This window comes from Cebidichthys violaceus, unplaced genomic scaffold (genome assembly GCF_023349555.1).
Source record: "Cebidichthys violaceus isolate CVI_PGR_0920_01 unplaced genomic scaffold, fCebVio1.0.p SCAF_1, whole genome shotgun sequence".
Taxonomy (NCBI): domain Eukaryota; kingdom Metazoa; phylum Chordata; class Actinopteri; order Perciformes; family Stichaeidae; genus Cebidichthys; species Cebidichthys violaceus.
In genome coordinates, this window is record NW_027176262.1 from 13,769,731 (window position 1) to 13,994,730 (window position 225,000).

General features: G+C 40.6%; 16 protein-coding genes across 27 annotated transcripts in view; 10 read left to right on the forward strand and 6 right to left on the reverse strand.

Annotated features, from left to right (window-relative positions):
* Positions 1-6,343, forward strand: part of cux1b (cut-like homeobox 1b) — a 60,038-nt gene extending 53,695 nt beyond the window's left edge. For 2 of the 3 annotated variants that reach the window (XM_068711618.1, XM_068711625.1), the window contains one exon: positions 1-2,793. This exon is cut by the window's left edge and continues 3,348 nt beyond it. Coding sequence is in view for 1 of the 3 variants with exons in the window: in XM_068711631.1 (XP_068567732.1) it covers positions 3,115-3,318; positions 3,688-3,800; positions 4,092-4,208; positions 4,360-4,443; positions 4,922-4,978; positions 5,100-5,180; positions 5,282-5,346; positions 5,458-5,506 (770 nt within the window). In the remaining 2 variants the exon portion in view is untranslated. Of the gene's footprint in view, positions 2,794-3,114; positions 3,319-3,687; positions 3,801-4,091; positions 4,209-4,359; positions 4,444-4,921; positions 4,979-5,099; positions 5,181-5,281; positions 5,347-5,457 lie in introns of those variants that run through there. The other variant, XM_068711631.1, reaches the window with a different exon arrangement.
* A 9,094-nt stretch (positions 6,344-15,437) lies between these two features.
* Positions 15,438-37,003, forward strand: LOC137873415 (SH2B adapter protein 2). Its single transcript, XM_068711644.1, has 9 exons — positions 15,438-15,645; positions 24,874-25,858; positions 29,357-29,458; positions 29,669-29,760; positions 30,071-30,171; positions 30,271-30,432; positions 30,549-30,751; positions 32,904-33,078; positions 34,142-37,003. The coding sequence occupies exons 2-9, from the start codon at positions 24,905-24,907 to the stop codon at positions 34,474-34,476; spliced, it is 2,124 nt and encodes a 707-aa protein (XP_068567745.1). The 5' UTR covers positions 15,438-15,645; positions 24,874-24,904; the 3' UTR covers positions 34,477-37,003.
* Positions 37,004-38,573: 1,570 nt separating this feature from the next.
* Positions 38,574-39,762, reverse strand: dnajc30b (DnaJ (Hsp40) homolog, subfamily C, member 30b). The gene has a single exon (XM_068721980.1). It carries the CDS (start codon positions 39,754-39,756, stop codon positions 38,620-38,622), a length of 1,137 nt encoding a protein of 378 aa, XP_068578081.1. The 5' UTR covers positions 39,757-39,762; the 3' UTR covers positions 38,574-38,619.
* Positions 39,763-40,590: 828 nt separating this feature from the next.
* Positions 40,591-45,299, forward strand: bud23 (BUD23 rRNA methyltransferase and ribosome maturation factor). Its single transcript, XM_068711659.1, has 12 exons — positions 40,591-40,751; positions 41,033-41,070; positions 41,452-41,547; positions 42,059-42,141; positions 42,621-42,717; positions 42,813-42,909; positions 43,019-43,069; positions 43,156-43,241; positions 43,483-43,528; positions 43,625-43,686; positions 44,615-44,704; positions 44,897-45,299. Exons 1-12 carry the CDS (start codon positions 40,704-40,706, stop codon positions 44,949-44,951), a joined length of 849 nt encoding a protein of 282 aa, XP_068567760.1. The 5' UTR covers positions 40,591-40,703; the 3' UTR covers positions 44,952-45,299.
* Positions 45,300-46,011: 712 nt separating this feature from the next.
* On the forward strand, positions 46,012-109,090 carry stx1a (syntaxin 1A (brain)). 6 transcript variants are annotated; one of them, XM_068711697.1, is made up of 11 exons: positions 46,012-46,465; positions 61,055-61,132; positions 70,262-70,361; positions 81,616-81,690; positions 83,743-83,816; positions 84,195-84,303; positions 92,074-92,147; positions 92,234-92,368; positions 94,174-94,284; positions 94,507-94,617; positions 96,928-99,854. In XM_068711697.1, the coding sequence occupies exons 1-11, from the start codon at positions 46,436-46,438 to the stop codon at positions 97,003-97,005; spliced, it is 975 nt and encodes a 324-aa protein (XP_068567798.1). In that variant the 5' UTR covers positions 46,012-46,435; the 3' UTR covers positions 97,006-99,854. The 6 variants fall into 6 exon arrangements, with proteins under 6 accessions (XP_068567798.1, XP_068567829.1, XP_068567822.1 ...); XM_068711728.1 differs by lacking the exons at positions 94,507-94,617; positions 96,928-99,854 and adding an exon at positions 108,943-109,090; XM_068711721.1 differs by lacking the exon at positions 94,507-94,617.
* LOC137873466 (caspase a-like) lies at positions 101,351-104,919 on the reverse strand. Of its 2 annotated transcripts, none has more exons than XM_068711686.1 (8): positions 104,836-104,919; positions 103,434-103,718; positions 103,203-103,285; positions 102,853-103,029; positions 102,511-102,760; positions 102,250-102,393; positions 101,987-102,096; positions 101,351-101,861 (listed from the first exon to the last, which is right to left on the reverse strand). In XM_068711686.1, exons 1-8 carry the CDS (start codon positions 104,840-104,842, stop codon positions 101,757-101,759), a joined length of 1,161 nt encoding a protein of 386 aa, XP_068567787.1. In that variant the 5' UTR covers positions 104,843-104,919; the 3' UTR covers positions 101,351-101,756. The 2 variants fall into 2 exon arrangements, with proteins under 2 accessions (XP_068567787.1, XP_068567779.1); XM_068711678.1 differs by having other exon boundaries at positions 103,203-103,288.
* LOC137873442 (caspase a-like) lies at positions 107,280-117,859 on the reverse strand. Of its 2 annotated transcripts, none has more exons than XM_068711669.1 (9): positions 117,783-117,859; positions 111,458-111,630; positions 111,227-111,309; positions 110,877-111,053; positions 110,535-110,784; positions 110,274-110,417; positions 110,011-110,120; positions 107,779-107,895; positions 107,280-107,653 (listed from the first exon to the last, which is right to left on the reverse strand). In XM_068711669.1, exons 1-9 carry the CDS (start codon positions 117,857-117,859, stop codon positions 107,549-107,551), a joined length of 1,236 nt encoding a protein of 411 aa, XP_068567770.1. In that variant the 3' UTR covers positions 107,280-107,548. The 2 variants fall into 2 exon arrangements, with proteins under 2 accessions (XP_068567770.1, XP_068567769.1); XM_068711668.1 differs by having other exon boundaries at positions 107,281-107,653; positions 111,227-111,312.
* Positions 115,044-122,041, forward strand: rabgef1l (RAB guanine nucleotide exchange factor (GEF) 1, like). Its single transcript, XM_068711666.1, has 9 exons — positions 115,044-115,166; positions 115,842-116,035; positions 116,179-116,348; positions 116,767-116,939; positions 117,614-117,695; positions 117,811-117,943; positions 118,092-118,183; positions 118,304-118,560; positions 119,853-122,041. Exons 2-9 carry the CDS (start codon positions 115,863-115,865, stop codon positions 120,282-120,284), a joined length of 1,512 nt encoding a protein of 503 aa, XP_068567767.1. The 5' UTR covers positions 115,044-115,166; positions 115,842-115,862; the 3' UTR covers positions 120,285-122,041.
* Positions 122,042-123,159: 1,118 nt separating this feature from the next.
* Positions 123,160-126,232, forward strand: LOC137873521 (Fc receptor-like A). 2 transcript variants are annotated; one of them, XM_068711758.1, is made up of 6 exons: positions 123,160-123,222; positions 123,329-123,364; positions 123,631-123,921; positions 124,247-124,519; positions 125,118-125,393; positions 125,534-126,232. In XM_068711758.1, exons 1-6 carry the CDS (start codon positions 123,198-123,200, stop codon positions 125,917-125,919), a joined length of 1,287 nt encoding a protein of 428 aa, XP_068567859.1. In that variant the 5' UTR covers positions 123,160-123,197; the 3' UTR covers positions 125,920-126,232. The 2 variants fall into 2 exon arrangements, with proteins under 2 accessions (XP_068567859.1, XP_068567850.1); XM_068711749.1 differs by having other exon boundaries at positions 123,163-123,222; positions 123,311-123,364.
* Positions 126,233-127,264: 1,032 nt separating this feature from the next.
* Positions 127,265-129,211, reverse strand: otol1b (otolin 1b). The gene is made up of 4 exons (XM_068736640.1): positions 128,809-129,211; positions 128,604-128,693; positions 128,250-128,321; positions 127,265-128,163 (listed from the first exon to the last, which is right to left on the reverse strand). Exons 1-4 carry the CDS (start codon positions 129,209-129,211, stop codon positions 127,265-127,267), a joined length of 1,464 nt encoding a protein of 487 aa, XP_068592741.1.
* An 8,020-nt stretch (positions 129,212-137,231) lies between these two features.
* Positions 137,232-141,136, reverse strand: sptssb (serine palmitoyltransferase, small subunit B). Its single transcript, XM_068722106.1, has 2 exons — positions 141,040-141,136; positions 137,232-139,478 (listed from the first exon to the last, which is right to left on the reverse strand). Exon 2 carries the CDS (start codon positions 139,468-139,470, stop codon positions 139,228-139,230), a length of 243 nt encoding a protein of 80 aa, XP_068578207.1. The 5' UTR covers positions 139,471-139,478; positions 141,040-141,136; the 3' UTR covers positions 137,232-139,227.
* A 4,830-nt stretch (positions 141,137-145,966) lies between these two features.
* On the reverse strand, positions 145,967-155,478 carry nmd3 (NMD3 ribosome export adaptor). Its single transcript, XM_068711769.1, has 16 exons — positions 155,390-155,478; positions 154,902-154,983; positions 154,077-154,211; positions 153,812-153,908; positions 153,343-153,423; positions 152,774-152,902; positions 151,842-151,932; positions 151,024-151,102; positions 150,511-150,607; positions 149,946-150,063; positions 148,214-148,359; positions 147,759-147,871; positions 147,593-147,665; positions 147,287-147,393; positions 146,604-146,674; positions 145,967-146,414 (listed from the first exon to the last, which is right to left on the reverse strand). Exons 2-16 carry the CDS (start codon positions 154,943-154,945, stop codon positions 146,281-146,283), a joined length of 1,515 nt encoding a protein of 504 aa, XP_068567870.1. The 5' UTR covers positions 154,946-154,983; positions 155,390-155,478; the 3' UTR covers positions 145,967-146,280.
* Positions 155,479-161,923: 6,445 nt separating this feature from the next.
* On the forward strand, positions 161,924-202,925 carry ppm1lb (protein phosphatase, Mg2+/Mn2+ dependent, 1Lb). The gene is made up of 4 exons (XM_068711777.1): positions 161,924-162,817; positions 191,307-191,523; positions 199,209-199,370; positions 201,047-202,925. Exons 1-4 carry the CDS (start codon positions 162,419-162,421, stop codon positions 201,385-201,387), a joined length of 1,119 nt encoding a protein of 372 aa, XP_068567878.1. The 5' UTR covers positions 161,924-162,418; the 3' UTR covers positions 201,388-202,925.
* Positions 202,926-203,974: 1,049 nt separating this feature from the next.
* On the forward strand, positions 203,975-206,025 carry LOC137873552 (ADP-ribosylation factor-like protein 14). The gene is made up of 2 exons (XM_068711787.1): positions 203,975-204,428; positions 204,644-206,025. Exons 1-2 carry the CDS (start codon positions 204,114-204,116, stop codon positions 204,950-204,952), a joined length of 624 nt encoding a protein of 207 aa, XP_068567888.1. The 5' UTR covers positions 203,975-204,113; the 3' UTR covers positions 204,953-206,025.
* A 689-nt stretch (positions 206,026-206,714) lies between these two features.
* Positions 206,715-215,765, forward strand: kpna4 (karyopherin alpha 4 (importin alpha 3)). The gene is made up of 17 exons (XM_068711795.1): positions 206,715-206,942; positions 208,884-208,928; positions 209,107-209,196; positions 209,968-209,997; positions 210,109-210,161; positions 211,417-211,512; positions 211,821-211,906; positions 212,497-212,583; positions 212,687-212,856; positions 213,372-213,416; positions 213,615-213,746; positions 213,843-213,971; positions 214,675-214,779; positions 214,889-214,960; positions 215,106-215,268; positions 215,368-215,462; positions 215,577-215,765. Exons 1-17 carry the CDS (start codon positions 206,874-206,876, stop codon positions 215,670-215,672), a joined length of 1,563 nt encoding a protein of 520 aa, XP_068567896.1. The 5' UTR covers positions 206,715-206,873; the 3' UTR covers positions 215,673-215,765.
* The window catches only part of trim59 (tripartite motif containing 59), a 10,101-nt gene continuing 866 nt past the window's right edge, over positions 215,766-225,000 (forward strand). Inside the window, exons 1-5 of one of the 2 annotated variants that reach the window (XM_068711816.1) lie at positions 215,766-218,438; positions 219,955-220,259; positions 220,364-220,585; positions 220,686-220,895; positions 221,458-225,000. The exon at positions 221,458-225,000 is cut by the window's right edge and continues 866 nt beyond it. In XM_068711816.1, the coding sequence (XP_068567917.1) occupies positions 220,005-220,259; positions 220,364-220,585; positions 220,686-220,895; positions 221,458-222,075 (1,305 nt within the window). In that variant the 5' untranslated portion in view covers positions 215,766-218,438; positions 219,955-220,004 and the 3' untranslated portion in view covers positions 222,076-225,000. Of the gene's footprint in view, positions 220,260-220,363; positions 220,586-220,685; positions 220,896-221,457 lie in introns of both variants that reach the window. The other variant, XM_068711805.1, reaches the window with a different exon arrangement.

Below are 225,000 nucleotides of genomic sequence, written 5' to 3' on the forward strand. Positions count from 1 at the left end.
TAACGCTCGGCAGGGCATGCAGCTTTCTTTAGATAGAGGTAATCACATTAACGTCATTCACACTTTGTCAAATAGGTCAAATGAAATTACCTAAACTTGAAAACACAAGTTAACTTGAAAGAGGTCATATCTGCCAAATTGAGATTAGAGAAGTGTACCAGCTAGCAGGGGTGCTACGTCAGATTGAACAGATAGCCAGCCTATGATTATGCAGAATTTCTATTGCAGTCCGTAACGAAGCACTTATTGGGATCTTTTTTGAAGACTTACTTGGGACAGGGTCTGTAAACACTACAACAGAGTACGATCCCGGGATCCTGGGAAATGTATGCCTTTTTTTAAAAAGTGGTTGTGAACCAAGCACAGACTCTTCTCTGCATCCTAACACTAAAGTTAAAACATAAGATAGCTGTACCCATGTTTTCTACATTATGAACTGTATTCTTGTACAGTAGCCCCTCATTTCAAACCACAGAGACCTGTGTGACTGAAAGGGCCTTTGTCCTGTACAGTTGTAGATATTATGAGCAAACACCTGTTTTGGTTTCTATCCAAGAATCTCCTCAGTCCATCCTTAAGCCTTGCCTTTCCCTGTATTTCCAGATATAGTTGCAGCCTGTCAAAAGATGCCGATAACCGCAGTGCGCTGCATTAAGATGCATTACTTAAAAATTGGATTTTCTAGTGTATCTAATAATTGTAATATTCCTCGAACATTGACGCTTCCTGTGGACGACTGATGTGAAACATCCGTCTTCTGCAGATTACTGAAGGCTTATTGCTTTCTGTTGGACTGCTTGGACCGGACAACCACAGTGTGTTTAATGGTGACGAATAGCTACTGTAAAGAATATAAGCACTTAACCCATTTGCCATTTTATAGCCAGATCCATCAACTCACCTAAACCACGTGAGATCATCAGATTTGTGCCTTTAACTGCCAAGCAGGGCACCAAACTAGTGATGTCATTAGATGTAGACTATTTCACCGGATCTGTTCATAATATATCCCACATCTCAACCCAAATTTATTTCGCATACACTTCATATTGGTACTTTTTAAAGTCGACTTCTCTCAGCTCTCTGGAGAGGGTTGTATATAATTCCTGGAGTGCAGTGAAAGAGTAAGAGGAGAAAAATTAGCTTGTGTATTCTAGTGACTGACCTGCAAGACACGTTTTGGTCTGGGTCTTATTTCAGACCGTTGTTTTCCCACAATGCATTTCTTACGTTGTACATAACCTTAACTAGCAGCGAAAGGCCAGAGCATTGAATGAAGGAGGAAGCATGCAGAAACAGCGTACACTGTAATAACACTGAATTTATTCATAGGGCATTTTGTATTTTTCTGTTTGTGTCAGGTTTGCTGTGACATTAATAATGGCACTACAGGTATTGATAATGACGTGTGCCAATTCTAATGGTTATTTGGAAAAGAGACGTGTAAATACGGTCGATCAAGTAGCTATTGATTCACTATTGTCACAGTATGCTTTTGTTTGAAGGCAGGAGGAGAGAAGGGACGATTCAGGACTTTTCCATGATCCACAGATATTTTTCTACAAATTTAAATCAGATGATTCTATACACTGTTGAATAACATTGTAAAGGTGTAACAGATGCTGTATATCATATCATGTTTTCTGAAGTCGTAAAGCTTTACTGTATGATCTGTTGAAGTAGTGGTTATTCATTTGACATATTAGTTGTAATGGAAGCCTGAACAGCAGCACTGGTCACCATATTCAGGAAAAAAAGAAAGAAAGAAAAACCTCAGATGTTTTTTGTAATACTTTTAGAATATATCTTATGAAGTGGGTTTTTGTAAGGAAACACTTTTCCGAATCAGTGGTGCTGTATGCATAGCACACTCAGTAATACATACACACATAATACAGCACAACACACTCATCCTTTAAACCCCCCTCCACTGTACTCGCGTGCTTTTGTTTTTTCGTGTGTATTTTTACACTCACCGCTCACATTGGCTCCATCTAATTTTTAAGTCTTAAACCATTTCCTCTTATTTCTTTAGTGTTTCATGCTTAACTCTACAATTTCTAACACCCAGAGATCAACTCTGGAGCGAATAAACATTTCAGTGAATGCTCACAAGATTTTAAAAGAGGAAGCAAAAAGCCAAATAGTGAAGTAGTTATCCACCTCTGTTGAAAGGTTGCTGACAGTTTTCTGAATGTTGCTACCTTGTGTCATCGCTTCAGTTCACCCACAGCTTAAACCACAGTATAGTCTGACAACCAAATGACCTGGGGAGATCTTCACCCCCCCTCCTTTTGGAAAGCTTTAAGATGCTTGTTGAGGCTCTAGCGGGTTCAGAGTTGTTTTTAGATGATTTTTTTTCCCAACCTTGTCATCAACAATGTGGAAGTAATAATTCTCATAACTTGTCCCACTGCCTATTTTGTGAGTGTGTGTGCGCGTACATGTGTGTTGTAGTACAAAAGGCTGCATGACTGTAAAGGGATGGTTAAGATGTTCTTTTGAAAGTTGTTTCCCTAGCACTTCTGTCACTCCTGAGATGCTTTATTCTCCTTTTTGGGGTCCTTTCGTTTTTCCTCATGTATCATTGTTTCTTTATCTTTCTATTTACTAAACGTATCATGTTGTTTGTTCTCAGCACTGTAAAACAGTCCCTTCTACAACATTGAAAAGCAATATCACTGTATGAAACGTTCACAATGTATTTGTTATGATTGACATTTGATTCATCATCATTATTATTCACATGCACCCTAGGTGTGATAATTGAAGTAAATCTCTTTTATACAAATACTAAGAGTGTGCCGTGTTAGTTTTTATGTTTTGCTTTTTTTTTTTTCTTTGCCAAAAATGTTCATGGAAATGTTCCTTGTTTAACACATGGATGGTCAAATAAGTATTCTCAGAGAAAGAGGTCTGTTAGAAAGTTAAAAAAGGAAGGTGTGTATCAGTTGCCTAAAAGGGTTTCAGTCATGTTTGGGCTTTTGGACTCTGCTTCTGCCATTTACAGCCTCCTCAGGTGAGTTATTTCTACTATAAATACAATCCAAACACAAAGGAGACACGTGAATAAAGAATAATCTACCAATCATCTTTCCTCTCCACCCTCAACAGGCCGTTATGCAGAGCTGCAGGTGGAGTTTTCAGCTGCAGTGCAGACCAGTGCGGAGCAGAAGGAGCTCATACTGAAGCTGGAACAGGACCTGAGCACCATCCAGGCCATGTCCTCCCTGCAGCGCCCCGACGCTGACGGGTCGGAGGTCACCAACATGGAGAACATCCCGGAGCCCATCAAAGAGGCCTCTGCCATGTTTACTGGTATGTTCTTTAAGGGACTGTTGGAGCAGTGTTTTCTGTGGACCCCAAAATATCTTGAAGTGATATAGCGCGTCTGAATCGCTACAATTTAAGAGCACACCGAGTTTAAGGTGCTGTACTCCAGAAAGTGAAGGTAATTTCCCCCAAACAGCCACTGTACTGCATTTCTTAGGAAGATTCTTAAAGCCCAGGGATGAGCTCAGCTTGTCTGCAAATAAAGGAGATATTAGCATCCGATTTAAACCACAAACTATAGTTAAAATGACCCATTTTCAAAATATTGTTGATCATAAAACTTGACTAAATATGCATGTTAACAGAGGAAGTGGATTATGGCATTTAAGTCTATTTTTTGTGTGTAACCTCCAGGTTCAGGCGTGGGCCCCCATCCTGAGCTTCCTCAGGGCCAGATGGACTCTCTGCTCTCCATCATCTCCAGCCAGAGGGAGAGGTTTCGCTCCCGCAATCAGGAGCTGGAAGCTGTGAGTCACGATCTCTGCCACACACACACACACACACACACACACACACACACACACACACACACACACACACACACACACTCTCTCTCTCTCTCTCTCTCTCTCTCTCTCTCTCTCTCTCTCTCTCTCTCTCTCTCTCTCTCTCTCTCTCTCTCTCTCTCTCTCTCTCTCTCTCTCTCTCTCTCTCTCTCTCTCTCTCACACTCACACACTCACACACACATCCTGTATTCCTGTGTCTTTTTCTAGGAGAGCTAATTTCTCATCTGTTTGTTTTCTCTGTCCCCTGCAGGAGAATCGCTCCATGCAGCAGACCATGCAGGCGCTGCAGAATGAACTGGACAGCCTGAGAGCAGACAACATCAAACTCTACGAGAAAATCAAATTCCTGCAGAGCTACCCTGGCAGAGTGCGTGTGTGTGTGTGTGCGCATGAATGAATGAATGGATGAATGTGCTCTAGTTGTGTTCTTGTTTCTTATATCTTGATTATTTGGTGGAATCTGAACCCTTAAGTATTTCGTAGGAACATTTGTGCTCTGTGTTTTCTCTGCGCTGCAGGCTGGCGGGAGTGACGACACTGTGCTGCGCTACTCCTCCCAGTACGAGGAGAGACTGGATCCATTTGCTTCCTTCAGCAAGAAGGTACAAGACACACCTTCAGTTCACACAAATGAAACTCTTCTCTTAAACTCTCTGAAACCACCTGCCATCTCTTGGTCCGTTTTGTTATTTACTTTAATAGTTTCTTACTTTTCTTCTTTTACAACTGACCAGACATGGATGACAGGACGTCATGATTGCTACACGATTGTAATAGAGCTTCATTTGGTGTCATTCCTACAACAAGCCTGTCTAATCTTTGTGGGCTTTATTGAAGGTCATTCTGGGGAATGTAGGAGCTGAATTTGAGGTTGATAAGGCAGCAGTTTGAAACAAATTACATATTCTATGGAGGAAACTAACAACTCCTGAGTCAAAATATCTTCCTGAAGCAAATGCTCCAAACAGAGACTGTCAGTATGTATCAAACATCTGGAAGTGTGTTTTTACCTGTGTAATATTATGGATTCACACTTTCCAAATAGTTGTTTTGTTGAGGCCCACTACTCTGTGTTTGCAGGAGCGTCAGCGCCGATACCTGAGCCTCAGCCCCTGGGATAAAGCAACTCTGAGCCTCGTAAGCCTCAATCTCACACAGACACACACACACACACACACACACACACACACTCACAGACCGTGTATATGTTGTTGTACATTCTATATCTTGACTAATCCACTGTTTTTGTGTCTCTCAGGGTCGTGTGATTCTCTCCAACAAGGTGGCCAGGACTGTTGCTTTCTTCTACACCTTGTTCCTGCATTGTTTGGTCTTCCTGGTGGGTCTGCTTTCAACCCCTGATGCAGTCTTCTGATTAATGGCTCTGTCTCATTGGCTTCAGTGATTTTATCTGTTGACTGATTCCTATTTTTTCTTCAGGTGCTGTACAAGATCGCCTGGAGCGAGAGTATCGGCAGAGATTGCTCCGCTTTCTGCGCTAAAAAGTGAGTTTGTTTATCAGGCAGCTTGAACATTTATAATATCACATGTGTGATTTGCCATGTTGATCACATTAGCAAGTACCTACATTTTCTTTATTTCTATCTCACTTCCAGGTACTCTGACCACATCCATCGCTTCCATGAGAACGACCAAAACCTTTAAGCTGGTGCAGCATTCAGCAGCATGCATGCCCTGCATACAAGTTTACCTAATCATGCTCCTCATGGAGACGGAGCTTAACCTTTTGTTTCTGCAGTAACTAAAATCTCCATTAGGGGGCGGTGCAGGGCTGAAAACTGTAAATCGGGAGGTTGATAGATTCAACTACGGGTTCTTCTTGTTTTCATTTCCTGATTTTTGATCTTTAACAAGTTGCTATTAATATATACGTCTTTATATTTGGCAAAATTGTAATTTAAGGTTCCTCATACTTAGTAAACATAATACATTTTATTATTAATGCAAAAATGTAATGAAGGTAAGATTATGTTTATCATCTTGTACCAAAGGGACCACATTACCCGGGTCGTATGGTGGTTTTTTTGTGGGTTAAGTTGGAATTTAGAGTAATTTGAGAATTAAATCAATAAAGACAAGGCTAATGTATGATTTTAGGTAATATGGTTAACGTTTGTGTTTGATTGGAGAGTGTACTGTGTAAGGGGGTTTATAAAGGATGAGGTGGTCATTTTAAGAGTGAATGCTGGTGGAACAACATATACAATAGTTAAGTTCACTTGTCATTACTCTGAGATTTGCCCTACTTGAGTTTGACTAATATGATTGATTAAGCATAGCTATTAGTGACTTGTGTCTTTGGCACAGAAATCACCTTGTTCATGTTATTTGTCTTTAAGAGATTAGGAAATGAGGGTTCGCAGCAGTAATACACTAATGGTTACTGAGTATCATCCTAATATTCTGGTGCATGTTTACCTGCTTACTTCTTTCTTTTCTGACTGGCATTGCAGATATATTCCAAATAAAGGCTATGCAGTATTTGTTCTTGCATCATTTTAATTTAAGATGTTGTCATTCTGAGATGTGTACAATAGTGAAGATACACCACATCGAATGTCTCATGAGTCCTCACACAGAATGTGTTAATGAGAATAGTTTTGCAGCAAGGTTGTTTCAGGATAAGTCTCAAGATATTCCATATGTTTCTTATTGTCAATGTCTCTTATTAAAAGACAAAAACCAAGAATGAATTCATCGTGAACCGGAGGGTTGTCTATTCTTGCCTCTAATAGACAAGAAGGTGGGATACTCAGCTTTGTTTCTCTGGCGCATTTAAGCCCACTGTCATTCCTAATCATCCGGCCTTGTCCTGTTGATGGTGCCGGCAGGATGATGATGACGGTGCAGGCCGGAGGGAGATATCTTGTTTTTGTCAGATAACGTCTTTGCAGCCATCTAGGCTACCATGTCTTTATTTGTTGAAAATCACTCCTAATACTCCATTGTTGTCCAAAAACTATTAAAACATATCGACAAACCAGTGTTTCAGTGAATGACATGTTCTTTCAGCTGTAAATAGTCCCAATAATTGTACTATTTACTCCTGTTTGAGTAATGTTTGATAAAAACCTTCTGCGCCGTGCAGACATCTGTCTTTCTCATTCACGTGAACACGATACCTCAGGAACACCAGGAGGGAATCTCTTTAAATTTGGCACAAAATGTACAATCGGCTTAAATGATGAACTGATTAGAATTTGGTGGTCAAAGATCACTGTGACCTCACTAAACAACTCAATAATTCATATGCTAATCATGACGAATTCACACAAATGTCTCCGCGGATAAAATGAAGAGATGACATTTTGAACAGACGTAGACTTAAACTGCAACTTGACCGGTTGGCAGAGACATACAACCGTGAGGCGCTAATGCTAGTTTTAGGAAATTACTGAGCTTTTTAAAATAATTAAAGTATAAAGTCACAACCCATTTTTAAAAGTGTTAGTCTTCGGTAGGAATGAATGGGAGTTAGTTTTAGTCTTTGCATGAGATTTTGTGATAAGAAAAAAATTTCACTAGTAGCTTTTAGACAATAAGTAATATAACAGTAGTCTCTTCTACACAAGTCATGGTGGTAGAGAGACAATTGTGAGCTAGTAGTGAGCTCTCATTGAGGAAAGGTCTGTTTAACAGCTGAACCAAGAGGAAGAAAAACCTGATGTCTGCTCTGAAACACTGAATAAATGTGCTGATCGGTGATTCGAGCCTCAGCAGTCCCACTGAAGGCTGCCTGCATTTGAGTGTGACTGAAATAGATTGCATTTTTCATGAGAGGCCTCCTCTTAAAGATCACCTCAACTCACAGCCATTAAAGAGTAACGAGACAGGCAGTCTCTGTGCGTGTGCGCGCAACACGCACAGAGAGACACACACACCCTCCACTGTGCCCTCTATCTTAAACCCCCTTTTGCTTATCAATCAGAGCAGACTCTGAGCTATCTCAGCACAATTACAGCCTCATTCTTCCACCCGCAGCAGCAGAGTTCACCTTTAACCCCAAACCTTGGGACTCACACACGTTTTTTACTTTGCCTCTCCTCTCCATGGTCTCCATCTTTCTTTCCTTCCACATCCTTCGTCTCGGCTTCTCCAGCTGTCTATTGACAGATCCATAAATATTAACAACCTCCATCTGTGGAATAACAAAAGTCTTAAGTAAGCCTAATGGCCTGAGGTTATTTTTACTGCAGTGGACGGTTCACTTCACGTGGACTGATCTTTGGTCAGAGAGCCTTCTTTAACTACAGCATACTTGATAGGTCAGCATTTAAATTTTTTTTTTATTTTGAGACCATTTCAAGGAGCGTAAACTACCTGTTAGGAGCGTAAAAAGAAGATAATATTGGATTATTTCAATCTTTCTTTCATAGTCGATAGTTTTCATTTCCATGATGGGCTCAGCAGAGGGCAGTAAAGTAATGCTTTATTACGAATATGAATTATTTAGCTGACTCTTCCAGCTGTATTCCGTCTGTGTCTGCTCGCAGCTTCTTCCTGCATCGCCTTATCTGTTTTACCTTGTGTGTTTATTTTATGGCATTCAACATATAAAATTGTTAATGGAATATTTCTGTGAATGTATTTGCTGTTGTCTCTCTCAGTCATCAGCTTTAGATGGAAGCAAGGAGCTTTTCACAGGAGGGAGTACAATATTCTTGGAAGGCAATAGATTGTTTATCAAAAAGGAAGATGGCAAACACAACCGAAAAATACAAAACCACCATGGCAATTGTAATTTGTTCAGGTTCTCTATTATAAAAAGATATAAAAGCGATACAAGTTCTGTATTATCTGTCTGTACTCCTTGAGGTGCTGACACTGCTTTAAACATTAATACGATCATTTAGACTGTAATGTACGGAAATTGATTTTTACAGAAAGAACAGTTAAAATGGTTTTATAAACATTTTACATTTTCTTTAAATACTTTAAAAGTTGAACATGGCAGGTAAAACAATAATAATTATGGAGCGGGTTAATTTGGACCAAAAACGAACAGTCCAAACTGTTCAATTTATAATGAATGCCCAGAGAGAAGCAGTGCATTATCATCAAGAGCCCCAAACCAAAGAATATTTGGCATTTTTGCTTCATAAATTTCGATTATTAAAGTTTTTGGTTGATTTTTCAGTTTCAGCTGTTTTAAGTGGAGCTGCAGATAAGTCCTCGTGAGAGAGGAGTTATGTAACATTCATATGAATCCTGCTTTAGCTCGGCAAGTCATATTTTTTTTCTCCCAGACATCCCTCCCATTCAGCGACGTCCTCTTCATTCATTTCTCTGTGGCTGTGAAAATCTCATTCATTGCATTCAGAGAACCAACACACCATTCAGGATTCTTCTCCTTTGTGTCGCTAAGTAGCGCAGACCATAAACTACCGAGGACTGTTGCATGGATAGAGAGAGAGAGAGAGAGAGAGAGAGAGAGAGAGAGAGAGAGAGAGAGAGGGAGAGAGAGAGAGAGAGAGAGAGAGAGAGAGAGAGAGAGAGAGAGAGAGAGTGTGTGTGTGTGTGTGTGTGTGGGAGGTGTCATTCATTTTAATTTGGATAAATCATTCTGTTATAATTCCCTTTGGAAATGCCTCTGTTCCCTTTCTCTGTTTCGTCCTTTCCTCGGTCCACATGCAATCGCTTTACCCCCCTCTTCATCCTCAACCCCCCTCCCCCCATGGGCGTTGCTATGGAAACAGGCCTCCTCTGTTAGGTGGCTCCATGCTGAATGCTCCCCTGCGCTCTGATTTGTTCTGACATCGTCTGGCTGAATCACTCGGCCACGTGATCCCGGATCAGCTTCTCCGGATGCTGAATATGGAGCTGGTCCCTCTCTCTTATAACCCCCCCCCCCCCCACCACCACCACCACCATGCCTTCCTCTCACCTTATCTGGGGAAGGTGATAGGAAGTGACGGGTGGATTTAGATCTTGTTAGTTTTACAGACTGTACAGTCATTGCAAAGGAAACACACACATGATTAACATATTCAAATGATATAAATCACAGCCACAATTCTAAATGAATCAATGTTACTGTTCCGTTTGGGATCAAAACACGTTCATTTATCAGCTTGATACTTAATGACTTTAACTCATTTTATGAGAATTGCTTATAAACGACACATTACTTCTGTTTGGAGCCTCAGAGAAAATAACACATTTTCCTAAGCTCTACTTTATATTGGTTGACTCTACTTTTTATGCAACAATACCTCTCCTAGATCCCAAATAAGTACATTTTCTATTTCTGATGTTGGAGATTGTTCACAAGAGAACAAACAAACAACAGAAATATATATTTGTTCATGCATGGTCCATAGGACTTCTAGATAGTGCTATATTTCCTTATTTGGTGTTATAGAAATGCTTTATGGACATCTTGTCACTTTCATCAAATGTACAAGCTCAGAGTTAATACTCAATACATGTTGGGTTTTAATAACGTCAGAGGAAAAGAAACAGAAATATTCATACCCATAAGTAAAAGTAGCAAAACCACAATTTAGAAATACTTTAAGTTAAAATCCTGCATTATGCATTTACTTAAGTAAAAGTACAGAAGTATTAACATCAAATAATACTTCAGCTATTAAAAGTACTCTTTCTGCAGTAAAATGTCCCCTGATATCTAATATTGAAGTGTCGATGTGTAACATACATATCAATGTTGTCTCTTTTTGCTGTTTTAATTACTGTGCTTCATTCACGGTTGGGGGGTTAATCAATAACAGTATCATATTTTATAAAATAATCTAAGTATTTTGTTTGTAAAATCTTAATTAATCTGGTAAGTAACCAGTAACTGTAGCTGTAAGAGAACAGTAATTCCCTCTGAAATTTGTATACAGTCTAAAAGCTGTATTTAAGTATTTTACTTGAGTGGATGTATTTACTTTCCACCACTTTCTCTTGTGTTTCCTGATGCATAACAAAGTTTATATGAGTTTATTTCCAGCACGTGACTAACTGACGTGCTTTCCTTCCTGTTCATGGCACACATCATGCATCATCTCCTCCCAGCTCAGCGGGAGAAACACAAATTCAGGTACAGTGTGACGCAGAAAACACACACACACACACACACACACACACACACACACACACACACACACACACACCACCAACAACAACAACAACAACAATGTTTCACCATCAGGTCATCTTAGGATCAGTGCTGCTAATTTCTTGTCCTCTCGGTTGAAGCGTTTGCAAGTGGAAGTTTGTGTGACTCAGCTGGCAGACTGACACTTTTGACACTGTGTGAAGAGATCTAACTGGGGCTGAAACCAACACACACACACACACACACACACACACACACACACACACGCACAGGAAAAACATGACTTATGTTTGTTAATCAGTGATGCTCCAGCTTGAGTACTCACAGTTTGATGGATTATGGACAAAAGCAAGACTGGAGTGCTAGATCAAGTGATCAACTTGGTTGGGTTTAGTAAAAGATCACGGTTTGGCTTAACATAATTATATTTATTAAGTAACTTCAGTTACGTATGAAACATTAAACTTGAAATAAGTCAACGTTGGCTTTCCATTTAACACAGGACATGAACATAGTGTGTGTGAAAGTCTTGTGTTTGTTTGCCCCATCCACCCCAACCTCCTTCCTGCAGGGGCTTTCCTTGGACTTTGATGAGAAACGTATTTGTGATACGTCGAAAAAACAAACGTAATCCAGGAGAAAATATGTTTCCCTTGAAGCTTAATTGACAATGCACTTTCGTCATTTTTAGGAGACCAGGCTGTATATCGGGGCCCCGAAAGCAATGTTTTTGTTTTTTTAGCAAAGGCTAAGTCGACATAAAAGTTGAACCAGACTCAGTCTTTGCTGCAATGCGACGCCATTAACAAACATGCAAACACATGATCTTGGTAGATTACTTAATAAAGTATTTCTATTATGATCGTTGCGATGAAAGATTAAAAAAACTAAAAAACAGCTCTGGTCTGAATCCACGCTCAGCCCCATTTCCAAAAGATATATGTTTTATCAAAAAGGTGGTGAGGGAGTGGACATGTGCATCCCTTATGCATCATGGAAACAGTATCTCCTGTCAGGAACATGTTGTTTTGTTCCTCTTTTCACATGTCTCTGCTCCTTCTCTGGCAGATAATGCCGCATGTTTTCCATGAAGCTTCAGGTTACAGCATGTAAAAGCTTCCAACCATCAATTCATGCGTGCAGACTGAACATTCACACGTTTCTACAAATGCTGTATCATTGTCTCCTTTGTTGAATAGAATGGCATCTTCAGAGGCAAAGCTAAGTTTTCTGTGTCCCTCAATAGTGTGTTTTCCTGTTCAGGAGACAGTGAGGGGCAGTTTCTTATTAAAGCCTGCTGACACATTGATCCTCAAACAGCCTCCGGAGGCCAATCTCCATCTCAACCACTTTAGATGCTTTAACAGGAAATCGGCTCAAAAGCATCTCTTTTTTTCCCTCCTTTGTCTTTCAGGCTGTCTCACCTCTCTAAAGTCTAAATGAGGTATATATTTGAACTCCTGATCGATGACGCCCATCCGAGGAGGCCGTGCTCTTTGTGTGCAATGTTACGTTATAGGTTCCTGCTCTGCCATCGAACTGTGTGTCCGCACAGAGGAAAAATAGACTGAACACGGTGACCTTTTGGCGTGAGCTGGGAGGAATTAAGAGGGAACAATGTGATAAGCTGATGGCTGATCGACGGGGGTTTAGACGTGGAAATGAAGGGACTAAAAAGCAGAGGTGATGTGGGAGAGACAGTGACTGGTCTGTGGATGACCAGGAGGTTGTAGAGCCCCCCCCCTCCTCAAGGCTTGCGTTGATTCATCCTTCCGGCAGGAAGTGTGTGAGGATCAATAAGAAGCGAGGGTCTCTGGAGAGAGGCACAGAGAGAAAGAGAAAGAGAAAGAGAGAGAGAGAGAGAGAGAGAGAGAGAGAGAGAGAGAGAGAGAGAGAGAGAGAGAGAGAGAGAGAGAGCCCTCACCCAGCCCAGGTCTCTTTTTGTTCCATGGAGCAGCTCCTCACTCTCCTTTAAATTGAGACACACACTCAAAATAATAACCACAATGGTGGCTCCTCCTCACTTGACCATTCTGTCATAAAATTGATTTCCCTATCTTAGATATATGTTTGTATTTGACAGTGAAATATATGCACCATGAATTGTTGAAAATGTCAGAATGGGTCACCAGGAAAATGTTTGAGTATGCAACAATTATTTATCAATATTTTACTAAACTTTGTTATAATTTTCAAAACTCATCAGAGTACATTCATCAGACATTTATGGGACCTCTGGTTTCTTACATTTAAGGGTTTGGGAATCCCTGAGCTGCTTCCTGGTCATAAAACTGACAACATTTCAATCACATGCCTTTGTTTAATCATTTCTCTAACTGCTAATCATTGCATGGATCGGTCAGAGCTGCTTACCAACTGAGAAAAGAGTTGGCAAAACAGTATTACAGTCTGCCCACTGTGACTGAAGAGCAGATGCAGAGCTGCTGATTTAAGAGCTAACACTCAGATTAGATACTCGTCCTCTCCCACTACCACCTGTCTGTGGCCAGACCAGGTTATTGTTTCAGCCCTTAACCTCACCATGTTGTCAACCCTCTCAAAGTGGATTAGTAGTGAAGGTGTGCTAAGCTAAAGTCACTCAATGAGTGGTTAACGTCACTGAGCCACGGGAGAGAAGTCTCATTAGGCCAAACAACGTGTACTCTAACGTTTTCACTAAATCAGGATATTAGTGAGGAAAAACACAAGGCTTCATTCATTCAGTCAATATTGTGTGTGTGTGTGTGTGTGTGTGTGTGTGTGTGTGTGTGTGTGTGTGTGTGTGTGTGTATATGGCCCAGTGAAAACAGTTTAGTGTGTGTTGTTTTTTTAACTAGTTTTTTAATGCACTGTGTATTTGGCTGTGTCAATTATGTGTGCTGTGAGGAGGATGTCAAATGTTTTATTTCTTACATTCAGTCATTAAGTTACTAATATAAGGAATATCGCTCACACGCACACGCACACACACACGCACACACGCACGCACACACACAGGACTTCTTGTATTGTGTCGGATACGGCAACAATAAAAGGGCGTGGCTCCTTTCAAGGGCAGTCATCAGCGGCTGTTAAATAGCCTAGATCAGTGAAACGCACAGACACTGAAGGAAGCTGCGGTCAACGGACACACAGAAAATGACTAGTGTTTGAGTGTGCCTTCAAAATAAAAGCCTTTAGAAAAAATGACGTGTTTTTCTGGTTGCTTAATCCGGCTGTATGTCTCTCTGCTGGGTTCTCTTTAAAATGACAACTTTTCAGGAACCAAAAATCAAAGTGCTTTTATTTGTAATTGCAGTGCTCTATATCTATGTGAGCATGGGTCAGTTTCAAATGCCCAGGGGCTATTTAATTTCATGCATTTAATCCCTGAAATGAAATGAAATGAAAATCTACATTAGAGTTTCCCATGCAGCATGATACACAGAGCAAGGATTAATCAGGCAAAACATTGCTGTTGGGCCTCCATTGACCATCCAGCCACACTTCCTTCCTTCCTGTGCATTTTGTATTTTACTTTATTGTCATATTGCCAAGTAAGGACAGTGCACAATTAACTATATGGCAGCTTCAGACCCTCAGAACTTAACCTGTACTCTGATGCAGGAATAACAACAACTCAGCCTGTTTTCGGACATCTGAATCATCAACTACATTTCTAATTTGTTCAGTAATTCAAGTGAAACAAAACAGAAACTGAATGAAATGACAAATTACTCTAATGGGAACCAGGGTAACAGTACCTGAGGTTAATGTGTGTCAGTTTGTGGTATTTTCCTTAAACACAACTTAATTTAAGAATATATACCACGGTTTTAAAACTTAATTTTGATTCAGTTCCCCTCAAGAAAGGCCCACAAAATGAACTAATGATGCAGGTCCTGCTTTAGTTTATAGTGCACTTTAATGGTGCAAAATAACACATTTACAAGTAATGGATATATAATTATTTTAAATAATAAAGGTAAACACAAGAAGACACCCTTTTGGTAAAGTGACCTCCCTCAAATGTTATAACAATGGCAAAACGGAAAGGTAATGCTTTATGTTACAGGTCCCATAGTTCAGTAATTAAAGGAACCGATATGAAACAGTAACAAATCTCAGGAATGTTCCTGGATGTAATTTGGTACTAATCATGGGAAAATTGCAAGTGTTAGAGAGTCTTTAATGCATCTTTGGAGGAAAACATTTCCAATTATAAATGACTAGTGAACTGATATTTACTTTGGTTTAAATTGATCAGTTCTGGATTAAATCCATCTAGAAATCAACAAGCTGCATGTACAGGCTATGTCTGAATACTGTCTTTGTACCAAACCGTGTAGTTATCTTCAGAAAAAATTATCAGGAAATTAACTGTTGAGCAACAACTAGAGAAACCGAAAGAGAGAGAGAGAGTCTCAGTAACCGAACTGCGATCAAATAACCTATCGACTACTTTATTCTGAAAGCATAAACCGGAAGTGTAATTTCCTTCTGATTCTCTCTGACTTGTCTGTGGACAGCAGAGCAAAGGTAGGCTACAGCAGCACTGTGCGTCGAGCGGAGAGATGGAGGCAGAGCTGTCCAACCGTGAGCGCGTGTAAACCGGACAGGAGCAGATCAGATGCAGAGGGAATAAAAGCCATGTTTGGTCCTCAATAGAAAAACACCCTCACGGCAAAAAACCAGGATCCTCTCAGAGACACCAGCGTCATGAAACCCGTCCTGCATTGAGGTGAGAGCCGCTGCTGCGTGTTATTATTTCTTATTCTGCGCGTCTGGACCAGCTTGAATTGAGTGATTAGACATCTTGCAGAGTCCTTTTTCATGCGCAGGTGGTGTCAAGAGAAAGAACGAGTAACAACAACAAACCTCCAGGTGAGGAGGAGAGGAGGCTGCTGCTGTGTTGTGGTGTTAAACCCGGTTCTTCATCCCCATGCACAGGCAGCCCCCCCGCGATGAATCCTGCGTTGATAATCGGCTTTTTGATGGCAGAGAACAAGTGCAATAGGCTCGTTTTTTAGGTGTTGAACACAGAGACTCGTGTGCACGAGGCTTCCCGGACTTTACGAGGGTCGCGGTGTAAAAGGGGCTTTTCCGATAATCCTTTTAATAGCCTTGAGGGAGTAAAGTCTGGTCAGTGTCAGGACGGCTCAGGGGCCTGATGTGATGTGATGTGATCTGATGTATAGGCCCGCTTGAGATGATCCAAAATCGGTGTTCCGACTCGTGACTCCGCAGGCAGCCTCCCATTCATCTCCTGCTTTCTGGACCTGGAGCTGTCAGCCATTCAGCAGGAGGCAGCGGCCGATTCCCATTCATGAAGTCTATTACGCAGCCTGCACCGCGACCCACCGTTGGCTGTAAATAGGCTCTCTGGGCCCGCAGTAGGCCTGTTTCAGGCCTGCTATTGACTTCCTCTCGTGTGTCTCTTTATTGGCTACACGAGACTGTAAGTAAATATGAAGCCTAATAAGACTGATTATTGTAGGACACAGGCCTGCTGTTATATAGGCCTTTACGTCACTGTCACGTATGATAATACTCTCTCTCTGGTACTATGTTGTGATTTTATAGGCACCAAATCAAAGAAAATTGTTTGTTTTTCTTGTTTTATAACTAAATTATATATATTTCTTTTATCATAGATGTTGTTTTGTTGTGATATTTTAGCAGCATCCCTCTAAAATCTGATTTTTTTTTTGCAAAGATGGAGTAGTATCTTCACTGAAAGTTAGTTAAGCTTTTCAGAAAAATCAGCTTAGTTGCAACACTATACCCTCCAGTATAATGCAATGCAACTGTCACTGTGATATTCTGATGATGCTCCTCTGACACTGTTATGATTTTATAGTGACCTAAACAAAGCCACAGGTGTATTTATTTCTCTCGCCAAGACTATATGTTGCATGGGATGGACAGAATAAAAAGAACACCCAACAGTATAATGCAATCTTATATAACATACAAATGTGTTATGTAGGCCTTGACGTCATTGTGATGTCCTGATGTTAGTCTTTTAATGCCACATTATGCCTCTGACGCTATGTTATGAGTTTTAATGACCTAATGGAAGGCAGTGGTTTGCAATACACCCAAGAGGCCATGCTGAAACAATCAATTAATCAAATTAATCAATTTGGGGATGATGGTTGGACCTTAAAAAGCTATTTGATTTAAGATGTCACTTTGGGCTCTGAGAACTTGTGATGGGCATTTTTCACTGATTTCTGACAATCTTAAAAATGATTAACATATAGATGATTGAATTACTTTTCATTGCAGCCCTCAGTATTTCAATTACATTCAAAATAGCGACAAACATAAATACACACAAACAATTAATTCACACCTAAAAATGTCTTAAAAGTATAAATTATAAGAATGTAAGAAAATAATGAATCCATAGCTGGTTAAAATCCAACACATGCTAAAAAGTGCAAAAAGTCATGTTACATGGAGTCATACATCCACCCTCAGTTTTGATTATCAGGCCGTTTTTTTGATCAGCGTCACTCGGCGTCACTGCATTAAAAAACATTGAAACCCATCTGTTCCAGTAACTGACACACTTGATGCTCACACAGGTTGTGCAGTATTTCTCCTCTGCGAGAGGCCTGTGGTCATCTGTGAAATTAGTTAGACCCGGTGGGTGAGAGACAGGAAATGGTAGTCGGTGGCGAAATGCGTGTCTCCCACGCGCTCCGTCCTTTATCACTGGCTGCCATATGGATGCCTAAGCTCACTCAATATTTACGTTGTCGCTGCTCGCCAGAGGAACCAGGAGAGGGAGAGCGAGGAGAGCCTGCTGGTACAGAGGACACGCTTATTTATTTGTTTGTATCTGCATGACGAGGCCCTGCTACCTATATTGTGAAGTGGTGAAAAACCCACAAGCAAACTGGTGAACACTGGTCAGTTTGTTTGTGTCTCCATCTTCTCATCACATCTGGTTTATTATCACTGGTTGCATCTGTCTGCGTCTATACACACACACACACACACACACACACACACACACACACACACACACACACACACACACACACACACAGAGCTTTATGCAGCCGAGTGTATCAGTGTCTGGATCAGGAGTGTTTACCTTTCATAAGGCAGACACTCCTGTGTTTCGTCGGGACTGATTCAAACTCTCCAGACAACATTCAGTCGAATCCGAGAGGTTATCAGGGGTCAGGTCAAAGGTAAGTGACCGGCTGCTCTGAAGTGAGCAGATCTAAATGAAGGAAAAGAAAAGGGGTCTCTCACTGCTGACCTCTACTTCTGCTCTTCCTCCTACTGCCACATCTGATCCCCTTCACTCACCTCTCTATCTCCTCTCTCCTCTCCTGTCTACATCTCCTCTGCTTTTCCTTCCACTTCCACCATCCTTTCATTTTGTTCAGTGTTAAAGCTGGTTTACAGTTTCCTCCTCTCTCCTTTTTTTGCTGTCTTCACACACTCACATTCACACACACACACACACACACACACACACACACACACACACACACACACACACACACACACACACCTGGATATCTACTGTAATCTGCCTTTTCGAACTTGTGCGGCAGTTTTCCCTCCTGTGTCACTGTCTGCTTTTTTTTCTGTCCTCCTTCAGCATGTTTGTGCTGATTTCTGCATCTGTCACCTATGTTTGTGCTACAAATTTAGGTTCTATAGTTTGTCATTAATTGGATATTTCTTCCAGTCCTGGTTGTTTATGTCAACATAGCAGAGACCCAGTACTTAAAAAGAGCTAGAGTAGATTATAACATTTCATATCCATACCATACTTTCGTTTGGGTTGAAGACTCAACAGTAATACAATAATAACACTAACACTGGGTCAAAACAGCCCCTTGTGTTGGTAAATGGGTGCATTTATCAAAGGTTTTTCTTTACGGTTCTGCCATTCACACACACTTATACATCGATGACAGCGAACCTCCCTGGAAGGTGCTGGGTAAAAAATAACCCATTAATGAGTTGGTTCTATATCGGCCCAGTTGTTTTCATTAACAATTCATCTGCTGATAATTTTCTTTTCTAACCAAAGATATTTAGTTTACTATCATATGAGACACAGAAAAAGCAGCAAATCCTAAGGTGTTTCAAATAGGTCTGCAGCTAACGATCATTTTCAGTATCGATTAATCCAGAACCGACACAATTTCAATTTTTTTCTGATCAATATTTCAAAATGGGGAAACATTCTATTTAGAATCATATAAAACAGGAAATTCTTACCTCTGAGGTTCTAGAACCAGAATAATTTATTTTTATATTACTTCAACAATTAAATCATTACCAAAATGATCTTTCTGACAAACTAACAATTGATTAATGGACCATTCACGTCAATCCTTTACTTGTTATATATGCATATACAAAAGGGTTGTTTTGCTGTTGTTTTATGTCCCGCGTGTGTGACAAACATGACATATCTTATTTCCCCGAATGTCGTCAATCCACATCTAGCTGCTGCAATATCTACATCTTTTATAAGAACACATGATGAAGATGTATGTACATAGCTGTATGACACTGAGAGTGCTGCTAGCTGTGTGCTGTGCTGCGGAGCAGGCTAATCTTAGAAAACATGGCAGGGCCCAAACTCCCCGGGGGTGGGAGCACAACATCACCAATCATCCTCATCAGCCAATCACAGAGGGTGTGCTGCTGGCATGAAACTGCTCTCAGCAACAAGTGTGTTTGGATATAGGAGTCTGTTAAACTACATATACAGTGTTTATCTGTCCATGAGTGCACAGAGGTATGTGTACACACAGCTTTAAAAACACAAATCCTTGTACATCCGTTATGCTTGGCTGCAGTATCATTTCCTCAGTAGCTCTAGACCCACAACACCACAGTATTAATCAGGCATATGTCCTTCTTGGCTCTGCACAGTTCAGTCCTGTGAGGGCCCCACAAAGTACATGAAGTGGACATATCTTGTAAGATGTGTTTTGCAGGCTGCAGTTGATAGCTTCTCCCTGCACAGTAATGCTACTTTCCTCTCCTCCACAGTCAGTTTACTGTTGCAGACAGAACTCCCAACCATCTGACAGAGACATCAGCCGTGCTCCCCTGGGTACATAAGCAGCAAGAGGAGGAGGAGGAGGAGGGGGCACAGTAGCGGTTAGATTTTTACAACAGATAAGGAAGAGATACAGGGGGGTGGGGGGGTCTTGTAAAGCCTGAAGGATGGAGGTGAACATTTTTAGATTCCCCTCAGTCTTGTTTTTTTTTTTTCTACTACAGGTCTATCAATGGAGCTAAAAAAGGCCGAGGGGAGTCATGGGGATGTGAGAGTCCACATGGTGCCTCCGCTCCCCCTCGTCCTACAGTGTGTCTCCCCTTGTCTCCTCCACCTCCACACACTCACTGATTGTTTTAGCAGCTGGCCTATGGAGAAAAACATGCCCGCCTCCAGTGGGGGAAAAATAGTCAGATCCTTTACTTTAATAAAAGTACAAAAACGACAATGTAAAAGTAAAAGACTGTCAACCAAAATCCTACTTAGGTAAATGTAAAGAAGTATCAAGGATGACATGCATGCACTTAAAGAAGCTATAATCAATATTATTATATAATAACAATGTATCAATGTATGTATGTTGCTTGTACTGATGAAAGTAAAGAGAGTTATCACCTGGATCTGCTGCTCCTCTTGGCTTTACAGAGCTTCATTGTGAGTTTCAGCTCATTGTTTGGCTGCCCAACTGGTAACTTTAATGTTTTGGTGCACTCTTGTTTTCGGATTCAGCAGGCAGCTGTTTTTAGTATAAAAGCTTGAAACACAGACTGTACAGTATACTATGTGCTCAACACCACACAGCAGACAGACACAGTTGTAGAGGAGCAGTAGCAGCAAGAGCTAAATCTCCCACTGGCTAAAAACAGAGTGAAAAAGAGAGTGAATTTAGGACTTTGATCGATCAGGTGGACAGAAACACAACTTTCAATGAATGTTAATGTTGCTTTATAACTGCTGAGTGTGTAAATAAGCAGCTGTCTGTTAATAAGTTCAACGTGTAAACTTGAAGAATAACTCAACATCAGTATGAACAGCAGCTCCCTGCTGCCCCCTCTGGTTGAAAGTTTCCCAGCATCACTAGTAGACCTAGGTGTGGTCAGAAGTGTGTAACTACACCCAACAGTGGAAGTCAGAAAAGATTTTCAAGGGCTGTTGAAAAATTGTAGATGACATTATTTGATGGTAATAATGATGCATAAATGCATATGCAGCACTTTACTGCAGTAACTGCTTGACTCTGCTTTATAACCAGCTAGTGTCAGTCCAGTGGTTCTCAACCAGGCTCCTCCGACGAGTCCCTATATGAATCAGTTTGTTTTTTTTAATTTAATTTTTGCATTTTTGTTGTATATTGAGTAATTTTACTTGATTTGGGAATCTAAAAGTTATTAAATTAAACAATCTGAAGTTTAGAGAGGAGAATTCCCTTTGCTGAAACTACTAACAACTCATAGACCTCAATTAACTACCTTTAAGTACCTTAAAATTGTACTTAAGTACAAGACAGTGCTTGAGTAAATGTACTTTCCACCACTGCCCCCCTCTTTGGCCTTAACCAATCATTTGTTACTCCTGTGTGCTTTGCAGTATGTAGTCTGCTTCAGTCTGCTGAGCCTCAGAAAACCGTAATGCTGTCCACTTCCTCCAGCGTTTCATGGCTTAAGTTTCATGCTGACTCGGTGGGTGAACGTGTGTGTGTGTGTGTGTGTGTGAGTGGGCGCGGCATACAGTCAGTATCCTTGAGAGAGGCACATCCTCATCTTTGCGGAAGGACAGGAGTTTTGAAAATGCACCTCACTGTGTGTTGTTGTTTTTCTGCTGAATGAGTGGAAAGTTGGCCCAGTGCTGGTTTTTAAATAGCTGAATGGGTATTGACTTCCTCGCAGCAGTACACACACACTTCAACACAGACACACACAAACACACACACACACACACTCAAAAGGGGAGTGAGATCATTATTACAACAATACTCTATATGGTTAGCAGTTTAGTTTACAAATCTGGTATAACTTGAAGGAATGAATGGATGGATGAATGTTTGGATGAATGAAGTGATGGATTCATGAATGAAAGTGGAAAGTGATTTTAGCTTTATCAACTCTGTTCCACTTTCTAATAACTATGTAAAATGTTTCTAAGTTGTAACTAACGACTTTATTAGTGGTATTTAAAACATTTACTTGAGTGGTTATAAGCCATTGTAACAACACTTTTTGGGTTGCCATGTTGTGAAAAATTGCTTGAGCTGATGTTTCTTCTTTCTATCTTGTAATAAATCAGATATAAATGTTGGTAATCATCTTTCTAAGCCATGAAGCTTGCAGTTACCAGGCTCTGCAGCTCTTTTAAGGATTTTCAAAGGTAAATATTTAAATGCTATGAAGTCAGTGTTATTTCAAATTTCAAATTTGGTTAAACTTCGTTATCACTGCAAGTTTTCTGCTGCTTATAAGATTAAAATCTTGACTTTTCTTTGCTTCCATAGTGGCCACACTGTCCAACCACTTGGCAACCCAAACATTGCTATTAATGATGACTGAATTCTAACTGACCGTTTTAGTAAATAATTGCTATTAATACAGTTATTATTAATAACTTAATTAAGCTTTTGTGATGATCACATCTTTATTTCTTTTTGTCCCTCTGAGTTTGTCACCATCGCAAATTCAAACATCTTGTCTTCTTCTGTTTGCTTCACGAGTCTCTGAAACCTGTCAAGATGTATTTCTATCACCAGGCGACAGGTTATGAAAGCGCTCCCATCTCGGGACCTTTGGCTGGGATTCAGCCCTGGTGGCAGAACATGAGAGAAAACAACAACAACCTCACAGTACTGTTGTGCTTCCAATCAAAACAGCTTTAGACCCCCGACCACCCACTTCTGCACAGTAGATGAAATAAGATGAAGCTAAATAACCACAGTTTTGGCACTTCATATTCCTCTGGGACATCCACACATTTCTTTTGCTGTTCTTTTCATTATTGTTCTCTAATCCCACCCTTTCCTTTCCTTTCTAGTGTCTGTATCTGTCAGAGCATTCCTCTAAAATTCTGACACCAGTATACGAGATGGTCTTTCAAAGAGCTGAAGTACACAGGAGTCCCTGTGTACTTCCCCTTATCATTATCCTCTCTCTGATCTGGCATGTTGTTTCTTTCAGATCTGTGGGAGAACGAAATAGGGAATGAAAGAGATTGGCTTGTAGCTAAATGTGTGTGTTCAGACTTTTTTTTCCCACACAGATGCGTTTTGAAAATGACAATAAAGCAGCTTGCTGTAAAAAAATCCCAGGGAACTTTGCCGTGCAAATGTACGCATATGTGTGTGATTTGGTTATTGCAGAAAGCAAACATTTGAGTGCACATTGTGAACGAACTGCCAAGAGAAGCAGCTTTGAGAATAAGCTTTCACAGCTTGGGGAGTGTTTGCCATTCCCATGCGTATGCCACCCAGCCTGCCCACTCAGACGATATCCTTTTATCTGCGTGATTTACAGACAATAATAATCAAACCACCGTGTCTTTGATTGCACGACACCATTCACTGATATTGTATTAGTCACTGATGTGTTGAAGTGAAGAAAGAGAGGGAGGAGCGGGGTGAAAACTGGCTTTGGATGTTGCTACTGACACAATGGTGGTAAAAACCAGAGAGAAGAGTGTTATCAGTGATGTGATGTGTTTTGGCACCGATCAGGCCAGAGAGGGAGGCAGCGCTGAGGACTGAGTCATATGAACACACACACACACACACACACACACACACACACACATGCATGCTGGTGAGCAGAAGAATGTAAGGATGAGTGGATGAGAGATCTTAAAGAAACACTCATTATGTAGTAAAACAACAGTGAGTGAGATAGATGGGCCATAAAGAGGAGCTGCTAGTTGCTGCTGCGATAGAACTCCTTCTTCTACATTATTCAGATAATCTGAGTGCTTGTCCTCAGATTATCTGAGCAACCTTTAAATGGTAACTGATTGAGACCCAAGCTTTCTGGATGATTTCTCTTTGATCTTGTCACATTGAATCTGTTGATGAACTGTCCTTCAATGACATGTCGATCCTGTGTATAATCTTCAGCTACCACAAGTTCTGGACTCTTTGTACTTGTTGTCACCAGAGGCTGTAGTTACCACTGAGGACAATGAGGTCATGGATTCAGAGATTTTACGAGAATTTGCGGGTTTTAGAGACCAGGAGGGAGTTTATAGTCTCTATAGGCTGATTCCAGTAGGTTTTTTTGACTCAATATATTTAGTTTTGACAACTTTTAGGCCATTGTAACAATACAAGATTCATTATTTTCTAGTGTGCAGAGTTGATGTCCACATGTATCTTCACATATTGGTGATTTTAAACTTGTGTTTCTTTATGGTTTGAGAAAATTATCTGAATACTTCATTGTCACAAAAAAAAACTTAAAACAAGCTTGTTTTACTTAGCTCAGTAATTGGAGATACATTGCCACAGGACCGAGACTGAACAATGAACTAAATTAACTAAAATGTAGCAAGATAATCAAGAATATTATATTATTATTATATTTTTTCGGTCACATTTGTCTTGGGGTGGGGCACTTGGACTCATGATCCAAATCCTGACTGCTGTCCTGATTATCACTTCAAAGATTTTAATTTGCACAATATGATTGGATGTGGGAATATGGAAAATGTGAAACTAATTAATTTTGGGGAAAAAAACATTTGCATGTTTTTATTTATAAGCCAATGTCACAGAAAATCTGCAAAGAAGAACTTAGTTTTTGTATCAAGATGTAGATATTATAAAGACAGACACAAGCTGGTTCAGCAGTCTGCTTCATTCACACATCCTATAGCCAGGAGTTACACTCATACACACTGCAGTATTTTCCTCCACCCTAACACTGTGCTCCTCATCCTCCTCTCCAGCCTCTCCTCGGTGGGTTGTCATGGCCCAGTGATGAACGGAGCGGTGGTGCCCGGTAGCCCGGAGCTCTCCTCCTCGTGCCCACTGCCAGATTGGCGAGAGTTCTGTGAGCTCCATGCTCGAGCCTCCGCTGCAGACTTCGCGGACAAGTTCCAGCGCTTCCTGTCGGAGAATCCGTGCTACGACTCGCCCGGCGCCGATGCCAGTTTCTCCCAGCACTTTGCCAACCACTTCCTGGAGTGCTTCTCTGCAGCGCTGACCCAGGCCCGGGAGAGCAAGGCGTCCTCGCCGGGGGAGGACGGCTCCAACGCAGCACCCAAGTACAGCATTGTTCCTTTCCTGGGAATCCAGGGCTGCCCGCTGTCCTACGGACACGACCTATACCAGAGACGCAAGGACGCCGGGGCTTCAAGTGAATCCCTGGACAGCATGGACAGTGGAGGGGGAGGGATAGATGGGGGAGGCAATGGCACCACTGCCTCCCGAGGCCCCCAGCCAACCCACAAGGTGTCTGCTTTGGGACAGTCGCGCAGCTCAGAGGACGTGTCGGTCAGTCACCCAAAGGCTCGCTTCAAGAAGGGCTTCTCCCTGAGGAACATGAGCCTCTGTGTGGTGGACGGGGTGAAAGAGATGTGGCACAGACGGGCCTCCCCTGAACCCGATGGTCCCTCTGGAGCCAGGAGGGCTAATGGGGGAGGAGTGGGAGGAGGAGGAGTAGGTGGAGTAGGTGGAGGAGGAGGAGGAGGAGGAGGTGAGGCTGCAGGGGGAGAGAAATGGTCCCAAAAGCTGCGGCTCCCCAGGGGTTCTCAGGGCCACAAGGCTGAGATGCTGGAGATCCAGAGGGAGGGAGCGCTGAGATACATGGTGGCTGATGACACAAACTGTATGGGTGCTGCACAGTGGCAGAAGTGCCGCCTGCTGCTGAGGAAGACGAAGAGGGAGGAAGGGAGTGAGAGGTTCCTGCTGGAGTTCTACGTACCACCCAAGGTAAACAAACACATGCAGACAAAGAGGAGAATCAGGCAAAAAAGTGGATCTCATGCTGAAATAATTAGTTGGCTAATGGATGATTTGATCAACAAATAATTAATCTTTCCCACCCAACTCTGCTAGACAACAGCTAGATAAATACGACAATCCAACAGAAAACAAAGTAAAATGAAGGAAAATCTGTTTTTTCACAGTCCTTATTGGTGTTTAGTGTGATTTATACAGACCACTTAAAAATTGTCTCAAAATCTTGTTTTTCACCAGAACCACTACTACTATCATAGCAAAAACAAATACAGGTGCACAGAGGAACTCATTTGGTCAAGCCACTGTTAAAAAGTGGACAAGTACATTTTCAGCTTTTCAAGACAAGTCTAATCATGCATTAGACTTAAAGATTGATTGAAAAAATGTATCAATACGTTAATAATTCATGAACATAATTATATGTATATATATATAGTTATTTTCATGAATTATTAATATATATATATGCAGCCCTTCGTGCATCCCAGATATAAATGTAGCCTGAAAATCAAACCCCACTGACCCCAAGTGAAGTTGAACCACTCACATGAATGCACACTTCACATTTTTCTATATGGGATTTCCAGATCATTGCCCCTGACCTTAAGAAGGCCATGAGGTTGTGCAGCTGAGTGTGTGTAAATCTGCCACTGTCCTTTGATCATGGCTGGTGGGAATGTGGGGATAAGCCTGTGCAGAGGGGGAGAGGGGTGAGGACAGGTGGGAGGCAGGTCTGGGAGGGGGGCGAAGGAGAGAACCGGAGACTGTGAGAGAGAGAGACAGAGACAGAGACAGAGAGGAAGCTGTTACATTGATTTCTGTAAGAGGCAGCAGATTGCAAAGATTCCCTTTCATGTGCAAAAAGTAAATATTGATTTGCTCCTCATCTTTGGCAAACTCTCTGCAGTGACAAACTAAAAATAGGAACCCAAATAGTTTTTCTGAGTCAATCAAAAACTCTGCCAAACTCAGAGAGAGCCACAGGGGGAACATATAACTTAATATGCTTCAGCAGTTTAATCTGTTATGTTCTATTAACTTCTACACGTGGGAAAGTTATTATCAGCTGAGATTAAGGGAAACTTTAGAGCGGTTGCAGCTGAAGTGACACATTAATTAAACCCAGACATCTCGACAGGCCTGCCCTGCAGACGCTTTAGCTTGTTTTATCACTCACTCTTATTCGGGTCTTACAAATCATAACAGTGCGGAGTCAACAGTGTCGGAAAGATAAACTGACTCATAAAATCTCACTCCTGGCTGACTGGCCGTGGTTCAGTCCCTGTCAGAGCCATCAATCTGCCGGCTGCTCAGTGTGGCAGCACACTGCAGAGCACTAACTGTCTGCATTATGACACAGCAGAAGGCCTCGAGACGACCCACTCTAATGTTTCACCTTGCCTCTCAGGGCTTCTATGCAGTTAGTTTTAGTTTGTTTTTTTCAATCGTCCAGGTTTTGAGATATGACATTTCCACCTTGTTTGAATTGAACATTTTGATTTAAAGCTGTACTAATCAATATTTGTATATTAACAATAAATCAAATGATATGTGTAATGTTAGAGGGCTCGCTTGCAGGGACAACCTCATAGACAATTATTAACTTTATTATGTCTTTCAGCTCATAGTTTTGGTTTTATGCCCCCCAACTTTACTGTTTTTTATGAGCTTTTGAAAAAGCTCATAAAACTGTACACTACCTGTTCAGCACAGACAGAGTTAGAGACTAGCTGGTGAACATAATGTAGCATTTAACAGCTAAAGAGACACATAAGAGACCAAAAACAAACCTTAAAGGAGAGCGTGCGAATATTGGATTTACGTTCATCAGGTGACCTGAAACACGACATTAATGCTAATTAATAATTACTGTGTCTGCTCAATGTTTTTACTAACAAATTTGCCACAACTCCTCAAAACAAATAAAACTTGCATAAAACAACATAATCATAATCTGTTCTGAAAATATGTTATTTAATTTGTTATACATTCTGGTAGATTAACCCTCAAAAAACCCACAGCGCAGAAATAAAAGACTGACCACACTAACTGCACAATTATTTCCTGTTAGGCTGTTAGAGCTGTGTGGTGGAGCACATACAGTCATTTACACTGGTTAAGACTGGTTCGCACCATCTTAACATTTCAACAGACAGGTCCCACTGAGATTGGGCTTGTGCTGTCCGCAGTAGAGAGGTACAGGAAATGGTGAAATGGTTTAATACAGGAAGTGGTTTTTGACATCTGATCCAGAGAAAGGAATTGTGGGTGTGGATGGCAGCCAACTGCACAGGCAGATAGAGATGAGAACAGTGTTGCTCCAGACAGATCAGCTGATAAGCCTCTGCCAGACCATCAGTCAGCCTCCTTCTCGCTCTGCCCCTCCTGACACACACACACACACACACACACACACACACACACACACACACACACACACACACACACACACACACACACACACACACACACACACACACACACACACACACACCACCTCAAACACACTCACTGGATACGTTATAGTCTGGATCCAACTCTCTGCAGAGGGCAAATTGAGGCCAGGATGTTTTCTTGTAAACTGTTTTCATGTTTGTTACAGTCAGTCAGCAGGAATAATCGCTGAGAAGAAAGACGCAGTGAGAAATAAGAGACAGCATAAAAACTGAGACGCGGAGTAATTTGTGCACATTGTGCAATCTTTTGTAAACCCTTCCCTACTCTTTTAATGTTGTAATGCAATCTTTTTATTTTAAATAGTTATTTAAGGCAGGGGATGCAGTTAATTGCTGTTATATGTTGTAGCATAGATTCAGACTGCATGTTGCCTCTTAATTATTGTTTGAAGCTCTGGAGAAGTTGGGTGTGTTTCACACTAAAGACAGAGGGGGAAGTGGAACTATTTAAACCTGTACCACTAATTAAAAGCTCTAGTTAGCAGTTTATACATTTTCTACTTTTAGTAGTTTTTACAAGTGTTGCAGTTGCCTCCTACAGGATGTAATGCAAGATTTAATTTAACTTTGGACCATTCATAATTACATATTGTGCTTTGGGGGGATATTACACATTTGGAAAATTACAGTACCACACAGGGAGTGATGCACATTTTGTTTAGTTTTGTTGAGCAGGCCTTTAAACGATTTTGGGTTTGTTTACCATATTACATTTGTTTCTCAGTCCACTGTGATATGCAGGCAGAGGCAGCACATTATTGTCTAACATCATTTAAAGCAGTGGGTCCCAACATGTTTAGCTTGTGACCCCTTAAAACTACTATAAAGTGTAAGTCTGTCCTGATTAGATTTAAATTCTATGACTTAATAAGCGATCAAGGTTGTGGTTTCATCAGATTCAAAAATACAGATTCAAAATAAACATACAGTAGCAGCAGGAGTGCTGTAGTTTTTTACAGTTAAGCTTAAATGTGACCTTTTTATTCTGTATATGTTTGCATGTTCCCTTTAGTCCTCAAAACCCAAAGTGAGCATCCCTCTGTCAGCCATCGTGGAGGTGAGGACCACCATGCCGCTGGAGATGCCTGACAAGGACAACACTTTTGTTCTTAAGGTAGAAACTGTAACCATTTAACGAACACATTAACACAAGTGCACCTGCTTCACTTTCAGATATGTTTCTATACAAAAACAGATTGTTGGAAAATGAGCTTGCCCCTCATGCCCTTGCTGAGTTAAGATTGGATTTGTCCTGTTCTGTACCCTGATGTGGTCCTTTGAATGGAGCTCAGTGTGTGATCGCAGTGTTTGGCTGCTTCCTCAGGTGGAAAATGGGGGAGAGTACATCCTGGAAACCATCGACTCGCTACAGAAAAACTCCTGGGTTGCTGACATCCAGGACTGCATAGACCCTGGGTAAACCACCAGATAAATATTTGCTGTTGGCTGATTGAGAGAAGAGAGGAATGGAGTGAGAGAGAAAGGGGAAACACACAGTCATTAATCATGAAATTAGTGGAGTTTTTGACAGGTTGCTTTAGCACAAACATGGGCGAGCTTGCACCACTGACATTCCTCCTCAGCTTCCTGGGTCGGCACAGCTCAGGATGTAAACAAAAAGATTGTTTGTGTCCTTGTTTGTAGGATTTGGATGTGTGTTAGGACTCTGTGATGTTTGTTGTGTATACGCTCTTGCGGTTCTCCTGACCGGCCTGCTTGTGTGCAGTGACAGCGGTGATGACATCGAGCTGGCGTCGTGTCCTCATGGTCAGGCATCCAAAGACTGCTCCATGGTGGCCTCTTGCAGCTGTGAGATGCTGTCTGAGGGTGAGCAAAGACTCTTCTCAGTTTTTCTGCAGCACATGCTTTATACCATTTAAATCTTTTGAGCCACATGAATTTGTTAAAATACAAAAATGTGTTTAGGTGTGTATCGTGCTCCGGAGAGGTCGTGTCCTACCGCGGCAGAGCATTACAGCGCCCCCTCAGTCCGTTGCAGGGAACCCCCCTTCACCCAGCACCCATCCCACATGCCTTTGGAGCGTTTCCTGCAGTCCCCAGAGGCCCAGGGCTCCAACTCCTCTGCAGGTAACAACACAAACATGTACTTTTCTCTGCTGACAAGTAATATCAAAGCATATACCAACACTCAAAAACACTAAAGAAAAGAAGATTACAGAAAACATTGATTTGTTTTGACTCAGGCGGCAGTGAAGGAGCGAAAGAGTCAGATGGCGATGCTAGCCTGGCAGGTTACCCATGGTTCCATGGTACACTGTCCCGCGTGCGTGCGGCTCAGTTGGTGCTTGCAGGCGGGGCCAGAAGCCACGGGCTCTTTGTGATTCGTCAGAGCGAGACGCGGCCGGGCGAGTACGTCCTCACCTTCAACTTTCAGGGCAAAGCTAAGGTGAGACGATTAAAGAGAGGAGAAATCCTATTATTACGTGATTGAATCTTACAATCTGTTTATTAAAACCTTATACACCCGAGGGTCCCCCATTTGGACGCAGAGTACATCAAAACTTAGAGAGTTTTGTGTTAAAAGTAACTGGCAGAGAACCCACGAAGAACGAATATAATGATGTTATAGTTCTGCAGAAACCTCAGCGTCCTGGGAACAACATGAACTAGGTCACTTCTACATGAGACAAACACATCTCCCACCAGTCAAGCAAACAAATAACAAAATATCATAAATCATACTCGATATGACTGGGACAGACCGGAGAAAACAGCTGCTACACTCCGTTAGCAACGTGCTACCTACGAACATGCAGCATGAAAAAGCATGTCCGCCTGACGGAGATTACGGACATAGTTTCCATTTCTCTCCCCGGTAAACCATCGCAGAGATATTCAGCTTCGAACACAAAAAGTCACACAGCTTTCATCGAATATTGTACTTACTTTTGGTCGAATCTCAGCGAAAAAATGAAATATGTCCGTACTTCCACTGCATGTATGTCCAGCTGCTGGTGCTCCGTGTGAATCCGTTCGATTCGTGTCTCTCCGACACTCCTCGGATTCTTGGGAGGGTTGGAAGCTCAGCAAATTAGATTTCAGAGATGGGACGTTTTTGAGCTTTATTGGCTAATAGTGCTGTCAATCATCTAGCTTTCAATTCCAGGCAATTCTATTGGCTCCTACGGTTCGAAGGATGTCTCAATGGTGAAAATCGGAGAAGGGGGGGCTGAGATACAGCCCTGAACAGAGAGAAGGGCTGAATCTGAAGCAGTATTTGACCTTAAACTAAACAACTAAAAAGGGCTTAGAAAGAGCTTAAAACACTCAAAAAAGGTCCAATCTTCTGTCTTTTGATTCATTGAACATCAGGAGTGATACATAGAAGTGATATAGAGTGTTTTTGAATTTAAAAAATACTTTTTTATTCAAATATTGGAATATTTGATCAGTTTTCTAATTTTATATGCTCTATATTTTATAAATGTTTCACTGTATCTATGTATAGCTGTGTATATAGAGCCTATATCAGTTGTTCTAAGAGCTCAGCATATTTAAAGTCTTGGATTTCCATACTTTCCAAAAAACAATATCCTAAAAGTGCTGTTTTTCCAGGGCGAGCTTTTGAGTTTTCCAAGTTGTGCTGTGTTCCATCCTTATCTTATGTGAATCTGTAACATGTATTCTGATAGCTCCATCATTTTTCTCATCTCAAAAATATATTAAACAATTTTTTTTTTTATTTTTTTTTTTTTTTATTTAATTATACACTTAATTAGGTATTTCTTATCTTTATTCTAGCTGAGGCCTGCAAATAGGCCTCGTTTGTAAAAGGTTGTGTGTTGTATATGTGTAGATGTAGGGGTGCAACTATTAGTTTTGTTATTTATAAATGTTTTGACAGTTGTATTCGGTTTTTGTGTTCAATTTAGTTTATAAAATGTAAAAGGACAAAAAAGTAATTTTCACTTTGGTGATTTTGTCTGAACCACAGTAAAGAAACAAAACAAATGTATTGAGTTTAAAGTGTTATGAATTAAAATCAAGTAAATTCTCACATTTGAGAAGCTGAAACCGGACTTTTGTTTTTGTTTCACTTGATAAAAGAATTAAAACAACTGTCATTGATAAATGTAGTGTTCTTTAAATCATTAATTATCTTAACTTAGAATACGTTTATCTCTCCTCCCAACTGCAGTTCAATTCACTTACGCTTGTTCTAATGACATTTTGGGTTGCAGCCACTGCAGCTCACGGCATACCTAGTTATCCAGTCCCTGGAAAAGATGCAGTAATGTCAACATTTTGTGTTCTCTTATGTAACACGATCCCTGCCCATCACATCCTGCTAGCCATCAATGTTGAGGAAGTGTCAGCTGCCGCCTCTTCCTCTGGTGTCAGCCCTCTGCATTCTGACGCCTTTCAGATAATGTCCTGACCTCTGTCTTGGTCTGTCTGTTTCAGGCGTTCACTGTGTCTTTTTCTTTCCCTACCCTCTCTCTTACCACCTTTCGCTCCCTCTTAATTCCTTTGAATCACAAACTTTTCTCCCCCAATGTTAATGTCCTATCTCCCTCTCCTTCCCTTCCTTCTCTCAGCATTTGCGTTTGTCAGTGAACGAGAACGGGCAGTGCCATGTCCACCACTTGTGGTTCCACACCGTGTCGGACATGTTGCGACACTTCCACGCCCACCCCATCCCCCTGGAGTCTGGAGGCTCTGCTGACATCACATTACGCTCCTATGTACAAGTGCAGCGAAGCTCCACCACAGGTACACAACAACATGAAGGACAACTGCTCATACACCATCTTACACAAGCTTAAAACTAGTCACGACTACTGGAGAGTTGGATCAGTTGATGTCAAGACACTGTAAAGGTGTTCTTTTTAACATGCAAAGGCCTAATATTTGTACATAAAGGTGCATTACTCCACATTTTGTTATATCCTGATTAGATGCTTAATTAGTGCTTCATTAATATCAGGTGTGCTGGAAAGGTCAAACCATTCACCTTAAGTTAAGGTCCCTGGAAACACACAATATAGGTGTTTTATTTTATTTTAATGCATTTTGTCTGATTAGACCTCTGTTCAGGTTGTCGGATGGAGCTATGTGTGAAATTACCTGAGGAGTCTGCTGTCTGATTACTATAGATAATTAAATATGAATAGGATTATAGAAATTGAATTTTTTAGGTCAATATCAATTTTAAGATTTTAAAAGATATGATTTTATTTTACATAAACACAAACAAACAAATGTTTTTTTTTCAAAATAATTATATATGTTTCAAAGAAAAAGTCAACTTGACAATTATTCCTCAAAACCAAAGGGTAGTGGAGGGAAATAAGAAACTTCCAAAAACATTGGATGTACTAACACTGCTCCTGCCCTCTGCTCTCCTTGCATGGGATGAATGCCCTCCTGTACAGGAGAGTGAGGGGGCGATTATACCGCAGGAGTTTTGCATGCAGGCCAAGACTCCGGCCCCAACCCACCCTGGTGGTCACAAAGAGGCCCTCTGTTTCCTCCAACGCTGGACCTACACACACTCATACACTCACTCCCATACACATAGTTACATAGAGTGAGGGTTTGATTCAGGACGTGAAAAGCTTCACTGATACACTGGTCAGGCGAGTCTTTGGTACCAGTGTTGTCAGTGTTATTGCCCACCAAAAGAAAGCATATTAAAGGAGGCCCACGCTGTCTCTATTTACCTGCTGCTCCCTGAAGGAGCCTTTTGCCGTCAGGTGTAAACCTACAATTATTAGCAGCACAGATTAATCAATTCTGTCTTCTATTTCTTTCTTCTTCCCACAATCTGCTACAGATGTGACTGTGCCTCCAGTCCTCATCCAACCCAGGGATGCAGGATGCTGGACAGATTCAGCCCAGCCAGCTCTCCACCCTCCTGGGATCACAGTGCCTGCAGGTCCCCCTCCTGATGGCCTGCTCTCCTCCAGCACCTCCTCCTCACCCACCGCTCTTCCCTCCCTCTCCCGCAGTGACCCAGGTACTGGAGGAGGAGTAGGAGGAGGGTTACAGAGCCGGAGCAACAGCTCTGAGCGCCTGCTGGAGGCCTCTAGTGGCGCATCTGACGACTACCACGACGCTGACGGGACTCGCAGGGCTCGGGCAGTGGAGAACCAGTACTCTTTCTACTGAGCGGCCCGGGGCAGGGTTCAGTATTGGAGGTGACATGCGACGCTCTGCTGATTATTAAAAAAAACAACGGTCCAAATCACTGGATCGGCCATTATTTTGTTTGTTTGTTTTACTTTCAAGGCAGTTTCCTGTTTCTCTGATATGACAAGGGAGGTGATATCATGGCGAGCGGTGTGTCCATGCTGATAAATCCATCAGGCCCTGCAGCTTCGTTTCAAACTCAGTTGTTAAGAATGTGAGTGAGCAGAGAAACAGAAGGCCAGTAAGAAACGGACATGTAGAAAATGCAGCGGGGAAGATGAGTGGGCGGAGAACACAAGAGGAAGTTGTCCAGTGGAGTCATATGGCTTTGATTCATCTCTTCTGACCACTTCCTGTTCACCCTTACCCACAGTTCCCTGGGAGCAGGGCCTGTGTCACCACCCCGCTGAACGATTGAGAGTTTGAAATGACCCTGAAGAAACAGTCCCTCCCCTCAGAGATTCTCTGCGCTCTCGGGAGCATCCCATTAATGTTTGTAAAGCTGCTTTGAGTCTGTCCCGGATATCCTAACTGTCCCTGCAGGGTTTCCCTACAAAGTCCTGCTCTGGGTCTCTGCTTTAACATCGGCACAGCAATCATGGGTGTGTTAGTGTTAGCTCAGAGATGTTTTTTCTTTAACGGTGTACAGCCTAAAGGGTCTTAGTGCCTGACAATTACCTTGGACTAGAATGGACTGACAAGGAGGATGGTGTTAACATCTTGCATAATCACATAGGCCCAAAAAGTGAATGCAGGGGATTACTTTACCGTCATTTTCTGCTTAAAACACACTGAACATGCATATCTTTGCGTACTGAAATGGTTTTGTTCTCACAGTTTTATTGGTGACTGCAACACACACAGGTGGTCATATGTTGTGTTAGAAATCAGTTTAAAAGTGTTGAAATGGAAGACGAACAACACAAGTTCAGTCTGTATGAATATGGCAGAGTGGCTCCCATTTTGCTGTCATACCGGGCTATTTCTATGAGTGTGTGGTGGTGTAATAGAGTCCAAATATTTTTCAATGATCGGTGTGCTACAGTAGTGTTTCTAAAATGTGGTTTTCGAGGTCCCTCCTTCTGGTGCTGGTTCTGTATTCAAGCTTATCATATCAATAACCTGTAGATTAGATATGCTGTTGCTATAGTTCACTTTGAAGTAATGCCTTGAAGATATTAGTAAACCAAATCCAGCATTAAGGCTATCGGAGGGACTGGGGACTTGTTTTTTTGTAGAAAGGTGGCAGTATTGTGCACTGTTTGTGCGGCCTGGTGTGGACTGAAACGGTACAGGCAGTGAGCTAAAGGGAACTAGATGGCCATGCTTGAATGAGAAGATGTGACATTGCTGCTTTACTTTTTGTTGAGAGAGTACCGAGTTTAAGCTTTGTAATTAATTAATGATTCAAAACAAAAATACATTTCACACCACCTCTTAAAGTCATAGTTGGACATTTTGGGAGATACACCTATTCACTTCCTTGCCCAGAATTAATTTAGAAAAATCAATACCACTCACATGTCTGGTCACCCTCTTAGCCACGGGTGGCTAGACTCTACTAGTCTCATGTCAATGTGTCCTTGAGCAAGACACTTAACCCCAAAAATGATCCCGTAGCTGCGTCTACGGTGTGTAGATAGATACTGAATTGTAAGTCGCTTTGGATAAAAGCGTCTACTAAATGACTGTAATGTAATGTCTAATAAATATGAAGCTATACTGCTAGCAGATGGTTAGCTTATCTCAGCACAAACAGACACTGGAAACAGAAGGACTGTCTCATCCACTGCGTGGGAGATGGTTCAGGAAGGTCCCCGAGGCAGAATGCTTATTAGTGAGCTTTAGATATGCTAGTAGGTGGATTTTGTTACTGTTGGACAGAGATGTCTTTGTGCTAAACTAAATTAGCAGGCTGCTAGCTGTAGCTTCACATTTACTGTACAGTAAGTAGTTCTCATAAGTCTTCCCAAAATGTCAGACTTTTATTGTACAGCGTGGTAGACACACCTGAAAACATGAACAGAAAAGCAGACACCTTTCAGCGACTGTATTTTAAACATATGCAACACTTTTGTTAGGTTGGAATAAACATATCAAGAGTCAACGTCTGTCTTTTCAAGCGTGGCCATTTAGCTTTAAAGGTAAAATTTCAGTGTCAGTCGAGGAGCAGACGGAGCAGTTCATGTGCCAATTTGAATCCTATTTTTGAAACATATTTATTCCTAAACCATAAATAAACTGTAAATTACATTTTTCCTATCGAGTCTTATTTATGTACAATTGATTGATTCTTCTTGATGAAACAGCCTCAGTGGAACCCGTGTGTTGCAAGAGCCCATATCACAGATTGCTCATGCCTCCCTTTTATTTTCTTAACACTTCTTAAAGCTAAATTTTCTGTTGTCTGACTGAGTTTTGAAGAGTCTGTGCAATTTTGTACAAAGTGATGTACTTGACATACTACTTTATATTTCTGTGAATAAAATGTGAACAAACTATTGTACATTTTCTCCAGTTATCCATCAATCTGGGTGTTGAGCCTGAAATGTTGCTGATTAAAGGCTCAGAAAAGTCTAAGAGTTCAAAAATAATCTGATTAAGTAGGCTGTTTAATTTGTCTCACCTATATGTATTCATCTGTATTAAGAACAGAAGTGTCACGTCATGTGGTCTTTTTTGTTTCGGTTTATATTAGATAAACCAGCCTATGTTCTATAATTATGTCGCTATGTGAACACATTTCGAGTTGCTATATATTCAGTGTCAATTCATAAATGTGTGACAGCTCGTGAACCAGATCCAAAGATCATAGTTTCACTTGCTTTGACCACTTCAGTCAGTTTAAAGACTCATATACTTTTTGATGTTTCTACTGTGTAGCAGCTTCAGGGTAATAAACAGACAGACAGTCAACCACAGCAGCAGCAGCTCTTTGCAGGCTGAGACCTCCATAACATGCATGAATATCGTTGCACACAGTTTAAACTCACTGAGCCCCTCAGGCCTCCAGCTGTAACCCAGAGATCATTCTGATCTATCAGTACTCAGACGCCCTCTAGTGGTCACATCCTATAACATTGCAAAAGAAATAACAAAAACATGCTGGGTAATTGAGACAGCATATTTACTATGATTATTGATGAATAAAACTAGATTAAAACAACACATGGCTTTATGATATTTGCTTACAGTTTCCCTCACACAAAAGTCACCATAGTGTGGCATTGTGTATGTACAGTACATACACACAAACACCTGGAAGAAGGCATAGAAATGTGTATTACTTTCCTAATAATCTTGTAATTGCACACTTTAAAGTAACTTTCTACACAACAAATCCAGTGTATAGGGAAAGGCAGAGGATTTGTTTTTCAACATGACACACTTAACATAGTCCTTGTGCAGTATTTGGATGAACCGAATTGGGTTTGTTGTTTGGCTTCAGACCTCTCACTCTTAAAAGAGAGTGAATGAATAAATGTTTAACTTTACGACTGCAACAATTTTCTATCAACAATTGTTGATAGAAAGTAGAACTGAACCTAAAAATATGTTTACATCAGGTTTGTTCATGTTGCAACATCTGGGTAAGTATGCAGTTTCACCAGATTGTGATTATGTCACTCTGAAACGAATTTTTATAGTAAATGAAATGTTAATTATGGTATCACACGAAGGAGCTACATGATCAAACGGTTGCAGGAATAAATAATTCCACATCCTGCTATGACGTTTTCAGATTACCGTTTTGGATCAATCGCCCGTTTCTAGGCAAGTGTATGTATGTGTGTGTGTGTGTGTGTGTGATGTTTGTTGATGCTTTTTAGATCCTATTCATGAGGAAAACGAATATATTCAGTTGCTGTCTTGATACAATCAGCTTGTGAGTGAACACAGTTTATGAATAAGAAGCCTATCTATGGCCTTTAAGAGATGAAACATAGTTATCCGGTGTTTGTTGACTCCTGCAGCTCACTAAAAATAATTATTTTCAACTGTCAGAAGCTGTGCAACACTTGCAAAACAGTCTGAGGTAGCACCCCCCCCCCCCCCCCCCCCCCCCGAGAGTCCTCACATGCAACCCCATAGGTTGCTGCACACCAGGTTGCTGCTTCTATTTCAGGGCTTGCTGAGATTGACAAAAAGTAAGCCTGCCATGGCCAGCAGCATCGCCACAGTCATCTCCATCATTTTACCCTGCCTCCACTTGCTAAGAGCCTCCTTCTGTTGCTCCTGCATGCGCTGCTTCCTGGCTTTCATGTCCCGCTCCCTCTGCAGCTGCTCCCCGTAGTGAGCCTGGAAAAAGGCGTCAAAATCAAACATGGTCTTCTCCCCGGCTTTGGAGAACCGCCTGGCTCTGTAGTGGTGCTGCTGCTGCTGTGGGGAGCCTGTGGACCTGCTCATAGGCTCTTTGGAGGACGGTCTCCCTGCACTTTGAATGTCCGACCTGCTCAGAATACCTCGGTCATACTTCCTCCTCAGGCTGATGTTGCCCAGCACTGTATAGGCCTCGCTGATCTCAGAGAAGCACTGAGTGGCCTCCTCGTTACCCTGGTTCTTGTCAGGGTGGTAGATGAAGGACTGCTTGTAGTAGGCCGTCTTGATCTGGGACTGTGTGGCACCGGGGGTCACTTTGAGGGTGTCGTAATAGGACGTCCTGCTTCTGTGCAGCAGAGGAGCACTTTTTGAGCTGCTGTCACTCCTCCAGCTGTAGCCTCTACTACTATCAGGATGTAGTCTCAGACGCCTCAGTCTCTCTGACCCCTGCTCTGCCAGAATGAAGATGACAGTGCAGAAAGCTCGCAGCTGCTGAGGGGACCTGAAGGCGTCAGGGTGGATGGAAACAGCTCCTCTAGTCCAGGGTGTCATCCGGCCGGGCAGCAGCTTCTCCTGGAGGAGAGGCTGCAGTCTTGCTGAGGCGCACAGGGCTGTTGTGTGAGCTTGCAGGCTCTCTCTGATAAAACGGGATGAATCTAGCTCCAAAGAAGTGGCACAAAGTAAAGTCACATTTTCCCGTTGACTTTCACTTCTTCTCACTCTGGAAGGTTTCTCTGATTTGCATTGTTTTGCTTTGCTTCTTGGCTGAACTTCACGTTGATCCCGGGTCCATTCGTCTTTTAACCGACTGTCGCTGAACGTGCAGTGAACCAGCAGAGATCCGGGACTTTCTCCGCTGCACACCGGTCGACTCCGGCTGTTTCTGAGAGTGGACAGCCGGTAAGCACCGGTGCCCAGTTTCTGACCTACCTCAGCCATTTTGCCGACAACGGGTCGGCTGGACTGATGACGCAGCATCCGGCCAGTCACGTCACTCAACGAGGAACCAATAGGAGTCAATGTTTACAGGAAGTACATATCACACTCGACCAATTGGACCAATCATTTTACAGACAACTGTAAACCGTAAATAGTTATGTAGTTCTTGGATAACATACTGTTATGTAATCACACACTTTTAGATCCGCTTTTCCAGTAAAAAAAAGCTATATAAGTATAATTATAGGGTTAGGTTTGATTTGGAGTGTAAGGTCTATCTAGTAATAATGGCCATGATACTGGAGGACACTATTTTAAACTTTTAAATTCCAAGCCTTCTGGGAAGGATTATATGGATGGTTGGGCTTCAAACATGTAATTAGTGATTTTAAATACAGTAGACATAGCTTCTAAATCTTTTTTAAGGCCATGCAGAACAAAGAGTGTAAGTCAAACACCTTGATAGATGACATTAGCTTGAATATAGTTTAATGTATTTTATAGAATGTTTTTAAATACGTGTTTCAGGCATGTAATTCATTTTTCTTGAATTTTATCTTTTATTTATTTGTTTTTATTTAGCAATAACTACTGATTAGATTATATCCCGGGTCTTTTAATATTCCTGCATGTCGTTTTTTTTATAACTATAAGAACAGGTTTATTATAGATGAACGATATGCGTTTTTGCATTAAAAGAATGTGTTAATTATATGTTTGCTTCATTTAATGCATGTTTACTTGGGTGCACACACGGTGGCGATATAAGCGTCTGTTTTTAGCTGTGTTGCTTTTATTAAACTCGACGAAGAAGAACTTCTTACGTCGCATGCCTTTGACGTCATTGGTCTTCACGTGTGGGCTATCACAACATCTAGCTTGTTTATGAAGCGATATTACACATTTTTTGTTCATCTTCAGACAGCGACCCACACAACAGGACAACCATGACATCCAGCTGTCGACGGCCTGAACACTCAGCTCCTCCAGATGTGGTGAGTGACGCGGTTTATTGTAGTGTTTCGATGCTAAGCTAACGGTAGCAGCAGGAGCAGCTTGGCTCTTTAAAGATATAAAATATCAATATTTTAACAGGGAACTGAATAAGTGTTTACTGGACGGCAGGCTAACTATCGTTACTCAATTGTTGTTGTTGTTTTACAATAGTGTAATTAGCTCTAGTTAATTTGTTTCTCCTATATCGAAGTAATTTGTGATAGTAATAAATAAGAGGCTCGAAGTGTTGAATTAATCCGATGTGATCTCATCCCCGCAGTTCTACAATGAAGCCGAGGCAAAGAAATACTCTCAGAAGTGAGTCTGTGTGTTTATCGTGAATAACTTCCTGTCACTGTGGTCGTTATGTTTGTAGGATTAAAAACTACCCCCGTGTGTCAGCACGTTTCCCCCTAATAATGTAGAGCTGTTCGGGTGTATTTGGAGAATTGTAATGTTTTAAGAACGACACACACAGTAGTGTGTCGGCTACAAATAAATCCACCAGCAAAGCAGAATTCCCTGTTTGATTCCGCAGCTATAGAGCGTTGCTTTAGTTGTGTGCTGCAGAAATGTGCATCTTCTCCTGCATCAGATCTGGTGGCACTTCACCATATAAAAGGTTGAACTTGTTTCTTCAAGAATGTCTTTCCATTGCCAGAAGTCTCTGAACTCTCTGGGTGTTTTGTTGCTTCACAGCTCTCGAATGATTGAGATCCAGACCCAGATGTCCGAGAGAGCTGTAGAGCTTCTAAACCTGCCGGAGGGACAGCCATGTTTCCTGCTAGATGTGGGGTGAGGGACTGACACTGACTGCGTTTACATGTGCATTACACTTTTAACTTCATTAAAGCAATACTTTGAGTAAGAAATTATACAATATATCATTTTACTGCTAAACTTACCATGAATACGGTCATAGTAAGAATAAGCATGGTCTAAAAAGGATCATTGAAGACATGTTTATAAATGTTTACACAGCAACCTATTGTTGACTTTTGCTGCATTTTGCCACACAAATGGTAATCCCTCTTCTTGATGATCCCTCTTCTTGATGATATATACTTCAGCATTCTGAATGCACTTTAATTTGGAGATGAAAAAAGGAACTTCTTTAAGTTGAGCGGCTTTGCTCTACTTAACTTTAATAGAAAGTTGGAGTTTTAGATGCAGTGAGTTAGTGAGAGTTGTAAAAGTCTTGCGTTATTTTAACATAACGCATTGTAAGATCCAGAATAATAATACGGTAATCTTGTGTGTTTTTGACGTGAAGGACTCAGGTGACTGTCTGTCCTCTGTCTCTCAGGTGTGGCTCTGGTCTCAGTGGAGACTACCTGTCAGAGGAGGGACACTACTGGGTTGGGGTCGACATCAGCACCGCAATGCTGGGTTAGTTTGACACTGATACATTTAAACAGGAAGCAAGAGCTGGATGATGTACCAATATATTGATGTAGTGATATTATACTAAATATCATCTGAGATTTTGGGTTATGTAAACAATAGTTATGTTAATAATTTGATATAATTTAAATGTTTTCTTTTCGTGGTTCAATTAGTTGAGATAACTTTCTGGAATGATTAGACTGAGGAAACATCAGGCTTGACTTACACATTGCAAAACAAAATAGATATATATCTACTGAATTGTTATTTATTATTAAAATAATACATTTTACATCAGCAACTTGATAAAAAATTCAACAGCAATTACTATTCTGATATCAATATTGGTGCATTCCTTACAAAAAGTGTCTTGTCTTTTCCTATTAAACACAAACTGAATCAGTTTTCAGTTGGATCCCTCTGAATTATAAATATGGATATGTTTCTGAAACATTGGTCAAATCCCATCATCTCTGTGACAGATGTTGCACTGGACAGAGAAGTGGAGGGAGACCTTTTAGTGGGGGACATGGGCGAGGGGATGCCTTTCCGAGCTGGCACCTTCGACGGTTGCATCAGGTGAACAACAGAACAAACATGTTTTTTATTTTTTTTTAATGTTGAATCATTTCTGACTAAATTTTTCATTAACCTTTTGCATTATTCCCTGTCAGTATCTCTGCTCTGCAGTGGCTCTGTAATGCAGACAAGAGGTCACATAGTCCTCCTAAAAGACTCTACACCTTCTTTAGTACTCTCTACTCTTCTCTGGTAAGGTTCTGACACTCCTGTTGACTTTTTCAACTAAAATCTAAACATCAGGATTCCATATTTTAGGATGAAGACCTCTGCTTACTTCTCCTTACTCTTTGTCTTTCAGTCAAGAGGCGCACGTGCAGTTTTCCAGCTTTATCCAGAGAACTCCGAACAGGTGAAATAATGTTGTGCATTGTGGATTTAAAACCTGATGTTTTCTACTGATTACTTACGTTCAGTCTTCTTCTTCCCTCTCTAAAGCTTGAGCTGATCACGACGCAGGCCATGAGGGCAGGCTTCGGTGGAGGCATGGTGGTGGATTACCCCAACAGCACCAAGGCTAAAAAGTCAGTAGCTACGATAAAAGCTAGGATTTTATTTTGTTCAGCTGCAGCCTTCTGCAGTTAATTCCTTCTTAATGGTCTGTGAAATCAGCAGCAGTGTACTCGCAACAGAAGGCTAATTAGAACACAAGGACATTCATATTGACTCAACTGTTTGTCACATTAGCTTTGTGATGAATTATCACACATTAAAATGGTCAGGCTGATTTACTCAATCATTCACACACATCTTGTTTGTTTCCAGGTTCTTCCTGTGTCTGTTTGCTGGAGTAACAGGAGCCCTTCCCAAGGTAAGAATGAAAGGAGTTAGCTTTAGTGGATGTGGTGCTGTGTACATTTGATTTAGCTACATTCTGATCACTGTGATCTCCGTTTGTTCTTCTCAGGGATTGGGAGCAGAAACCTCCGACAGAGCTGTTTCAAACCAGGTCCAGTATTCAGGACAAAGGTAAGTTATTCAAAATTATTCACAGCAGGGAGACGCTGCTTATTGTGATGTTTTGATGAAGCAGTTTACATGTTTGGAAGTAGCAGAGTTTGTTTCAGTCACCAGACTTCCTTTGTATTTATTTGTTTGTTGATGTATTTTATTCAGAAATATGTAATATGGTGAGATGAGGCCATCTGAGCATCAGATAAAGATTGCGAAAATATTTTTACTATTTTTATTTTTCTTCATGCGCTTACTGCTAAAAACTGCATGTAAGGCGTTTTGTGGATACCCCAAACATATGGGATTTTAACACCCATATATTTAAATATTTAGTTTGTTAATAGTTTTTTTTCTAGTTAATTGTTTGATTCTCTTTTTTTTATGCCTAACATTTGTTGGTCTCAGATTCTGAAATGTGAGGATTGGCTGCTTTTCTGTATCTAATATGATAGCATACTGTATATTTTCTGGATTTTGGACTGTTAGCAAGTCATTTGAAAATTGAGCTCTTGGAAATTGTGATCACCCTATTGTTTTAACATGTTATAGACAAAACGATTTATCAAGGAAATCATTAGTTGCAGCCCTACTTCACTCTGATTTGGATAATCTTGAATACCTTTATTGGTTTGTATTAAAACAGCAATTTAAAAACAGGTCTTGGCCGTCATACGTGCAGGTTCAGTCATACCTGCTTTGATGAAGCCGAAAGACCGAGAGAAATCTGAAAAGGGTCGTTGTCCTGTCTAACTTAAAACCCTGTCGGGCAGCTTTTCCTCCCTTTTACATAGTGGTGTTCAAGTTGCTCCTCCTGGTTGCACAAAGAGGAGCAACTTGATGTGAAACATTCAGCATCAGAGGCGAGGAGTTTTGGATGTGGTTTGTCCCAAAGAACAATGTGCATTATAAATTTGCTAATCAGTCACACTCTGTCTTTGTGAAGATGCCGGTTCAAAAACATGAAGGGGAAATCGGCGAAGAAGGGACGAGATTGGGTGTTTGAGAAGAAGGAGAGGAAGAGAAGACAGGGACGGTATGTACTAATAACTACACTGTGCTTTAAACTCTTTCAGGACAAATATTTGAACTTATCTTGTGCTTAAATATTTATTCTCTAAGTAATGTAATATACTTAAGTTTAGATATAACTGAGTCTCCTCTGGTTATCTGTATACTGTAACACTGACGCCTCTTCTCTCTCTGCTGTGTGTTTGTTGGCCTGCAGGGAGGTTCGAGCAGACACAAAATACACTGCACGTCAGAGAAGACCTCATTTCTAAATGACTCATGCAGCTGTGCCTTCATTAGCTCTCGTCCGTTCCACCGCACACAGTCACCCCTCGAACTGCAGAGTGTTTGGACTCAAATTCCTTAATCCAAGTGAATGAGATGCAACAGTAAAATGCTATTATGGCCAATCATTTTTGGTTGAGTGGCTGTTTGTGGGAAGATTGCCCTCTCCATGAAGATACCAAGTACATGGACAGACATCTGTACTGCTTACAGTGGAGACAGAGTTGGCATTGACTGCGTCAACAATGTCAACAAATTTAAATAATGTTTTCTAAATTATCAAATGCCACATCTTCTATCTTTGATCAGCCTTTTATTAAAAATCTACAAATGTATTTACTGTTTATTTTTCCAGAATTTAGAAGGAATTGAACTAATGACGTCCATGCATTTGTGAAGGCTGCACAGTTTCAAACTCCTATGTTACAAAAGCATACATGTATAAAATGATCTATGCATATGCAAATGCGTTTGTTTGCCCTGAACATAGTGACAGTTCATTATGTTAATGAAGGTTTCCAAAATGGGAGAGTCCATATGTAGAAACTAGATGTTGCTTACAAGGGGAAAAGGGAACTAAATTAACTTTCAAATCAAATGACACATTGCTGCTGGAACTATCACAAAATAATTTTGGGAAAACTTATTTTTGTAGACTTGATGGTTTATGTAGATTGCTACTATCAGTAGAGCGCATAAAATACCTACTGGATAACAATTAAGAAATGTTGAGTATTGAAGGTGATTCACATTTGTGTTTATTAAGAAAACCATAAAACATACATTAATGGATACAATTTAAAGTCCCACATGGACATATGAAGGCATTTAAAAAAGCCGAACTAAAGGAACTCGACTATATATTTTGTATGCAGTTGTAAAAGCAAATATCTTCCACATGTCTAAGTGTATTCTATTAAAATCCTGAATTTATTCCGAGATCTCTTGCTACTTCCATAACAGTGTGCATCACGTGCAGCCGACAGAGGTCGCTGTGCGCTTTGGCACACTGGCAGCCTGCTGGGCGTTATCTCTGAATCTGCTCAATCGATAATCAAACCCAACAGTGTCGCCACTCAGTCAGCCTGCTCCAGCTGGGAGCTTCTTGTCAGTCTAGCCTAGGAAATTACAGACGGACTTTAACGGAACAAAAAGAAACCTACAGAGAAGAGGTTCGTTTGAAAAGGCAGACCAATTAGTGCGGATTGAGGAGGAAGTTGAAGGTGTGTAATGGGTTAACGGCGGAAGGCCTCGCCTCACCTTTAGTGCGCGTCACCCGGCTTCGTGAAGTGGTCCCACCATCCAAACCAAAGTGGTAAAATCACCTCCTCTCGCCGCCGCCAGACGCGCACCTTCGCCTCGGTCGCTCTCGCCTCATCCTGTCGGTCTCCGCCCCGCCGCTCCATCACCACAAACACGCGCACCCAGAAGACATCGGGAGCTGAAGGAATAAGAGTGATTTACCAGAACCATGAAGGACCGCATGCAAGAACTTAAACATGTAAGTTACAGTTTGATTCCTGTTAATGGTCAGCATTCACCTGCCCTGTGAATAGACGCTTTTTTGAAGACGTTTTTATATGACATTAAAGATGTCTTCAGACAGCACTCATCCACAGAGCTGGGCGCGCTGATTGAGCAACAGTTGGGACTCTCGGGGGAGTGTTTGAGGCTAAAATGTTGTTTTATTACAAGCAACCATCGCATATTGCTGTCGAGCATTACTTTGTGACTGAAGCAGGTTAAAGCACAGCTGAGTTGAATGATGATTCAGGTGTTAAATCAAAGTAAAAGTCATTATCTCTAGGCGAAAAATCACTTTGACTTGTCTGTTTATGGCTGTTACGTCTCAGGGACTCAAGAGAGAGGTTATAGGATCAGACATTCTGTACTTAATGATATTTAATCTCGATAGGGTCGTTAATTTAATATGCAATGTTCATATTTAGCATTTTTATGTCTATTCAGAATTTAAAGTTAACCAGAAAGGGTTAGATTGCAAATTGTGTAACCTGTGTGGCAATATATTACCGGCGAATTCATTAATGTGTGTGTGTGTGTGTGTGTGTGTGGGGGGGGGGGGGGGGGGGGGGGGGGGGGGGGGGGTTGATCGATCGATCGATCGATCCGGCCAATATGGGTGTGTAAATTGGTCCCAGCTCGCCCATTTCATCTGTTAGATGTTTGCTCTGCGCGTCACAGACGCTCTCATCCTAAAAGAACCATTAACCACCAACGAGTACAATGTTTTGTCTTTTCCTAACGTTTCTATTGCAGTTTATAGAGCTATGTGCAGAGAGCCGGGTGTTGTAATCTGATTTGAATTTACCATTTATTTTCAATCTCCGCAATTCAACCCTCAATTTCTTCATCCTCTAGCCTAATTACGAAAATACAGCCTTGATATCTTTTGGATTCAACGTTTTGACCTCGTGACATATAGTTCATTAAACTACACTATTTATGAGACGAAGATTATGCATGACTGATAAGGATTTTGGTTTGACAGATATAATAAACGTTGTCCTCCATAGCAATGCTGCTCGATATAGTGTGTTTGTGGTCAAGTGGCCATTGTTAGATCTGTGTAATTGACAGTTAAACTGGGGAGGGGGGCAGTTTTACGACTCCTCAGTTTTTCATTAAGATCTATCTATGAATTGGCCTCATGGGAGACAACCTAGGCCTGTCAAGTGTGTGTGTGTGTGTGTGTTTGAGAAAGTGTCTTCAGCCTGCCACACTAAATCTTCCTCATCAGCTTCAGAGAGAAACAAATATCCAACCAACCGTTTTGGAACGACAGAACTGTAATGTCAGCTGCTGATTGAGTTTTATTTTATTATTTTTTATCAAATCTTCTGAGAAATGGCAGCTGGAGCGTCCACAGCCAGACCAATTTCAGGCAATCCAGACCAAATAAAATAAAAGTAAATTGCACGTCACAGACTGTTATTTCCCATCAGCACTAGATTGATATTGTTTTCTATTTGCAGCCTGGAGTTAATGCAGCTTCTTGAGTCTCATGCAGATGCCTCAGTGGGTCTGGGCAGCGCATTACAACAGCACAGTGTTGGATACATGTGTGATTGTATAAAAGTTCTACACTAGGGTACAATGGTCTAGGCCTGCCACTAAATATTATTTTCAATATTGATTAATAGGTCATGTTTTTAGAAATGAATCGTAGCAGAAAATAGAGAAAAATGCTTATAGCAAGTTCTCAGGAGATCACATTTGTCTGCGTACAAATTCAAAGATTTTTAATTCACAGTGACACAAAACAAGAAAATGAGTAAATGCTCACATCCAGAAGCTGGAACCAGCTAGTTGAATGATTTACTAACTGGAAACAAAACTTTTTGATCAGCAGCTCATTATTCATTTTAGTGATATTGACAAAAAAACTGTTTATTGTGGATGTTGACATCTGTCCAATACCAGTGCCGATACAGTTACATTGTATTGTAGCATCCATCTATTTTTTTCATGTTTGCATTTGTTAAATTTTGATTTGCTACTGTTCTCTCAGTTCGGTTAAATGTTCATTGTCCTCTTGTGTGAAATTATTTGTTTTGTGCTTCTTTTTGCCAAATACTTAAATGGGTGAAATAATGTCACTTCATAACAACACATTACGTACAGATTTAACATATGTGTTCCTTTTTACATAGAACTCAGAGAACTGAGCTGTACGGATTCTGTTGCTTCTGTGTCTTTCTGTGTGCTTTTGCAGAGTCACACTGCTAGTTTACTCACCCATGTGCTTTTGTGTCATTTTGGTAGGATACTGAGTTTTGCTCATATTCGTGTGAGGGTGCAGGTTGTGCTCCAGCGTTGCCCATATGCACATGAAGCTACTTTATGAGCTCATTAGCTTGCTGCCTGATAACTGTCAGTCTCAATAGCCTAACTAAAATGCTCATGCAGCCCCTCGTCCCATCACTCCCAGTTGGCTAAGCAGTGAATTGGTGACAGATGGCGCTGATAAGATGCGTTTGTCAGTCGTCTTCAACCTCTGAAACCTAAGGGGGAAACATAATGATGAGGTTATTACAGATTTTACACGTCACAGGAACCGTTATCAATCAAATGTGACTTCTTTATCTCTTCATTTTTTTTCCTGACGTTTTATCAGCTCCGTCTTTTTTTCTCTTCAGTCTTGTCGTTTGATTGACCATATCTGCCTCGTTTCCCATCTCCATCTCTTTTAATAATAAGGCTCCCTTTTCTTTCTTCCTCTCGGGGAGTCGAGTTCCTCCGTTATTGCTCTTTGCTCTTTTCCTGTCAGTTATAGGTTTATTAGATGTCTTCCTGTCTTCCCCTTTCCTTTCCTTTCTCCCCTTTCTCTCCTCTGTGTGCAGCCTTGTTGGTCAGTGTTCGAGTTGGTTCAGGTAGAACGTTTTGACCTTGTGACATATAGTTCATTATACTACACTATTTATGAGACCTAGATGATGCATGATGATACGTTTTTTGGCTTGAAAGATACAATAAACGTTGTCCTCCATAGCAATGCTGCTTGTGTGTGTGTGTGTGTGTGTGTGTGTGTGTGTGTGTGTGTGTGTGTGGTGGAGGTAGTCACTGCCTGTTTGGTGTTGGAGTGACACATTAACTAATAGGATGGTTGTGAAGCACCGACTCAAAAGCTCTGTGTGACTTTGACTCTTGTTTCTTTTCATTATGCTTTCTCTTTTTTCTCTGCTCACATCCATCTCCCCTTTATTCCACATCCTCACCTGTTTTTCTTCTGTCCATGACCTGATTTTGACTGTTGACATTTTGTCAGTGACACAAACAGTAGTGCTGAAAAAACGTGTTGGTTGCTGTTGAATCGAACACTGATCCTAGTGGGTCAGAGGTTTTGTTTGTCCTCGTTCAAAGCTTCAACCCTCTGAAACCAAAAGCTTTCTGTCTGTGCTCCACAGTTGAGACTTTATCCTTAAGATCAGAGGTGGAGAGAATGAAGCAGCATTCATTATCTCTTTCATTACCCTATGTTGTCCCTAAAACGTAAGAAAGGCACAGGCATACACACATTATTCATCAAGAGGCTGCATAACTGTATTAACGAGCCATGAAATGAGTGTGACCAATCTGGCATCTCACCAGGGATTTGTCTGTCTTTGCAAATTAGGTGACAATTGCAGCGATATCCGATATCTGTTTGCTGCTAATAGTTATTGCTGTGCACTACGCTGTTGATATACAGTAAAGCATGAAATAAGGGTTCGTATTTTCTTTCTTCTACCTGTGAGATTTCCTTGAAATTAGTGTCTGCTGATGGGTTTTGTCCAGTTGCTTGTTTTTGTGTTTCTCATAAAGAACAGCAGCTCCTAAGGCATTAGCTAACCAAAATCCTGATAATAAATGAAGATGATTCCGTAATCAAACATTACCCATCTACTGTGGGAGAATTAGCTTTGTGTCATCTCTGTTACCGCTGCTAAAATTGAATTTGTAATGTGCAGACCTCCCCTTTTACATCATCTTATAATCGATAGCAGCAGAGTGGTTCTTGAGCAGTGCAGATAACGGCTTTTTTCACGGACACTTGTTGGAGATTAAGGATATGAACTGTAATTGACATCATCTGGCTCTAAGTAGCTCTGTCAGTCTTTGTTGGGTGATAATCTTTCATAATAATAATATGCTTAGTCTTGCCAATGTGAGGCTGAACAGGCTAACTAACACGTCTTTCAAAATAATCAACAAAATACATTATTTGCCATCAGTTGCGCCCCTGCCTGTTGTGGCTGAAAACATTGTTAAACACAGTGGTTCCCTAATTTTTTAATTTTAATGTTATGATCATATTATCTGCCCGAAGAATTGTTTGTTGGTGTGGTTTACATTCTGCCGGATGCAAATTTTAAAAATGCACTTTGGTAATGCACTTCAGTAATGTACTTTTTTGTTTTGGGGCAACAACACTGTAGTTTGACAATGAATGATCAGTGAGTCCTTAAAAGCATTCAATGTCAAACCGCGGTTCGACATTCTATTGACCCATCCTTTGACCCCAACATCATTCCTCCATTGTGGCTAACAACTAGTCGCACTATTTCCCCCTCACTTCCTGACGCACAAAAATCAGGGTTTCTGTAGCTTTTGCTGAAACTATTTTATTTTTCCTAGAGCAGTCATCTTCTCAATGTCAAATAGTAGAGCTAAAACGTTTCGTTGATTATTGACAGACTATTATCCAACAGCGACTTTGATGATTGATTATTTTTTAAAGCAGTCATCAAGCAAACAATTCCCCAGTTCCACCTTCTGAAATGAGAGGATTTTTTACCGTTGTTTGTCGTAGAAAGTTAATATATTGAGTTAATTTTAAAGACAAAATATTAATCAATTAATCAAGAAAACGACTCACCAATGAAAATAATGTTTAGGTTTCTTTAGTTGTGTATCTCTGTCTCTTTCCACCTTTTTATTTTCTGATATTTTTCTGATATTTTCTCTGTACTTTTTGTCCTACGGCTCTTTCATCTCTCCCTCTTGCTGCCAGGATTTTTTTTTCTACTCATCCTGCCATTCCTTCACATCTCTCTCACTCTCTATTACATTTCCCCCATATCTACAATACAATTGTGTTAATGCCACACTGGTGCTGTCATAATCCTTCATGGTCAGTGAGGCACTCTGAATATACCCTATATATATTAAAGGTATATTAAATAATATGAGAAGGGATAGGGGTGGGAAAAGCCTAAGTGTTGACAGTACATCTCTTTTCCCTGCCTGTGATCTGTCATTAATGTTCAACTGAAGCTTTGACATTTTCTCACCCACTCCTGCAAGGCTGAACACTGACCGACCACCTGCAGCGCCTACACACATGCCCGGGCTAGAATAGTTTGTGTATGAACATCCTCAACAGCATGTTATTTATGTATTAATATCCAAACCCATCGGCCAATTACCAGCTAACAAGCCAAAATAGAAGTAAGCACCCACCATTTAGTCTAAAAGGTCAGTCATATAATCTATAATCCCTGTAGCAGAAAGAGTTGAAAACTGTCAGCTGCAGGCATTTAAATTCTGGCCTGAAATTGATTATCATTGATTTGTTGAAAGACGCACTAATATCGCATTATAAGTCATTATTTAACCTTTGATAGCGTGGCAGTTCGTAAATTTGTTTTTAGGCGTGTTTGAATGGTATCACTTTGATGATTTCACTGGTAAAGGTCAAAAAGATGTGAGGGAGGCAGAGGTCAGACTGCGATGAAAGACCGAGGAAAGTGGGAGCAAGAGCAAAAAGAGGGAGAAAATGTGGATTAAGATGAACTGATGAAGAAAAGATTGAATGATGAAGTTTATTTGTCATTCCACCATATCCGCTAAAATTACGCAGCAGAATAAGATGTTTCTCTCAGGACCAGGTAATAAGACACGCAACATAAATACATCAGTTTGGTTGGATAAATGACTGTTGACGTGGTCTTGAGGAGGGATAATGAGACGTTTAAGAAGAAAAGTGAAGTGAAGGCGTGAGAAGGGAGAGCGAGACAAAGGTAACTGAGTCCATGTTGTGTGGGCCAGCTGCTGTAATAATTCTGAAGTGAAGCTGAAGTTTGGAGGACGGAGGGTGAGAGAGAAGGAGGCGAGAGAATGACGGACAGGGAGAATGAGAAAGGAAAAATGAAGATGATTAAAGGGGGAGGACGTTGAGGAGGATTGTTACAAAAAGGAAATTGTTGCACATGCACACTCTGACTGCGATGGCAGCACTTCATCTCTTCGCCCACCCACATCCTTCTTCTCCGTGTAACTGCTGAACTCCACTCGCTGCACCCTGTTAACCTCGGCCAGGGCTGCTGTTCACTGGAATGCAAAGCAGAAACTAGATGTATGTTTATTGTACAAAATCCCATATAAAAAGTCACAGGAAAATGATGTGCCAACAGCCAAAACAGCCAAGATGCCTGTCATGTGGCCTCTTAAAGAGTGACGATTAAAGCTCTATAACCATTGTGAATGGAGATTCACAATAAAAGGATACTTTGAGCGATTGAATCTGAAATCTGCAACTCTGATAACTAGACTATTGTCATTTTTGTATTACTTAATTTTGCAATCTGACATTGTGTTCTTGTTCGCCATTTTCTGTGTGGGACTATGTTCTGTTTGTTTTTGCCATAACTAATCAGTAAATCAGTAGTGAGTAAATTAGCTTTCCTGTTGTAATTTCAATTTGTCATGGAAACTAAAAGATACCACCATAAAACTTGATAAACCAGTTGATTACTTGTACAAAGACAACTTGTTCTGAACATTTGGATAACGCCAGAGCAAATTAGTTTTTCATTTAATTGACCCACTAGTTGGAGTCAAAGGTTTTTACAGAGGGAATTTTGGATATCTCTTTTTATCACTCATAAATACTGTCAACAGTCGTAACAAAAAAAAATGTTGGGTGTGAGAAAAAAAATAATTTTAGGCATTGTAATATTCCAAACATTTTGAAGACACTACAGGTGAATAGGGTAAAACAAATTAACTAATATACATCACCATGAAACTTCCGAAGTTAATTCTTTTTTTGTATTTTTCTGAAATTTCTAAAATGTATGCATGCAAATCAGGCATTATCTAATGGTAACTTTTAGTGAATTTAGGAGAAATCTACAATTGCAAATAAACAAAGTAGTAAAATAAACACCTAAATGTGTATTTATGATGTATCGTTCTATTAATCGGAAAGACAACGTTATGGATGCAAAATAGTCCAAACTCTCAAAATTGATCAGTGCATAAAAAACAATGTTTTTGCCTGGGGAGTCCTGCCTTGATGCCACCCACAAAAAACCGTCAATGAGCATGACACCAGATTTATTTTAATAGCTGGAAAATTCACCCAAAAATCAATTAAGGTAGGCGTAAATTGATGTCAGTACTCCGGGGGCGTAAATGTGTACAGACAACAATGGAGCTTGTTTGAAAAGTACTGCAACACGTACATATGTATTTTAGATTAAAACAAAAAGTATTGATCTGTATTTTTATTATCAAGTTATCCACAGGACTTTCCAGCTGACTACATCTGCAAACATTCACACTGGCCATCTGTGTAAGCCGTGAAACAAAGATGGGGACTTGTTCATTCCCTTCAAAGATTTCCCCCCGGTGCTGTTATCAGCGAGGGGTAAAGTGAAAGGAACTGACTGAGTTTTACATTTGGCTGGCTCAATCTATCACTTCCTCTTGTCATCCACGCTGCTCCCTGGTTGTGTAATTATCCTGTCTCAACAGCCCTCTCTGTGTCCTCCTCTTCTATCAGCTGGTCAGCCGACCAGCCAGGCAATCAGTCGGTTATAGACGTTGATTGGTGGTTTTGCTGTGTCAGCATCAGCTTTGTGCCACCAATGCTCCTTTTGATTTTTATGAACTGAATCCTACAGCTTGATTTTATTTCGATTTTGTTGAATGAATATACACATTTTCTCTAAAATTCACAGGATCATTGTTTGTTTTTTCTACTGACCTATGAATTAAATTCAACCCTTTCACTCATATTAAAGTCTCTTTGGATCGAGCATCAACTTCGTGCTTAAAGGTGCAATGTGTAAGATCTGGAGGAGGGCAGGCGGTGTCTCAGTTAGTGGTTAGCTGTAGCAGCTTGCATTCAGCCAGTGCAAACCCAGGCCCCAGGAGTCAAAGAGGGCTGGTGGAGCGCTGGGTTGAACCTGTGTAACGGCAGCAACAGAAAGTTGGGGCAGTCCCCTGGGATCAGACCCCGGGATCAGACCTCCAGTGAGTTTATGCTGGCTGATTGAGATTTGCTAAGGTAAACTATAGGCCGACGCCACACATGAAGATTATAAGAAAGCAGTGGTATTTGGAATTTTGCTGTTAGTTACATTACATTACATTGCAGTCATTTAGCAGACGCTTTTATCCAAAGTGACTTACAGTAAGTGCATTCAACATTGGTAATCAAAAGAACTACTAGTCACCAGAAGTCATAAGTACATTTCCTTTTCCAAACAAGCATCTAAGAGCATGAAGCAGAGCATAACTCAGAGCCAAAGTACAGTGCAGAAACAAAGAAAAACAGTTAGTGCAAAAAGTAATACAAATACAATAAGTGCAACAAGCTAGTATGAATACAATAAGTGCTAAGTGGAAGGCTCAGGGTAGCACTTCCTGAAGAGGTGGGTTTTCAGCCTGCGCCGAAAGATGGGCAGCGACTCCGCTGTCCTGACGTCAGTGGGAAGTTCATTCCACCACTGTGGGGCCAGGACAGAAAACAGCCGTGACCGGGTCGATCGGCTGCCAGGGACCTCTGAGCAACGGGGCAACCAATCGCCCCGAGGCAGCAGAGCGAAGTGGTCGGGCGGGGGTGTAGGGCTTGACCATGGCCTGGAGATAGGAAGGAGCTGTTCCTTTCACTGCCCTGTAGGCCAGCACCAGAGTCTTAAACTGGATGCGAGCTCTTACAGGTAGCCAGTGTAGAGAACGGAGAAAGGAAGTTGTGTGGGAGAACTTGGGGCGATTGAACACCAGGCGAGCTGCGGCTTTCTGGACAAACTCCAGAGGTCTGATGGCCGACGCCGGGGCTCCGACGAGTAGAGAGTTGCAGTAGTCCAGGCGGGAGATGACAAGAGCCTGGATGAGAACCTGCGCCGTCTAGTCAGTCAGGAAGGGACGAATCCTCCTGATGTTGTAGAGCAGGAATCTGCAGGAGCGTGTAACCGATGAAATGTTTGCTGAGAATGACAGTTGGTCATCCAGGGTCACAGTAGTTAATAATAGATAGTTGTTTAGTTTTTTTGATGACTGTAGAATTAGTTTGTTTGGACCCAGTAGTAGAGGTGTAATGCGGCCCCCAATTTGTTCGGAGCATGTAACCAGATCTTACACATTTCATTTTTCAGTGTGACATTACTGCCAGCTGGTCCTGCATGTATATAGCCTGTATGGACTCTATAGATTGGTCAGCCTGTTGGTGAATGTCCTGAGGGCTCGAGCATGGGAGCAGGTGAAGGGTGTGTGTGTGTGTGTGTGTGTGTGTGTGTGTGTGTGTGTGTTTGTGTGTGTGTGTGTGTGTGTGTGTGTGTGTGTGTGTGTGTGTGTGTGTGTGTGTGTGTGTGTGTTTTTGTTTGTTGAGGAAACTGATCAGTCTTTATTTCGTAAAAGAGCTGTTTGAGATTAAGACTTGGTTTTAGAAACAAGGGTTATCTATAATGCATTCTGTAGCTACTAACGTAAACCTGATTCTTGGTTCATCCAAATTACAAAATAATTTTCTATTTATTTACTTTTTAATAGTTTTTGTCTACCATTTTTGTGTGATATCTAAGTCATCACACTAGTGGAGGTTAGTTGAAATGTGGTTGTCCTGGTCAAGGCACAGGAGAATTACATTTTGAAAAAAAAAAATATTATTCTAATATATATATATATATATATATATATATATATATATATATATATATATATATATATATATATATATATATATATATATATATATATATATATATATATATATATATATATATATATATATATAAAGAGCTTTCAAAGAAATCTGAGTATTTCTGACTTTGGCGTTGACGTAAGCCCTCTTTACAAGTCAGAATCTGGTCATTTCTGTACTTGAAACATGAACAAGACAACATTTATTCTTATATGCAGTTTAAGAATAAATGTGTGTGTGCTTTGCAAATGAAGCACAAAAAAGTCTACCATTCAGTTTTCATTGTTCGTCTCTACTGTAGGAGACATGAATAAAAGATCAAATGTTCAAGTATGTGTGTGTATATGAGTGAACACGCATCCATAATGAATGCTACCTAGCGGTATTATGATAATCTGGTTATGCTCTCAGTATTCCTCTGTGCAGCTGACACAGATTTTTGTGAGTCATTTCTAATGGGACTGCAGGAAGCTGCTTGAATTGGCTGTAATACAAAGATGCAGGAAACCGGTCTGCTTTTTGCTCAAAAGGACAATAAAATACTGCCCACACAGGTTTACATCTCCACTTGAACTGTCTCTCACTGCTCTTCTCTCTCTTGCGCAGAGATAAAACTGCAAAAGGGTATGAATACTTATTTACACATCGACACACACTCTGTGTCTCTATGTCGTCTTACATTCAATTACTCTTTCCCAGCTTTCAATAATTGCTGTGGTGCCCTGTTTCTCCCCCTCTTTTCTCTGTGCTGACAGCTGTGATTTTGCAGCCTGCACACTAGATGTCTTTTTATCTCTCACTCCCTCACCAGTGAACTATATTTCCTGCTCCTCCTGTTTACACTGGATGTCCAGGCACTGCCTTTTGTCTGTATGGAGCGACTCCCTGCTGGCACGGTGCCTAGAACAACTCTCTAATCTAATAAACAGCATAATCAGGCCACTACTCCTGCCGGGGTGTTTCACACGAGTGTGAGCCCCAGAGGAAGGGTGAATTGAAGGATTATGGGCTAATGGGGACCGTCTTGTATAGGCCCTGATCTCTCTGTGTGATAACCGTCTGTTGTACTGTATATTATCAGTGTGTCAGCTGTTGTGTGCATTCATGTTTGCAAGTCTGGATCAGAGCATCTGCTGTGTGTGGATGGCCAAGTCAAAGTCTGTAGGCTGAGTCAAGAGTGGCAGCATTGAAGTCCTCTCCCAGCCTCTATGTGGCTCAGCAGGAGCTTCAGATCTGGGTGGGAGGTGGAGCTTTGGGGTACACCACTCAGTCCTCTCCCCTCCCGACCACTCAAAGAAAAGAAACAGACCAAAGCTCTTCCCTCACTGCAGGAGATACAGTATCTCTCTGTGGAGGTGGAGCACATTACTCGTGCTTTTGAATCTTATTCTGATTTCCTGCTTGTCGTCCTCCTCCTCTGCCTCCTTCGCCTCTTTTCTCTCTGCTTCTGATAGTCTGCAGCTCCCCAAATGCACCTCATTGCCATACCAACACCGAACCTTATTTTTATTAATACCACGTGAAGAGTTTTGCACCACACCAAGAATATGACACCCACCATACTGACTGTTGTCATGACAGTTGAGCACAATAGAGATAAACTCGCAGATTGGGAGTCCTGAGGCAGTTCTTTTTGGACAGAATTATTTTATCTTCAAAATGTTAAGTTAGGAGAAAAACCATGAGAGCATCAGTTTTTGTTGGATTATATATAGTTTGAGTGGGTTTAGATAATATTAGCGTGATCACAGTGGCGCTGCATTCCTCTCACTTGTAGTTTTGTGCCAATTGCCTCGCTATCTCACGCTGAAGTCCTCTCAGACATTTTTTCTCAAGAACAGGATTTTCTCCTACTGTTTTTCTCACTTCTTCCCTGCCTCCACCTCTATGTTGGCACATCACATGTTAACTATCCACAGAATGGATTTGTGTTTGAGATGACAAGAAAAGGTGCAAAGGCACCTATCTATAATTGCTAAGTAAACACCAGATATACTGTATGCAAATACAGTTTAAAGACATCTTACACAAACTTTATCTTTCTTTGTGATGCACAATTGAGGAAGGAACAATTTTATAGTTTATTTGGGATTGTTGTATGTTAGATTTGTTTTGGTGAGATATTTTGGTTTGCTCCAATTTATATAGAAAACTTTAGTTCCTCACAGAGACCTGGTTATTTCTGGATGTTCAAAAGAAAATAGATCCTTTCCCTCTCATAAACCGTTTTGATGAAACGACATACAATTTTGGCGACAAATCAATTAGTTAATTTAATCGCCAGAGGTGTACAAGTTTCTTCACAAAGAATCAAAGAAACAAAAGCACAACTTTAAATCTTGTGCTACCAGAGATGTGCTCAATAAGTAATTCAGCATGAAAAAGCATAAAAAATTACTAATCGACTGAAGAGATCTTAGTCGATAAGACCAAAACGACCTATTAGTAAACTAATAGACTACTTGTTTTAATAACTTGAAATGTCATCATAAACAAAGATGGTATCATTCTGGCCTTGCTCTTTTAGTTTTTTTGCTTCTCATTTATTTATTTACATTTTTTTGTAGTTCTGCTTTGTGATTATTTAGGTGTCAGTGGATTCTGTTTTTGTTGATTTGACAATACTCGAAACGTAAAAAAGTAGAAAATAAAAAGAATATTCAAACTCTCCACAGAGCCTCAACAGAACCACACAGACAGACTTACAGTGCCCTTTGTTATCAGCACAGCAGTAGATATCAGTAAGCTGTAGTTTAGCATGTCACTGATATATAGATTTCGCCATCATTGCCGTATTAAACAGTTAAAGAGGATTCAATTGTTAAATACATGGCAGCCCATTCCTGTGACTGAAAAGTGCTCTCCCAACTTATTTGATAAAACAGTTTCTCCAGCTTCTTGCACTCCGCTCTGCTCTGCTAATGCATGCACATTAGTGTCTTTGTCCGGACGAACCCGGTCAACTGCCTGCACTTGTGTATGACATAATATCTTGATACAACGCTGCGATTTTAAAATATTAGGTGGACTTAATGTTTTAACGATTGCTCTACAACATTTTTACAGCGGCACCTTTTATTAATAGACAATGCATGGCAAAAATTCCCACAACCTCATGCAACCTGCTACTTTTTCGATGGTGGTTTGTACTCCAAAATCTCCACACTGTACATTGCACTGTAAGGAATTCCTCTCATTTTAAACAAACAAGCCTTAAGAGATTTTTGCTTTTGGGTTAGTGAGAATCTTTTATGGAACATTTAGAATTGGGAGGGTTGAGGATCGCTGGAGATCGTAGGGTGCCTGTTGTTGAAAAGGAGAAATAAATAAATATCCTATCTTTGATATACAACTAGGAAAGCCTGTTATATGAATTGCATGAGATTCTGTAGTTGCATATTCATTCTTAGATGAGAATAAGACGAAAACTACATTCCTTCTTCACAGCGTTGATATGGATTAGGCCGCTAATGGGGAAGTGAATTAGTTTGACAGAGGCTAGATGAATGAGATGATGCCACATGAGATCCCTGCTAATGTTGCGTAATAGCTGATATGTGATTAGAAATGAGCACATATTTCAGAATGAATCATTGGCTAGACAGTTTGAGAAATTCTATCTTTTTCAGATGAACCAGTTGAAGTGTTGTGGTTTACATTTCCTAGGTTGGAAACTATCTTTTTCCTTTTAAGGCCTAATGACTCATTTTTGTGACTATGTAAATCCATTTTAATTTTGTTATAGTTTGAGTTAGAATTTGAAAAGCTACATATTTGTGTTTCTAACCTTTTACAAATTACAATAAGTGCCTTATTTGCTGAACAATTTCAGACCTTACTGATGTAAATACACCATTTTGACACAGCAGAAAACACTACAAACTAACTGTTACTCATTGTATTCAAAGACTTGTATCCATTTTAATAGTGAAAGCAGATTCCACTCTTTGATACTGCGATATCCTCTTGCTTGTATTTGTTTATATTGTGCATTGAATAGTTGGACATTTGGGGATATATGTACTTTCTTGCAGAAACTATGTCGCCTGGAACATAACTCTCAGTAAAACATGTTATACACTTTGGTTTTATTCAGAATATACAAATGAGATATAAAGTGTAAATGTAGTGAGCTTTACAGGTGCTGGTCGGTGGATTATGCTACCATTGGACATCGCCAGGCAATCTGTTTGCCCCCATTTCCTGTCTTTAAGCTAAGCTAAGATACCCATCTCTTAGCTGTAGCTTCATACAGAAATATAGAGTTATTGAAAAAAGCAAATAAGAGTATATCCCAAATATTTTTTTGGGATAGCTGAAACACTAGTATGTATCTGTACATGCTGGTGTAAGAGTGTGCAGGCTGGAGTGTGTAAAAGTAAAGGTTTTCTCTGCCCCCGGGTACTAATTCAATAATAACTTGCTAATCACTTGACATGTGGTTCTGATTACAAGTGTGATTAAGTGCTCCTTGTGAGACGAGTATTAATACTGTTTAATTATTATTTAACCTTGAATTATGCATTACATGGTCCAGTCCAGTGCAGTCGTGACCAGTGTTACAGTCGAACAAATACGTGTTACATTTTACATTGAGTTGTCATGTTCATTAATTGATCTTTGTTGTTTGAAATAATTCTTATTGTATGTGTGTTTGTCCAGGGGAAGGAGACGACAGAGGAGGAGGATGAAGTTGCTGTGGGGATTGACAAAGGCTTTATGGATGAATTCTTTGAACAGGTTTGATTCTCTCACAGTCCTGATCTTTTCTCTCTCTCTCTCTCTCTCTCTCTCTCTCTCTCTCTCTCTCTCTCTCTCTCTCTCTCTCTCTCTCTCTCTCTCTCTCTCTCTCTCTCTGACCATAGGATATGATTTGCTTTCACACATTTAACAAATTGATAGTTGGCTAATAACTTTCCCTCTTAAATTAAAGTCCAGGTCATTCTACAATCTGCCAAAGTATTTGTCTCCTGATACTAAATCTAATCGTGTGGGTTTATCAGAGCTCTGTAATATATTTCTTCTCAGGGGAGCATTTATATGAATCATTGCTTTTGATGTTGTTTCTGGTGTGGCACTGATCATCATGTATTTTATTTAATTTGAAACGGCCCTTATTGATTCAAAAACACAACTATGCTTTTCTTGTCCAGCTCTGAATAACAACATTGTTCAGTTCACTTATTTATTTCCAGTCCCTCTTCTTGTGCATGACAGATACTGTATGCACCTAGCCTGTATCTGTGCATGCATTTGGGAGTGTATTTCCCTGTACACGCTGTGGACATGTGCTGGGAGCAAACTGAACATTGTCATGGCTCTCAGAGGGGGGGATAATTCAGCTCAAATAAGAGCTGAGGGAGACTTCTTCTATAGATGTATATGTACAGTATATACATAGATATATATTTATTATTTACTATGATCATATGTCATGTTGTCTTTCTTCCTCTCTCACTGCTGTATTTCTTATATTGTATCAGGCTTCTAGTTTTTATACGTTTGTGTCTTTGTACACCATTGCAAATGCTGCTACAAAGGTAGGTCCAGTGAGGTTGAATGCCGCATTTGTGATTCATGAAAGAGGTCTGACAATCAGCACTTTGATATGAGTTTTCAAAGCAACGTGAGACAACAAATGCATCACCAAGATAATCATATGTGACTGAGCTGCAGGTGCATCAATCAAAAACCCTATGTAGATATTTAATATATCATGGACAACGGTCACACAGAACATGTGGGAAATACAGACAAACAGCATCAAGGAGAAGCAGCCATCACATACTGTAACCAACCAACAGGCATATATATGATTGACACACTCATCGCTGCTTCCATGCAGCTATAACTGCCGCCTGCTTCTCAGAGGTCCAACTTCCTCCACCTCCTCAGCCACCGCCTCCTTCTGTATTAGCATTTAGATTTCTCCATTCGGTTATGAGTTCTTGTAAATTGAAGTGTCTGTGCCTCACACTCTGCTCGGTGTTTGTGAGCTTATAGAGGCATGTCTGGATCACACTTATGCAGATTCATTTTGCACCATCACGGCAGCAGAAACACACCGCTAAACCAAAATGTGCCCTGTTATTGTGATAAATAGTTAACACTTAGAATGAGTATCCTATGACCCACCTTGATAGAAACATTTTCTATGGTGTCCTACCCATTACTTATCCTGCTCATCGTTGTGGGGGAAGCAAGACAAACAGAGCAGCCCGAATGTCCTTATCCAAATAAGTTGCACTCCAGTGTGGCTGGGAGATTGATCCCTTCAATGTGTGCTTGATCTTACTCGTCTCCTCCCAGTTGGTCATGCCATGAAAGCCTCCAAAAAGACATGACCAGAATTTGGTAGGTGCCCAAACTACCTGAACAGGCTCCTTTCAATGATAACAGAATCAATCAGACAGAGTGTGACATAAAATCCGATTGCTAAGCCCCGAGGTATGCATTTAAAGGTCCAGTGTGTAGTATTTAGGCAGATCTATTGGCATAAATTAAGTATAATATTAACGTTTTCTTTAGAGTATGATGACCTGAAAATAAGAGTGGTTGTTTTTGTTGCCTTAGAATGATCCGTTTAAATAAGGGCTCCTCCTCAAGAAGATCACTATGTTGCACCGCCATGTTTCTACAGTAGCCCAGAACGGATAAACCAAACACTGGCTTTAGATAGGGCCATTGACATTTTTGCCTTGGTCACTGTAGTTCTCCTACATGCTTGGCACACGTGAGAAGTTTTAGTTGGTTGCAATCCACCACCTCACCACTAGATGCCACTAAATCCTACACACTGCACCCGAGGGTCAATTTATCACATAGAGAGAGAAGCATGTTGTCAGACTTAAGTTTCAGTTATATAGATATACTAAAGGATGCGTACCCGGACAACTGGGGCACCACGGAAGCGTTGTTGTTTTTTTTCATACAGTCCCGTTGGAGTACATTGATCCACAAATGCGCAATAGATTGCACATGTGTGGTAGTAGATAGCGCAAACCTGTCCGGACTTGTCCGTGCGGTCACAACAAATTGAATGGTCTGCAGACGTCCGCACAGAGCCTAAGCGTACACCCTCTGATGACAAAGTGTACGTTACATGGACCCTCGCATACTAGCGGAAAGTATAACTTCATCTTGACAGCATCACGCTGAGCTGCAAACTACTTCATACTCGATCAGAGGTCAAAGTCTAATATAACAAAATGGACAACATCATCTACAAATAGAGGACATTCTCCAGGCCTTGGCCGCAACTTCATGTTTTGTCTATTAATATCAGAAAAGTAGAGATGACAAAGTACATCCTTGACAAGTTGTACGTGCCTGACTTCATGTTAAAATGCAAGCAATAAACTCTCTTTGAGTGTATCACTAACAAATCTCTGCCAGCTTCCCCTGCAACATATTTTAGTAACAGACTAGTCCAGATCTAAAAAACTACTACTTTTCATTTATTTTTTTAATGTATAACAAGAAGTACGTTTTTACGTCTGCACATGTGAGTTTCAGGTCTGACAATCATCACGTGGTTTAACTGCAAAATGTCTCCTAAAACACTAATTATGTGATGTTTTAGCTCTGAGGGAACACTACAGTCTGCAGTCATTTGCCTCCTCTCATCTCTGTTCTGCCGCTGTGTGTTGCCTCTGACAGACTGTCTGTATCCATCCTAGATACTGAAACGTACTTTTCTTTTCTGTCTGGAATTTCAAGTAAGAAAGTGAAGAAAGAGGAGTTTGAGTTAAATGTGGAGACAGCGGGATCCACAGAGAACAGTTTGAGGCTGAGCCAGAAGCCGGTGAGAGAGAGAGAGAGAGAGAGAGAGAGAGAGAGATTTTGAAATTACATTACATTACAGTCATTTAGCAGACGCTTTTATCCAAAGCAACTTACAATACAGATTCTATCACATTTCTACACTGTAGGCGCAGCTACAGGAGCAATTTTTGGGATTAAGTGTCTTGCTCAAGGACACATCGACATGCAACTAGCGGAATGAGGGGGATGTGGAGAAGTTAGACAGCAAAACAAGAGAGGAGGAACAGGTACATGTGCCAGGGGGAGATACAAATAGCAAAGGGAGCTGAGGGAGAGAAGGAGTAATCAGGCTCTCACCCTGACTGGGTGCATTCATTACAACATTAATTAAAGCTTTCAATAGTGCTGCTGCCTTATAACTGCTGCCTTCTGTCCTTTACTCACACCATAAACATGACCCTCAGACTGTGGATATTGATTTTATAATTTGTGCAAGCGTGCATGTTGGTGTGTATTTAAGTATGGGGGTGTGGGTGTGTGTGTGTTTAAGTGGATGTAATTGCCTATATTGCAATCATAGGATAATGCTGCATTTTATCATTTTCAAAAACTTTCATGAACAAAAAAATAATACAGTTACCTTTTTAACAAGATCAGGAGCTTTATAGCTTATGCCTTGGCGTCATAGAATTCCATCGTCATCCAAAACCTTCCTGATGCCAAGTGGAAAGTGAGTCTAGGATGATTGATCATTGTTTTATGACATTTTTTTTAATAAAATCCTGAAATATTCTGGTATACACAGATGAAAAAAAGAGAGTGGTTGTTTCATTTTGATTTATTTAAGTAAGTTAATATTGTTTTAAAATTCTTCGAAAGACGTCAGAAAAGGACGATTAATTTACTTTAATCTCACTTGTCACAAATACATATGCTTTATTAGTAATTTCAAAATATTGTTGGACACAAAATCTGATGATGTCGGTTGTGTGAATTGGTATTGTTTTGTTTTTTTCATAGTGCCATTTGAAACTATAGAATGTACTGCTTCCAGGATCTGGTATTTATTACATGTCTTGTGTATTGTGGGCATATTTGTATGGTTTACACAAGGATTAAAAAAAAAACCCCACTCTTATTGATCATCAGTATTAAAACTTGTGGAAGAGCTTTGCTGCTGCACATGGTTGATGTATTTCTTCATAATGAATGTGGCCAATGAAGTTCCCCTCAGCAGTCAAGCAGATACAAACACAACCATCTTCATGACTGAGTTTAAAAACTATAGTTTTCTGGAGTGGTTGTATCACCACAGATGGTAGCAATAATGAAGTCTCTACTTTTCTGCCATGTCGTTCAACAGCAGGTAGGACATCTGACATGGGCTGTTTACTGCCACACTTTGTGGCCTTTAGTCTGTAAGAACGAATCTGTACCATATGTTGTATGTTGACTTCACAGCTTTTACAGACGTCTGTGCATGCATGCGTCTGCAGTAGTGATGCTAAGTTGAGGCTCCAATCATTTTGCGGTCATAAATTAAGCTGCAATGAGGGCGGTGTTAAAGTATTTATTGCGTGTCAGCAACTAAATGTTAGATGTAAAATAAATCTTATGTTGTTAAAAACTACAATACAAGATTGAAACCTGGTATTACTCTGAAATTGACTGGGATATTTAGCTAAACTGTTTATTCGTTTACTTTTATTGTAAAAAATATTACAAATGTGTCCTTTACCCATTGATGATTGTAATAAATAAGGGTCATTTTTATAGATTCTTTTACAGCCGACGTCCACAACAATATGCATGCGCATGTGGCAACGGAAGTGCTGTTTAGCCCCAGCCATCCTGATGAGTTAGCAAGCTTTAAACATTGAATTAAAATTGTTAACAGCATCAAAATATCTGGTTGTTGCATGTTCGGTTGTCACAATCGATATTCCAACAGCGGAATCTAGTTCTACAGGAGTCAGACAAGATTACGACAGTTTCAGAGCAACATGGCCGTTGGTGTTTTCAACAGCTGCCCTCACTACGAGCAACCACATGTGTTGACTGCAGCTGGACTTGCGATGTAGCGTCTATTTTAAAACTCAATAAACTCAAAACTGAGTCTATGTAATGGTATTTGACGTTCTGTACATGACCACAGATAACGTAGTTGAAGCACCTAGTGACGAGTAATGCTCGTAATTTCTTGCTGGTGTAACGTTCTCCACCAAATTCCATATATATACATATATATGCGTATATATACGTATATATATGTATCTACCCGCTCACTAACAGCGCTCAGATCTGTAGTAGGTTGCACTTGTGATCTTTGGTGGTTAATATCATTGCATAGCTTGACAAGCAATTGCACTGCACTTCGGTTGCCAAAATGCGTGTGCACACTTAACGTACGTCACTATTGTTTACAAACTGCAAAAGGCTCTATAGAGATGTTACAGTTACAAAGTCCTTAAAAGAAAGGCAATATTCAAGCTGTGAGACAAAAATAAAATGCTTGTAAGAGTTAATGAAAGCCATTAAAATATTTTCAGCCTTATCTTTAAGTAACGTGTGTCAGTACTCTTTACATCATGTAACAAGGCTCAATTTATGCCTCCACAATCCTTCACCAGATGATGCAAGAATGAAGTGAGCAACAGCAAGACAGACTCGCCGTGGCCTTAAGCCCTCTAATCATTCTCCTTACCAGAATTGGACTTTTACTTTGGTAAAAAACAGTTAGATAGCAAAGTAGGAAAAGAGACTCTAAAAGATTTTTTCTGAGCATTTGTACGATTCCAACAAATGACTTGGTGGATACAAGAGTATCAAGTTCATAAAGAATAGTTATAAAATAGGCAAGTGTTTCTGTGGCTCTTTATTTGTTTCTGCATGTCTGAAATTGCTTTTTCTCCCACACCAATACAATTTGCCTGATGTCTTATAAGACCTGAGAGATTGACTGTGACTCTAACTCATGGTCTCTAAACCAAGACAGCTTAAAGTGGTTTCGTCTTCTGCTCACTTATCGTCTCTGTCACTTCCTTCTCCCTGTTCCTGTCTCAATCTTACTTTTTAATTCTCATCTTTCCCCACCTGTTTCTCTTACATGCATTTAACTCTGTACTCACCTCAATGTGCCTTCTGGTCTCTCCCCAGTGGTCTTCTGTAGCCAATTATGTTGTTATTTTTAAAAACGTATCCAATCAGCAGCTAATTAAAGAGATAATGGGGGATTAATGACCCAGGCTGAGAGCTCAAGAATATGGATGGAGAGACAGAGGGAGAGCAGAGCTGTGAGGAGTGACAGTCAAATAACTTCGGACATATCGTAGTGGAGAACGAAGGGAGAACAGGCTGGCCTGAAGTGTAGCAGGTGTAGAGGCAGAGAAAGTGATCGAGGCTAGATGACAGACTGAGATTAAAGTAGACTCTGATGAAGTCACTGACTGATGTGACCTGCTGCTCGTCCAGCTGTTACCTGCCAGTGGCAGCACAGCTGATGACGAGCCAGCAGGGAGGAATGTCAAACCTTTATCTCGATGGCAGATGATGGTGTGAAGTGCAGAGGATAAACAGTACATGCAATGCACTTTACTTTAATGCATTTATATAATGTGCTTAAAGGAATAGTTCAACATTTTGGAAAATACATTTATTCGCTGTCCTTATTTTCACCTAATTACTTAGTCGGTTCATGTGTCGTTTTTCTGCAGAATATGTGTCACAAAGGGAGCTCTTGATGAGGACTCGGACGCAGAGTAGAGGTTCAGCTGACGATCTTTTATTTCCAACAAAAATGCACAGGGAAATCCCTGGAAACAAAAACCTCTCTTAGCGAGGAAAGAAGAAAATAACAAAGTAGAACTAAAAATGCTCTGGCGAGGAAAGACGAAAATAACAAAGTAGAACTAAAAATGCTCTGATTTAACTCAAGGAGCTGCAAAGTGAAAACGGCAAAAGCCAAACCAAAAATCACTTCTCGAGGAAGGTATTAAACTACAAATAAAAAATGCTCTGATTTAACTCGAAGAGCCGAATGGTCGAAAAGGCAAAATGCAAAACAAAATCTCTCTTACCGAGGAAACAAGAAACAAGAAACAAGAACGGGACAGACAAAACTATGACTTGGACTGATAATAGCATAAGGCGGGTGTGCAAGACGAAAGGACATGACACACTGGCACAGGACAAGGGGAGACGCAGACTATAAGTACACATGAGGGAAGTGGGGGAACAGGTGGACACAATCAGGAATCAGGGAAGACAATCAGACTGGTGACACATGAGGAAGGGCAAGGAACCTGAAACGAGAGGAGAGTTAATTTCCAAAATAAAACAGGAAGTCACAAAACAAACGTGGAGACAGGACAAAAACCCAGCTTGACATACAGGTGTGACAATATGCCCTTGATTTGTTTATTGATAGGGACCAAGTCAAGTAACTGTTAAGAAAGAGTTTGATGGAGATCCAGATGTGTGTTTCCTGTTGTTAGATGTTTTCTAATGCATGCTGAGGATCCCAAATGTTTTTTTGTAAAATGATGACTTTTGCATACTTCTGGGCTAGGCTCCTTTGTTCCAATTAAGGTACCTCTTAATACTAAAGCACGCAACACATTTTGCATTGCATTGCATTAGAAAAGTTATACGGAATGGGAAAATTTGCCACCACCTGCGAAAATCGTGAGATCCCAAGATAATCTGTGTAACAACCACGGATGTATAAAGAGAACAACAAACACATAAAAGGTTACTTTACCTGTCCGACGTTGAATTGCTGTTGATTTGGTCATATTTCTCTGTTATTGAGACATTTTTAAGCTTAGGTCAAAGCTAAATATAAGAAGAAAAGAAGTGTAGAAGAAGAGCAACGACAGAACAAGCATAAACCTGACCCGTGGGCTCTCGCTCGCCCTCTTCTTTGAGGCAGAGGCACCGTTTGCCCCTCTGTGCTTTTTCACTGCGGTTTCTGTCAGATCAGCAACACTAAATATGTTCTACACATACGTGAAATACATTACCTATTCTATGAAAATAAAGGACATATAATACAAGTGTCTACAGATATTACAGTGGTGACAAACAATGAAAAAGCAAAAGGCACACGCTCAACCCAGTTAGTGAGGGATTCACAATCTGAGGTGAGGCACAGCTCGTCGTTGCCTCACCTCATGTGTCTCCTCTCTGTTTAAACAGGACGTGTGCTAATTCAGCGATTTTGATTATAAAAATGCTTGAAATGATTGGAATAAACAGTTTTCTCTCCCATTTACGAACCCTACTTCTTCTTCTGCTCTGTTTACTGGAGGATTACAGACATGAAGCATGAAGCGTAGCCTATACTGCCACCTAACTAAGCTAAGCAGCCGAGATTATTCGCTCCAAACCAGTTGATGGAAATTTTCTTAATTTGCATTTATTTTTTGCAACATTTCAATGATTGGAATCAAGGAATTGGAATTCATGGTTGCAATCGTACAGAAATTACATTTATAGCACAGATCAGTATTTTATCATTATTTGTTTTTTACTTTTCCTGTAAAAATGTCTCTGGCTACATCACAGGTTGTAAAGACTCAGGTGAGCGGCGTCTTTTGAGAACTGAGTCATTTTCACAGCACATAGTGATCCATCTCTTCTGCCAGGTGTTGTATACTAAAATGACTTCCAAAGCATTTGTTCATTTAAATGAAGTGGACGTGGCTTTATTTGTATTCATTATTAATAGCAGCTGTATTTTGATGATGATGTATGTGTATGGTAATTTGCTAGATTTTAGTTTGAATACAGCCCTGTTAAGTGTTAGTCCACACATCACACACATATACATAAAAGATTGCTCCAGTGTTTCAAAAAGTCACAGAGAAACGATGATTGAGCACAGATAAAAATGAAAAACATATATCTGTGTTTTCTTTCACTTGAACCTGCTTCCCTCTGCTTTCATTCTGCTTGTAATACGATAATGACATCTTTAGTTTGGTTTCTATCAACATCACTCAGCCTAATCACATATACTTCCTGTCTCAGCACTGAGGAGATCTAAAGTGCCTTTTGGTCTCTCTCTCGCTCTCTCTCTCTCTCTCTCTCTCTCTCTCTTGACAGGTGGAGGAGATCCGGGGTTTCATCGAGTCTCTGGCAGAGAAAGTTGAGGAGGTGAAAAGGAATCACAGCGCCATCCTCGCTTCACCTAACCCAGATGAGAGTAAGGCTTTTTGTCTTTTCTGGTTCCTCTTGTTGACTCATTATGACCTTCACATTGACCATAAATATTTTAGACTGGTCTGTAGTATTAGGTCAGTCTTGATTTTACTCTTAGATTATCCTCATGCAGGTTAGACAGTTTCACAATGACTGATTTATTTTAATCCCAAAAAGTTAGCCAGGCTAACTCTGACCAATGTTGTGGAGTGCGTAATGAGAAGGGAAAGATTTTTGTGAGGCTGCAGTAGCCTGTTAGAAATATACAGCGGTAAAATGTCCTTGTTGAAATCTCCCAGCAGGTGAACATTTTCTGCTGCAGTGACACGGCTGCTTGATCTGCCATGTTTTGTAGTTTGAAAAGAAAGTTTTAATTTACCCATTATTCATAGCAAATTAGTTCTACTGAGACAGCTTTATGCAACTGATTAATTTAGACATCTGACAGTGTTACACAGTCAAAGTCGGATCTCAACCTATTTGAAAACCCATGAGAGATTTTAGAGCAACATGTTGGACGGCGCACTCCACCACCATCATCAATACATCAAATGAGTTAATTTCATACAGAATTTATTCATTTATTGTATACCACTACTCAACCAAAGGTTGCATTGTCCAAGCGCACACTGACCCTTTTGCACACACTTACTGTATATTTTCCCGCTTTTTAATGATAACACTTTAATAAGGCAGTGATGTGTAAGAGAAGCTCTTAATGGAAAGCAGAAAGGTAATAATTACTGTTATCACCATTACAACTGCTGCTGTGGTAAATTCCACAGAACAAAAGAAAGAAAAATGACTCCATTGTCCATTTTTCTCCACTTTTCTGCTCCCTCTCCATTTCTCTTTAGTCCTGCCTTTACCTCTTAGCCTGCTGTTAACACCATCTTTCTCTTTCTGTCTCTTTCCGTTGCCTATTTCAACCACTCTCCTCTTTACATTTGTTCAGTCCGTGCCACAATCCGTCTTTGCTCCTCTCTCTCTGCTCCCGCATCTCTGGCCTCTCACACCTCCTCCTCTCTCATTTATGTCAGGACATTGATCTGGAGCCACGCTCTCACAAGGGGGATGTTACTTACACTAGTAACACCCCCTAATCCCTTTTCCTTTCCCTGATTCCCACCTTCCCACCTACCTGAAATAGCATCGATCTGCTTGCAGCAGCAGGCATCAGATGAGCCCTTGAACTAGCCACGTTGTGCCAATGACACACAGAGCAGAGCAACAACAAGGCGAGCTGCTGCATTCAAGATACAGATTCTTCCACAAGTTGCCTCCTTTGTGACAGAAATCAATGCTCAGTGTGTGTGTGTCTGATAAATGCACATCAGTAAGCAGCTGATGTAAATGTCAGGGTCATTCATTACAGAGTTAGGTCAGTGCGTTCTTCACTGTCTGCCTGTTGCATTGTGGCCACTGACGGGGACTAGAATGATCTGAATACCTTCATCAAGGACGCTCCTCTACCTCCTGAGCAGCGTTTCATATCGTGGATGTGAACTCTTCTTCCTATAAATCAAATTTCTATATAACTAATTTCCATCAACAACACATTTTGTTCGGAAACATAATGCTGCCCAGATTGCGTTTTTTTAACAAGGTCTTGGTACACTGGCAATTGGGCTTTCAAAATTGTGAGAAAGAAACATTTTAAAAACACTTAACATTGAAATGTTCATATTGAATGCAAGATTGCAATAAGTTCACTGTCAATGTTTCTTATTACTTTTCCTGACAACATCCGCTACTGAGCATGATAAGTTTTTAGGCAATTCAAACTAGAGGAAAAGTCAGGAGATCAGGATTCATCATCTGGGCACCCCGAAAATCTGTACCAAACTCCATGGCAGTCCATCCGGTAGTTGTCATAATGTTGCAAAGATCACTGCGTGTTATTTTCCTATCTGTGTCTGTGACTGCTGTGGTAACAATCACATTTCCGTACTTCAGCCTCGTCTGAAGTGTCATCAAAACTAATTTCACAATGACATTTTAATGTGAAATCTAATGTGGTTTAAGATCTACACTGACTCATTGTTGCATAGAAAATGTTGCTCATCCAAAAGGCTAGTGTGGTCCTTCATCATTTTCATGAATATTCTGTTTGTTTTATAGCTTTTTCAGTCTTTGCTGGTATTCTTTTTGTATTATCCCCTGTGGTGAGAAGAGCCTGTTTCTGTTCCTCCTATTAAATCAAACTCCATCTCCTTCCTGTTGGTATGAGTTTCTTCGTCTGTTCACAAGTATTTTTCTCACCGTAGTTTCTCATCTAAGTGCTCCTCTCCTCACTCTTCCTCTGAAAATAGGCGCTGAGACTTTGGGTGTGTGATACTGAGAGTGAGTCTTTCACAACTCAGCGTAACGTCGTGCGGTGATAAACCTTCTGTTTCTGTCACGGTTTATCAGTTTCATAATCGCATCACAGCTCCCCAGCCACCACCCACCTGGCCATCTATCTACACGACCCCAACCTCTCTTCCTCCCCCTCTGCTGGGGGAGCTCTGAGCTTTTGTATTCGCTGACTGAGACATTTCCTGTTGATCTCCAGGGGGTTAACTCCAGCCCACAGAGCCCGTATTAACACACATGCACAAATGCAGCCGCTTCTCTGTAATATTACCTTCGCCCCTGCATTACACACTAACCCATAACATGGTTTACTCACCCCCCTAAATGAAGCACAGCAAATTTCCACCAGGGAATTGCAATATATGTTTTGTGTGTGTGTATTTGCTTGTTTTTACTTGCTATTTGTGTGATTGTGGGGGCTGTGCTCAGCATCTGTGTACAGTAGTAGGTTCAATAATCATGATAGATTAGGTAATAGCCATCAGGTCATAATGGGTATTGAACCTGTGTTCCTTCATGAGCAAATTCCTCTAATGCAGGAAGGAAAGACACAAATGCATTTTAAATTTAGAAGCATTATTGAATTCACATTGCCCATTAAATAATTGAATTATTTGTTTTGTTTTCTAGTATTGTTTATTGGCGTTGTGCAGCGCTGCTTCACATTATTTTGATCGATGAGACTGTACTTGATAGATTTCTATCATCATTGTTTTAAATGCTTGTGTATTAAAGAAGGGAAAAGTGATTTTATATTGGTTTTATCTTCTTACAGAGTGTAATTTTACAAACTACAGGTTGTTATTCATTAGAGGAAGACAATTCACACTTATAATCACACCTACGGTCAGTTTTGGATTCTATAATTTGCATATGCAATAGTTGATGGACCGTTGGAGGAAACCAAACCCGAGCAGTGATCATTAGAGATTTATCCCAGTGCAATGAATGTCCCTCCCTGGCCTGTACATTAAAACCATTTGAGACAAGCAGCCTGGATTAATACCTTGCAGTGCTGTTTACACTACTTAGAGGAAGCAAAAATCAATGCAAGACCACCTGAAAACCAGCAGAGTGACTTAAGATTTGTGTTTTCCGTCAGCACTTCTGACTGCAGAGTGTTACAAGAAAATGAGTCCACAAATTAGTGTAAACCAAGCAACTTTATTTAGGCTTGTCACACACAAAGAAGAGAAATTAGATTTTAATTTGCTTTTGTTTGTCTATTACTCCATTTTCACTTTGCAGTTTTATTCTAGGAATACAAAACTTTTGTGAATTGGTTATCGCTCAAACCAAGTAAAAAAGTATAATAGGAGGACAAGTTATGATATATATATATTTGTATTATGGGTTTTGCTTTGTTGTTGAACTACCGCCATTCCAATGAGAAATGTACTTAAACTTGTAACGTGTAATAACGTGCAGAAAATTTTATCCTTGACACTGATACTGATAGGAGTTTATTTAACAACATTTCTCAGTCTGTTTTTCCAACCATTTAGTGTTTGAACCCTCTGACATCTCCAGCCTCCAGTTTCTAAAGAGCATCTTTCCTCTGACTCTTTAAAGTCCTCAACTTGCAGCTCTGGAGATGCTTGTTTTAATTGCAGCCTGTGAGTGTTTCTATTTCTAGTATCAGTTTTTGGCTAAGTGTGCTCCCACCCTCGGAGTGCTGTTTGCCAAAGCTCCTCCACCCTCAACCTAAATTCTTCCCTTTGTTTTTCTTCTACCATCTTATTCCTCTGTTTCTACCCTTTATCTCTCTCGATTTATTTTTCTCTTACATCTCCCTCATAACGTCCGATATTATAGCCTTTAAAGACACAGCTTTATCTTGTGGAATAATAATAGCTCTCTTAAAGTGAGGTTAATACAATGTGGATGGTCAAAGCCAAGGATAAAGACACACGTGCACATTTATGCACATAAAAGAGGTCAAAGCTAGTAAAATAAATCAGTTTAACGGCCCTCTGTCCTCTTGACCCCTGAGACGGCGAGAGGCGTGCGGTGTGAATCCTCTGATCTAGATTGAAATGTCATGTGTTGGGGGGGAGAGGGAGGTTTCAGAGTGACAGCAACACTCACAGTAACTCTGTTACTGTCTTGGAAGACAGGAGAATGAGGAGTTGTTAGCTGAGACTTAATCAGGTACAACATTCACATCTGCACTTTAGTGGTGCCCTTGCTGTAAAAAAGACAACTTTAGATATTAGTCTGACTGTACTGAAAACATTCCTGATGAATGTGAGATGTCATCTTTACATGGCAAAGTTTCAACATGCTGTCAAACATTATTTCATGTTTGACGGCAGATCAAGGTGTCAAACTTCAATACATATTGTTTGTCCTGGTTTTTGACAATAAGGGAAAGATATTATTTAAACTAAATGATGTGTTTATACCAAATACTGTTACATAAAAACCCCACTAAGAACATAAAAAAATTCAGAAATTAAACTAATCTCGCAAAGTTTGTTAGGATAATAAGGGCTACTTTGAAGTGTACTTGTTTGTCAGTGTATCAGTGTACTTGTTTGCTTATTTGTATGTATATATAAGGATTTTTAATAGCAACAGCAGTCATTAATCGTAGAAAAGCTGTGCAACAACTGGTCAGACTGGAAAGGTTGGGATGAGCAAGTAAGTTGTATCTTTTAATGGTTAAACTTTATCTATGCTGTCAGTTTGTCATTAGGCCTCTCTGAGTTCATCCTGTATTCCTGCAGTAAGGCAAAGATCAGTAATGTTTGAGAGATGAGCTCACATTCGGTCTCTCTGGAACAACAGATGACTGGACTCTAGACGATCAATAAGCGGCGCAAACACACAAAGGACAGGTAATATATTTACAGAGCGAGCAGAGGGAAGCAGAGAGATGGAGAAAAAGATAAATGGCTGCAAGTTAGCGGTTAAAGTGGCAGCAATTGACCCTGAGTTAGAGCGAAGGAAACAGAAGTGGCTTGGTGTCTTGTTAGTGTCATGGTACACTGACATCAGACTGACACACACACACACACACACACACACACACACACACACACACACACACACACACACACACACACACACACACACACACACACACATTTTGTAGATATAATACACTCTAAGAGTGGATAAATGCTGCTGCTGTAGAGCCAAAGGTGGTGCAGCTGGATTGAAGCTTATAGAATTGGATATAAGACTTCCAGGATGTTCATCTTTTACAAAATCTCGGTATTATGCTACTAAGTGATGTAGGTACCATCCTGATCAGTATACATGACGGCTGTATCAGTATATTGCGAGTGAAATTGGATGTGGTGCGTTCCCAAAAGCTGCCATTGATGTCAAACACATACCAGTATACTCACTACAAGTTCTGTTTGGTTATTGGCATCCACCACACTAGATGTGATATTGAGCTTCAGGTGCAATGTTAGGTGTAGGATAAAGGAAAAGTTTGACATTTTGGGAATTATGCTTATTTGTTTTCTTATCAAATGATGGATGAGATAAATAATACAACTCTCATGTCTGTATGCTAAATATGAATCCAGCAGATGTCTAACTTAGCTTGGCACTTGACACTGTGAGAAACAGTCAGCCTGGTTCTGTTCAAAAGTCTGTACTATATCCATATAAATGGTCGGCTTCTTAACTAATGTGTCTTTGACTGACATTGGGAAGTGTTGAACAGATCTGCTTCGTTTTTTTGCATTGTTTCAGTCATTCTGGTTTGATTTTGTCTGGGCAAATACAACTGTGGATTTGGTCATATTAAAAGTTGTGCCAGTGCTCGGGTGGTTGAAGATACATGCAGTGGATGCATAAGACTACAATTCGTCCTAGTTTTGAGTCCATTTGAGGACTTTTGTTGAATTCAAAGGATAAGATCTGGTGTTCTATAGTTTTCATAAAAATGTTTTAAAAATCCCATGAAAAGACCAAAACAAACGATGTCTGTCTGTGGTTCTTAACTCAGAGGTATTTAGTTTAGAAAAGGGTCACAAAGATTGTTCACGTAAAACAACACTTTGAAGATGATGTGGAATTTTCCTTAAAAATAGATTCATTACATTTTGATAAATATCCTGGAATACCTTCATTTTCTGCCCTGCTTCCGCATTTCTCGCATTTCTTCCTGCCTCGTAGCATCTCTTTTCCTCTGCCACATTGAAACAATCTAACGCTGGCGAGAGGATCAACTGCACACATTGCCATAGCAACACAGTCTTTATGATGGCAACAAGCGTGACCTGAAAATTTCATTTGAGAGCGTCTGGGAGAGGGATAGAGTGTGAAGCCACAGCTCAATTGACTCCTCAGTTTTGCCCTCCAATTTGCTTCTCTCTCACTTCTCCCTCTACTCAATCATCAGTGTCAGAGACAGCCAATAATGAGGCTGAGTAGACACTTGATCAGGCAGGTTGGCTTCCTCCGTTAGGTAACCACATACCAAACACACGCACACAGCCTAAAACTAAGCTCTGTTTTTATGTCATTATCTCTGTTGTGCCAGTGCAGCTGACCTCATAGAGCAGGTTACTATGGTTACACAGAGACACTGCTCCATAACCCCTCGACGTGTTTCTGAAGTTGCGCAAACGTGCACAAGTGGACATAAAGATGAATATTTAAAGCAGTGTAAGGGAAAAATCCAGAAATTAAAAGTGCCTTCCTTTTCCTTTTTTAGTAACCCTCGTTTATACTAAAAGTAAACAGATTACAGTGTACCTGCATTCCTAAACGGGTAATGTGTGATTTATAAGTGATTACACTTATGAGGTAACGCTTTCTCTGCATGCATGCACACACACACACACACACACACACACACACACACACACACACACACACACACACACACACACACTTACTGTATACTACAGAGCTCTGCTTACTCATTTTGCCCTGAGGGCCTCAGCCCACCTCTTCAGCTTGAGCTCTGATTTAACATCACTGTATACGACAGCATACATTTTGCCATTAGCAGAAAAATAATTTTAAAGTGTTTAAAGTGTGCACAATAAACAAGATGGGGACCTACTCAGAAAAACAGGCAGTGACAGGTGGTGGTAAAAAAAAACTCAAGAGGCTGTCTTTAAGAAACATCGACAACATCCTGCCTGGGCTTCCTAGTGGCCTAGAGATTTGACATGCTGATACTTGTAATTGACAATTCCCTGGTTTGAGTTTCCTGTAATCCCTAAATCTTTCTGTCAGAAAGCCGTTTCTGGCAGAAAGATTTGGGAGTAGTTGTAGTAGTAGTATAGTAGTATAAAGAATGACAAAGTATGTTTGGGGAATAGGTTGTGGTGGATGAATGACTTACACTGAGACCTGGGTCTGAGATTGTGAGAAGCCTATTTTTACATTTGGTTGATTTATTATGTTCTGTTTTTAGTCGCATTGTTGGCTCCGACACCTGGGTCCTAATAGCATCTGCTAAAAATGAAAAAAACATGCTGGTGTGGTCTCATTGGAAGGTGCATTTTAAGCTTTTCGCTTGTCAATTAACGATGTGTAATATGTTCACAATCTCAACTGAACTGTTATAGTTTTATGTTATCATACAAGCTTTTCAGAGAATGTCTCCCTGCTAGTGTTTGTTATAAGCTGCTGATTAGGATTCATATGACATATATTATTCAGTGTGAATAAATTATGCCAGATTATAATAGTGGATCCTCCACTTTATACTGTCAGTTTGTGTTTAGGAGTTTTCAGCCATGGGGGCTGTTTTTAATCGTCAAAGAGTGATATCTCAAACTGCCATGAAGAGCATTCATATAATGAAGATTTGCAAAGCAGCCGTGGAGAAGGAAACAATATGATGATCTCATAATTCTGAAGCGTATTTTGTACATGTATACCATTTTTTTTAAATTGAACATCTACCAGTGATTTAAGTCTTCCTCAAACTGTGCAATCAGATTATCCATTGAGGCTTTGTTTGTAATTGGATACAGATGTTTGCTATGGGTTTCAGTTCAGTAGGTCTACCCCTGTCTCTTATTCATATTTGGGATTTATGCAGCTTTGAAGAAGCAGGTATCATTCAGAAAAAAACTCATTATAGAGAAGTGCTGCAGGCAGTTTGGCTTGATTGAGTGGTCGGACTTGAGTAATTTCTAAGGACCATCTTTTATGTCTGCTGGCTTCCAGGGCTTGTTAACATATGGAGATTTGGTTGTCTTATGGCATTAAGATGATGAATGACTATCTCACTGCATTCAATGTGCTAAAAATGGCAATTAATGCTCCAGGGTAATAGTGTGAAAGAAAGAGAGTGTGTGTGAAAGCCATTCTGTTTTCTCTTTTTTTCTTCCTTTTTGTTCTTTTCTCTATCGAGATTTTTTTTTTGCTCCTCTAAAAACTAAATTGATAACAACACCATACTTTATCCATTAGTTAGCATTTGTAAGCAATACATAAACATTTAATAAATTATTTATAACTCATAACATAATTGTACGCAGATATATATCTGCTCCTGTGGGCACCCTTAACTTATGTAGGGAATTAATTACTACATAGGAATTCACAGTTGTAATAATATAAAATATATCTTCATAGGAAAGGTTGTATAGTAATTGTGGACACCTAAAATGTCTATATATGTTTATAATTATATTATAATGTGTTCTAAACCATTTATTTGTATTTATTTATTTGTCAGAATAGATTGAACACCAGTTTGTTCAAAAGTGACAACAGGTGAAGTAGCTTGTAGGATCCAATAGGACACACCACCCGTTTGGTCTGTCTACATTTTGAGGTGATGAAAACAACGAGGCAATTTTAAAGTTGTGAGGAAAGCACAAAGACAAAAGTAATCATAATCTATTTCCCATCTGTTCCATTTAATGCAATTACAACAGAATATCTTTTATTGATGTTTGAGATAAGATTTAATTAATCTAGGGGGTTTACTGCAAATTAGCCTGACCTACAACTTTAGATAAAATGAGTTTTCAGTGCCATCTCCCATGTGTAATAATCTGAAGTGTGAAATATGATTATGAAACGGTTGGTTTGGCTGTAGCTGAAATGAGCAACAGAAGGGAGAAAAGATTAAAAGGAAACTTCAGTTTGTTATAAGCAACATGGCAACGTGACGTGACTGTCACTCCAGCCATCCTTCAGTGCTGCTGCCTTTTGAAGCTTGCACTGATGAGAAGAACTGTGTCTATATATATGGGCTAATGTGGAAAATACGAGTGTTTAAACAACCATTGTGATAAACAACCACTGACCAAAAAAAGAAAAGCCCCAAGTAGAGCCACTGCTATTACATTTACATTTGAAATAAAAAAAAAAAAAATGATTATGTAACAACTTTTTTACATACTTTAGCTAAACCGTGCTTAACAAGCTCAGCAAAGAAACTCTAAATATATCGTGCAACACCGGGCTGAAGCTAAATAAAGGCGTCAGTATGCTTCAAACGACAGCGTCTGAAAGACCATCCTCCCATCTTTTCGATATTGGAATTGGAATGTCAATTCGACAAGTACACCTACTTCACACAGTGAATAAGCAGCTGCACGGAGGTGGAAAAGTAGGCAGGGTTTGTCTCTTCTCAAGCTCTCTGTTTTCATTCTCCGTACGATAACTTCTGTTTTCATGTGTGCAAATATGCAGCACAATGAAGGCCTTAAAGGAGGGACTGTCCAAAAGTAACTAATTATGAATTATTCCATTATTTGAATTATTTTAAATGTCAGAAAATAGCAAAACATGCCAGTTGAAATTTCCCTCAGCCAGAGGTGATTCGTTTCTATATTATTTTAACCCTCTGAACCCCAAAACTCGCCGGTAAGATGGAAAAGCATGTTTTCTTTAAACAATCACCAAAACTACATCGTTTATCATAGCCAGAAGCTTTAAAAAACGTCATTATTGTTTTCAAACCTAAAATAATGATATTTCATCAAAAACCTATTAATTCTACATGTCTCATTTAAAATTTCGCCCCAAATAATTTCTAGGAGCAAAAAACACCCCAAAACTGCTTTGGGTTCAAAGGGTTAATCGACCAACTGCCCAAAACCCAAATATATTCAATTTAGAAGTAACGAGCAAATGTTTGACATTTCTGCTTGAAAAATAACAAAAACGCTTCATTGATTTTCGACTCTCTTGTGCATTTGTGCATTCTGGACAACAGCTGTTTCCATTTAGAAAACATGCAGTAGTTCATGCTGGAGGGAGTTTAATGATTTGATTGGTCATCATTGAATTCTGACAACTCCACCTCCTGCTGGTAACAATGCATTCATCCTGTTGTTGTCCAGATTGTGATTTGATTTGTTTCTCTGGTCACCAAAATAGCAAATCTTACTTGTCAGCACCCACACGTCCATCAACCCAAATGAGTTTCATCTTCATGTCTCCACAGTACAGTGTGTATGTTTGAGGGTGTGGGCCTGGATGGAAAAGAGGACAGTGGATTGTAGAGGGACGTGAAGGACGCTGTGTAACAGAGAAAGCACAAGGAAGGATAAGACCAGAACCATTTAATTAATTACCAAAGTATGTTGCACATACAAGGAATTTAACTAGGTGGAAGGTGCATAACATTAAACAATCAACACAGTGCAAAATACAAGACATGATTTAAAAATAGAAACATATTGAAATTGACACTAAAATATAAAAATATGGTAAATAAACAAACAAATAAGAGTATATTAAAAACAAGTATATTATTAAATAAGATGTGCTGCTGTGGACTGAAGCTGGTGAATTGTTTGTCCCTGTTGGGAATGACATTTGGAGTCATTTCATTTGTGTGTCAGTATTGATTCTGTCTCTGGGAAAGTGGCTGGTTTGTGTGAGCGGGTGAGTTAAGTCCACTAATCTCTTTTCTCCTCTTTACTTTTCTTTTCTTGTCTCCTGTCCTCTTCTTTCCTCAGAAACTAAGGCTGAGCTGGAGGATCTTATGGCAGACATCAAGAAGTTGGCCAACAAAATACGCTCCAAATTAAAGAGTGAGTATAATTATTCTATTTTCTCCTGCTAGAGCAGCAATTAATGATTATTTTCTGTGTCAGTGAGACCCTTTTGTGCTTTTGTGTTCAAATAAATACATGTTTAGTACACAAAATTTCAAATGTTGTCAAATTGCCACGAGTTTCAAGAACTGATCAGCAGCCAAAAATATGGAAGAAGAAAAACAAGCTATTCTTTGCGTTTGAAGTTGCAACTAGCAAATATTTCCTAATTTTACATAATAATTGATTGTTGTACAATTAGTCATTTTGTGCTCTTTCAGTTCCAGCTTTAACCTATAACAATACATCATTTAGTTCTTGATTACATTTTGTGTTATCAATATGAGTTTGCAAAGTAACTATTAACTAAAGGTATCAAAATAATTTAGTGGAGTAAGTACCTCTTTAAGTACAGTATTTGATTAATGAACTCAGTTACTTTTCACCTCTGTCAATAAGTAACAAAAACTTAATAAACAACTATTATCATAATCAATGAATTGTTTGAGCAATTTAAGCTCAAGAGAACAGCATCCCAAATGTGAGTACTTGTTTCTTTTTTCTTGTCATCATAGTGAACTAAATATTTTGGAGTTTTGGTTGAACAAATGAGACAATTTGAAGTCTCCAAATTGGGAAAATAAATGGCAGATTCATTGATAATTAAAATAATAACAAGTTGCAGCCCTGTAATTTGTATCACAGTATTACAACCATATCCATAAACAATGTGTGCAGCAGTTTGTCTTTTATGTGATGTGACAGCCAGGGTGCTTCCTCAGGAGAGGGTAGCAAGTGCCGGGGTGACTGTGGCTAAGTGGAGAGCAGGGCCGCCATTCAGTCAGAGGGTCGGTGGTTCGATCCCCAGCTACTGTGGAGCAAGACCCCAAAATTGCTCCTATAGCTGCATCTACGGTGTATAGATAGATACTGAATTTTAAGTCTGCTAAATAATGTAATGTAAATGAAATGCTGTAGTGAGCATAGTCATTAGTGTCACTCACAACAGAGGAGGTGCTTGCGATTCATTTGCATGAGCACATACAAGTTGTATTCAGCTTGTGTGCACACAAACTGACTAATATTACAGAAACATTGCAGTCATATTGGACATCTGCACCCCCTGACATGTGCATTGAGAGTTCTTGTTTGTTTCTATCCCACCTTTTTTGTTTTGCCATTTTTTAAGACTTCTACTTTTACATAATTTTGCCCCAAAACAGCTACATATGGCTAGTTGTTTAGCTCCATTTGTGGGAAAGTTTTCAGTCACAGAAAAGTCACCTTAAAAAATTAAAATTCTAAAAATTTGGTCAACATAAAAGTTCTCTAAAATACCTTATGAACGGATCTGTTCTGACGAGTTGCCCTTTTTATATATTTCATACATAATATATAAATGTATATTACAGTACAGAGTACTGTGTATATAGAGCCTGCTTTGCCTTATGCTATGTTTGAATATCAGATTTTTAAGACATTACATCTATCACAAATCACCATATTCTTAAACTTGAAATTGCTTATTTTAACTGTATAAGTGAACGTGTTTACTCTGTTGGCTATAGCTGTATAAACAGGGAGGCAATTAGTTTCTCTATGGTTGTCAAGGTGGACGATCTGTCTCTCAGTGCGTCCAATACTTTCAGAGCAATATATCATGACAACAGCTGCTGCTGCTGCTGACAAGAGTACCATGCAAACAAATGTGGATTTTAATGATCTCCTGATCTTTCTTCTTCTACCACCCTCTGGTCAAAATGTCTATGTATCCATTTGGCAGATGGCCATGAGGTTTTCTGAGCACATTTCTGCTCTCATGAATACAATCCTTTTTGATTTTCTGACCTTATCACCTTTCCTCTGGTGAAAGCATGCTGTCCTTAGATTCACAGTGTCAGTACGTTGTTTGTTTCATCCAACACTCTTCTTTTGTGTAGTGTAGGGAACTTCTAGAGGCAGTCAGCAACTTTCTAGTCTTTATATTTTGTTTTGTTTTGATGATTTTCAAGAGGAGCAATTGGATGTACATTTTGTGTATCTTTCCAGGTATCCAGCAAACCATTGAGCAAGAAGAAAGCCAGAACAAGTCATCAGCTGACCTGAGGATACGCAAGACACAGGTATAGTTCAGTTAAACTTTACTAAGATAAAATGTTTTATAAAAATGTAATTCTTATATTTTACTTGCCACTACAACCTGCAGCTCAATCCATTTCCTCTGTGCAGAGCGTTGTGGGCCAATTTTATCCATCATCACATTCAGAAATCCAGTGTTTTTTAGTATGCTTACTGACTGCTTTAAAACTTAATTTTGTTACTTTTTCAGTGTGAGCATACTCAAAACATACACAGACTTAGTTTGTAGTATGGAATGTGGACACAGCTACACCAACAGTGATGTCAATGAATGCTTGCACCGGCTCACCTCCTGTTCATTTACAATTTGAATTACTTATTAAGTCTGTGTCTACTGCTGTTGTTCCTCGCTGTGTCTCTAGCACTCCACGCTGTCCCGTAAGTTTGTCGAGGTGATGTCAGAATACAACACCACCCAGTCGGACTACAGGGAGCGCTGCAAGGGACGCATTCAGAGACAGCTGGAGATCAGTGAGTAGACCCGGGAGACTAAACCTCCCACCACACTTCATACTGACTGCACACACGTTAACACTGTATAAATTACAGTAACACATCTGCATCTTTTCCCAGTGAAGCAGGCTCTTCACTCATTTCTATTTGTGCAGCCTTTGCTTTGTGAATTCAGGCAGGAGAAAACTTCATCAGCACAACATCCTGCTGGTATCAGCTTTCCATGCATTGTCTTGATTTACAGTAATGGGTCTTTTTGGCAAAAATGTTTACTTTGTGTAATAGTTAAAATAACTACAAATGATTTGACACCCATCAACATTCACTCTACTGGGTTGACAGGCAGTTTTATAGAACCACATGGTTAAATATGCAAATATATTAAGTGCGTTATTTTTCTCCTGCATTTATGTTAATCACTGTTTATTATTGATGAAAAAAAGAGGCTTTAACATGGGCGGTACAAATTATTTTCCACCGTCGGTCCTAAGCTGACTTGCGCTGTTGATGCACTTTGACTCAAGGGGAATTTTGTCTGTCACGCAGGTAAAACACAGAACATAGACTTAAACAAAACAAATAATAAATGCATCACACATGCAAATATGTTAAAACAAATGCTAAAAACCCTCCACACAAATTTACATAAAACAATGTACATCAGTGACAGCATAACATAAAACCTGGAGTACATCCAACCATTATCATCCCACCCAATCATCCATGGCAAAATAGAGAAATGTCCGTTTATCTAATTCATACAGTATTGTATTTTGAATGTGTCTGGTGTAGTAGCAAAACAACCACTCTCACATTACAAACACTTTACCAAAACGCAAACATCACCAACACCTACACCCATATACATACACGTGCCAGGTTGCTCTATCTCCGATTTGAGCTCCTCAGGTATTAGCTGCAGGACCCGGGCTCCTGGACCAGACAATGCAACGGCTGCACCTTACCAGCTGCCCCTAACAGTCATCGTGATACAGTCACCCTACACACAAATGCCCACACAAGCAAGCAGAAAAGAACACTATGACTCATTTAGGGGTAATAGCAGAGGAGAGCAGGTGCAGTTATGCTGCAGGACACTTGGCACAGACGTAATTTCCTCTTGCCATCTGTCAGACACATGCAGCAGGTCTTTATGTGTGAGCACCGCCCAATATACACGGCATGTGGTCTAGTCAAATAAACAGCAGTGACCACACACAGTACTTTTTGGGGTTAATCAAAGGTTAGACACATCCATCCTTGATGAATAAAAACACACACACCTGACTCCCTTTTTCATAAAGCTCCTCCAGACTCATTTTGATTTGATTTTTCAGCTGGTGGAGGCCGTAGCTGATCTCACCTGTCGTCAAGGAAGGGATTAGACATGCAGGGAGAGTACGGAGATGGAGTAAGAGCACAGACGAGGGGGTAAATTATAAGTATGAGGCATAAAAAGGTTTTGTAGGACACAAAATCGTAAGTCTCCAGCAAAGCTTTTCCCTTCAGAATACATCTGTCCTTATATTGATTTAACATAATTTAATTCCTTTAGGGTTATGTGAAAAGAGAGCTGTGTTTGTGTTGTGCCAACCCCTTTGACTTGTTCGCGTGTGAATCAATAAGAGTGTGTCACACACAGAGGGACATCTAGTCTGTTCTGTCAGACTGAATATTGACGTTTCCTCTGCTGCTTTACTCATTTCCAGTTTGCTTCTGGATACAGAGATAAGAGAAACACTATGACATACTGTAAACTTGTAATCATCAAGACGGTAGCATTTTATGCCCCTATTTGCATGGCCAACATTGCCACAGTAACCCAAGTCCAAATATATTTGCAACAACCCCCACCAAACTGCCTTTCTATATATTTTGGGTTTCTTCTGTTTGAATGAAATGCTTGCACTTGTTCCCACCAGCAAAATACACTATTTATGTGTGACATAAGTATGCTAATACTTCTGTCACACCTTTGATTTATCAAAGGCAAGTATTCTACTTCTGCAGAATATACACTGTATTATTTAACAATTTGGATAACTCTGACCCCTTCCTAATCTCATTAATAAACAGTGACTTCTTTTTAAATAATGTTCCCATAATGAGCTGCTGAGCTATAGAAAAGAAACGCTTATTTGCTTTTTTGCCATGAGATTGATGAGAAGCTCGTGTCTGTTAGGTAATTCTAAATCCAGCTTTAGCTTCATATTTAAATGACAAATATAAGGGCTATATCGATCTTATTTAACTCTCTGCAAAAAAACAAATAAGTGTAACAGTATTTTCTAAATTGTCTAACAATCCCTTTAAAGGCACATATATTTCAGTAACACATCTGTTTGGATATTTGTACATTGCCAATTGCAGTTAAAACACATCTGTAGCCTTTTAGTTTATTATTGAATATCACACATTTATTCACTTCTATAAGCAAACAGGCCCAGCAGGATGAAGGAGATTTTGGTTATAGTCATCACAGGGCCTCTTTGACATTAATTATTATATTTTATTTCCCCGCGGACAGTCCTTGAGCTGGGAGAGACGCACTCACAGTGTCAGAGAAAAAGACAGATGTACACTAACATTCCTCCTGTATAGCAAACAGATTGACCTATACGTGTGCAGATAAGCTTTACATGCTTTTCTTATTCCTTGCAGGTGAAATTTCAGCGAACAGAAGCATAAAAATCACTTGCCTCTTTTGCTCTGCCCGCATGAACATTTGCGTGGTTCGCCTTTTCAGTTTCTTCCTTAGGGGATTCACTTCATTTGTGTTACATAACAATGGAAATGAAATAATACTGTTACTCGCAGCAACATAGTACTGTATGAATGATTTAATAGCCCAAATATGCTACGGGTGAAATGAGACTTCTTGGCTTCATATTAGACTTCTCCGGGTTTGGGTCTCCATGGTAACAAATAAGAGCCTCCCTCGAAGCCTGTCAGGGCTTTAAAAAAAAAAAGGCGATGAGGTGTGTGTGTGTGTGTGTGTGTGTGGGAAGTGAGATAAATAGGATAGGGTAGCACCAGTGTGCCTTCGGTTTTTTCCTTCTTCACAATTATCCATGACTCATTGTCACTCGTCTCCGTCCTTTAACTCTAACTGTAACCCTCTTTAATGTTGTAGTTTTAGCCTTAATGATAGAGACATTATTTATAATCAGAGAGGCCTGGAGAATAGGGAATATATCACAGTGATGTGGTGAGTGTGGTTTCTCACTCCTCTTTGTGTCCTTTCATTTGTCAAACTGCAAAATGTCATTGCTGAACATGAGTAGATTCTCAAGCACGGTAATGAAACAGCAGGACTTACCATAACTAAATGAAATTCATTGCTTTGATATGGACATGAAGTTTGGATTAGACACGATAGGCCCAGTTTATTCAAAAGTGCATTCTGAAACACTCATGGACACACATTCATGCACCAGTAAAGGTTAGAGAGCAGCTTCATCAGTATTCTGTTCATGAACGCAATCATCGGCTCTGCCTCCCAACATCATCACTCACCATCAACCTTACACTCTGCACTGAGGCCTTCATCACACATAAATACAATACACACACACACACACACACATACTCACACACACTCTGATTAGGTTATGAATAGAGGTTTTGTAGTTGCCTCCAAAAACCCCTTGGAGCCACAGCCACTGGTGTTCCAGAGAGGAAAAAGCAGAGCGATATCTGACAAAGCCAGCTGTGTAGGTTAATTAATTTACATGTTGGTAAAAATCCTAGACTGTATATAAGAGGTGGATGTAGACATTGTAATGTCAACCATTGGTTTGTGGACTGCCATTTTGAAGTTTGAGTGATCACCATCTTGGATCTTGACTGTTGCCATCTTGGCTTTTTGCAACCAGTGAATGGAAGTTACCATATTTGGACTATGAAGGAGTGACATAGCGAACCCATTTACACTTTGGAAGCCATAGCAACCTGTCAATCACAGTAAGCCCGCCCTAAAGCTTACTTTATCGTCTATTCTACTCTAAACTGGACCATAATTTATTAAATGAACATCATGCTGTATTGAAAAAGACTTGAAACTAGTGATTGAGACCCTAAACTCAGACTTCTTTTTTCAACCAGAGGAGTCGCCCCCTGAGAGCCATTAGAAAAAATAAGAGTTTAAGACTTTTCAGAACTGGATTTGGCTGCCTGGTAAAGTTAATTGTTTAGCATGTTTTGATTATTCCACATTTTAGGAAACACACTTGCTCTCTTTTTTGCCAAGAGTGAGATGTGAATATGTCTATGAGGTAAATCTGAAGCTATAGTCAGCAGCAGTTGGCTTAACTTAGCTGGCTAGCTGTTTGACCCCATTTCTATGTGCTCTATAAATTTGCATATTTCTCAAAATACTACAAATAAAAAATGTGTCTCTCTCTGAGGGGTTTTAGATTAAGTGGCCTTGACTTTTACCTCAACTAATATGTCACTAGGGATGTCCTCTATATTGGGCTAAATTGGTTTGTTCCATACGTGACCTCCCTTGTCACGTTTTTGACTGTTACTCTACTCTGATCAGCAAACAGCACTCTTACAGATCCTAGAGCTGATACAACAGCAGTAGCCGATCATGTGCTGATGACGTTAAGGGTAAGGTCACCTGTCTTCCAATTAAATGCGCCAATTCCTGCTAAAAAAATGTTGGGTATTGTCTGGTGTTAGTCAGTTTGGAGTGTGCAATTATGCATTAACCAATAAATATGGATAAACTTGCAAAAAAAGAAAAGCAAACAATGGGAAGCAAAAACGACGTGGTCCTGTTGGAACTCCCTAAAATGTTGGTATTTCTCCCCTGATGGGCATGGTTTTGCAGGACATAGCAGTGCATGCTTTGGCGAGCGCCGTGACAGTCTCATGGCCTTTTCAGACAGAATATGACGATGGCACCACTGCGCTCTAAAACCCATTGACTGCTTTTTTTAAAGCAAATTGTAGGTGCAGTGCGTCACTCACCGAGTGCTTCATCCACTGTTCAACCGGATTGAACTTGGGTTTGTTTCCACCTTAAAAAAAAATCAATATCCATTTAAGTGTACTCTATATGCTTCTTTGGAATATTTGTATTGTTTTATGCTATCATACAGCCCTTTCTGACAGGGAACTGAACTGAAAGTGAAATCTATCTAAGCCATTTTCAAAGCCACCAGAATCAGTTGACAAAAGCTGTATGAATAAGTTTCACTTTCAGTTCAGTTCCCCATCGAGGAATATTCTAAATATAATGTACACTCTACGATGATTGATATTTCTTGGGTGAGCCTTTCTTTTAGCTGTCTAAAATACGTTTACGCCTTAATTTTATTAATGTGTAAAAATCCTCTCACATCAACCTCATGCTGTTCTAGGTGTTGCCCCTAAAATGACCACAGATTTACAATCAGCAGGGTTTTCTTTTGACTGGTTTGATAGGTTACCTAGCTTTTTCTATGTTCTATATCCTATATTCTATGTTCTATGTTGTTCTTGTTCTATTATAAGCTATGTTCTTCTCATGGATGGATAAAGAGAACTGGAAACAGTGTTGGAGACGGGGTCACGCTCATTAATAAGAAAGTTGCTCAGTGGCGCATGAAGCCGAAATGGTCCAAGTATCTGCATGTACACAGTTACTAAATTAAATACTCATTAAACAGTATTTCACCCATGTACGGTGCCTTGCATCCTGCATGTTGTGTGCCTGATGCACTTTTTATTGGCCTCTTCTTGCTTTTTCCAAACATCTTTAGAACAGTATTTTCAGTTGTGACATCTGAAATCTCCTTTTACTTTAATTAGTTGTGATTGGTTGAACTTTGTTACCTGCCAAGATTTTATAATCTAGCTTTCTCTCTCTTTCATATCCAACTCCTGCTCCTGTACATGCTGTTACTTGCAGATTTGTTATCTGCTCAGTTTGTATTGTACACCATTTAATGGTTTGTGGGGACGCCGGGTGGCTTTATGGGGAAGAGATAGTACTTCACTGTGTGTACTGTATACACAGCCCCACAAAGGACTTAATGTGCAAAGGAAAGATTGGAGATGATGCTGACAGAGTCTGGCTGTGACTTACAGTGTCAGTGGGACAGAAGTGGAGCCCAAGTTAAGCAGCACTGCATGCAAAGTCAGTGCTCATACATACGATTATTTGTAGATGTAGCAAAGAGGTAGGCAATGTTCAAGAAGTAGGTCAAGTCTCTCGATGGATAAGGAGCAAACCCATCAGCAGGAAGAAGCAATAAGATGTGCTGCAGTGGAACAAGCAGGGAGAGTAGATATATAGCGAAATACATTTTGTTGGGGGGCGCCAGGGAGTATTGAGGAAAACTTAATAAGGTATTGAATAAGTTGCTGGTGCACCTCTTTCTTTTGCTCTCTGAACACTACACACCCAAGAATAATGAGGCGTGTTTACTCTTGTTTGCCTATCCTGACAATTGGAGGGGATATGTCAAAAGATTACCTTCAAGATTCAATCTGAACCGCTACAAATGATGTGCAGACTGAGCCAAGCTGTTCTGAAGCTATCAAACATGACTGGTATTGGACTCATGACTCAGTATTTACACGTGACCTGTCTTCTTTTTAACATCCCAAAATGCAGTGCCTTACTTTCTTATGATAATGGTCATGTCTTTTTAAAGGCAAGAAAATCAAACTTGCACAGTAGGTTTTATAAACTAGAGAAACTGAGATTCGAACTGTTCAAAACAATACAAAACCTGCAACGTATTAATTAATCCAGTATTAGAGGTTAATGACACTTGTGTCATGCACAGGATGCCAAAGGTAATGTAGAACAAACACTTTCTATATTCCTTTACAGCTTCAAAACAGATCAAACTCCACCATGACAAATAGATCAACAGAGGAGGCAAAAGATAATAAATAAGGGACTCAGGAGAGGCTAGTCATTTTAAAGCCTTGATTATACTGTTATTAGTCATTTTAAAGCCTTGATTATACTGTTATTAGTCATTTTAAAGCCTTGATTATACTGTTATTAGTCTGACAAGCATCTGGATGTGGAAGACCTTATTTGGACAAGAAAACATGCCCGATTGGTTAAGTCATTGTTAGATGTCTGAACTGCTGACATTTCAGGCTGGAGTTCACCAAACAGTATTGATTGTAAACCTTTAAGTGTTGGGACGGGGCCATGCTTATATAAATGAAGTGGCGTCTGATGGTAAAAGTGTACATGCGGAGGCTAGTGGTCATGGGATTCTAACTGAGCCTTGTGTTTGAGGTTGGATTCAACTAAACATTTGAGATGCCTGGTTGAATACTAACAAATCCAAAAACTTAATCCTGCAACATTTAGATCATCTGAAAGTAAAAGTTAAGTTATCCAGATCCATGATGATATAGAATAACTTACGGCACTCAGGATTGTTATTTTACATCCACAGCTGTTCAAAGAGATGGAGGAATGAAGAGTTTGAAATGCAGTATATACAGGAGTGACAGATGGATAGAGAGAAAATGAACATGTAGAAAATGAGTGGCACACAGCTCTTTTTAATTAATTCTCAGACAGACATGAAGAAGATGGGGGTATTATTCTCGGAGTGCTTTTATCAACCAAGGAGTTTTATTAGTCTTTCCTAATGTTGTCTTCATCCACTATAGTTTGGAGAACCATTTATTCCGATAGCATTGCACCTGCACTTCCTAAATCCTGGGCTTACATGTACTGTAATATCCACACACGGTAAATATCTTCAACACCTACAAATGTGACTGCTGTTATAGATGTTTATTGGTGTGTGTTTACCCTTTTAGCTGGGAGAAACACAACAAATGAGGAGCTGGAGAGCATGTTGGAGAGTGACAACCCGGCCATCTTTACCTCGGGGGTAAGCAATACAACAAATGCAAGATGAACGCACACAAAGCCCATTTTTAATCTAATTTCACCCTTCTCTCTGTTGCGCCATCTTAGATCATTATGGACAACATCACCGAGCAAGCTATGAATGAGATTGAGACACGGCACAATGAGATCATCAAGCTGGAAAATAGTATCAGAGAGCTTCACGACATGTTCATGGACATGGCCATGCTGGTGGAGAGTCAGGTGAAAACATCGATCCTCAAACCTGCATATACATTCATAAATTGGCAATCCATCTGTCAACATGGAAAATATAAAGAAGAGTTACAGTTACAGTTTGTAGGTTTAGAATTTCTTCCTGTCCATAGTTTGAAAACGTGCCCTATAGCTAATGCAAAAGTTCAGTAGCACGCTGTGTTCACAGTGATAAAATCACCCACCAGCTATCCTGCTGTAGCAGCTGCTGCTTTTCCCTGTCATGAAAACTCCACTTCAGACAGATGGCAACTGGCAGTCTTTTAATTTACATAAAAGTTGTATCGTGTTTTAGTACAGAGTCAGAAGGAGGTTATGTTTTCAGCTCCATCTGGTTTTCTGTTTGCAAAATATCTCAATAAATTTGACAGAATTTGGGGCACAGATAATAATTGGCTTAAGGATCAGTTTGTTGGAATCATAATCTGTATTTGGGATTTCTGCCATTAGCCCATTTTTTTATATGTAATTATCATGCTGCGTTCAAGAGCTGGAAGGAAAATCTGACGTCTGGGATCTTCAAGTTGGCAACTGAACAGCATTGCATTAACTTGCTGTTTTGTAAGAGCCTTAAATTAAATAAACCCTATTCTTTACAGGGGCTTTGGCTTTGTGAGTTGAGAATTGTTGAGAATTTGTCATTTCCCTGTGGTAGAAATTTGATTCTGTTAGAGAGCGAAGATGCTAGTGTACATTGTGCCGAGGTACTTTCATCATGCAGTGAGTAGTGAACAACTGCACTGACAATATGTAGTTTCCGTACTATATAGCTGCATCAAAGCCACAAACCTACATTATCATCAAGTGCACCGTATAACATGTTAGAGTTGACTGCTCTTCTCATTTAAGTGTTGAGCTGCAGGTAAATCTGTTGGTCTTGCCTTTATATGTGACTGCATGAGGATGTGGGCTGAACCCCCACAGAGATTAAATGTTTTCCTATTCAGAAATATTTAGTTTGAATTATGCAATAGTGAATGCGAGCACATGCATAATAAAGTACGCTGAATGACAAATATGAAAGACAGTTTTTGCATGCAAGTGATTTGAATTAGAGCACAATGCAATAGCAGGCATGATTTTACAGTGGGAGTGATAATGGTTTAAATATCTAATAATTCAGTAGTATTGTGTGTGTTTGTGTGTATACTCTTTCATTCTCTTGTCAGCCATATGAATGCTCTAATTCTAAATAACTCAATTAACTAACCCTTCTTTTATTAACAGAGTGCCACATCTTTTCAAATTATACTTCTGTTCTGTTGATTCTGCCTTTCTTAGCTTTGCATTCTCTTTCCCCTCTTTTTCACACAACACTCACTCTAAGCTCTAGAGAACAGAGAGCAGCGCTCCCCTTGTAATACAGAAAGGTAATTTACCTATGATTCCTTCTTTTTTTCTTTTCTTTATACTTGAAATCTAGTTTACATTAATTATCACTCTAATGCAAAGGGGTTGATTCTGTATTTTTTTAACAATCCTGGGTCAATGCTAAATGTGCAATATTAGGCTTTCTTTGTTAATGAATGCTGATATTAACATAGTTAATGACCTCTGCTGCTTTCATAAATTAAAGTGTCTGTATGGAACATGTGGATATGAATAAAGAAAAAAGAGAGAAAAGAGCAATTAGCATCTTTTTCAAAGCCTCAGTCTTTCCTATTCTCTAAGATGTGTATATAATAATAAGTATGAACTAGGCATCATGTAATTATTACTTGAAATCTATTAAATCAAATCTTGATGTGGTTAAAGGTACTGAGTTCTCACTGAGTCTCTTGTTCTCTGTTCAGGGTGAACTGGTGAACAACATTGAACGAAGTGTGGTGAACGCCCATGATTATGTGGAGCAGGCAAAGGAGATCATCCCAAAATGCAAAAAGTTCAAAAAGACCGGCAGGCGGGTGAGATGCAAGAGACACACATTCTACCAACTGACTAATTATTTCCTCTTTCCTTTGTCACTTTCTGCTTCCCCTTCTCTCTTCTTCCCATTCTCACCCATTATTTCTCCCCTTTCCCTCACCTCCTCTCCATCTGTATCCACTCCTCTTCCTGCCTCCACATCTGGCTCCCTATTTCCTCTTCATGTCTTCCGCACCTCCTCTGTAACTAACCTCTCCTAGGGGGAAATGATAGACCGCATAGAGTACAATGTGGAGCACTCAGTAGACTATGTGGAGAGGGCAGTATCAGACACTAAGAAGGCGGTTAAATACCAGAGTAAAGCACGGAGGGTGAGTCGCATACACAACAAAATAATGCATGGGCACAATCATGCTATGAAAACATGAAAGATAACTTCAGAAGCATTGCATGTATATATTGTAGTGTGTAAATGTTGTCAGTGTGTGCATGTGGAGCATGTGTGTCTTGACTGTATTTTACATTTTCTACAGTAGTGATTTCAAATCAGGGGTATACACCTCAAAGGATGGGCTACTACTACAGGGGTGTAAATCAAAAACACTTTAACAACTCACATGAACACCAACTGGTAAGTACTGCAAGCAGGCAGAGAAGCCAAAAATAGCTAAAACTAATGGATAAATTAATGAAACGTGGGCCACAGTGAGTGGTAGTGGTACAAACATACATTCCAGCTATTTTAACACATCCATAAACCCACATTAATACACAAAATGTTATTTTTACTCTTTTTTCTTTCTTTTTTTTTTACCAATAAATGTTAATGAGTGAGCTTTAGAGGGGCTGGTAAGTGGATTTTGTTATCTTTGAATCGAACCAGGCTAGCTGTTTACCCCAGTTTCCCGTCTTTATGCTAAGCTAACTTGCTGCTGGCTTCAGCTTCTTAACCCTTGTGTTGTCTTAGGGGTCAAAAATGACCAGCCACTATGTTTAACAGCATAGGAAGCCCCCTTAATGATCTTTTTTCAACTTGAAATTCAATGACCGTCTCTAGAAACACAGCGGAGCAGCAGTTGAGCGGTCTGGAGGGATCCACCACGTATACAGTCAGACCCGGCAGTTATAAAATAATTTTCATACTACAGAAACCATAAAAACACACCATACACACACACACACACACACACACACACACACACACACACACACTCACACACAATCAATTGAGATTACGTGTGCTACTGATTGAACTCAGGGAAAACTAAAACTTACTCGCAAATTTGCAGCAACTCCCCTCCACGACCCCACACCTGACTGAAGTTCGCAGACAAAATACAATCAAGATCAGAGAGAATAATCATTTCTTGAATGCATTGTTTACTAATGGGGAATGCAGTCAGATGCTATAAAGGTGCTGCAGATGACAGTACTCCCAGTATTCTCTTTACTGTAGCCATGAGTGCACGTTTCACTGCTCAGCAGATCCTAGATCTGATTTATTCTGATGTCCACAGGGAACAACTGGTCCACAGTTCATAAAGAGGGTTATTCACTGGGTTACCTTCATTTAACAGTTTGTACTACAATGAAACAACTCTGCCACCTCTTGGTTAATAACTATAATAGCACTCAAAAGTTGACGAAATTAATTCATCACATGACCCCAATCTACTACAAGGGTCATCTACTGATGGTTTCCTCACTCATAATTAAAGCACCAGCTTTCTTTCTCTTTTTTCTTTTCTTCTGTCTCTGTTTCTCATTCGTTCTCTCATTCCATCCACTGAATCGTTATCTGACTTTTTGTCCACCTTGTTTTTCCTCCCATTTACTCCATCCAGAAGGTGATCCTGATAGGAGGTTGTATTGCAGCATGTCTGACGGTCCTCATTATTTCCCTCGCAGTTGGACTCAGTTAGGACCCTCAGAAATATGTACAGAGCAGACAGGGCAGGAGGTGATGCCTCTCTCTCAGGGTCATGTAAAAGTGTACTGTATAGTGGGGCTCTGTGTTGTGCTGTCAGTAATTGCTCGTTAGGAAGCAGGCTGGCATTACTGTCCTGAAGGAAGTTCAATATGTCTTTGTGCACTCAAATATTTTACATTAACTTTGACATTCATTTTTTAATATACACTTTTTCTAAATTTAACAGTTGAAAGTTTTGAAGAGCTAACTTTTTTTGTGCTTTGTGTTTGTGTTATGATTCACATACTGTACCTTCATCATATGCATGTTCTGCAGTCTGGTGAATAGCTTTGCATGTTTTTCTGCAAATACAAACTGCAGATATGTGGTTATGTTAATTGATAATCCAAATTAAAAAACGTGTAAATATATGTTAAATATGAGAATAATTCATATTTGTGGCATGTGGGGAAATACGGTATGCTATTTAATGTGTTAATGGATGAAGAAAATGCAGGAACAAAAGATTTATAGTTTTTAAAGTAGAGGATGTGGAAATGCTTCTAAACCAGTCACACTCCGACAGCACCATTAGATACATGAAAAACAAATAGTCTTTCTCCAAGCTGCATTGCCTTTTTCTGCTTTTCTTGTAAACTGCAATTTGTTCTGATTATTACAAACATTGTAACATATTAAAGTAAATTACAAGTCATATCTCTAACATATTTTTCTCTGCTCCCAATTTGCTGCCATGGATGACACTTAACAGAAGAAAATTATGATTATTATATGCTGTGTGGTACTGGGAATTGTCATTGCTTCCATAGTTGGGGGAACGCTGGCCTAAACCTCAACCACAGTCACAATACATGTCACACAGCCACACACACAATGGAGCAAAAACACGACAGATTCACATTTTCTGTTTTCATGAATGCAATCCATTACATGTGTGACGCAAGGTGCGTTACATACTGTACGACACATGGCTAGAGGTGTTTTCGCATGAGTTGCTATTTTGTAAATGTGTGGTGCTGCAAACTGTTTATGACTGTTGAGTGTTGTCAACGATATGATGTTTCCAAAAGTAAATTCCTGAATGAAAAAAAGTTACTATATGAAATGTAACACTATACTAATACATTCCAGCTTCCAAATATGACACATATTCAATTGTAATGTCTATTTTGTGTTGTACAGGCAAAGTGACAGGCCCCTAATCTGCAGTTATCTGAAGTTATCTATTTACATTTTATTTACTTTATCTTTTCTTTTTAAATTCTAATGTCCTCTACCTCCCTTCAAAAGCCCGGCATGGTTTAGTTCACTGTAAATTGGTGTTTTGTTTTCTATCGCAAAAGGGAAAGAAGAAATGTTGGATATTTTGCTCATATTCATCACATTGCCAAACTTTTCAAATGTCACCTCTTGTGGTTTACGGACACAGTGCTACTGTACTTAACTCATCTGGCCTTACCAGTGTGCAGCATTTCTAACCGTTGCTCCATGTTGAGTGTGAGCGTGCGAATGTGAAAGAAGATATGCGTGTGTTCATTTGTAGCTTCATATTTCAAAGTGCCGTGTGTGAGTCGTGGGACGAGAACATGAATGCGTGTTATTAGCCACCTGTGTCTTTGTTTTGTATGAAGTGTAAACTGATATAAAGCTCTCTAACACTGCCGGTATGTTCAAATAAGCTGTACAAATAGAGTCTAGTCTGGTTTGAATTGATAATTCTGGTCTGTAAGTGACAAATACTTGTTTTATGTCTTTTTATAAACAGAACATATCCTTCTGTCAAGCTGCTTCACTGGGGTTTTTTTATGAGTAAACATCATGAATCAGTGAAAGCATCAGCATGAACTCAAAGTAGCCTGTAAAAGACTCTCATTTCTCTTTTCTGGTGACACATCAGACGTGCACAGACTGCAACCATGTTACCATGTTGCCTATTCAACTTGTTGCCTTTGTGTTGTAGTGTGATGACATGGTTTTGGTTGTTTAATTTGAGTTTGTTTTTGTTTAGTTTTCTTAGAAAAGTTTGTCTGAAAAATTACATTTGTTTTGCATTGTTTTGCATAAGTGCATTCAGAGACAGGAAGTCCATGAAAGAGAAATTCAACCTGTTTTTTCTCATAACTGTGGCCATTCTGACTGAGTCATAATAACTTGACTCGAATTCAGGAAAAGTGACTCTGGCACAACATTGTTTATCATTGGTGTGTGTAACAATCTCTTGCTACCCCGGTGGGTCTTGGGAGCACAATGATGCTATCAGAGTCAGAAAGGCGTTCACAAACGTTCTTTATTGTTATCTATATAAACAGACTGGACCTGGCCGTGTGCTCTCCTGCCTTGCCTCCGAGCACACGCCGCGGGAGTTTGGTGTGCTCTACCGTCCTGCTTGTGCCACAACCAGTCTGTGTCTCTCTCCGAGCCCTCTCGCGCCTCCGTCACTAGCAGGGTTTAAATACAACACAGTGAGGCCAAAATCAGGATGCGTTTCAGCTGGGCCTAATTAAGTCTCTTCCCGGCCCCGTTCCCTGAACCACTCCCCCACTCTGTCCCCTCTGCAGCTGAGCCCACACATGCCCCGCCGCCACAGTGTGAAACAAGTTAAAGTCAAAGAACCTCAAACACAAAAAGAGGAGTACTTCCTTCTAAAGACAAGACAATCTTTACCCTCCAGTAACTGTCTATTTACTTTTAGCGCCAGAGTTCAGTGAAAGCGTTGAACCTGGACATTATGTTGTATTGGAGTTCAGCCAAAATGTTTCTTATGTTTTGAAGGCTGATTCTCTCCCTCAGGAGATAAATTACATCAATTTCTTTGCTTTGATGGGTTTGATTCCTGGTTTCTGCTTTCACCATTGGTTGGAATTCTATTTCTCTAAATTTTAAGGCTAATGCATTTTTTCCTGTATCTGTTTGGACATCCCACATTAGAGCTACATGAGTAAACTTTTGATGACAGAAACATATTTATTTCTCACAGTTTCTAATATCCCTAATCCCAAGTTTTTGTGCAGCTCATGAACTCAGTGTTTATCAGTCATCTTTGTACATTGATCTAATATTTCTTTCCCTGTAATGTAAGGATTTACTTCCCATTCTAGCTGGGCAACTATGCCCTTTTATCACCCTTTTCATTACTCTTGTCTGAACTCTGAAGTTCCCCTTTCCTCACTGTCAAAGCACACAGGACATTTACTTCCTCTTCTTGTACCACACCCTCTGAGACTAAACATTACATTTATTTATTATCCCATAAAACTGGATACTACTTGAACAATTGTACTTTCCACTGCTCTTAGCTGAGCTTTCGACTCAACATATAAAACAAAGTTCAATTCAGTTTTATCTTTCCATGTATAAGTTTATCATAAAGCAAAGTGGGGATAATATAATAATGTGCTTTGTAGTATTGTTGCACCACTGCATTTAGTAATTGGATCATAATAAGTATTCATTTATTGGAAAGTGTCCTTTTGCTTGCAAATTTCAGCAGATGCTGAATACTTCAACAACATACTGGATAAGAAAAGTCCCATCTGTCTATAGAAGGCAGTGCCTGTAGGACACAGAAAATATAGTCATTCACTATAAGGAAGCTTTTCTTAAGTGTTGTGTTTTCTTCAATGTTACACTATGAGCGATAGAATAAAATCTGGAAAGAAGAGAAATAAATTATTTTCTTTGTGTACACATCGTATAGCATCACTCGGGATCACCTCTGCAGGCCTGGATGATTATGAGCTTGGGTTTGTTCAGCAGCCAATCACAGCCCCCAGTTTCCCTTGAGACATGATAACAATTACACTGTCTGTCTGGGCAAGTTTGGGATGTTTACAGACACCAGTTACTGTATTGCTAAATCAACCAGACAAAAAAAATGTCTTTTAATATTAGGCCATGACATCATCACACATCATCATAGACCACACATCACTAACAAGAACAGATCCACCCTTTTTGGAAAGTATATGGCAAACATTTAATACAGTTCAGGTTGCTCCCTGGGCGCCTGGGGTTAAATGCACCTGTATGTATATGATATGATGATTTACTTATATTTAAAGTTTAAGAAAATGTGTTTATTGGGCAGTGAAGGCTGGTCACGTTTGGTGGCCTGTTCTTTGTTCTTCTTACATACTGGGCCACGTTACGGGACTCCGTTTCTTGACTCACAGTCCAAATGATAACTTTGCAGACGCTGATTCCATTGCCGTCATTTGATCGATTTATTTTCACTTTCAACGAACTTAACAAACGCATAATAAGTCTAACGTGAGGTCAAAGACTGTGCCGATGCCCCATGAAGGAAAAATGACTCGGTCCTACCCTTCCTCTTATCACAGCTGATCCTCATCAGATTAATAACAATAGTTCCCAAAGAAAAAATAATTATATAGAATGCGAATTTAACATCCATATATAAGTCGAAGGAATGTATTTAGATCACACAAATCTATTAGCAAATTTAGAAAATGTGATTTATAATCAAAACAGAAAAAATATGTCTCTCACAAGTTTGAATAAAGATTATGAACTTTGTGATGTTAATTTGATCAAGGTAAATGCTTTTGGCTACATGTGCATTTAGCTATCCGAGGAATTAACTTCAGATATATTTATTTGGATAGACCACACATTGTGTAAAAAAGCATAACAGGCAAACAATAGCTGACATTTCTGAAGTGTCTGTGTTAATTGCAGTGTTGTCTGGTGTCTTATAACTTTTGAGAAGTTTAAAATAGATAATAAGCACATTTTACATGTTGCCTTGGCCATATAGAGTATACAAAATGGATTTCATACATTTCCAGGCAGATGTGTTTTAAAATGTGGTGGAAGAACTAGGAGCCTGGTGCAGGCAATCATTCAATATCCTGTTAAATATGACGTCCATGAGTAAGCAACCTGTTGAATACAAGTTGATAAAAATGCTCCATTAATTCAAAGGCATACATACTGTTAATTATATATAAAAAATGTAATTGTATTTGATCATATTAGTTGTATCATGGATGGATTATGACACAAAGGGCCCCTAGACACAGACATATAAAAGCTGCACCACCCCTATAAACAAAAGGGCAAAACACCAAGACTAAAAGAGACACAAATCAACTGTGAATGATGCAGATGTAGCTTTGTATTTTCTTTTGTCGATTTGTGTCTCCTTGTTGTTACTTTGAAGTCAGTCTATGTCTCTTTGAAGTTTTGTGTCTTTGTCGATTTGTGTCTCTTTTGTCTCTGAAGTCAGTCTATGTCTCTTTGGAGTTGTGTGTCTTGTGACGGTTGTTGATTTGCGTCTCTTTGTTGTATTTTCAAGTCAGTTTACATCTCTTTGAAGTTTAGTGTCTCTTTGAAGTTTTGTTCCTTTGTTTTCAATTTGCGTCTTTTTTGAGTCATTTTACATCTCTTTGAAACTGTTTTGTATCTCTTTTCTCTGTCCTTTGGTCCCCAGGCCTGTGACCGATAGGCCCATTCAGTAAATTATTAATACGTTTTATCTATTCACAAAGTAGTACCTCAATTGAACACATCATTTCAAATGTGGCTACAAGTCTGTGTTAAACAGAAGTGAATCCTGCCTCAGAGGCCTGGAAAGAAGTAGAAGCGCTTTGTCAGAGTGCATCTGTCTTTGGTCGGCATCTGTCTTTTGGTTTGACAGGGAAAATCTTCAAAGCGTTGCATGACCTGTGTGGTTGAAACAAACATTGTATGAAATTAGGCAAGACTAAGACGAATGAAACAAGAGCATCATCATTGCTGCTCCCTATGTGGTGTTGTTGCCTCACAAACTGATATTACTTTCCACTTACTTTTCTGAAAAGTTCCTCAACGTCATCCTTTTGTGCAAAGGAGTTAAATACCTCAACAACATGCTGGATGAGAAAAGACCCACGTTCCGTTTGTCTATATGAGACAGTATCTGGAGGAAAAACATACAAAAACAGGTCATATATTTTGTTTTTATTACATAAAGTAACTATTCTTAGCTGATTTCAATGCAGATTATTGATATTAATAATCTTCAATGTGTTATGAGGTGTAGAATAATCTAATAACATTTAAATGAACTGACCAGGAGTGCAGGAAAGAAGAGAAATGAAGTCTTTTTCTTTGTTTACAAATCGCAAACCATCATCCTCAATGTTTTCTTCACCAGCATTATCACAGACCACAGCTGGGTTTGCACCATCTCTAACAAGCACTGATCCTTCCTCCTCTAAAACACATGTGGCATACTTTTAATACAGTTCACTTAGACAACAAATGAGACATAAGCAGAGTCCTACATGAATGTACATTAATGTTTGTTCTATCTGTGAGAATAGAGAGTCACCTCCTCTGCAGGCCTGGATGATGATGATCTTGGGTTTGTTCAGCAGTGCTGGACATTTCTCTGGGCCCAAGTGTTTGTAAATGTTGTTGATAAGGAACTCATCTGGTCTTTCATTATCAGATATCTCCTTTTTCCAGTCGACACCGAGGACAGCTCCAAGTTTCCCGTGTGACATGATAACCACCAACACACTGTCTGTCTCTTTGAGTTTCGGAAGTTTAGAGAAGTCATTTACAGCATCATCGATTGCCTGTGACAAAACAAAAAGACAAACATCAATTACTGTATCACTAAATCAACCGACACAAAAAATATATTTTATTTCCCTTTTTATAATAGTACCTTTCCTGTGAGGTTTATGTGTTTCACCACCTCATATCCCAGAGCTGTGAGCAGTTTCTCCATGTTTGCCTCATCCTTCTCAGCTCCTTTTCTGTTTAATTTCTCATCAGTGAACTTTATATTAATGATTAGCAGGGCCACACGATTGCGCATGGAATTTTTGGCCGCAGTGTAAACCTGAAAAACAAATTTAAAGGGAAAGAAGTATAACAAATGTATGTATCATTTGTCTATAAATATTGTAGGCTTTCTTAAGAAAACTATTTTTCCCACTTGTGAAACAAGGTCAGGTAAACTAAGATGTACAGGAACCTATTTAATACTTGAAATTACTTTTATGAAAGACTAACATCTCTATCATTCAGTTTCTCCCTCCAGAAGTCCTCACTGGTACGAATGAGTGTGGTTGGCCCTTGCTGCTCCTTCTGTGGCTCTGCTGATGTGAACAGCAAAACATTTGTTTAAAACGGTGTACTTCTTTCTGTGTAATACACCTCTATTCATGACAGGGTCAAAGAATGATATTAGTTTCAATCAAAATAGGGTGACGGTCTCACTATAGCTAAAATATGTCATCTCACTTGGCTGAGCAGGTTGACCAGAGGACAGACCCAGTTCAGAGTAAAGTGAAGGATCTCTGCTTTGAAGGTGAGCGATCATCTTCCTGCTGGCTTCGTCTCCTTTCTTCCTCACCATGTCAATGAGACTGCGTGCTTTGTTTGCTGTGCTACTGTTCTCCTCAAGTACAGAGTCTTTCTGGCCCTCATTCAAGACACCATCTTCTAAAAGGTCGTCCAGGAGCTGGTTAATCAGTTCTTTGTCGGCCGTTTCCACAAACTTCCTCCTCACATTGGCAAGCTCCTTACCTAGAAGAGGTGATATGAAGCAAAATAAAATGCACAACTCAAAAGTTTTGATTCAAACAGAGGTGCTAACATGAGTAAGACATTAGGGATATATGTTATTTAGTATATCCTTGTTGATATAAATGGGGTGAACACAACAGAGACACCTGTGATTATAAGGTAATACCATTCACCACTACCACAAAATACATCCTTATAACATTGATGAAGTTGAATTTATTGCGTGACTGTTGTATTAAACTGCATTCGCTTTTGATAAGTGTACCTAATATACTGGCATCTGAGTGTATATTAATGTTTTAAACAACAAAGTACAACTTATGTGAATTAGGTTAGTGTGAGTTAGGAATCATTGATGATCCAATAAGTGTTAACTAATCATATAAACTCAGTGACTTGGTCCTTTCTTAATAGTGAGTTAGAGGAATTCATGATACATCCTGCATTAAATGATCACTGTGCATTACTTAAGCGTGTGCTTATAACCTTGTTGTACAGTGTAACCATAAATATATGTTTTTAATATTTACATTTGTGTTCAAATAGTTATGCAACACTTCGCGATAGTATACTGTGAGTAATTATGTTGCGGTTGCGGAAGAACTGTGGTTTATGCCCTTCCTCCTCACGGTGTGGAGAAGAAGAAGGCTTTCTTACGTCACTTGTGCTGAAGGCTAAAATATGCTTTTGTAAAAATGTCACATCATATATTAATTATTAGACCATCAGTGATCGGAATGTGAATCGTAGTCTATTTAACTTTTCTTCTGACTCGCGTTTACAGTTTGCCAGAACGACATATCGGGCTATGAATGTAATGTAAAACATGCCAGTTGTTTGACTTATCAACATAATAGGACGGGCATAAGCCAGCAAAGTGAAACTAATACGTGGCATACACAAAAGCATGCAGAATGATCCAGATGTACCTTTATCAGACTTTATTAATCAAAGGAAGTGTAAAATATCGTATTTCTAACCCCTCAATGCGCAGACCACTTACAGTAAATACGGCTCGAATAGATTTGAGTCGACTGACTGATCGCCCGCATATCGACGCCAACATACAGCAAAGTTATGGTCACTTGTAAAGTGCATTTAGAGCGTGATCTCTTACCTGCCATCTTTCAAATCTCGTGTCACAGAATGTTTTAACCGGAGTCTGCGAGTCACACAGCCTTTATGCAGAAACGGCCGCTGAACAAAAACCGCGGGCGTCGCCCACTAGTTGAGATGTTTCCTGTTCTACGAGTAGCCGACTTCATATTATCAGTACGCACCCTTACAGTCTGTATCACTGCTGCAGGCTCACTAAGTGTGTTTTTTTTATCAAGAGAGTTATTGCTCCAAATGGTGCAACCAGCTCATTGTGATATTAAACCACATTTGAAATAGTTCTGACTCTAATGAACCGTAAACAGTAAAACAGGATTCTGTGCGCATCTTCCAGCAGCATGCAGCTAAATCAGGTGCTCATAAACTTCCAAAAGAAGTGCAAACAGACTAACAAAAAGGCAAACCCATATAGTAACCTATATAATCAACCTGGTATACAATTATCATGTATTAATTAGTTCAACAACCAGGGACAATTGCTGTTTTGTGTTTGATATGGGAATCTTTAAAAGGTATTTTAGTTTTTCCAACACAAACATTTCAGCATGTAGACAGTGCTGCTGCAGTTTCTGAAGGATTTTATGGTGTATTGTTTTTTTACCTGTACGATAAAAAATGTTTTAATTTAAAACCTGTTAAATGGTTTCCCTGTCAGTATTACATTAAACAAGATACAATTTGTCCCATTACAGAATATATTTATGTAAATTCAAAGAAGCTGCAAGGAAGTCTTATTTGTGACTCAATAATGACTTCAAATCTGCCAGATTTCCCATAATTCAAATGGTCATATGGTCAATTAAAACAACGCAGTGGCAAATATATATCATTTTGTAATGAGTCATACACGGTGTAACTGAATTTGAAAGTGACATATTATGCTGAATCTCAGGTTAATAGTTGCATTTGGGGTTTCTACTTGTAAAATGTAAGATGTTTTAATGTTCAAAAACACATTTTTCTCATACTGTCTGAACCTGTAGTCACCCTCTCTCTGAAACACTGCTTGTTAGTGCCTGTAAGAGCCATTTTGTCATTGTTTGGTTTCGTACAACCTCCCACCACTTGGAGGCGTAGTGCCGCTGTCAATTAGGCCACAGGTTATTATACACTACAGTGCCAGTCTACTTAGTTTTGAGGCAGCAGAGCGAAGTGCTAACTTTATTTATTTTTTTGTGTCATAATCCATCCATGATACAACTAATATGATCAAATACAATTACATGTTTTATATATAAGTAACAGTATGTATGCCTTTGAATTAATGGAGCATTTTTATCAACTTGTATTCAACAGGTTGCTTACTCATGGACGTCATATTTAACAGGATATTGAATGATTGCCTGCACCAGGCTCCTAGTTCTTCCACCACATTTTAAAACACACCTGCCTGGAAATGTATGAAATCCATTTTTTATTCTCTATATGGCCAAGGCAACATAAAATAAAATGTAATAATTAAAACCGTATTCTGAATAATTATTTTTTCTTTGGGAACTATTGTTATTAATCTGATGAGGATCAGCTGTGATAAGAGGAAGGGGTGGGACTGAGTCTCAGTTTTTTCCGTTGTGTAGAACGGGGCATTGGCACAGTCTTTGACCTCACGATAGACTTATGTGTTTATTGAAAGTGAAAATAAATCGATCAAATGACAGCAATGGAATCAGCATCTGCAGAGTTATCATTTGGACTGTTTAACATGTGAGTCAAGAAACAAAGCCCCGTAACGTGGCCCAGTATGTAAGAAAAACAAAGAACAGGCCACCACATAGTCAAAGACTATACTAACCTATGCACAGGTCAAGATGACACTCAATTAATTTAAAGATGCATGTTGCTGTCCAAAGGCTTCTGCCTGCTGAAATACAGGAAAATGAGACAATGGACTGGTATTAACCCCAAATGGATCCCATCCTAAGTCAAGGTGTCCTGAGAGTGGGGGGAAGGATTAACAGATCAGCTATGCCAGTAAACGCTAAGAATCCCATTATCTTATCCAAAAAATCCCACATATCCAAAGTCATTCTAAGATACATACACACCCAAATTGGTCATTCTGGAAGAAATCCTATGCTCTCAAAACTAGGACAGAAATACTGGATGTCCTCTGCAAATTCACGAAAGATCATCAGAAACTGTGTTTTCTGCAGATGAATGCAGTCTAAAGTAGAGCAAAAAATGGCATATATTACACAGGACTGTGTAATGCCGGATTTGCATGCACTTATTGTAAGTCACTTTGGATAAAAGCGTCTGCTAAATGACTGTAATAATAGTAATAATAATAATAAAGGGCCCCTAGACACAGACATGTAAAAGCTGCACCACCCCTATAAACAAAAGGGCAAAACACCAAGACTAAAAGAGACACAAACCAACTGTGAACGATGCAGATGTAGCTTTGTATTTTCTTTTGTCAATTTGTGTCTCCTTGTTGTTTCTTTGAAATCAGTTTACATCTCTTTGAAGTTTAGTGTCTCTTTGAAGTTTTGTTCCTTTGTTTTCAATTTGCGTCTTTTTTGAGTCATTTTACATCTCTTTGAAACTGTTTTGTGTCTCTTTTCTCTGTCCTTTGGTCCCCAGGCCTGTGACCGATAGGCCCATTCAGTAAATTATTAATACGTTTTATCTATTCACAAAGTAGTACCTCAATTGAACACATCATTTCAAATGTGGCTACAAGTCTGTGTTAAACAGAAGTGAATCCTGCCTCAGAGGCCTGGAAAGAAGTAGAAGCGCTTTGTCAGAGTGCATCTGTCTTTGGTCGGCATCTGTCTTTTGGTTTGACAGGGAAAATCTTCAAAGCGTTGCATGACCTGTGTGGTTGAAACAAACATTGTATGAAATTAGGCAAGACTAAGACGAATGAAACAAGAGCATCATCATTGCTGCTCCCTATGTGGTGTTGTTGCCTCACAAACTGATATTACTTTCCACTTACTTTTCTGAAAAGTTCCTCAATGTCATCCTTTTGTGCAAAGGAGTTAAATACCTCAACAACATGCTGGTTGAGAAAAGACCCACGTTCCATTTGTCTATATGAGACAGTATCTGGGACCTGTTGTTCGAAAGTAGAATAAAGACATCCAGGATAAGTGGGAAAGCCAGGTTGGACAAAGTCTCATAAATTCATCCTGGCTTAATTGGTTGTTCAAACACCGAGCCAGGCTGAGGAGGGGCGGCTTTGTCAAGCCAGGTCTAACTAATTTGAGTAAGTGCGCGGCCACGGCTTTCTTCAGTAGACCACAGAGATTGATCACAGATTCACTGATGGGACGACAGGTGTGGACACTTTCCTCCAATGAACAGCGGATCTGAATGCTGACATAAGGTGACACACCTCTCATAAAATGAAGCACCGCTGCTGTCTTGAAGTTTGGAGACGGACTGATTAAATGAGTAGTGTAATTAATTGCAAGCACCTTTGCAAGTGCAGCCATTTCTAATTACTGTAATGACTGCAATAAAATCAGATTTGAGCTGGCAAACAATATGAAGGGTGTTTATTTACAATGACGAACACACAAATAGGCCCCAATTATGAAAAATAACTATTGTAATAGGCTAACTTTATTTATTTTTTTAATTTGATCATGTTTTGTTTTATTTCTTTTTAAAAAATAATAATTTAGCCTACGTGTTGTTTGTTTAAAAACGAGGCCAATGCGTAGCCTTCATCAGAACATGGAATGACTGTATAAAACACATTCATTTCTGATCAGCGCAGCCGCTGACTCCAAAGATAAGACAACAGAATCAACTAAGCTTGGCATTTAGCCTGGTCTGGAGCAGGCTAGCTGCAGAGAATAAATCACCATGGTAACTTGACCAGGATAAAGTTATCCAGCTTTCGAACAACCGACTGCAGGCTAAATTCAGCCAGGATAACCAACATATCCCGGCTTAATCCCTTATCTAGGTTTCGAACAACAGGCCCCTGACAAACAATATATATATAAGTATTATATATAATTATTATACTGTGTAATATCCAAGTGAGAATCTTTCTGTTGAAAAGACGTTTAAATGACTATGGTCACTGGTGAAAAGATGTTCAAAACTGGTCCTAAACTGAATGTTTTTCTAATACTTGTTTTATTTCCAGATGTCCCCCTTGAAAATATGACAGACCTTCTGAAGCCGGCTCCTGTGTGACAACGACATTTCAAGAAGGAAAGGCAGATTATTGTTGTATTTAAAGAACATTGTTTGTTATATTTATATTGTTGCTTAATAAATACAAATGAATTGTTGCCTGTGTCACTTGGTCTTCTTTGTCAGCTGTTTGTACAAACTCCAAACACAACTCAGACAAAACTATATATATTACCAATTATCAAAATTCGTATAGCGCCCCCTGGGCAGACCCACTCGCCACATTTACGGATTTTAGAAATTTGATGCTCCGGTAGTTTTTTTGATTCTGACTGGCTAACGATTCTGGCAATCAAAGGTACGAGGAGTAGTTTCAATAGCATGGGCTCTGACGCATCGAAAGAAGGTTCATTGAGTCAAATCGACCAATCATAGCCTAGTAAGGCCCCTGGAAGCGAGATAAAAACTGGAACTCAGATGAGAAAATCCCATAAACAAGCTCAGATAGGATTTAAGCTCTCAAAATGATGCCAAACTGCTGTATTAGGATAGATTGAACACTATTAGGGATAAAAGAAGTGAAATATATAATTATATAGTATATTAAATTACAATGGAACAGCTAGAACAAAATTACATTTTGGCTGACCTCGTCTGACCTCTCTGTACTAAAACCTCTCTAACTTTTTACTGCTTCCCTTTATAAAAGTAAAGATTTGCCCAGAGACTGTCCATACATTGTGCTATGATCTGGGAGAGTTTAAATCTATAAACTATCATTCCTAAAAATACATATCCTGAAAGTGCTTCTTTTTTTTTTTAGATGAAAATTTAAATTTTCAACTTGTGCTGTGTGCCATCCTAATTTACTCTTAACCAGTATCATATATACTGATAATTACACATCTGAACAAATCTCACAAGTGTTCCCTTTATTATAATGCCAAAACTATAAATATACAGCTCTTAGTTGCAAAACTATGCTCATTTCAGTATGGCTATAGAATTTTCGAGCAGAGGCCTAAAAATAGGCCTAGGGTCCAAGAGGCCTCACAAACTGATATTACTTTCCACTTACTTTTCTGAAAAGTTCCTCAACGTCATCCTTTTGTGCAAAGGAGTTAAATACCTCAACAACATGCTGGATGAGAAAAGACCCACGTTCCGTTTGTCTATATGAGACAGTATCTGGAGGAAAAACATACAAAAACAGGTCATATATTTTGTTTTTATTACATAAAGTAACTATTCTTAGCTGATTTCAATGCAGATTATTGATATTAATAATCTTCAATGTGTTATGAGGTGTAGAATAATCTAATAACATTTAAATGAACTGACCAGGAGTGCAGGAAAGAAGAGAAATGAAGTCTTTTTCTTTGTTTACAAATCGCAAACCATCATCCTCAATGTTTTCTTCACCAGCATTATCACAGACCACAGCTGGGTTTGCACCATCTCTAACAAGCACTGATCCTTCCTCCTCTAAAACACATGTGGCATACTTTTAATACAGTTCACTTAGACAACAAATGAGACATAAGCAGAGTCCTACATGAATGTACATTAATGTTTGTTCTATCTGTGAGAATAGAGAGTCACCTCCTCTGCAGGCCTGGATGATGATGATCTTGGGTTTGTTCAGCAGTGCTGGACATTTCTCTGGGCCCAAGTGTTTGTAAATGTTGTTGATAAGGAACTCATCTGGTCTTTCATTATCAGATATCTCCTTTTTCCAGTCGACACCGAGGACAGCTCCAAGTTTCCCGTGTGACATGATAACCACCAACACACTGTCTGTCTCTTTGAGTTTCGGAAGTTTAGAGAAGTCATTTACAGCATCATCGATTGCCTGTGACAAAACAAAAAGACAAACATCAATTACTGTATCACTAAATCAACCGACACAAAAAATATATTTTATTTCCCTTTTTATAATAGTACCTTTCCTGTGAGGTTTATGTGTTTCACCACCTCATATCCCAGAGCTGTGAGCAGTTTCTCCATGTTTGCCTCATCCTTCTCAGCTCCTTTTCTGTTTAATTTCTCATCAGTGAACTTTATATTAATGATTAGCAGGGCCACACGATTGCGCATGGAATTTTTGGCCGCAGTGTAAACCTGAAAAACAAATTTAAAGGGAAAGAAGTATAACAAATGTATGTATCATTTGTCTATAAATATTGTAGGCTTTCTTAAGAAAACTATTTTTCCCACTTGTGAAACAAGGTCAGGTAAACTAAGATGTACAGGAACCTATTTAATACTTGAAATTACTTTTATGAAAGACTAACATCTCTATCATTCAGTTTCTCCCTCCAGAAGTCCTCACTGGTACGAATGAGTGTGGTTGGCCCTTGCTGCTCCTTCTGTGGCTCTGCTGATGTGAACAGCAAAACATTTGTTTAAAACGGTGTACTTCTTTCTGTGTAATACACCTCTATTCATGACAGGGTCAAAGAATGATATTAGTTTCAATCAAAATAGGGTGACGGTCTCACTATAGCTAAAATATGTCATCTCACTTGGCTGAGCAGGTTGACCAGAGGACAGACCCAGTTCAGAGTAAAGTGAAGGATCTCTGCTTTGAAGGTGAGCGATCATCTTCCTGCTGGCTTCGTCTCCTTTCTTCCTCACCATGTCAATGAGACTGCGTGCTTTGTTTGCTGTGCTACTGTTCTCCTCAAGTACAGAGTCTCTACAGAGTGAACACACCACTTATATCAACCATATGTGATTATAAGGTAATACCATTCACAACCACCACAAAATACATCCTCTCAAAATTATACAAAAACAGGGACTTTGGCTCAGAGATCTTCTAAAACTTTGAAACATGCACCGTTTCTGGAAACTCGGCACGGGACTTGAGGAGCAAAGTGAGCGAGGTGACGGAATAAACGTGAGGCTTCACGCTAACGACATACTTTGTAAGTACTTGAACTAATTTATTCCAATATTGCAAACCGAAATATGCACCATTAGTATAATTTTATGCTCACCATGCTCGCTTGTAGCTCCAGCAGCATGGGCCAACAGTAAACATAAACATGTGTGTAGTTAATGTTGGAGACTCTTTATGGGCTGTCGCTGTAGCCCGACGTTATAAAATAGAGTTTTAAGACATTTCACATGTAAAATACATGACAGGCAGTGAGTGAGGCTGTACAGTTTACATGTGGAGGAAGTGAGTAAATCAAAGTGATTTACAAATAAGAAGACGGTCAAAACATTGTTGTTTGGCTCACAGCAATATACAAACAATATATATATAAGTATTATATATAATTATTATACTGTGTAATATCCAAGTGAGAATCTTTCTGTTGAAAAGACGTTTAAATGACTATGGTCACTGGTGAAAAGATGTTCAAAACTGGTCCTAAACTGAATGTTTTTCTAATACTTGTTTTATTTCCAGATGTCCCCCTTGAAAATATGACAGACCTTCTGAAGCCGGCTCCTGTGTGACAACGACATTTCAAGAAGGAAAGGCAGATTATTGTTGTATTTAAAGAACATTGTTTGTTATATTTATATTGTTGCTTAATAAATACAAATGAATTGTTGCCTGTGTCACTTGGTCTTCTTTGTCAGCTGTTTGTACAAACTCCAAACACAACTCAGACAAAACTATATATATTACCAATTATCAAAATTCGTATAGCGCCCCCTGGGCAGACCCACTCGCCACATTTACGGATTTTAGAAATTTGATGCTCCGGTAGTTTTTTTGATTCTGACTGGCTAACGATTCTGGCAATCAAAGGTACGAGGAGTAGTTTCAATAGCATGGGCTCTGACGCATCGAAAGAAGGTTCATTGAGTCAAATCGACCAATCATAGCCTAGTAAGGCCCCTGGAAGCGAGATAAAAACTGGAACTCAGATGAGAAAATCCCATAAACAAGCTCAGATAGGATTTAAGCTCTCAAAATGATGCCAAACTGCTGTATTAGGATAGATTGAACACTATTAGGGATAAAAGAAGTGAAATATATAATTATATAGTATATTAAATTACAATGGAACAGCTAGAACAAAATTACATTTTGGCTGACCTCGTCTGACCTCTCTGTACTAAAACCTCTCTAACTTTTTACTGCTTCCCTTTATAAAAGTAAAGATTTGCCCAGAGACTGTCCATACATTGTGCTATGATCTGGGAGAGTTTAAATCTATAAACTATCATTCCTAAAAATACATATCCTGAAAGTGCTTCTTTTTTTTTTTAGATGAAAATTTAAATTTTCAACTTGTGCTGTGTGCCATCCTAATTTACTCTTAACCAGTATCATATATACTGATAATTACACATCTGAACAAATCTCACAAGTGTTCCCTTTATTATAATGCCAAAACTATAAATATACAGCTCTTAGTTGCAAAACTATGCTCATTTCAGTATGGCTATAGAATTTTCGAGCAGAGGCCTAAAAATAGGCCTAGGGTCCAAGAGGTTTTAAATGGAAACAATTGATGTTTTACTATGACTAACTATTTAATTGCTACATATTGAACTGTGAGCATTTTGACGTTTAAAACATGGTGACGTTTAAAAGTGGTTAAAAAGTAAAGGCTTTTTCACCGACTATTTGAAGCGTTTCAGAAGCGGAGCGCTCGCGGGCACCACCCGCGAACATCGTGAGATTCCGCGATAATCTGTGTAACAACCACGGATGTATAAAGAGAACAACAAACACATAAAAGGTTACTTTACCTGTCCGACGTTGAATTGCTATTGATGTGTTCATATACCTTGTTTTTTGAAACATTTTTTAAGCTTGAATATAGAATCTTACATTATTGTGGTCAAAGCAAAATATAAGAAGAAGAAGAAGAAAAGTGTAGAAGAAGAGCAACGACAGAACAAGCATAAACCTGACCCGTGGGCTCTCGCTCGCCCTCTTCTTTGAGGCAGAGTAGTGTTTGCCTCTATGTGCTTTTTCACTGCGGTTTCTGTCAGATCAGCAACACTAAATATGTTCTACACACACGTGAAATACATTACCTATTATATGTAAAGAAAGGACATATAATAAAAGTGTCTACAAATATTACAGTGGTGACAAACAATGAGAAAGCAAAAGGCACGCGCTCAACCCAGTTAGTGAGGGATTCACAATCTGAGGTAAGGCACAGCTCGTCGCTGCCTCACCTCACGTGTCTCCTCTGTTTGAACAGGACATGCGCTAATTCAGCGATTTTGATTATAAAAATGCTTGAAATGATTGGAATCATACAGAAATTACATTTATAGCACAGATCAGTAGAGAAATATTTATATTTATTTTATTTTAGCATTATTTGTTTTTTACTTGTCATGATGACCTCCCCTGACCGCACGTCCCTGGGCCCACTAGAGGTTGTACTTCCTGCGCCAGCTCATTCTTTTCTACTTCACCATCATTCAATCTGTTCTCTGTTCTTCCATCTCTGTGTGGTTTGGATCGGCCACCAAACAGGTCAGAAACAGACTACAACGGATTGTCAGGTCTGCAGAGAGAATTATTGGTTCCAGCCTGCCTTCCATCCTGGACTTGTACACCTCCAGAGTCAGGAAACGGGCAGGAAAGATCACTGCAGACCCTTCACACCCTGAACACAACCAGTTCCGCTGGCTGTAACGTTCAAGAACAATTCATTCTGCACTATTACCTCCATTCTGCACTATCACCTTAATTCCATTGACACTGTTGTTGTATTGTTGTATAGGGTTATGGTCATATATATATATATATATATATATATATATATATATATATATATATATATATATATATATATATATATGAGCATTTTTGACATATATTTATATTGTACATAGTCGTTAAATGTTTATATACTTACTTCTGTTCTACTTTTTTTGTTGTCCTTGTTTTTTATTTTTTATATATTTAACTGTTTTTCCTGTTTATTTGTAACTTATGTGTATGTACGTGAAGAGCAGAGAAAACCCGGAGTCAAATTCCTTGTATGCGTATATGGCTAATAAAGCTGATTCTGATTATATTGCAATGTGGTAACGTTAACGCTAGGGGGCGATAATTCATAGTTTAACCTGATTTGTAACATGGGCTACTTGGGGGAAAAAATAAAGAAGAAACAGCTGACAGACAAAATGGCTGTGGGACAAAGCTAGAAGCTTGGCTATTGTAAACATCCACCAACAGTGGACTGGAGCTGGAGCGACGATAGCGTTACTCGATACCCTTTTGACATTGCGAATGAGAGTGTATGTTGACACACAATTCACGTATCGAATCTACAGCATTTTCAATGACACAGCGTTAATTCAGCTAGCTACTGTAGCTAGCTATATTAGCTCTGTAATTAGCTTGGGTACACACTGATAGCTAGCTGTACATTAGCTTGTTGATTTCGCGTTTTTGAGTCAACTTTGTCGTGCGAAGAAATTTGTCAAACGTTACAACAATACTGTTTCAGAATAATGTTAGGAAGAGGCTAAGCTGTCTTTGAGAGGATATTCTGCTGTCAGTTCGGTAATTACTGTGAGAGAGAGCTGCCAGCTATTGGCTAATGCTAACAAGTAAATAGGTCAAAGCCGAAGACGATTCATTTCAACAGATGTATTGCTCCTTAAAACGAATCCAGTTAGACTAACAGGGCCTTGATTAACTCAGACGTTTTGGGCAATGCTACAATACACTACTGTAGCATTAAGCCAAATACCGATACACGACGTGTGATGGGATTAGACTCAAACTCAGCGAAGTTACGAGTCAATCCTGCAGAAAGCTGTTATTAAACAACCTTGCTTTTCGTATCTAATGGATTAATGAGCAGCCGGACCCGTGTCTATTACACACGAGAATGCATCGTTTTGGTCAATTGATTTCTGGTCGCTCTCACTGTTATGCTTGATAACGTTTTCTGTTTCCACGAACAGTCTTCCTAACTTTGGTGAAGGATGACGAGCCAGCGGCGTGGGATCCATCTGGACCAATCAGAGCTGCTTTGCAAAAAAGGATGTGGTTTTTATGGCAACACTGGCTGGCAGGGCCTGTGCTCTAAGTGCTGGCGAGAGGAGAATCAGCGAGAAAAGCAAAAACAGATTCAAGAGGACTGGGCACTTGCTGAGAGGTTTGTCTCTCTCTCTGTCCTGTGTACAATCTTTACTAACAGGGAAACACCGTGTCTTTTGTTCCTTTACCCTTTCATTTTGTCAGCTTGCGTTTGTGTCCATCTGACAACTATCACAGTTGTACTGTCTCTTTCCCTCCCAGGCTGCAGAAAGAGGAAGAGGAAGCCTATGCAAGCAGACATCAGAAGGCCCAATCGCAGCCTACCGTCACACCCTTCAGCAAGTTTGAGGAAAGAAAAACGAAGGAAAAGTCCAGCAAAGTCAACACAGTCACAAAGTTTTTTACTCCTTCCACAAAAACATCAAAAAAAGGTGCATACTCAACTGCAAGAGATGCAACTCATTTATCATCCAAAATAATGGATTGATAAACATCTAAAGTTTTCATTGCTGTTCTTGTTTTGAACTTTATCAAGTGGTAGAGACATTTATATACATCCTGCTTGTTGTAAGCCTGTTTTGCTTAAACTCTTTCTCTGTTTTTGAGGAACTGGTTCTGATCACCTGTTAACCTAGAAATATAGTAAGAAACATTACCGAAATTTTAGCTGTTTGTGTTTTCAGTCCAACCACTTACCTCGATTTGTAGTGCGATAACCTACACACAGTCACGGTTGAAATAAGCTATTAGAGTGCAGCATGTGGTGCAACTACCACAAGGGATATTGGGTGAAAATGCTTTTAAGTGTTTGAAGCTTTGATTAAAGTAACATCAAATGTCTTCCCTCAGATGCTTGTGAGGCTCAGTCCAGCCCAAGCCCCAGCTCCTCCACAAGCCGGCATTCCTCTGTGGACAGTGACCATGCAACGCGAGAGTTCATTGATTTTCTCAAGCCTCTGAAGTCTGGCAGGGAGATCTTCAAACAGTGCCGGGCCTTCACTGAGAGCATGGTCTATAAGCGGGTGAGCTAAAGTGGATTACTCATCACGTTCTTTTCTGGGTGAATTGAGCTTGTAGGAACCATTTAATTGTTATGTGTGACTAGTTGTGCAAAGACAACCTTTTAACAAATTATTTATGCTTAAATATTTTTTTTGATTTGGTTTAAGATTGTGTTTTTACTCAAATCCATACAGCACTGTTACCAATACTGTTTCTCAAGTCATTGCGATTATTTGTGATAGTGTTGATTAACACCTGTCCTGATTTAGTGCTAAACACTTCTCTATTTCAACATCACAATCACTGAATGAAATGAGCTTTAAAACTCAAAAACGCAAATACTAATTTTATAGTTTTTGCACGACATTGTCACCTTCAAAATTTGTTCTGCAGTTAGTGAAATTTAGTTTGCTTTCAAGTGAGATGGTGACTTTCACATATTGTTGTCTCAAGAGAAACAGGTTTTTGTAAATATGTAATGGGAAATATGCTCCCTTAGTCATTGCAGCAGGCTTACAGTTTGTTAGACATTTGAAATGGTCAAGTAATTGCTACATTTAAACAGGTAACATTATAAAAATTATGCTTAATATATCACTCTCGTATTTGGGCTTGACTTTGATAACTGTCTTTGTGCCATTAGTGTATTTTTAAGCTGAAATTAAAGAGTTGTTCATTTCCTTTTCTTGTTCAGGACATGGCTGCTGATGAGCTGTCAGAGTGTGTGCAGGACTTCTACCAGAATCTCTCAGACCGCCTCCACACCCAGTTCAAAGGTACTGCTTCACTCTTACTCTTTAGAAGAATATGAACAGTGAATATCACAAACATTAAACAGTGTATTAAGTCTTTGCTCTGTGTACCTTTTGATCTTTGTGCTTCTGTTCCTAGGTTCGTCAGAACATGTAGAGAGCGTTATGGATGAAGTAGAAAAGTACATGATGACTCGTCTCTACAAGGAAGTCTTCTGTCCTGAGACCACAGACGATGAGAAGAAAGACCTGGCCATTCAGAAGAGAATCAGGTTAGCAAAAAAAAGTTGTACTAATGCTTGAATTGGAAACTCAAATAATCATGAATATCTCTGCATTCCGTTTAAGCACAAGAAAACACAATTGCAGATACAACAACTTAAATTGTTAAATTGTAATCGTTATTGTGTTCTGTTACAGAGCCTTGCATTGGGTCACCATTGAGATGCTGTGTGTTCCTGTAGATGAGGAGATCGCTGAGGTGTCAGACAGTGTAGTCAAAGCCATCACAGGTATGTCTCATTATTTCTCAGAAAGCTACGTCACCTCGTTATCTTGCCAGTAGCGATCCAGTAAGATTTTCAGATAAAACAACTTGTTTTTGTTTTTTTCAAATCTCTGCATCATTGCAGATGTGATTGAAATGGATTCAAAGTGCGTGCCCAAGGAGAAGCTGGCGTGCATCACTCGTTGCAGCAAGCACATCTTCAACGCCATCAAGATCAGCAAAAATGAGGCCGCGTCTGCGGACGACTTCCTCCCGACGCTCATCTACATTGTGCTGAAGGCAAACCCACCGCGACTGCAGTCCAACATCCAGTATATCACCCGCTTCAGCAACCCCAGCAGACTCATGACTGGAGAGGACGGTTACTACTTCACTAATCTGGTGAGGAAATTAGTTCATGCGTGTGTGTGTGTGTGTGTGTGTGTGTGTGTGTGTGTGTGTGTGTGTGTGTGTGTGTGTGTGTGTGTGTGTGTGTGTGTGTGTGTGTGTGCGAGCGAGTGAGTCTCCATGTTTCCACATTTTTGAAGAAGTTGTGGTGCTGTCAAATTGTGTGGGGTAATACTGACAGGCTAAATAACAGAAACACCTCTCTGTATAATTCAATTCAACAGCACCACAAACTATTTCGTCCAAAATTAACATAAATTGAATCAAGACCTCTCAAATAGTTTTTACAAAAGCAGAACATTATGATCCATGAACGATAATTTATAGCACGTCTGTTAAATAAGACTACATTAGTTTTAGCTAGGTGTACTTTTTAAACTGAGTGTAAATAGCATAAACCGGATGTCAGATTTTTGTATCAGTCCAGGAATTCATGTTAGAAGCAGCTGAGCTACAAGTCAAACAGCAGTCTCAATAAGCAATGATGCAATGTAGCCGCAAGACATGTTAACGTTTTGTGTAACATAACATGGCGTGTGGCTTTCTTTTGAAAACCTCTTGCTCCACTGTGCTGTTGTTCACTCTGGTAGCAAAGTCAGAAAAAACAGATTTAGAAAAAGAAGTTACAGATAAAAACAAAAGTCAACCACAAACCACAAATTACCTCCTGGAATTTAGTGAATGTTCAGCTTGTTGATCCAGCTTAGAAGGCCTACATTAGCTAGTTATCCAAAATGCTCCCACACTGCTGATTTAAGGCCCTCTTTTTGGTGGATATGAATTATCCCTCAGACATTTTTCAGCTTTTCCTCTAAATGCTTCAGGTGAGTGACGCGACTCTTTTACACACAAAACAAGCTGAGTCGCACGTATTACGTGACTTGCACAAGAGGAGATTTCACTGCACACACAAACGTGTCTTGCAAGATAGTTTGCCACAGGGCAACAATGCAGGAACCAGAACACCATAGATATCCTAACCTCTGCAATTCTCACGGTTATGAAACCGGGATTTTATGTAACCGTGGTATTTTTTAACCGTCATTATGGCAAAATCGGTTTATTCCCACACCCCAACCCTCACGTCACGTCACATGGTTGCACATGAAGGTTACTAGTGACCGAAATTCTAAATAGCGTAAGTTTCATTATCCTTAAAATATAAATATTAGTCTGCTGGTAACTGTGCTAGTTTTTATTATTCTTTGATACATTAGTCATAATTTCTAAGCATCCATAGGGGAGATTTTCTATTAAAGACCCTACACATCCCCTTTTTTCCCCAGTGCTGTGCAGTGGCCTTCATTGAGAAGCTGGACGGTCAGTCTCTGAACCTAAGCGCTGAGGAGTTTGAGCTCTACATGTCGGGCCAGGCATCCCCACACCGGCCACAGTCCACTGGAGCTTCTTCCTGCTCCCCAGGCAGCTCGACTCTCGGTCAGGTCCACAAGCGGCTGGACCTGCTAGCAGGGCTAGGGGAAAGGCAGGAGCAGGTCATGGAGAAGGCTCGCCAGCTGGAGAGCGACCTCATAGACTGGACGGACGATGTGGAGCAGAAGGTGCAAAGCGTTCTGGAGAGCTTTCCACCAGAGACGCAAAACCCTGCTGCAACCACAGCTAGTGGGACAACTCCTGCAGCATCATCAGCAATCGACTCTGACAACGTTGAGAATGAGCACCTGCCCCCCCCTCTGCAACCGCAAGTGTTTGCTGGTTGACGTAAAGAGCTCTGCTCAAAAAATAACATTCCTCTAGATGCTTTACTCCACCCTCAACCCCCCGTTCCCTGCTGTTAAACACAGCAGCCGTCTGATATCAACCTCATTTCCACTCCGGCCATTTCTATTCCATCCATCCATCGTCCAAGAGGCCCTGAAATTACACTAAACAGTAACAAAGCTATTGAATTAAAGGATTGGTTTGGCATTTTGTAAAGCACACTTATTCACTTTCTTGCCGAGAGTTAGATTCAAAGATCAATAACCTCATGTCTGTACGGTAAATATGAAGCTTAATGCAAAGGAGCAGACCGACTCCACTCCAAGTTCTTCCCGAACACATCGGTTAGTCTCCCACAATGACATCATCAGTACCTCAGTACTTCTTTATCCTTGTTATTGTCGTTACATTTATGCAGCCGGGATATATGGTTGGATGTGCTATTTAAACATATTTCTGTCATGACTCAACAAAGTTTTTGTTCTATATAGCGATATGTCCAGGTGCAAATTCAAAACTGGGTGCTCAAATTAACACGTAGAACCTTACTGCCCAAGTAACATCTAATTCCAGTAAATTTACAATCAAATATGTTTTTCTTAAAGGAAATGAAGAAATCTGAATAATGCAGAACTTAACTTCCCCTCACTAAAATAACCCTCTAGCTCATGCTCGTGACTTGTTCTGTGTTTACTGGGCATTTCCCTGTCCAGCAGAGAACTATCCGGTGAGAAAGAGGTGCGTGAGTGAATGTGACGTGTGTTGCATGGACATGTTCTGTTAATGTCGGAAAATCATCAAGTCCTCCTAGTGGTGTGGATGTTGTGGTCTTGTTTTCATGCCAGACCGCTCACTCCAGTCATAATCTGGATGTACAGAAGTGATTTTATTTTTCTATAGAGTGGCAGTTAATGATTATTTTGGATGCAATAGGAGACATTGATCCTGTAATATTTACAGTAGTACTCTTGTTAAAAAAAAAAAAAAAAAAAACATTGCTTGAAGATATGTTACATGAATTACCGAATAGTAACATTTTCATCTGTTCATTTATAGTCTTGAGGGTGTCATGTCCCATCAAAGTTTTTAGGTGATTGGTTTTGGCTTTTTGCTCTGTCAGAGCAGTTGGATTAGGGAGATAAGAAGTCAAAGATGATGCTGTTTCCCCGTAAACACAAGTCGCTGTTAAGGCCAGTTGCTTTACTAACAAAACATAACCAATTTATTATATTTTTAAGCACTTTTCTTCTGTTTTGTTTCAGAAGTACCTTTTAATGAAGTAATGTTTATATTCAGTTGAAAGGATAGTTGGTGAAAGCAGTGTTGTTAAACTTTGTCTTTGTATTTGGCAGTCCAGTAGTGGAAGGAATGTTTGGGAGAGTTTTTTTTGTTTTCCTTTTCTCATGAGCTAAGGCTGGCTAGATGTTGCTAGATTTGAATCTTTTCTTTTATTCTTATTCGCAGCACGTATAGTTAGTGTGCAGTTGCTGTCCAATTTTAGTTTGAGAAAAGACTTTTAATGCAAACTTAAACAATGGCTGGAATAACTTAATATTGCACTGTATGCAGAAGCCATTTATGAGGTATATGAAGATTTTAAAACGTCTTTGTAACCGTATAGGTTTGTTATTATATCACATGGGATGAAGTAACTCAATACTCTGTCTTTTATTTATATGTAAGTTATTGGGGCAGTATTGGTGTATATGCCTCCATGGGTGTGTGATGATGATGATGAATAAAAATTTAAAATACATGTGTTTCCTGTTCATCAAGCAGTTTTACATGACTTATGATTTAGCAGGTTAGTGTAAAGTAAAGAGTTTGTACATGACAGTTTAACTATTCATACAGTTCTGTATCATGATGGAGAAATGTAAAGGATAGTAAGTGTAAAAGTTTAACAAAATATAACATTTCTGGAATTCATCAACCTTTTTCCCCGGTGTATGCTCACGTTTGTCCATTTTGGAATCGGTCAATAGGCTTTTGCTAACTAACAGTTTATTTGTTTATTAAGTCATTTCAGATTTGCTGAATAGTCAAGAATAAATGCCGAAATACAATGAAAAGTGAGGTAGGAAACTGATCTAAGAACCACTTGGAAATGAATAAATTCAACAAAGGATTTTAAAAAAAAAAGACCTTCAAAAGCTACATGCAAATTCACTACAGTACTTTAGTTATAATGAGACAAATCTTAGTATGAATTTATCTCTGTTACTATTCTTCTTGCTGTCTGTTGAATTACAAAGACAGAATTTTGTACTAAAAATGAGTTTGGACTTGAAAAAATGTATACTTTTAAGTATTAATGGTAAAAAAAAAACAAAAGATGCAACAAAAAAAACAGACCAAACAACTAGAATTTCCATAGATGATTGAGTTTATTCAATGGTCCTACCTCATTGGAGAGGGATTTTAAATAACCATTTATTTAGTCCTTAATGCCACTATATGTATAGTGATTTGTTTAATTATTCTTCAAACATTTATTTCTCAATAAAAATAAGAATTCTGAAAAAGAGGGTGTGTTACTTTCACTTCCCATTGTTTTTCATAAAAATGTTCCAGGATTGAGATAAACCTTGGATGAAGTCAAGACCAAGTAGAAATGAAGAAACAGTTCTCATCATTTCCATTAACTTTGATTATGGTCCCTTAACTTTTACTGCACATCTATTCTTGTTAACGTTGTTTGTTTTTTTTAAAAATCCCCGTTGGTTTCTACAGAAGTATGCTCACAATTTAAAGGAAAAATAAACTTATGTCAGAAAAGACAGTGTTATTTTTAGGAAAAAGGGATATCCAGCATGATGAGTCAAAAATCTGAGAAAACCGTCATTCTCACTTCCCTCTATAATAGAAATAAAAGACTCTCCCTCAGTCTCTGTTGCTTACAAGCTATCAAAATGAACACGGTAATTTCCCTCCTTGGTGAGTTTTCTTCAATTAATTCGCAATTTCTCACAAATCAAGCATAGTCTTTAAAATATTGTTATCAACTTTCATTTATCTTATACAGGTTTATTTTCCTTTTCAGTTATTTCAACACTACCACAGCTCGTAGTACCTCAAGGTATGTATCAAATATTCTTATCTTTAAATTATAGATATGGAACAACTTTGCATGACATAGTGTTAACATTTGTAAACATACGTCTATACTGTATCAATTGAATCAATATGTCAGCTGCTATTTCAGCTGAGTAGATGACGTTATGTGATTCTAATAAGATTAATTAAACATTAACATTTATAATCTCAACAATGCAGGTATAGAGATGATTTAGATTCTTTTGGGATATTCCTCCCAAGTAGACCCACATATGTTTGTTTTTATAGTTCCAGGTGTGGCCTCGTTCAGAGCTATAGTGGAGATGATGTCAGGGGATTCAAGGATCTTCTCTGGAGAGAGTGTGCGGCTGAAATGCAGCATCCCTGATATCCACAAGTCCTCCTGGGATTACCTGTGGTTCAGAGGATCTGAACAGCTCCCACAGCATGGGGAGCACCTCGTTCTGTGGAAACCCAGGGTCAAAGAGAGTGGGACATTTTACTGCCAGGGTGTGAGGGATACAATAGTCGGAAACATACACACTCTCCAAAGTCTGCCTTTGGAGATCAATGTGGATGGTAAGATCTTTATTTTTTAAGTATCATTTCAATAGAAATCTGGTTGACTCGTGTCAGGCCCCTTTCTTCCTCTTTTTCCTACTTCTGCTATGCTTGTGAACACTGAAAATCAGGAACCACTGAACTCTTGCTGCCCTAAACTTATTTTAAGTATTGTATTGTGCCCCAATTATGTGTTTGTTTTTAAAAAGCATTACTTATTTACATGTTTTGCTCACATTTCAAACATGCTGCCATTGGCCTGTTTTATTACTGTGAATATCAATACAAGGCTATGCTATGCTATGCTATGATATGCTGTTTCTTCTCTGTAATCTTTGTTCAGGAGGGTGGGCTATCCTGCAAGTCCCACCTCATCCCGGCCTCGTTGGAGACACCTTGAAGGTCACGTGTCGCATTCGAGGCTCACTCCAACTTCACGAGGTGATCCTGTACAAAGATGGCGTTGAAGTTATGAGACATAAGGGCCTCAACCCACATTTCTACCTGACCAACTTGACCCTTGAGGACCAAGGAATGTATTCTTGTAGGGCTTCCTGGGATGCAGACAGGCGTACACGCTCTGTAATTTCAGTTGACGCTTCAGTTCAGGTCTTAGGTAAGTTTATATACTGAGTTGCATATAGTAAGTTTGCTTGTGGTTGCACACGTTAAAATAATACTTATTCACTTTCTTGCAAAGAGTTACATTAGAAGATCGATGGCACTCTCAACTCTTTCTGTTCGAAATGTAGCTACAGCTAAGCTTAGCTTAGCATAAGGGGGAAACAGCTAGTCTTACTCTGTAAAAAAATTAAATCTGCCTGCAACTCTAAAGATCACTAATTACCATGTTTTAATATGTACAAAAGCACAAAAATGAAAAGATAATTTGTGGTTGTGGGGTGTTGTATGCTGGACTATTTCTAGACCTGGAGCTGCGATTTGACTACTTGGTAGAGCCTTCTTTACTTTGGCAAGCCACTGTACCTGGCCAAGAGATGCAACCACCTGTAAAAGCACAAATTGTTGTTTTTACATCTATGCTAAAGCAAGCAGCCGTTTAGTTAAGTTTAGTTTAGCTTACGCAAAGACTGTAAATTGCACCATGCTAGCTGTTTCCAGTCTTATCTAATGTCTAATTATTCCTATGGGTAGGAGTTAGCACTGTATTTGAATGTGTCAGTAATGTTTTTTTCTTTGTGGCTCTATCTTAGAGGTTCTGTCGCAGCCACTTTTGGAGATTGTTGCAGACAATAACCTGATTCCAGTAGATAAGATGAAGCTCATCTGCCACCTCCAATACAACGCCCGTGCTCCTGCGCCCCCAATACACTTCTATTTCTACAAGAATAACAACCAACTGGGAACAGCAATGTCTCAGAACCATGACCTGGTCAAACAGACTCCAGGCCAGTATAGCTGCAAGGCCAAGGTGCCTGGGTTGGGTATCTCCAGGGGGAGTGAACCCAAACCCTTTGGACAAGTGACAGGTACTTAGAAGTATGTTACCTGCTGTGTTCTTGACTAAGTTTAAACCCTAATCCTTTTCCTGAGTTGTCAAAATCAAAACTGTGAATCTTTGTGCAGCAGTTGCGCAACTTCTGAGATCAACTTGTCTCTGATCCAATAGGACCACAGATAATGATTCCTCCAACTCTTCATCCCAGAGATCCACGGCCTTTAGCTTCCCCAATCTCATCCCCAGACCTCATCCTGTCTCCTTCTGCTGAGCCAACTGCAGCCCGTCCCTCCCCTCACCAATCCACTGCAACTCCTACTTTTTTTCACCCTACTGGAGTGAGCATCCAATCCTCATATCCTACCCGGAAGCCTTCACAGTCGGCACCAAGCAGTTTGCTATCTACAGTCCAGTATTCGAATCAAACTGCTGCTCCTTTCAATATATCTATGGAATCAGGTGACTTTTCTGGAGAATCAGGTGACTTTTCTGGAGAATCAGATGACTTTTCTGGAGAATCAGGTGACTTTTCTGGAGAATCAGATAACATTCCTTAGAACTCTCCAGAAACTGTCCTTTGGTGACAAGTTATCATACATTACAGACCATTGCAGAAATTAATCATACTAAATCAGAGTAAAAATGTGCAACTGCCACATTTATAGCTATCTGATATCAATCATATATATGGAGCCAATGGGCTCTCAATGTAGGCTTTTAATGATTTAATGATTCTTTGAGTAATATTCATTTAACATATTACAAAGTGTCAGCTTCATGATGTCATCTGTACAAAACTAACTGGATCAGTACTGTTGGGGATTAATAACTAATGTCATGTTGTTTAAATAAATAAAGCATTCCACAGTATGTACTACTGGATTTTATTTTCAATTAACTCTTTTTACAATTGCACAGCAATACTGCTTACATATTACAAGTATTTGTATATTAACACAAACAGTCGATTTACATAAGAATTGTTATTTATAGGTCACAGTGATATTCTTTGCTTTGTAGTCTCAGTTTTTGCAATTTGATAGATGGCCAAGGCCATCAGGGAAAGTGTAGATTAACAGGAAGCAGAAGTCAGAGTGTGACAACGACAGCGGTAAACAAAGTTATGGGAGACAGGAAAAAATAAGAATCAAGTGGTAAAGGAACGTCTTTGTGTAGGTGTGACACATCCTGGTCATTTCGGTTAAATGAGGGCAACACTACAGATAAACTATCAATAAACACTTCAGGCAACGTATATGGTTAAGGAACACTGTGCAGGGCTTGGAGAGGTGTCCTACAAAAAAACATAAAAAATCTGCACACTTGGTGGCAATTTGAATATATATGTGTATGTATAAATATATATGGATATTTAAAACTCCTGTGCTGTCACGCTTACTGCAGGTATATTTATTAACAACGTTTCGGTCCATAAGTTTTATCATGAATTTAAGTCACATCATTGTATCTTTGTCATTTTGCTTATCCTCTGATATTGTCATTTTTTAAATGCCTTTTTCTCCTAATGGATACCTGGGTAGCAATGTGTGTGTTTTCTCAAAATGCCTCAATTGACCTCATTCTTGTGGATTGGATAATTTACCCTGCATCCATGTTTATATACCTGACGAGGGTTGTGTAGATGGAAACGTTGTAAATAAATATACCAGCAGTAAACAAGACTCTTTTTTTTATATTCAGAAGGTAACATAATAAGATACTAGTGAGATAATAATACAATAACATGATCTTGATATTACCAGTCCTTACATTTTCATACTTGTGTGCAGTACAAGTTTTGAGCAGTTCATAAGTAATGAGTGTAGTGTAGCACCACTGGTATTTGTCCCTTTTCAGGGATCAAGATAAAACAGTCCCGTAAAAGATGTATTCAGTTGAAGATCAGGCTGTGTCTGAATAAAGCAGGAACCCGGAGAAGATGCTGTCATCCTCACTGCTGGCATATGCCCCGTTCCAGTCTCTGAGCGTTTCCATCCACACTTGATCACCCACCGCCAGATGCAGCACCACAAGAGTGGATGCCTGGTCGATGTCTTGACCATACAGAGAGTCCCGCGTCCTTACCCTCCGTGACCCGTTCACCACCAGCGTGGCGCGCAGTGGCTGATTGCGCACAGTGATGTGGAAGGAAAAGACGTAAACCCCAGCGTGGACACATGTGAAGCTGTTGGAAGTGACATTGAAGTGGCTCTCTTCGTTGTAGAAGACTTTGTCAAAGCGGATCGGGAAGCCAGAGGGAGGAAAGGACTTTCTTGGAGAGATACCTACACTGAAGGCTGAGCGTTTCTGGAGATACTCTGATCCCTTTGATCCTTTGAATCCACGAATGCCCCGCTCACCTCTCTTCCCAGGGAAACCTCTGTCCCCTTTTGGCCCGAGCATCCCTCTTATTCCTTGTGGACCCTGAGGTCCTCTAAGCCCTGGCTCTCCTTGTGGTCCTGGAGGTCCGTGATCCCCACGGACGCCCACAGGGCCTGGGGAACCATGCTTGCCGTTCATTCCTGGAATGCCCATCGCTCCTGGAATGCCAGGAGATCCCGTATCCCCTCGCTCACCTTTCTGTCCTCTCTCCCCAAAAGTGCCACACTCCCCCTTATCCCCCTTGTCGCCTTTTGGACCTATCTCAACAACCACTCCCGGAGGTCCAGCTGGCCCCTCTTTTCCCGGTTCTCCTTTCTCACCAGCAGTCCCATTCTGGCCAGGTTCCCCTTTCACCCCACCATCACCTTTGACACCTTGCAACCCTATTTCACCTTTCTCACCTATTGTGCCAGCATCACCTGCAAGGTAAGGAAAACTGTGTCAGAACTAGTGAAGTCTGGAGACAATATAAAACAATTCAACAATCATCAGAACAAGTTCTCACCTTTTTGTCCTGATTTCCCTGGGACTCCTGGTGGCCCGCTTGTTCCACTGCTTCCTTTGTCTCCTTTATCCCCTAAGACATTGATTCAATGAACAATATCCAACTTAAGCAACATGAAGAGATTTTTTAACTAGTGCTAATGCGTGAAGAATAACGAGTATACTGAATCACTTTCTTTTGATGGGCCCCTTTACAGTATGTGTGTTGTGCCCAGGGGCCCATTGTTTCATAATGTCCTTGTGATACATATTTAAAACACGGCTGCATTCTGCAGTCTTCCAAAACATGATCAAATATTTGAAATATTTATGTAATAAGCATTTTAAAATGTGTATTTAACCATATTATACTAGCCTTTGTCTCCTCTTAACCCCATAGGACCACTGACTCCCTGTTGGCCAGGTAAACCAGCTGCTCCTGTAAGGCCTCTATCACCTGGTGGCCCTTGGAAGCAAACACAGTCAAAGTTCAAAATGCTGAAAGTGAACATACAAACAAATTAAAATAATTAAATCTAAATATTTGTTCCTTTATTGCATTTTATCAGTGAGTCTTTTACCTTCCAGGCCTCTGTCTCCCTTTGGCCCCCTGGGGCCTCTCTCAGGTGGACAGCACTCACAGAAGTTGAAGTAGCATTCGTTGTAATCTAGAGTGTAATTCTCAGAACCAGCACCAGGGGGCTCGGTGCCCTCCGTATAGTACTGTGGGTAAACGTGATTTGGATAGGTGGTCCTCTCTGTGGGGGGCAGCGGTTGGGGCTTCACAGGATTTGCGCTCGGCACTGTCTTGAGAGTCTTGGGCATGCTGGTGGTAACAGGGCTGTGCACTGTGATCTGAGGGAGGGGCTTCTTGGTGTACTGGTACTTCGGCTTCTGTGTAGTCTTAGCTTCAGCGCAGGACACCACAGCAAGTGTAACCACAACTACAGCCACAAGGGTTGACTGACAGGAGATAATCCTCATGGTTGACTGGGATCTGAGAACAGATGACTTTAAAGGTTCTTTTCTTCTGTTCGTTTGCTTTCATTTCATTGTCAATCCACTTCAGGTTTAAAGACAAGAGGTTGCAAAAATGGCACATACTGATTAGCAGTTTACTGTTGCAAAACACTCAGCACTGCATCAAGCCATCTCTCCTTTCATCTACTATGATTATCAATATTGTGAGTCTTGTTCCACTCATACGTTATACACTGCCAATTTCAGGTTGGAGCTATTTTGTTTCTCATGTGCCATTGTGACTCTGTGACTCGGTAGTTTAACCATTCAAAGCTGATTGTATGGTTGTTTATCAGTAAATTCAGCTGTTACAATGTTTAACAATGGAAACCTGCATCTTCATAATTTTCATCAAGGTCAGTAAGCTCCTCAACCTAGATATGCCAATCTATACACACAACTCAATCATTTCAATAGGTAACCCATCATGCGGATTCAACTTTCTCTGCAAAATTTTTAATTTATCAAAACTGATAGGACTCACCCAGTAATGCATAAGTGGTACGGTCATTTATCCTTTCTAGCAGTGGCTTGGAGGCAGCCCCAGGAGCTCCAGGTCTTTCTGATATCTCTGCGAGGCTTGGGCGAAAGAGCATCCCCACCGATGAGGGTGTTAGCTGGAATCACAGGGGGAGGTCTGAAATCCAACTGACAGGCTGGAGCCGACCCAAGGAGAACCACTGTGCTGTGGCCCATTCTCTGTACCCCTGTTGTGTAGAAAGGTGCTTTTGTGACACGGGATACAGCAACCGCCAGGAGCACTCTCTCGCTGCGAGCTAGGCGAGGAGCAAAGGCCGTGGGGCAATGGGTCATCTGATATGGGAGGCATTTTTCCAACATCCAACCTACTACCCAGGCTTTTACGCTGGGACAAAGCCAAGCAAAGAGGGTTCTGTGACAAAGGGCCAGGGCACTACAGCAGCCTTTTTTTCAAGCGTAAGTTTGGACTTTATTCTGCATGATGGTGCAAACCATTTTTACAGATCTTTTACGTGTGGTGCCACTCAGTTGCAAGTTGTTTGACAGTACACCAAGATTGGAATATCTGCAGAAATTCATTTTAAATGTTTTACTACTAGGTCTGCAAATTGGCGCGCAACACAGGGAGCTCAGTATTGACAATCGACTGGTACTTGGTGAAAATCCAGAGGAAAGCTTAAGCCTTAAGAGCACTGATAATCTCCTCACTCAACAGTTGCTAAACCTGAGCTGTTTGTCAAGGGAACCAACTTATCTACTTTAAATCAGCGCAGTTGCAACGCTTGCCTGATCACTGTGACCGACTTTCTGCACGAGCCCCCGAGACTGCTGGCAGCTATATTTGCTCACTATGATTCATACTGTGTAGCTGGACAATGATTCATTCTTTGGGTGTAACAAGATAGCATCAGGTTTTTGTAGAAAAGTGATTTTCTGGTAGCTGTCTTCTCGAAACTCTCGACTGGTCAGTGAATGAATGTTTGAGTAGTGGACATGCCTCAGTTGTCAAAGACCTCACATCCTCAGAGGGATCTATGACCAGCTATGAGTGAGCAGAAAGAAGGGAAATTAAATTTGGGAAACAGAGAGGGGTGATGGTGAGATGGGGGCTACTAAATAGGAGACGATTGTGTTTATTTAAACCATTTTTTTTTTCTTCTCACGTATACTTTTCTTTACCTCCTCACCTCAATTTACACGCTCTTTTTCTCCCTCCTTCCCAGCAGCTCAGGTGAAGTGTCCTTGACTTGCTCCTCCATAAAAGACAAACTGAGACAGTGTAAGATATGCAGCTGAGTCCTGAGAGAGGGGTTCCTTTGGGGTTCTCCATGCCCAACCTCGACCCCGTCGTCTCTCAGTTCCATTCAAATCACACACAACAGCAGCGGTCCGCTTACAGTGCCCAGCTGGTCACAGAGGACCCAGGCGCCGCTCACCTGTCCATTCATTTAACACTGGCAACAGCCCTGCCCTCAGCCTCCATCCACACACACACTATAGAGCAAGGGATAAGTAAGAGTTAACTTACTCAACGGATGCAGCCGAGCAGAGAGCCAGAGATGACTTGGATGGATGGAGTTGTATTGCCTTACATTAACCCTATTCATTCGATCTTCAAGCTGCAGTGAATGTGTATGGAGAGGGTGAGAGTGAAACAATAAGATAGACTTGTTTAGTAACCAACACAGCAACCAGTCACTCTAGATATTCCAGTACTAACAAGACATAGACAGTTTTTTGTTCTTTACTGTGGGATCTTATCAAAGAAAATCTAGATCCTGCAGAATTAGCAGCTAATGACTTTGGCAAGAGATCTGCTGGCAGTGAAGGCACATCTAATGTAGTCAGACAGAGTACAAAAACACTTTCTCTTGCCACACTTTCCCCAACTAGCCTCTCTGATGTTAAGGATTGGGTTCTAATGTGCTTTTGAATGAAAGTTTGGGGCTGTATTTCTGCATTTCTGAAAAACTGTATTGTTTTTTTGTGTTTATAATACATTGTTGATTGAGTTATAGCTTAGCTTAATTGGACCTTTTTCTATTTAATGGAAATGTGTGGGATTATTTTCTTATACTGATGAAGGCATTGTAGCTTCAAAGCAATAGTTGGACATTTTTTGTCTTTCTTCCAGAGAGCGAGATGAAAAGATTGAGACCTCTCACATATTTGTCTGTTGAATTGAAGCTACAGCCAGCAGACAGTAGCCAAGCAATTAGACCATAAACAAGGGGAAACAGCTCGCCTGGCTTTGTAAAAAGGTAACAAAATCTGCAAATTAGCACCTCCAAAGCACTCAAACAAACAAATATCTCCACATGTTGCCCCGGCACCCTCGCAGGGACAACAAGACTTGTAGAAGTAACTGCTCCAATAATTTAATGACTTACTTTAGTATTACTTTATAGAAATTATTTATTGACTTTCTTTATTACAATTTTATGACATGCTGAAGTATAACTTTTAATTACTTAATTACTTAATTTTTATGGCATAGTTATTATGATTTTGTATGACAAACTGAAACTGTATTATGATTATTTTATGACAATATTATGACATACTATATAATTACTTTTTATGACTTTAATGACACACTGTACTATGACCTTTATTGGAATCTTTAATGACATTTTCACAATATTCTATAATATCACTTTTTTTTCTGACTTTTTTCTGAAATACTATAGTATGACTTTTGAATTACTTTTTTATTTAAAAAAAACAAGGACTTTTTATGGCATACAATACGTCCAGTCATTTTGTGACAGTTTTATAACTACTATAATATGACATTTTTATGACACACTATCCTATGATATTATTTATGACATACTATACTATGATATTTTGTTATTTGTATTATACTATGACTTTTTATACTTTTTGTCACCTACTATTCTATGACTTTTTATTAAAATTTTAAGACAGACTAGAAGAACTGTATTCACTTTTTAAATATATTTTTCTGACATAATATACTATGACTGTTTGATGACTTTTGTGGTAATTTCCATATAGAAAGGCCTCTTGTTATTTGGGGAACAGCGCAAAAAGCTAAACCACCATGCTGCCCCATTTTATGATGTTGAAAAAAGTACTTGTATAATATGTCGTAAAAGGCATTGTATAGTATGCCGAAAAAAGTCCCCAAAGAAATCCTAGTATAGTAAGTCGAAAAAAACATCTAAAAAAAAAGTCATAGTATAGTATGATGGAAGAAGTCGTAATATGGCATGTCAGGAAAAAGTCAACAAAAGTCAAAGTAAACGACCGATCGAACCTCGGCCCTTCTTGTTATTTGGGGAACAGTGACAACCACTACACCACCCAATGCCCTTATATAGTATGTCCAGTATGTCAACAAAATTCATAGTTTAATATTTCGAAAAAAAAGTCATATTATAAGACCTAAAAAAAATAATTCAGTATATCACAAAAAGTAATTTAAAAGTCATAGTTTAGTTTGTCGAATTAGATTAAAATATAGTAAGTCGAAAAAATACGTCTTAAAGAATTCATGGTATATCATGTCCAAAAGACTCATAGTACACTAAGTCAAAAACAAGTGATAGTATAATCATTTGAAATAACTGTCTTGAAAAAAGTCTTAGTATAGTATGTTGAAAAAAGTCATAGTATGTCAAAAGAACTCTCAAAAAAGTCTTTGTATATTTTTTTTAAAAGTCATAGGTTAGTATGTCTAAAAAAGTCTTAGTATAGTATGTGGAAAAAAGTCATAAGTTATTATGTCGAAAAAGTGATAGTATAGTATGTTGAAAAAAGTCACAAAAGAGTCATAAAAAGTCTAAAATATGTTTTAAAGAATTCATGGTAAAGTATGTCAAAAATAATCATTGTATAGTAAGTCAAAAAACAAGAGATGGTATACTCATTTGAAATAAGTAAGAAAAAACAAAAATGTCAAAAAAAGTAAGACTTCTTTCGACATACTATGCTGTGACTTTTGTTGACATAACAGGAATATCACTAAATTGCTTGTTCATTGCTTGATTTATTTGTTAACATCATTACTGTATTGCTCATAGAAAACAAAGGAAAATTCCCACACAAAAGATTCACCTCTGCAAAGCCTATTGATCGTTTTATAACGACATTTCTCACTAAACATGCACACACGTATTTTTCTGAGGGTTTTTTATTGGAATGTGTATCTTTCCGATCAATTTGAGGAATACTCATGGTTTGCATGTTGTATCGTAAGTGTGTCATGCAGTGGGACTTGCATTGTTGCGGTCTTGGTCTTATCTCAGTCTCGATGCAATCAGGTCTTGGTCATGACTTGGTCTTGGTTAAGGCACCCTCATTTGCCCCTAAATTAATAATGCCCCTGAAACACAGTTCTGCACAGTTCCCTCCCTGGTAATCAAGTTAAATTCAGCTATCAGACTCCATGACCCTGTGAAGACAGAACAGGTTTGATATCAAGTGTTATGAAAAAACAAATCCCTGTCTCCCTCCCTTGAGTGTTTCACATTAAAATTCTTGGTAAGTTGTCAATCATCCCTTCACAGGAGCTTGCATGTATTGATGAGAATTTTCCTCTTTTCCATTAATATACAGCACCATACTCTAAATACAGAACCACAATGTGAACCAGACAGTCTTAACTTAAAGAGAATTAATAGTGAAATAGTGCTTACTGAACTAGGTTCACAGACTTGTGATGATTGAACTTGGGCAAAGAATGAGACCATTAAGCAAAAGAGTATTTCTCTGCTTGACCACTTGGTGGCAGACTTGGGTTTTAGGTTTCACCACAAAGATCCTGTACCTACACAAATAAAAACATGTATCAGCTAACATAAGTCCTTACTAAAAACCTTTATTATTTATAATATCCAGATGGTGGTGAAGATGTTGCTCTCACAAGTAGGCCTATATTTAGGAACACAACAAGTCTCCTTAATACACTACGCTGCTCTTCATCAACTTTTATGAGCCAAACTTAGAATAACATGTTTTCATTTGGAGTAAAAGTCCTTTGACCATGTCAGGGTTTGGATCCAGCTGTGGTTTAACGCTTGCTGGGCTCAGGTTTTTATCAGGCCAACCACTCCTATTCTCATATTGACTGATTCATATCTCAGATATACTGGGGAGCAGGAAGCTGTGTCATTACGTGAACTCCTCCTCCATCTTTGTTCATCAAAGAATGGCAATAATTGAACAATCACTCTAAATACCACAGCACAAACCCTACGCTTGTTGGCAAACAAAGTATTCCTGGATTATGTTGCAATGGGGACATGGATTTATACGTCCATAAAAAAGTCTACTATGTATGAGTGGGACTTTTTGAATGAACGTTTCTTGATACAAGGGGAAAATTCGGTTAAAAAAGTGTGTTGAACTAAAACAGACACAGACACATCCAACAGTGCAAACAATGATCCCTCAAAACAAGCCTGTTAAATTACACTATAATATATAATAATAGCAGGGTATTGTGGAGTCCTTTTTCTTTTTTCTTTTTTTCTTTTTATTTGGTGTTATAGATTTTTACACACGGGACTCTACCTAAACTACCCAGTTGTCGCAAAGTTATACAGTTAACTGGGGAAAAAAATTAAATTTGTTAGTCACAGTCATTGGTCATATAAAACTAATCTAATAGTCTTTAAAATATTCAGATTTTGTGGCAAACTCTTTATTAAGCCATAAGCTGTAGCAGATAATACAATTAATTGACCTTGCCCTGTAAAGAAAGTAAATCTCACAAGTTACATAATGAAAACAGTTTGCATAGGTATGTGCATGTAATATGCAGTTGAGACATTTACCTTAGAAAGGACTCAACATTTAATCACACAAATGGGACATAAAAGCACTTTCAGTTGAAGAAATGATATAAAAGAGACCAGAAGAGAACATTAAGTGAGTTACAAAAAGAAAAGTGCTAATCAGTGAATAGAAATATATTATCACAAAGTTTATTCAAAGACCATGTACAAGCTGTAATGCCGTGTGTGGATGTCCAGACGTGTTCATTGTTGTCGATGTCAGTCAAAGATTGTGGCAAAACAATATTCGTAGGTTATTACTATGGAAACATTCACTTTGATGGCACACACCTGCAGTTACAGCTGAACAATAGCAGGTATGGTGGCAGGACTAAAACCTTCTCTCTCTCTCTCTCTCCCTCTCTCTCTCTCTCTCTCTCTCTCTGTGTGTGTGTGTTTGTTAAAATGTTAAATTGTTATGGATAAGTTATCAAATGTATTCATATGTATTATTATTTAATACACTATTTATATGGCAACACTTTCTGGGGTTTCCTTGTAAACTGAAACCTGGTTTCGTTGTCATTTTTATTTGGGAGAAACAGTTGCAGGCTATAAATAAATACAACAGAAACAATACACCAACCCTCTGGGTGTTCTGAGAGCATTTGAGTCTGCAGATAGCTGTTTACAACTCGTCTTTATGGAGATAACCTCTAGTCTCTTCCTTCATGGGATACAAATTAACATGTGAAGTGTAAACAGAAGACCCTAAGGCAGACTTGCACGATGTAGGATGGCATCAGAAAAAGCAGCACCGGGATTTCAATATGTGATAGGAGAGGATGTGAGGTGAAGGGAAAGAACAAAAGAGGAAAAGAAAGAGGGAGTAGAGAGGAAAGGAAACAAGAATAATAGAAAGGAAAGGAGAAGAATGGAGAGGAGAGTAAAGAAAAGGAAATGAGAAGAGAGCAAACAAATAAGAAGAATGGAGAGGAAAGGAGTGGAACTGAGGGGAGGGTTGAGGAAAGGAAATGAGAGGAGAAAAAAGTAAAGAAGATTAGTGAAGAGGAAATAAAGTGAAAGGAAAAGAAGCAAAAGAAAGGAAAGGATGGGAAACGCAAGGCTTCAGCAGTATTTTGCAATGAGGTTAGCTGTAGAGGTTGAGAACTGAGGGTGTTGCAGCTACTGGAAAAAACAACAACAAGATGGAGGTGTCTGGTTACAAGGCATAAACATATTACCTGGCAAGTCACTAAACTGATAACAATGTCCAGCTCCCTTATCCACCATCCATGTTTACAATATTTAAGGTTTTTCCCCCCCAGTACCATTCATTTCACACTCTTCTACCAGAAAATCTTTAAAGCAGATTTTGTTAACCATCCTAAAGAATTTAACGTTTAAATTGTGTCTGTGCCATGGTAGGCTTCAGGTAAACAGAGCTTTGTGGATATAGGTAGGTTGCCTTCTATTAATCTGCAGAAGGAAAGCAAAGCTGCTGGCTATTTATTCCTGCACTGTCTAGGGAGAACTGGTTTGGTGGCTCTGCCTCTTATTGTGTGAAATCACTTCATGTGGTACAGTTAATTGTGTCAGGAATGTGCGACCCATAAGCCTGTTTCGCTTGTTCCTGCATTTTAAAGTAACTGCTCCGCTTGACTGAAGGCATAACCGATTAATATGCTGAGTGAATTCATATTTCAAACCATCAGCATGCACAGACACATCAGAAAACAAACAACAAACAGCTGTCCAAGTATCTTCAGATGTCTTTATTTTCTGAACATTGCAGTGATGTGTTGCTATCATGTATAAATTAAACATAACTTTAGGTGAACTGTGAAAAAGGCCTCTCATATAGCTCTTCAAACTTGGTACAGGAAATATCTGGGCCTACTACAACTACTAAAAACTGAAATGAAATGACACAAACTGGGGACAGTATAAAAGCACTTTCAGGTGGAAAAACAAAGAACAAATATGTGTTATTTATGGACACAAGAGAACACAGATATAAATATTCATGATAATTTTGGTAATTGACATTGTAACCAGCCAAGCATTTACCACTGTATATAAATATATAACAAAGTATAAATAAAGGGGATCATGATTGGACAGTAATCAGTTAGCCCTGGATCCATCTTAAGCACACAACTAAATGTTCATCACAACTACGATACGCTACGACTCTTTCTCTCTCCGGTTCATCTCTATAGATCAACTATAGGTGAGGAAAACGGCTTTTGCTTTTGGCAGACAAACAGAAAACAGTTCTGCTTTGAGTTCAGAGGCTGTCGATTAAGTAAAGCTACGACATTAACAAGGCCGTGCCTAAAACGCAAAGGTGTGCTGTATCAATATTTGCTCATGCTCAGTGCTGAGCACACCTTCCTGACATACCAACATAAAGAGATAAAGAGAGGGCTATGCCGTTACTTTATTACTCACTTTGATCAGTAAATGGGTTTATTCCACAACTGTGTAACAGATCCCTGATCATGACACTTTTAGATTCATTGCATAGCTTGGGCTTTTCTTATAAACTCTTCCTTAAAAGATCAGCAACACAATGACTTGAAATGTGCATTGTACCATGCCAGCCATTACAGTGCATAAAGGCAACTGAAAAGGTGATAAACACATACACACACATGCTTAAAGGGGCACTCCACTGATGTTACAGCTTGTAAAATAGTTGTATAATGTCTTCTGTGGAGCTGAAGAGAGCTTTCCTAAGGCTGTGTTTAAAATCACTACCTTGTTCACTTGTTTACTACTCCTTATATAGAAACACTCAATAGTTGACTCTGTAGTGAGCAGTACATTTAGAATTCGGACAATTATGAATCATCGTCATTTTGCGTCATTGACAGCTGTAGAATCATACAATGATAATTTTCATATCTATTAAATGCAATGCATTGCATTATGTGATTGATAGACAGACAGTAGTGTACATGCCATGGACACTACATTCTTTTTGCTCCACTTTTGGAACGTTTGAGGGCATTAAATAGTCCATAAATGACCTACTCTGAATTCAGACACTATAAAACAGCATAGAGTAAATTCAGTAATAAAATATTGATTTCAGACACAGTCTGAAAAATAATCCAAACTTGGGATTTAAAAGATGTGGGTATATTAATCAGTTAGGGAGGGTCTACAGAAATACCCTATCAAGTTGTATTATGGAATAAAAATGGGATCCAGTGTTTTAGGGTTTTGATTTTTCAGGATATCTTGTTCCCTGCTGCTCTCTTTTTGATTTGTCTGCAACAACTATTTTTTATGGATATGACACACAAAAATTCTGGAAAATGCCCCTTTAATGACCATGACGGAAAGAACAGAGTCTAGCAGTATTTTGTTGAGAGACAAGCATGCCAACGTGCAACCCATGTATGACCCTATCATGCAAAACCCAGAGGTGGTATGCACTCACACAGGACATGTGGTAAGACAGACAAAAACAAATAGGACAAACAACATTTCACAAAACGTTTCACAGCGAGGGTATGAAAGTAATATACAGTCGTGTATCTAATACCATGGGGTAAGGCCACAGGGTTTGGGATGTAAAGAAGATAGTAAGCCTCTGATTTCCAGATCATCTCGTTAAGAGCTTCTTGTTTTCAGTCTTGATTAGCAGCGGCGATGGAACCGCTGTGGAGTTATAGGGAAATTGTTTGGGTATGGTGATAATCCACCCCATCGCTGCTTCTTTTTCCTCTAAATTCTCTCCACCTTTTAGTTCATCAGTGCCATGGCGCTCTCCGGCTGGCAGCCAAAGACTACGGAGAAAAACTCCAGTGCAAGTCGCACGTGAATGGGCACAAAGACATACGAGGTGTAGACCACCATGCCGATGGCGGAGAAGAGGATGGAGTTGAAGATGGACTTTTCCCAGGGCTCCAGGACATAGATGCCGGTGATGAGCAGGTACTGGTAGTACAGCCAGGCCAGGTACTCCCTAAAGTTCTTGAAGTTCATCTTGCAAGCTGGACGGAAGGTAAATGGAGGTGGCGTGTTGTGAGATTCAAGCCGTAAGAAAGATATATTGTAAAGGAGGATAAAAAACAGTGATGGTGAGGGAGGAGGACAGAGGGTTTGGAAGAGAGTGATTACAAGAATGTAAACAGGTTGTAAACTATTTTTTTTAAGAAGTACACAATTATGAGCACAGAGGACACAAAGGCAGTACCTCAAGGTAAAAAAATACTCCTGCATTCAAAATGTCACTAGTAGAAGTACAGAAGTATTGAAAATCTAAATGGAAGAATGGCCCTTTACAGATGCATTATTTTATGTTGATTAAAGTAAGCTACTTTATATACGGTTTGATCTATGGCAATGTATCATATTTTATGAGCCGATTATATGACTTATATGTAAATTCTTAATCCTCAAAGTAACTGAAGTTGTCAAACAAATGTAGCAATGTAAAAAGTACAATATGTTCCTCTTAAATGTTGTGGAGCTGGAGTATAATGTAGCATTACAAGGTAATACTCAATTGTACAGTATACTGGAGTAAATTTACTAAGTTACTTACCATTACGATTTACTTTGAATACACCCTGAACAAGAAAAAAATACTCTTTCAAAACAATACAGACTACCCCTACTTACAAAAGAGTATTCTATGACGCTCACCTTATGTCATAATAACATATTCATAGTTCAATCATGATTGCTATACACAGATATGTTCCGCCCTGTGTTAACCATTATCCTGGACAACTGGAAACCAAATGGAAAAAGAAATTAAACCCAAGGGTTCCATATGAATACATAACAGTCACCCTTGACACATGCATGTGTTGTTATTCCACACATGGGACACTTACAAATAGGCCTATACGTTTCTGCTACTGGAGGGTAATGAGCAACGGTTTCCCCATAGAACATGGATTTTAACATAAGGACAAATAACAATCCCTTGTTTTAAAGGTCCGTTTGCACGGGTTATGATGTTTGTAAATAGTATATTAAATATTATAATATATTATAATTTAAACCTTTTTTTCCAAATATCTGATCAAAAAAATTAATGTTTTGTTTATTCGAAGCTTTGCATAGCCGCAGGCATAAACAGATCATGCCACAATTGGGTAGGGGGCGGGGTCAACAGGTGCGCTACATGAACAGGTGCACTCGCCTCAAAAAACAGGATACGTCCCAAATAGCTTTACAGTCTACTCCACAGGATGCACACCTTCTAACCTTAACCTCTTTAACATAAATAGCACAGTAAAGCTGTTGTACTGCAGTTACAACAAGCAAAACGCACATTTGAAGGCCTAGCGCCCTGTGATGACCAGCAGTATATTAATCAGCAGTATATTAATTAAGAATATTAATTATTTTTAATAAATTTGGCCAAGAAAATTGCAAAAAAAAAAAGTTAAACTCCTGCTATAAATGTATAATAACTATACGTTTCATCACTATTCCTGTTAATTGACACTTTTTAATACACTATTAGAGGGGGTATATCAGCTACTGAGCGCACACTGTAGCCTGCATTGTGTGGAACCGAATCCATATATTGAGACTCACCCAAGCAGCCGACGTAAGATCCCCTGGATAGCTATACTGGTGGAGGTAATGACTGGACGAGCCACAGACAGCCCGCGTCCCGCTGCTGCTCCGCTGCTTTGTGTAAACCAAAAGCTACCTCACCAGGTTGCCGCTGGCGTATATGTAGCAGGTCATACAGTAGTGACACCACACCCACTGGGCCTGCTCGTGCTGACACTCACGGCTCATGCAGGTGGAGTGACCGAGGACTATAACGCACAGACCGGTGTGTGTGTGTGTGTGTGTGTGTGTGTGTGTGTGTGTGTGTGTGTGTGTGTGTGTGTGTGTGTGTGTGTACGCAGCTGAAAGAAAAATAGTTCTCGCATCCGAGGCACAGCAGGAGTCGGTGTCTAGGTTGCATTGCTGTCAGCCATGTAAAGCCCACTGCTTTCTTGTGCTTTATCTTTAAACTTTCTTCAGTCCGTGTCGCATCCTCGTGCGGATCTGTCCCACCATACTGCAGCCCGACACTGCGCCGCAGTACCACCTGACTTAGGCATCAACAGCTGGAGGAGGCTGGAAAGTCGAGCCGAAACAGCGCAACACTGGTATGCACTTAACCCGCAGCGATGTTAAGACTTTATAAACGGCATATATTGCGCGAATACTAGATTGCAAACCGAACGTAAAAGACATTCTGACACTTTGATATTCAGCTGCAGTCTTTGCATAGTTCAGTTGTCTGAATAAACGATGCGTAACCGTTTGCCAACAGCCCTGCTGAATTTACTTTAGGTAAAAACTAAAAAAAGAATAATCAACACGCTATAGACATCTGGATCCACTTTCATGACGACAATATTTTTGCAGGCTGCAGTGTTTCGATAACGCTCTGCTCCTTTGTCTTCATACATCTAGCCTATGAGTTTGTGCATTTTGGAGACAGGCGCTGCATCTGTAACCGTATTACGCACTAATCACAGATTGACGCGTTTGTCTTATTAAACCACCCAGACTATATGCACACTCAGACACAAAAATATATATATATATTTTTAGGCAAGCATGAAACAAGGGCTGAGAAACCATTAAACGTGAATAACCTGAACCTTAAACAAGGACAGCCAATAGAAGAAAAAACGCACAACCCAAAAAAAAAACCTGAAAAAGTACTTCAAGTACAATTTGAGAAGTTGTCCCTTTTGTTTTAGGACAATCAGTTCTGGAAATCTTATCTCCTATCTGCTGAAGGTTTGCTGACATGCTCAATTCATGCACTTGACAGCACTGTGTATAATTGATGTGTAAACACGGGCAGTGCCACCTTGGTGCACGGGTTGCGTATGGATACACTGGGATTTTGTCAGTGTCACATGGATGAGGACTGGTTCAAAATGCCAGAAATGTTGCATGAATAACATTTTCCCCTTGCAGAGATTTAATAGGCCAACTCGGTTTAGTATTTACATAAACCATCCTGAAGTGCTCTGCTACATGTACTTTGTAAATCAGCATTCAAAGCAGAATCAAAGCTCCAACAGGATCCCAGAGGTCTTCTTATACTGAGAGAAAATGGTTCTGTGATAGTAGAAATTAAGTAAAGGGGGGCTTAGAGGCAAAAGCATTTGGGTAACAAGGGCTCAGTTTGTGCACCAGCAAAGGTGGTGAGAAAATCAGGTCAACAGGAGGTGGTTCAGAAAAAAAGAAGCAGCCCTACTCTTAGTTGGTGTTGCCCAAAACCACACACACAAACACCCAGAGGGGATTCACCTCATTCACTTTCCCAAGTAGATCTGATTACTGTTAACAGCAAGCTCAGGTTTGTGAAAAACAAGAATGGGCCGCCGCCTCCCCCTCTTCAAGTTCTAATGTGAGACATGTGACACAGAATACTACAACCTGGGATACACACATTCCTCCGGTGTCTTAGATCACCTAAAGCCTCGGATCTGTAGTTCTGAACAGCCAATAACGTGGTGACAAAGAAAAATCTCTTAACTCCTCAAGCCTAGAGTTAAATTATGGTTTGGATTTTATACTGAAGAGAAGGCTCTGTGTGCACACTTAATTGTTTTATATTTTCAAGTTAGGGATCATCCAAAACCCAAATTTTTGTGTTAAAATGTATATATACTTTTTCTCTTACAAGCCATTTAAAACTACCCCCAAAGGGTTTTAAAAGGAAAACTGCTTCACACAATGTACTCTCCACCTTTTGTTCTAATAGAGCACTAGTATTCTGTTAGAAGATACAGTTGTGGTCAAAAGTTTACATACACTTGTAAAGAACATAATGTCATGGCTCTCTTGAGTTTCCAGTTATTTCTACAACTCTGATTTTTCTCTGATAGAGTGATTGGAACAGATACTTCGTCACAAAAAACATTCATGAAGTTTGGTTCTTTCATGACTTTATTATGGGTTAACAGAAAAAGTGATCAAATCTGCTGGGTCAAAAATATACATACAGCAGTGCTAATATTTGGTTACATGTCCCTTGGCCATTTTCACTTCAATTAGGCGCTTTTGGTAGCCATCCACAAGCTTCTGGCAAGCTTCTCGTTGACCACTCCTCTTGACAGAATTGGTGCAGTTCAGTTCAATTTGATGGCTTTCTGACATGGACTTGTTTCTTCAGCATTGTCCACATGTTCTCAATGGGATTTTAAGTCAGGACTTTGGGAAGGCCATTCTAAAACCCTAATTCTAGCCTGATTTAGCCATTCCATTACCACTTTTGATGTGTGTTTGGGGTCATTGTCCTGTTGGAACACCCATCTGCGCCCAAGACCCAACCTTCGGGCTGATGATTTTAGGTTATCTTGAAGAATTTGAAGGTAATCCTCCTTCTTCATTATCCCATTTACTCTCTGTAAAGCACCAGTTCCATTGGCAGCAAAACAGCCCCACAGCATAATACTACCACCACCGTGCTTGACGGTAGGCATGGTGTTCTTGGGGTTAAAGGCCTCACCTTTTCTCCTCCAAAAATATTGCTGGGCATTGTGGCCAAACAGCTCGATTTTTGTTTTGTCTGACCACAGAACTTTCCTCCAGAAGGTCTTATCTTTGTCCATGTGATCAGCAGCAAACTTCAGTGGAGCCTTAAGGTGGCGCTTTTGGAGCAAGGGCTTCCTTCTTGCACGGCAGCCTCTCAGTCCATGGAGATGCAAAACACGCTTGACTGTGGACACTGACACCTGTGTTCCAGCAGCTTCTAATTCTTGGCAGATCTGCTTTTTGGTGGTTCTCGGTTGACTCTTCACCCTCCTGACCAATTTTCTCTCAGCAGCAGGTGATAGCTTGCGTTTTCTTCCTGATCATGGCAGTGACAAAACAGTGCCATGCACTTTATACTTACAAACAATTGTTTGCACTGTTGCTCTTGGGACCTGCAGCTGCTTTGAAATGGCTCCAAGTGACTTTCCTGACTTGTTCAAGTCAATGATTCGCTTTTTCAGATCCATGCTGAGCTCCTTTGACTTTCCCATTGAAGCGTTTGTGGGCGTTTGTATCCAATGAGCCCTATTTAAATGGCCTCAGAGAAGTCACCAGCTGTAGTCACTCATAATCACTCACAAGAAGTTAAGAGGCCATGCTATGAAGCTCATTTCATTGACACAACTTTCTAAGTCACCAAAATTGCTAATTCATGTTGCTGTATGTATATTTTTGACCCAGCAGATTTTGTCACTTTTTCCCATAATAACCCATAATAAAGTCATGAAAGAACCAAACTTCATGAATGTTTTTTGTGACAAAGAAGTATCTGTTCCAATCACTCTATCAGAGAAAAATCAGAGTTGTAGAAATAACTGGAAACTCAAGAGAGCCATGTCATTATGTTCTTTACAAGTGTATGTAAACTTTTGACCACAACTGTATATGGGGGAAAAAATGTTATTGATCATGTTTACAATTATTTTTCATTTGACTTTATTGATATTGCTTATAGAATGCTTTTGTTTCTCATTCTTAAATAAAGAATTTTATGCAGTGCATTCAATTTGTTTATTGTCTTCTGTTCAATCCTTACACAAGCATGAAATATGAGGTGCTAATGTTACATACTAGACTATCAGACCATTTAAAACCTGCACATCATTTGAAAGTTTTTAGCTATTTCATTACTTATTACCATGAATCAATGTTACTTGTTCAAAAGCCCCTCATTTGACAGCTTCATCGTGAGGACATTTCTGGGTGTAAAGTGTCCAAAATATAGAGTGGAATCTCACACTGATGAAGTTCAGATGCGTGTCTGCGAGTACCTTTGGTGTACATTAAAATGTGACAGCTTGCATTACACAACTGTTTACACAGGAGCCATGGCTCCAAACAGGTGAGGACATACTTGATTCTAATTTGCATCTCCAGCTGCAGCCCATATCAGAGCAGACAGCACTCTCTGGTTGAAAAGGTGGTGAAGCTGGGTGACTATTTGAATAATGTCCATGGTGGCAATACGATGCCATTTACCAACACACCCTCTTTGGATGCATTTCTTCTCTTTTGTCAGTGGCCCAAAGCTCCCTCTGGTGGATACACAGCAGAGAACTCGACAATGAAAATCACTGGTCTCAATTCCATACTACCCGATTCTACGCAGGTGTTAAATATGTAGTGTGTCCAAGTGACAAAATAATTATGTATGCATTGATTTCTGAGTGCGCTGCTGATGCAAACAATTTTCTCTCAATGCACAAAGGAGGAGTTGCTCAAAGCTGGTAACAAAAAAAACAAAAAAAAACAACATGGATGGCGGCAAAGTATTGAAAAGTATTCAATCTTAAATTGTTTTGTTAAGTTTAATTGGAAGCAGCTTTCCAAAATTGCAGGTTATCTGACATCACACATGTGTAATTTCTCTGACAATGAGTTACTGCATAGAATTCATATGTAGTATGGATAAGGGACCCAACTAATGTCTTTTAAATCCCCCCAAAAAAAATATTTAGGAAAAGTGTGCATTAGGAGAAATATTTATTTTGATATAGTGAACTAGAAGCACTCAATTTCCACATCACTTCAGAATGTTAAATGACAAAGAGAGCACTTTAGAGACACATTGGTTACCAGGTGGCACCATTATAACCCACTGTGTTAACTGTCATTACATTACAGTCTGATGAGCTGTGGATTCTTCCTGTATGACACATTGTCAGTGGTGCAATCAGTCCTCAATCTGCTCTCAGTTCAGTTCTGTGTGTAATTGTATCATTAGCGGACCTGTATTTGCCAGATCAGCTGTCAGTGTCACACAGGAAGGATGGCAACCGGTTACTCTGTCATCATGTCGGCACCCTCTTCTCCTGTTGCATCTATTAGGCTGAGCTCCTCCAGCATCTCCACCAGGGACACACACGGTGCTCCGTCATCCTCGTTGTCGCTCTCCACTGGGTTCTTGGATGCATCTGAAATTCAAAATCCACCACTTTTCATTAACTGTCAAATACTTCATCTATAATGAATGTGTGTGACATTAGATCTATTGTCATCTTAAGCAGCCATTGATCCACATCTTAACAATTTAAGCTGCTACGATAGAAAGAAACATATCAACAGAAAGTCTGACGTGAAGCCTGCAGTGTGCAGCTGCTCACCTCTGTAGATGTTAACATTCTTCCTCAGAGCCTCATCCTCCTCCAGGTCCTCCAGGAAGTCCTGGTATTGTCTGAAGACCAAAAAGCAAGTTACAGGAAAACCCATGTGGCACAACACTACAGGATACTTGGCATTCACATTTTCCAATTATTCACTAACCTACCAAAACAACGTCATATCTTTAGTCACCATTTAGTTTCCAATTGTTTTCTAGGAGAGGGACACATTCTGGGGATATTTTATATTTTCTTCTCAACATATCCCTTGAAAAGACCAACGCCTACATGATTTGAGCCTACTAACGGGTATTGCCTGTTTCGTTTCATTACTGTTCAGAAACTATTAAAAAACACAATTGACTCACACTGTTGACTGCCATGTTTTATTATTAAACAGACACATGGCACTGTAATTTGAATAGTCACTTCAACACCGTTCTGCTGCTGTAAATACTCGAGCACCAAATATGCATTACTCAGAGTCTGAAAATACTTTAAAAAAACAAACTCTGTCTCTAGCTGTTTTAAGTAATTTATTTAGCCTTTTAAAAGCCTTATCCTTTAAAGATGGCTAGTTAAACATCAAATATGCACACCAGACAACGCTTAAGAAAATGACAAATTCTTGAAGCTTGAATTCATTCACTTCAAGAGAAATTAGAAACTCGGTATTTCTCTCCTACCTCTCATCATCTGTGTTGTTGTCTTCCCGGTCTCTCACCATCTCATGCAGTTTCCAGTTCCTGCGCCTCACCCTCCTGCTGCGGTCGTAGCTCTTCTTGATCAGAACCTTAGAGGGTCCACATTCAGTTTGTACAAATTAAAACCAGACAAACTTATCTCATGTGATGGTATTTTTCCAAGGATGTGATCAAATCTATAGTCAGTATCTTGAATTGCCACTAGAGGGCAGTGTTCATTAAGACGACAATAGCTACCCAAAGGGATCATGGAAGCCCTGGTTTAGTCACTGAGGAGTTGAGTCTTACCACATCAGGAACGTGGTGAGGGTTCATCTTATTCAGGTATTCATCATTGACGTTGGAATTGGCAAAGTCAAATCTGTAATGGAAGAAGTAAATATGGTATAAATTGTAACGCTCCAAGAATGTGCTCGGCCTTTACTGCCAACCCGACCAACATACTCTTACTCACCCCAGCACCAGGTCTCCGATGTTGAGCAGGTGGCCCAGGAATGTACGGCAGTGATACTGCTGACTGGTGTCCATCTCTGATGTTTTCTGCACCCACACCTCAGCCAGGGTGTGCTGTAACAAGCACACACAAACACACACAGGTGAATATAAATGAAGTTTAAGTCACTAAAACAGCATCCTGTTCTTTTCCTCCAGTGTGTTCAGACAGCTGCATCGATACTGGTGCAACATTCAGAGGGAAGAGAGAGAGTGTCCCTACAAACCTCATCTCCTGCACCATCGAAACAAACACTACCGTGGAACACACCGTGTTCCTGTCAATTTGGCTTGAATCCCACAAACAGACTCGGGGATAATGTAATGCTTCGCTATTGATTTTGCTTCCAAAAAGAAAAGCAATGTTCCTCCATAATGCAATCCGTTCTGCAACAACACACAGAAACACAGCCTCACCTTATTGGACCTCACGCCCGCTCCAGCACCCAGCTTCTGGTTCCTGATGATGTCGGTGTCCATAACGATGAACTCCTCCAGCTGCCGTCGGTTAACGAGACTGTTGAAGGGGTTTCGCCAGTATGTGTTCCCGTCCACCTCAGCAACTAGTGAGTTAGAGATTATTCATGGTTTCATTACCGACAGTTCAGACCGAAATATGTGAGCACAAATTATATAGCACCATCTCATTTTTACTTGGCAGTTAATCACATGCATTTCATCCACCGTTATTTCACAGACAGGTTTTCAAGAAGTGAGTCACTCTTGATGCATTAGATTGTTTTTTTAAACCTCAAATTTTAAGTATCTTTATCTAAAAAAAACCAAACACATGGGTCATAAAAGTAGCATGAATCTGTCAGTGTTTTTCTATCTGTACATACAGACAGAATGATGTGTTTCTGTCTGTATTGCAAGTAAACTGAAGACGACAAACAGCAACACAAATATTTTTAATACTCAAGTTAATTGCTTACAGCAGCCCAAATCTGCCAAACAGAGCTTTGCCTCGAGGCTGTCTCAGCTATTCAGCCTGCTCAAAAAACTTTCTGCAACAAAAATAGCCTGCTCTTTGAAGAGTAATTAAAACCGTGTGAGATGCTTACAAAGTGTCAGAAATCTGCTGAGGAGCGTCTCAGCCTCTCACAAAATGAATGATTACACAGAGGAAGCACATCGTCGCTAATTGTCAGCATTCTTGTATTGATTACGAATCCCTCAGAATACTCTTGACTCGGCTATGACGGCATGCACAAAATCTTTTTGGATTTGTGCCTTGTGCCGTGCCCCGACAGGGAGCAGAGGTAAGCTGTTGAGTTAGACGGCTGTGATGAACATGTGGTCAGCAGACGGGGGTCAGATTACTACAGCATCGAAGCAGTGATTTAATTATATCACCATGGTAACATACAGATGTGTCTTGAAGACGCTCAAAGACACAAATGCATAAAAATCTGGTGAACCTGCATGATTTCATCAGATTCTGCACGGAATCCCACCCGGTGGCTCCGATGCATTAAGAATAACTAAATGAAATAGACAATCTTCTCACTGATGGTCTTGTTTACTTATATAGAGGCATCTGTATAACATTGAGAGGTTTCATAACCAATTAAAAGTTCCTTATAGTAACTTTAATCAATAGTTAGTTGCACCCCTTATAAAGCGAGTAGTCTAATCTAGAGCTTCAAGTGACGATGATTATTTTCAGGCTTAACTGTCTAAAACACAAAGATGTTCAGTTCACAATGATTTAAAAGAGAGAAAAGCAATAAAACTTGAATCAGAGAATGTTTGGCACTTTTCAGTGACAAATGCCTTAAATAATTAATAAATGTTCTTGAATACTTGTCTGTTAATCTACTTGTTGTTTCAGCACCAGTCTTGTTCATTTTTTTGATTATATTTACGATAAGCAAACAACGAGATGACGGTTTGTAAACATGTCTACTCTCCAGTGTGTGCAAATTGAAAATGAGCTAAATCTTGGGCTAAATTCCTTATTGGAGAGCACGGAAATCTTGGAAACATCTGATGTCCATGCTTAGAGCTCACATTACTGAAAAAGTGAGTGTAGGAATTCAAACTACAACTCAGCTGACAACGACCAGACTCACCAGACTGCAGCTGTATGTATATTGAGTCAGTCGGACCTGTGAAGAGACACTGCTCCAGCAGTAGAAATACTCACTCTGCAGGGTGTTGGGATCGATGAGGTGGATGGTACTGGTGACCCGGGCGCACACACACACTTGACCCATGTTCCCCAGGCTCTGCGCCAGCCGCGGTGAAAGGCACACTACGTTGTCCTGGCAACGAGACAAAACCAGACAACCGATGGTCAAAATGAGGTTGAATGGAAAGCAAGAAGCACTTTGGACTCGTTAAGAAGTGTGTCTGTCTGAGACTTGAAATCTAGTCGAAGTTTAAACACAATGATCCAAATTAGGCGGCAAAACCAGCAAATCTCTTTTCTAATTTCTGTTTTCATATGAAAAGTAAAAAACAAACATAACATGAAAGATTCCTGGCCTGCCTCAGGTTTCCATCAGCAGATCATGAAACAGCTTTCTAACACAACATTCTCTCTAAACTAACAGAGTGAAGACTTCAGATGTGACGTGTTAAGAAATAAGACAGCTCTGGCTCGTCCGCGGTGTTGAGCAGATACGAGTGTATCTCAGCTCCAACAAGAGATCCTGAGTGAAACAAAATCCAACTCAAATTAAAAACAAATAAACCACTTTGCTGTATACCTTGCAGACAGGTACGATCTCCATAGAGTATGTGCTCTTATAGTTGAACGTGTTTGAATGGATGTCGTGAGAGATGAGGCGCTGGGATGTCTTTGACCTTTAAAACAGGAAAGAAAGTGTTGATTATTATATTATTAGTATTACTATCAGACGTCATTCAGAGACAGCAGAGTTCACATTGTGAACACAATGAAGCACACAGATAAAATAATATTTTATTAATAATAATAATAATAATAATAATAATCGTAAAATCTGTTTGTTTTTTTAACAGAGCTTCTTTATTCCCTTCAACCAACATTTTGATAAACGCCTACTAGCTAATTATTTTTCTGTGACATTGCCACATTTGCTCGTAAATGTCTGGATTGTTGGGTGAAGACTGAAAGCAGGCAGTCATAATCATTTTGAATCCTCTTGTGATTAGCATTTAAATAAAAGGGGGAATGATGTTTCAATACGGAGACTCACAAAGACAATGTTTTTATAGACAGAGATTTGGGCATTTCTAACCTGCAGGGCACGGTGCACTGGAGGAAGTCAACCATCTTCTGAGCATGCTGCCTGGTGCTATAGTAGAAATCAATCCCATCTGAAAGAGAAGAGAAACACCATCAAACACCTCCACCGCTGAATTCAGCACAGGCGTGCTTCACAGGTCACTCACTCACTCACTCACTCACACACACACGAGCAGCTGACGATGGGAGAAAATATGCCAGCCACATGTTGAAACCTTCATAAAGCTTTTAAAGTCCTACCGAGATATGAAGATGAAAAACCCCACTTCACAATCTGTTCCAAGAGCATAGAGAGCTGCTGCTGAGCCTTCACTCAATGTGTGTGTGTGTGTGTGTGTGTGTGTGTGAGTGAGTGAGTGAGTGAGTGAGTGAGTGAGTGAGTGAGTGAGTGAGTGAGTGAGTGAGATGTAGCAGTTAGCATCTCTAAATATATTTAGACTAGGCTATATTTTGTTTGCATTGTAGGAATCTGGTATGGCATGCCTGCTCTGATTACAGTACGCTGATTAGATGCACAACACATGTCTTCCTCTGAGGCTCACACCAGGACAGCTGTATGGACTGATTGGCGCCGGTGATATGCATGCAAGGCCTGCTGTCTGGTATGAGGTAATTAACATTCAACACATATTATGTTCTGCTCAGTTCTACTGCACATTAGTTACACCGGTGACGAATGAAACAAGTTTCCATTTTTCAGTGTAATTTGGTTGGAGACCCGAAGGAATATAGCAAGCCCTCCCTTTAATGATATGTATACTAACATACATGAACAAATGAAATGTATACAATCATATAGCATCGACCTACCATTGACTTCTTTGATGTTGAGGGCATTCTGGTGGAGTTTGTGCTTGAGGATCAGCTGCTCTAGATAGTAGAATGTCTTTTTATGAACCGTCTGTAAAAATAAATAGATTCTTCAGCATCATCTTACAGACCCTTACAGCCACATGCCACAATTATGTCAACATTTATTGGTATGAAACCTGTCGCCACTTTTGACCTTTCAGAAATACACTCAAGTTAAGAACTTAAGCGGTATTGTTATTTCTAGTTACACTAAAAAGTATAGTTGTCAAGACATCCTAGTGTCAAAGCACTGCTGGTAAACAAGTGAGAACAAGTAGGCCGCTCATCATTTTTGTTTGCCGCTGATTCCTAACTTCCTGTATTGTTTCACAGTAAAAGCTTTTCAGTGAAGGGACTTTGGCTTTTATTGTTAAGTATCTGCTGAATGGGTCAAGTTATAAGCACTAGCGGGAGTATCTTAGCTAGCTTATTTTAACGTAGTTAAGTAGCAAAAGAGGATGAAGGTTTTAACCTATAACTGGACAGAATTTGCCTGCTTCTGAGCAATCATCTCATAAGTACCCAGTCTCTGTAGCACTGCAGCTACGCTAAGTTTACCTCCACACATCAGGAATGAAAGATAAAGTACAACCCACAGATTTAATGTTGAAATGCCTGCTAAATACCAAGGTTTTTACTTTACATAAAACCGACAGACAGAGCTTCAGCTTTTAACATGCAATTGCCAAATTAACACAAAATAACAGGATTGCGAAAAGAAAGAGTAAACAGAGTACAGTGAATGAGAAAAACCAAAATAAACATTGTTATGGGAGTGAAATACAGGGTCACCATTAAAGGGTGCAGAAGCAATTGCATGCATGTTTCCAGCCCTGAGCATGGGATATACAGTACAGTATATATGATATGTCATTAAACCACAGATCTACCTTCTGCCTAACTTGAACCACAGCCTTCCAGAAGTCCTTGGCTTCCACACGGTGGCAGTCGTCACACATCTGGTACTGGATGACAAACTCGACCACAAACACCTGCTGTAGGATAGCGCCATTCATCACCTGAAGAGGCATAGAAAGCAAAAAGTTACATCTTCTCCAACTGTTTGGCAAACAGTGACAAAAGCTCGGCACATAGTCATTTCTGAGCCATTTAGATCCATTTGACAAGTGGGAGACAGTACCATACAGACCCTACAACAGCACAAACAAAAGAGTTGGCATTGAAAGGCACAGGACTCAGGTTCTCACTAAAGGTCAACGAGATGAGATAACAGCCACTGGCAAAACTCACTTCTCTCAAACACACAGACATCCCTCAGTCTAAAACAGACAACTCACAGAAATTAAAAACACACTAAATTCAAACATAAGCTGCACTTGTGGCTAATTACCACCTGAAAAAAACCCAGCTAACCTTTGGATGAAAAACATGCTGCCTCTTTCAGGTCAGTTTTAATCCGTTAGTTTGAATGTCTCTCTCACACACACCGTCTTCTTACCTCTTTCTGGATGGTCACTTTCAGCTTAATCCTTTTGGAGTGTGGCTCTGTCCACAGGAAGCCAGCATCAATGAGACGCACCTGTGAGGAGAGAGGTGTTATTGAATCCATGAAGTACATGAGCTGGACACATTATAATAATGCAATCCATGATAAAATAATACTATAAACGTGAAGATTACAATGGTTATTTGTAGTTTGAACTGTTGAGGTCATAATGTCTCATATTGTATAAGGCAGCATTATATTTTAAGAGGCTATGATAAAATGAGTCCATGGCACGTGTGTAAGCTAAATTTAATTCTATTAATATATATTAAGTAGGCTCAGTAACAAGACGGGGCTGAAAGCATCAAGATAGAAAAATAAGGGACGGGACAGGTTACACACTTGACTATTTACCTGCAATGTTCATTGAGAGTGGAAATATGCTAATGTATTTGTGAAGTTTAGTGAGGATCACACTTACTTTGGTCATAGAACTCTTAATTTTTTTCAGGCAAAGAGCCAGCAGTTCCCTGGACTCCAGGGCGCATTGCATCCAGGTGGCTGGAGGCTGCAAGTACCTGCATGAAAGAGGAAGGTGTTCAACTTTCCCAACAAAATTTCTCCAAAAGAAAATTGCACCTGTAAATGTTTTCTATAGAGACACAATGATTTAATCTGTGTATCACGTTAAAAAAAAAGCATGATTGATTTCTGCTTGTTAAAAAATTGGAAGCAATGAAACAAACCTTTCACACTGCTTGCAGAAGCTCACTGTGACTTGCTTGGGGATCCCCTCTGAGATATCCACCTGAGTACGCAGGCAGGCCACACACATGTTGGCTGGGTTGGGGGGAATGGGGACGCCACATGTACAGCACAGGCTGCGGGGGGGAGGGGAGGGGGGGGGAGAATAAATAAATGATGAGGCATTTTACACCTCACACATGTACTGTACATTACTGTTGACTATTTCTCTAAGGATAACTTAGTTTATTGTACTATCAGTCATTGATTTCTGTTCACTTTAACATGCTATGCTTGTTAACAGTCAGACATTTAAACTGTACATGAGATCATGAAACAGAAATGCCCATTTAGATTTCTATGTTTTTGTCAACACTACATAAACATACGGTTACTCTAAACAGCAGTGTGAACAAAGCTTCTGACAAAACTCTGGAAACGTTGGCTTAATTTTGGACTTTCAATGAAAAGATAACATGCTTTGTGAATACAGCTAACGGTTTTGTTCTTCATAGCTTGTGAATGCACTATTGTGCAGCGACTGTTCGCCAATAATCAGTAATTTCAACAGTACTACAAGGGTATGATGTGTAATCTTGAAAAACAAAAATGACGATGTTTACTATTATAAATTACCAATTCTCCAGTCTAGTTCAGCACAAAATAATAATTGATTATTATTCACACACTAGTGAACAGAGCAATGTTAATAGTTACAGATGTGCTTCCTTCTATGGCATGTCAAAATGTCATACTTGAGGAAGGTCTATGCCAGGACTCGGACAATAAAAAGCATTCGAGGACATAAATACTATTTGTTCACTTACATATTCCCCTGGATGCTTGTGGCAGGAGCTTGAATGTACTCCATTCTCGTCAACTTGACAGGTCAGTGGATGTCACTGAACTCTGAGAACAAAAACGTGACAGATTTAACGATAACTACCACAGCTTTGGCAGAACAAGCCTGCTAAAGAACAGCCAACGATAGCTAGTAGCAAGCACAGAGTATCAACTACTAACATTATTTATACAGCAAGTAAACAACATAATAGAAAGGTTTTCTAGTTCACATTCAGAAACAAGTAAACAGCTAAATAAAAACTGTTAGATAATTAAAAGGGGGCAGTGCAGGCTATGTTAGCTAGCTGCTAGCCGATGGTCTACGTTCAGTATCAGACAGTTAGCAATAAAGGCTAAAATGCTATTTTTTACGAGTGATTTTGAAAGATATTCGTGAAGAAACAAGCACACAATGTCAACTGAAATTATTCGACAACTACAACTGGCACAAGCGAGTGATGACACAACTTACTGGAGTTATTTCAACGTGAAATCCACAGCACACTTAAAAGTAAAGTCGTCCACGTTTTCCCCACAGAGGACCAAGGAAGAAGCGGTGACGTCATGCAATACGCAAGGACCCCGGGACTGTCTTTGCTTGCCTGAATAAAATTCCTTCAAAAACATTTTCAAAAGTTAGTAAAAGGCTAAATAAAACATATTTAGCAATGAATTACAACAGTGTAAATACAGCTGTTGAAACACAAGAATAAAAGATAAGCTTTGACACAAGGCTTTCATAACCTATTGGAATAAGTATAAAAGAAAAGAAAAAATAACAGAATAGAAGAAATGTAACTGTGTAAATGTAAATGTCAATGTTATGTCTTATTTAGATAAAAAAAATCTTTCCCTGTTGCAACATAATAAGGATAGGCCATTTTGTTTGACTTAAAAGAGTTACTGTCCACAGCGTTTGATTATATTTTGTGACCCCCTCACAATTCAGCACACTGATCCGATGACCTATACATTCATAAACAAAACCTGAATTGCATTTAGTTCGCCCTAAACCATGAAATATCCAATCTCAAACAGTCTCAATATTGTGGAGCAATCTCCTCATTGGAACACATATTTGTTCACAGTGAAGACTCAATCAAATAGTGACATGATACTATGGGTCACTCTCCAGGGCAGTGAAAGAAAATACAGCTAAAATTAAAACAGAATGGGAGAATTACTTTCATGTTGAAATTGAAGATAAAGATTCGGATGATATGTGGCTCAACCAATTCGGCTGTCTTATCACTAATATAACAAAGGAACAACACTTTAAGCTAAAAGGGATCACAAAACCACTCCCATCCTGACAACGGTCTTGATTATTTCATTTAACCTTAATTTACAGAATTAATACTAGTTACTTACAAGACTGTGAAATGTCTGTTTCTTAACACTATCTCATCTCATCTCATCTTCAACCGCTTATCTGGGATTGGGTCGCGGGGGCAACAGCTCCAGCAGGGGATCCCAAACTTCCCTTTCCCGGGCCACATCAGCCAGCTCTGACTGGGGGATCCCGAGGTGCTCCCAGGCCAGTTTGGAGATATAGTCCCTCCACCTGGTCCTGGGCGTCCCTCGGGGTCTCCTCCCAGCTGGTCGTGCCTGGAACACCTCCCTAGGGAGGCGCCCAGGTGGCATCCTTACCAGATGCCCGAACCACCTCAACTGGCTCCTTTCCACGCAAAGGAGCAGCGACTCTACTCCGAGTCCCTCACGGATGACCGAACTTCTCACCCTATCTCTAAGGGAGATGCCAGCCACCCTCCTGAGGAAACCCATTTCGCATTTAACACTATAAATTAACATAAATCAAGTTTACTTTCAATACAAATCCTTGTGACTCATTTGGCTTGATTTTGAGTGAGCGGGTCAATATGACCCTGAACAGCAGAGGTGTCTCATCTCTATGACGGCTGGACTGCTGAACTTTCCCCGGACACAGGTGCTCAGAAGGACAGCTGGATGACTGGACTTGCTCTGGACACAGGTGCTCAGAAGGACAGCTGGACGACCAAACTTGCCCCGGACACAGGTGCTCAGAAGGACGGCTGGACAACCGAACTTGCTCCGGACACAGGTGCTCAGGCGGACCGGAGTCGACGGCGTGATGTCCCGTGAATCGACACCGGAGGGCAGGCAGATTGACGATGAGATGTCCCGTGGATCGACACCGGAGGGCAGAAGGACTCCGGACACCGGTGCTCCAGCGGACGGCCAGACTGCCGAACCTGCTCCGGACACAGGTGCTCTGAAGGCTGGCTGGACTGCCGAACTTGCTCCGGACACAGGTGCTCAGGCGGACCGGACTCTTGGAGATGCTGGCCCTGCGGTGGGAACTGGAGGTCCCTGCGGCTCAGAAGCGGTAGCTCGACACCAGAGGGCAGGCAGCTCGACGGTGTGATGTCCCGTGGAGCGACACCAGAGGCAGGCAGATTGACAGGTACTCGAGGCAGAAGATGGTACTCAGGTTAAAGCTGGTTTGGGAATCAAGACGGAACCTCCAGTTCCAGCCGCCTCTGAGTCGCAGCAACCTTCAGTTCCCGCCGCCAGGCCAGCATCCTGTTCCCCGGAGCCTCAACTCCGAGAGTCTGAGTCCAGTCCTTCTGAGCACCTGTGTCCGGAGCAGGTTCGACAGTCCGTCGATCTGCCTGCCCTCCGGTGTCGATCCACGGGATATAGAAGGGCTCCTGACACAGGTGCTCCGGCGGACGGCCGGACTGCTGAACCTGCTCCGGACACAGGTGCTCAGAAGGACTGGACTCGGACTCTCGGAGTTGGGGCTCTGGGGAACAGGATGCTGGCCCGGCGGCGGGAACTGGAGGTCGCTGCGGCTCGGAGGCGGTGGGAACTGGAGGTTCCGTCTTGATTCCCGAACCAGCTTTAACCTGAGTACCGTCTTCTGCCTCGAGTACCTGTCAATCTGCCTGCCTCTGGTGTCGATCCACGGGACATCACACCGTCGATCTGCCAGCCCTCTGGTGTCAATCCACAGGATATAGAGGGGCTCCGGACACAGGTGCTCAGAAGGACGGCTGGACTGCCGAAATTGCTCCAGACACAGGTGCTCAGAAGGACTGGACTCGGACTCTCGGAGTTGAGGCTCCGGGGAACAGGATGCTGGCCCGGCGGCAGGAACTGGAGGTCGCTGCGGCTCCGAGGCGGCTGGAACTGGAGGTTCTGTCTTGATTCCCGAACCAGCTTTAACCCGAGTACCGTCTTCTGCCTCCCTCCGGTGTTGATCCACGGGACATAGAAGGGCTCCGGACACAGGTGCTCAGAAGCACGGCTGGACTGCCAAACTTTCCCCGGACACAGGTGCTCAGAAGGACGGCTGGACGACCAAACTTGCCCCGGACACAGGTGCTCAGAAAGATGGCTGGACAACCAAACTTGCTCCGGACACAGGTGCTCAGGCGGACCGGAGTCGACGGCGTGATGTCCCGTGAATTGACACCAGAGGGCAGGCAGATCGACGATGAGATGTCCCGTGGATTGACACCGGAGGGCAGAAGGGCTCCGGACACTGGTGCTCCAGCAGACGGCCGGACTGCCGAACCTGCTCTGGACACAGGTGCTCTGCCGAACCTGCTCTGGACACGGGTGCTCTGAAGACTGGCTGGACTGCCGAACTTGCTCCGGACACAGGTGCTCTGAAGGCTGGCTGGACTGCCGAACTTGCTCCGGACACAGGTGCTCTGAAGGCTGGCTGGACTGCCGAACTTGCTCCGGACACAGGTGCTCAGGCGGACCGGACTCTTGGAGATGCTGGCCCGGCGGCGGCAACTGGAGATTGCTGCGGCTCGGAAGCGGCAGCTCGACACCAGAGGGCAGGCAGATTGACAGGTACTCGGGTTAAAGCTGGTTCGGGAATCAATCCGTCAATCTGCCTGCCCTCCGGTGTCGATCCACGGGATATAGAAGGGCTCCTGACACAGGTGCTCCGGTGGACGGCCGGACTGCTGAACCTGCTCCGGACACAGGTGCTCAGAAGGACTGGACTCGGACTCTCGGAGTTGGGGCTCCGGGGAACAGGATGCTGGCCCGGCGGCGGGAACTGGAGGTCGCTGTGGCTCGGAGGCGGCGGGAACTGGAGGTTCCGTCTTGATTCCCGAACCAGCTTTAACCCGAGTACCGTCTTCTGCCTCGAGTACCTGTCAATCTGCCTGCCTCTGGTGTCGATCCACGGGACATCACACTGTCGATCTGCCAGCCCTCTGGTGTCGATCCACAGGATATAGAGGGGCTCCGGACACAGGTGCTCAGAAGGACGGCTGGACTGCCGAAATTGCTCCAGACACAGGTGCTCAGAAGGACGGCTGGACAACCGAACATGCTCCGGACACAGGTACTCAGGCGGACCGGACTCTTGGAGTCGGAACAGGATGCTGGCCCGGCGGCGGGAACTGGAGATTGCTGTGGCTCGGAAGCGGCAGCTCGACACCGGAGGCGCTGTTGCTAGCGGTCAGTTGCTCCGAGCCCGAAGTGGACCGAAGCATGTGGCGGCAGCGGCTGCACCGCAATGGTCTGGGTTGTGGCTGATGAGTGAGAGAGACAGGAGAGATGTGGCAGCTTGACGGTGTGGTATCCGAGGTCCGACACCGGAGGTCAGGCAGCTTGACGGTGCGATTCCCGTGGATCAACACCGGAGGTCAGGCAGCTCGACGTTGCGATTTCCGTGGATCGATACTGGAGGTAGGGCAGCTTGACGGTGTGGTACCCGAGGTCCGACACCGGAGGTCAGGCAGCTTGATGGTGCGATTCTCGTGGATCAACACTGGAGGTCAGGCAGCTCGACGTTGCGATTCCCGTGGATCGACACCGGAGGTAAGGCATCTCGACGGTGTGGTAACCGAGGTCCGACACCGGAGGTCAGGCAGCTCGACGGTGTGTTTCCCGTGGATCGACACCGGAGGTAAGGCAGCTCGATGGTGTGGTACCCAAGGTCCGACACTGGAGGTCAGGCAGATCGACGTTTAGCCGCTGTTGCTAGCGGTCAGTTGCTCCGAGCCCGGAGTGGGCCGAAGCATGTGGACCGAAGCATGTGGTGGCAGCCGCCGCGATGGTCTGGGTTGTAGCTGGTGAGTGAGAGAGACAGGAGATATGGGGCAGAGGGGGGATGAAGGAAGGGGAGATGGAGGAGGGAGGTGGGGGTGGAGGGAGGGTGGAGAGGTGAAGCGGGTAGGAAGATGTTGCTATTGAGAAAAAAAAACAGAAATAAAATTGAAAAGCGACAACATCACATAAAAGCCAGTCTGTAAAATTATGTTTTAAGAAGTGATTTAAAAGAGATTACTGATTCTGCGAGCCTCATCTCCTCAGGCAGCTCGTTCCAAAGCCGAGGGGCCCTGATGGCAAAGGCACAGTCACCTTTCGTTTTCAGCCTCGACTTTGGAACAGACAGAGGGGCCCCACCCGAGGATCTAAGGCTGTGGGCTGGCTCATAGGGGGTCAACATTTCCTTTATATATGTTGGAGCCAAACCTGTACGTGCTTTAAAAGTGATCAGTAAAATCTTAAAATCAATTCTAAAATGGACCCAGTGAAGAGAAGCTAGGATTGGGGGGATGTGGCATACTTGTTCAAACAGTGAACATTTATCATTCATCATGCAATCTTGGTATAGATACTCCCCGAAATATTCCTCCAAATTCATTAAAACTCCTCTTCTGTGCTAGGAGAAGCATTTTTTTTAAGTGGGTGTCAGAGGACAAAATTAGCTGCTGGCCCCTATTAATCCCTTTCACTCATAACAGATAAAGTACTCTGATGGTGGTATATTACATGAAACCAGTTACTGTGTGGTGTTTTGATAACACAACACATTTTGGATTATGCACCATGTAAGCACAATAATTAGGAATTGAAGACTTCTTCTCAAAGATCACAGTAAATCACCACTTAAAGGGCCTTGTCATGTTAGTTAATATGCTTTAACTGAGTTTATATTCCATATACAAAAGGAAATTGGCAAAACAAGGCCCCTGTGTTAGAATGAATCAATCCTCCGTTTGTGAGCGCACCTGCATGGCAGCTCGCTGGATGCATTCAGTACTGTCGGAAATATCTAAACTTAAAACGCACATTAACGATCATGAATAAGTAGGCCTAGGCACAGTGAAAAGAAACGTTGGAAGTTAACAGCTACACTACCGAGGTATGAGTATTAATATGCATGAAAGCCATATTGAAAATTGCATGGTGAAAATGTTATAGTATTTTCATGGGCATTTTATTTAAATACTGCTTTATGCAATTTTGTAAAAAAAAAAGAAAAGAAGCGTTAGTGCTCTTTTAGAACTATCTGAAAACTAACTGAACTGAATTCAGTTTGGGGATTTAGATAATTTCAGTTCAAGACCTATTTTTTTTTAATGCTTTGATTAAATTAAACCACAGATGCTGGAACTCTATTTCCACTACTCCAACTGAAATCATATATATTGTAACAGCGAGCTGTGTTGGAGGGAAGGGCTCAACATTGTAATTTATTAAATATCAGTGAAATTATATATTGATTGTATAATCTCAATATGTTATAATTCAACAAGTGCAGGCTTATTCTTTTGAAAATATCATTTGATTCCAATTTTATTTGGATTTTTATCGTGTTTTTTAATGTTGTTCTAATGTCTAACACTTTGCTTGTGAAAGGTGCTCTGCAAATAAAGTTGCGTTGACTTACACATTTCTGTACTCAAATAAATGATTATGTGCAAGCTATAATTCAAAGTTTTTGTAAGACATATAAATAATTTGGCCTAACGTTATGTGGAGCAGTGGAACTCACTTATACTATGGTTGATAATGTATTCGACCATATATCACCCAGTCTTATTTGTGGGTTCTTTGTGAAGTTTTAAATGCCAAACTGGCAATCGCTAATCGCTATTGATCAATAGCGATTAACCCACACTGGCTCCGCTTGATCTCTGACTCGTTTGAGGGACATTACGAGCTGCACCTGAAGGCATCACCCTTGTTTAGTAAGTCAGCAGCAAGGAGTCGCAGCCAGTGTGGCAGCTGGGAATGTTGGGGGCTTCAACGCGGACCGCTATTTTCAGGACTGGGAACAAGCAGCGGGGCTGACCAGGAAGAGACTCTGCCCACGGCTCTCATCTAGGCAGACACACACTTTTCAATCCAAACGAGCAACCTGCGATTTGTGTACCCGGGGTGGGGGGTTGAAGTCGGTGGTCTCTGACTGCATCAGATGGTCCACGGACAGCCGGTGGGGGCTCACTGCGGGGCTGCGTGCTAGAGGGGAACCAGCAGCCGGAGCATCGGGTTTGTTTTCCCGGTCTGGGTGCGTACGCTTACGCCGTACCTCCTCCTTTAAGTGTCACTCGGTCGGTCAGTGTGATTCGTGTCCCGGGTGTGAAACGCTCGGTTTAAATGTTTCACCGCCACCAAACCACTGACACCAACGACGATGGATTGAAATCTGCGGCGGCGGCGAGCGACACACAACCTGCCGCGATTTCCTGCATGTAAATAAATGATAGAGGATACGATGACCCTGCTGTCTCTGTTAGGTCGGATCATGCGTTATTTTCTGCTCAGACCGGAGACCTTGTTCCTGCTGTGCATCAGCCTGGCTCTGTGGAGTTACTTCTTCCACACGGACGAAGTGAAGACCATCGTCAAGTCTAGCCGGGATGCGGTCAAGATGGTCAAGGGGAAAGTGGCGGAGATGATGCAGAACGAGCGGTTCGGCGGGCTGGACGTCCTGGATGCGGAGTTCTCCAAGACCTGGGAGTTCAAGAGCAACAACGTGGCCGTGTACTCCATCCAAGGCCGGCGAGACCACATGGAGGACAGGTTCGAGGTGCTCACCGACGTGGTCAACAAGAGTCACCCGTCTATATTTGGGATTTTTGATGGCCATGGAGGAGAGGTGAGTTCAAAGAGGGAAATGAAAGGCAAAATGTCGTCTTTGTCTGTCTGTGTCTCTCCTCCAGTCCATATTACTCTCTCGCTCTGTCTCTCCAACAAAATACATGTGTGTGTGTGTGTGTGTGTGTGTGTGTGTGTGTGTGTGTGTGTGTGTGTGTGTGTGTGTGTGTGTGTGTGTGCGTGCGGGTGTGTGTGTGTGGGTGTGGGTACCCAGGGGCCCCAAACTGAGCTGAAGGGGCCCCAAAGTGTCTGGACTAAGATGCCTTAAGTGATCTCCAAGTGTGTAGGCTATTTATCAGTGTTTCGTATTTACCCAAGCAGGTCTGGTTTACTGTCGACAATGTATTAAATCCACAAGTGGAGCAATCCCAAAATTGTTAAGATGAAAGTATGCTTAGGACATCAACTTTTTTAGACTATTATATTTATAAAAAGCTTAATCAAATGTCGAAAATGATATAAATGCCCATCAAAACTGATCAGAGTTGAATTACACCTGCTTCTTTTGACCAGCTGCCACAATTTTAACTTTTCAGAGGGAAAGGTTGTGTCAGCTGATGAAAGAGTGCTCTGATTACATTAGATAAATCAGTTGATTTATTATTATAACATTAGATTAGACATAATATTAATGTGGGAAGTTGTGATCAAGTTGCAGGGCCCAACAAAAAAGTAAACATGAGCTGCGGGGCCCCTGTTACAGTAACTCTCCATATTGTTTAAACAATGTGTACCTTTTTCTCTGCTGGATCTGGCCCCAGATTTGCTATATGGTTATTTGATCAAGCACAAATGAATTCAGGAATATGCAACATAAGCACAAAACTGAAATAATGAAGGTGTTTATTTTGGCACAAAGACCATTTTATAAGATGGGGCCTCAAAGTCGAGTAGTAAAGCAGGAGCCACTTTAAGTCCCTTAGTTGATATTGTGTGTTAGTTGTGCATATATAAGTTTTCAGTTGATTTAAGCAATTGGCAATGCAGCCTTGTGCATTTGTCAAGCATTTGTGGATAATTGGAGCCGGGGCCCATCCTCAACTGTGCGTAGGATCCCATAATTCCTTGCTACAGTCCTGCACACACATTCACCCACACTTAATCTGTTCTCTTCCAAAAAGGCAAGGAAACTGCATCTTATCTATTTACAGCTTAAAATCCAGCCAAAAATATCCATCTCTCATGTTTTTTTGTCCAAAACAACATTTTAGGACACAGATAGCACAGGCCCCATGGTCTAACAGGATTATAGCTGGAAGGAGGAGGATGAACTCAAACCGGTGTGCTTCAGAGGCATATATACAGCCGGCTGAGCTCAATATGAGCAAAGCAAAACTGTCTACCCCCTTTCTGCTTTCGTCAAAAGAATCTGATGAATTATCTAATGTTGTTTTTTGACACAAATGTGACAAAACAGCCCTTGAAAAGAAAAGAAATGTCGGTTAAAGGGACAAAGAGTATTTGAGATGACGCCCCAGTTTGACGAGAACATAAAAACACTGATTCATCATGAAGTCAGGGCATGCTTGAACCCTGCATTGTTTCTCAGGACAGTATTTATGCGACGGAGCTGCATAGAAAACCCCCCAAAAAAACTCAAATTGTAAGTGACAGAGTAAACCATTTTCCGCTGTCTCTTATCTTCTCGTCTCTCCTCTATATACTTCAGCTCGTACATTAAACATGAAACATTTTCTGATCAGCCTGTTCTGATTTGCTGAGGAGCTCCATGCTGTTTTTAGGGCCGACAGCGGCTGTCTTCAGTTTGACCGCTATGGTCGGATTGAGGCTGAACAATAACATGCTAAAAAAAGACATAGAGGATAACCATTCTTTTAGGGGAAATTAAATTTAAGGCCTTGTCGCTGACTGCTGCAGCTTTTGACCAAAAGTGGTCATTGGATTATTTTCCCCTGCTGGCTTTTTTTCCTCGTGCTTCTTCTCGCTGTGGAGTTGCTTTTTAGAGACCAGTGATCTAACCTGTGAGCGCTGCTACAGCTATACCACACACACACAGTTAAGAGACTAGAAGAAATAAATGGTGAATAGGAGATATATGTTTGTGTATCTGACAGAAAAACAAGTGGGAGAGCATCTATGGTGAGAGTAAGAGCAAGAAGAGAAGGTTCAGATTCTCCCATGTAGGCGAAGAGCTGTTTTATCACTGCATGTCCATGGGCAACAATTTGGTCCGTTTTCATTCCCACGCCCTCTTTTGATGTGTGTGAAATGGTTGCCAGACAGCAGCCTTCAGAAACAACTTCCTCTCTGTAGCAAATCTAGATTTATTTATTTATTTATTTGTTACCCAGGGGGCATTGGATACAGCAGAGGGATGCTGTGTGGCCCAAGGCAACACCAGGAATACTGGCTGCCTCAGCTGGCTAATTAGTGAGGTGTCAGCCGCTTCCATTTCTCTATGCACGCACGCACGCACACTCTGCTCATCCAAAGCATATAGACAGTCATTAAAGAAATGTCAGACTTGTGTCAACATCTATGTAGCATCCAAGACTGCAGCATCAACAAGTCTTTGACACTGTTTACAAAGCCTGTAATGGACAGAAATGTAATATTCACGTGAGTATGAGTGTGCCAACTAATTATAGATTCAACATAAACATCAAGAGAAGAGGTAGTGGATCCAAATGCAATTAGATCTGCAACTAACTCATTTTTTCCTATTGATTAATCTGATTATTCCCTCAAGTAATCAATTTGTTGTTTTGTCCATACAATGGTGAAAAAGCTCAACGTGACATCTTCAAATTTCTAGTTTTTTCTGACCAGCAAGCCAAAAGATATTCACTTCACTGTCACAGAAGACGAATAAAAGCAGCACATTCTCCTAATTGAGAAAGTGAAATTGGGTAATGTTTGCCATTTTTCCATTAAAATGTATGCATTTCATACAATTTTCTGATTGCATGCTTCACCCGTTTGCTTTTGTGGTTAGACAAAGCGTTTGCCTTCTTCCTTGTTATGCCATCGTATGTCACACACAGAGTTATTGTAAATGGATCTTTTGCAAGCTATGAATCTCAGCACCTGACGTAATCTCTGTATAATTAGTACTGACTGGCAAAACAATCACACGCTGTGAAAATTATGTAGGTGTGGGATATATAAAATCCCCCTCAATGCATCTTTAATGATAGACCTTTGGTGCAGTTTTAGATTTAGTGAGACGTTTTTTGGAAATACTCTTGTATGATTTCTTGCCAAGAAATAGATTAGAAGATTGGTATCAATCTCATGTCTGTGCATCCATTATGGAGCTGGAGCTGCGTGTACTGATTAAACAAACAAGGTATAACAAATAGTAGGTGGTATGTATTTTTCACTTTTGAAAGACAGGCTAGCTATTTCCCCTGCTTTGAGTCGTTAGCCTAAAATAAGATAATCTCCTCCTGGCTCTGGCTGTGTACTTAGCATGCAAACACGAGAGTGCTATCGAGCTTCTTGTCTCTTCAAGACAGCGAATGCATGTACCTCCCAAAATTTCAATCTACACCGAACCGTGTCAATCTGCGTTTGCAACATGATAGAGGGTGATTTTAATACTGTGATTCCAGCATGTTGGGAGGATAGAAAGTTAAGGAAGCCATTCAGTTTATTACCAGATACATCTTCAGTCAATGCTAAATACCATGTGGAAATATCCTTTTTTTTCTTTCTCTATGTCTCCACACACCACTTGCACACAACAGCCAAATTAAATTTTCAGGTGTTCAAAAATCAGTGTTTAATGTGAACACATCCCTTGGCGGTGTCGTATTGGATGATGGCTCAGAGAGGGGATTTATCTGTTAAATGGAGATTGATTTTTAGTGGACACATGGGAATAACCTGCATGAAAGCGATAACCCTGAGCTCTCCATCCATACAACAGCAACATACACCATTTCTTTCTCCACACTGGCATATAGAGAGTCAACCGCACGCTGCTCCTCCCTGCCTCACTGTCAGGTTGTGGCTTCAGGCGCTGCAAAATTACCTTAACTCTTACTGTAGAGTACAGAGGAGACATTCACAACAAGGCTGTTTAACTTGAGTGCGGGGGCTGCTTCTCTCTGTCTGTTTTGCCATCCTATTAGCTTTTGTTCTGTTGATTTCTTTTTCTATCACGGCTCACTCTTTCATGTAGTTTCGATCTGCGGTGTTTGTTTGTGAGTGGGTTGTGATAGATATATAGTTTCTAACTGTGTAGGAGGCGGTTGTAGAGTGCAGAGTAAAGAAGTAAGAGAAAAAACCCGCTGAAACCACAGGGACGATGACCATGTTTTAGAGGGATCCTCTGTCTTTATTCAGCTCTTAGCTTGTCCTTTGTTTTATTTTAAGGCTAAATGGCATTTAATTTTCAACTTCATTATTAATTTCTTAAAATGAACAGTCCACGAGACTTTTGAGAGCAATTGAAGCAGTGGTGCAGCATAGTTCACCTTCTTAGCCACTCCACAATGAAGGACATGTTATAGTCAGAGAGGCTGTTTTAATGTGTTCATGTGCGTGTTTACTCCAGGAGCATTGGGGTGGGTTACGTAGTTTATATACTAAGCAGTTTAAATTCCTCCAGAGTTCGCTCTCACTAGAGAGATGAAAGAAGGAGCCGGCATGTGACTAATTGCACTGTTGGCATTACAGGATTAGAGAGCAAACGAAGGGAGGGAGTGCGTGAAGACCAAGGACAGCAGTGTGTGTGAACGCATGAATATTTATGTTTGCACAGGAAGGTGCTCTGCTTCTCCTTCATGGACGTTGAGGACTCACACAGAGATGAGAGGAGCAGTTTGGTGTTGTCTGGTCTTCCTCACTGCGAGAGGCTGAAATGCCAAAGGCTTATCAGGACCAGGCACCTGCATCACACTATTTCACATCACGTCGTCAATCAGTGCCCTTAGCAAGTTCATAAAATAGACTTATCAGGCACTCATTTTGAAATAAACTGATGAATGACTGACTGATGAATAACATTTTTAGAATTGTTAAAGTGACTATAATCAATATTTTTATATGGACAATGGATCACGTGACTACTTGTATGTGAAAGGGCTTTTCGGTAGTGATGAACCAACAGAATGATCACCTGAATGTGCAGTTTCCTGCACCAACTACTGGTGAACATATTGGAGCATTTAGCACCTAAAGAGACAGATATTTCCCTCAGGCACTGGTGGAGACCAAAACGGAGCCAAAAGGAGGGTGAATATAGGACATAAGTTCATCAGGTGGTCACAAGGATGACTCCAAATGAATGCTAATGTTGCCTCATATATGCTGGATATGTAAGTAGGCAACTTTGCTAACAAGTTTGCCATACCAACTTAAAAGGTGATGGTATGTCATGCTATGTGTTTACAGCTCATTTCCACTGCCCCCGTGTGGCCTATAAATCGCTTACAAGATCTAAAATCCCTCTTATAATGTAGTTTCAGCGGCCAGCTCATTCCCTTCTATAAACCATGACATATATGACAGGTGGATTTGCTCTGCAGAATGGTGCAGTAGGGCTTCAGTCATACACTCAAGTGTCCTTGAGTGTATGACTGAATTCCTGCACTTCGACTGTACAGGGCAAAAAAAAGAGGAATTCATCTAATTAGGGATCAGCAAAATTGCTCATTACTACTGTTATCCTTCTGTGCCCTCTTCTCTCACTTGTGGCAAAAGCTGATGCTCAACATTTCAGCCCTTCCTTGATGTCAAGTGAAGCTGAAAGCGTAAAGCACACAGGAGTTCATGTTCTGCTGGAAAATACTAGTGTAGCAGAGAGGAGACCACAGAGCTTGAGGACTCTGCTGAAAAGTCTTCTGACCTTTTTGGTAATTTGTCCCCGGTGGTGAGGTTTGTTTTCCTGTCGGGGAGTGACTGAGGAGTTTAGTCACTCAGTGAAAAACGGCAAATAACTGAATGGAACTGTTGCTGTAAAGTAACCTAAGTGTTTGGCCCTGGAGTTAACATCGGTAATCTCTTCTTTTCCACAGTCATCCTTTTCCGTGAAATAAATGTCATTCAGCAATTGACTCATTTTAATGATATTTTGGGTCTTCGCCTGAAAACACCTTCTCCTCTCTTGAGATAAGAGCATTTAGGAGGTTTATGGCAATCTTTAAGATTTCAGTCCTGGTTCAATCCTAGGCTCAATCACCATTGTGTTACCTCCTTTGGCGATAGTGACTTAACAGACATTTATTTAAGTGAATATCTCTGAGGTTGCCACTTTAAGAATAACATGCCCTTCCGGTTTGATAGGCATTTGTGTCAGGATTGTGTGTGTGTGTTTGCCAACAGCATGTAGCGCCAGATAAGAGTACCTTCTTCAACCTCAGTGTGCCGTCCTTCCCTTCTCGCAGCGACTGCTCAATAATTTAACACCCTCTCTGTCAAACACATCTGCTAAAAAAAAACCCTGACTAAATATACACGCACTTCTAAGCAGAAGGAAGACACAAGGTCATCGTTCACACACGTCACATATCCCTGTGTCTGTTGGCTTTTCTGGGAGGAGGTCTTGTGTGGAAAGTTGTTTACAAAGTTTGAGCTTCACGGTGTTTAGCGTCTCTTTTTTTCCCCTGCACTTCACCCACTCCTCTCCCAGTGGGGCTTGAAAGAGCTGACGTGGTGCTGAAATGAGGGTTTGGTAATGGAGCTGTTGTGTTGGTTGCCAAATCCCCCCACTGTCACCCCACATCACCCTGATTTCGCATTTCACATATTCCCCCCCCTCCATGTCCTCTTCTCTCTTTGGGGGTTGGCAGTGACTGAATGGCCCATGTCAACCTGCCACCCCCCCCCATTATAGCATCTCCCCAGACCACACTTTGTCGACTTGCCTCGGCTGCTTGCCACACTCAGTCGCCCCATGTGATGTGTTCCCGATTAAGCTGCCAAACATGCTGGTTGTGTTGGAAGTGTAGGTTTAAAATCCAATTCTAGACGTTGCAAAACTCCAAGTATGGCTCTGAATGCATAATGCTCGCCTACAGCACTGTATTTGTCCAAAGCAGTGCTATTAGGTTGTACAGTCTTATGTGTGTTTTTGGTTTGTAGCTGATTAGCAGTCTCTAAATCTAAATCAAATCACATGGCTGGAATTGACTGGGCTGCATGGTCTAAGCTACACTTTGTTTTGAAACAGGGACATTCTTCATGTTGAAGGCAGTTATGTAAAATGCTGAAATGAAAGAATGCATGTGTTCTTCTTTTGAGGATCACTTATAATTTTAATCTGACTATAGGAGCCCTAAATCTGTATGCCAACGCCGGCTCCACAATTGTTTGTTTGTCTGTGCGTGATTGAGAAAATAGATGAGTCAGTTGGAGTTTGCCCGCTCGCTGTCTTGGCAGTGAAGGACAGCAGGAGAAGAATGTTGGCTGAGAAAAGGTAGCAAGTCACAGCTGTTCAGAGTTAGTGACATTGGTGCGACTGTGTGCGCAAAGAGACTGGGCCGGGATTTTTGTCATGATCACAGTTGTGGCTCTTCCTCACATCTCGCTGGCCAGATGGGCCTGTGTGTAGGGCAGGTGCATCCTGGGAAACGGAAACAGGCCCCCTGGTTGTGTCGGTTTGTCTCTTATCACCGTCCACGTCCACAAGTTGGACATACCCCTTTTGAAACATTTTAGATTAAGTTCTCTCGGATATTTCTCTCGGATATTTTCACGATAGTTTTTCTGTCGTGAGTTACTCTGAATGTACGATTCTACTCTCACGTGGTAAATGTTATTGCATTTATATACAGCGCCTTGCTGGTCCTTCGACCACTCAAAGTGCTTTTCACAACATTCAGACATTCAAACAGGCTCACCAGGATGTCATCTAATCATTCACAGCACACTCGCTCACCAATGGCAAAGCCTTCGGGAGCATGTTGGGGTTCAGTATCTTGCCCAAGGCGATTTGACGTGTGGACTTGAGTAGTCGGGGATTGAACAGCAGATCTTCCGATTAGTGGATGAAGCGTTAAACATTTGCATTCTGGAGCTGATCTGCCACACACATGTGCTGCACACTTCCAGACATCGATCCATCCAGACAGGAGGAATGCAGCCAATATGAATGTTTGATATTTGCACATGGTTTCTATTCACTGTGAGCTACAAATCTTGAAATATACTCTGCGCTGAACCAACCCTGAGCCAGGTTGTCTTTAATTCACACTGTAACGAAGGCTCACGGGATAAGAAGGCATCAGACTCCACAGCATGTCATTAATTTGTGCTTGTGATTAAAATTGGGAGGTAGAGGGATCTTGTGTGTGTGTGTGTGTGTGTGTGTGTGTGTGTGTGTGTGTGTGCATTCTTAGGCAGAGTATGTGTGATTGTTTGTGTACCAGGGTATTGCTGGATCATTGCCATGTACCGCTGATTATGGCCCTTTGCGATTTATGACCTTTAGAGCTCTTTCATCCTGTTGTTTTCCTCTGTGGTTCCCCCTTTTTTTTCAGGGCACTTATTAAGAAGGGTAGTGTCGGGGCAGTCTAACACTGGTGAGGCTTTCTGAACCATCTGGTGTGTAAGGGTTAGCTAAAGTTCTTGGTTCTAAGGAGAAAACAGAAGAGGTTGGAGAGAAAATGAAAAATACAAAAACAGGGATAAAGAAGCAGATTGAGAGTAATTTGCAAACAGATTGCAGACGAATTCCACATGTTCATCAGGGTAACTGCAATAAATAAACTTAATCTACTACACTTAATCTTACACATTTTAAATTGATTCCAATCTGGATGTATCCAACCTTTTGTTTGTAATCCTGATCCATGTCAACAGTGGCTAAAGGCCACAACTAGCAGACTGAGTGTAAACCCCGCTCTTAGCCTATTACTGACTGGGACGTGGCTATCAACTGGCTGCCAAAGCTTAATGTTTGAGGCCTCCGGAGGTATCGTTGGCCTCATTCAGAAAATTGGAAATGGGTTGTTCGCATGCTCTGACCCCAGTGATATAACTGCTCTCACACACATTGGCACTAGGCATTTGCTGATATGACTTTTTTTTTGTTCAGTAATCTTAAAATTATCATTGTGCTGTATCTCAATTCATACCATAGTTAATGCTAACATGGAATTAAAATATACAGTACATATATGGCTGATGAGATGAATCAGAATACATATTTTTAACCATGCTGTAAAACGTATGTATAACTCAATACCATTCATCTTACTAAAAGGTAAAACCAACCAAAGAAAACATTTTGGCCATTTAAAAATGAAAAGGACTAATTTTGACAAAACAACCTTTGCAAAACCAGGTTTTTCTAGTAGTAGAGCCTCAGAAGTTGATCCTTTGCAATAAAGTAAGTCAAACAGCATTGCATCTGAAAATAAGGCGCAGCCAACAATCATTTTCATTACTGATTAATTGCCAGTTATTTTCTTGATTAACTGCTTGGCTATAAAATGTCAGAAAAACAGTCAAAAATGCAAATGTCCATCCGAGATGACATCCTCACATTGTTCATTGTATTTGACCAAAACTCCAAAATATTAATTTTAAAATCATATAAGATAGAGAAAAGCATCCAATTTGGAGAATACATTAATCGACTCATCGTTTCAAATTTTTCCAATATAGCAATGGCAGATTATTGCGCTCAATATTAGTGATAAACAGATTTATTGGTCGGCCGATTAACAAAAATTGTTTGCAGACACACCTGCAGTCAGCCTGCTCCCTTATTTTTTATTTATGTAAGTGTAGAAATTGAAGATAATGAATGCTGCTGTTAAGTGCACTAACATTAATACTTGGGATGGAAAAAATTGATCCAGCATGAGAGGTACCCGTCTTATATTCTTAGCAGGCAATTCATGGGGGCAGTGGTGTTTTTTTAAATATTATATAGATACAATTTATTTAGTAAATACAGTTTGTATTTAAAATAACGGTAACAGTACACAGACAATAAATTCAGTTAAATCAGATGCAAATAAAGAAAAAAAAGATGCATTATATATGAGCCAATCGGCCGCCCCTGATCTTTAAATATAAGCATTGGCCATTGAAAAACCCATATTGGTCACCACTACTAAAAATGGTTGGAATTATATTGGAATAATGTGTTGATGTGATAACTTCAAGCCACCACAGACATTGGTGCACTATTCATCAGGACAACAGATCCAGCGTGTTGGTAAATGGGTCTCTTTTAAAGGAGCTCTGCGGTATGCGTGTCTGTGTGCTGAGGGTCACAGACTGGTGATGGTTCGGGATGGATGGGAAGTTTAGAGGCAGATGAGCAGGGTTGGTAATTGATTAGTGTGGTGCAGAGGAAGCTTACGGTGATTTGAGCTAATGCTAACAGCTCAAGGCTCTTAGGACGCCTGCTCTCTTCCTGTGAGCGTCTCTAAGCCGAGGCTAAAAGGAATAGGAGAGGAGACAGCGGGGCAGATTAGATTTACACTAATCCCACTGGGGAGATTGGGACTATACGTTTTCTCTATGGATTCACTTTATTTCCCCCCCCACTCCCACTCCCACTTGTCTGTATTTATTTATTTCCCCAATGAAGCCCTCTTTCCCTTTTCAATATTTTTAGATTCCCCCTTCCTTCTAGTGCATCCGTTTACACATCCAGTACCTGTATGCATTTGTTATCCTGTGAGTGAGAAGTCTGTATGTTTCCCTCTTCCCGAGTTGGTTTAATAAGCTTATCCAGCAGCAGAGCTGGCAGCTATTCTTACAGCTGCTCAGAGGAGGAGAGATGCTTCATTGAGGGTGAGAAGAGAGGAAAACGATGGGATGGATGATAAGTGCCCTCATTCGGGTCAGGAGAGAGGAGGGCAGGGGTGGTGGGGAGACCAAGAGGGGAGGAGAGGGATTGATAAAGCAGTCCATGAAAAAAATTGGTAGTGGATAGTGGAAGAGGGGGCTTAAAGCTGTTGTTAGGAGGTGGAGAAAAGGCAGGAAAGAAAGAAGTCATGTCTTTCAGAGGAGATGGGGATAAAAACTGATGCCGAAAAGCAACGCCTCGCAAATGGCCTCAAAATTTTCTAGACTTGCAGCACAACTCGTGTTAGACAGACATAACTGTAACTGTACAATACGCTATGAGTTAGTTTGTGTTTGAAGTCCCATAGGATTTTTTTTTTCTCCATCTTTTGATCATAAGTCTGTCAGACTAAAGGCCACGGCACCATGGGGCAGTTCCTCCTCCCCCGAAAAAAGCATGACATACTTTTCCACCTCTTTCTTCTTTTTTTTTCATCTTCTCTCTCACACTTGCTCTCTGTCTCTGTTGACCTTTTCTCTACAGTATTGTTTCTGTTTTCTCTCTTTCTCCTCTCCTACCTCTTCATCCACTCCCCTTCCTTCTGCCTTACTTACTTATCTCTTCTCTCCTTTCTCTCCTTCTGATCGCTTTTGTCCTCAGAAATCAAAATCTGTCGTTCTGTGTCCAGGTCAGTATTGTCAAGGGACTGCAATCGGAGATGTGTGAGGAACAGTGAAGGACACACAGACACACACATCTGATTGGACTATTAAACTACACAGGCTTTTAGGTTTTGATCTACATCACGTACTGTTCCTGGTGGGGTAAAATGTTAATAGTAGGCCGACTGTCAGAATTTAGTTTTACAGATTTACAGGTTTTTGCCAGAGGTGTCTTGATTTGGTTGTTGTGCCGTTTATAGAATAAGAAGTCTTTCCAGTTTACCCCATTCCTTTTCTTCATGTCTTCTTTGACCTTTTGCTCTATTACCTTATATGTCTCTCTCTCATCCTCGCCATATCCATTCTCCCCCCTTCTCCTTTTCTACCTCTGTCTCCCCCACCCTCCTCACCCTACCCGCAGAGTCACCTTATCTCTCTGCAGTCTGTCTGACTTATTTATCACTGCTCTGAAATATTAAAGAGCCTGCTGCCTCCAGTCCTGAGGGGAGTCCACGACTTTTACTTACAACAGACATGCACGTGCAAACACACACACACACACACACACACACACACACACACACACACACACACACACACACACACACACACACACACACACACACAACCACAACCTAACTCATATTGTCTTCTGAAGATGGCAAATGCTCTGCAGCAGTACACAATTCACAAACTACTTGTCATCTCCTGGTTCTTACAGACTGATCACAGAGTGTGCTCCTTTGGGACCCTGTAGAGGCATTTATACTGTCAGGAACACTGTTGACATGTCAGTTCCATGACACCCGTTAACATTAGCTTGTCTTGCAAAAGAAAGAAGTCCTGAAACAATTAGAAAATTGTCCGGAAATTGGTTGGCAGCTATTTTGGTAATTGTTTCAATAAATCTTTTAAGCATAAAGACCAAAACGTCTCTGGGACTAGCTTCTCATGTGTGAGGATGTGCTGCTTCTCTCTGTTGTATATCATTGTAAACAGACTATCTTTGTGCTATGGACTGTTGGTCTGACAAAGCAAGACACTCGAAAACACTTTGGACTGTGGGAAACTGTCACTGACATTTTCTTTTGCTATTTTAGAGCCCAAAGGAATAATCAATTAATTGAGAAAATATTTAGCAGCATTGATTATGAAACTAGTCTTGACTGAGCTACTAGCAGCACAACAGTTACTCTAGCTGCTCGATGGTGGCTGAAGACTTAATTGATGTGATAGTGAGAAAATATTTAGCTTCTCATTCAATATTAATTATATCGTTCCACAAGAAGTTAGGGCCTCAATAGCTATTTTCACCTCTTTTTGTCTTGAAAGAGTACCCTACTTAAGTATTGTTAAACTAAGTCAAGTCAATTCTACTTTTCCAGCCCAAAATCACAAAGTGCTTTACAAGCTGTATAACATACAGTATATTTAGACACTCGGTTCAGATGAGGAAAAAATTCCCTTTTTAAAGAGGAAAAAGTTTCCCATAAAGTTGGGAGACCTGCGCGAGGGGATTTAAAAAAACAAAAGACTCGAAAAAATGGATGCAGCAAAGGCTGAGATATCCTTCTTCTATTCTTAGCAGGCAGTCCCTTGGGGGGGCAGTGGTGTGTATGGCTGGAAATAGTGAGCAGGCCAAAGTGGAGTGGGTCTGCTGCTCCATGATGGTGCAGCACCTGCTCTGGAAACTGGGCTGCCTTGGAGACCCGTGGCCAGACGCCTGCTGGCTCTGCCTCGGTGCCCGCAGCCCTTCCTCGCAGTCACCACACGGGCACCACAACAAATGTACAAGCTGTCAAGGGCTTGCAAAACCAAAAGTGAACAAAAATGATTAGAAGCATTTTTAATCCAAAGTAATTCCCAACGTGGGCAAGCTTATTCAGCGTATAAGCGTCTATTCAATTAATTAGCTGGACCATACTGAAAGCAGAGTTGTTGGACGCATTCCACGTAAAGCTTATGAACGTGGCCAGTCCAGATGCCCACGGTGTAGTTCTGAGCTGTGATGGGCAGCGTTTGGGATTGTTTTGGAAAGTGGGCACTGGGTTTGGTCTTTGGCTACACATCCTGTCCTCATTATGTTGTATGGGAACTTGAACCGTGACGGAGCAGCGTGTGTCATCATCACTGCCTCATCATCTGTCTTTATGCTGTTTACCGCTTAGATCACTTTGACCTGAGGGAGTACATTAGGTATAACTATGGGAAAGTGAACATCAGTGGGTCAACGAGCCAATGAGAATTTAGTTTTGCTTCCAGACAGAAACTGACTTAGGTCCAGTCAGTGCCTTGTAGATTGAAGACCAGTGTTGGAAGACACACTGATCAGAAATGTCTTTTTCCGACATCCATTACACTCAGCCAGTATGGGAAGGAACAAGCCTGTCAAACAAACTGATATTATGCAGGATCTACCTCTGTCGCTGTCCTTGTATCTCACATCCAGTCCTATTCTACTGTTTTGTTCCTTCATTCATAGTTTCATCATGCAAAGCCTTGTCCCCATACACACTCCACCATCCACCTCGTATCCAGTCCATTGAATCTAATCAATGTTGTGATTGATGAAGGTCCCACAAAGTGATGCGCACACACACACACACACACACACACTCTCTCTCTCTCTCTCTCTCTCTCTCTCTCTCTCTCTCTCTCTCTCTCTCTCTCTCTCTCTCTCTCTCTCTCTCTCTCTCTCTCTCTCTCTCAAAAGCCTGTATTTTTGTCAGCAAGCTTTAGGAGAACAGCGGCAGTGGATGGAGTAGATGAGTATTGATTTTTATGAATGTCTGTATATGTTTATCAGCTAGTGCAGTTTGGTTTTGCTCTATGACACACACCAAACAGGCTTTGCATTGATCGCTGTATATTTTCCTCTCTGATGAATGGAAACGCAGAGTGGTTGAGATGCCAGGAGGCCAGTGTTTGGACTAGTAAAGGAAAGACAAATCTTCAGCAGTGCATATCACTGAATCCTCAGGAGGACACAGGTTAGGATTAGTATTGGCTAACCTTGTGATGAACTCCGGGTGTGTTTACCCACGCTAATCAAACCGAGAGAAGAGTCAGGCAGTTTGTAATTAACGCGATAAATGCAACATCTGCCCCCAGAGTGACAGCAATAGAAAGTGGGTGAGGTTAAGAAAAAGGAGGCGGATATAAATGGAAGCACCGGAATAAGCAAGTCAGGAAGTAAGCTGGTGTAGGAGGTAACGTGAAGGTTTTAGATGGCGGTAATAATCCAGATGACACCAGCAGAGTGCAGCACTATTAAAATGAAAAACCATCAATCTATTTACACTTGCATCCCCTGCAAAACAAATCAGCAGAAATCCAGGCGTCGCACTGTTCCTTATTTATGGGTGCCCCAATTATGGGCCTGCCGCTGCTCAACACACTGTATGTGTATATGGAAATTAGGTGCATGCACATGTGAAATATAGTGTACTTACTTTGCACCATATGCCCACCGTTGGGTTACTTTTCATGTGTGCAATGTTGCTTAATTGAAAGAGTTCTTGTGCCAATGAAGCCAGCTGTATGGAGATGAGAGCAGTCGTGAATGGGTGGACACAGGAAGGGATGAATGGAGTCCAGGAAGCTGTCGACTCAGGATGGTGGAAGCGGCCCTTGGCAGAGTGTGCTGCAATGTGCCTCGTGGTGGCGAGAGTCTTTCAGAATGTCAACCACTGCGACGACGCAATCTGCCTTTCAATAATGTTCAGGTGTTTGTATTGATAACAGGGACGTTGTATTTAGAGCTGAAATGATAAGTCGATCAATCTATTAGTCGACATACAGATAATGATTTGGTTACACTTTCGGATAAGCAATTAATTGTTTGTCTGTGCTGTGATATACCTGTACATAAAATTGATCTTCACTGCAAACCAGACGGACCATAATGCATCTTTTTTGGCTGTCTGTTGGTCAATATTGAAGGCATGATCATCTTGTTGGAATGGTCAATGAGCATTTCTGTGTTTATGTTCAGTGTGGGCACCCATTGATCGAACCATAGAGTCGGTGTGAGCGCAGATTTGTCGCTTCAGAAAGGATGATTCAAATGTAAAGTTAGAGTTCACGAAACATTCAGTATTAATTAAATACTGGTTTCTGCCCAGCTTTATGCCACAGTTATATGTTGTCTCTATTTGATGTAGATGCCTACTCGGATTGGTCCAAGCGTTCACCTCTGGCAGGAAGACGTGATAGTGGGGAGAGGAGGAGCTGGAGGAACAGAAAGCTTCCGCGTGTCTACTCCAATATGTAGCCTTCCTTCTTTCCTATCTCTCCATTTCTCTTTTGCACATAGTGAAGGTATTGTGCTGTAATAAAACACACAAACACAAAAGAGGTGGTAATCTGTAAACGGAACACTTGGTTAGCTTTCCTCTCAAAGTGCAGCTTTGGTATTAACACTGGAAATTCTCTTATCTCACTTTCGCCCCTTTAATCTTGAGTTTCCTCTGTAGATCTAACTGGAAATGCAAGCTTTGTACTCCGTCTCTATTTATTTCACTTTCATTTTCTTGCCATGCTTTTCATTGCCTTTTCTGTCTTGATAAGAGCAGAGGATGTATCAAGAGAGGAGGAGGAGGAGGAGGGGAGCAGTGAAAGAAAGGTAGAGTTTTAAGTTCAGAATGGTCTTTATCAAGGCCACATGCATGATCACCCCTTCAATTAAAGCTGAGGAATGTGAGGCAGAAAAGAACAAGGACAAGGTTTCACTGAGGCCGTGTGATACGATATCACTATGTTGATGTGCATTGTGCTGGCAGTGAAGCGGATATAAATGTAAAATGGTATTTCAGATCAGAGGAGCTGTACGAGTGCATGGCTTCATGCAAGTGTGAGAGAGAGAGAGAGAGAGAGAGAGAGAGAGAGAGAGAGAGAGAGAGAGACGAAGCACGGGAGCAATGAGCCGTAAAGACGTAGGAGAGAAAGTCGGTGAGCGGAGATGACGAATGCACAATGACAGAGGTCTCTCCACCACCAGCACCTTAATAGCTTCCCACCCACAAAAGATGTGGGAGATTCATACTCCCATTCCAATGAAGTTGACAACATCAGTGTCCTCAACTGAAAGTGCAATGATGGTGAGTCTTTGTGGACAAATGTAGCTTCTGAATTATTTACTGAGTTCTTTATCAGATTGGATTCGAGCTAATTTAGTCTTTAGTGGCTGAAGAAGGGCATCTAAGGACTATTTGTGTGTGTGTGTGTGTGTGTGTGTGTGTGTGTGTGTGTGTGTGTGTGTGTGTGTGTGTGTGTGTGTGTGTGTGTGTGTGTGTGTGTGTGTGTGTGCGTGTGTGTGTGTGCGTGTGTGTGCACATTTACAGGTTTCAGCCTCCTCGGTGAGGGTGCTCAAACATGAAAAGGCATTGAGACAGATGTGATTAATCTACCAGGAGATCCGCTGCACCAATTACTCAACCAGGAAATGATTGATAAGCGGCTTCAATCACAGCAGGAAGGAGACCGAGATGTACTTCTTCTTAGACATCCATGCGTGCGCGCGTGCGTGCACGTGCATGGAATGACAGACAGACACTGACATGGTCCATTAGCTTATGGTGAAACACGCTGCTGTGGCAGCTCTCAACAGTTCAGTGGTGACATAATGTATGTGCATGTGGAAGGTTGGCGTTGTTTAGGAACGCATCACCATTGTGTGTGTGTGTGTGTGTGTGTGTGTGTGTGTGTGTGTGTGTGCGTGCGAGAAGAGAGGGGGCTGCTGAAGCTTGCCACTCTGACTAGTGAATGAATATTCATGGAGTTGATATATCGGTGTCTGCCAGAGAACACATGCCTCCAGATCGCAGGAATACAAATAAGAACACTTGCCAAGTGTGTGTGTGTGATCTGTGTGTGGGCGCAGAGGGAGATTATAGGCCCCTGAGTGCATGAGCAATTGGGAGGGTGCAAGACTGAGATTGGTGTGTGTGTGTGTGTGTGTGTGTGTGTGTGTGTGTGTGTGTGTGTGTGTGTGTGTGTGTGTGTGTGTGTGTGTGTGTGTGTGTGTGTGTGTGTGTCAGAAAGAGAAAGAGGCGTAGCTGATATTTACTTAGCTCTTATCCTCTAGGCTTTTTGTGCCCCACATTCAAAAGAGGGAGAGGAACACCCTCTTGCTTTATGAAACTTTTGCCTGCCATCCTCACACCTCTGTGTCCATCATTATGTTACAGCCTACTGTTTGTTTGGAGCACATGGATAAAGTAAGCTCTATGTGTGACAGTACAGTGGAATAGGAGATGAAAGACTGAAACATCACTGTTAAGAATTAAACAAAACGTCCAATCGCACAAGAGTATCCAAAGATAGGTCGTACAATTTCAGTACAGATACACTATTTATCTATTGAATTACCAGAAAACATATTGTATTGTGATATACATCATTATTGAGATATGAAATAACCTTTATCAAGATAAAAGATTTTGGCCATATCGCCCAGCCCTATTACACTGTCACAGTGTTATCAATAAAGATCAATTGATTTAAAGAATAAATTCCCATTTTGTTCCTTGTCAAGTCTTAAAACAATACTCATATGTACATCTATAGGATTATTGGTCGCTCTAATCATTCTCACTCTCTGACTGCGAAAAGATCTTGAATGAAAGACATGGTGGCAAAATCTACAGTTCAGTGAAATTCCCTCTAAAGTTCAGCTGAAGCTACTATGAGGATTCAGCAGTCTCAGTTAGACAAATCAAGTGGGCATCGACAGAAGTTACTGTCTTTTTAGTTCAAAATCCTAACTTTGGGATACAGTTTTGCACACAATGGAGACTGTGGATTTTGTCGAATTAGGAAGGGATCTTTTCAGAACCAGCATGGACAGGAGGAATGAAAACAGCCATGTGATGAATGGTTAAATGGTACATAGACTTACACTTGGACCTCTCAGCCCAAGAGAAGAGCAAGGTTCCCAATCAAGAATTATGAGCTTTATTGGCAAGGAACTTATTTTAAAGGTCTCTGCAAATACAGTAAGAGGTTGCCTGTCAATACTAAAAGACTGAAACAAAGTAAGAAAACACAAGACAAAAACAGCTAAAAAAACAGACAGCTTGAAAAATGAGAAGACAGCATTTTAACTCTGCATGTAAAGAGTTTTGCTGCTGATTAGTATAATATAAATAAACTCCCTCAGGTTTTCCTTTTCTGCAAGGCAAAAGGAAGACTGATGACAAGTAATTGTCAGCAGTATACTCCACACACACACACACACACACACACACACACACACACACACACATTGTGCAGGGGTGTGTGTATAAATAGACCAGAGGTAGGTGTTTGGGGTCTGAAGGATAAGTGAAATTCTAATAGATGCCAAAGGACGAGCCTATGGAGACACCAAGCATCTATATTTCATTAGTGTCTTAATCACTTTCTCTTCTCTTACTTGTAGCTATAGATCAGCACTTTCCAGTATTGGATTCAAAACCTATTATGTACAAATGTGTTTCACATACTTTTCACATACTATTCTCTCTTGGGTTAGGGTTAGAAAAAATCTGACCCCATTTATTATCTCAGGAATATATAACGCTCTTTGTCCACCATACAAGACAAGAAATCCTTCAACTGTTACTTTAAATTACTTTGTAATTTGGTGTTCTCTCTTTCAAATAATCGAGCCACTTAACTGTCCATTAATGACAGGAAATAGCAGACTTTGGGATTCTCTTTACTTCGGAAATATTAATGGTTTGTGAGAGTGCCATTTAACAATATAACGGGCACGCAACAGTAGTAATCCTGGACAGTCATAAGCCACAGAACAGCGCATTACCCATTGTAAATAAACAGAACATATTCCAGCGATGTAATCCATCAAATCACACTTCAGGATGTTATTTTATCAATGATTTCCAAAAAAATTGTGTATGCAAAAGTAGCCGACAGAAGTACACCGCACCATAAACTCCAGCTGATGTGGCCGTGAGAAACCTTTCACTTCTCTCTTGCAACAATCTGAGACTATCATTATTATATCGGCCATTAAAAATGCAATCGGTCAACCTGTACTTTAAATAGTGCTGGCTCTGTCCTCAGCACAAGGACAACTGTGAGCTGAGGGATATCTGAGAAGTGCTTCACCAAACCCTCCGAGTCCTAAACACAAGCAGTCATCATTCTAGCCTTACGTCCGTTCATTTATGAAAACTGCAACTGTGCAAAAATGTAGTCTGCCTCCTGTCATAATTCTATAAGCATCGAACTTAACTGTTTTTCAGCTAAGGTTTGCTATTTCTCAGACCTTATCAATTTACTGTCTACTTGACAGTGTGAGTCCATGTAGATTATTTCTACAGATTGCCACCAGTATAGTTTTGTAGGTTCATCTGTTGAAGATTTCTTTCAACTAATCAATTAATCTGCAATTTTACAGAGTTCAAATGTTTTTTTGTCCTGACAGCAGTCCAAAACCTGAAAGTATCTAGAATTACATAAACTAGAGAAAAGCAGCAAATCCTCATATTTGAGACGCTGAAATCAGCAGTGTAGTGCTGTAACTTGACATTTTTTAGATTATGGTTAATGATTTTCTATAAATATAATTAAAAGAATTTTTTTTTAAATGGGACTAGTCAATAACATCAAGGACATTATGGACATTATTGTCATGATACTCTTTTGAGTTCCTAATCAAAATCAATTTACTTGATTAATCGTTTCAGCTCCACACTGATGAATAAACTAATGTCACGTGATATAATCAGAACAATGTCCTCATTCTGTTTTACGAATAAGACAAATAGAGCTACATCATTCTTGGTATACAATGCCTTGGCTTGCACTTAACAATCAATGATACGTTTCACCTCCCTGAAAACAAAGGCTCATCTGTGCAGGAAATGTTGACCCTTCAACTCGGTGACATTGCTCCATTTGTTTCTGCACCCCCCCCCCCATAGCCAATATGACCAGAGTCTGTCGTTTCCTAAAGGAGATTTGGAAGAGGAGACTCGTGAGAAGTCTTCTTTGCTCTGTAATGTAGTAGAAATGTGTAATATTTATTCAGAGTTATCATTTGTTTTCTTACAGCTGCAGTAAAGACATAGGTCTGTGAGTTGTTGTTGGTAGCTCTTGGTAATAATAGACTAGGTGGAGGATGAGAAAGTATTCAAAACAAAGTCTCTGTGCTGAAATCACAATGCAGAAACACCACTCAACACTCTCACAGTAACTTCATGTTCCAGCATGTATACCCCCTAATCATGGCTGAAGTGTTGCTTGAAATGGAGCTAACCAAATGAGCTATCAGTTGGGAATTAAGTGACACTATCGATGAATTTCTGTGTGTTGCAGTCACTCAAGGCTCCTTCTGTGAAAAATTTTAAGAAATGTAATTGATTGAAAAAAGCATATGAATAAAGCGTGAAAGTGAAGCACAACCAGTCTGGTTGTGTGTGTATGTGTGTGTGTGTGTGTGTGTGTGTGTGTGTGTGTGTGTGCTTTTTTGAATCAGTCCCACACCTCCAAGAAACTTGGAAGCTGATCTGAGTATAAAGCAATTCTCTATTCACCTTCTTTTTCTCTCTTCATTTTTCTCACCTGGGTGCACATCTAAAATGATTTTATCACCTCTGCTCTCTTCCTCTCACCTCATTTCATCTTTTTTGCTTCCATCACTCTTCTCCCCCCCCTCCCCCCTCACTGTGATGTTTATGGCCCGTGCTGATTCATGCCAGTTGGCGTTATTCTAATTGCCAACCCCTCCGCTCTGTGAGACAGGAATATGACGTGCGGAGCACCCGGGCCAAATAAAAAAAAAAACGGTTTCTGTCTATCTGCCTGTGACATACACAAACACAAGACTATATCCCCTGCAGCATTGCTACTACTCAGACATATGTTGATTATTACTCAAGAAATGACAGGGCTATAGTGTTTAATGACTAGCACTACGTTTATTTCATGGGTGCCACATTTACAGTACACTGTGGCAGCTCTGTTTGAGTGGAAGTTAAGATGGTTGTCTGAACGTTGTTTGCTGCCATGCTGGGGCTGTGTGAGCGTCAGCGTGAGCATCTCCACATTTTCCATGATTCTTTCTTTTTCTTTTACTCTGTCAATGGCAGAGATTTTTTTTGTTTTTGCTGCTTCCAGAATACAAAGTTGCATCGTGCGTTCACCACTGCAACTCTTTTTAGCTACGTACTGAACACATCACAGCCGAGCAGACGTGTGACAGTGTTAAGAGTTTATGGTAAGGCGCTCATTTGCTGATGTAATGTATCATTTAAAAGCTAAGCCAATGCCTATGTCATATAGGCTAGTAACTATATGTATAATTCATTCTCCAGCACAGTAGTGGAGGGTTGTATGGACAGTAGAGAGCTGGAAGATAATGAAGCAAGAAAGACAGAAGATGCAGGAAAGGTCCTCAGCTGGACACCAACCTGGTTAAAGGTCAAAGACGGCCCAAGCATGATGTAGATAGATATTAGATATTAAAGAAACAGGCCAACATTTTGTGAAATATACACCTGTTTTATGCAGAGTTGGCATCAATTTTATCTCCGCATGTCCAGGACAGACTTTAGTTTAGGGTGTGCTTGTCGTAGCACAAAGACAGGAAGTCTGTGGAAACTGGTAGCTAAGTAATCCAACGCATTTAACAAAAATATTTAGATTTTATTTTTAAAATGTAAATATGTAATCATTTTCTTTATATGAGGGTTCCATGGCAACTTAGTATGCATCCACTGACTTTGAGATGCGGTTGAAAGCTCTAAAAAAGCTAGTAAGTGGACCTTGAGTTAAGATGGTGTTGTCAAAGCTTAAACTCTTTTCACCAGAGAGGTTGTTTCTTCTTCTAAATACGAAGCTGAGGCACAGAGGCTTTGCCCAATTACTGAGCTCATCATCCAATGTCTGAAAATGACTGATACATATGCTCAATATCTCACTCAGTACACTTGATCAGATCAATTTAAGGTATCCTCATCACAAATGTGTGTATTAAAATAATTATTACCAGCCAATATATTGTTTTATTACTCAGATATCAATATCGGTATCATCAACAAATATCCAGTATCGGTCAGGCTGTAATACAAGCTGCTCAAATCCCTGCATGCTGCAGCGGTAATATGAATCATGTTCTGGCACCACCGAGCCTCGGAAATGATGCTGAGCCTCCTCTCTATAAACTAAACCTCAGTCTATTATTGAGTCGATGTCCAGGCCGTAGACACTGACGAGGTGCTCCTACTACGGGGTTAGGCTGCAGGAAGCTATGGATCAGCCGGACGGCTTCTTTCTAATAGACTGTTTAGGTTTAATATGAGTTTTCACCTCCTCTAATGGACCTGGCTGTCACAGGAAGGACACACGGCGAGATCTCTCTCCAAGTTGTGTGTATCGCGAGTGTAAAGGCAGACTGATGGCTTTGGGTCTGTTCACTGCCTGAATGCGAATCAACTCCGTGATAGTTCCCTTTCACTTTATGAGTAAAGAGTGTGTGTGTGTGTGTGTGTGTGTGTGTGTGTGTGTGTGTGTGTGTGTGTGTGTGTGTGTGTGTGTGTGTGTGTTTTTAGGGCAGCAGAATTGGAGTTGCTAGACGGTCACCTTTGCTGTAAAATCTGCTTTATTGGCAACTGAAGGATCCAACAACCTGTGGTCTGTTGTCCTCGTGGGGGGGCAGGTCTTTGTGTGTTAACTCAAGTTTTAGGGGACTTTGAATGAGGCGTCTGCTGAGGTGGGACAGATGTTCAGCCAATCGGAGGCTTTGGCTGAGGCTTTGGCTTATCATCCCAGTCTTATACCTCTCGTTCTTTCTTTCGTCATCTCTCTCTCTCTCTCTCTCTCTCTCTCTCTCTCTCTCTCTCTCTCTCTCTCTCTCTCTCTCTCTCTCTCTCTCTCAAGGATGAAGGCACTGAAGCATTTCCTGGCACTTTTAATAGACTTCTATTCAACTTTCCAGTCCTGATCCACTTTTATAGCTCTGCTTTTCGCTTCTGAAATCATCGTTCACTTTACAGAAGTCATTTATGTCCTCTTTACGCTGTCAGTCACGCGGCACAGTGTTGGCCATTACACATACCCTCTGAGACATGACCGGTATTTGAATATGAAGGTTGCTCTCAGAGTGGTTTATTTTTGAATGTTTCTTGAGCTAATGTAGTGACGTGTGCTTGTGTGTGTTGGCATCTAAAGGAGATTTGAGGTTCCCAGTACCACCAGCGTCGCTCCACCCCATCCCTCAGCCCATCTGTGCTCAGAATGTTTGTTGTGGTTTTAGGAGAGATTTAAGAGCTGGGAAAGTGAAATAGTTTTGGGATGCCTGGGTAAAATCTATGTTTGGGCGCAAAGGGGGTGTTCACAAGGCCACACAAACACTTCCAATCTGGCTCCAGGCTCAGGCTGCACAGGAAGCAGAATGTTGAGTCGCAATACTTAGTTTTCATAAAAACAAGTGAAAAAAATCTTACTTTTTCAGTAATGCTTGTTTGAGGAAATAGGTCAATATTTAAAAAAAAATAATTAGTGAGGTGACTCCGCTGCTAACTTTGATTTAAGAAATATAAATATTTTCTTATTACATTTTTGGCCTTTTTAAAAAGATTGATATGAATGTTGGTTGGCTCAACATGTAATGAGCTTATGGACCCAACACAACAAGACAAAACAGATTAAAAGAAAGAAATTGGATCAAAATTGTCATGCAGATGGCTGAGAGATTTATTTACTTAAGAAAAATAAGATCTCAAAACTTTATAATAAGCAAAAGAACAAATTAAGAATAATTTGACAAAGGTCATTCTTAACTCAAGTTTAAGATAATTACACAACACATAAGTCAGCATTAAAACAAATTAAAGCCAATGGGTCACCACAAGGTCTATTTAGTAGCTGTTCTGGAGCTTTCAATTGAATGAAATGATCTTCCTCAACAGCTGGAGTTTGCTCAGTTGTCCCGGAATTGTAAATGCACTTAAACTACTTCATGTGTTGACTTTTGTGTTGAAGCTGAGCTCCAGAAATGGCTATTAAATGGACCTTGGGGTGAAGTTGTTTTGTTGTTTCCAATGTCAAGAATTAATTTGAGTTGAGTGCGATGAGTGTGTTCAAGTGTACTGGACCCAAGTGTTGTTAGCCTGCTTCACATTCCTCTTTAAGTACAAATGAGAGGGCTTCTATTTATGTAACAGTGACAACATTGTACCAACAAACACACAGTCCCACTCACAACCTGTACTTGGCATAGCCTTGGCACATACAAAGCTCAGGTGTGACATAATTAAATTAGGGCTCCGTGCTCATGCTCTCCACGGCCCTGTGGACAGACTGAGCTCTGCAATGTCATCCTGAGGAGAGACATACTACATCTCTGCAGTTTGCACAAGTGTTTCTAGAGCAGCAGCCCCTTTTGCCCTGTTTAGGTATCAATATACTCCATTTGTTTCCTCATTTAAGACAAATGATATCCCTCCTGTCCGTAGCATTGAGCACATAGAAGTTTATAGTCGTTGCATACTGTGAGTAGACTATTGCAAATGTAGTCTCCTCAGAGATCAGCCTTGTGATTATAATTTAAAAGTTGTGAATTGGAAATCAAAACAACAAAGAGAAATATTTTGAAATGATCTTCCTCCAGAATCCCTCTTCTATTGTCTAGTATCCACTGCTTTCTCTGTATTTCACAGCTTTGATGGTTTTTTGTCACTTCTATCTTAAACCGGGGAGACCGTCTCTCTTTCTCTCTTTCTTTCTTTAATGATGTGCTTGAGTGATGCTAATGAATAGTTCTCACTCTCCTCCTCGGGTCTCTCCCCACTCTGTTCTGCTTTTTCTTCTTCTTCTCTCCATCTGCCTGCTTGATCTGTCAGAGAGACCGCAGAAAGAGATTTTTCTACTTCGGTTATGAAACTCCCTCAGGGTGACTCTAAAGGAAAACTCAGATGACTTCCCTCACTTCATCCGACCTGGAGATGTGATTGATGGAAGTGTTTAAAAGGCCTGACTATTTCTGTTGGACTGTCCATCCGAGTGGCTCACAGTGAGCAGGCAGGAGGGAGTGTTTCGGTAGATGATAGAAACGGTGAAAGTCTGTAGGTGGCCTTGTTGAGATAAGAAGGTGTGTGCGTTGGTGAGTGTGTTGTTTTTTTTTACTCACTGTATGTGCATACAGACCTTTGTGGTCGCATGTGAAGTGTAGTGTGAAGGAGAGCCCAATGTGACGCTCTGCACAGCCACGACTGATTACACTCTGAGCCAACTCTCCTGTGTTGGGACTGGGAGTCACAATAGTAACTTCTACTGCAAAAGAAAGATTTCTCCCAATAAGGTTTGAAATAAATGAGTTGATCCAGAGAAAATTGACAAATTTGATAATATATGAATTGTTTAAGTCAATTGTCGAGCAAAAACATTGGCATTATTCAACATTATTATTGTTTTATTTTCTTAAATTTCATTAAGTAAAATATAAATTGACTTAATTTTTTTTTGATCGATTCTCACATCAGCTGCATTTTCAAATGCAGCAGAAAGACATTTTCAGTTTAAAAGCTCTAAAGCACCGCCCCAAACAGAAAACACACAAAAGCTACCAACTACTGTATCAGGTGAATATTGTGGAGCATTTAGAAGCTGATTGACTTACAATCGTCAGATGTCCACTTATTCATCTTGCAACGTGGCAAAAGTGAAACACAAAATTGTACCAATAGCTTGAGACATACAATACATATGTCTCTCCCCCCTTTCTTGTGGGTTTTGTGGTTATACAGTAGTTTAATGTACACTGTGGAGTGCTGACCACTTGTAGCTATGAAACAATGTTTTTGCGATTGGGTCCCTGTTTCGTTTGCACTGCGCACGAGTACGCACAATCAAGCACAGGCAGTGCAATTCACATCCTGCTGTTGGTCTCACGCTATTTCACTGATCAATGGCGGTAACGCACCAACGAACGTAGCAGTGCACCAACAAAGGCAGGAAAGAAGATGAAAGGATGATTTAAACTAATAAATAAAATAGGCTCTGCAAAAACATTCCACACCTTTCACCCCACTTTTGTATTTTTTATTTCTCTACTGCTGTGCATTGGAATGCAAATCATTTTGGTTCTAGACATCTGCTGCTTTAACCCCTCTATGTCTCTTTTGGCAGGAATAGCTCTATTTTATTCAGGTTCTGCTCTCATCCATTACCTGCATTCCTCCGTTGTGCTCCTATGCCAACCCCTAATCTCATCACCCATTTTGTTTCCTACCATATTACTATGCTTGATCCTTGCCATCTTGTCTTCATCCCCCTATCCCACAGTCTTCGTCCCTGTCCATCCCTTCTAGCCCTCATTCATCCACCCTTCCCTCTTTTCATCCTCTAAGCCGGTGCAGAGGCTGCAGCCAGGTGTTTGATGTGTCGATCGGGTTAGCCAGCGGGTTAGATTGTCCGATAATCGAGACTTAGCCTCCGCTTCCCATTCTGTCAAGGCTGTCTCTGCAAGCTGTGACACACATGCAGTCACAAAGATTGATCGCAGTCAAATGGTTTAGAGGAATGTAGCTGGGAAGAGGCTTTGTGACCCCGGTGCCTTGTGAAGGACTGACAGGCAGACAATTAAACGGCTCGGTAATTGGCACAGCAATAACCCAAGCAGACAAAAGTCTTCTTGTTCTATTTATGACCTTCGAGCTCAGTGTATGACTCCCGCTTTCTGCATGGTAACCGCAGGATGAAGGTATGACAACTGCGATTGTCTTCAGACAAGAGAGAGGAGTGTGTCAGAAAGATCCATGGTGATTTTTGGACTGAACATCACCATGGAAGCACAGAGAAGGGACTTTGGGAAATGGAAAATTGGAAGCATTTGGGTTTCATAGGGGATGTGTGACGGAGCTTGCAGATGAAAAGCTTCAATAACACTGAAAAGAAATAGGAGTAGATGAGTTGTTTTCATGTGTGGAGAAGAAGCAGGGTTATCTGGGTTCTTGAAAGTAATTTCCTTGAGCAGAGAGAGAGAGAGAGAGAGAGAGAGAGAGGATAACTAACTAGGGACAGTGTGTGAGCACTTGGGACATAGGGTTCATCTGTGGGTCTCTGTCATATGACCTCAATCTTCATATTAAGTGGCAGGAAATTTACAACATTTTCTCTTCTGCAGTCTCAACTGGCTCATTCTCTTTTCTTAATCCACTGCTTTTTAATAACTGCGGGCTAGTTAGACTTTACAAACCAGGTATGAAATATGAGCTGTATAAATGCTGCAGATCAGTGGCATGTCAGCAGAATATTATCTGACATTTGTACTTGGAACTTTTTTGAACTTTGTGACCTCGGACTGGCTTGTCTTCCCTGTTTGGCACTGAGCCAGCGGAGGGAGGCATTATTTGCTCTGAAACGCCGGTGGGGATGTGTGAGAAAAGATTTAGTCGGTGTTATCTGTAGAGTAAAATGGATAGAGGTGAGGATACAGTTTCTCTGGCTCAGCTCTATCCCACAGCGGGGTGTAAGTGTGAGCTTGTGTGCATTTGATTGGCGATGCACTTTTTCTTTCTTCATCTCTGTTTATCTCTGATTCATCTGCTTTGGCAAGCAAGAAAGGACAATCAGGTTACTGCCGCTGTAACCTTTAAACCTGATTATTGGCAGTCAGGTTTTCCTTACACGTCTGCTGGCCTTAAATGACGTGTTGATCAACAGAACTTTCACTGGTTTCAGTCTTTAGTTCTACATCTCATCCACGCATTAGAATATGGCCTCAGCATTAGGGCTGCAACTACCAATTGTCTTTTTTGACCCACTGATTTATTGTTTAGAAAAAAAACAACAACAGACCAATAGCCAAAAATGTTCAATTTACAATGACATCAAATAGATAAAGGCAGAAAATTTGAATATTTGAGAATCTGTCACCAGAGAATGTTTGGCATTTTGTTTGTAACGATTTTTCAGTCCTCAAAATTATTGTTGATTTTTTTTGTTTTAATTAATGTACTGCTTGAACATGGTCCGCTTAAAAAGAAAACCACACTCCTCAATGTGAAGGTCAGAATACATTTGGTAACACGTCTGATAGGGTTTTGGATCAAACAGATTTTTATCTGCAGCCCAATAACTTTTCTTCTGTCTCCCTCTGCTCTCAGGCTGCTGCTGACTTTGCCAAAGCCCACCTGCCCGAGGCGCTCCGCCAGCAGCTACTGGCCTACGAACGGGAGCGAGAGCGAGACAGAGAAAAAGACAAGGAGAAAGATGAAAAAAAGGAGAGGGGCGGCCTCTCCTATCATTCCATCCTGGAGCAGCAGATTCTGACTTTGGACAGAGAAATGCTGGACAAGCTCTCTGCCACTTACAATGAAGCAGGTGTGTGTGTGTGTGTGTGTGTGTGTATTTGTTTGTTATACACCACAAAAGCTTATACCTCCCCCAAACTGTAAAAAGCACGTACACATAACTATGATATACTCTGACGTATCCATACAAAAATGTGTGCAAGTTTCTGCATGTATGACAATTTGGGGATGTTTTTCCTACAGTGGGTTTGTTTGTCTAGATGCTACACTGGTTCATCAATTAGCAGTGACCTAAATGTTTGCATGCAGTATATCAGCTTGAATGTGTGGCTACAATAGAGGGCAGAGGCCACATACAGATGGATTTTAACCACAAGTGATGCTCATTACTGGGGGACACAATAATAAAAGTGGCAGTTAGTGCAGAGCGATGTTTTTAAATGTGCCCTATAAAGCTGCACCCAAGCTATTATTTTCTACTCCACTGTTTCACTTGACTATTGTTGAATAGTGACTGTCAGCACCCCCAGGCTGTGCTTATTCAGCTGTTTAAATACAAGCTGATCTTCACAAGGCTTGTTGTAATTATCTCTGGAGAGAGGCAGAGAGGGAGGGGTGATGCTAGAGAGGGAGAGTGATGGATGGAAAGCAGTAGGAGAAGGGTCAGAGGTAAGGAGGACATTTTGCTGGTATGAACTATACAGTAGAGAGGGACGTGAGTGCAAGAGGCAAAATGAAGAGGAAGACAGGAAAGGGACAAATGGAAAGCGGGCGTTCAAAGGGGGATGAGGATGAGAGCATGGATACCAAAGGTGATGGAAAAAGTCTGATCTGATTCAACCAAAACAAACCTTTGTGGTAGAGAAGGAAGAGAAGAAAAAGTCCCAGAGCAAAATCATACAGTGCAATTTAGAGACTTTTAGGCTTCATTCATACACATATTTGTTGATTCCATAACAGCCTTGTTTTTAAGATTATGACCATAGACTGAATATGAGAATGGATTTTGAAAAAGATAAAACAGGTTTGTATACCGGTCTTGTAAACATCGGAGATGACAGAGTCATTAACAGTAAGGCAGTTGCAACTGATTAATGAGTAGCATGTGCTTTCTCATCCACATCTGTTAATTTAACATCTGTCCTAAAGGGAGATAGATTTTTTTTATTTTACGGCAGAAACGTTATTGGCTTATTGAACATGCAGGGGAGAGAGTTGAAATACAGGTTATAAAATGATTACATGGACTTACTGTAGTGACACGCTGTAACCTTAGGATTCAGCGTTCCTGTGGGAAGGGCCCCTTTCCTTCTGGGGCCTCTGATTGAACCGACTCTCTCAGCTGAGTGAGAAGCTGAGTAAACGCTGGACAAATGGAGACGCAGTGAAGAGGTTTTGGTTTTACGCAGTAACTAATGACAAAGATATATGGCGTTGTCACTCCTGGTTTTAGCTTCAAAGTTTTGCCCATCGCACTTACAGATAATAGTCACAACGTTATACTCGCTAAAGTTAATTGCTTAGATTCTTTGAACACAGCGACCCAACTAAAAACAGTGAACAATGTAACCAGACAACCTGCACAGACAGCTTGGTTTGGTGAGGGGGGGTCTTTGGTATGAAAGGACCATTGAGAGGGCCTCACATTCTCTAGAGAATGATGGGTCATATGATACACTGATTGTTAAAGTGAAGAATTAGAATCTCATGACATGGGGCCTCCAGTCTGAAGAGGACCGTCGATTATTACCCAACAGAAAAGGTCATATGCTGCAGATGCATTACCCGTTTTCTTGTACTCACCTGCTCTCAACTTCTTCGTACTCTTTTTTTTTTTTTTTTTTTTTATTCTTTGTGATTGGTGTAAATCCCTCTGCCATTTCTGTTCTTAAACCATATGGCCTGTTGCATCCAGGCTCCAAAGATCTGTCCATATCTTTTCCTTATCCGACTATATTTCTATCAATGCCTGACACTGAGCTTATAGAAACATTTACAGTCAAGCTCCATTACAATGAAAATGCTCCTGCATTGTTAAATCTAAGCATTGGACAGGAAGGGATTGAATTTGCTGCAGTATTTATCTTTCTTGTCAGCGGCTCGGGGGGGGGGGGTCTGCTGATCAGGTAATTGTTGTGCATTCTTGTCCCTGTATCTGATTTAACAATCGCATCATTTAGGGTGCACAGCTCCCTGCTTTCTGTCACAATCAGGGCCTAAATTAAGCTGGCAGGGGAGGAAGAGAGAGGGAAAATAGAGAGACTCACTCTCAATTCAGCAACCAGTCCTCAGGACAACAGCGTATCAGATTTATCGCCCTGTTCATTTATCCCTCTGTTGTTTATCAGCCAACAAAAGTGCTTGAAAGAAAGATAAGAGAGATGGGACTTTGATGGAATGTCCAGAAGCTTAGTCTATTATGGAAACAGTCTCCGTAATGCGGTGTGGTATTCTGTAGGTACTAACCTTTATGTAGCAGGGTGGCATGTCTCTCGGCACATGTTTGAACCCATGCAAGCATACAACAGTGTCCAGTAGTGCATTAGTCCAATACTCAGTAGTTCTATAGAACAATAGGAATGGTTAGGATTGCAGGAATTTGTGGGGGACAAAGCATTGTCATCATCCATCTTCTGCAAGAGAAAATATACATAATGTGGAAAAATACAAAATGTTTTTTTTACATACCAGGAATTAAACATACTATATACTGTATTTAGTCACTACATTATAAAATAATGTTTCATGTACAGGTGAGGTAAAATAGTGAATGCGTAGAGAATGAGCCCTCTTCACACATAAAGCAAACAACATGAACACACACACACACACACACACACACACACACACACACACACACACACATTGCATCATTTCAGTGTTTTACGGGCAAAAGGCTGAACTCCCAGAAAGCAGAATTGATATTGTAATGCAAGAAAATGTATTTGTATATAGTTTAGCCCTATAATAACCTACTGCCTCTTTGACAGGTAGAAATGTTAACCAGGCTTTCCTGAAGTGCCAGAGACAATATAAATGTTCTCAAAACTCTCTTCAGAGTGCAGCTTAATTTTGTTAAATACAAGTAATTTACTTTTTGCTTTTCTCCGCTTTGCGTTTGTTTGCTGTGAGGAGTATTTTTAGCAGAATGTTGACGTTGTGGTTTTGTTATAGCTGTGAGTCATTTCATTTTTCTGCTCTGACTTCAATGGTGTTAATCTTTGTTTGGACTGTTGTTTTTCTCTTTGAAGCGTCTCATTACTTTAAGAAACTCTTCCATTACTTTAAGAAACTCTTCCATTCCCCCTAACTTAATATTTGTTCACACCAAGTATGTTTGCAGTGGTTTGTTCAAACTCTTCAGTGTTTCCTCCTTTAGTTCCCGTTGTGTGTCGATAACAGAGCAACGCAATTTGGACTGTTGTTGCACCAAATAATGATGGCACAGCTGTGAACGTTATTGTAAAATATTTGTAAAAAATACATACAAATACAAATTGGACAGGTCAGAACAATTCTTAACTTACTCCATTTATCTGATTCATGCTACAGTAGTGAACAGATCTGAATAGATGCCTTTGGAAGTTAAGCTACACTGAGGCTTCAGTGACTTGATAAAAATGGACCTACAGGTTCTCGTGGAGCTGAGGGATTGATGAAATTTACTGAGGACTTGTGATTCTACCATGTTTTTTTTATCATAATAAGACCAAACATGATTATCTGAGTCTGTGTTGTGTAACTGGAATAGAGATAAAGCAACTGTTGGTGTTTTTTCAACCCAAAGTTAAGTCAGTGTGGATATCATTAATTGAGACTGCTTGCTGTTGCTTATTTGTGCGAGTAGCTCTGTCTGTGGTTCGCTCGCTCGCTCACAGTGCTGCGTGTTAAAGAATAAGATCCAGTGAGGCGTTTTTGAAAGCTGGTGTGTTGAAATAGATAAAGGATGTGTAGGTGTACAATAAAGGATTGCAAATGGATCAAACTTTATATGGTGTGTAACAATCAATAATAAAGTACCTTGACTGTATTTGGGGTCCTGCTTTACAGGAACAATACGTTCCCAAATGCTGCAGCCTTTGGCAACACGTGACAAACTGTGGACCTACAGATAGACAACATAGAGGAACACAGAAGTGTGTAGCTACAGGATACAAAACGACAAAATGGTTCCTGAAATCAAGTTCAGTTAAATCAAAGAACATGCAAAAAGATGAAACACGATTATTAATGTGCTGTATAGAAAAAAGTGAGCTGGGAAATGTGAAGCCTGGGGACATGAACATAATGTTGGTTAAACATTTGACACAGTCCAAACAGGTTTGACAGGCTCTGGCATCTGATATATGACAGTTATGGTTATATAACAACACAGTTCGTCATTGCAGTGTTTTTTTTGCAGCAGACTTTTAAATTTCTAATGCCTCAGTTTCCTGAACAAGGAGACTCGTTTTAAAGCGGTTCTTGCTCGCTGTGTGACTGCACAACCATTAAATGGCAGAAGTTTTTCACTGTGATGAATTATCTATCATCTCCAGCCTTTGCAAGTTTGATGTTGTGGTCTGACTATCTGACCCCCACATGAAAAAGATTTTTGTGTTAGAAGTCGTTTAAGTGTGTAAGGACTCCAGGCACAGAGATGTTTTTTTTGTATGTTTCTGCACACAGTTGGTTGTGTGAATAGGAAGTAGATTGATTCTCTTAAAGGGGAACTCTACTGACTTACGGGTCTTGGAGACTATTGAATACATCAAAGGAGTTGTAAAGCGCAGCGTTGGTTGGAGTTAAAGACTCCAAGTTTCTGGGGCATGCTGTTAAAAAACAGAAGTGAGCTCTATTAGCCGCTACTAGCAAAACGCACCTGAATCTCTCACTGAACTGTCAGTTGTCGGGTTGAATTGTGGGTAATGTCGCACCAGTTTTTGACAATCTCTGGCTCTGCTGCATCAACTTTAAACCTTTTTAAAAAACTGTCCATCAGGAGTCCAACAATGTTATAAAGTGGCCATAACTTTTGTGCACAATTAGAGGAGATACTTGGATCCATAGGCCTGTCAGATCACATGCTTTGCCCAGATATGACCACAATGCCACTGCAGTTTATTAGAAAAAAAACGAACTTATTTGTATCATAAGAATTGTAAAGGGAACAAGAAGCACTCTGGATGAATAATTGGTTCAAATGTACACAGGAGCCCAAAGCGAAATCTCACACTAAGACTTCAAAAAGGCTGAGGCTGGCCCAGAGGCAGCTAGTTATTTAGGATAAAAAGGAAGGAATAGAAAGCAGAGATTTTCAAAGCTTCATAGTGACATATAGTATGCAAATTCAGAGCGCTGCACAGACTTTATAAAGAAGTTTAAAATATTTTTTTCCAGTGCAAAATGCTAAAAATAGCATTGCTATAAATGTTAACAGCCCAATGAGGTCAGGTAAGACAGGATGGCTCTTAGGGGGAAAATAAATCTTGTTTTGGGTGGACAAATGGACAGGTAGTGTTTTTTAGAAAGGCTTTGAGACGATGAGCCGAGGTGAGCAGGGTGGTGGCAGTCCTGCCCTCTCATTTTTCACCTAAATGCCAAGCAGCTCGGTGAAGAACATAAATCCATGGGGCGTCTTCTGGTGCTATATGGACACTTGTACTCTCCAGGTTTTTTTTGCTATAGCTCTGAAGGAGTGAATCAGTGCAATGATACAAATTGGAGTCGGGCTGAGAAGTTAATCTTATTGGGAGTGTTGAAGGTGTGCCTGGCCAAGCTAAGCCAATAATTAGCATGAGCACAGGGTGCATGCAGGCCATGGTGCCATTTTAATAGGGAATGCTGAACGTGTGCTTGGCATGGCTGGGCTAATTGGGGAAGGGTGTGCAAGGAAGGCACTTCAGTCTATTATCTCTATTGCCATGGGAACTAGATAAGGATAATTAGCTGGACAGCATGGCACAGTGCAGCGGCAGCTATAGGCACGTGCAGCCGGATTAGGGAGGCATACAATGATGTAACTAATAGAAATGGATTTTTGGCAAACTGTTAAAGATTTAGTAAGTAATTTACAATTAAGTGGCATCAATATTCACTTCATTCATCTGAGCCTCGCTTCCAGCTGGTGCTCTTTCTCATAGTTATTTTCTGTTTCTTCTTATTTTCCCTGTTTAGCACTTTTTTCTCACCCAAAGCTATAAATGGGAGTAATAAAACCATTGTCCTGCTGAGAAGTAATCTCTTTTCTCTTTTTTCCACATTTCTCTCCCCTTCTCTCTCCTAGCTCTTCACACCTCCTCAACTCTTACTCTTTATTTCATCTGCACCCCCCACCCCCCATCTCATTTCTCACATACTGTGACTGCTCAGGGGTAGCGCGGAGTAACTGTGAACTGAATGGGAGCACCATTCATGGGAGAGATGGATTTATTTCATTCAGCTTAACACCAACCGCCAGTCAACATCGCACCAAGATGTGGAAATTTAAAGGGATTAGGGAAGTCTCAAAAGTTAGTAGGTCATCCACATTCTTGTGATGGCATTTAAACCAGCTTTGTATGAATCTTACCCCTACCTCCGGTTCATCTTTTACCTTCTCTCTCTCTCTGTCCGGGTGGTCCAGACCAGAAAGACCCGCTACTCCCCCTTCTAGTTATGTCTTTTCTCTGTGTGAGCAGATGGCCAAACAGTCAGATCTGTTCTTTCTCTACAGGACTTTGGATCTCACACAATAGGTCTCAGATTCTGAGTCCAGACTCTGTTCTGCCTGACTGGGAAGCTAAACAAAGAGAGGAAGGAGGAGAAGAAATGAAAGTGTTTCAGAGCGTGGTGCAAGGAAGAAAAGTTACTTCAAAGAATTTTGGCAATGTTTGCATATGATTCATGAGGTTCACTGTAGTGCAGGAGGGAAGGATGCAATTGTTCTCCCCAGATTACTGATTTTTTTAATTAAGGTTGCTATATTTAGGGTTGGGTGATATGACAATACCATGAGTTTAATTTCTAAGCAGGACCAGTTTATAGCATAATAGTGGATTAATTTGGCCATCATGGCTCTATAAATGGCAATATTGGTGTGTCAGTTGGTCCACCGCTTTGGTCCAGACAGAAATACCTCAACAATTATTCGATGGGTTGCACAGAAATTTTGTACAGACATTTATGGACCCCAGAGGATGAACCCTAACGACTTGGTGATTCCTCTTGCGCTACAATGAGGTTAACATTTTATGTTTTGAGTGAAATCTCTCGACAATTATTCAATGGACTGCCTTGAAATTTGGTTATTTCATGTCCCCCTCAGGATGAATTGTAATAACTTTGGTGATCCTCATCATTTGGTCAAATTAAATTGGCCACTCTTTTGGTTTATGACCAAATACCTGCGAAACTGAAGATATCAGCCTTAGCTGCACTCTATGTTTAGAGCTAAATAGCAAATATTAGCATGTTAACATAACACAGCATGTTAGCATTGGCATTATGAGCAGTTAGCATGCTGACGCTAGCATTTAGCCTCTCAGTGGTCTAAGCACAGCTTCACAGGGTGACTAGCCTGGCTGTGAGCCAGTCTTAGTGTTGTTGTATGATTTGTCAGGTACTTGATTTGCTGGATGCCAAAAACATATATTCTTGTCTTGTTATTGTATCCATGAATAGTTTCTATAAATGCACCCTGTTTCAATATTGGCCAAACATTACACATAGCCCACATCTAATTCTGATGTCATCTACTTCCTTCACCTGCTCCATCTCTCTTTCTCCATCTTTCAGGTACTACATGTCTGGTGGCCCTGCTGTCTGATAAGGAGTTGACGGTGGCCAACGTTGGAGACTCGCGTGGAGTTCTTTGTGATAAAGACGGCAACGCCATTCCTCTTTCGCATGACCACAAACCTTACCAGCTCAAAGAACGCAAGAGGATCAAGAAAGCTGGTGAGAAAACAGCTGCAGTCCAGATCAGTAGATTTTTTTTTCTCAACTGATTCTGAGCAGCAGAACAAGGCTTTAGTTAAAACTTGAGGGGACATCAAAACTCAGATTGTTGTCATGAAAGCGTAAAAAAAAGTCTTCTTATGATCAAAGCTAAGCACCATTATCCCTTTTTCCACAGCTTGTGTCTCTGTGCTCAGGCTGACATCAAACCCTAGAGACTGATAACACAATCTGCTTCTAAAGCAGCATGTTATCAAATGCAGCCAGACAGTGCACAGTATTTAAGGTGTATTTGAAGGCATAAATTCTCCCTCCTACCCTATCTGTATACTCTCTATGCTGAGTTTGATGGCAAGTTGCCAGATTAGTCAGTGCGCGTGGTCCCTGTCAGGAAAGCCCACCATCTCCATCTAATGGTCTGATTGGGTACTAAAAAAACTCACAGATTTAGTTTGCATTATGTTGCTGTTTACTTATTTGTGCAAAATGTTTGCAATTGTGATACAGATGATTTCATACAGTGTTCACTTCAGTGAGAGGGGACATCTAATGTGTTAATCATTGAGTCTCATATACAGGAACCACTGGTGTTCTGATAAAAACTGCTTATACAGTAGTCCTTTCTCGTATGGTAGTGTTATCTTGTTACAGTGGTGGTGCGTCTCTCTGTGACACATTCTTGGAAACACAGATACTGTGTTTAATGATGCCCTTAGAATTAATGATAGAAACTGTATACCTACACTATTACATATTAAATGAGGGAAACCTGATTTTCTTGAAACTGTTGTATCTCCTAAATGCTTAATTAAGTGCCGTCTATGCACCGAAAAGAGAAAATGAAAAGAATGAAAAAGAAACATCTTGATGCTAGAGACTGTAACAACCAATTACAGAAGAGTCAAATCACAAATACCATCAATAATCATAGGTTTTATTTTACTTGTAATATTGAATATGGATATTTACTATTTGCTAGATATTTACTTAATGACAATTCATATTTGATTGTTCTTGTTTCTTTCCTCATTTGACTTATACAATTTCAAAGAAGTCATGTCCTCTGCTTTTTCTGGGAATTGGGGTATTTTCGTTATCTAATAATAGAAAATAGGGATTTTTTTATATCCTGAACTCTCAACCTCAGTATGGGTAAAATCATGATGAGGGTCTTACTCAGTAGAAACTAGGGAGACATCCTGACCTAGTATGGAAGTCTTCATCTTATCATTTCCAGTACAATTCCCTGTTTGCAAATCTGTTGAAGTCGTAGAGGACACACAGCTGTACTTGCAGGATATGACATGAACTGAAATGTATCCAACATAAACAATTGCGTTCCATGAGCATGAACGGTGAGCACTGAGTGAAAACATGCCAATGGCGCTGATCCATATTATGTTTTCACTTTTATGTGAACACTCTCATAGTTGATAGTAACCATTAGACACTTTGCGAGTTGGTTCAGAGGCACAATGGTTCTTATGGTTTAATGGCAGCAAAATGGAAAACATCTGTTTCTCTTCTATATCTCCTTTTCCTCTAATCTTTGTGTTCCTCTATCCTCCTCACTTCCTTGCATTCTTTCTAACACCTCCCCATTCCCCCTTGTATGTCACTTCCTACTCTCTATTGTATCACTTTCCAACCATTTCCCTTCTTACATTCCTTCTCAGGTGGGTTCATCAGCTTCAACGGCTCGTGGCGTGTCCAGGGCATCTTGGCTATGTCCCGTTCTCTGGGCGATTACCCCCTGAAGAACCTCAATGTGGTCATTCCTGATCCTGACATCATGTCGTTTGACCTGAACAAGCTGCAGCCAGAGTTCATGATCCTGGCGTCGGACGGCCTGTGGGACACCTTCAGCAACGAGGAGGCGGTTCGCTTCATCAGGGAACGACTGGGCGAGCCTCATTTTGGCGCTAAGAGCATAGTCCTCCAGTCCTTCTATCGTGGCTGTCCTGACAACATCACCGTCATGGTGGTCAAGTTTAAAGGCAAGGCCAGTGAACAGTAGACCACCCGTCTACCACACACAGTATCTATATTATGTTTGAATATGAGTAAGAATAAAATAGGCTTGATGAAGTCCCCAACGTTTTGAATGACAACTATTTCTATTACATTTACATATGTTAACCTTTCAGTGCATCAAACCACCCCTCCTCTACTTTTACTGCTGAAAAAGTGACACTTGTAAGAGTATTTGACCACTAATTTTTGTTTGTTTCCTGACTGTGTTTCCACATCATTTAATTGTAAATTGACATTTACTGAGTGACTGCACTGAAAAGGTTATTTTTTTTCCTGGATCAGATACACGTCATAGTGCAACTATGAATTTATTCCCTTTATACATAAAGAACACAAATGATAATATGCATATGCTTGTTCGAATATCACCAGTCATACTGTACAGCAATAGAACCAATCATTGGTCATATCAAACTCCTGATGTATGGATGAATTAAGTGTTGTCTGGAGTTGCCCAATTTTACAAGTTTAGATCTTGAATGTCTTAGCTTACTTTAAATAATTGCTGTTAGTTTCTGTGCAGATAAAGTCTTTTTCTGTTTCTGTTGTTGCTAAAGTTAAAGATTTTTTTAAAGCTGAGACTCTTGTTAGATCCTGAGCCTTATCATAATCATGTAAGTACTGATAATAACTGTTGGATAATGCAGCATAGCTTACAACTTTTTTAAAGCAATACCTTATGGTGATAATGTTGTAACATCTCATTGTGACTCTTAACTGCTAATTATTAAATCACAAAGTTTGTCACATGTCATCTGATAATATAATAACTGACTGTTAATTTAAACTTGTAAGAAGAAGGTAATAATTGAGTTATCACATATAATAATTGTCAGTTATGCATTTAATATTATTTAGGAATTAAGATTACCATGTAAAGTTTAGAAGACTTTTAATAGGCTTCTCTTTTACACATTGACTTGTTATTCCTTCATCTGACTTGCCTTACATTATCATTCACTACAATCTACACAAGATAACGCCATGTCATACTTATCCTGATACATATCACATTTCCCTGACCTATAACTCAAAATGTAACGAGGAATGAAACACGTTATTTTGCCTTATTTTCTTAACTATTAATTACCCATTATGAAGTCTGCTGCAAAAACTACTTCTCTGTTTTTAATGTAATGCAGTCGATCATGCCATGCACACTGCACGACCTCCTGGTCGGACCTTGTTAACTCACATGTAGAATAACATTGTGGAAAGAAATGTCTCCAAGAGATATGAAATTGTAAGATGAATGTACATACTGTCCTCATGTTATTATCACCCATCCACTGTTTACACAGCAATGAAGAAAGAAATGCGCCTGTTCCTGGATTGTTTAACTTCAGAGATATATATCAGATAAAAAATGTTTGTGCTTTTTCAGTTCACATTCTCTCTTGATAATATACCTTACAGAGTGTTTATGTGGCATTTGTACTTGTTTTTGTTGATTTTAATAAACTGTAAAAAAAAAAAAAAAAATCTGAAATTTAAAAATGTAAATCAAGAAGGTAACATTAAAATGATAAATGATAATTTTCTTTGCGTCTGTGTTTTCTTTTAATTTAGAGAATATAATCTATATATCTATATCATACAAAAAAGACCATTAAAATTTGCAGTAAATATCTTGAGAGCTTGTTCTTTCGCTTAGTCTTTTCAGAATATTCTCTGTCATGGTTTATTTTTTTTGTTTAAAGACAGAACAGGCAGTGAAAGAAATTAAACAACTTACAGAAATCAGACGATGACCCTTGAAAAGCTTGGTTTTAGTCATTGTGTGCCACCTTCTGGGCCACCAGAAGATATTCGGTCCACATTTACTATTATATTAGGGCTGACCTGTTACAGTTCTCTGATCAATCCAAGTTTTATCATATCATATACTAGTCATTGTCAGAATCCCATTAAAGAAAACAGAATAGCTTTGAAAACTAGTGACATATACCCAGAAATGTTACAATGTCAAGTGGCCATACACTAATAATTAGGGCAAACAAATCAGATGTGTTTCAGAAGGAAAAAATAGATACTATTATATTTACTGTACTAATTGTGAGAATTTATCACTTGGATTATATTGTCCAGTCCTACTGTAGTACAAGTTTGTGCAACGCTATAGTTTAACATAATCATTCAAAACCTGTTTCATGTACATATTCATTTGATATTAATAACAAATTTCCAGAAGATATTTTTACTGAGAGCTTTCTGGAAGTCGGCCGTTCAGTCTAAAGAAAACTACATTTACCCGACAGTCCTCCTCCAAAATGTCCCTGTGATGTCATTGCTACGACACATCTAGCCAGGAAGAAACAACAATCTTCCCGTTGTACTAAACATGGACTTCCTGGCTGCTGGTGTGTATGATGATCTGCAGCAGGTGTGATGTGACTCCCCCGACCGTACTGTGGTAACCAGAGCACTGTACACGGTTAGTTGCACCGTCACTTTGGATATAAATAGCTTTACTGAAAGCTACGCAGGGACAAAAGGACTCCCATCTCTACAAAGGGGAGGGATCCCTCTGCTTGTCCATACATAAAGCATGCTGATTGTAGACAGTCTCCATAAGAGAGCGGACACACTAAGCCTACAGATAGACTGTACAAAAGGAGCCACTGGGTGCAGGCAGCTCGGTTTACACAGCTGTACAACAAGAAGAAGCCTGCTTTTTTTTAATATAGACACAAGCTACATTTTTAGGACATGGGCATGCATGGATCCAAGCCTCGGAAACAAGCACAGGTCCTGATGCTGGGTCTGGATGGATCAGGAAAGACCACCCTGCTCTATAAGCTGAAGTACAACGAGAGTGTGGTGACCGTTCCAACTGTGGGCTTCAACGTGGAGACACTGGAGACCGACAGGAGCAGCCCGGGCCTGACGGTGTGGGATGTGGGGGGCCAGAAGAAGATGAGGCCCCATTGGAGGCATCACTATACTGATACAGCCGGACTGGTGTTTGTGGTGGACAGCTGGGATCAGAAACGGCTGGATGAGGCCCGCAAGGAACTTCATCGGGTAATTAAATCACAAAATATTTGTTTCTTGATTTATAATTGTTTGCATTAAAAAACATAAAAAAATTCCTTAACTCTGTTTACAACTACATTACAGCGTGTTATATTGAACCATAAATGGTTATATTTAACGCAATAAACCTGTTCATCTAAAAAGTTTGTTTTACACTGTAGTAATTATAGCGTTCTTCACTTTGTCTTTTCCTCTTACTATAGGTCCTAAAGTTCGAGAGTCTCAGAGGAGTTCCTCTCGTGGTCCTTGCCAACAAACAGGACCTCCAGGCAGCTCGAAGCCCAGAAGCACTTTGCCTGACAATGGACTTGAGAAGAGTGTGCGAGGGCAGGGCCTGGTTCATCCAGCCCTGTTCAGCGACCACCGGCACGGGACTAGAGGAAGGTTTCAGGAGGATAGTGTATCTGATGAAGACTCCATTTAAACAGACTCAAGAAGACTTTAAGATTAAGATGAAGTCTAAGGGCTTCAGTGTCACAGCTGCAAAACAAGTCTTTCTTTGCAGCAGATGACGGATGAAAATCTTTTTTGAAGAATCATTCAAACGGCATGATTCCTCTCACCTGCCAGTGTAAGTCATCAGCAAATGGCCTCACTGTGGCTTCTATAGGATTAAATGAGAGGAGGTGATAAAAAAGGGGATTAGATTATCACAACTCAAAGTGTTAATCTCTGTAGCAGAAAGCACTTTTACTCAGTCCTGGGGAAGACAAAGTATCTTCGGACCATAGTGATAACCCATGATGAGGATGCTGTGAGTAATTTCAGGTTATGATGCCGGTGTGTCACAAGCTGATCTGAGCCGATTGCGATTAATTCAGTCTGTGAGGGTTCATATGTACAAAACTGGCTGATAAAAACCTATACTTGTTTGGTCAAGATTCTGTGGCACAAAGAAATGTTGTTCTCTAATTTGTCATGTATTAATTTGTGTTAATTTGTATAAAATATAAATACTTACTATTTATTTATTCATGTCATGTTTTGAACATGCGTGTCAATGTCATACTCATGTTTCAGTGTTGTTTTGTTTATTTGTTGCAATGAAATAAAAATGTGAAAATATCTGTAATGAAATAAATAAGGTGCTTCTGGGTCCTGAAATTCAAAATCTTGGATTTTGACACAGGGCCAATACAAGACTATACAAGGCCTTAAAGGATACCTTTTTACAAGTCTGTCGTAAAACAATACTCACATGCCCATGTGTACATTGAAAGAGTTATTGGTCATGGTAATTGTTCTTCCTGTCCACACTGACTGTAAGAGATGAGGCATAAAATCCAATACACTGTGGCTTCATCAATATTACTCAGTTAAATCACATGGGTGTCTTCCAAAATGATTGTACTTTTAGCAGAATTTTGTTTTTTCCTTTGTGTTACAAGGAAACACTGTCGGGAACAAAAATTTGGAATTTAGCAATAAATATTGTATAACAATAAAAGCTACATTATCAATCAAATTGCAGTTGATCAAATTACAAAAAATTTATTGAGATTTGTGAATTTGGGGCAATTGAACTTCATTGAATTTTTTGAATCAACCATTACCAGTAGTTGATTTGATATTATACTATTTTGGATTTTGGATATATGTTTATTGATATATGTATACTTGCAACTTTATTGATTTATTTATTTGCACTCTTTCTACTTACTTCTACTGTACTGCACCTGCTGCGCAACAATTTCCTTCAGTAAAAATGTAATTATCTTATTTTGTCTCGTCTGTTTTGCCCAGGTGGTAATCCAGCCCTGTTTATAGAATCAGAATCAGAATCAGAATCAGAATCAGCTTTATTGGCCATGTATGCTTACCCATATAAGGAATTTGCTCTCAACGTGCATACATAGAATATACAAATAAATATATAAAAGATAAAATCAAGGACAACAAAGACAACAGAATAGAACAGAACGTATTGATCAGTAAAAAAAGTGCAACATATTAAGATTACTTTGTATTCCATACGTAATTGTTATTTGAAAAGAAGACAAGTAGGTAAAATAAATACAAGTAAAAAGAGTAAAATAGAGATGTAGTGGAAAAAAAGATTTAAAATACTCAACGTTGTACTTGTAGTGTAGCTTGAATAAAAGCACTTCCTTCTACGAGTGTATGTGAATATAATGATGGATAACTGTCTTTGAATACGACGATCTGACGTGAGTTCGTATCTTGTTATGTGGCGCGCCCTGCAGAGAGACGTTCACACTGAAGCCAATGAGAGTGAAGGGGATTTCCCCACCCTTCCGTTACGCCAGAGCGAGGCTGCCCTACACCACCGGCAATCCCAGTGTGCACCGCGGACAGAGCAGCAAAAAATAGTCCGCTAACGAAAGCCTGAGAAAAGGGAACTAGAAGAGGGTATAGCTCACCAAGCTAAATCCACGAGTAAGACTGTATTTAACGTAACCAGAACCCGCTAACATGGCTGACAACGAGAAACTGGACAACCAGCGGCTGAAGAATTTCAAGAATAAGGGTCGTGATTTGGAGGTAAAAGTTATGTAGATTGGTGTCGAGGATTCCTCTTTTCCTCGGCACCGCCGCTCTGTTAACGGCCAGCTTCGCCTCCTGGCTTCCTTGTGACGTCGTTTCTAATTTCCACCATCGGGAACTTTTTACCCGAAGCCTTTAGCCGGGGCCTTCACACATCACCGGTTATAGATCACTTGCGTTGGTTCGGAGGTTTTTGTTTCACTGTTTTTTGGTACAGCGCGAGACCGCGTTGGTTATAAAACGTGTCAGAAATGCTCGTCAGAGTTCATCGCCTCCGCTGGATGTGCTCTGCTAGCTTAATGCTAACCCAGGCCCACGGGGGACATGCTAGCGTAACTGAAGCATATCGTCACCGGGTCGGTTTAGGTCGATGTGGGAAATGATTACGACACATCCAAAAGTACATATAACGTTAGTTGGCTTCTAGGTTGTGTGTGGGGGGTATTGGATTGTTAACACAGCGGTAGATCCACGGTATTTTGATGCTGCAGTTAGCTAACCTGCGTGCTAGCTTGGCTCGCTAGCTACCATTAAGCCCGGCGGTTGGGCTCGGTGGTGCTGGTGGCTGCAGTTCCACCCATCCCCCGTCTTTATCAACCAAAAACAATGGCGGAAACCAGTTAGCCTCTTAGCTGGCCAGTTATCTGGATATTTTTAAATGATGGCGTAGTATTACAATTTTATTCCGTGGTTTATCAACAACGTTACTCGTGGTTATAAAACAAGGTTAATGCGACCTGTTCATTAACACGATCACATGACTTGTAACGTTAGATCAAAGCTACACGTTAGCTCACGTTGGATCCATAAGTTACAAGGTGATTTACAGTCCGCTCGGCGTGCCATTGCTCCATTAATGTTAGCAGGGGATGTTTGTTGTTTCCAGGCGGACTCTCTGGAGATGTGTATGAGCATGACATACTCACACATCCTGTTTGACGAGTAGTTTGTGTTGCAAGCTAACGTTAGGCCACAACACACGAGTTGTGACATCTAGCAACCTGTTAATAACTTATCGTCACCGTGGTGGATGTCTGTCAGTCAGTGATGAGCACAAGCATATACTCTTAAACTGCAACTAATAACACCTGTCTGGTCATGACATGAGCGATATAATAAACCGTATATATAAGCCAGTTTATTAGGTACACCTAGCTAAACCTAATGCAACATTCCTGCAATAAATCCTGCATTCACAAGGGATATAATGCTACATTCTTTGTTGAAACGGTTTTAGTGTTTAATTCTTCATGGCCATTTTGGAGGCTGTTTGTGGTGCTGTTCAATTGTATATTTTTATGATGTAAATCTACAATTGGTCAGAAGCACAAACTGCAGTCTGTAATAAAGACCACAGAGCAGAATCAGCACCGCTCTAAACCCGTTTCAACTAACAAAAATTGAACATTACAACTTTTATGAAGGACTTCCTGCAGGACTGCAGTAGTTTTTGCTGGCTAAGAAATTGGCAACTGATTGTATCTCATTGTAACTAATGATTTTATGGGTAGAACATAAAATACAAACATTAATACAAATTTTATATATATATATATATATATATATATATATATATATATATATATATATATATATATATATATATTTATTTATTTATATATATATATATATATATATATAAATAAATAAAAGAATAAGGGGCTTAGGGCACATACAATAGTCTTGGAGTAACTTAGCTAACATTAGGTCAGACCTGTCTTAACTGTGTTTGGGTGCTTTCATATGCAGAGTTTGGGCAGTTGACTCAATGCTCCTTTATATAACTGATACCGTGGATCAACTGTGGTCGCATAAAAAGGAATCATGATCTCAGACTGCCCAGATTTAGTTTTATAGGTAGTGTCACTCTCTTGGGCAACGGCAGGTTGGGATTAAAGTTCCTTGTTGTATAATGTCAATATGCTATCTCTCCCACAGACTATGAGAAGACAGAGGACTGAGGTAGTGGTGGAACTCAGAAAGGTAAATACGTTTATTATTTTTGTGCTACGTGCAACTATGGCTTTTACGCCTACATTATATTCTGACCTTTTATCAGTATCTTTGAAATCATGTACTGACAGATGCAGAGTTTTTCTTGTTATCTAGAATTTCTGCTGGAATGTGCACAAAGTGACATTTATTTTTCCCTCCACCACAGAACAAAAGAGATGAGCACCTTCTGAAGAGGAGAAATGTGCCCCACGAGGACATCTGCGAGGACTCGGATGTCGACGGAGATTTCAGATCGGTACGGTCGTGCGTCCTCTGCTCAAAATGTGTCTGCTGCCACCATAAAATCCGGTTCACATATTTTTCTTTTTCTGATATGAGATGTTTCCTAAATCGTCACTTTCCCTTAAAAATGTTCTCATTGTGTCATGCATATTGTGTATGCAGGGTTGTGTTTGAATGTTTTTCATTTCTGGATTGTCGTTTGTTGCAAGTCTACTGCCTCCCTTTAATTGAGGGTGCACATGCAATCAGCTGCAGCTGCTGGCTGACAGAGGCTTTGGCCAGCTTTAGATAATTACGCCTACAGTCATGGTCAGTGCTTGATTTGAAGTTAAAATAATGCTCTACACACTACAGCCTACACTGGGCCCTGAACTCCCTGTAGAGGGCATCAGGTGGGCTTGCAGGTTGGCCAATTATCAAGCTGAATGCTGTCCTTCACGCCCAGCCTGCTGACTGTTTACGCCACATTGGTTTAAGTTAGGATGCAAGTCACTGCATTGTCCTTTTGGGATTTCCCAATCATGAGCCTCCCCTTAATGCTGTTCCATCTTTGTCAACTTCACATAGAAAAGCAATTTTAGGAAAGACTAAGATGTCTGCTCACCCTCATTTGGTAGTGCCAGGATACTTCAGAGTATTCAGATGGCTTTTTCTAGCCTAACCACCAGTTTTAAAATGTGCCTGTTACTGATCATCCTGCAACTTTTGATGTAACGCACTGCTTTAATTACAAATGTTTGTCAAAGCACAATCATAGACTGACTCTCAAATGTTTTTTTTTCAGCAAAACACTTCTCTTGAAGCAATAGTACAAGTAAGTAAGACATTTGCTTTTATTTCTTTTTTTCTTCTTAGTCATCTATATGCTCTTATGGACAGTGTGTATTATGCATCAGAATTAAACTTATGTCCTTATGTTCTCTAGAATGCCACCAGTGATAATCAGGGCGTCCAGCTGAGTGCTGTTCAGGCTGCCAGGTAGGAACACACACCCTCACACCCATGGGCTCTACTGATTATCACTCCATACCAAGGCAAGTTTATTTGTATAGCACATTTCAACAACAAGGTAATTCAAAGTGCTTCCCATAAAACCATTAAAAGCATCAAAGGAAAAGGAGATTTAAAAACAATTAAGAACATTCATTGAAACATTAAAAAGTCATTAAAACACTAAAAAACAGTGTAAGAAAATAAAATACAGTAGGAAAATGCAGAAATGATTACCAAAATAATTTACATTGGTAATTGTCTTTGTATAATTATTTAGTGTCACATTTATCATATTGTAATAATGATATTCACAGTGAAAGCAAAGGTGGACCGACTACAAGATTTTATGATCATTTAAGGACTGTAGCAGTTTTTCAGAAGAAGCGCTACCACCGAGTCTGCAGAACTGTTAAGGAAACGTTCCGTATAATCTAAAATAAACCAAACTACAGCTGTGACAAACACATAAATTAATTATTTTAAATTAACAATGTCGGATTTCACTATTCTAGTTAAATTAATTCAATGAGTATAAGAGTTACTTTTTGACATGTGGAATTGTCTATATTGTTACACTTCAAGTCAATGCTGTCACCGTTATCATGTTACCACTCAAACCTAATTTTGACTATGAATAAACTATATTGATGCAGTATAATATTGTATCGGTAGTAATCCAGCTTCACGTCTGGTCTATCTGGTATCTGTGAGTCACAGATTCTGCACCAGTACGCCAATACTTGGGTCTTAAGAGGTTCTCTGATTAAAATCCACGGCCTCTTGCAAAATCCAGTGTTGAAATTTCAAGTGCTGGATGTTTTTCCATCTCGGTTAGACCGCCGTAATTTACAGTAAGTCAGCCCCGTCTGATTAATGGACGTTGTTAATGGCACTACAGCTCAGTAGTGTAGCCCTCCGAAAGGTGGGCCATGTGCAGCACGAGGCAGCTGAAATCATGAAACATACTTCTCTATTGTTTTTTATTAGTTTCTTTTCTGTCCCTTTTCCCAATTTAAGTCTGCTCTACAACATTACCAACACCACAACATTGATGTTGTGTGATGTTGGGTGAAGTTTCTGGTCTACAGTCACTGGGATTGTGATTGACTTACAATGTGAAGACACTACACATTCTTTCGCTGTTTCTCTCTGTATGTCAATGGTTCTTCTTGTTGCCGTGTGTCAGTAAAGCTATGAGAGTATGAGTAATGGTCTTTTGTGTCCTCTTTTGTTTTTGTAGGAAGTTGTTGTCCAGTGACCGTAACCCTCCCATAGATGACCTGATTAAGTCTGGGATCCTTCCTATACTGGTCCACTGCCTGGACAGAGATGACAAGTAAGCAGGCTGTGATTTGTCGTTTGTCTGCATGTAGCAGTGCATCACGCTCTTCCATTTGTTATAATTACAGTACAAGCTAGGCCCCCCCCCCCCCCCCCCCCCCCACCCATCATGTTGAGTTTATGTTCACTTCAAAGTTATGCAAATGATCGAGCAGGGTTTAGCCCAGCTTGCATCTGTAGCAGTTATGTAAATATGTCCCAGTTTCCACCTGCCAGGAATGGCAGAAAAATTATATGAGTCATCAGCATGCATGTACTGTTTGACACCACTGCGGCCTTCACCCATCTCTCACCTTTTGACAGCCCGTCTCTCCAGTTTGAGGCCGCCTGGGCTCTGACCAACATAGCATCTGGTACTTCAGAGCAGACCCAAGCTGTGGTCCAGTCCAGTAAGTCCCATTTTATCACACAACTTTCTTTCAAGCTCTTTTCTTGTTGATGTTGTTCTATGCTGGAATTTACACTTGTAGTATTTTTCATCATTGTTAAAATAATACATTTGGCGGATTGTTACGAAACGATAAAAACTGCATACTTCATTTCATTTACTTGTGTTGGATGTGATATATTCTTTTTAACTGAGCTGCCTGCTTCTCCAAAGTTGATCTTTGTCTCATTCAGAGGTTGTGATTGATCACATGAAATGCCAGCACTTGCACTGAGCTGGAACATGGAACGGATTTGAAGTACTCTAATCAATAAATATACATCAAATCAACATGAGATGTTTTCCTTCTCTGCCTCTACATCTCTGTTTTTATTAGCATGTTGTGGCTCAATTGCTTTTAAATCAAAGTACAAACTTGGCCATGTCTAAATCAGGAGTCCAGAGTCCAAGTGGTGATTTAGTGTGCGTCATCGGATGATTAAAAGTTTTACAGTGTAACCGTTATATCTCTTGTTACTCTATCTCATACTTGAATAAAAGCAACGATCGTGAGCAGCCCGTGTACATGATTGATCTGTTTCCTTTGTGTAGATGCTGTGCCGCTGTTCCTGAGGCTGCTTCACTCTCCTCACCAGAATGTGTGCGAACAGGCGGTCTGGGCCCTGGGCAACATCATAGGTAAGTCGCTGTTAGTGTGAACACGAGTGTGTTTGAAATAAATGCAGTCAGTCCTGAGTAGACATGCGCTTCATCTGTCTGTGTGTGCGCACGTTGTCTCCAGGTGATGGCCCTCAATGCAGAGACTATGTGATCAGCCTGGGTGTGGTTAAGCCCCTGCTCTCCTTCATCAGTCCCTCCATCCCCATCACCTTCCTCCGCAACGTCACCTGGGTCATGGTCAATCTGTGCCGCCACAAGGACCCTCCACCGCCCATGGAGACCATCCAGGAGGTGTGTATTTGTGTAGAGGAAGAGCCTCCATATTTTTGGTCATTGCTCAAAACTGAATATGCTAATTGTGACAGTTCCACACAAATGTGAAGTGATGACATTTTGGAGAGACAGGATGGGAACTGCAGTTTGACTGTTTGTTTTTTTTGGGATACAAACCGTGAGGCGGAAATTCTTTTCTTTCTGCCTGCTGCTGTGAATGCTCATCTCTGCTGTATGCAGGCGAGGGCACTCTGGCCTTCTCCTAAAATCTATGAGATGTGTGTTTATTGGCTGGTGGGGAGAGAGAGAGGCAGAGCTCCATCTGTGTTCTACCTAAGCTGGTTAAATGAGAACAAATTTAGTGTGTTGCTGTTGTGTTGAAATGAATGAAAGTGTAGCAGAGCACAGAGTCATGCAGCCACTTCAACTATTAACCATTTACTGGTGTCAGCCACATGGGAACCCTGTTGATTTTTGTTGTTGTCCTTTTCTCCACATAATAATCCATTTTCTTCTATTCTTTATTTTCTCAGATCCTGCCAGCTCTCTGCGTGCTGATCCACCACACTGATGTCAGTGTAAGTAGACTGAGTTTTTCTTCTGTTTTTTGAAGGCAGCTTTGGTGCTTTGGCCTAACTTAACTATTAGCAGAGCTCTAGTTCCCAAAATCTCTCTTAATGATGATGTTAAATAATCGCTGTTAACTTACTATTGTCTTCAGAAGTTGTCCAGGATGGAGAAAGTATTCATTAGCTTCTTTTCTTTACTGCCTCTAGATCTTGGTAGACACAGTGTGGGCTCTGTCCTATCTGACGGATGCTGGGAATGAGCAGATCCAAATGGTCATCGACTCCGGCATTGTCCCTCATCTGGTACCTCTGCTCAGTCACCAGGAGGTCAAAGTTCAGGTATGAAATGACACCGATTAGGTTAATAACTCTTCAGTCATGGACCCTAGAGATGACATTATATTGTAATATTCTACACTGCCTCTCCGCATCCAGACCGCTGCCCTGAGGGCTGTTGGGAACATAGTCACTGGCACAGATGAACAGACCCAGGTGGTGCTCAACTGTGACGCTCTCAGCCACTTCCCTGCACTCCTCACACACCCGAAGGAGAAAATCAACAAGGTAATGCATTCTCTGCTCCGTCTTCCTCCTCCTACATGCATACACGCCCCCGTCTACTGCAAGACGTGTTGTCTGGAAGTGATGAAATCAGAGACTTGGTGCTAGTATGAGTGCTGTGAGAAAGGTCTAGATGGGACAAATAGCCAATTGTAGGAATTCGCAACATGGAGAATCGCGAGGAAGAAGAAGATGAAGACGACGAAGAGGACTCGGTGGGGGGTTAATTGTAGTTAGTGAGACAGATTGGGGGGAGGTTGGGGAGGAAGGTTGTCTGTGTGAAAGTGACTGTGTGATACCATGGGTTGGTGGCCAGAGGGTGCTGAAGACCTTGCGTATCTGCTGATATCGGAGTGCATCTGAGACCAGTCACTTACAAATGAGGCCCACTTTGTGACCTGGACGATGATTAGAGCCTCAAAAAACACCCTAGCCCCTCCCACAGCACGTTGTCTCGACCAGAGTTGAAACTTTCAGTGTCAACCTCTGGATTCTGATCCAGTTCAGACCCAAAAACTCCTTTTGGAAAAGTGATTATTAATGAAACATGACAAAGTCTTAAGCAGGCATGTTCCACATGTTGCACCGTCTGGCTTCTTTGGTTAAGATAAACCCTGAATACACTTAAACCTCCACGGCTTGACTTTACACGGTAGAAAACTGTTGTGACTCTGAACCGACTGAAGTTGTGTTGTTTGTCCTGTAGGAGGCGGTGTGGTTCCTGTCCAACATCACAGCAGGCAACCAGCAGCAGGTGCAGGCCGTCATTGATGCCAAGCTAGTTCCCATGATCATTCACCTCCTCGACAAGGTGTGTTTCCATCTTTATAAACCGTGTGAAGGAAAAGCATATCATGTATGATTATTGTTGAACGTAGAGGTTAAAATATGCATTGCTGACTTTGAATGCACTTTTTTAGGGTGACTTTGGCACTCAGAAGGAAGCAGCCTGGGCCATCAGCAACCTGACAATAAGTGGGAGGAAAGATCAGGTAAGAATCTTGCAATGGAAACAAGTTTTGGCCATTTTTTCTGGACCTCCTACAAAAAGCTGTGAATTAGAAATGTAGAACCACTGTTGAAGCATTCCTTCCTTCTAACATGCGAGTTACCTCATTGTCTCTCTGCTGCCTGCAGGTCGCCCACCTGATTGAGAAGCAGGTGATCCCACCATTCTGCAACCTGCTGACCGTGAAGGACGCCCAGGTGGTGCAGGTTGTTCTTGACGGCCTGAGCAATATCCTAAAGATGGCCGATGATGAGGCTGAAACGATTGCTAACCTCATTGAGGAATGTGGAGGTAAGTCCCAATTATGTTGTCACGGTTTTACCAAATTTCTGTTAATAGGTGGTCGTGTTTGATTAAATGGTGTAACATTTGTTAATTTCTAATCGGCAGGTTTGGAAAAAGTGGAGCAACTGCAGAATCATGAAAATGAAGATATCTACAAATTGGCATACGAAATTATTGATCAATTCTTCTCATCTGACGATGTAAGTTACAAGTAATGCAATTGTCTTCTGATGCAATGAAACCCACTAGTGTTTGATCTCCTGTCATGTCCGCTGTTCTTTGTTAACGCCTGGTGGCTTCGTCCTCTCACTCAGATTGATGAAGACACCAGCCTGGTCCCAGAGGCCATCCAAGGTGGAACTTACGGCTTCAACTCTGCCAACGTGCCAGCCGAGGGATTCCAGTTCTAGACGGCATCTGGGGTATTCTGGAGTTTTGTTCACGATGCAGCACTCTGTTCAACATAAAAAAATTAGGAGAGAGAGAGCGAGAGAGAGCGAGAGTGTGAGAAATTTGATCCATTGTGCTTGGCTCGTGGGATCCATGGCTGCATCTTATCTGAGAGAAAAATGTGTGGATTTCATTTGGCATTCCAGGGGAACCAGCCCAAATGAAGTTTGAGATGGCGAGTGGATGCGAGTGAGAATGAGTGGCTACATGTTGCAAAAAAAGCAAAACATCTACATCGAATGCGTTGAGAGACATGCCGACATAACTGCTGTGTTATTGGAGCTGTCGCCTTCGGAAATCTACTTCAAACGTCAACAAAAAAACTCGATGTCTGCCCAGGGAGAACCAAGGACATCCAAAAATACGAAAAAGAGATCTCGAAATATTACAATACAACAAAAGGCAGAAATGAAAATAACTTAAATTATGAACTGAGATGAACCATGAACCATCACAATTCTGCGGTCCTCCGACTAGAGAGGGCGCCACCAATGTGCCCCTCCCCCAATCGGCCACGCTATCAGACATGTGTGTGAATGGACCCATTGTGTATGAATGTCTGGACTCTGAGGAGCCAGGTTCATCTCCTCCAACGAGACGCCCCGATAGGGCACCATCCTCTCCCCCTGGTGGGCGGGGCCAGGAGTCTGGCTGTGCGTGTCGCATGTGCAAGAGAGTGGACGGATGAGTTGTTGTGTGCTTGGCTGCGTGCGTGACTGGGAGTATGCAAGACTGGGTGAGAACGCATGCAGAGACGGGAAAACAAAAAAAATACAAATACAACATCTGAAGAGAAACAAAATTGCAACAATGAGGTTAGCAAAGGTTTCAGGAAAAGAAATTCTGCCTTTGAAAGAGAGGCTGATCCGCAAATCCCTGAAAGGAAGAACTTTGGATATGAAAAAAAAAAAATCATCACAAGGATACTTTTTTTTTTTTTTGAATTATTGTTAAGTTAGTATTAATTGACACTGGACAATGCTATTGGCAGGTGTGGAGCAGCAGTGCATTGTATTAAGATGCATTCGGTGGCTTTTGGGCTTTTCTTTTTGCCTCCAGTGTGTTCCTTTTTATGATATTTTTTATTTTATTTTCAGCTTTTAGTTTCATTGCTTCTGTAAAGGTGATTGACGACGATCGTACTCCACCCTCACACCAGAACCCTAACCTACGCACCAGACATGGGCTTGATGCTGTGAAATTCTGACACCATCACTATAATCAACCAAATGACCTGTTCCCCTTGTGACACTTAATTCATTTTCATTCAATTTACAGCAAACTCACTGCTTTGCAGTATTGTTTCCATAGCTTTGACTTATCACCAAGGGAGAAGAGAACGGACATTTCACGTAGGATTGTGAATCATAACATTTGCATGTACTAAACTATAGCACAGTTATTTTTTAGGGTATTTTAGTTTCCTTAGGCTGTGGATACAGTGTAATTTTCATTTTAAGTAAAACTGTGCTTAAATGTTACATGTTTCCCCTTCCCTTATCCCGCACTAGTGTCAGATTTGCTAAATAATCTATGGTTTTGCACATATACTGCAAAGTGAGGCCTGAAGTCTTTTCTGAGGGCGTGTTGGTCGGTTTCATAGGTTTTGACCTGCCAACAACCTCTACAATATGCATCACTCAACCACAATCTTTGTTGTCTTTCTAGAGTAATCCAATGATGCTTTTTAGTGATACATGAGAAAATAATGACTTTGTTTAAGGAGCAGCAGTAAGGAATCTGCTAATTTATCTCGGCTAGACTAAGAGGGGAATTAGCCTCCCTTTTCCTCCAGGTCAAAGGGTGTCCCACATGTCAGACTGGAGTTGTCCTAAGTGGGTTCTCCTGAATAATAAATAACCCATGAACAAGTTTGCTGTACCTTGCAGTCCTTAGCCCCATACTCGTTTCCTCTTATACCAGCTAGGTGTACAAGCTTACCCTTTTCCATTTTTTGTGTTAACTTCAAACACTGTAGTAAATGATTACACATTGTGCTCATAAACCTTCTGTTGAACATAGGGGTATTTTTATTTTTTTTTGCAGCATTCCTTGTAAGCAAACATGTGGTTTCAAATCTCAAATTATGACATGGAAGGTAAAAAAAAAAAAAAAGGTGGTTTGCCAAAAAAACCTTTTTGGGAGATAGGCTACAGGATAGGTTGTCTTCGAGAAAATAAATAGTGAAACCCAAATCGAGAGACTGTGTGTGTGTGTGTGTGTGTGTGTCTGTGTGTGTGTGGTCTGTTGTGAAGAAGTGGTGCTGTTATTACTTCTGCGTTTCTTTCCACTTTCTTAAAAAGGCTGTAACAGAAAGGTTGAGCTTGGATTCAAATAGAAAGAGCGAAGCCTGATTGGCCAGAGAGACCAGTTTATACGCATGCGTAGTATAGGAAATATAAATGACGCATTCGTGACTATCGGAGATGTAGTTGTTAAGACTGGAGTCCACGTGCACCAAAAAGGCTGGGTGGCAATAGTGACACGTGTCGTTTAAAAGAATAGCTGGTTCAAACAACTCAACTCTGAAAACATCAGTCATCGCAAAACGTTTACTTTTTTTCCTATTTTCTACGCAAGCATTTAAATGTGCTCCAAAAGTCTTAGCATATCCGCCTCCCTCTGCTTTCAGCAGTACGACTGTACTGAGAGCACCTGAAGGCAGCACGTTGAGGAACAGGAAATGAAAACTCTGTTTTGGGCAGACTCTTTCCTCCGTGCACACGGTGAGTGTTTAACTAAAGGTTTCTCGCCTTAAAAACATCTTTCTAAATTGTATACGTTGTGTCACTAAGATAGAAATGTGTAAATGTTAAATTTGCAGACAAAAAATAGCTGAGAGAGAAGCTGCAACAGCTGTTAGTGTGTCTAACGTCACGTTACTAGTATGGGAGTGACATGGTAACGTTAGTTTAAATAAAACCTTTATAAAAGACTATCATGCGGGAAATACAGTTTTGGTTGTTTAAGGTGTCTCTGAAATAACGTCCCTTGAAGCCACAAATTGATACTTTTTTTTGCTTCTTATGTGAAGTTTGAAAGAAAACTGGTTAACGGTCTCGTGATTAAAAATAAAACAGTTTCTGCAAAGTTGACCAGAACAGCCAACAAAATAACTGACAATTCACAGAAAATGGTAAAAAAAAATAAAGCTGTCAAGTTTAAAATGTACTAAGTTATATGGTTAAAATGAATTAACTGAATAATGAACACTTGTTAAAAACGTTACTGGTTTGATTCTGGTCGCCAAATCGGCTGTAGTTTAACTGCATAAATGGATTTGGGTTTTGGGGGTCAGTTACACAACTCAGCAGCTTGTATCGACTACACAGTGTGTTGGGACTGGGTGGGTGCTGGCAGAAGGCCTCCTATTGTCACTACGGTGCTAGATGTAACTAGAGGAGAGAGTGCGCGCACACACCACATAACTGATCCTCATAATAGGGGCTGAACCAGGTGTGTTTTTTGGCTGTTCTCTTGTTTTTCAGTACAAGATGGTTAGACTTGAATGAGGCAATCCATGCTGGTAATAGGGGAAACACTAATGATGCATTCAGGGGGCTTGTTTTATTAGATACACCTGTGCAATCTAACACCATCATAGAGAAGTATATTACATTCTTCAGCATTGGGGTCATGGTTTAGTGATTGTGTTGTGCTGGACTGCATTAGTTTGTTTCTAATATTGATGTTTGTAAATAGGGAACACAGAATATCAAACACCACGTTATAATGTAGTCTTCCAGTATAACACCACCTGTTGACCTCCGTAATAGATGTATAAATTAATTTAATTACACATTGCTCATGAGTTTTGTAAAGGTCGAATTTATGACACAGCTGTTGTATTCTATTGTAATAGATTGTACATGTGTTCCCACGTTTTATCTATTTTTACAACTAATCATTTTGTATGTAAAATGTCAGAAACTAGAGGAAATTCCTATTTTTCCTCTTCTGTCTTGTTATATCTGACTAACAGTCCATAACACAAAGATCTTGTCTTATATATGACAAAAAGAACGTTTTAAATCAAACAGCTGAGACCTTCAACCGTTGCTTGATAAACAAATGAAACAATTAATTATCAAAATGGTTACATTTTGTGTTAATTGACTCTCTGAACCCAATGACATTCTGTCCCATTTAGGTCTTCACTAGGTTACGTTCACTTAACAGTTGCAGCGAGTTGATGTGTTTTGCTGAACACGTAGCTTTTCCTCCATCCTGCTGTCCTGCCAGATCTTCTTCTCCCTAATCCTCAGTCCTGAACCGGGCCTCTAGTCTCCACCATGGACAACCTAGAGGAGGACCTGACATGCTCTGTGTGCTACTCGCTGTTCTCTGACCCGCGCGTCCTGCCGTGCTCCCACACCTTCTGTAAGAACTGCCTGGACAACTTGCTCCGGTTGTCCACCAACTACTCCATCTGGCGTCCGCTCCGCCTGCCGCTAAAATGCCCCAACTGTCGCAGCGTGGTGGAGCTGCCCCCGATGGGCGTAGACTCTCTGCCCACCAACGTATCTCTGCGAGCCATCATCGAGAAAGTAGGAGAGAGTCATCCTTTATGCTACCAATCGGTCTTAAAAAAAATCCTCTTATTGCTTTATATGCGTTGCTGCTTAAGTTTGTGCTCATCTGCTATCTCCAGTACCAGAGCGACAGTGCGCCGCGACACCCTTCCTGTCAGGAGCACCACAGGCAGCCTCTGAACATGTACTGCATCCAGGACCGGCAGCTGATCTGCGGGCTGTGTCTGACTGTCGGGCAGCACCAGGGCCATCCCATAGATGACCTTCAGGCAGCGTTCATCAGAGAGAAACAGACTCCATCGCTGCTGCTGGCCAGACTCTCTGAGCAGAGATGGACACAGGTAGGGAATCCTGTCTATATGGCTGCAATCGGGCTGAAAAGATACTCTGAAAAGCTGTTTAACTAAATATATTAATATAAATACATGTTCCTGCTGTTAGGTGTGTGAGCTGGGGGAGCAGCTGGAGCAGGACAAGGCCCGCTGTGAGGGTCTAGTGAGGCAGGACCGGCAGGAGGTCCATCAGTTCTTTCTGGCGCTGGAGGCGGTGCTGGCCCGGAAGAGACATGCCTACCTGGAGGCCCTGGATAAAGCCGGTGCAGAGGTGTCCCGGGCTTACGACCCACTTATTCACAGAGTGAAGGCACTACAGGTGAGTTTCAGGGCAAATGGCCGATTTACATCAGATCATAGCACTCATCATCATCATCATCATCATCGTCCTTGAGTGGATTAACTAAGATACGTTAGCATGGACAGGTAATCACAGGAGATGATACATTTTGGGGAAGTTTCTACTAGATCTCAATCATTGAACTCCTGATGCTGGTGGTGCACCACTGCTATATAATGTGTGGTCATTATGTGGTAAAAACATTTAGCGATGTATCCATTGAAGTTGGATTTAGCTACTTACAATGATAAACTTTGGCTGACATGAGACGTCTGTTTGTTTGGTTTTGGACCTCGAAATTATTAAGTACCATGTCAGATATGAGTTTCCCTGTCGTAATTAGGACTTGGGTGTTGACAGTAATACCGTTTATAATCTTAAAAATTGGTCTTGGACATTTCATTGTTTGTTGCAACTACTAACATCTTTCACACAATCTAAAACCCCCAAATATTAGATTTAAAATTGTATTTGTATTTATTTAATTTTTGCGTGAAAAAAAAAAAGAAAAAAGCCCCGATAACCATCATGTGTCCTGCAGGAAGAACAGTTGGACCTGGTGTCCCTTGGTTCATCGGTAGAGGAGGAGGACTCACCGCTGGTCTTCCTGGAGCAGGTCCATTTATTCAGAGAGAGGGTTGAAGAGTTCATTAAAACCCCTCTGCCCTCGCTGATCAACCTCTCCGTCACTCCGCGGGCAGCAGAGCACCTGCAGCAGCACTGGCCCGCCGTGACCATCGGGAGCCTGGAGGAAGCGCCCGTCCCTAAGGTGTGCTGCTGCGCCAGATGTGGCGGCGTGGAGGCCGGTGTAGAAACCGAAGCCGGAGGAAGGGATACGGCCGACGGCTGGGTACAGAACTTGTGGTGGGAACTGCGGCCCACCTTCTCGTTGATGCTGCTGGGGCTGCTGCTGCTGCTGACGGCGCTGTGGGTCAACCCGGTCGGAGGGGCATCGCTCGGTTTCTCTGTGCTCTCTCAGTTTAGTCAGTCAGTCCACGGCCTGAGCAGTGAACTGATCACATCTGTGTGGGACACGGCGGAATCGGCGTACGTGGTGCTGGAGGCCGCTGTGGAAAGATGGAGCTCTCACCTCTCCTCAGTGGGGGAAAAGGCCTCCCAGCAGCTGGCTGCCTTATTTAAAACTCTGACATCCCACTGAAACTGGAACCCTCGACATACATTTAGAGGCTGTCAAAGCTTTACTTCCACACTCCTGTAGTAAAGGGAAAACACACCTTAATATTCCTTTAAACACTTGCTATTGTCCTGGAAAAATTCAGGCAATTGGTAAACAAACATTCTTTAAAAAAAATGTAGATGTTTATGTAGCCAAACATCTTTTTGTATATTTTTATTTGGTGTTAAGGGTTTATGTTCCTATTTATGGTATATTCTTCTAGGTTATGTTTATACTGCCTAACTAATCAGCATTAATCTTATCAAACATGATTTTTTTATCATAGGTTACGGTTTACAAAAATGTGTACAAAACTCCTGAGTCACCTTTCCCAAGATGCAGTGGGATATTTCAGTGCTTGGGACTTCAGTACAGCCGCACATGTATCTCCTTACTCGGGTTAACAGGGACCAGAGCTGTATGTGAACTCTAGAGCCTGGAGAGTGGAACCAGATACACAGTGGACCTGAGATCATGTTGCAGTGATGCTCAGCTCTGAGTGGCTACCTTGCTGTGCCTTTAACCACCACGCCTTAACCTAACCCTACTTATAATAGCTGTACTGGCAAAACTCCTAAACGTGGTTGTTCCTTTAACCCCTATATTTCCTGTTATATAGTTTTGCCACTACGTAGAGTTCGGGTGCCTTACGTCAGACTTGCAGTCTTTCCTAAAAGAAAATCCAGAAGGAGCTGATGGTTCACTATTGCTTTCCATTTATTGCAACATAAACAAAAAGGGATGCTAGAATGCGGCACAGCTTGATTATGGGCCTTTTAATTACTGAAGTCTTAGTCTGGAGCTCCTCTGAACGGACCAGACCTCTTTCATCAGGCTTGGTTTTCCAGCACTCTGCCTGATGGCCATGACCCCCACAGGAGAAGAAGTTTTTCCTCACTTCTGTTCATTTCTGCCTTTCTTGGAGCAGCAGAAGGTATTCCTTTGTCCATCTATCTACTTGACCTGTTTCCAGCGACGCCTGGCATAAAGGTCCGTTTCCTGAAAGGTTCTAGGAGGTAGGATAGGTTGCGTTTTTAGCAAGAGGATGTGATTTGGAGTCAGCGGCTCTTGAGCTCTGCCTGAGCACCCACGAAGTTTGTACCATTGTCAGATCTGATGTGCTTAACCTGACCTCTCCTGCAAATAAACCTCAAAGCATGAATGCAAGAGTCAGTCCAATGAATAAGCTACCTCCAAGTGTATGGCTCTGCTAGACATGCAGGTAAACAGGACTCCATATATTTTAATCAGGCTTCTTCCTCGTCTCACTTCAATCGGGCCAAAATAGTCCAATCCGACGTTGGTAAAAGGAGGGAGGTCAGGTAGGATTCTTTCCTGTGGCAAATCTGCCATTTTCTGCTCGCCTGTTTTGCCTCTCACACGTCGATACACAACACACTTTGAGATTACCTTCTGTGACGGCTCCAGGGCCTCTGCCGGGAATCTTTCAGTGTCCCTGGGTCCTGGATGGTTGGAGCGTGAGGCCATCAAGAAGATTGGAGGCAGCTGGCCACTGCCTTTGTCTATAAGACCCGCCCCATCCTGAGGGAGAGCTGGCTTCTTACCCCCGACACACCTGGTGTGCTCAAGGAGTGTCTGGCAGCATTATTGCTGGAGTTGAACTGGCGGCACGTTTTTTCCTTCCGGCATTTGCTATGAGAATGCTCATGTTTTTGTTACAATTAGAAATGTCCTGGCCTTTGTAGAATAAAGGACTTTGTTTGGTTAACTCCTTGCCTGAGTTTTCTAGATCTTTTGCTATGGTTTTAGGGCCAGACCATAACAAATTGGGGGCTCGTCCAATTTGGAGACTTTAGCGGTGAGTCTAGTTAATTGATCAAGTTTTTAAATTTTTTTTTAAATAACTTCATTGGCAATTTTCGTCTTGTAAAGACTGCTTTGTTGTAAGTTCGCGCCTTCCCTAGATGCCGATTGGGGGGTAACGTGATAGTAGTGGGTTCCCTGTGTGGTGTCTCATCAGGCATTGCAGATCTACTCAGTCGGCCACCTACTCTTATAATTCCTTCATCTAGCATAGGATCTTACTGTTCTTTTGCACTCTAGATGGGGTCGTTTCCAGTGTAGCTATTTCAGCGGGGAATGATTGTCTCTGGACATGGGGGTGACTGACCTTTCTGCCTGTGAGAGATCTTCCACTGTGAGGAACTGTCCACCAAGTTTGGTTCTGAAAGAGCAGAGTTCAGTGCTCACCTTTTGGCTACATGAGCGGGTCGCCATGTGACCTGAGGAAAGCTCCTTTCGCTTTTTAGTGACCAACATCAAAGCATTGTTGAGTTTCAGATACCATGCCACTGCTTTAAGTAGCTTCATCCAATCTGAAAAGAATGAAATATTGATCGAACCCTTTTTCCCTTTGTCACGAACGCTGAATCTTCAACTATAATTGAATCTGATCACGCCCCAGTGTTGTATCTCACATGGGCTTTTAATAATTTGGAACGCCCTCCTTGGAAACTAGACAAAACCTTACTGGCTGACGCTTCTCTTTGATGACTTTTTAGAATCTAATAAAAATAGATAATATCTCCCCTTCCCTGCTTTGGGAAACACTGAAGGCCGTGATCAGAGGTGAGATTATATCCTATTCATCAAGAACCAATAAGATGTGTAGAAATGAACAAGACCAGCTTATTAAATCAATAAACACAGTGGATGCTCAGTACTCTACGTCACCATCCCCTGAACTCTATAAAATCAAGCTTGACCTGCAACTCAATACAACTTATTATCAACTGGAAAGACGGAAAAAATGCTGTTAAAATCGCGTGGATATGAGCATGGAGAAAAAGCTGGTCGCCTTTTAGCACACCAACTTAAGTGCCAATCTGCTGTCCAACAAATCCCACAAATAAGGAAAGTAAATGATGAATTAACTATTAACCCAGG

Coding starts and splice junctions, on each gene's coding strand:
- LOC137873415 (XM_068711644.1), top strand. CDS start 24,905: ATGAACGGAGCGGTGGTGCCCGGTAGCCCGGAGCTCTCCTCCTCGTGC. Junction 25,859..29,356: donor AGTTCTACGTACCACCCAAG/GTAAACAAACAC, acceptor TGTTCCCTTTAG/TCCTCAAAACCCAAAGTGAG. Junction 30,172..30,270: donor CTGTGAGATGCTGTCTGAGG/GTGAGCAAAGAC, acceptor AAATGTGTTTAG/GTGTGTATCGTGCTCCGGAG.
- dnajc30b (XM_068721980.1), bottom strand. CDS start 39,756: ATGGCTGAGGTAGGTCAGAAACTGGGCACCGGTGCTTACCGGCTGTCC.
- bud23 (XM_068711659.1), top strand. CDS start 40,704: ATGACATCCAGCTGTCGACGGCCTGAACACTCAGCTCCTCCAGATGTG. Junction 40,752..41,032: donor ACTCAGCTCCTCCAGATGTG/GTGAGTGACGCG, acceptor TCATCCCCGCAG/TTCTACAATGAAGCCGAGGC. Junction 43,070..43,155: donor ATCCAGAGAACTCCGAACAG/GTGAAATAATGT, acceptor CCCTCTCTAAAG/CTTGAGCTGATCACGACGCA.
- stx1a (XM_068711697.1), top strand. CDS start 46,436: ATGAAGGACCGCATGCAAGAACTTAAACAT. Junction 81,691..83,742: donor AATACGCTCCAAATTAAAGA/GTGAGTATAATT, acceptor GTATCTTTCCAG/GTATCCAGCAAACCATTGAG. Junction 94,285..94,506: donor TCAAAAAGACCGGCAGGCGG/GTGAGATGCAAG, acceptor AACCTCTCCTAG/GGGGAAATGATAGACCGCAT.
- LOC137873466 (XM_068711678.1), bottom strand. Junction 102,761..102,852: donor ACATAAACCTCACAGGAAAG/GTACTATTATAA, acceptor GTTTTGTCACAG/GCAATCGATGATGCTGTAAA. Junction 101,862..101,986: donor TTGAGGAACTTTTCAGAAAA/GTAAGTGGAAAG, acceptor TCAACCACACAG/GTCATGCAACGCTTTGAAGA.
- rabgef1l (XM_068711666.1), top strand. CDS start 115,863: ATGACGAGCCAGCGGCGTGGGATCCATCTGGACCAATCAGAGCTGCTT. Junction 116,940..117,613: donor AGAGCATGGTCTATAAGCGG/GTGAGCTAAAGT, acceptor TTTCTTGTTCAG/GACATGGCTGCTGATGAGCT. Junction 117,696..117,810: donor CCTCCACACCCAGTTCAAAG/GTACTGCTTCAC, acceptor TTCTGTTCCTAG/GTTCGTCAGAACATGTAGAG.
- LOC137873442 (XM_068711668.1), bottom strand. CDS start 117,859: ATGTACTTTTCTACTTCATCCATAACGCTCTCTACATGTTCTGACGAA. Junction 111,631..117,782: donor AGAAGCACAAAGATCAAAAG/GTACACAGAGCA, acceptor TTCACTCTGTAG/AGACTCTGTACTTGAGGAGA. Junction 111,313..111,457: donor TGGTCAACCTGCTCAGCCAA/GTGAGATGACAT, acceptor TGTTCACATCAG/CAGAGCCACAGAAGGAGCAG.
- LOC137873521 (XM_068711749.1), top strand. CDS start 123,198: ATGAACACGGTAATTTCCCTCCTTG. Junction 123,922..124,246: donor TTTGGAGATCAATGTGGATG/GTAAGATCTTTA, acceptor ATCTTTGTTCAG/GAGGGTGGGCTATCCTGCAA. Junction 124,520..125,117: donor CGCTTCAGTTCAGGTCTTAG/GTAAGTTTATAT, acceptor GCTCTATCTTAG/AGGTTCTGTCGCAGCCACTT.
- otol1b (XM_068736640.1), bottom strand. CDS start 129,211: ATGAGGATTATCTCCTGTCAGTCAACCCTTGTGGCTGTAGTTGTGGTT. Junction 128,694..128,808: donor GGGAGACAGAGGCCTGGAAG/GTAAAAGACTCA, acceptor TTTGCTTCCAAG/GGCCACCAGGTGATAGAGGC. Junction 128,322..128,603: donor GGGGTTAAGAGGAGACAAAG/GCTAGTATAATA, acceptor TCAATGTCTTAG/GGGATAAAGGAGACAAAGGA.
- sptssb (XM_068722106.1), bottom strand. CDS start 139,470: ATGAACTTCAAGAACTTTAGGGAGTACCTGGCCTGGCTGTACTACCAG.
- nmd3 (XM_068711769.1), bottom strand. CDS start 154,945: ATGGAGTACATTCAAGCTCCTGCCACAAGCATCCAGGGGAATAT. Junction 153,424..153,811: donor TTAAGAGTTCTATGACCAAA/GTAAGTGTGATC, acceptor CTCTCCTCACAG/GTGCGTCTCATTGATGCTGG. Junction 150,608..151,023: donor CAGTGCACCGTGCCCTGCAG/GTTAGAAATGCC, acceptor CCTGTTTTAAAG/GTCAAAGACATCCCAGCGCC.
- ppm1lb (XM_068711777.1), top strand. CDS start 162,419: ATGATAGAGGATACGATGACCCTGCTGTCTCTGTTAGGTCGGATCATG. Junction 162,818..191,306: donor TTGATGGCCATGGAGGAGAG/GTGAGTTCAAAG, acceptor CTCTGCTCTCAG/GCTGCTGCTGACTTTGCCAA. Junction 191,524..199,208: donor TGCCACTTACAATGAAGCAG/GTGTGTGTGTGT, acceptor TCCATCTTTCAG/GTACTACATGTCTGGTGGCC.
- LOC137873552 (XM_068711787.1), top strand. CDS start 204,114: ATGGGCATGCATGGATCCAAGCCTCGGAAACAAGCACAGGTCCTGATG. Junction 204,429..204,643: donor CCCGCAAGGAACTTCATCGG/GTAATTAAATCA, acceptor CTCTTACTATAG/GTCCTAAAGTTCGAGAGTCT.
- kpna4 (XM_068711795.1), top strand. CDS start 206,874: ATGGCTGACAACGAGAAACTGGACAACCAGCGGCTGAAGAATTTCAAG. Junction 214,961..215,105: donor TAAGTGGGAGGAAAGATCAG/GTAAGAATCTTG, acceptor TGCTGCCTGCAG/GTCGCCCACCTGATTGAGAA. Junction 215,463..215,576: donor AATTCTTCTCATCTGACGAT/GTAAGTTACAAG, acceptor CCTCTCACTCAG/ATTGATGAAGACACCAGCCT.